This window comes from Takifugu flavidus, chromosome 5 (assembly GCF_003711565.1).
Source record: "Takifugu flavidus isolate HTHZ2018 chromosome 5, ASM371156v2, whole genome shotgun sequence".
Classification (NCBI taxonomy): domain Eukaryota; kingdom Metazoa; phylum Chordata; class Actinopteri; order Tetraodontiformes; family Tetraodontidae; genus Takifugu; species Takifugu flavidus.
The window spans coordinates 5,437,730-5,647,907 of NC_079524.1; the positions used below are offsets into that span (position 1 = coordinate 5,437,730).

The following is a 210,178-nucleotide window of genomic DNA, read 5'->3' on the forward strand; positions in this document are numbered from 1 at the left end:
AAAAATAATTGTAATTCATGGTGTTGTTGACTCCATGTTCCTCATATTCATTGTTGAGCATCTAAATGTTTTTTTAATTGAATTAATCCAGCCTCATACAGCCAATTTTAAACTCAAAATGCATGTTTAATTTATATAAACACTAGTGGTAATTAGGATCATATGGTCTGCACAGCGTGTCTCTCCTGTGATGCTAGAAGGCACCAGATTCAGACAAGTTGTGCATTTCAATCATAGTCAAATAGTTTTAAACTTCTGACTCTCTCCGAGGGAGCATAGATGAAGCTGTATAATCCTCTGCTGCTGCTGCGCCTCGTTTGTTGTGTGGAGAGGGAATTCTTGAATAATTAACCTTCACTTATAGAAGCAGGCAGTGTGAATAATCCACTCCTGGGCCCTGGCTTGGACATGAAACACAGTTTTGAGGCTCAGACTCATATAATAATGCATGTTTAGACTGTATTTTAAGGCAGGAAATGTCACAGTTTCATTGTGTATCTATGAATATTTTAAAGTGGCGCACAGGCGAGACCTATTAGATTAATCATGGGTGAGTGAAACCAGCATTATGAGAAATACTGGTCGTTTTGATGGGAAACTAATGCAAATGCGGCCTTTATTCTCTGTCCTGGTGTTGGCTTTTGTTTGAGCTCCTTTGACTCTGTGGAGTGTTGTTCAGCAGCCATTAGGTGTCAGCAGTGAAGCCCTGCGAAGACACGCAAACACCAACCCTGAGCTGAAACCTGTTCTCCATCTGTAGCTCATATTCTCGTCATATCTGATTGAAGTTGTGCAGTTTTTGTTGTTGTTGTTGTTGATGATGATGCATCTCTGGAGGCAGCGGCTCAGACCTGCCGTCTCTTTCACTCCACATTCAAAAGGCAGAGGCGAATGGTGGCTTTTGATCCGTGATTCCTCTCGCTCCATCCTAAATTAAGTCATTTCCAACAGAGGAGGTGCGAGTCAGTGCACACCACGTGCTCCATTTACCTTCACCAACGTTTGGGAGCTGCTGCAGATGGAATTCATATTTGTAATTTCTTGAATTTCGTTGCTCGGGGTCAACAGTCCAGAACAATGAAAGGGGTGAAAGAGAGGTGAAGTGTGTGAGAGAGACGGGCGGAGGAACGTGTCAGGGGTGAGGTGCGATCAAAGAGTGCGTGCGCGGGTGAAGCCACGCTGGTTCAGAGACGGAGCGGAGCTGGAGGTCGCACAGGGAAAAAGCAACATTTTCAATGAAAAGAAACCAAAAGTGTGTTAATGCCCTCGGAACACTTCGCTGTGGTCATCAGCGCCACATTAATTAGCGAGAGAACTCCCAAGTCCTGGACTGAACGGACCTGCTGCTCTCTCCCAGGAGGAGATCCAGTCTGGAAGAGGGCAGCAGCAGCTCCAAACTGCACCGACAACCATCATCTGCCAAGAAAAACCCTCAATTATTGATGTTCTTTATGTTCTATCTTGCTTTAAAACTCAAATTTACCCATTTTAACAAACAAAGCAGTAAAATATGCACACACCCGCCCCCCCTTCTCCAGTGTTTTCATGTTTTCCCTGATGGTGACACTTGTTGTTTTTATTGAGCTCAGAAATGTGAGCCATAAAAGCTGTCTGGAAAACTGCCTCCCAAAAAAACATCTTTAAAAGACAACAGTGACGGTAGCCAGTAGCAACCATCACACAGATGCTTTACTTTCTCCCTATTTTGATGTATAATAAATCATCCACGAGCCGCTTTAGCGAGTCGGCGTCTCCACTTGAAACGGTGAATTCCCGATGATCAGGGATGAATCCAGCCTGTGATGTCGCTCCCTCTGAACGATCCTTGTCTTATAACTCCGGCACCAACGCAAATGACACGCTTGGAAATGATGCCTGTGTGATCTCATCAGCCTGTTGTCAGTGATATCCGCGTGCGTGCGCGGGCGCGTGCACGCTGGTCTGTTTCTGGGTCGTTTGTCTCCTTTGCTGGAGCTTCCTGCAGAGCCTCGGTTCAGTCGGAGGTGCTGCGCCTCCCGAGCAGGAATTCAAATGCAGGCGCACCTGAAGCGGCTCTGACAGCAGTCAAAGCAGGAACAATGAACGGGAGGAAAAACAGGAGCTCTGCCCTCAGAAGAGCGTTCCGCCTGACTTGTTTTTATTCAAGATGTATCGCAATATGTTTTTATCGGCTTCTGCACCGAAATCCATAAATATATTCGCCGTTTTGAAGCATCCAGTTACTTCAAATGATGTGTAAATGCACCCCGACGTGTGCAGCCGGCGTGTGATTATTGAACAAAATGCCAAAATGGATAAACCACTGGCAGTAAATCACAATAGTAGTTACATTTTTGTGTGTCTCTTCAAAAGAATGTGCAGGGCGTAGGCAGACAATAGGAGGGGGCTCTGGATTCTGCAGCCAGCTCTGCACTGTCAAACAGACCCGCTGAAGGTTTGATGCTGCTCTTTCACATCTCTCTGTGCTGCCAGAGGAAGGAAGAGAACGTGTGTGTGTGAGTGTGTTGGGGGGGGACATGTATTTCACAAAGGAAAAGAGAGTCTGTGATTGTGGAAAACAACAAAATGTAAATCACATGGCACCCGGAGGAGCGTCCGACGGCCTTTTCCCCGCCGGTGGTGGCGGCAGATCAACTGGTAGTGGTTCATTTGAGGGAGAGGGAGGCAGAGATGGGGGGGAGATAGAGGGATTAGGTCTGATTCGGCTGCCTTATCGCCGGGTTCAGTCTGCTGGCTCAGCAGCAGTAAGCAAATTGAAACTAACAGGATCTGCCGGAGCTGCTCGCAGTAATGGGCGAGCCGGGCCGGGCCTGACCGTCATTAGACGATTAGACTTCGCGTCCTTGGCTCCTGCCAAAAAGAGTCCTGATCTGCTTAAAGGAAGTGCCCAAGTCCCCTCGAACAAAATTCACATTAAACATTTGTTAATGTGATTTAGCTCCCCCTGAAAGAGGCGGAGGAGAATCTCAATGGTGACATTTTTTGGATCCCCCTGCAGAGATAATGCATTTGTGGGAGGAGGGAAAAAAAGAGAACGGCTGCCCGGTTACAGCGGTGATAAATTCTTAAAAATCCATCCTGACGTTCATTGATTGATGGCGTCGCTGAAATTCATCGACTTTTCCATTTTTAAAACCACATTAAGGCACCTCTGAATGAAAGACTGAACAAGAATCGAGGACATTTGGCACATCCGACGGAGCTAAATTGGCTACATCAGCCGTGTAATTTAGACCAAAATAGATCCACCTCGCAAAGTAGATTAACAGTGAATAATTTAGAATTCCAAACACATCGGGAGTTCACCTGGGCCCCTGGGAGGAAGCAGCTCATTAGTTGTATTAAAACAAGAAAGAAAAACCTTAATCAGCGTGAGCATTAATCCTCCTTCTTCGGGCGCCTGATGTGAGCAGGCAGGTAAACTGCATTAATCCCACAAGTTCTCCTCTCATTTTACAAATTGAAAAGCGTCCAACAAGATTCAGGAACCTTATTCGCTGCGGCAACCAGCGCGGAACTAATTCGATTGTCCGAACTTGCGAGAGCATCAAAGGAAGTAAAACGTGATGTAAGTTCGCTTTTTGCGGGCTCCAATATTGACCCGTCGGCGACGAGAACGCCTTTTGAAATATGATCTATCTCTGTTTGCAGGCTGAATTTAGAAAAGGGAAACGGCATTTGCAGGAAAGCCGTCTATGCTGGAACATTGGGTTTTCCTGGTCCTGATGGTGCCAGCTGCTCGTTAGAGGTTCCAGACAGTTGCTGACCTTTGGCTAATGTAAAGTTGGCCTCCGTGACAAGGTCATACGAAGGATAATGGCCTGTGCCTCCCCGTGGAAAGAGTGTGTTGCCCCCTCCCGGCGTGCCTTTTGCACTGTGTCAGCAATGTGCCACCTAGAGGATCCGTAACCTTCAGGGACCAGTTATGTTGATCCGATCTGACACCTGCCTCAACATCAAATCCAGGAAATAATCTCAGCCTGAAAAAAAACAAAAAAACATCCCAAAACCTCAAAATTCACGGTGAAAAGGGTGAAATCACGCGGCCGGACCAAAGAAGGTAATTTAATCAAGACCTGAGAGGAAACAAACCCTCGAAAGTTAAACAGGGAATCAACTAAAGAAAAATATAGATGCTTTAAACTAGCATCAAATAAGCTGTTAGCTTCCTTTTGCACCAACACAGCCCTGACTGAAGTTCTGACCCCCTAAAAATGTCCAAGAGGTTTAGCTCCTCGGTACTGAGGTGCGGCTGGAGATCCGGGGACTTTAGGGACCAAGTCAACACCTCTGACCAGTTGTTGTGATCCCCAAATATTCCTCCCCACAGCTGCAGTTTGAGAGATGCGCCGACTGACCCCTTGGTTAAACTCACTCATGTTCCCAATTTGTCTTCTAATGCATCAACTTTAAGTTTAAAATAAAGGCGATGTATTGCCTGACACATCCCCGGTGCCAGTATGAGGAGATAATTGTGTAAAACCGAGATAAGCTCGCAGAGGTTAAGTGATTTATTTTACTGAGGATAATCAGACCCAACGCTGTCTGCAGGATAAGATTCCCTGTTTGGACAAACAGTCACAGCTGCTATCTAGTTCTATCTCTATCTCCACTGTCGGGCTTGGCAAAGGCAGGAAAAGGATGGCCGGTCATAATGTTTTCAAGTACAATCCCTCACACCCAGAGGAGCAGCTGGAGGGATGTGCGGAACATGCAGAATCCACTGGCACCTCCTGTCGAATTCAGGTAATGGAGAGGGAACACGGAGCAGAACCCAGTGAACCAGATAGCGCATGAATAAAGCAGAAGGGGAAGACTGATGGAGCCGGGGAGCGAGTCCTCCCTCCTCACCCGTCTCCTTCGGAGCAGGTCAGGAGGCATCCGGGGCTTTAATCAGGCTCACCCGTGCACACCTCAGTGCTGCCCTGACACAATGATGGATGGCCTGCAGAAATACCTGTAAAAGCCGGCTCCACTCTGAGCTCCTCGACATTTCCACCCTGTTAATTCCCACTCTCGTCCGTCTGTATCAGGGGAAACGATACACTTAAACGTTCAAACTGGAACCCTTCAAGAACCAGGACACACCTGAGCGCTGCGGCCTGTCCTGAGGCTCCTCCCACTGCGGCGTCTCCCTCCTCGCCTCTGGACTGACACCTGGTCCCAGACAAGACGCGGTTTTGATGCCGCTGCCTCCGAGGTGCTGGAGCTTCTGCTCGTGTAATTGTAATAAATAATGCACGATTAATACAGCTGATTAAACAAGGCTGGGAATCCTCTCTCCGCAGGCGACGCTACTTCTAGCAGAATAACAAAGATTACCTCAGAGCGTTTCCGCTCTTGTCACGCCATTGTCTGATAAAGGGTTAGACAGCCGCTGCAGATCAAAGGACGCTAGCGCGCCGCGTGGCTTCGCCGCGTGGCTTCGCCGCTTCAGCTCGACCAGAGGGAGTAACAAGGTGAAGCTCCGGCGAGCAGAAAGCTGCAGCAGGAACCAAGAAAGTGATGTCTTAAAGGGCCGCAGCCCCCACGTGGGAGCGGTGAAGAGGAGGAGGAGGAGCTGCTCACCTTCTCCACCCGTCCAGGCATCAGGACGACTTCCCTCACATCTGGACCTCATCCTTCACAGCTGTTTGACCTCGCCTTCCCAAAAACTGTCATTGATGGATGGTGCACCCGCGGTACAACATTTTTTTAAAGCGTCCCCAGGCGTGACGCTGGCTGCTGTCGTCGGTCCTAACAAGTATGGTGTTTCCACCAAGAACACGACAAGGTCGGCGCTGTGTTTTCTGCAGGGCCGTGAAAGGATGTCTGCTAACGACACAGCACACGACGCCGCGCCGCATCTCCACTCTGCAACTTATTTGCGTTATCAATCAGAAGGTCCAGGGCGCATCGGAGCCCTGCAAGAGACTCATCGCTCAGGCGTCTCCGGAATCTCCATTTAAATCGACTTGCTCGGCGCTTTCGCTTCACTTTATCCCACTTAGAGCAAATGGCAGCAACTCAGGTGAGAGCGGAATAGAGCAGATCCGCGAGCGCGGGGAGGCAACAAGCGCGTCACTTCACAGAACCGCCCTTCGTTGTCGGCGCTTCCCAAATGTTTTGATGCTGCTCGGACGGTTTTCAGGGAACAAAAGACGCCATTTCGAGCGTCCCAGAGGAGGAAACTAAATAAAAGAAATGTCACTTTGTCCAGAAAATGCGTGCGCAATATTTCCCGCTGATTCTACGTCTGTCTCTTGTTTTTGGAAGAACACGTGGAATATTCCTCACACATTCCTCGTCATCAAATCTTAAAAGATGGATGGAAGTTTTGGGTTTTTGTTCTCAATTCCGACCCCGGGTTTCTCCGTCTGTCCCACCCGGCAGCAGGAATCCTGTCCCGGAGATGTAACAAATCATCATTAGTCCCTCTGGATGGAGAACACTGTTCTCCATTTTTCATTTTGAGGTTTTCTTATTTACCCTTTTTCTTCTCCAGGCTTGTGGAGTCCATTGGTCTCAGCGCCACGACGTTCAATATCAGACACAAAGTATGACGTATTGCATCTGGAACAAGTCTGAAACTTTCAGGCAGGACCGCTTCTGATTGACCGCCGGGGCCGGCAGAACTTTAGACAAGGTCAGAAACTTTTTCCGAGAACAAGCTCCTGACGTACGAAGAGAAAATTCCATTATAAACTCGGCTTCTTTTGGGAAAATGCTCTGTGCACTTTGTGTGTACCTGGGACCACAGGCAGTCAAGCGAGAACAGGAGGGAAGCATTTATAATTTAACTGGCACCGTCTTTGAAGGAAACCGACCTTTGGTGGACAGAGGCCTTTAAACGCTATTACAGGCTCCTGGAGGAAGTTGAATACGATAGAAGTAATTTAGCCTAATGCCCGGCTCTGGCTACGGCACAATCCAATAAAGCACAAGGTTACAGGCTGCACATTCAAGGCTTCAAAAGAGCGCTAGTGAAATGCCGCTGTCTTTGGGACATTCTAAAATTCCGACAGGGATGGCGGGAGAGTGGCATCTTAATTAAAACTCATGTTCAACAAGGTTCTTAATAAATGAAAGCACACACAAAATATTTAGCCAATGAAAGTGTGATGCAAAAACTGCTTCCCACATTAAAAAAAGGTGCAGGAGCGAGCGCTAACGAATGCTAACTGCATGAATATGTAATCACTGGGGCAATTAGAACCTCTTTCAGTAGGAATAAACACGGCCGATACATCTCGGCTGACGCGATTCTACTGAAAGAATAATGAACCAGATGAGGCTTTCTGTGGGTGGGGGCTGCTGTCGGCCTCCATCACACACTCTGGTGTGTGTGTGTGTGTGTGTGTGCTGGTGCAGCGCCTCACTTTTCCTCCACTTCAATTTTTGAGTAGGTGAAAAAAAAACAGGAAGATGGCCAGAACAGCCAATTAATAATTTGTAGAGCGCCAGCCTGGGAGCAAAAATTGGGTCCTTTTGGGTGAGTATGGCTGCAAACTTCCCTCCGTGGGTTTGGTCCTCCGTCCCTCACCGCCCCCCGAATTCAGTCTTTTAGAATATACAGCAGGTCCCCCACAAAAAGGGGAAACCAAGATTATTATTTTGTGTCTTGTTTTGGTTTCTGCTTTTATAGCTTAAATTAAAAAAAAAAAAACTGTCAAGAGGGTTGAATCACAATTTTATGATTTTTTCTTTTTTTCTCTTTTGAAAGGGTTTTAAACTGTGATTCATTGAAATTAAGCCGCGGTGGCCCTGTGATGAGTCTGATGGGAAATTTTACTCATTTGGCAGCACTTGTTAAACAATTTAAACAATTAAAAACATGGCTTCAGGTCACATCAGAACAAATCCCCCAGAACAGGCCTGGAGGCGTGTTCTGTAACAGTGGAACAAATAACCAATGAAAAGACTTTTGATGAAGCTCCTGCTGATCCTGCTCATCAAGGTCGCGCTGCCTTCGCTACCTATCGACGTGTTTACAACAGTTTACTCTTGAAGTCATGCAGAGGACGATCATTCCTCAAGGGGCACCGTTGCTGTGGCAACAGGGATGCTAAAAGAATACTATTTTTTCCCCTGGCTCCCTACATCAATAATTAGTGTCTGGGCGCCACGTGAAGCAGCCCGTAATGAGACGACAAAGGCAACAGGCAACTTTACTCAGATCACGCTGGATAATGTAACGGTAGCTAATGTGGCGAATGTTACGCTAACCCGTCACGATTACTAAGTGGCTAATGAAAGAATTATTCCAGTTTTAGTACAGTTACATCATAAAATTACACAGACACGTGACATCCACTGGTCAGGAGGTGGAAAACATGACAAGATACAACATTCACATTCTAAAGGGGGCGTTTGTTTAATATCTGAACCTGCAGTGCTAATAACCGCCTGAAATCAGCCTGTAACCGTGCGCCCTCCTGTCCTGCCATGTTGCCTCTAATGTGTTTTGACTCTGCTGTGATGAAGCTAATCACAGGAGGCTGAATGAGCAGGTAATGATTGATGACTGAGGACAGAGGTGAAGGACCTGTTTCAGGGTTTCTCCGTATTTCTATTCCCAGAAGTGAGAAGCGAATCAGCCAGTAATGGTGCGTAGCTGCTGCGCCGCCACTGCGCTAAACCATCCTGCGCGGAATGTCTCGCTGACCTTGTTTGTGTCTCACACTGTCATCCGGGCAGAACTCCAGTCGCATCTGGTCCAAACCGGCAAGTGTTCGGACCAAATCCCGACGATATCCTCGCCAACGCGGAGCAGCCAAGTCGGAATTTCACGTGCGGTTGTTCAAATGTTGCCCGTTAATCCAACGGAAGTTGAGACGCCAAAGACGAAGGCAAAGTGCCTCCAAACAGGGACAGCACAAGGTTAACTTTATGGCTTTAAAGGATGAATATTTTTCCTGCTAATTTGCCGGTTCTACAACTAGAAAAGGCCTATAAATAGAACAGCCTCGCAGAGTAACAACGTGATTATGGCTTTGGCAACTCAAGATAAGCAAATCGCGCTGCTCCAAGTAGAAGCTTCCCTGGGATTCACTTTCTTTGACCTGGAAATTCCCATCGCTCCCTCTCAGCCACGCTCGTGTCCCCATCAATCCAGGTTTTGACCCATAGATTTATGTCGCCGCAACTCTGCAGGTCCACTTACGTTAATGGTGAAGATGGTAAACAAGATGAGGCTGTTTCAGATGTGTGTGTGTGTGGGGGGGGGGGGGGGGGGGGGGGGGGGGGGGGTAGTCCAATTTCAAAAACATTGTTTTGCCTGGCTTTTCTCCTGCTCTTTTATGACCCGCGCTTGCTCGTTTTGACTCCCTGATGCAGCGATGGCGAAGCGTGAAGCAACACGTTCCTGCCGCTAATCTGAAAACCCTCCACGGCTCGGAAACACGCAGGCTGGGGGAGAAAACCACAAATATCTCGTATATGTGCAGCTTCCTTCTGTTACTGCAAATATTTTTTCAATATACAAATGAGGTGGGTTTTGCTCTGTCAAACCCAGACAAACGGCAAAATTCACCACTAACTTTCAACAGAAACTGTGTCTTTAACTCCTGTAATCCAACATGACGTCAGAAAAACGTCCGATTCCTTTTGATTTCTCGTTTTATGTTTCAGCAAGCGAGGAGGGGGGGGATAAAGACCAGGGCAAAGGCATGAAAAGAAGGGAGCGCAGTGGGTAGGTGGCAGGAACGAAGGGAAAAGTGATCATAATGACGGACATGAAACACTCAAAACGAATAAAAGAATTCAGGTCAGATAGACGGACGGACGGACAGACAGACAGACAGACAGACAGACAGACAGACAGACAGACAGACAGACAGACAGACAGACTTAGCTGCCTTCCTGATCTCCGTCATGCTAACAGCCTTTAAATCAACGTTATTTCCGCTCCAGCGTCTCCTTAGCCGCGCCGCTACCTCGCGGTGGAGCGGGCCTCATCAGTATTCTGAGTTCCCAACATCACTTTTTCCCGCCAGCAGATTTAATGACGCGGCCGCTATCGCATTTTGCAACGCGGCCATGAGTGAAATGTGAATACAGGAGTGAGGCGAGGACGCCTCCGGGACGCACCTGCGATCATCACGCCGCAGGTGAGGCCAAATCCCTCGCAGCAACCAGGGAGAGGAGAATTAGCGGAGAATCGCGGTCCTCTGATGTGTGGAGGAGGGGTTCCAGACAGGGGGCTGCTTATTTATTCAGGCTACATTAAGTTGAGGACAAACCAGCCCTGCTGAGAGCGTTCTGGAGGGCTGGCTAACAACAGGCAGCATCGGCCTTCGGACCGGCTCTACACGGTCCGATACGGCCACGTTGGTGTTCCTCCACCCTGGTACCGGTTTGACGTGAGCAAGACCTCCATTACGAGGCGGAACGACACCATTAGCACGTAAACGCTACTCTGCGTCCATCTCTGATGAAGGTGGAGGCTCAATCAACCGTTGCTCGGGCTGATTAAACACCCTCCAGTCCTCTCTGTTCGCCCCGCTTTGTTCCCTGACTGTCTGGCGCTCGTCTCTGTGGTTCTTTTAGTTTTTCTCTGTCCGCTGGTTCCTTTGACCATCAGAAACCTCCAGCTAAACCTCATTTCAGGCCTCCCCATGTAGCTCCATCTTCCCTCGCATCTGTACCTGGTTGTTGGACCAAAATGATCCAATTTTACATCATTTGCGCCGCAAAACCATCCTCACCTCATAATTAGAGCCCTGTCATCGCTACATTGGCAGCAGCTCCTCAGTGTTCCTGCTAGTTAAAACATTTCTTTAGTAGGTGCTCAGATGGTCCAGTACAGCCACCAGAGGTCGGGCCCCCAAAGGACCCAGAGAACCTTCATTATTAATACCAACTCAGAGTTTCCCCACAAAGCTGCAGATTATTGTCTAAAACCCTCAAGAAACCTTTGAGGGTGACGGTTTCCAAATTCCCGTACCCCTAAAAGCACCGCCGGAGGCTTGTAAAATTAGGAGACCGTGGGTTGACCACAGAACTTGCCAGAGAGGAGGGCTTCCTCTCCACAGGAGCAGAACCACAAACCATTAATCACTTCCCATCCCCGCAACATTAAAAGCACCGAGAAAAGGGTGCAGTTATTCATCCAAACTCACTTAAACCATCCAATCAAACCAATTTATGTGTTCCAGTGATGTTTTTCTTGTTAATTTGCCACTCAGTGTGTGTGTGTGTGTGTGGTTGGGTGTCGGTGACGGTGGGATGAGGCCACCAAACAAACGTGAAGCACAACAAACGGTTTGTCACATCTATACCGCCGCCTGTTTACATGTCCGATGGCTCTAATTATCACAGGGAGGCGTTTTCAGAGTGATCCGCCGACGCCGCCGCCGACGCGCTGACAGCCGCTTTCATACCCGCTCCGTGGAAATCAGCGTCAGCTTTCCGTCGTTAAACGCGAGCTGGCTGATCGGAGCCGTCCGTCACGCAGCTCATAAACGAGCCGAAAACAAAGAGAACTTGGGAGACGTGGGATGTTTAGGTTGTCAGGGCCGTGGTTGTTATTGATTCCAGGAATATTCCAAACGGCGACAGTTAGAGGGATTCTATACGGAATAACAGGAAAGACCCCAGAGGCCGAGGCGCCCCCTGACCTTTGGTCCCGGAACGCCGCTGACAGGGCGTCAACGTGGCTCTCCGAACTCCAAAGCCTGCGTTTTCTTCTGCATAAGCGCGTCTTGGTTCTGATGCTAGTGACAGACGCAGCGGAAATAGATCAGAGCGCAGATCAGCTCCGACCCCGCTGTCGCCACAAAGGCGGCGGCGAGCAGCGACACAACGTTTCATCGCCACCAGCAGAACTCGAAATAGGCTTCCTAAAACCAGTTGGTTCCGGAGAGCATATTTTCAATTAGCAGGACTAATTAATTATGTCAACAAACTTCGCTAATTATGCACAAATCGTGCTGCTCGCTAATGAAGGCCGGTCCTCAAAGTTCTGTCAGCAAAGTTCTGCCTCGTCTTCTCAATCTTTTAATTTCGAGTCACTTTCATAACTCCAACAGCAGCTGGCTGCAGCCTACGTGTGGTCTGTTGATATATTTGGCTCTTTAGCATAATGCATAAGCTCCTGGAGGTAAAGGGGGGGCCAGATGTAGCGCGTGATTGCCAATCCACCGCAGATAAGGGGGGAATAGTTCATCAGCTCGTCTGCAATTAAAATGAGCCCTTCATGGCTACAGAAATGTTTGGTTTGGATGGAAGAGCGGAAAACAAATGAGGTGGGCTTCGGCGTTTAAAAACAACATTTACATACTGGACAGCTGCGGCATATGTGAAAAAGCCTTGAATCCTGCTTTCATTTTTTTGCCAACATCCCATTTTGCGGCGTCAGCGTCTGACGAGGCCGACGCCCACTCGGACCCCCCGGGGCAGGTTCCGCAGGGCGGTGTTGGATGTAAAAAGGCAGCTGTGTCGCTCTATCCTTGACCCAGGACACATGCAGCGGCTGCCTTAGCATCCTGCGACGCCTCAGCTTCACAAGCTAACAGGATATAAAGGAGTTTACGAGTGGCTCTGTATCGACTCGGGCTGCAGCGGGTAGAATATATAAAAATGGAACGGGGTCAAGGTCTGTTCATGTCATAAAAGCTCTTTATTACTTTCACGCTGGAATAGCACCGGTACATGGTTTCAGCATATCTGCAGCAGAGGACGGGGCTACATTCATCAGCTAACTTCGCTTTAACTTTCTAAAATCCGTGTGGAACGAGTGATTATCAAGCTCCGTTTCCACACGTGCAGCCCAACTGCAGCAAACACGCCCGAGCTGACGGGTAATTATGGCATTCATCTTTCTGGGGAACCAATTCTGAGGCCAAACTACAAGGACAAGGCCCCTCGTTTTCAGCTCGCCACACCAGGCTGCAAAGATCATTAGCGGTCCTAGCAAAGCCCCGCGGCGCTCCTCCGTATCAGAAGATAGTCATCACTCCGTCCCCTGTGACAGATGTCTGCGCGGCGCTGCGTGGCGAGCGGGAGCATGACAGACCTTATTAAATCTCCCGGCTCCGGCGCTCAGCTGATCCCTCTCTACACAGCATCTGAAATCTAGCGTGACCTTTCGGGTCCCATCAGGCTGCCGGGTTGTCTTTTTGATGCGTTTGGGTCCAGTACGTGCTGACAGGAGTCAGGAAGAGGAACGGAGCGCCGGCGAATCAAAGATGCAGAGCTGCTTATTCCGATCGGTCCTGTTCGGACTCATTTGAGACACACACGTCCGAGCCCTCGTTAAATGAAACCCGAATGATTGGTAGCTGGAGCAATTAGATTAGTCCCAACCACGTGGTCTTCTTTTTAAAAAAAGATAATGATCTATGAGCAAATGTGCTGGGATATGACTCTCACTTTATTTTTTTCTTTATCTCAGGCATCAGAATTAATACCTACATGTTCCTGAGGGTCAAAACAATACAACATAATTAGACGGGCCCTGTGTGTGTCCTCACATTCGCTACATGTCTGCTAGCAAAGTGGGGTCACGTTTGGGAAGTGGGGACATTTTGGACACTGTTTGAAGATCAAGACATGGCTTTAAGGTTGAGATTGGGGTTTAGATTAGGGTCGGGGGGGTTTAGGATTAGGGGTTAGGGTAGGGGGGGTTAGGATAGGGTCGGGGGGGGTTAGTTGGGATGGTTGTGGTCGGTGTGAGGAGCTGGGTAATGAATTATGTACACGAAAGACAGAAAAAACGAGGATGTGTGTGTGTGTGTGTGTGTGTGTGTGTGTGTGGTGTGTGTGTGTGCGTGCGTGCGTGTGTGTGTGCGCGGTCCTTGAGGCTGAAAGCTTCCCGGCTTGTGTCCAATTTATCATGGAATGTGAACAAGGACATAAAAATTGGTTTGTGAATAAACAGCGGCAGCAGATTCAAATGTGTGATGTTTTATGGGGATTATAAAAGCTGACGCACATTAGCGATAATAGTTATCAGAGCTGAGGGAAACACGTCTGCGGGGGGAGAGAAAACCAAAAGAACACATGTTGACAGTCGTGATGATGTCGACTCAGAATTAACAGCTTTCAGCAGTCCCAAAGTTATTAAATTGGAATTAAATGAATAATAAAAAGCATTTTTGCTGGGTTGTTATTAAATAAACTCTAATCACACCTCTACAACTGCAGAACCAAAAACATTAAAGCCAAATGATGATGATAATAATTGAAAACAGGAGAAAAAAATCAGCTCCAGCTGAAATTGGGCTTCGTGGTTTTTTTTTTGAACTGACGTCTACATCTGTCAAAAACCCACTTTAGTGGAACCTTCGGCCTGAATCAGAGAGGAGGGTTTAGTGGAGCTGAAGAAGAAGAAAGTTATGCGTCAAAGCAGGAGGACGCCGCACTGAGCAGATAAATAAATAAAATGGATGCTAAAGCGACGGAGGAGGAGGAGGAGGAGGAGGAGGAGGAGGGGGGATTTCTCTCACTGTGGTATTGATTTGCTTCACTCTGGGTGTACACGTACGTGCAGCCTGTGTGTGTGTGTGTGTGTGTGTGTGTGTGTGTGTGTGTGTGTGTGTGTGTGTGTGTGTGTGTGTGTGTAATGATAAGCAGCTACAAGGGTGCCTGGTCTGCTCTGTATTCTCCCCACATTATAAACCCCAAAACTCGAGAGCGTGCAAATTCACGCCTGAATCGGACTTTTCCCGCCTCCGTTAGCGGCGCCGCTGGAGGCGTTCCCCTGTGGAGCGCTTGACCCGCAGCCCCGTGTTTGGCAGCTCGGAGCAAAGCTTCCCTCAGCTCCAGCAGCTGTAATAATCACACCTTCACTGCGCCTCCTGCTCTCTTTATTAACGTCTGCTCTCCCTCCCTCACTTGGCTAATGGCTCATTTATATTTCAATCACAGCTGAATGCAGGCTGCTTCCAGAGGACGCTGCTGGTTATCTTTGACCGCCTCGACCACATCACGAGCCGGCGTTCACCCCAACCATCAGGACGCACAGATGCACCCCGGAGACGCATCGGCTGCATCTCCTGTAATTCGATTTGCCTGAACAAAAATGTCACCCGTGATCTATTATTTAAACAAGAATTATGATGAAGCCTGTGTTTACACCCCGACATGCATCTGGTCTCACAATAATGGGCTAATTTCCTGGTTGCTAGGCAATGGCGGAGAACAAACAGCGGACCTGCGCCCCCTCCACGCAGATGCCCTGTGTGCCATGTGTGACCAACCGGTTTAATGGTGGGCAGCACACGCTGTTGGAGCCCCTTGGGACTGTCATCAGGTTCAAACCATTAGGCAGGAGAAGATGTCAGAGGTCATTAACTCCCTATCTGCCCCCCAGCAACGCTGGTGTTTCAACAGTTTTTTTTAAAGCGACCTTGGAAAAAGCAGCAGTAACTGAGTGATAGTACAGGTGATAGTACAGGTTAAACTGTCTCAGACAAGGCAACAAAGTGCGTTCTAGCGTATCACACAAAAATAGACCCACATTTCTTTTCTCTCCGTCTTTTAGTGGTACTTTAGCGCAATATCCATCCCCCAACAGTCAAGTACAGGTCATGACTAAACTCTTCCCCCCAGGCTGGCTTTAAATAATTCTCAATGATTTCATATAAAACAGAGGGGGGAGAGATCTGAAGGACCGTTCTCTGGCCTGGGCTTTACCTCGTGCCAGACCTAACGCGAGGCCGTCCCGCTGTGCTAACCTCTGCTGCAGCATTTCCTGCATTAAAAAAACATCCCTGCAAATAAGCGTGGGGGGAAACGGCGGCTGCTGCAGCGAGGCAAGTGTTTGGTTTTATTCCAGAAATGCACAGCGTGTACGGGATGGCGGGATCAGGGCCCGTCGCAGGCAGAACCGGGCTTAAGTCGGCCGCCGTGGCTCGAGTTGCACGCCGCTCTCAGAACCCAGAAGGTCTTGACAGTAGGTGTAGCGCATCGTGCTCACGTGCAAATTCATATGGGCTCAGGCTGTGATACACACCCGGGAGTCCCGGCCGAATCAGCGCCGATAAAGAGCAAAGAATGATGAGAAACGTCCTGGTGGTGAAGCGAGGCGGCGTATCAAGTCGCTCTCCGAAGGCCACCAATCAGCGGGGGAATTATTTATCTGGTGGCCCATCCTCGGGAGGCTGACAGCATCTCATCTCGTCCGCCTGAGCCCCGCTGACTCCCATTAGACGGGGGGAGCGCGAGGTGTGCGTGCGAACCTCAGCCGCGGCCGTTAAGAGCCCCGAGAGCAGAAATGATACGCAGGCCGAGAGAGAAAACATTTATTGTTTATGAGTGCGGCGCCTCGCAGGTCCTGTCAGGAGAGAACAGGGAGGTGAGGTCTGGGTTTGAAGTCTCTGATAAGAATGGTCCTCCCCTTCTTCCTCTGGACTTTGGAATCGTCCCCCGTCGCCAAACGGTCTGCACGTTCGTGCGGAAGCGGCGCGGTCGCGAGAGGTCGGCCGGACATTCCACGACGGCCGGACGTGGCGTTTGCGAGTTCCGCGTTGTTATAAAAATGTACAGAACATTTTTGTGTCTCAGTGCAAAAGATATATTTCAAAAGAACGTAAGGGGAGAGCCGTGGCCCCGCCCCTTCTCGCCTCCGCCCCGATGGGTCCGTGACCCGACTGTAGGAGAGGGCGGCCCGCTCGCCAGGCCGCCAATAAATAACCGACAGAAGCAGGTTTACAGTCACCGTCAGGTAGCAGCAGTGAGTTAGCTTCAACTTTAAATACATATTCACATGTGTCACTGTACAACCACGATTTATCAGAACAACTTCAACTACGGAGTAATAATTACAGTCCTGTTGACAATTACCATGACAACGACAACCGAGGAGTATTTACATCGCTCTTTCAAGTTTTGTGGCTTTGTTTCCTGTGTGTGCGTGTGTGTGTGTGTGTGTGTGCGCGCGTGTGTGAGCTTCCCAAGTGAAAGAAGGCAATGGAGTGTCTGTAGGTCAAAGGTGAGAGAGTGAGGTGGGGGGTGGGGGTGGGGGTGGGGGGCGTCATCAGCTGGTACAAATGCTGTTGATGGAGATGATGGCCGGGTCCACCAGGCCCAGCTCCTCGTGCTCGTTGACGCAGAGCTGATAGCCGCAGCCGCGCCTGCGCTTCAGCGGCGTCACCTTGGAGTCGGGCTTGGCCCGGGGCGGCAGCAGGAAGCCCACGCTCCCGGCGATCAGCATGTGCCAGATGCTGTGGATGTAGAAGTAGTTCTCCTCCGTCTCCACGAAGGCGTAGAGGGCCACGGCCGACGTGGCGATCATGGTGCCCGGGAAGAGGAAGAACGCCCAGCGCTTCCAGGTGGGGGGGTAGCAGCGGCGGCGGCGGATGGTACGCACCGTCTGGTGGGCCGAGAAACACGTGCAACCATGGTTTTAACCACATTTTGACCCACAGAGCGTTTAAGGCGTTGTTGTCTTCCTGAATGTGTGATTTAATTAATGGCTTCTGTGTTATTCAGTGGATACACCTGCTAATTAATTAATGCAAGAAAATGACTGTTACATGAGCTAAATACGGCGAAGCTCTAGTAGAAGAGGCTTTTTCCAGGAAAAAGCTTGACTGGAATACAGATTCAATCATTTGTGTGCGACCACTCAACCACCTCTTATTTACGGTTTTCTGGACTTATTTTGCTCATGAAGGAGCCGCTTGTTCAAACCTGAAGAAGGTTCAGGCCAGAGTCATCTCAGCTATTAATCATCGACTTTTGGATTGGAGTGAGAAAAGAGCCTCCGATTGGTCAGTAATCTCAACCACGATTATCAGCCATGCTGCTGTCGATGATGGATTCTCTGTTTATCTGTCTGGAGCCGTTTTTCAGGGCAACAATTGAAACTTTCGGCCATTAAATGGGTGCGATTGCATCCACTTCCTGGATGGCACGTTGCTGAGGTTCGTCTCAAATTTCTGCAAACTTCAGACTCAAAACTGCACCTTTGCTATGCTGGGTACCAGACCATCAAATGAGCATGGTAATTAACATTGTTTCAGCTCTAGTCGTTTGTAAAACATCATTATTTCTGACCCACCTTGAAGACTTAATGTTGAAAATTCATTTTCATTCGAGAAATGCAGGAAAACAACTATTTTACTGTTCATAACTTCTGATATCTAACACTCTGCTTGATATTCTGGTTCTTTTAATACAGAGAACCCAGGTCATCAACAGGATATTGAAGCGGGAGAGCCCACGGTGACCAGGGCTGTTCACCTGTCACATTCTAAAAAACCCAAAATGGGAGGGCACTGCCCTCATTCCCTTTATTTCCCTGCAGAGAGCGTCTGGAGAATGCTTATAATTCTCTTCAGTCTCTAATTCCAGCGTTGATTACTGGGTCCTTTTCCCAGATAACATCATTTTATAGAGCTGCAATGCTGTAGGAGGAAATGAAGGACTAAAAATGGCCGCCATTTTAGATGCAAAGTGGCTCCCGGTTAAAGTCCCAGTTAAAATGTTCTTTCAGGGTTGACCCTGGTTCGGAGGGTTAGCCGTGTTTTACCACAAAAGAGCCGAAACCGCAGCGCTCGTTCTTCCTGCTGCTGACGCTCCTGCTGAGCGGCGGGTCCTCAGCGGCCCCCGCCTGACTGATCTAATTCAGCAGAGTCTGGGAACATTCGGTACGTCGGCTTTTGCTGAGACACGACGAGCTGAAATGAAAGGGCGCTTTATGGAGGAAAAAAGAAAGCGTGCGGCACTTCAGCTGCGAGGTGTGGCGCTGAGGAGGCTGAAAATAGGCACGCGCTACTGAACAGCCGATAACTCAGAAAGTGTCAACACCAGAACCAGGATTCATCTGTGAAACAACCGCCACATTGGCTGAGATCGATCTGACAGGGGAAAAAAGCTGCTCCGCTCACCTTAAACTACACTGCGAGCTTACGGCGAAGGAAACACATCCCAACAATGGCGGCCGAGAGCTTTGTGGACACTAAATCCTCCAGAGTTGGCTGCAGTAGCGTACATGAACTCTGAAGCACTGCTTTTAACAGCACAGAGTATAGAGTGAAACATACAGTGGTATCTTTAGGGTTCACACAGCAGGGGGGCCTCGTCTTCCTGAGCGTGTGAAGGATGCTGCGGCGAGGAACTCCCAGAGCTCCGACTCCCACACTCTTTCCAATGCAGAAGCGTCTCTGAGCAAAGCCACGGGCTCGTGTCAGAGGTTCCGCCGTTAAAGGCTTCTTTTTCGAGAACCTCGCCTGAAAGACTATTACTTTTTATCTTCTCAGCTGAGGGAGCACATTATGACTCGCTGGAAGTACACGCTGACTTATAATGGAACTACAACCCATGACTAATACCCACGGGCAGCAAAACTTTTAAAGCCCCTTCCCTGCATTAATATGAAATAACTTGACTGGTCAGGAATCCAGAGGTCTCAGCCGTGTGCATGTTCCAGACCCATGTTTCTGCACCGAGCTTAAGCGTCGGATTAAACTGTTAGCAGAGTGCGGAACAATGGGAAGACGGCGTCGACGCGTTTCATTTGCATGTTTTGACAAGCCTGACTGTAACCGTGAAACTCACAGGATTAATCACGTGTTAAAAAATGTCGCGTCGGCGGCGCCCATTAGCCCCTGTAGTGAAGTTTAGCGCAGGTGGTGTTAGCGGCTCTTACCCACGCAACGGCCATGATGCCCAGAGCGAACAGGCTGGGTCCCAGCAGGTTCCACAGGCCGTGGCGGTCCAGCTGCAGAGCCATGGACAGGGACATGGCCCCCAGCAGATACAGCACCTGCACGCAGGAGACGCGGGTCAATGAGGAGCAACTCAGAGGAACAGGAAAACACTGTTGAAAGGAGAGGGAATACTGATGAAAGCAGACATTTGCAGCTGCTTTTGTCAGACTTTCTGTGGCTCCACGGCCTCGATGCGATAGTTTCACCTTGTATTCTTGGCATAGCCGGCACGCTGGCGGAGGGCTGGTGGGGAGCTGGCCGCTCGGCTGCTCAGAGGTTGAACAAGCCAAACGCAGGAAAAGAAAAAACGGAAAATTGAAAAAGAAAAAGGAAAAAATGCCTGATGGAAAAAAGGTGGGTGTTGATGTGGGCGGAAGTCTGTAGAGTTTGAGTGAAAGAGCAGAGAGAAATGTCTGGTACCGCTGAGGACGATAGACTGGGCCGGACTGGTATCGTAAACATGCACCAGATGTGCATTAATCTGTGGGGAAAATACTGGATCCTGTGGATTAGCCTCTTTAAGAGCCAAAATAAGAGCCCGCTGCTACATACTCTGCTATCTGGAGAAACGAGGGCAGCTTATATGGAATGAAACAGCAACCGTTGGCTTCTTTGTCAGCGAGAGGAGCTACGGCGACGACGGGACTTTGAATATCGTCTCATCGAGCTCGTAATTTGAAGCAAAGCCGCAGGATCTGAAACTGTGTGGGGGGTGGGGGGGCTATCAACATGCTGTGATACACCTGTTCCAGCGCAGCTTAAGCCCATCCAGGAGGCCTGAGGTCTGAACGTGTCTGACAGAGAATGTGTGGAGAAATTGGGGATTTGTGAGCTGGGCGGGGGGGCGGGGGCTCCTGACCCGTCTGCAGGAGAAATGGACTAATTGGCACAGAGCTGGGTGGAGCGGAGCGGCGCACTGCGGCCCGAGGACTCGGCGCGGCAACAGTCATCAGTCATACCGCTGGGCTGGATTATTCGGTGGCGCCCAAACACGCAAATATACGTACGTATATATTACACACGGGCGCGGGCGCCTGGACGCACGTGCGGAGGCTTCTCGCCGTAATAAATCTTTGTCATTAAGATGGACGAGCTCGCAGCAGTCCTGGCAGGAAGTCTATTTTTATCCTCCAGGTGAATTGTTATTCTTTTCAGCGTGGAATAAAAGAGTCAGCAAGATGATTTCCACCCCTGATCCTTTGGTTTAGTGTAGATTGGAATAAATTAGATTAGACCTGCACTGAAACAAATGCATCGCCGCTCACGTCCTGGTCCTGTGACTCAGTATAACCACCAAGCCGCCGCGTTATTAAATTGATTTACGAGATTCTGATGTAATAGCGTTCAATATGTTTATAATCTACTGAGGGACACGCTGATAGAGATAGGCTAAATGATGGATAACTTCATTCGACCGCACGGTGAATTTGATTCATGGCATCATCGAGAGGCTTTCGCCCACAAATCAAACACACAGATGAAATGGTCGCGACCTCCCTCAGACCACGGGTCAATAAAAGGAGCGTGGAAGCCATGAGGAACGCCTTTAGCTGTTTACAAACGGAACAGCGTGTAGAATAAATGAAAAGGTGGACGTGTCTCTGGTGAGAAGACGCTAGCTGTCGAGATAATGCCTAAGGTCACCTTTGATTTTTTGTCCTCCATAGATTTGTTCCAAATGTAGCCAAAAGATCCCTCGCGTCTCCTTCTTCGTGGTCTAGAAAGCTACAATATTGCCCCACCTGCACACACGAATCCTTGGACTACTGTCTTTATGAGGACCAGCCACAATGACCCCACATCAAAACGTGACCTCACTTGCCAGTAAGATTCTTATTTTGGTTCTCACTCTGTTGCTTGCATGAACACACACACACACACACACACACACACACACACACACACACACACAGACACACACTTGCCAGTCCTGACATGTGCGACTTGATTAGTGACCGTGTACTGCAGCGCTCAGCAAAAATCAAAACTCTGGAGGACAGCAGATGTTCGTATCCTCTCCTCCCTCCCTCCACTCCTCTCCTTCCCTCCATCACACTCATGACCACAGACACACACGTACACACTGCTGGGACAGCTCCCGCGTTGGGGTTCAGCCAGGGCGTGACCCGGGGAAGGGCGCACCTGTCGTCGCGGCCGCCTCGCTGTCATAACGCGTTAACAGAGGGAGGATTTAGCGCCACTCTCACTGATCATGTGATTTCCATTGAAAACAAGCTGGTTCACATCTGACACAGCTCCTCCTCTCAGCCTCTGGAGTCCCTCCTCCAGGGCTTAACTCCTGTCATCCGGCCGATACCGTGCAGTTCACGCCCAGGCTGCGTCCCGGTCACGAGATATTTGCTCCAGGATGTCTGAAACGTGGCCCAGTTGGCCAGAAACGATGCCCGGTGTTGCTGCAAATGTCGTCATTCAGACGAAAAGAGATTCTACCGGGGCCTTTCTGATGAATCTGGCCACGGGCCGCTGAGCTCGACGCCACCGACTCCGATGACAGCTGACGGCTAACTCGCACGAACACGTGGCGCCGGCGACGCCCTCGATCCCCGAGGTCAAACGGAGCTGGACTCTCTGTCATTTGCAGCTCGGTTCCTGTGCACGTTGTTGTTCCCGTTGTTTTGTTCATTAAAGCTCAAACCGCCGGCCGGCGCGACCTCTTCTGGCATGTGACTGCGGCATCGATTCAACACGCTGACTCAGCAGCGGAGCAGCTTATTGACAGTCCACCACTGGCAGTGGCGCTGAACGCAACGCCATTGACCTTCATGCGTAACGGCCTTAAACGAAGCCGGCAAAATTACTGTTGTCAAATAGTCAACACACTCAGATTATGTTGTTATTTCAGAATGAAAAGCCCTGCGCTGACGTAACAGCGAGCTAGTCTCCAACTGCTATATGGAGGCGGCGGCGTTTTGAGTGGCCGTCCACTCAAAGGGGTGAATGTGCTTTACGAGTTGATTTTAACAACCTCCTGGAACATTAACAGCTATAGAAATAGAAAATATCTGGCGACTTGATCCACTCCTTCCTGTTCGGGTGTAATGAAGCGTACTTGACTTCCCGCCAGCTTCGTTTGAGTAGATATAAAACAATATCAAGGGGACGGGAATAAACGGCGTCCACGCCCCCACCCGCACTTCATCGAAAACGCAGCCCCCCCCCGACACCCCTTCAGCAGCCCACCTGCTTGATGATGGACTTGAGCCTCGCCATGGCGATGACGGTGACCCACACGGACATGAGAGAGCCGAGGAAGTCGCAGAACTGCAGGACGTCGTACTCCATGATGCAGAAGACCACGATGCCCGGCTGGTCGCAGGCGTGGTAGAACTGTCAGAGGAGAGGAAGAACTGCTCTCAGTTCCCCTCCAACCGAGGGGGGTAATAAAATAAACCTTTGTGCTCATGGAGGCACGCAGGCTTTATTGTGCTAATTAAACAATGACTCCGTCCTAAATTAACTGTTTGCAGCCATTTTTGGTTTATGCTTCCAGCCGCGCATAATTACAAACGCGAGCGTGCTTGTTGAGACGTACGGGCGGCGTTCCAGAAAACGATTCACTCACAGTGGAAAAGAACATGGTGAAGATGTAGACGGAAGCTTCCAGCAGGTAGTGGCTCCTGACGGCGATGGCCACGGGGGGCACGAACATGAGGTTACTGAGGCAGAGCAGCAGGGTGGAGAGCAGCTGGAAGCTGTAGGAGTAGGCCGCGGAGTTGTCTGTGCATCCCCAGCCCTCCCAGCCTGGCACACACACACAGACACACACACACACACACACACACACACACACACCACACACACACACACACACACACACACATCACCATTACAATTTATGCTGTCAGATGCATATGTCACACACTGACCTTTAGACTTATTTAAAATTTAAGGCATTTTTGAACCTTGCCTTTTCCCTCTTATTTATGTAACAGTCGTGAAATAAGTCAAGTGTATTTCTGGGACCATTTCACGGAATGACTTTGTTCCCCTCCTTCATCTCTGCCCTGCCCCCCTTCCTCCTCCTCCTTTACCCATCAGCCGTCGGCAGGAGGGTCCCTCCGTCTGAGCCTGGTCCCATTTTTTTCCCTGTAAATTGGAGGTTTTCCTGCCACTGTTGTCAAGTTTTTTGGTTTCTGTAAAGCTCCTAGAGACAATCTGGTCACAACAGAGGCGAGTTAGATAGATCTTATTGACGTTGACCTTCCGTGCCGTCCATCTATACTGAAGGAACAGACTCTCGAGGACACATACGCAGCTACAGATTCTGCATTATTGACGCAGCGTTAGGGTAACACTGGACCCAGTTCAGGGGACAGGAAATTCCATTTTGCGACGCTCTATCGTCGCTTGGTTTGAATATGCGCTAATCTCAGCAGAGGACGGCCCTTCATTACATTCTGATTGAATCTGAGCCACTACGATTCGAAAGGTTAAGCCCTAAATTGGGCTGGTGTTTTCAAATCCCCGACTGGCCGCCAGACTGTGTAAATATTCGCCGGCGTTGACAAGGGCAGCGTCTGCGGCGTTTGACGGGCCAAAGGCGAGACCCGAATGCGAGATGCCTGACACGCTGTCACAGTCTGAAGCCCGACTGCGAATTAAACCAAGGAGAAAGCGGCTGTGATAAAAGATCAAAAGGAGGATTTAAATATTAAGAAAGGCCTCCGAGGACATGCTTTGTTTAGTTTCATAAGCTCATCTTTTATTGAAAAGCTGTTCATAATTACGAGGCTGTTTTACCGACTTATCAAAACAGCTCATATTAGAGATCCATTCCGGGCTGCGGAGCCACTTGGCGGACAGCGGCGCGGTTTAATCACATGGTTGCCAGTTCAGTTCCCGCGCACGCGACCTCACCGCCGCTCGCTCCCATTCAAGGCGCGTTTTCCAGCAAATTAAAAATTCTTTGCAGCAGCGGCGCCCTAATTTTCCTCACGGAAGGTTTTAATCTTATCGTGAACGGAGGCAAAAGCCTGCAAGTGCTGAAAATTACATCCCGTTATTAATTCATGGCCACACACTTTGCCAATCGCTAATAAGAGATTCATAATTGAAGAGGCAGTGGAGTCGACCCAGTATTTATGGAAGTGTTCTGTCAAACAGAACCTTTACTCTGTTTGACAGAACAATAAGGTTGAAGTTGCAGCCAGAAACGGATGAAAGCTCACCTGCTTTGCATTCACAGGCAGCGTACAGGTAGTTGTTTGTGCGCAGCAGCTTGCACTGTCCGTACATGCCGCAGTCGTTGATGCACGGCGTCAGGTACGCGCGCATGTATATCTCAGTGGTGATATTAGTGCACACTTCAAACCTGGAAAAGGGGGGGAGGCACAAACAAGGAACCGGTTAGACCAGGGGTGGGCAAACATTTTGATTCGTGGGCCACAATGGGTTCTAACATTTGACAAAGGGGCCGGACCAGGAGCAGATGGATGGATGGAGTGCTTTGGTAACCTCACCTCATTGGAGAAAAGATACACATCTTGGGATATGGAGAAAACATGTGCTTTAATTTCAAATGAAAATGAAGAGAAGCATTACAACAAAATATCTGACTTTGGAATGAGTCTTAAAACACTTAAAATCAAATGAATAAAATGTGCCTTTTTAAAAAAAATTAATAACCATTTCTATTTTAAAGCACTGAAAGTTCTGTTATCCTTCAGGATATCACCATCACTCTCCTCCTGACTGTCTTTTTTCTAGTGGGAAAACACCAGAATTGCAGTGAAAATTTAACATTAACAAGGTTTATTCATTTAATTTTTCAAGTTTGGCGGGACGGATTAAAACGTTTAACGGGCCGCGTGTGGCCCCCGGGCCTTAGTTTGCCCATGCCTGGGTTAGACGGAGGTGAAGATCATCCTGTGTAAACCCCACCCTCATTTCACCAAATAAAAGTGAGTTATGGCAAACCTGCTGAACAAACCCGCCCGTATCAGCGTGTAAGTGTGATTATTATGAGCGCATTAGCACGCTGATGCTCATATTTCACCGAGGGCTAAATTATAGCCTCGCGGAGGGCTTCGTCACGGCACTCAGGAGATAAAAAAAAGGGGTCATCTCAGGGTTTCGAGGTGTCAGGTAGTTTTCCTCTGTCGGCTTTATGCAATCACGCACTCTCATGAGGCAATTACGGGAGTCATTTACCATAAAATATGCCCGTGCATTAAGGAGCAATAACGAATCAAAAGTCCTGCAGTGATTCGACTTTAACCTTCCTTTTGTGTCTCAATTAGCTCCCCCGTCTGGGTTTTCCTAGAATATTCACAATATCTTGAGTATAATTCTTCTGTATGCCCCTTCTCGCGTCAGCATCCGATAACAATTGCAGAGAGCCTTTTACAAGTGAAATACGCGCTGTTATTCTACAGCCGTAGAAAGTTAGGCTTTAATGCCGAGGCACTTCAGGGAATTACAGAAAGCAACTTGCACATTTATGCGTGCACTTTATCTCTAATTATAAATGTCTTATAAATAAAACTCAGCTCGGTTAACGAATGTGTCCCTCAATCTTTTTCTATTTTTAATGGCGCGGCGGATCATGGTGTTGTTTTGATTTAACAACGGTGCCGCTTGCAGCAAACAGCACCTATTTCCTCTAATGAGACCTGATTGATTTGGAGTGTGAGAATGTGTGGAGCTCCAAGATAAAGCCATTTGCCCGCTCTCCACTGACATGCGAGGATGAAGCCGTGTCCTGTGCCATCTGTTGGCATTTGTTATTCAAATTCACCGGGAACTCCCGGGCGGCTCCAGGAAAAATGAAAAGTCGGCTTAATTCCATTCAGTTTGCACTCTCACGTCCTTAAAGGTTCGCCGGAGCGGCTCAATCTGGATTTTTTCCATTTTTTTCCTCTGGTGGATGTTTCTGGCAGTAAAAACAAACCTGTTGAGTCTCAGCTGGAATTCCATCAAGTAAATGGTGCTCTGTTCTCAGTTTTAGAGGCATTGGAATTAAAGTGCTAGAATGCACCAATTTGCGATTCAAGCTAAATTAAATCTGTTTTCCTAAACCTCGTAATCTTTCCCGGCAACATGTCATATGCCCGTGCGCCCCAGAAGAGCCCGGTTGAGGCTGACACCAAATTAATCTGGCTGCAGCAGATGGGAGAGGATGTGGCAGCGAGAAAGAGGCTGTGCTGCTCACAGCTCCCGCTCATTACCCCGCTAAATTATTCATTTTGGCTAAATAAACTGATGAGGGTTTGCTTTTGTTTGTTTCATTTTGCATTTGTCTTCCCACAACTGGGAGCAGACAATAGCTCACCACCCAGGCGCCGGGGGCCTCGGAGCCCGAAGGTTCTGGGTTCAGTTCCAGCACACGTTTGCAGCTTCGCCTCATGTTTGGGGTGGGGGTGGGGGGGCAGTTTCTGCAGGTCCTCCAGTGACCTCCAACAATCCAAGACCAAGAACACTGATGTGAGACTATAGAGGGGCTTTTGGTTAATGGGATTACTGGGTACCCAGAATGTTAAGGTTGATTAGTCATGATAGTGAATCCTTGACCAGGACTCAACCACTCTTTAACACCCAGCAGCAGCGACCGTGTGGTTTTATTATGGTATGGACAACGTAAATGCTCCAACGCCACGGCCCAACGCTGAGGTGCAGACCGCGTGTGTGTGAGGGAGTCCTGCGGTGGACCAGTGGCCTGGCTACCTGTGTCGAGCCCCCAGAGAGGATTTCTGGCTTAATAAATCTCAGACAGAGAAAATCCCAAAAATCTATGAAACAAACACCTAACAGATGACAGATGAAGGCAAATAAATAAACTGTTGCCACCAGCGTCGTCTCATAAACGACAAATTTAGTTGAAATCCCGAGTGAAGCTGAGCAAACACACGCCGGGGCCGTGTTTGCCGTCTTACCCGTGTGTAGTGGCGCAGAGAGAGCGCAGGCTGAGGTACCAGGTGCCCGTTTGGGGGTAGGGGATCCTTAGTTTGGTGATATTAGTCGAGGTGTTGACAGAGAGGAAGAACCCGGCCATTGACTCTGCAGCAGATTAGATTTCAGGAGAAAGTGACGCTCTGGTTCATACAAAATGTCTGCTCTCTGGCGGCGATGTCTGCAGCCACTTGCCTGATTCGCATCTCAGCGTGGCGTTCTCCGGTATGAAGAGAGGCACCCCGTGGTTCAGGCAGCCGAACACCGTCACGTTCGCTCCTCTCAAGGCCGACTGCGGGAGGAAGCACAAGCAAATGTCACCTGTCTGTCTCACCACAAACCATCTGCCGCCACCGTGGACCAGTTTCTCTCTGGCCCCGAGCGAGTAAACGCTAAAAACCAACAAATCAAGAGCGGTCCGCTACGCCTCTGCGGGCCTCCAGCACCTCAACAAAGATGTCAGCAGTTTATCTCCTTAAGCATCAGTTATACATTAGCATGCACATGCATTTAAAAAGAAAAAATCCTGCAGAGTTATTCAAGCCTCCGGTGCTGCATATGCTTATACAAACAGGCCTGCTCAGGAAAAGAACAACCGGCATATAAATACCAGCAACAAATTACAGCGTGCACTTGTAAATCACCCAATGGGCAGTCGGCCATCAAACTCTAGGTTTCAAATCCACTGTAATTTATTCACATTGTGGAAGAAGAGAGGAAGCGGAAAAGTTCCGACACTTTCCAACAGCAAAAAACCTGCTAGTCAGAAACAGCGGAACAGTTTTTGGCAGGCGTAAACTCGCACAACATTTTAAAATGTGGGTTTTTTTTTTCCGAATCCGTTTGAGGGCCGGGAGAAGCTGGCTCTGAAAAATAAAAAATCCTCTGCAGCCCGAGCTCAAAATGAGCGTGATGCATATGCAAAGGGTTGGCAAAGTTGTTGATTAATGCAATGACTCAACAAACACTTTGCCAGGTGCTAATTTTTCAGGCTTCCTGAACGCACCATCTGGTCCCGACTCTCGTGGTAGTAAGTCTCAATCACACACACACACACGCAGACACACACACACACACCAGTTTTCATCTCTGATGAGGAGGTGAACATGAAGCTGTGATTGGCGGTTGGGGCCGTCCGGGGAGCCGCAGATGGCTGAGGAGGCTCCAAAACCCAAACGGACGCTTATCAGCTGATCTGAGTGCATCAAAGTCAATTTAGAAATCCTTAACGAGGGGCAGGAACTTCTGCAGCGGTTCCTGAGGCTCCATCTTAACATCTCTGAGGGTCCCCCCCCCCACAGAGGAACAGAAGGAGCAGCAGCGAGGGCTCTTCAGGGAAAACCCGCTGTGACCACCAGCCCTTTAAAATAGTCCCACATTTAGGATGTCAAGCATCCATCAATCATCTCACCTAATCAGCAGAGATGCACACACTCCAACAACAATCCCACAAAATAAGATTAACGTGCACTTCCTCTTTTGTGCACAGGAAATGACATAATCTTCAAGTGGCTTAAGCCCGTTTGATCACAGTCATAATCCCGGTTCTCCTCCTGGTGACTCTTTGGCACTTGTGCTCAAATGTTAAGCTCCTTTCTAAGTGATAGTGACCCTAATTCAAGGACAACGAGCACAAAAACACGGCTCGTCCGCGCCGATTGTGCGAGTTTAACAGGAAAAATGAAGCTACTGCGCACAAAAAGGGTGGAAGATTCAAAATGATTTCCTGAAACACAACCAAAAAAATTTATGCTCCGGGAATTTACATGCATGATGTGATTCAAGGGGAAATACGTCAAATTAAGATGCTCTCAAGATTATTCTGAGACACTTGATCTATCCAAAACATCTAATCTGAACCTGTCGTGAGCCTGTGTGTGTGTGTGTGTGTGTGTGTGTGTGGTGTGTGTGTGTGTGTGTGTGTGTGTGTGTGTGCGCATGTGTGCAGTGAAATTAAGATTTCCCTGATAACTTTGGATGCTCTTCCAGCTCTATCTTCAAGATCATCACATCATTTCCCATCAGGATGGAGCTTCCTGTTGCTGTCAACAATCAAAATGATCCGATAAGATCAAAATCATTCCTTTGCAAATCTTTCTGTGATCTCAGAACTCTTCCCTTTGCCCCCCCCCACCCCCCCCCCCCCCCCCCACCGGTTTTGTATGTCCTGGTTTGTTGTGAAGAATCCTCAGTGAAATATATCAGTGCTGGAGCTCAGCAAACATCAGCCGGATGATGCCAATGTTTCATCTCTTTTTTAAAAAGTACAGGCAGTTTTAGGGGTTTTAGGAGCATTAAAACATTGATGAATGCTTATTGGGCCGGCAGAGAGGCACGGGCCTCCTGTGGTTCTGTGGTCCGGGTCGGAGAACTCTCCGTCCCCGTGACATCCTCTAAATCCAAATATTGAGCCTCCATCAGGGTCCAGAGGGGAGGGGCAGCGATTAGACTAATGTGCTTGTTTTAGGACTGAAGCCACACGGGGACGGGGGACATGCAAACACCTGGAATGGAATCCAGAGGTGGTTAATAACAGGAGGGGACCGGGGGACGGGGGGACGGGGACGGGGGGGGGGGGGGATCTTCACCGCTCATAACGGTTACGCCTTCATCTCGGTCGGTGTCGGCGCTAATACCACAGTTATTGGAGTGTGTATTGAAGCTAAATTGTGGGTTAAAAATACAATTTCTAGTGCTTTAAAAACATTGCTTTGCACAATAAATTGAAGGGAATGTCTGGAAACCGGTGGAATGGTATGTTCCGTGTAAGCTCCTGGCAGTATGACGCCCCCGATCGTGATTATCTTGCAGACCATGACAAATGGGCAATTCCATCTGCTGTGGGTATAATCGTGTTTATGCCTCCGAACAGCCCACTCTGGCGCTGGACGTTATTCTCCTCTGGTTTTGAAAAGCCGTCTGCTTCTGCCCGCCTCCACTTTTGTGTCACGCCACAGGTTCGCTGGGCTAAAAATATCCAGTACCTTTCCCTGAATGCTGAGATGAAACTGATATTAATCTGGCTGCGAGGAAGACTGTGAAAAAGCTCATTTCTCAGAATGTCGGGATATTCCTTTGAACCGAGCAATCAAAGATATTTGTTGGAGGCTTTGCTTTTCATCTTCCCCTTCTGCGACGACGGTTCTGTTCGGCAGAAATGTTTAAAACCCCGTCGCTCGCCGGTGTCCCGGCTCCCTGCGGACCGCCGTCGCTGCTGTAAATCCACTAATGTGGGAAGTCCAGCTCAACTGAGACATCGGCGATCACGGCTTTATCTCCTCAGAAGTGGGAAGACGTGTCCCAAATGATCGCTCGATGCTAACTTCTCCAGTTCTGATTTCCATGTTTAACAGGCAACTATTAATCAGTAATATAGTCCTGTACACTGGCCTTTAATAAATACTGAGTGTAACTGGGTACAAAGAGACGTTTAGAGTGATGGCTCACAGTAAAAACTCACTTTTACCTGACAAGACAAATGAGGCAGTGTTAACATTAGCATGCTAACTGCCTAAACCCAGGCAGACAGGAGCATCACCGTCCTTCCATTGGCAGACGGGACTTAAACAAAGCAGGAAAAACACAGTAGCCATTAACGTCAAAATAAAGCAAGCTACAGCTATAACTCATGTTAACGGATGAAATATTGAAACCAGGCATTCAATGTGCTGAAAACACATGTATTCAGGTACGAAGCGGTGTTGTTGATCGATTGCGGTCCAACGTATTTCCATTTGTGTGAGTGATCGCCCTCTATGGGCTGAAACTCAGCTTATACGATCAAATTTTGCTATGATGGAGGTCGACAACGTTTTGGCGGCAGCTTTCAGCAGGAACCACCACTTTGTTCCACCCCAGCTATAGAAACAAGCACATGTGGACTTCCTGCTGCCTGCTGCAACCACGACGGTCAAGATAAATGGGCTCTCAGGGGCAAACGTCGCCGCGCTATTAGTATGTCAGAGGTTATGTCATGGTTAGCTAGCTTTGATGAGAGTGTATGATGTATCTTCTTTTGCACGTCTGTGTGTGTGTGTGGGGGGGGGGGGGCTTTCGGAGAGCTACTGGATTTATCATAAGTACTCCCAGAGCCCCGCCCATAATCAAGGCTGTTTCTTCATGTTTACTCACCACGTTGAGCTTCAGCTCCATGTTGAGGACGCCCCCGCTGTCTAAAACGGGCATCAGGTTGATGGCGAACACGGCGGCTCTGTCCGGAGGGATGGATATGTTTGGCCCAAAGAAGACATAGAAGTGAACGGAGAAGGTGTCCAGCTCGTTGCGCAAAGTGGGCCGGATGGGCCAGCACTTGTTGGTGTCGACGGCGGGGGCGATGTAAACGGCGTTGTCCTCCGAGGCGCGGCTGCTGTTGTGGAAGGAGCCCGGCAGGGCCGGCGCCGAGAGCGTGTCGGCCAGGGAGAAACCCAGGGCTGCTCCGAAGGACTGGGGCATGTTCATGGAAGAGCTGGGCTGGGCCGGTTCCTTGGACTGGTTGGACTTGGAGCAATCTGATAGATGCATTAAGAGGTTCAGGGTGGAGGGGAACATCAGGGGAACAGGTCATAACATTTTATATAAGATGATCAGCTCAAAAAAAAACCCAAACAAACCGAACCAGCCAACGTCAAACAGCAACTGGGTCGGCGTGTTGTTGACGCGCACGTGGAGCAACCGAGTCTTTTGCAAACGCTCCCCTTGGGCTGGCTGCCATAACATAAACAGCGCGTTTTCAGCGCCGAGCGCCGCCTTTTAATGAGACAAAGATTCACAGTAATTGCAGACAACGTGCACGAAGCAGCGCGCTGCAGAACGGTCACTGATGGCAACTGGCAGAGCCCCAACCGATCCATCCAGTCCTCTGGGGAGAGGATTTTCAAAGGCTTCTCCTGATTCGTTTGCACGCCGTTGTCTCGGAATTGGTTTGAAGTCGTCTGACGTGCGTAAAGACAGCCGAGGTGCTCCTAAAAATACCGAGACGCCGCCATCCGCGGTCAGACAGAGGCGAGGAGCATCTGAGCGGAAGCAGCGGGGAATCAAATGCAACCCACATTTTAGATGCTCTGGGTGGCACAAAGAACGGCAGCAACAAACAGAAGCTGCCTTCGAAAACACACGTGAGGGACACCTACAGCGGGAACGCTCCTCACTTATAACGAAAGGGATGCGGGGCGAGGTTCGAGATCCCCGCACGTTCCTGAGGCAGTTGATAACAATAACCAATCAAAGGTGAGTCCTCCAGACACTCTATGGAGCCGAGGTGTTTAAATCCACTAAAGGTCAAGTAAGATCCGCCTGGCAGGCAGAGGGAGAGTGTGAATAATTAGTCTCGGCGTTGCCATGGCGACAAAGTGCACCGTATAGAGTCCAGCAGAGAGAGGGAATGGCGACGCAGGAGGAGGCATTCCGCGGATCCGTGAGCCATCTTCTCAGCTCAGGAGGAAGGCCAGAGCAGCGATCACTGGCCACTCGGAAAAATGGCTCAGGTTGCAAAAAAACGACACTTTTAGGGGGGATTCGTCCCAAAATGGCAGCTCTGTTTCGGTCTAAACACGCACGTACAGACCTGCAGTTCCTCCAAACACGTCCGCAGACGTTAGAGGATGTTTGGAGGGTTTGACACCAGAACTGAAGAGATTCGGCAGCAAAGCCGCTGTGAATTAAAGACAAACGCTTCCCAACACTGTTGGAATTCCAGTGAAAGCCTCACCTGTCACCTGCACGCCGATGCGGAAGTAGACGTCGGAGTTGGTCAGGTACCTCTCCACCAGGACGTAGTACCACTGCTCCCAGGCCGGCACCGCGGACTCCAGCTCGCAGGGGTTCCACTCCCGGCAGTCCAGGGCGCTGGAGTTGTGCACGGGCGGCGCGCGCGCTCGTATCTTCAGCACCACGGCACAAGCGTCGCTGCTCTTGTTCCTGGTGCTGCAGTCCAGCAGCTGAACCTTCACCTTCGACACGTAATTGGGGACGAAGACTCTGCGCGAAGCGAGAAGCAACAGCGGTCGTTAGGAGGCGCCGCCTCTCCCGCAACGTTCGGGTTATTTGCTGCTTAATGTGATTCATCTGAGTCACGCAGACTCTGATTAAAGCGTTTTCTTCCACAACCTCCTTCAACCTGAATTTGGAGTTCAGCTCGTCGAGCCGGAGGAAGAGAGGCTCTGATTGCAAGAACGGGACCAGCGGACTCACTTGTAGAGGGCAGATCTGTTGCGGGCGGGGATCATCTGGTCGATGAAGTACCCGGGGTACAGCACCGAGACCCCCACCAGCCTCTGGACGATGAGCTGCGGTTGGAAAAGGTACTGACATTCCTCAGACAGGCCCTGAGACAAGACACGACACCCGGTTAGCGCTGCGTCTGGTTCGGATCTCTCCATCTCCTCCCCCCCCCCGCGCGCGCAGCACAGAGATTTACAATCAGGGGAGCGTGCGTGGCGGCTGCACATGATGCGCTGTGAAATTAGTTTCAAAAGAGAGCGGCGGCGCCTGTGCGAGACTCAAAGGGACAGGTGTGAATGCCAAATGAGCTCCTTCGTTGCTGTCACCCGGTCACTGCTCCCCCCTGCCGCCGCGGCGCGCAGCGTCACTCCGAGGTGACCCTTTGATTTATTACGGCGCATCGGCCGCGCCAGCACCGCCAGCACCCGCAGCACCCGCAGCACCCGCAGCACCCGCAGCAGGTTCTCATCAGGGCTCTCCGAAAGGCTTTTTGTTTGATTTCATTCTTAAACTTTGAAGAAGCGGGGGACGCAGACTTTAACGTTTTCATTCGGATATTCGGACTTTAAAAACAGCTGATAAAGAACTTTATTTTTAGAAAATACGAGAAACGCTAACTAATATAAGATTGAGCCTTTGGGAAAAAGAAGAGACTTCATGGCAGCAGTATCGGAGGCCCACCATGTCGGAATCATTCCTTCAGCTTTGGACGATGTCAGCCATAGATATCTTTGGGATATCTGATGAAAGAAGGCTGGTAAGAAACCACCTTCCTCCAAAGCTGAATATAGATCAAATATTTGCCGATGGCAGACGGCAAAGAAAAGCATTTATGGTGTTTATGATAAGATACAGTTCAGAACTGCCTCTGAACCCATTTCTTAAGTCAATATTTGGCCTTCCAAATGCAGCGTACGCTCGCTCCCGACCGAGGCGTCGCCTATCCGTGACAACAACATTGCAGAATCTGAAAGGAGAACACTGTTCCCATCTGGTTCCGTGTGGTTGGAGGCTCGGCGTGTTTCAGCCAGAGGCCCGGGGGCGGACTGGCGGAGCTTTCAGAGGGAACCTTTGGGTTTGGAGCCAGGGCAGCGGCACAAAGACTGAACAGCTGAACACAATGCCAGGGACAAATTGATGGGGATCAAATGGAAATCCGTGGGCAAAGATGGAAAAATTACGAGGGAAAAAAAGATGAATTTAAGCATTAGGATTCCTGTGAACGTGCACTTTAGCACAAATGAAGCCCTTTTCTGCTGCTCATTTTGCGTTAACGCCCAGGAAGGATGGCAGGGTTTATGGGGGATGTCCTCATTTTTCTGATGGAAATCACATGTTATTTGCTTTGGCGACAAATTGATGTCGAACTTCCTCTCCGCTGATCATCCATCCCAGATTGGGTGGTTGTGGACCCTCCTGATCGGCAGAGATTCTCTTTCTCTGAGAGGATCCAGCCTAACCAGGTTCAGAAAGTCAAGTGCAGGTTCCGATTTTAGGGTCAATACCTGATTCGGAATGTGATCATACTCCAGAACCTCTGTCATTCCAGTCATGTCGCATCATTTGGAGCCAGAAATAACCGCGTTATCTTACACTTAGATTGCTGGAGATTGTTTTTTTATCATAGCAACAGAGGCAGCAACATAGCAACCCTTTCTTTTTACAACTAGCATCTCTAGCACACCCCGACCTCCCCATTATAGATATATTTTAGAAAGTGAATGTGACTTCTATCATAGCAGGAAAACGTTCCAAACTGCGGCTCATCAGCATGATTAGGATTGTGCACGTGTTGTTAGTCACCATTAGCCAGCGTAGCTACAAACCCATCAAACACTGCGTACCTGCTGGATTGGCGCTCACCTTGACTGAGATTTTGCCCTCATCCTTGGGCAGATGCGCAGCCAGGAACCAGTCTCCGGGGAGCGGGCTGGTCACGTTGAACGCCCCCGTGGTGCGGTTCGGGAGGGTCCACGTGAGCGTCACAGCGAACGACCCCGGGACCGCCGTGTCCCCGGGGAAACGGGTGCGCAGCGGGTTGATCACCGGCGGAGCCCCGGACCTGAAGTATCTGAAATCCACAGGCAGAACCGTTCATTTTGAAACGCGGCAGCGGTTAAACTCGCGCATCTCCGCCCACCAGCGTTTTGCGACGCCGGCAAATGGAAAATGTAAATGGAGAAAACGCTTTAGCAGCAGTCTGTCCGTGCGCCGGGGCCACCTGGTAAGAGCTGACGCTGCTCAGGTTTAATCACCGGCTGTAACCTTTGTTCCCAGCGGTAAAGCGCACGGGCCGATTCACGGCTATTTATAGGAGGAGGAGCGCGCGTGAGCTTCGGCTGGAGGTGGTGGTGGGGTGGGGTGGGGGTGTCTTACACAGTCACGTTGCGGTTGGGGCAGCTGTCTCCGAACGTGCCGCCCTGCTCCTTGAAGGTGATGAGGTTCCACACGGCGATCATGGTGTCGTCAGGCACGTTGAAGTGAAACAGCTCCACGCTGGCGAAGGACTTGAACGCGCTCAGCTTGCGAGGCGTCCGGGTGAAGTACTCGGTCACGAAGAGGCAATCTGTGGGAGGAACACACGGGGGGTGGTGAGCTGGCGACGGGGACCCGCGCTTGGCGTCCACCACTGTGAGGAACTTTAGTCTTTGTCTTATTTCGTGTTTGTGGCGTTAGCTCCATCTTTGTTTTAGCACATGGGGACCTTTGCATTATTAACACGCTACCAGCGGGGCTGCTTTAGCATGCTAACATTCACCTTGTGGAGTTAAAACAAAGGTGAGGTGAGGATGCAGGAGTCTAAAGATCCCCAGCGATCGTTTGATTTGATCTGTGAGGCTCAACAGCCACCTGCTTGGTGGAAGTAAAAACCTGATGGGCACAAATCCCCTCGTGGATGAAGTAATTGGGAATATTCTAATGAAGCCCACAGTGCTGCGAGCGAGGTGGCGCTCTGAAAATCCACTTGTAAAGACAACGCAAACAATGTCTCAGCCATATTATTTATGTGAGAGGCACCGGCCTCCCCTCGGACTTCAGTTCATGACGCCGAGCATGTCTCCGAAAGCGGCGCGCGGCCTGCGAGGGCGAGATCCTCTAAAAACGTGATCACCGCTACAGGGGGAGGCGTTCCGCGTGCGCGCTGACTCCCTCACATCCCGCATTATTCCGAATCCCTGGATTACATCCCACTGACGGCTCTGGGTATAAAAGCTGCAGCACAAGTGACAGGTGTAATCTCCAATATTACCTCCCCCAGCCCGGCTGGCGCCGAGCCGGCTCGGCGGGGAAGTCCGGGAATGTACGAGAATTTGAGCGGGAATCGGCCTCATGTTGTACGGACAGGTGTCGTCCTGGTATGAGCGCAAGTCGATAAAGTGGGAGGCAGTGATGTTCGTTGGGGGGGAACGACGCGACGGCGGCTTGAGGTTTGACTGCAGAAGATTTTTCTCTTCCCAAAACGCTCCCTATTGTGTTCAAAATCAGCCATCTGTTCCAAAAAGGACACCTGCAATTTTCTTTTTCTCTCCCTCTCCCTGGGTTTTGTTTTGGGAGCGGGGGTGTTTCATCTCTGCTGCAATTTGCACAGAATCGCAAAGTTTCCCAGCGCGTTGGGCCGCGCTCAAGGACCGGGCGCGAGGACAGCTAACGCCGCGGGAGCCCGATTCGTGCGAGTGCGATAGCGCGGCGGGAGGGAGAGCTGTCGCTCTCCGGGGCTTCCATTGTCGCTCCTGCTCTTCCGCTGCCTTCAAGGTGCCACACTGGAGAGTGAAGAAGCCCTCTGCAGCCCCGGGCGCGTCGGGAAAAACCGGTGAATGAAAACCTGCTGGTGAATGTGCGGCGTGTTCTAATGAAAGAAGGAAGAAAGCGTCCGGCTGGTGCCAGAACTCTCACTGATGGAGCCAACCTGGAATACTGAAGCGGAGGCCTGAGCTCACCCAACGCTCCGGCCGTCAGCGTCATCACAGCCTCCTTCCACCCCTCCCCACCCCCAACACGCCGGACTCTGGGATTTACCTCCCTGGCACGGCTCACCTGTCAGATTAGGCCCCGTCGCACCAACGCTGATTGATTTTTTTGATTTTTTTTCTACCTGCTGCCACCGAACACGTCTCGGCGCCACCTTCCTCCTGGCAAAGTAACCTCAATTAGAGGAACGCTAGAGAGCGTTGCTCCAAATTAAGGCTTCGCAAACCCCCCCACCTGGAGGTCAGGGCCCTCGCGGAGATAATCAGAGGATGAAGGGGGGAAAATCTAATCCTACCACTCCTCAAATGTTTAAATCATCCAAGACGTTCCCGCTGCTGGGTGTAAAACGGGACGCTGCCATGCTTGTTTTGGAGATGAATCCATCATATATGCGGCGCGGAGGTGAGGAATAAACTATTCCTTATAGCCAGGTGCTGGCGAGACAGGCTAAGCTCGGGATGAAAGAGCCTGTTTATTTTTAAACGCCATTCATCTTATTGACAAAATGCATCAGGACAGCGCACCATGAGAGCTGCAGCGCGCATCCCCGCGCACGCAAACGTTGTTTTCCTGCAAAACCAAGACGTTGGGAGATAAAGGCAGCGGAACGCTTAAAGGCTTTCTCAGAGCACGTCTCAGAATTCCGTAATCTCCTCAACGTGCGCCTCCCTATCACTGTTTTACTCCGTTACGAGTTTAATGCGGCTGTAATCCCGCTTTTCTTCATCTAAACTGGAGGTTTAGCCTGGAATGTTTGTTTGGATCTTCTCTCAAGTGTATTTTCTTTGAGAGGAGACAATGGGAAGGGAATTTCCACACCTCCGGCTGGAACAAGGCACCTTCGTCTCAGCCTCAAAACAGAGACGCCTCGTTTATCTGGAGCGGAGGAACCAGAAAATTACTCAAATATTGCCTCGATCTGTTGACCCCATAAAAATCTCGTGTACCGAAGTGGAATAATTAATGATTCAAACCAAAGAGAAGAGGAAGGAGAAATTGATCTGAACTTCGCCCAATTCCAATTATTCCCTCCACCTGATGCAAGCAACAAGTCTATCCAACACACCTCCGATGTCCCTGCCAGCACGGCGTGTACCGGAGGAATGGATTTATTGTTGTCCCACTATGGAGCTGTAAAGGCTCTCGCGTCACATGGCAAAGACGTTCAGAGGAGCGAGGAACCGCAGGTGAACGCAGAGGAACAAAACAACTGGAATAAAAGGAGCCGCTGATGAGGTCTAACTTCAGCATCGGAGGCTCCTCGTCCGGTTCCAGCCGACAGCTTTGCTGTTCATCACCAAATAACCAGGGAGCAGGAAAGAGCAGCAACACTTTACCCCGCCGTCAGTTGGATTCTAACAGTATCTACAAACAAAACAAGCCCAAAGTGCAGCCTGGTGTCATCGCGCGGGGGCATCTTTTAACGTGTCCTAATCAGCAGAATCCGCGTCCCCGAACTTAAATACGGAACGATGCTTATTTCCCCCCCTCCTCCTGCGTGTTTTCAGCCGCTGCGGAGGCTGAAGAGCCGCCGCAGCGGTGGCTTCCGCCGCCGCGGGCAGCGTTTCAGCACCGCGGCCGGGCGGACAGCTCCTCGCGACTCGGAGCGCCAGCGGCGCGCGCGCGGGGCGGGCGGGCAGGCGGGCGGGCGAGCGCTCGCGGACAGGGCGGAAGCGGGAAAGCACTCACCTCCGAGAGCGCAGAGAGCGACGCAGACGAGCAGGAGCAGCCGCGGAGGGCCACGTCCCGACCCCCGACGCTCCGGCCGCCACATGGTTAGACGCGAGATATCAGTCGGTGGGCTCCAGCCCGGCTGCAGAGCTCAGGCGCTGCTCCGCTCTACATTTTTTCAGCTTTTTTTTTTTTTTGCCAACGACCAGCTGTTCCTGGGTGACGTAATGGAGCCGAGGCCGGGACTGCGCCTCCCCCTTTGGCTTTGATTTGACAACCTCAATATGTCGGCTCGTTCTCATTGGACCCGCGGCCCCGTCAGTCCCGCGGACGGCGCGCGCGTAGATTGCAGCACATTGGGTTCGTCATTTGGACACGCAGGGACGAGAGGGGGAGCACGGAGGCTGGACGCTGGGAGCCCTGCTCCGGGAGGGGGGTGCTCACCACCCGGGATGAGCCGGGGAATGGGGGGGGGGGGGGGGGGGGTGGAGGGGGAGGCGGGACTCGTCCAAAGATGAGCTCCGGAGCAGCCTCCTAAACTGAGATGTCCCAGGAAACTGCAGTGTTTACGTTGTCTGGCTACTTCTGCTGCACTGCAGCGTGTTTCAGTCGCAACAAAACACACAACAAAAGAATAAAGGTTGTGTTCACAGATGTTGGCTGGGGTTCGGCTTCTCCTCCCAGCTTAAACATGAACAGGCATGATTAAAAAAAAACAAACAAAGGATCTATCTTGCTGCTCCATGTATGTAGTTATTAAGGACAGGACTACTCTTTCAGACTTCTGGGTCCTCCCTCACTCAGTAGCTTAAAGGAAAACTAGAACAGAGAGGTAATATTGACCCATCTCTGCCTCCGACCGCGTGAGCCGGACATTAAGACTGACCCAAATTGTGAGTCATGATTATTTTAACAGCAGGGCGACTCTGATATGAGTCACGGCTGTCAGAGCGCGAATGAGATCATGAATCGCGTTAATGTGATTTACTTGACATAAATGAATCATCCGTCGGCAACATCTGCACCTTAAAGGACTCGGTTTGAAATGGATTTCGCACCCGGGCAATTAGATGTTAAGCTCACGGTGCAGATTGGTGTCTGGATTAGCGAGGTCAGGGGGAAATATCTCCAGGATTGACACAAAGACTGGAGCCCGCGTAGCCTTTCCCCCCCGTCCAGAGGCTTCTGCCTCCCTCGTATCGACCCCGTCATTGACAGAATCACCCAGATCGTCTTTTAATTTAGCAGACTGTCGCACAACGTAGCATCCAAAATCAGCCCTCAGATGTTGAGCCTGCCAGAGTCTGTGTCCAGACAAAAGGACACCCACGCCTCCCTGTCTGAGATGATCCCCCCGCTCTGCAATTATCACCACAATTAAGAGTTTTTAAGCTGTCAGTGAAAACGGGGGGAAACACCATCATCCCGCTGTCACTTTCTTCCCTAAAGTTTGAGTTTATTCAAATATGGAGCTTCCAGAAACAGTTCCTGCTGCTTGCCGATGCCTCCCACAGTGTCACGAGGAGAGAGGCGATGAAGTCATGACCGGCCTAGCGGGACAAAGGCTGAGCGGCGTGTGTGTGGGTGACAGACAGACACACACGCGCAGTTATTTCTGCTCTCCCGGAGGTGAAGCTCGGAGCGGAACGCAGAGATCCGTCTCAACTTCTGCGGGCCTTAAAGAGGAAGAGCGCCATCGACATGTGAAAAAGACTCGGAGCGACGTGGGCAGAAGTGAATATATATATATATATATATGAGAAGAAATAAGAGTGAAGTGGATCTATTTCTCATGTAATTCATAAAATAATAATGAAATACAGAAACACAGTGTAGATCTTAGTTATCTGAGTAGCTACTAATTCCGAGACTTGGGTCAGTCAATGATGGTAAATATTTAAACAATACCCCAAGTGAGCTATTTTGTTTTACCATTTAATGAGCCGACATTTAAAGTATTTATTTTTTTAAAAAGAAACAAAACACTTCATTAAAGAGAAAAGAGACACCCCGTCTTTACCCAGAATCCTCTGGTGCAGTAACAGTTAAGGCACACCTTATTCCTAATGCCTCTGCAGCCGTCCAATCACACGCAGCCGTGCGCTCTCCCTCCCCTGGCGTTTACTGTCCAGAAAGGTGACAACACCTCGCAGATAAACCTACAGCTCCCGTCGCTCTGACATCACATCCTAAAAACTCCAAAACGGGTCTTTTTCAGGGGCGCGTTGAGAGCCGCGCTGAGGCTGAGTCCCAAAACCACGCGGGTGTCGGCGGGATCGATGATTCCGTCATCCCAGAGTCTGTTAGAACAAAAGAAAAAACGATCAATCGATCGGCGGACGGCTCGTTACGTCCTGCTCGGATGGATCGGCCGTCGATAACGGTCACAAGCGGTCACCGGTAAATTCAGGGGTGTTGAATCTGATGGACGCGAGGCTTCATTTTTAGGGGCAAGATTAATGTGTGTCAAACCAACGCTCCCGCCTCACCTGGCGCTGGAATAGTACGGGCTGCCTTCCTCTTCAAACCGCCGCACTATCGGCTCCTTCATGGCGGCCTCTTGCTCCGCTGTGAACTGAGAGGGGGGGGAGAAGAAAACATCGAATTGGCGCTTTTAGTTTTCCCAAAGACATCTGGTAAATGTAAAAGTTCGATTCAGAGCGAGATAAGGAGACGAGGACCTGCGCCGGCGGCATTGCAGTGATTAGATTGCTGCACAGCGGAGTGAAAATTAAAGCTGAAAGCACACATTCACTTCATTATCACCACGCTTGTTTCCCCCGTTTAAGGACGCGAGCGGTTCCTGTGAAAGGATGGAAATATCGCACAGGCCAGACGATGGGGAGCTAAACCCAGCTGAGGGAAACCAGCAGCCCCGTTTCCTGTGACCCAGTCAGTCAATCGGCTTTTATTGAGGAGAAATAAATCAGCACAGTAAAGGTGCAGCAGCCGCCAGGGAGGAACATCAAAGCGCTGCTAATCCAACGCTAACAGCATATCTGACACAATTTAATCAGGCCCGTGTGATGGCTGCAGTGTTCAGCTGCTCCAACACTTGACACTGATGCAGTTTTATCTTTCTACAAGTGAGGAGGCGCCTTTGGAATGTTTACGGTTCCGCCAGCAGACCTGCGGAACCTCATTTGACTTTCCGCGGCGCAGACAGGATGATTAATGCGAATCGTTACCTCCTTTCCTTCACGTGCTCGCTGATCCTTGGTGATGGTGGCCAGGACGGTGGCGGCCTGCTCGCCACCCATGACGGAGATCCTGGAGTTTGGCCACATGTATAAGAATCGAGGGCTGGGGGAGAGGGAAGAAAAAAAAAAAGAAAAAATCGAAGACACGTCAGTTTAGAGGCTCCATCAGGAACGGGTGGCTAATAAGGCCAAAAAAAAAGGGATGAGAAAAACGCATTAATGAGATCTGATGCTCTTGTAGAGTCGAATAAACTGGTGACAAACGCGGCGAGAGATGATCTACGAGAGCCGCGGCTGGGAAAAGGACCACTTGTATTAAATAATGCAGAGCGAGTGAGCATGAAAAAGTGCTAAATCATCTGTGTCTCTGCAAATTGTACGAGCGAATGCTTGCCAATCGCCTACGTGTGTTTAAAAAGACGGACGGCGATGCCGGAGAGAGGAGAGCGAGGGATTTAATTTGATTCCGACTGTCAATCAGATTTTATTTCCATCACGCAACACAGCAAACGCAGATTTGACTGCTTTATAACGACACCGCCGCCATCAGCCAGCCTCTCTCTGGACCGTCGGCCCCATAAAGCTCTGAGGAAGAGAAGAATAAACCAACTCAAAAATACCCTCAACCACCCCCCCGGCTCCCTACCTGTAGGCTCTGCCGCACATGCCGTAGTTTCCTGCTCCGTAGGACCCCCCGATAATGACGGTGATCTTGGGGACGTTGGCGCACGCCACCGCCGTCACCATTTTGGCTCCATCTTTGGCAATTCCTCCAGCTTCGTACTCTCTACCGACCATGAAGCCTACAGCGCAGACACGGGGGGGGGGGGCGAGGGAATGAAAGCGGGGTGGGTGTTGGGAGGCAGCGTTTCCGCTCCTCCCTGTGGGCGAACTGGGCTCAAACTGTGAAAAAGATGTCAACCGCCCCGACTGACCCGTTATGTTCTGGAGGAAAATAAGCGGAATGTTCCGTTGGCAGCACAATTCGATGAAATGTGTCCCCTGAAAAAGAAAAAAAGGAGAAGAAAAAGCTGTGAGTGGAGAACAGTGATGTTTTCACACTTAATTTATTCATAGACGTATCCTCTGGCCTCCTGGTCTGGGCTGCTCAGCTAACCTCACCTCTGTCCTCATCTTCGGCTGATTCCAGACCAGTCGGAGCTGACATTTACAGGCAGCCGCGTGTCAGGCGGGCCTGAACGCCACGGCTGCCTTCTTGACATTTGGCTCTGAATAGGAAAGAGCCGCGTGGCCTTCAGCCTCGTCTGAAACGTCCGCGGTGCAGGACAGAGCCTCACCGCCGCCGCCGCCGCCGCCGCCGCCGCCGCCGCCGCGCTGCTAAACAGCTCATTTCCATCCAACTTATGCCTCTGAACCGCTCTGGTGTTTGCTTTCCCTCGTTCTCTTTAATTTCCTGATATTTAACCAGGTAAAAAGAGGCCGTGTTTCAATTATCGCGCCGCCGATTTATCACCAAGTACGACGGTGTAACAAACACGGAGCGATAAGAGCTAAATGCAGACAAACACATAAATGCAACAGGGACTCTTCAGATAAAAGACTGAAACCTCCCTGGAAGACGAGTGTTTCTGAGGCCACCGCGCAGAGAAAGATTCCAAACGTCCCCACGGTGATCTGCTCAGGAAGGTTCGGCTTGTTTTGCTAATTATTGCAGGGAAAGACGGATCCACGGACTCTCGTCGGAGTCATTCCCCCCTGAGGAAGAGCTGCAGTGTGCACAGGCACATGTGGATTTTATTCTTTTATGGATATAAAAGGCGAGGATGCACTTCCAAACAGAGTTAGCGCGGGTGACACTGGCGTTCCCAATCCAAAGTTTGATCCTAAACGCACCATCGGAGACCAAAAGACTGCACATCCATACGTTTAATATGATTGCAGAGCCCTGGAGGTGTGGTCAGTGTCCTAATGTCCTCCCTCGTTCTCTGTGTTTGGATTTGTTACAGATTAATATTGGGAATAAACCCATCACACTTTATTATCTGTCACACTGAGACACCACAGAAACGATAAATCAAATAGGGCCCTTCTGGGTCGGACATGCAATTCGATTAAAAACGTACTTGAAAAACATGTCAGTGTGAAATGAAAGCTGAGCTCCTCGCCGCGGTGAAAGTTCAGCTCCGCTCGCAGCAGATCGGCGGGCAAATGAAGCCAATTAGATTGAATGGAAATGAGCATTGTCTCCCGTCTATGGATTCTAAATGTTAGGTTATTACAACGACGCTCATCTTCTCATCTGCGGACGGCCGCTCAAGTGCAATTCGGGAGCTTATTGTACGTGGAAGACGCCGTACTCGCTGGGAAAGGTCAGGGGAAGACATTATGAGGAATGAAGCTCCCTTTAGAGAGCAATACTGGCAGCCTGTCAGCAGCCGTCTCAGGAGAACGCTGCCATAAGTCCTCGAAAGCCGAGCACACGCCGCTAAACCGATGTCTGTGAATTCAGGTTATCTAATTGCCCCTGATTTAGCTGTTTTTGCCCCAGATTCGATGTTCAAGTGTTAGAAATAACAGCCCTGTTGCTGAAGGAAGACGAGCAGATGACTGATGACCTTCTACCTTCTTTGCTGACTCCGAGAACAAGACCCCGTTGTTCCCGATGATTCCAACCGGGTAACCGAATATCCTTGAGAATCCTGCAGAGGCGACAGTCAAACAGTGTGAAAGGTGGATTCCATCGGGAGCGGAAATATCCGGGCTGTTCAGAACCACACCTGTGACCAGGGTATCTCCGTAGAAGGCCTTGAACTCGTCAAATTTACTGCCATCGACAATTCTGGCAATGACCTGCAGTTAAACAGAGAGGAAGCGTTAATGACCTGGATGGTGTCCCCGTATGTTTCAGATGGGACGGGCGACAGGTCATTAGCAGCTGCTGTTATCAGCAGCAGACCGAGCCTCCTGTTGTTCAGTCTCTTGGTTGAACTGGACCATTCGGGAACGTTACCTCTCTGACATCAAAGTTCCTCTTCAGGTTATCTCCGACTATTCCGTAGAGTTCCTCTGCAGGGTACAGAGGGGCTTCGCTGGGCTCTGTGGTGACCTAAACCCCCCGACAGACTTGCATCAACGCGAAGAAAACAAATGCAAAGCGCTTCAGCATGTAAACACCACTGGCTGACCTCGATATTCTTCCTGTAGTTGAGGCCTCTCACCGCCTTTCTGGCTAAATGGAGCGCATGGTTGTCATCCAGAGCGTAATGGTCCGTTACGCCAGATTTTCTGCAAAATAAGGAGCAAACAGCTGCGAAATTGTTCCAGCTCGTGAATCATTATTTGAACAGGCTGCGTATTTCATCACACTCTCATCTCAAAACACATTCGATGGCTTTGAAAACATGTGAAAGTCTACTTAGACGCCCCCCGGTCCGGCGAGAGGCACTTTGAGGCCGTACTTGCAGTGGAGATCAGCACCGCCGAGGTCTTCGGCAGAAACCTCCTCTCCCGTCGCAGCTTTAACCTGTCAACACGAAGGCAGCGGCGCTCTCACACAAGCACAGGATGAAGACGCCGAACGAGTGGGCGGAGCTGTGACCCACCAGCGGGGGTCCTCCCAGGAAGATGGTTCCCTGCTTGCGCACGATGATGCTTTCGTCGGCCATGGCGGGTACGTACGCTCCTCCGGCCGTGCAAGAGCCCATCACAACAGCAATCTAACGGGAGCAGAGCCAGAGGGAGTCTGAGAAGCATCCAGAGGCCCCGACCGTCCAATGAAACGCTCCATTTTTTTGAATTCTAATGGCGAGAAGAAATCCAAAACCCACTTAAAGAGGAGAAACCTCCATGAAAGGCCGAGCCAGAAGTGATTTGAGAGCAAGGCCCGACCTCTTTGCAGCACTCTGCATCTATCAGCGCTCTCATAAACGGACTTGTTTTGCTTTTAAACCCGAGACGTTTTCCAGCGGTCACGGGGGGAGATGGATTTTAGCGACTGGCAGACAAAGAAGAGGCGCAGAACCGAGACGGCGAACGTCATCAGAGACACTTTCCGCCCTGGGCTTGTTCTGTTCGTTCGACCCTTTTGGCTTCGAAGGATTTATCTCAAAAATCAATACAAAGCTTATCAAATACAATAAATAACCCCCCTCCCGAGATAAGGCTGAGTAATCAAAGAGCGAGCTCAACAAACCTGCGCTATTCCCTTTGATGACATCCTCGCCTGGTTGTAGAAAATGCGTCCAAAGTGATCTCTGTCTGGGAAGACGTCGGCCTGCCTGGGGAGATTGGCCCCTCCTGAATCCACTGAAAGCAGCAGGGAACATAACAATCTTTAAAAAAAAAAAAGACAGAAAACTGAATATTTACTGTAAACATCCAAACTGGCCATGTTAGAGATGCTGGGTCTCCATTTTAACGGTGGCCTGGAAGTCTCTTAGACTTTATGGGATGCCAAAGTCTGCTAGATTTCCCCCTGCTGCAAACCGGCTGACAAAATAAGGTCTAATACTGCTTCAGCTGCAGTCTGATGACCCCCCCCCAAGAAAAGCTCACCCAGATAAATGCAGGGCAGGTGGTTCTGCTGGGCGATTTCCTGGGCCCGCAGGTGTTTCTTCACGGTGATGGGGTAGTATGTCCCCCCTTTGACTGTAGCATCGTTGGCAACAACAACACACTCCACACTGTTGAGATCAGCACAGATTAGTCAGTATTAGTCAGTTAGTAACTGGTGACTCTCGAAGCAGGTCAGAGGTCCTCACCCCGACACTCGGCCGATCCCAGTCAGGATCCCACCAGCTGGCACTTCCTCTTTTCCATACAGCTCATGCGCAGCGAACTGGGAGAATTCCAAGAAAGGGGTCCTGCCAGAAAATTAAACTCTGACGTTAGATTTTACTCGCGGCAAGCACGGTCAGCCGACCTCTACTTGCGTAGGAGCGGTTCAGAACCAAACACCCACCCTGGATCCAGCAGCCTGTCCACGCGCTCTCTGGGCAGCAGCTTCCCACGGGATGTGTGAAGTCTCCTGGCTTTCTCTCCTCCACCTGGATTAGCAAATACAGAGAACCAGCAAGTTAAACAAAACACGGCAACACCCCGGGGAGACGGCGCAAAGCTCCAGGAGACACTTGTGTTGTGTCTCAGGCTGCAAAACTTAAGTTTTCAATCCTGGAATCTGAAGCTGACGGCAGGCTGAGCAGCTTCACCAGAGTGGGCAGGGAAAAGGCACGACAGTGATGAATGTATTTAACGTCACCGCGGTGTCAATATGGCATCCATCAGACCTACCCAATTTAATTTTCTCCGTCCGAACCTTTAGTTCATCAACCAGAACTTGCATTCGGTCGTAATTCTCCTGCAAATGCAGACGAAAGGATAAATAATGTGTGATTTTTGCTGATTACAAATGTCATTCACGTATTAAACAAACACTTTGGTTGACAAAAGGCCGAACTCTACGTTTCTGCACATACAGAAGTGGAATCTGTTGTGCGGTAACGTTGTTCAATATTGAATGGCAATCCGACCTCTGATGTATAAATATTTATGCATCCGTGGCAGCGCATCTCTACCTCAGACACCTTAGAACACAGCAATACAGTTGCCTGGATACCAAAGTGACACCATTTAATCGGTGTGAAGCCAACAGCTATAAGAGGTTTCACCTAGTTGGCAGACTGGTGCGCACAAACTGGTCCCAGTCATCCATTTAATGTGGTGAATATCGCCTATAGACACATGCAGCACAGGTTTCTCAATATTTGTAAAATTGTAAAGCTGACTTACCCACCAAACTCAGAGGCACCCAGTAAATAAAGTGCTTCAGCCACTCCCTCATATTACATGGTGACTTGAGTTCCAAATTAAATTTTTCTGACTTCATATTTTCAGTATTATTAACTGTGGAGCCGAAGAAGACCGGAGGCTTATCTCATATGTGACAATAGCACCACCAGGCGGTACGTGCTGGTATTGCAGAGCACTTAATTTGCCTTAACTTTTACTGTAAATCATTTAGGATGATTAATCCCAGTAGTTTATCAACACTTTATACAAATGTGCTGAAAAAGCAGTAAATCAGAGCAGTGTGCAAAGCTAAAGTGATGATAAGTCCTTGGATCTATAGCGACATCTATAGCAGCTTTGACCTCTGCTTTAAATGAAATAGAGGCACTTGCTAATATCTGTTGACCTTTATGGATTTTTTTCTAATTCTTCTTTTTAATCTCGTGGACCATATCGCGTTAGGTGACATTTGCAGCAAAGTGAAATGTTTTGACATATTGTGACATTTTAGGATAAACTAGAATACAAGCACAGAATGATTCATTGCGCCAATAGCTGCAACAGTGAACCAATACAAACTATATAATGTCATCAAAGGGTAAGATAAAAATGAACAATAAACCAAAACTGCCATGCATAACTTTCTACAAATGTCTGCAACACTACCAGTCTTAACCCCAGTTTGAGCTAGTTAAGGTTAGCAATTAGCTAACATACCTGGTATTCAGAAGATTGTTTATCTGGTTGAGAGCCTATTCGAGCTACTTTATCGGCGTAGTAAAACCTGGAGCAGGTCAAAGACTGACTTCCCCCACGGAGCAACCATGGTCTGACCGTCCTTAGAAGCATTTTAAATACTCACAGTGAGAGTATTTTTTTTTAAATAGCTAGCTTACTAGCTAAACAGCTGTCTTCTTCTATTGTTGCTGTTCTGGGAGTGGAGCTCAATATCGCCCCCTTCTGTTAAAAACAAGTAACGTTGGATGGAAACGTCAATGTATGGCGAATGTATGGGGAAGGTCGCACACTGAAACGGGCCAATAAAAACTATCACCAGTATAGAGAGGCTGCACCATTTATTCTAAACAAAACGAATCTGATACGATATTTAAAAGGAATTTCTGGCCGGTGTAAGTGTTTGTGAAACATCGTGTTAAATCTGAGTGGGAAGAGGGCTCTCTAAATGGAGAAGTTACATATATTTTAATAAAAAGCTAACAGATAATTTCTTAAATGTATTTTTTTTTTAAAAAAACAACAAAGACGTAAAGGTGTGGTTCACACTGCCATCGTGTGGATCATTGCGGAACTACACCACTATAATCTCAACAAAGTAAAAGAAAAACATCAAATATCTAAAAAAGTGTTCTCTCCTTTCAACTATATATGCTGCCACGGAGCAGAAGTGGATGCCTAGAAAAAGCTGCATCTCGTTTATAAATGGGAACTAAAGTTGAATTTGAGTGGGAATCAGAGTTAGCCTAAAAGCTTCAAAACCGTCCCTTCTGACCCAAGTGCTTTATCTGAGCTGGAGTACATTCCACAGGGAGTGAAGAGCATTCCAGCCAAGAGCTTTTAGTTCATTTAGTTTGAAGAGGCCTTTCTCCTCCAACGCTTCTACCTGTTCGATCAGTATGCATAGAAAAGTCCATGACCTCCACTTAAATGACTACACCTGTTTTCTTAGGAAACCTAAAGTCCTCCACTCTCCGTCTGAACCCTCTCCGACCCTCTCACTTTTCCAGCTCTCTCCACTTTACCATGACCCCCCGGACCTTCTCCGCTGCTGCAGCGCCGAAGATACACAATGGGTATAGAGGTTTGAAAAGCCTCTCAGATGTGAAATTAAATATATATATATTCATTTTGATGACTGTGAGAGGAGCGCTGCGGTTAGAAGGGGCGGCAGGAGAATAGCGGGGGAATATTCTGTGAAATATCTGGAAAACCACAAGGTCACGCCGATGTAGCGCGCTGTACGATGACTCTGTTGTGTTATCGGTTCTTTTGGCCTCTCGGTCCAAACTATTTTGGCAGCGTGTCTGACTATTGTTTTCTTTGTGAGAGGCGATAATGATGGCGGCCTTTCTCCATCCCAGAAGAGCCGGCTCGGCGTGACACAGCCTTGATTTTCCCAACTTGTGCCCTCCTGTTGTGAAAATGGTCTGAATGAAACCTCCGCCCGCCCTGATGTAGGTGGAATCCTGTCATGTGAATGGCTGAGCCGGCTCAGGGAGACAGAAAGGATCAAAAGAAGCCAGCCCGGTCTTATTTTTGTTTTAGTTCTGACAAGACTACCAAGGCTAAAAGATTAGTTCGGGAGCCAGGTAGCAACCCGCGAGCCTCGCTGATGAGCCGTCATGATGTTGTGCCGTTCCTTCACACAGATTCTGCATTTTTACCATCTTGATGCCGACAGTTTCCGTCAGCTGTGTCAGTGATGGTTGGAATGACAGTCTGGGAGCAGCCACCACGCTCTCGGGTCTGCTCCCAGCTCCGTTTCTGACCCGTGTTGGGCGTTCTCCAGTTCCTCCTACGCTCCACAAACATGCCCATCAGATTGGGCGTCTGCGAGGCCGTTTGAGCCCGAGCTTCACCCTCAAAGAGCGGTCGGAACCACCAGACAGGAACCTTCCTGCCCTCATTTAATCTGTTAAAAGGGGCCAAAAATGGTAACAATGGACCAGGAAGGGGACGTCTCGCCGTCTGTGATCATGGCAGCGTGTTTGCATGCTAATGTGATGAGTTAGCGCGGCAGGCGCGGCGCCGCCATTTTTCTGCGAGCTTCACGTGTTTTCCTCGACGTGCCGCCGCTGCTCTCAGAGTGAATTCATTAGCAGTGATTTTGGCGCCACTCTGACCTTACTGGAGGATTGTAATGGGTCTGTAAGTGGCACTTTGCGAACATACCAGCAGGCTGCTGGGGTCTCTAATGTAGACGCGCTGCTTCCTAATGGTTGACATCTCCGTGCACGGGCTCGTTGGATGTTAAATTAATTTATACCACTGCGCAGCAGCGTGGCCTGTTTGTTTAATCCAGCGTCCACGTGTCAGAAAAAAAGTGCTTTTCATCTAAAAACCTAAAGCGGTGGGGGGGGGGGGGGCCTCGCTCCCACATCCCATCTCCACCTTTTCCTCCTTCTCTCCCACTTTTGGCAGCGTGGAGTGCCGGTTGGAGGGCTGCAGCAGGAGGATCATTCACTGCGATGGTGGAGTGTCGTCCTCCTCCACAGCCCGAACTTACACATCTCACTACATCTCACTTCAGCGCGTTCGGGCCGTGGTGGGGGGGGGTTAGGGGGCGCTGACCTGAGAGCCGGGACCGAAATGCTAACGCTAAACCACATTTGCTTCCCCGCTCAGGTAAATGGATGCTGGGCCATGGAGCCACATGAGCCAACTTAAAATCTGAAGCTTTTAAGGCCAGAGGGTTCCGTCGCTGTATTTCAGAGAAGAAACAGTAGAAAATGGCAGCTAAAGCGCTGCTGGGGCAGAAAAACCGCACATCCTGTCGACACAGCAGGGAGAACGAATGGGAACAAATAAACATTAAAAGCTGCACAATTATGCTCCAAGTTTGGGATTCATCACTTGTATTGAGTAGAATCACGCGCAGGATGACCGAGGCTTCGCCCGACTGTGTGAGTCCCACTGCTTAAACCGCATCATTTATGTCCATGGAGCCAGGCTAAATTATGAAATATGGTGATGCAACAACAGGAAGTCAGTCTCAGACAAGTGCTCAGCACAGTAATTTAATAAACTCAACCACAGGCTAGAAAAACCAGAGCAGAGGCAGTAAAGGAACAAACAGGCCTAGCTAACGAAAGGTCGTTTCCACTGTGAGCGTGAATATCACATATTTACAGTTCACATGTTCCACAGGTTGTCACCGTGACGTCATTTCTGCGGCGCCGCGTTAGCCGGCTAACCTTCGGGGTCGCCGGGGCCGCCGCGGCGAGCACAGAAATGCTTCGGAGAGGACGACACAGAGTAAGGCAAAGACGGACAACAACAGACTGATGTGAGGACCAGTCCATCAGCGTTACAAAAATATCAGTCCTAAGAGTCTCTGATAGGTCCCCCGACACCAGGGGGCGCTGCAGCCCCCGTCCATCAATATCAGTTCTTTTAAATGATTTTAGCACAGATGTGGAGGGAAAAATCCTGTTTAAAGACAGAGAGCGTTTGTTTCAACCCAAAACCACCTCGACAATGTGATCAGAGACCAAGAATGAACTTCTGGGCGCATCTAAAACGCCAAACAATGAGGGAAAAAGAGCCACAAAAAGGCCTGGGTCTCTCTTTAAAGGTAGAGAAATAGAAAATTCCTCTTCTCCGCCGCTGAAGGTTAAAGTAAAGACGGAACGAGTGCTGGCGCGGCGCTGTTAGGACCAGACTGGTCCACTTCAGGTTGCAGGTTTGAAAACCAGTGTGGGGTCGGAGGAGGGAGCGACGGCACCGACGGTTTCTAAACGAAACCGCGTTTGTCCGTCACGTTCCGCCTCCCGCGGGGCGACACGGAGCACAGCAGCAGCAAGGCACTGAGTTATTTCTAAAAGCCGACAGGGACGTCGCGGGCGGACCGGTGAAAGACGCAGGTCCAACTGGTTCGTACCAAAATCTGCGAAGAGTCCAGAGGAGGTCAAAAAGGAGCGGGCGTGGCGGTCGCTGAGGTCACAGGCTCGCTTCTGTTTGTTCAACACGTGCGCACACCTTCTGATTTCTATACTTGTGGGGACTTTCCTAGACATAACACATTACCCAGCTCCTTCCACTGGCCCTAACCTAAACTCAACCCGAACCTTAAAACCATGGCCCCACTTTACTAGTAAAATGAAGATTTTGGTACTGAACACACACCCTCACACCCAGAGTTATGACAGAAACTATTAAATACAACAGGTGGGGGGTGAGTCTATATCGCCTGCACTTAAAAATAGGTCACATTTTGCAAAAAAAACCCTTCTGTTTGCACAAACACACTGGACTCTGATGCAGAAACGATCAGATCGGATCTTTAGGCCACCAGATTAATCTGCTGGAATCGATCGATGGTGGTTTTGACTGCAGATGTGACAGATGTGGTCTGGCTGCAGGAGCATCCTGGACCCATCAGAGGATAAAAGCTGGCGAGACGGGAACCAATCTCCTCATTTGACACATCGGAGTGGACGAGGGAGGAAACGAAGGAGAGGACGGGAGAACGGCACAAAGCTGGACGGAGGAATGGAGGTCGTTCGGAGACGTTGGGGGTCCAGCCAATCGGACATGGTGGCGCCGACCACAGGAACGACCAGAGTTCCCCAGGAGAGACGGCTGCCAGGCAGAGCTCCATCCCCTTCGCCGCCACCGTGCTAATAGTTGACCTCGTAGACGGTGGCCTTCTTGTCCCCGGAGCCCGTCACGATGTACTTGTCGTCGATGGAGATGTCGCAGCTCAGCACCGAGGACGACTCCTTCGACTGCGGGGGAGGAGAACAACAGAAGCTCTGAGAGAAGGGCGAGACGTCTCGTCTTCGCGTCCCTGGTGTCCAACAGCGAGTCGCGGAGGACGCTTTTTATTCCCGCCGTCGATATTTCTGCAAAGTGACCGTGGCATCGATCGAGAGCTCGCAGCTGGTGAGAAAAGAAAAGAGCCCCCCCCCCCCCCCCTTCCCCCCTTCCCCCCCCCTCCGCTGCTGAATATTAGCCAATAATCGCCGCTCCCGCACTTGCCTGGAAGATGCTGGCGCCGTACGGGGTCCTCCACGCGTTGAGCAGATTGTCTTTCCCCGTGCTCACGAACCACTTCCCTGCAAAGCCAGCAGGTCAGGCTCAGAGATCAGGGGCGGAGGACGTTATCCAGGCGCGCTCGGCTTCTTACCGCAGTGGGCGAATCTGAGGGAGAGCACGCAGCTCTCGTGCAGGTGGAGCTGGTACTTGTCGGGCTTGGTGACGTGCAAAACCTCCACGTTGTTGTTCTCCATCCCCACCGCCAGCCACTCCCCCGTCGGACAGTAACCCAGCGAGAAGATCTGCAGGAGATCAACGCAGAACGATCATTTCCTCTGTCTAATCCGATCCCGTCGAGGCCGGAGAACAGATTTGTTTGATGACTTATGAAATGAAAAAGTCAACTTTTGAAGGAACACCACAAGCTCTGTGACCCGACCTGGGAGGTGAAGTCGTGCTGCTGCAGCTGCCGTCCTTCTCTCAGGTCCCAGGAGCGCACGGTGTTATCCAGGCCGCCGGTCCACAGCTTGGTCCCATCGTTAGAGATGTCTATACAGCTGGCCCCATCGGTGTGACCCTGGAACTGCCTGAAGGAAAAACAGGCGTGAGAAGAACACGCGACCCCCCAGAGCCCCGCCATGGCCCCGCCCGGCTCCGTACCGAACCAGAGTCTGGTTGTGAAGGTCCCAGACGGCGATGTTCCCGTCGGAGCAGCAGGAGAAGCAAACCTTCGAGTCGGGACTGATGGCCAGAGCGTAACAGGCGGGCGCCGATGAGGTCAGCTCCGCCTTGATACGCGGGGTGGGCGTCGCCAGGTCCCAAATGGACAGGGTGCTCGCCTCGCCCCCGACGATGAGGGTCCGCCCGTCGGGGAGCAGCCGACAGGAGCGGATGTAGTTGTCCCTGTTCTGATTGGACAGGAAGCGTCGTTAGCGTGGTTAAACGCGAGGGCGGGGCCTGCTGGGGGCCGGCGCGGCGCACTCACGAGGCAGTCCAGCTGGGACACGGGGGTCTTGTTGCCAGGATGGCTGATGTCCCACACTTTAACGCAGCCCTTCCCGCCGGTGTAGACGTGGCGCGTGGGGTTACTGATGGTGACGGCGCACACCACCTCCCCGTGGCCGAGAGTATTGATCTGGCGAGCGTGGCGCGGGATGCCTGGACCGATCAGCGAGTCCGGAGGAAAAGGCACGGGCTGCATCTGTCCGTCGGCACTCACGTGAAAGGAATAGGCTCTGGAAAGGGAGGAATGGCGGCGTCAGGCGGCGGGAACGGGGAGATGATGCTAAATAAAGGGAGCAGGACACCTACGGTTTTCCTCCAGGGATGCCCGACAGGCTGGGGGGGAGGCCGGGAACACGGATGTGGTGATGAGGATCGAATCCCACCTAGATCAACGGGGATAGTGTCTAATTCTAATGCAAATCAGATCAACGCTCACCATCTCTCGAGCACGTGTGTCGCTGCTGATGTACCACTTGCGTGCGTCCATAAGCCGCCACCGCGGCGGCGGCGGCGACCGCGCTCATCTGCGGGGAAATGTTATGGAGGCCGCTGTAGGCGGCGCCGGAGCCGCCCAGCTCTCCGTTTATACCCGGGTGGGCTACCATTCCGAACGGGTTGGGGTACGAGCAGGGCACCGCCAACGGCGTGCGGAGGCCGGCGGCTGCAACGCAGAACGGCGTCCGTTACGGCGGAGCCACAGCCAACGATATCGCCATGGTTACGGGCCAAAATTGCAGATCAAAAGGGGTTTCGGGAGACTCACCCAGTGTCTCCACCCCCGACGGTTTACTGGCGGCGGTCCTCAGGGCGGAGGTGCCGCTGGGTGTCGGGACATCGGCGTGCGACGTGGGCGTGCTGGATTTGGACACCGGCGTCGTGGACTTTTCATTCTGAAAACACAAACGTCCCGAATAAATTCCCGAGGGGAATCCTGTCTGGGAAGGTCAGAGGTCAGTGACTCACCAGATTGATCTCTTTGGACTTGGTGGACGGCGTGCTGCTGGACGAGGCCACGGACGAGGGACTCAGGGGGGCGTCCTTCTTCACCACGCGACGCTTGTCCAAGCCGTTCTCCCGGGGAGAGTGGGCGGGGCTTCCTCTGGGGGACGTGGGGTCCTGCCGTAGACGTGCGCAGACCAGATGTGAATAAAAGCCACGGGGTCGGCGTTCTGAATGCCGCTCGGCTTCGTACCTCGTTGGAGACGTCGACCACCAGATTGTCGTCGCTCTTCTCGCCGTCGCTCTCCTGCGTCAGAAAACAAGCGCCGCCGTTGACTGAATTTAAGGCGGCGGCTTAATGTTACGGCAGAAAGTGGCGGGAACGTACGTAGCGCGTCGATGCTAGCTCCTTATCGTCCGTCCTCTGCTTCTTGCTGTCAGAGGGGAAATCGCCTGAAGTCCTGTGTTTGTCCCCAGTCCGAAAACTGGCCGAGGGCGACACGGAAGAGCTCTGGGAAGAGGCGGAAGGAACGGGAAAAACTGGAAGACGCATCACAACAAAGCTCTCGCTCTCTCTCTCTGTCATAATTAAAACCTGCATCCTTCAAACACCGTGACCGAGAGATTAATCCCCTCTGAGCAGGAAAGATCAAACTGAGGTCAGCTCAACATCTCCCCTCCTGCTCCTCCCGTCCATCCCTCCCCCTCCCCCGCTCGCTCGGAGACGGCTCCTTCCTCCTCAGTAAACGATGGGGAGAGGAAAAATAAAGCAGGACCTTTAGCTCGACCTTTCCGCTAACTCACGCCTGTAACCTTTCCGCTGCCCTTTGCCGTGCTGCAAGTGTTGATGACAAAGATGTTGTGGGGGAGGAGTAACATTTAGTGTGTGCGTGTGTGTGTGTGCAGACACACCCAGACTTCTTAGGTTAATTAGCTTGTAAATTAGCTCTTTTAAAAAAACATCAAGCAAAATTAATTTCGCTATCAAGCCAAACGGCGGCTCCGCGAGTGTCCCGGGTCTAAGTATTAATTTCCTGGCACATTATATTTCCCTCTGAGATTCAAATTGATTCCGCAAGTGCTGATAATGAAACCTGCTGCTGCGTTTCAAACACAATCCCGTCTGACGGCCCAGAACAGCTTTTTCTTATATTAATGTTGTAAAATAAGGTCGAGACCCGCTTTGCTCCATTAGAGATTAAAAAAAAAACAGGATATGATGGATCCGATTGTGTAGAACTTGTAACACATTGAAAACCTGTCCTCAACTACAAAATGTACTGAGTGTAATTGTAAATATGACATATATATATATATAAATATTTGTATAAATACAAATGCATTCAAGTGTTTGTCCTTTCTGGGCTTCCATAGAAACATGGTGGTGCATTCAGGCACCCATCGGCACTTCATATCTGTCTGTGTAATACTTAATTAATGAAAGATATGCTAATGAACTTTTATAAAAATTTAGAGGCCAGACACCCAGACAGCTTTGACCAGTTAGAGTATAAATAGATATTATAAATAATATAAATGTTTGCAAACACACAAACACTCACACCCACTAATAGGTACAGATATAGTTGCTAAGGCAACTGGAGACCCATGATAAAGACCTTACTGTTATCATGAAGTGACTATAGGTAAAGTGTGTGTGTGTGTGTGTGTGTGTGTGTGTGTGCGTGCGTGCGTGCGTGCGTGTGTGTGCGTGCGCGCGCGCACTCTCAGCTCATTAATGAGAGGCTTTCTCTTTTTTAGAACTGGGAATACAAGCGAGTTCTGTTGACCTTGAACTCAGACATACAACACGTGCTGCTTTGAGATTGTGTGTGTGTGTGTGTGTGTGTGTGATACACTATAGGGAAAACACAAATGAAACACTAACTTCCTAAAGAGCTGCTCGCTTTGCTACATTCCTGCAGAAGCTTTCTGTCCTTTTTGTCTGCTACCCAAGCGACACGCTCTGATACAGTAATGGCGAGGCAGACCACGAGGAAGTCACCTCTGCGGGTGAGAGGACAGAAGGGAAGCAACTTACCTTGACTGAGTCTCTGTCTGAGGCGTCGGCAGGCAAAGAGAAGAAAATAAAGAGATTTAAGGTGCGACCGATGACCACAAACTCCAGAGAACTCACACACAGGAGAGGGAAATCAATGTCATAGCATCAGAAAAGTCAGAATTTAGAATCACTGATCATTAACACTTTAGAGTCATGGGTTCTAAAGGCAGAGGAAGCTCAAAGTGACCATTCTCTAACAGCATTTCAAAGGTCTGGAAACAGTTTTGCTAATACGCGCACGCTAGCCCATGAATCCCACTCAGCTGGAGCTGTAGTTGAATTGTTATTGATTCTTGCCTCTAATGAGGGTAAATATTAGCAGAGGCAGCTTCAGAGCCGCTGCGGGGCGAGGTTAAACCGCGAGGTTCAAACCCTCAGCAAATGAGTAATTAAGAGCTTCCTAATGGAGAGAGAGAGAGAGACGACGCGCTAATTAAATCTCCGCGCTCGCAACAAAATTGAGGCTTGTGAGAAGTCTGCGAAGGGAAAGGAGGCACGGTGGCGTCTTTGGCATCGCTGCTTATTAGCCCGATTATAACGACACGACAAATCAGGTCTTAATTGCTTTGACTGCTGTTCATCGACCATGAGAACAACTGCGCGGCGCATCAATACCAGCGGCGTGATCCATGATCCTGACCCCGTGCGTGTTCAACGCCGCCTGCCTGCACGCTCCCCCGAGCGTCGCTCACCTCTCGGATGGTCGCCGATGCTGTTGTTGTCGTGGTGCTTCCGGTCGTCTTTGAGCGGCAGCTGGTGGCTCAGCGCGGAGGACAGCGCCAGCAGGCTGGCGGTGCCGGCCCCCGGGGGCAGGGGAGGCTGGAGGCCCGCTGGGTGGGGCGTCAGCGGGATGGGGATGGCGTGGCCGTGGGAAAGGTGCTGCGCCTGCAGCTGCTGCTGCTGGAGCGCACGCACAGAAACAGTGGTTGCTGCCATGATGGTAAGGAGCGGATGGTTGAGCATTCCCCCCCCCAGCCCTCTTAGCATTGCCACATAAGTGTGTGTCTGTGTGCGTCACCCACTCCGATGATGGCGTTGAGCTCGGCCATGGTGACCTGCTTGGCTCTCTCCACCGCCTGAACCACCTGCTGCTGATGCTGTGAAGGAATAAACAGCTAAAAGATGGGAAATGACCATATTCCCTGCAAACCTCCAGGCTAATGTTAGCTTAGCTCCAATAATGGCTGGACCGTGCTTTCCCTGTGACTGCTCGTGCACTTTTGTCTTCACTGGGGGAAAAGGTGGAATACAGATTGGAAATCACAAATATACCAATTTATAACAGATAACCAACTATGAAAAATAAAAATTTGAATGGCGCAGACAACCGGACACCACTTGGCGTTAGGAATGAGCCGGATAGCTCAGGAAGCAGACAGCTCACAGGGCAAAGTCATCCAGAGGGTACAGACGCATCCAGACGCCGAGACGAGAGCGCCCAGGCTCCTCCAGGAGCGCCCCACATCAAAGTAAAGCGGAGATGAAAGCGCTTATCTGCTGTGGAAAATGAACCTGACCGCCGAGTTCAAGCGCACCTCTGCAGTCTGAGACTAACCTGCGTGTACGTGACTCACACACGGAAAAGGATCCGAGCGTCTGGGCTAAACTGCCTTGCTACCGCTGCAGATGACGGATCCAGTCGCTACAGAGCTGGAATGACATTTCAAACGCTGCCACGGTCTTCCAAATGTCCAGATTTGAGTTTATTCAAACTGGGATCAGAGCAAAAGGCAGGAAGCGCGGCATTCCGGCTGGTTCGGCTTCCCCTCGTTTATCTATCATCTGGGAAAGCAGCGGAGACAAATCTCAGCCGCGATTCTGAAACCATTCCTCAAGGTTTGCCTGAGCCTCCATCCTCGCACGGAGCCTATTTCTGACAACAATGCAAGCAGGAAGAACCTGGGAGACGGAAAAAGGAAAGTGAACGTGTGCCGTGGAGGTGGTTCGCGGGGCAATAATAACGGGATTGTGCCGGGCCCACATTTCATATGCACAGCCGGTAAACAAGGCTGAGCATCAAAACAAAGCGGTGAAAGCCTTTTTTCCACCCCCCACCCCACCCACTCCCCCCACCCCTCTCCGTGGACCTCAGGGCTGTGTAGCAGCCCCACAGTCTAATGCCATTATCCCTAATCCACCCTAAACCCTCCTAATCCATGGCTAATCTGGAGGAGAGCTTTGGAATCCACACTCACTTCTCCCTGCTGCTCCCACCCTTCAACACACACACACACAAATCTATGCAGGTGTACAAATACACACACAAAATCAAATCAGAATATATAGGAGCTCTCTCTCCCTTTGTCGTGTGTGTGTGTGTGTGTGTGTGTGTGTGTGTGTGTGTGTGTTGTGTGTGTGTGTGTGTGTGTGTGTGTGGTGTGTGTGTGTGTGTGTCTTCAACACAGCCACCGGCTGCTGCATATGTTAGTGGGAGACATTTAATAAGTTCAGAGCGTATCTGTCTATGCCGAGCAGTGCGGATTAGTCCAGGATAATCTAGTGTGTGTGTGTGTGTGTGTGTGTGTGTGTGTGTGTGTGTGTGTGTGTGTTTATAATGCAACTGTCAGTTGTGTTCCCACAATGCACCATGCACTCTCCTCCCTATTTTTTAAGGCCTCTCCATCTTAACTCGCTCAGTCTTACCTCCTGGGAGAGGAAGGGGACGACTTGGGCGCAGATTGCGTTGAGCCGCTTGACGATCTCCGCCTGCGAGACACAGAGGGGGGGCGCGTCAGATGCAAGCAGCTCCAAAATTCACCGACAGAGCAGGACCGCCCACGACCCACCGCAGCTCCCAGTCGTGAGCGAGCGCCCGTTGAACGAAACAAGCAGCAGGAAGTAGGTCCGCTCTGCCACGCCGGCGCTAACGACGCGGATGCTGCGAACATCTGCGCAGAGCACAGCTGCTCAGGTGCGCCAACGCAGCTGGAGATTAGCCGCCTCCTTACTCATCAACAGGTGGGGGAAAAACACGGCGCCAAAAACTGAAAATTGAGCTTTAGCGCCCCCGTAGAGGGACGAAAATACTGAAACGTCCAGCGAGTGAGGATGCGCCTCCAGCCCGCAGAGAAACACACACGTGACGTCATCCCAAGGACATGTTGCCCACAAAGAGAGCAACAAGCTAATCTGTGCACGCCAAGCTCCAGTGCCACCCGCACCAGGCGGTCCGGATGACCCCAGGGTGGTCGGATGACCCCAGGGTGGTGGGATGACCCCAGGGTGGTCGGATGACCCCTGGGTGGTCGGATGACCCCTGGACCGGCGCAGTCCAACTTGTGTTTAGGTGCGGGGGTGTCCAGATCCGGTCTGCTGGGGCTGCAATCCAGCTGGGTGTTTTGGCCTATCACAACATGCTTTCACCAAGGAAAGTGGAATTCTGGGTAAAAGACACACGTCGTCTTCCTGGTGGGACAGAAATCCCGTTTGGATTGTGGCCAGCTGGATTGGGTCTGGACTCCCCTGGTTTAAAGGAAGCGTTGCTCATCATAAGAGCTCCGTGTGTCGTTAGCAGTAATGTAGTTATAGAAATTAAGATCGCAAGTGTGCTCTCCTGAACAAATGTTGCGCTCCGGGGCTCTTTTTTGTATATAAAATAGGGAAAAGTCCGCGTAAGAGTTTGATTCCGAACAGGCTGCTGCCAGGAGGGGAGGAGGGAGCAGATGAGGATCACCGTGGTGTCGACTCTCTAATCCCCACGGAGCACCTAAAACACTGACATTTTCTTTTTTGATTTGATGTTGATCCAAGCGGGGCTCGCTGTGCACACATGCCCTTTTTCAGCTCCGTTTTGGACTCCCGTCGGTACACAGTAGGAGGCCGTCCGGCGTGTTAGCCTACGAGATCCCCGCCGCAGGTTTGGCGCCTTCAAGGGCATCGTATGAAGAGGACAAAAGCAGCAGAGTTCTTTAAGAAATGTGCTGAAGATCTTCTGCTGCAGTCACCAGAAAAGCCGGCGACCACGCGCCCCCTCCGATAATCTCCCTGCTTTTATTCATGGCACGGCCTTCTTCCACCCATCTCCTCTAACATTGCCGCGTTTTTCCAAAACAGGATTCTGGAAAAATGCGTTTCTGGGTCTCCTCCAGCCCGGAACGTTGCTGGGGAAAAGGCCACATGTGTGAACGGAGCAGCGACACAAGAGCACTTATTGTCTTCGTAAATGCCGACACGTATCATTTCGTCAGAAAAACAGGATTTTTGGGATGCGCACGTCAGGATGGAAGCTGGATCCCTCCGCTCACGGGTGGACCTCCGATGGACCGGACCTGAAGAGGTGACCGCGAAATGTTAGCAGACAAAAGCGGCAGAGCAGAAATGGAGGCGGCGGTGCTTTTCCAGGCGGCAACATAACCAATTTCAGGTGACATTTCACATCAAAGGCAGACGGTCGGAACCGGCGGCCCGGGCGCGGGGACGCTGGCCTGTTTGGTCTGGCAAAAGCTCGGAGATTAAAGAAAAAAGGCAGCGGCTCTTTCTTTCTCGTACTCCTGAGCTTCACGCGCCTGCGAAGCAACCTGGACATCGATCTGGACGAGAGTGAGAGTCATCTTGGGTTAGGACTCAAAGCAGGTCGATCCATGAAGCTTACTGGGAGATTAGAGGACTCAGTGGCGACAAAGCCCGACAACCTCCGAGGCTACATCATGCACACTGGATTTATCTTTAACCCTCAGCGGGAGCTGCTTGTTTTGTTCCCCCAGTAAAAACACAGAATATACAGCTTAGCGCCAATAAATGGTGTGATCCCTCTGAGTCTTTCAGCCCTCAACAGGCACAGAAATGTGAATTTGGTTCCATTATTTAGAAGAACGCACGCAATGGCAGCATCCCAAGGACGGGAAACAAGCCGCTCCAATGCTCCCACTTTACGTCTTCACAACAAAGAAATGAGATCAGCCAGTAACCCTGGAGTCAGCCCGGGTCAGGGGGAAGATCAAATGTCTGTGTCCCCTGTGGAGCTTTGTAAGCACCACATCAGCACCACTTTTCACCACCAGCTAATACAGCTAATGGACCCCACCGTACGAGGACTGTTTCCCCTTGTGACCGTGTGTGAGTGAGTGTGTGAAAGACAGAGCGAAAGATACACAAGGAGGGAAAACACACTAAGGATCAGGGCGAGCTGAAGAATTAGGAAGTGAATCACATCTCCAACAGCGTTGATTACTGACTCAATGTAGCCTAACGTGTAATTAGCGTCCTCTTTTTTTCAACTTCCGCTAGTTTAGCGGCTAAGCTAAGGTATATTAATATTCCCGGTCTGTTAGCTAGTATGAAACTGGTTCCTTTCAGCATATTGGGGATTTTTACTGTCCAATATGTCAAATTTTCCCCTCCTTGTCAGTGTTTTCAGGCAGCATCACATTTTTCATATTTATTGCTCTGTAAACCTTCCAGTGTGTTTCCCCTGATGCCACAGTTCTCGCCTCTCCACAATATTAGCCCGTGTTGGGGGCAAATGGCTCCGTATCAGCTGTAGTCAAATGAGCTGTCAGGGCTCATTGAAGGTGCTGCCAGCCTTCAGAATCCAAGTCGCTTCCTTCCTTCCTTCCTTCCTTCCTTCCTTCCTTCCTATTTTCCTCCTCTCCATCCTCCATTGCTCTTTCAAACCTCACTAATTTGCAATTGATTAGCTGTCCTCCAGTGACTCAGATCCATGCTCAACACCACTCGTAACCTCCTCCCACCTGACACCCCCCACACACTCTCACTCACACACACACACACACTCTCACACCTATACGCACACGCCTCTCCTCCCCTCTGTCTCTGAGACAATTTCCCTTTAACAAGAGCACCACAGCCCCCCTGTCTGTGGAAGTAAAACGGAGAGCAGAACCAAAGAAATCAATGGGCTTATTACCCCAAGAAAATGCTAAACAAACAATATTAGCAATTTGCTCTGTAGCCGAGGTTGGCTGCCTTAATGGGACTCCCCACCAGACGCGCCCTCACCGCCATTTTTGGCATCCGCACAGAGATAGAATGCACATTAACACCCGTGGCCCCCACGGGTGGAGAAAAGCAAACAAACACAACCTGCACATCAAAATCATACCCTTACACACACGCACACACACACACGCAGCAGCAGAATTTAAATTCTGCCCCCCCAACCCCCGTATTTCATCTCACAACTCTGATTAACACGGTGACAAAAAAGTTGCCTGTGTGCAGCAATTGCACATATGGGCATGCACACACACACAATGACATAGTTATTATGTAGTTATAGTTATTGTGAAAAATATGGAAACATACTCAAATTATGCGCAAACAAAACTAAGCCTGTGCGCATACAATAAGACATACACACAATGTAAACATGCTCTTCAAGCAGACACAAGCAGTAACACCAAGCACACGTCACTGCCCATTACACACACAAACACACCTACACACAGAAAAACACACATACATGCAAACAATTAGTGTGTAGCTAGTTAGCTGTGGCCCATTTGGCCTGGCAGCTGAGGACGTGTAGTTAACTCAGACGTTTATGCTAATGACCCCACGTATCTTTTAAAAAAGCCTCAGTGACGTTAAGGCTCATTAAAGGCCAAATCCAGGCACGCTGCCTTCATTTTTCAGCCCATTTTCTCATTCAATTAAAGTGATGAAATCATCATTCGCAAGCGCGATTTCAGCCCGTCCTCGCCGCAAAGCGCCGCCGCTCCTCTTCCCCTGCCAGTGGATCACATTTCCATTATGAAATCTAATAACATTTGGGGGATTATTGAACTACACTCGCTGCCGCCGGAGTTTGTGCCTCTCGTGTTTGACAATTACATTCGAGTCACGCGGCCGGTTTCCTGCACGCGGGATCTCCTGGTGATCTTTGAGGAAGGGAGAAATACTGTCAAGCGACATCTCCGTCACAAACAAGGAAAGGAGACTCGCTGTAGCGTGCAGGAATAAAAACAGATCCATTAAATAGGGTAACAATTCAGCAGATGCAGCCGTTTGCACCCTGATGGGAACATTAAAGGAAAAAGAGCACTATTACCTGCTTGTGCATCTCGATATTCAGCCCGTACGACATTTCGTAGTACTGGAAGAAGAGATATCAAGATCAAAGTCATGAAGGCGTCCCCGGTTGCAGGCATCAAAGAGAAAGGTGCTGATGCGTTGGCGCCGGCACTCACCATGACATAATGCCTCTGCATCTCCGTCTTCTCACTGGCCAGTTTCTCACACTCCAGTTTCAGGCTGTCGGAAACAAACATGATTTAGAATAACAGATGTGATCGGGGGTGTGATCCAAATCAAAGCGACCGGCGTCGCCTACAGTTCAAAGACAACACCCACTGCCTTGCCCCTGAGCAAGGCACCCAACCCCCATTGCTCCCCTGGCACATTAAAGTGCTGCCTGGCCCGTGTGTGTGTTCCCCGATACTGTGTAAAGGTGTGTCGCTGTCATTACTTGTGTGTCCAAATATTTTGGGTTGGTCTTTAAAAGCACTTTTTAAATAAGTGCCTGGAACCAGCTTCCCCTGCAGACCCTTGCTCAGCAGGTATGCGGCGGTAATTAACGGATCAATAGGTGACCACGAAAACCTCATGGTACATTCAGACGAGGCGAGTGGATTCCCAAACTGCACCGTCGACAAAAGAGAAGCAGGATGAGGATCCATTTCAGAGCGGCGGATGGAAGCAGCCTCTCGTTGTCAGTGCGTCAGACTTCGCGGTTAAACGGGGTCACGGGGAACGTGGCGGTGACAGGTGGGAGGGAACCGCTGCAGCCGAACGTGAAACGCGGGACAAATTTCAGCCAAAATGTCCCTCTGCGGCAATTTCAGGCGCGTGTTTGGTACGCCTGCCGGTTCTGTCGCCCGTCGTGGGGTGTAAGAGGGTTTCACAGCGCTCGGGCCTGCAGGGCGACACGTGCACAGGGAGGATGGCGGGGTGGCGAGGACGAGCCAGATATACGTGGCTACCAACACCTTAAAGGAGAGTCTGAGGGCTGGTTTACTGGTGGTTCCTAGCATGAATACCAGCTTGGGTTACCTGTGAAGGCATCACGACTGGATCCATATTCTGAGAAATCCAGCAGGTAATTCTCACTGAACGGGTAAATACCTGTGATACTGGGCTTGCAGGAAGTGGAACTCCTCCTTGATCCGGTCGCAGGACTCGTTGATAGTGAACTTCAGCGGCTGTCCCGGCTGGTGGGGGACCTCAATCCAGCCCGAGCGCCAAACACGAGAAGAGAGGAAGAACTGAGCCATCAAAGTTCATGAAACGCTCCCACACAAACGAACATGGCACGAACAGCAAGGCGCCCTCAGGTTTCTGTCAAGACACTCGGGCATGCAGCTGCAGCAGCGTGACAATGAGCGCGATTGTCCGCGCCAGCGCGCACTGGCACGGAAACTTGATGCAAAGCGATTACGCATCAGACGCGCGGTTGTTCCTGTGCCGTCGGACACGCTGCCTCCATCGGCTCTTTACTTACCGGATGCCGCGCCGGGGGGTACATCTTGCTCAGATCACGAATCATTTAGACAGTGTTGCGAAGTTCATCCACATAAACGCGACGAGAAATAAGATGAGCACGCTCGTTCCCCCGTGCGTAAAAGGTCAGTCACTGGCTGCTTTGTGGGTTACGTGAAGGTTCCCATATGAGTAGAAACATCCTCGAACCTGTTAGTTGACATTCTTTTCGGTGTTATAAATAAATAGTCGGCTTGGTAATCAACGCAGGAGTTTTCCTCTCGAAAAAATATTGAAAATAAAACCAAAAATGTCCCGCGCGTTAAAGTCTAAAAACGTTCTAATGTTCTCCCTGTGCACCTAACAACGATTTCCTCGATTTTCTTTAAAAGGCATCGACTCCCGGTGCGTAATGACCCCCCTGCACCATGAACGCGCTCCTCCGCTGCGTCCTGTCGCCGCACATTTATCGGTTAATTTCCCCGCAGCCTCCCTTCACGTCCCCGCACAGAGCAGCGGAGCGACCACCGCGTCGACTGAGGCGAATCCGCCCCTGCAAACGCCAAGTTTGGAAGCAGCCAGTCACACGAGCGCAATTACATATTGACAACAATTAGGAGAGGCCGCGCCGCGACGTCGGGACGTGTAGTTTCATCCGCGGCAGTCCATAGTGCGCGGTACAGGCGTGCGTCCGATGTGGAGAACTACAACTTCCTGCCTGTGTGGCGAAGCCAATGGTGTGTGGCGCGAGGGAGGGGCAGGTCTCGCGGCGCCACCTTCTTCTGTCAGTCAACCACGTGCTGTCCAATCAATTGCGACACCCCACGTGGGGCCTGGGTCGGCTTTATTGGTCTGCTGCTAAAGGGTGTCACAGAGATTAGTCTGGAAACTATCTGTTGACTTATGTGTTTTATCTGTTTCCTTAAAGACACTTCCGGGCAGAAATGAACGCATGTCCCTGAGGCGCCTAGTGTCTTTTTGAATCTTTTTTTTGTCTAAACTGAATCACCCATTAAAAGAGTGTTGGAACAATTAAATTCTCATTGGGCTCCCTGTAGACCCCCCCCCCCCCCCCTTCACCCCCCCCCCTCACCGCCTGTTTGTCTGGGTGTAAATCAGGTGAAACTCGCTGATATATGCAGACTGAAAATCACTGAGCAACCTTAAATCTGAATAACAGTAGAAATACGGCGATAAAACGGGGGTCATGTGAGGATGGAGATCATAAACTCTGTCTTATCCCCATTTATGTTGCCACGGTGATGTGTGGGATGCTGCGTTCAAGGTCAAACGTTTCCTAAAATGAAGAGAGGCACCAGGGGCTTTACCGTTCAGTCCAGCCTTAAGTAATTTGCTAAAAATGTTATTTTATCTTCTCGCTAAAGTGCAACAGAGGTGCAAATTCATAACTCGGCAACCAACACAAGTGATGACATCACATAAAACTTTGCCGTTCAATATTTTGTCATGATCAATTAGCTCCTTCCAGTCTAATTGAGCTGCATTTTTCTATCATTACTTAGTGCGTTCCTGTGAGTCTACCCGCTTCTGCTGATGTTTGATGTGGGGAGAAGTACGCTGCTGCTGGGTCAGCAGCTTTCCCCAACCACAGCGTTCCATCTCTGAGCCACAGAAACTGACGTGTCAAACATTTGTAATCGTCCTCTGCCGCATCACACTTGTCCTTTTTCTCTTCTCTTTCTCAGAATTTTGGCTCTGGATCTGTTGTGATGCTAAACTTGAATATAAAAAGTTATTTATTTTCACCACTTTATGTGCTTAAACACACACACACACACACACACACACACACACATCCTCACATTTCTGTCTTTCAGAGACATGATACATTCTCTAGTCCCTTAGTCTAACCCTAACATTGCCTAACTAACCCTAACCCCTACCCTAATCCTGGCCTAAACCCAACTATAACCTCTTAACTCCATGGTTTAACCCTCAAACAGTCCTTCGACATTGTGGTGTCCAGCAAAATGGTCCCACTTTGCAAACATGGCCCCCACTCTGCTAACAGAAAGAAGAGTTTAGTCTAAGCCTAAGCCTAACCCTGACCCTGACCCTAACCCTAACCCTAACCCTAACCCTGACCCTAACCCTAACATGTAGAAAATGTGAGGACACACACACATATGTGGAAGTGGGAACGACTCCACATCCATTCCCTGTTGTCTTCTTCTTCTTCTCTCTGTTGCATCCACACACTCGTATGTCAGATAAGCCCAGAGCCTGAAGTGACCCACCATGCTGGAGGCTCAGAGAAGGTAAGACCCCCCCCCCCCATTCCAAGTGTGAAGCATTGGTGTGGGCGAGCATGGGGGGGGGGGGGGGGGGGGGGCGGAGATGAGGGAAGGTGTAGATGAAGAGGAATAAACAGATTTATTTGCCTGCGCCCCTCTCTGATTATTTTGCCCCTATCTTTTGTTCCAGACCTTATGAAACCCAAATGTCAAGTGAGGCGAGGGCCTCATATCAGACCCTGTCAATCACACCCCTCCGCACACCTGAAGCCCCGACACCGGATTATTGGCTTCGGCACGAGGGCCCCGCTCACCGCCAGCCGCGACGCCTTACACGCCTCGACAGCCAGGGTTTCCTTTTTTCTAAAGAGGAACTTCATTTGGCAGCTGATGCGCAGGAGATTGCACGGAAGCGGATTTTGTGAGTAGATGGGGAGCAGAATGGGGGGCTTATCGGGGAAGGTGGGGATTAAGGGGGGCGTGGCCTCGACTGGGCTCAGGTGAGACACCTCAGCTGTGTTCAGCCCCTTGTGGAACATGTCTCAATTTCCTCCTCTAACACACACACACACACCACACACACACACAGAGTGTCAAGTACCTATTTTTAAAACTCAGCAGTAAATTAAAAGACCTTAACCTGTTTCAGATATCAGATATCGTTGCTGATGGAGGACGGACAAAAGTCAAGAAATTAATTCGATTGATTATCAACTTTAAAAATGAGAAAGTTCAGAGTCTCCTCCCATATTACAGAGGTTTTACACCAGCACATGAGTCCTTTCCCTCCTCCATCCTGGGGGTTTATTACTCCTCCATGTAAATCATTGTCCGCGTGCACGTGCGTGTGGGAGCAGAGTGTCTAACTAATCACATTTCAGGGAGCACTAACCAGGGGTCTGTGCACCTAAATCTCTCACGCTTACAGGGGGCGGCCTCTAAATCCTCCGTGCTCACCTTTTAACACGTTATTAATCCCCTCCGGTCGCCCCCTTTGAATGGGGGAGCTCCTGTGAAGGGATCTAACCTCCTCAGACAGAGGCGGAGACGGCACTGGATTTACCGAGCCTGCAGCAGGTTAATCCTGCCCCCACAGTCGGCGTGTGTGTGTGTGTGTGTGTGTGTGAGGAAGTGTGTGTCTTTACTGGGGACAGTTAAGGATCAGCGGATCAGCTCCATCACGATAACGACTCTGGAGGAACAGCAGCATCTGGTGCTCAAAGTCATCCAGCCTCCCAAAAGGAGCGCGCAGATTGCAGCTATTCCTTTACGTGATTCAGTGCGGATGGAAGCGAGTTTGCGCTGATAAAGACTATAAATAGCAGCAAGACGGCGAGCGTGTCGATGCACTGGATGCCAAAGGGAGACTAGAGATGGAGAACGGGAACCTCCTCTCGTGTTTGCAAGCACATTTGAAGGCGCTGGTGTTGGCTCTTAAATGCATCAGTAACTCACCTTTGATTGCATTCAACTGCGTAATACAGGGAGGGAAAATCCATTTTCATTAGTCTGTATCCCATTCATGAGCCAACAATGAGGCTGTTTCCCTTTTTTGTGGGTAAAATCACATACATGTGATTCTTTTGCTGCCTCAAAGAGGCAGTTGGACGTTTAACATTCTGTCCCCTCTCCAGTCTAAAAGACTAATCAGCCACTCTGCAGGACTCTGGCTGCTAACCAGGCCTAATTCTGCCTCCTGCTGGCTGGTGACACACACTGGGGCAGCCATGATTGGCTGTTTAGCGCCAGGGGGTACACCTCTGATTGTCTGTTTAGCATAGCTTCCCGCCTCATTCTGATGGCACATACTCGCTGTCGCCCCTTGTGTGTGTGCGCACGTGTGTGTGTGAGCGTGAAAACATGAATCCCAATTCATCAGCAAGCCGTCCCCTTTTGCCTCTGTCTCTTTTATTATTGCCCTTTCTTCTTTTCCACCCCCCCTCCTCTTTCCCGCCACAGCACAGATCAGATAGAATGTCACCTCTACAAACTGCCGCAAGCTAATTAGCTGTTAGCCTTGTTTGTGTTCTTGACTGATGACAGGATCATTTACTCTGGTCTCCAGCTGGCACTGTTTGTCGGAGCCATCTCATTAGCATGGCAAATTAGTCCCGCGCACTCAGGGTGCGCCCTCACCCGACGAGAAGTGACTGGAATGCAAAAACAATCTCAAAAGTGGAGGAAAATAGCTGTTTTTTTCCCCCTTTCCCCCCTAGATTTCACATACAAGATGCGAAAGGTCAAGACTGCACCCATTTGGGAGGTTTTGCTGTTTGGAGGCAGATGTGGGAGTCATCTTTGCACATCAGAAATGACGATGAAACCGACTTTTGATCATTAAAAAATAACATTAATTCCACTAAAAGCTGACCTTTGTTCCCAGTCCAGGAAGGGGTGAAACAAAAACCTATAAATATTAAAGAAAACAAACAGATTCAGCATATTAACAGGCTGTAGAGCAACTCTGCTTATCAATGCTGCTTCATAATCCTGCTAAGTGAGTTGATAAGGCTCTCTTGGTGTAAAACAATCTCTTTAATTTAATATCCTGTCGTCGGATTTTCCTCCTCCTCAGCAGGAAGTTATCGATCACCCCCAGACAGCTGCGTTCCCGCTGAAATCCGCAGGTGCATTAACGTCTTACAGCTCTGATTTCTTATTTGTCGGACTTTTCAGAATCCGTATAGTTGCAGGGGCCCCCAGAGCGAACAATAGATGATGGCGCCACTGGGGTTTTGTGTTTATGTTGTCGGAGGAGCAGCAGGTCTCCGTCTCACTCTCGTTTCTCTCTGTGTGTTTTACTCTCCTCCAAGTCAATCTGTGTGAAGCCGCCGCTATCTCCAGTTTCATTTGCCGACAGGTCTGGCAGCGGGGTGGGGACGGGGGAGCGGAGGAGCGAAGGCGGGGGAGCAGTAATGTAAGAAAATTGAAGGATTAGACGGCGAGCCTTCTTCCTGTCTGCCGCAACAGCACACACACACACAACACACACACACACAATCTCTCTCTCTCCTTCTCCTCCTTCTCTTCCTTCTCATACCTACATCCAGCTCTGAGAATATAATAACACAGCCTGACATTCTGACGGCCATTCATCACAGGCGCGCACACACACGCACACACGCACACACACACACCTCTGGCTTTGCCTCCTTTTATCTTTCTGCAGCTTTGACCTGAACTTACTGCCTCTTACTTTGTCTTTCCTGCTTAAAAGCATGATTACGCGCTACTCCCGCTTCTCGGTCTCCCTCGCTGTCATTTTCAATTTCTTCCCTCGCCTCCCACCATAACCCTGCCTCTCTGACGCCTGCTTCTTGTCGTGTGGCGTGTGAACAATCCCAGCCTCAAAGTTCCAGTCGCGCCTACTTCCTGAACGTGACTAACGGTGCAGAGACACGCCAATGAGGCAACAAAAAGCAGTGAGGTAGGTGGTGGGTGGGGTTTGTGTGTGTGGTGTGTGTGTGTGTTGTGTGTGTGTGTGTGTGTGTGTGTGGTTGGGGGAGTGAGCGAGAGACGAAGGAGGGTTTCTAAGTGTACATGGAGGGGTCTGAAAGGGCCTAAATGGATCTGCGATTGGACTCTCGGAGGTCGTCATCAGCCCAGATTGGAGGCCATTAGGGCCTATTTAAAAGAATTACATCCAGGATGCAATCAAAAACCCTGATAGGTAATCAATGGCAACTAGATCAGGGCACAATGGCAGTCCATGTGTCTCAATCAGCCACCATTCAGCAGGACAGAGAGAGCAGCGCACTGGCCAGAAAATGCAGCCACTCTTCAGGAGCACATAGATCAGCATACGCGTCCCGTACATCCATGAAGGCACGGGCGCATGCACAGACATGCTGCTGTGAAAGTGTACAGTCACTGGAGCAGGAAATACACGCGCGCATGCACACAAACACACATACACACACGCAGAAATGACAATAAGATGATCTGCAGATGGCCGTGTTGCTCTGACCTGCTCTCAGGCAGTGATTTATCAGGAGGCACACAATGCCTCCAACACACCCCCAGAGCTTTAAAAAAAAAGAATTACCAGAGAGGGAGATGAGAGAGAGAGAGAGGAGGGGATGGAAGGATAGAGAGGGAGAGAGAGAGAGAGAGAGTGGGAGAGAGTGAGGAGAAAGGAGCAGGAAGAGTAATGAAAGCAAGGGAAGGAAGGAGGCTGTGGACAGATAGGTTGATTTATTAGACCTTCTATTTAACGGGCAACACACACACACTCACACACATACAATCACACGTGTGTGTGTGCAGCAGAAATCAGTAAGAGGGATGAGCAACAAGAGCTTGGTAATGCTGCTCAATGATGCATATGGCATTTAGTTCAGTCTGAGTGCGTCTGTTTCTCCCACTGTGCAGCGCACGACTGCCTGACAGGTGGACAAAGGGAGGACGGACAGACAGGCAGGCAGGCAGGCAGGCAGACAGACAGACAGACAGGCAGGCAGACAGACAGACAGACAGACAGGCAGGCAGACAGACAGACAGGCAGGCAGGCAGGCAGGCAGGCAGGCAGGCAGGCAGACAGACAGACAGACAGGCAGACAGGCAGGCAGCAGGCAGGCAGGCAGGCAGGCAGACAGACAGACAGACAGGCAGACAGGCAGGCAGGCAGGCAGGCAGGCAGACAGACAGACAGACAGACAGACAGGCAGACAGGCAGGCAGGCAGACAGACAGACAGACAGACAGGACAGGCAGGCAGGCAGGCAGGCAGGCAGGCAGGCAGACGACAGACAGACAGGCAGGCAGGCAGACAGACAGACAGACAGACAGACAGACAGACAGGACAGACAGACAGACAGACAGACAGACAGACAGACAGACAGACAGACAGAGTGCCAAAGCCACAAATTGGGTCAATATGTCGGTCCATAAACAGAGCAGAACCCCCAAACGAGCCGCACACTGGGGGGTGAAATTAGCACCCACGTGTGAGGTGGAGAGACTCCAGGGTGTGTGCAAACACACACACACACACACACACACACACACACACACGTGCATATGCAAACAGAAGCAAGGGTGTGCAATAACTGGATTTATTACAGGGGCGCATATAAATGTAGAAACACATCTACCAATAGGAACAATAATAGTCCTGACATGATAAAACAGCGTCAGGAAGGGGATATGAAACTCCGCCAGCGCTCTGCAATAAGATTACAGGCCATCAGCCCCCAGTAGGTTTGCCAGTGGGAGTCCCCAGTATAATAAAATCAGATTAAAGGACAATCATATTTATTTCTAGTATATACAATATATCAAGGTTGCTCAGTAGCTCTTTGCGTGATAGGCTGTGAAAAGGCGAGTCTCTGTGTACTCTCCTTCCTCTAAGTTGACGCTGGGCCGTGTTTAATGAGCTTGAGGTGTGGAGGGGGCGGGGAAGTGGCGGGACACGCTAGCGAGGCTTATTGATTTATTGTTTTCCAGAGAAGTTTTTCTGCTTTTGTTATTGCCCGGCTGTCACCACTAATGTCATTCCGGAACCATTTTCAGGTGAATAAAAGTTGAGGGATCCGGCGCAAATATGCTCGGCAACCGGATGAGAGACGAGAAAATAAGGTGATTTAGAGGAGGTTAATGTGGCGTTAGCATAAACAGGGCTCCTGCTCCGGGAACGTTGTCAGTTTGTCCTAAATCCGGAGACGAACTGAATCAGAACCAATGGCAATCATTTGGATTTGTCCTTGTATCTCCGGACAGGAAACCAGTGTCCTTCTTCTCTTTCTTGCTCCTGTCATCACCCGACCAATCGCCACAGCTTTGAAAGTTCCCCAAAAGCTGCGGTCACATGTGCCAAATGTTTATCTTGACCTTTATGGAAGCAGAAAAGATCCTGTCCAGAGTTTCAGACGTATTTGTTTGACTTTTACATGTTTCCAGTTGAAATGCCAGAGTTCATGTGGCAAAGTTACAGAACAGAAAAAGCATGAAAAAGCAGGGACGCGGTCTATTCCAGAGGTGAAGAACAACCCAGCACTGTTCCAAAGGCCGTTTCTAAAGGAACAATGAGCTTGTTCTGAGGCCCCTGGACAGAAAAAATAAATCGCACAAGTGGACCCAAAACCAGAGTGAAAACCAAATTTTAAGGCTGAGCAGGAAAATAAAAGGAACCTGTGAAAAGGAAGCGTCACCACACTGTTTACAGGGATCGTTTACACTAACTAATTATCACATTTGTGATAATTATAACTCCCATAAAATTCCATCATGTCAAGTTTATTCATTAATGGACTTTTTTTTAAAATTAGGATCCAATTCCAACAAAATACATATAACACCTTTTACGCACCTCCGCATGTGCAAGAGTTATGTTGCCTTATTTTAAGATAATAAATACGCATTTAATTTGTTAGTACAGCAGCTGGACCAGACCGTCAGGTGGGAACGCTGGTACAAACGTTAACATCGTCCAACTAGTTAAACTGGCTCAGCGTGGGCCAATATGTCACAGTGTGTGTGTGTGTGTGTGTGTGTGTGTGTGTGTGTGTGTGTGTTGTTTTATTCTCCATATCAGGTTACCGGAGCTGTGAAAGTGCCTCAAACATGAACAGAAAGTCGGAGACTCCTCAGATGCGTCCCCTCGTGTCCGCGTCCCCTTTCTTTGCCTAAATGCCACACAGTTATGAATGATTCCAGGTTTGGCAGCCTGAGACGGTTGGAGGTTGTTGAGATTGAGAGACTGCATGAGTGAGTACATAAGCGTGTGTGTGTGTGTGTGTGTGTGTGTGTGTGTGTCTGTGTGTGTGTGTGTGTGTGTGTGCGTGTGTACAATGTGTGAACAGACAAGTCATCTTATTTACCCACCTTTGTGTTTGGGGTGGCCATCGCCCGCCCGGCTAAATGCCATGCAAATGCTGCCGCTGCCGTCGGGCTGCCAATCACGCCGCTCTTGGCATTCAGAGCACGCCGCCGGAGCATTTACAGCCTGTGTGATCTTTACTAAATGAGAAATAACCCCGGCTTGTCCGGGACAGCCAGGGCGTTTAAACAACGCAGTCCTCGAATCCCCACCGGAAAAATGCAGCGAAGACATCGTATTATGTCAGAGGGACGATAAAGAAAACAAAAGGGGGAGGGGGCGAAATGGTGGTGGTGGTGGAGTGTGTGTGTGTGTGTGTGTGTGTGTGTGTGTGTGTGTGTGTGTGTGCGTCGCACTCCCACAGTACAGCCTCATTATGATGATGTGATTTGCCAGAATGGCAGCGGCGGCCCTCGTCACTAATACCAGGTCCCCCGAGACGCCAAACAGCGCTTTATTAAACTTTATGAAAGGCTTAGCTGTCCAATTTATGAGTCTGACTGCTGAGGACGCGGGCGAGCGGCGACGCGGAGGAACGGCGGCGCCGCTCCAGATGAGATTAAACACGACCAGCAAAAGTTTTACCCCCGACAGCACTTTTTTTTTCCCTTCTTCCTGTCACTTCATCCAGAAAAAGCAAACGCGGGACTTGACGTCAGACGAGACGCTAACGAAAATGTTTTCTTTGTCTCCCCTTTGCACGTTCCCAACATAGCTGAGACTTTGTTACATTATTGATATTAATCAATATAAATAGAAGGTGGGGCCAATACAGAACCCTGAGGAGCCCCTAAATTATACAGTGAGAGGCAATTTCAGAAAAGGCTAAACTGTTTAGAACCACGCAAAATAAAAAGATTGACAGTAAAGGACCTTCAGATGGAGCTACAACAAGAATACACGTTTATAAATGCAGATTTTAGTTTGGCTCCCCCGAATCAGAAATGACTCCACTGTCTGACGCTGATTCCACCGTGTGTGGCGAGTGTGAGTACCTGTTCTCTAATCCTCACCGCCGTGCACATGGTTGTGCACACGCTCGTGATTACACACAGAACAAAAAAAAGCCCACAGCTGTGTTCACCTTGCTGAATCGTCTCCCCGCTGCCAAAAAAAGACCTCATTAAGTCCTGTGTCTTTGCCGACATTCTGTTATCACATGCTGACAGACACACACAGATAAATGTGTGTATTAAATATTCACTAAAGTGTTTATTTTGGCAGAAGGACAGATGGGCAAACACGCACACACATGCACACACACTAGTGCGCTCACACACTTGAACCTGATCCCCGGGCAGCAATTAGTCCTGCTCCGCCAGAGTTCCCTCTCTCATCTCACTTAGCTGCAGGTGCGAATTAATTTGGTTTCAATGCACCGAAACAGGTCTTGTATCATATAATAAACACTTCAGGGTCACACAGGGTGCGACCTTTGACCTCCTGCTATTTAACCTGGAATTTTGGAAAACCTAGAAGGATTTTCACTGAAATTACCTGGAGAAAAACTCCCCCTGGACTTTAATCTTTCCCTGAAAAAGGACTTTGTTGGATGTAGGACCGGATATAGTTTCCAGAATTTTCAGGTGCAGTGGAAATGCAAAACACACAAATTACCAGGATTTTTTTTTTTTTTTTTTTGCCTGGTAAATAAATTCCAGGTAATAATGCTTCCTAGAAAGACTCATTTCTATCACCTAGTACACAACTTAAACTAGCATGCGCGTGTGCTACAGACAGCTAGCAGAAGGCTCCAGTTACTGCATCATGCTGAAGAAGCTCCTGTTTCCACCAGCACCAGTGCTGAGGGATCGGCGGTGGCAAGGCGACATCATAACACCGAACAGCACTCCGCCGCTAATGAATGACGAGGCTAATTGTGGGAACGGCTTGTTGCTCTTTGGTTCAGATAAATACTGCGACAAGTGAAGTGCTTTAATTATCCCCGGTGTGTTTGTGCCTGAGTGCCATCGCTGCCTAACACTCGATTTGCTTGCAGAATGAGACAAGCTAATTAAGGGTGATTTCCCCCGCTCCCCACTCATTAATAACACAACGGCAATTAAGAGGAGCTGCTAGAACATTGTGCATTTGATGCTAACAAGATTAACCTCGCGCAGCAACGGATTTAGAAGAGAGGAGGTAAAGAGTGTCAGAGGTTACAGGCAGCCGAAGGAGGAGGAATAAAAGAGAGACAAGGAGAGAGGAAAGAAAGGAAAGAAAGGAAGTTAGAGGAGCGGATGATAAAAGGGAGAGCTTGTGCTTCTGATTCAGGCTGGAGGTTGATTTGGTTCCCTTGCATCTCACCGAGGTGGCGTTTAGAGGGGCCAGAGGACGTACTAGGCTAGGACAGAGGACGTACTAGGCTAGGACAGAGGACGTACTAGGCTGGGACAGAGGACGTACTAGGCTAGGACAGAGGACGTACTAGGCTGGGACAGAGGACGTACTAGGCTGGGACAGAGGACGTACTAGGCTGGGACAGAGGACGTACTAGGCTGGGACAGAGGACACACATGCAGGCTAGGACTGAGGATGCACATGCAGGCTAGGACAGGGGACGTACTAGGCTAGGACAGAGGACACACATGCAGGCTAGGACTGAGGATGCACATGCAGGCTAGGACAGGGGATGTACTAGGCTAGGACAGAGGACGCACATGCAGGCTAGGACAGAGGACGCACATGCAGGCTAGGACAGAGGATGCAGTCACAGGCTAGGAGAGAGGACACAGGAGGGAGGAGGGACCCAAAGTGCGCCCGCTAATCTGCTCTATTTCATTCTCTTACATCAACACGTGTGAATACGATCCACTTACTTCCTGTTATTGGAGTTTTATGGTCATGGAAACCAGTGACCACCGAACCGGGAGTGTGGTCGAGGCTGACGCATCTCAGAAGCCTGAGCATGACGACACAGAGGCTTAAGAGGTCATGGATCCATGAGGCATTCAGGTGCATCAGAAACCTTCTACACAGGTGGAACTGCAGATAGGAGCAGTCAAACAGCTGAAATGATCAACAAACAAACAGGAGCGGCTCAGAGAACCAGACGTCACACATGAGTTCTGCTCTATATGATGTTACGGCTGCAGAGGAGCCTCACACACACAGAGGAGGGTGTGTGTGTGTGTGTGTGTGTGTGTGTGTGGGGAGCTCTTGACAGGAGCCTCAATCACAGCTCTAAAGCCTGCCTCTGCATGCTCTGCCTCTGCCGCCCTCCTTGTGTGTGGAATAATCTCCACTGCAGGATGTAGAGGAGCCCTTTGATATTGTCTTCCCGGCCTTTTTCATTATCGCCGTCTTACCGCAGCCCGCCGCTGGTATTACCATGACATTAGTGGGCTCGCCGGGACCAGAATCGGCGCACAATCCCCTCACAACCTCCCGTCCCCACCGGAGCCCCGCTCGCACCTCAAAGCCCCTCCGCTTTCTCCTCATCTCTCTTTTTTTACCCCACTTGGAGGCGGATGTGCAGCTGGGTCGTGCTCGTTCCCTTCACCTGACGGCGACTAACATTCGGATATTTGGTGCCTTTTTCCCCCCTCATCCGGACAACTTTTTGTTCAATAAATCTAACGGGCAGAGGCGACTCGCGTCCACAGCAAATACGAGATGAGGCCACGTCTTATTGTGCCGACGCCAAAGTAATACCTGACTCGGGCTCGGACAGAATATTTCTACCACACAGAACACACAGGCCCCGGCAGCAGGCCCAACACACTGCGGCCCCCGGGAGCCACGGTACACAGCAGCATTCACCCTGCGTCCCCAGCTCTCAGTATTGATATTTGCTAACAGCCAAAATTACTTTTTTGGGGTGGACTCATCCGGGATGTTATATAAAATAATAACTCACGGATCAACTTTGCTTTGTGTTTCATTATTGTTCAAAATGAAACTTTAAAAAAAAAAGAAGAAGAAAGAAAGCACTTCCCCGCACGCTTAAACTAGGAAGAGAGCCGCACACGTGCTTTAAAGCTACAGAAGAATCCGAATCCGGTTTGTTTCGCCAAGTACGTGCACGCGTACGACGAGCTTAACCCTCAACATCTATACATACAGAGAATCTGAGGACACTGAGGATGACAACAACAGTGCAAAAACAAACACTACACACAATAAAAAATATAATTAAATTAACTTATTCAGATAATGTGACCGCTGGATTTAACTGTGTTGAGGGTGATGTAGTGCAAATACCATAAATAATGTATGGAATAGAAACATAAGTGTTTTATATATACACAATATGAATTGTGTGACAGACTCGGGTCGGAGGCCTGAGGGAGGAGGTGTCTGTGTCCGGCTGTGCTGGCATGGAGTATTAATCGCATGTTAATAGCAATGTAATAAACGTCTGCTCCGGTTTTCTGGTGAACGCTGCCACCTAGCGCTCATTCACAGGAATACACTTTTCTGGTGTCTGTTGGTCACCTGTGGCTGAAGCTTCAGTTGTTTTGTTCTCCTCACAGGTGAATTACTTTAGTTTGGATGAAATTTGAGTTATTTCTTTCAATTTTTAAAAACAATTGTGGGACAAATATAATCTTAAATGTGTGCAGGAGATTCAATTTCATCATCTTGGATCTGGTAAATATGCTCGTCAGACCTCTGATTTCTACTTCAGAATAAAACATATTTCACTGACCACACAGGAAACTGTAAAAGGATTTTCCATGTTAGATTTACTGGGATTACTCCACTACACAGTGTGGAAAAAATACTGTTAGAGAACAAATTTAGTGTGACAGTAATTCTATTGTTTTTTTAAAAATGAAACATTAGCTCATCAGTAATAGTTAACGGGGTTTTAGAAACTCTCACATCCAACAAGGAGCTGGACATTTAACAAAACTACAGCGATGGAAGGCCACTTGGTGACAGCAGCGTCTGCAGCTCATTGGTGCTCCTTCTGGAACTCTTTCATGAAGTCGGCCAGAGCTTCGGCCTCCTCCACGGTCACCGCGTTGTACAGAGACGCGCGCATTCCTCCCACTGACCTGCAGGGGGAGACAAACCGCCACGTCTGAGCCGCAGCTCCTCTGTTTAGGACCCAGTATTAGATAAATGCAGACAGGAGAGGACTGTCCCACCTGTGTCCCTTCAGTGATATCATCCCACGCTTGGAAGCTCTGTCCAGAAACTTCTTCTCCAGTCCCTCATCCCCCTCTTTCTTCCCTACCCGGAAGGGCACGTTCATGCGGCTCCGACAGGCCTCCTCTACAGGGCACCTGGGGAAACCCGGCGTTTTCTGCTGATTATTTTAATCTGTTTCGCCACGGCAACCACTGCTCCGGTCTAAAGTAAAGAACAATTCATTTACTCTGCACATTTAAGCCTAACTTACACATAAAAACCATTGGAGGCGTTGATGATGTCATAAATGGTGCTGGACTTCTTCCTGTTGAGTGTTTCCATGGCAGCGCTGCCACCGCTGTTCTTGATCCACTCCATAACCAGACCCATGATGTAGATGCTGAATCACACACACACCCGCACACACACACACACACCCAGAGTGTTAAAGATGTCTGTCCCACGGTGAAAACCAACAGGCGGCGGTCTACCTGAAGCAGGGGGGCGTGTTGTACATGGAGTTATTCTCCACCTGCACCTTGTAGTCCAGGACAATGGGACACTCTTTCAGGGCGTGGCCTATCAAGTCCTCGCGGACAATAACCACGGTTACGCCGGCGCAGCCAACGTTCTTCTGAGCACCGGCGTAAATCAGCCCAAACTGCAGGATAGAAGGGGAACATGTTGACCCGGAGGGGACTAGTTTAGGTTTGCCCCAGTTAGCTAACGTTAGCCACCATCAGATCGATTCAAAATCATCTTTATTTATGTAGCAACGGTCACAATTAAAAATGTCTGGAGGCGCTTTACAGAATGCTAGCCTGAGCCCTAACAAGCAATAGTGGCAAGGAAATACTCCCCTTTAACAGGAAGAAACCTTGAGCAGGACCAGGCTCACAGGCCAGGATAACATTAGCTGTTGTTCACCTGAAAATGCTAAGATTGTGGGATGGTTTCATCCCTCCTCACCTTTGAGACATCAACAGGCCGGGACAGGAAATTGGAGGACATGTCGCTCACAAGGACGACTCCATTCGTTTCGGGCACGAAGTTGAACTCCACGCCGTGCACGGTCTCGTTGCAGCAGTAGTACACGTAGGAGGCGGAGGGGTTCAGGTTCCAGGAGCTGGAGTCGGGGATTTCTGTAGGAGACGAGGACAGAATAAGATCCAAAGGCTGCGGCGGGGAGCCCAGATCCTGATCAGACAACCATGTGGAAAAGGCTGCTCAAATTCCAGAGGCTTTTCCCGCGGCCGCCTCTATTGTCTGTTATTACGCAACAGCGGAGGCGCAGCCAGGTTCTGCTGCAGGCCGCCGGAGCTCCTGGACACACACTCACTGGTGTAGGAGTCCAGCTTCGGGTGGACAACGTTGACTTTTCCGTATTTCTCGGCCTCTTTGGCCGCCTTGGCCGACCACGTGCCGGTGACCAGGTAGTCGGCGCACCTGCCCTCTTTCAGGCCAATCAGGTTGAGAGGAACGCCGCTGAACTGCCCCGACCCCCCACCCTGCAGGAACATCACCTGGTAGTTGTCGGGGATATTTCTGAGGGGACAAACTGTCTTCAAGGGTTGGCAAAAATACAGAGGAACACATGTTCTAACATGGATGTAAAGGTATCTGGAAGCAGGAGGAGGAGCAGGAGGAGGGTGAGGAGGAGGGTGAGGAGCAGGAGCAGGAGGAGGAGGTGAGGAGGAGGAGGAGGGTGAGGAGCAGGAGGAGGGTGAGGAGGAGGAGGAGGAGGAGGGTGAGGAGGAGGAAGAGGGGGAGGAGGAGGAGAAACAGGAGGAGGAGGGTGAGGAAGAGGGTGAGGAGCAGGAGCAGGAGGTGGAGGAGGAAGAGGGGGAGGAGGAGGAGGAGGAGGAGGAGGAGGAAGAGGGTGAGGAGGAGGAGGAGCAGGAGGAGGAGGGTTGAGGAGCAGGAGGAGGAGCAGGAGGAAGAGGATGAGGAGGAAGAGGGTGAGGAGGGGCAGGAGGAGGGGCAGGGGGAGGAGAAGGAAGAGGGGGAGGAGGAGGGGGAGGAGGAGGAGGAGGAGGAAGAGGGTGAGGAGCAGGAGGAGGGTGAGGAGCAGGAGTAGGAGAAGCAGCAGGAGCAGCAGGAGGAGGAGGAGGAGGAGGAGCAGGAGGAGCTCACAGCAGCTCTCTCAGCAGACTCTTGGTTCTGTTCAGGATGTTGTTGAAGTCGGACGATCGGTGACTCATCTCTAGTTGAGAGAGACAAAGATCAGAGCGTCAGCAAACCTGACACTGAATAAAAAACAAACTGGGTGGATGAAGCTGTGTCCAGACTCGTTCTGTTGCCCGTGGCAACGCCTGAGGGTGATCATCACAAACGAGCCTCGTCAGAGTTGGCTGAGCCCGGACTCACCCAGGACGCTGATGCCGGTGTCGCTGTACGTCAGAAGCTCCTTCTGTGCTTGGAGCAGCACCTGGAAGAGGATCCAGCAGATCAGTGATGGAAGATCTGACACGTTCATAAACCGATCACTTCTGTCCCCTGATCTCCCTCCGGACAAACTCAGCAGGCACTGAATTATTACCGAAAACGCACCAATCTGGCACTAAATTCCCAGATAACGACGACAGAGCTGGAACTCCAGATGTCCACAGGTGCGCGTGCTAACTTAGGACCAAACAGTCGCGAGGCAGCGCACTGCAGATAAAAGTTTTGCATGTTCGAATAATTGTTTTAACACAACCTGACATAGCTGCGCTTTGCAAACGTGCACGAAGAGAAGTGTTGTGTTTATTGTGCGTTGTGGAGGATGTTGGCGCTCCGCCGCCTCAATGGAGGCTGACGCAATCCGGCTCAGGATTATCAGCAAAACATCAAAGGGCCTGCGGCGTGCACGACTGCGTGCACGACTGCGCGCCGCTGTCAGGTGATGCGAGCGGCGGCTTGGTCGTGATTACGGAAGATGACGATCGGATTGCTCTTTTTAAAAAATCGGCAGCTTGTCGAGTCTGCAGCGTGCATCTGCGCGTCATGTAACGTTTCTCCTTCCGGTTCTTTACTCGCGTGGACTCTTTGTACTTTGATTTCGCAGCAGCCAAAACGGGAGGGTCGACACTTACGGGTTGGGGGAGTTTTGCGGGTCCGGCACCAAAGTTGATGACTTGTTTCTGCTCCATGTTGAAATCTCAGATGGTCCCTGTGCGCGAGTGCTCGGCGGAGTTTCTGCTCTCCTGCACACGTCGGAGATGCTGATTGTCTAACTGTGAGAGGATGCGTTCTCTAAACCTCGGATTTCTCCCCTTTGATTAGCGTAGTGGCGGTATCAGATATAACGCTAGAATGTGGGCCTAATAAAATAATTGTACTATCGATTTTTTATTTACTTTCATGCTGTAACATTTTGTGAATAACGATTGGCTTTACGCTCTGTTCAATGACACGTGGATCAAACGCGCCCAGCGACGCGACGTAACCGCTGTTACACGTTTGAGGGGGAAATATTCCCGTTGTTGCCTGAATGCCTCACGGAGAGAACAAGAATTCCCAGTCGGCCATTGCGCCGAATGGTGTCACGTGTCTGTTCATTTACGTTGAAAATGACGTGAGACAATTTGGACACTGGAAATTAATTTAGCTTTATTAATTTCTTTATCTTATAGTCCACATTTTCTCTAATGAAATAGGCTGATGGTATTAGAATAACTAAAATGCTGCCGGGTTAAATAGACTCCTAAAGTTTCAGAAACGCTGTGTCACAACTTTAATTGACTCAAAGAGTCCACCTGCTATCTCTGGTTTTATCAGCAATCAATGCATTGACAAGGTCCAAGAATGGACAGTTGTCATCACCATCATTGGTACCTGGAGGTGTGCGCATTACGTCCATTCAACAACTCTTAAGGTCTTTATCTTATATGTGTCATTTATTGGATGTGTGCTTATGTTTGCTTGGGCCTGTTGCCACAGTGACCGACTCCACAACACCTGGAATATTTTAAAACTAATTCCACTGTTGTAGCTTCCCGCTACTGCTTGACATCCAGTGAAGTCCACCAGTCAGGTTAAATTGGAAAATGAGACGATAATTCCGTTTCTGCAGCTCGTGAGAATCACAAGATGTCGATGGGGTGACTTAAGTGGAGAAGAAAGAGCCTTTAGGAGGCGGCTGGAAGCTTAATCTATGGCGTCTCTGCTCCTGATGCTCCTTCCACCACGCTATGGACAATGGCACATAAACCAGTGACAGCAGTGCAACTTTACTCATTTTTATTAAATATGTACACTGGCATATTACACCGATTCATTTTGACAGCACATAATCTGTACAAAGCCTGAGCTTTGATCAAACATAAATCCTCTCTGTGCCGGAGCAAAGGCTATGAAAGGGACATGTGATCGGAGCGTCTCGGTCTGTGCGTTTCTTTGTTGTGCGTTCGCGGTTCATAAGATATACATTTCTTATATTTACACATGGAGATAAATATTTAGTCACTCAGAAAGCAGGTTAAAAAGGCTCTACTGGCATGGGACACCAGGTGAAAGTGAGGGGTTTGAACAAAGTCTCACAAGTTCAATCCTGGACCTTTAAATATCAATGTGATCAATTTGTAGCTTCAGTGTGTTCTTGGTCAGGTTGCCATTTTTGCCCGCATAAACTGATGAAATATGCCTGAAATGTGCATCTACGTTAAAGAGGCGTAGATCTGAAACAAACACGTTTGCATCTGAGGTCCTTTGTGCCCACTAGCAGGAAGAAGTGATTGGAGGTCTGTGAGGCTAATAATCAATGTTAGCGTGGTCTGCGCTACACTGCTAATAATGAAGTGGTCTGCAGGAGGGGCAGTGGTGGAGATGCAGGCACACCCAGATGATCAGATGCCTCCTTCATCCAGCACCCTCAGCAATGTCCGGTCCTTTCTGTCAAGGTTTGTTCCACAGGCTCATACGCTGAAGCTCTCGCCGCAGCCGCACATTCCCTTGATGTTGGGATTGTTGAATATGAACTCGCTGTTTAGCTTCGTCTCTACAAAGTCCATCTCGGTGCCGAGAAGGGTCAGCTGAGCTTTCTTCTCAATGAACACCCTCACACCTAGGAGACAGAAACACCAGTCATCCCTGCTGTATTTCACCATGTTTGCTAAATTAACGGATATTTTGCTCCATCTGCCCGAGGTCAGGAATCTAGCACGACCTCTGAGGCAACAGGTCAGATCTATATGGCTCTGACTTCATCGAATATATCTGCTCCTTTCAATCAAATCAAAGTAATAACATCATAGTCCTTTGTCCAACTTAAGTCTCCTTCCACAAAGGCAGAGCCATTATCTTACCATCCTGCAGGACTTCTTCATCAGACTTTAGCTTCTCCTTGGTGTAGTCTAGCGTGTACGTGAGGCCATTACAGCCACGCGTTTTCACTCCAACCTTCAAACCAATCTGCAAAAGGCCAGTGGGACATGACTCGGTGAGATTTCATCTACTGTCAGACATGGATCTATGTGTGACCAAAGATGTGCAGCATAATCAAAAAGGTAAAACAGTTTCCTGAGCATGGAAGGCGACATGATCCTCTTCCTGCCCTTGTTAGATGATCCTCTTTACTTACATATTCAGGCTTGTCCTCCAACAGCAACCTGATTCTGTTCACAGCTGATGGAGTCTAAAGAAAAGACAGCAGAAACCAGATGGTTAGTCGTTCATCATATTGTCAGTTTTGTATTTTCCAGTGTTAAGACACAGATATAAAACCACAGAAGTACGAAGGCTAGCTGAATTAGCCAGGAGATGCTAACCCCGGAAAGCTAATGTCCTCATCAGCATTAGGAAGACTTGTCGGTAAATCCTACACAGAATATTTAGACGTTTAGTTTAACCCGTGAAAATGTGGATAATGACCTTTCTGAAGGAGAGAATTAAGACTACTTTAAGTCAGCACACAAGCTTTATCAGGGCTTTGCCCCGTTTAAATGCATTATCTTACCACAACACTGACAGAAACGCTGATCCTGGGTACCGCACCCATAACAAGAGGCTATTATGAGAGAGCTCACAGCACATTTGCAGAGAAGCCGTTGACATTTCGCGAATGTCACTAAGCAAGTAAGCAAGTCCCCATCCGGGAGGACAAACTTCTGAGAATTCAATTCCGTTTGTGCAGCGCAAAGTTTTTGTAAATCTAAAGTCATCGCCTTCTAATTGTCGATGGCGTTAAAAGAATGTTCTGCATAACTTGTTTCGGGGTGTTGTGACGCGAATCGTCGTGTTATAGACAGAATAACACCACCATCGGGGAGGCAGTTTTCCAGAAAACCCAGGCTACCTGCGGGGTTAGCAAATTAGCCTTAGCTAAGTGGATCACGTAACAGTGCGTCAGCTCACTTCACGGCACTTTCTGCGTTCACGTTGCGGTAACACAACACAGTTTACACGCGTTTATAATGTCCGACAGTATTTTACCAGTGTCAGCGCCGCTCTTGTAGCTATTATCTTCCTTTTGCTGACCGCTCGGACGGTCGCTCGCATCATGGAGGCAGACATGTTGACGTCGGATAAGATTCAAAACATTGTACTGCGCGGAAGTGTAGGAAAAAGGCTCCCGCCCCCAGCAGTGCGTTCTGGTCAATGATTGGTCGAACTACTGATGGACAGGCGTCTAAGCCAATCACCTCACGGATAAACAACTTGCATAATAGACATGCTATAAAAAAAATGAAAGTCATTAAAGCCAGTTCTGCCCTACACTGACACCTAGTGGCGACAGATACAACTGCGCCACAACTGTAACTAGGCCTTATTCTATCAGATTATATCTAAAGAAAATTCCTTTTTTTTTTAAAGGAGTGACCAGGATTGGTACATTCTGTCTGTAGCTAGACACTCACAATTAAATAAGCAAAAATGCAATTGGGTTGTTGAATTTTACTGCATATTTATATCGGGTGGCTTTAATGCAAATCACTTAAGAGATTTAATGTTTGAGCTTGCTGAGTATGACGTTTCCCTGATCTGATTTGGGGATAGAAGGAAAAGACACAGCAGGATTTAATATCAATTTAATGAATTCCCTACAACACAAAACAGACTGCAGGCCAACATTTCTCAGAAGAACTGGTGATTCCTAACAACAAAACATTTATGTCAACCAAAACACTTTTCCAAGGTAGTTTTCTCTGTCAACTGGACTGGGTTTCTTCTCTTGAAGACGTTTCGCCTTCTATCCAGAAGGCTTCTTCAGTTCTGAAATCGCTGGGGAGAGAGCTTGAAAATATATAGCCCCTGTGGACCAAGCTCTCTCCCCAGCGATTTCAGAACTGAAGAAGCCTTCTGGATAGAAGGCGAAACGTCTTCAAGAGAAGAAACCCAGTCCAGTTGACAGAGAAAACTACCTTGGATACAATGACCTGGATGACTGAGAATTTACACAGACAAAACACTTTTATATTGAGTCAGCATTCTTAGTACTCCACGGTACCTCGAGGGTAAGTGCCTTCAAACCACACTGACGAGTAAAGATGAGTGGAAAAGTCATCTGCATGAAGTGGTGATCGGGTGTTTCACTCCACCCACCTGCCTCGGCAACATTGGGTCTTTTCTGTTGGGTCTTTTCTTTTCTGTTAAAGGGGTTTTCAGAGGCTCATACGTAGAAGCTCTCGCCGCAGCCGCACATTCCCTTGATGTTGGGATTATTAAATATGAACTCGCTGGACAGCTTTGTCTCTGTAAAGTGCATCACGGTCCCAGAAGGGTCAGCTGAGCTTTCCTGTCGATGAACACCCTCACACCTACGAGACACAAACACCATTGGCCGAGGTCGGGTATCTGACGTGACCTCCGAGGAAACCCAGTTCCCAGCTGAAAACGCATCACTGCCTTTGATTCCCTTCCCACGTCAAACTTTAATCTCCCCGTCCACAAAGGCAGAGCCATTATCTTACCATCCTGCAGGACTTCTTCATCAGACTTTAGTTTCTCCTTGGTGTAGTCTAGCGTGTACGTGAGGCCATTACAGCCACGCATTTTCACTCCAACCTTTAAACCAATCTGCAGAAGGCCAGTGGGACATGACAGAACATTTCCTATGATAGACATGGTCCTGTGCGTGTGTGTGCACTCAAAGATGTGCAGCATAATTAAAAAGGTAAGCTAATTTCCTAAGTATTAAAGGGGACATGAGCCTCTTTCATTATCCTTTCTCTTTACTTACATATTCAGGCTTTTCCTCCAAAAGCAACCTGATTTTGTTCACAGCTGATGGAGTCTAAAGAAAAGACAACAGAAACTAGACGATTATTAGTTAATGCGCTGCACCTCCGATTTAAACAGACAATATACAGTATATTTCCTATTGTTCACCCAGTAGGAAGACTCAGATGTGAAGACATTACAAACACCAAGATAAACTGAATTCCCAGTAGTTCTCCGGGTATAACCTACCAATGTCAGAGGTGCTCTTGAAGGTCTGACGTTGCTTTTGCTGGAGGATCGAACCACGGAGAAAGACAGACTGTCGTCGGATAGATTCAAAATATTGCCCTGCACACGTGCGCCCGCCCCCAGGAATGCGTTCCGTTCTCCGATTGGTCGAGCCGCTGATGGACAGGCGCGTAAGCCAATCAGCTCACGAATAAACAACCGGGCAAACATGGCCGTGTTGAACGCTCGTACACCTCGACGTGTGTAGCAAATAGTTTAAAAGTAGCAAAGTTCTTTGATTTGTGTGACGTCTGTATATTTAAGTCGATTGCAAATGTGATTAAGAGTTTCTCGTTTGGAGTTAAATAAATCACATGCCTTTGATGCTGTTACGTCACGTAAAATAGCAAAGATTAAAGCCGGTCAAGATCAAAACTAACTTTCTATACAGTGAAATCTAGTGGTAGCAGCTACAACTGCCACGCTGCGTCCTTAATTATGTGGATGAGGGGTTAAAAGAAACAACACACTTGCTTTTGTCTCCATTTAATGAATTCCTTGAGACACAAAATAGATTGCAAGCCAAGATTTCCCAGAACTGGTGCAAACGAAACAAAACCTACTCATGTCAAAGAAAATTTGTACATTGACTTTAAAATAAAACTAGATTTAAATGACACCAAAAACTTTTTTTTTTCTTTAAAAAAAAAAAAAAGGAAAACTCAGGCATGTTTGGACACGAGTAAAGCCAGAAGATGACAAGACAATAGCAGCAACATACATTTGTGAAGGCCCACAGGGATGCTAAGACCCGACATCGTTGAAATGCAACGCTTTTGTGGCAAATAAATAATTTCTCCTTCCAATGCACTGAGCTTACTGTCTTATACAGTGTTTGGACCACTATATGCTATTAGTTAGACCTGTTGACTGGCTTGACTTCAGCGCGCAAGTAGAACTGCTTCTTGCACAGTAGCATCAGCACTTTCTGCCCCGAGAGGAGACAGAAACAGGTGGCAGGAATAAATATCTAAGACCGAGGCGCATCACTAGTTTCTTTAAAAAACAAAACATGACCCTAAAAATATATATACAGTTGTTCAACAAAGAAATGACAGCTGTTTTTAAGGCTCGAGGAGAGATGGACAAACTCGCTGATTGACAAAGGAAAAATCCCAGCTGTTATAAAAAGGTACATTGTCATTAAAGGTTGTTTTAAACAATATATTCCGTTCATGTCTTGAATTTTTTTTTAAAATAAATTCTAAAAACATTGCAATAAATAAAAGTGAACCAAATACATGACAAGTCTTCATTTATATGCTCTGATTTAGCTTCATCGCTACAAATTAATGTCTAATCAGACCCATAAAATCAAATATAATACAAATATATTCTTTTGCTTTGTGCAAATGAGTCACTGAAGCTGACCACTGATCAAAGCTTAACTTATTTAGCACTTTTCATGGGACACTTAAGTGACAGTTTTCTGTCAATCTGCAGCATAATCCGAGATACGAGGTTAAAAACAACGTCACTGGCAGTGTGAGTAAACAGATATGAGCTGCATATATATTTGCTTGTGTTAAAATGAAAGCATTAAAAATCTCTTAAAGAGTCGACGGTTTCTCCAGGGATGTGGGGGGGGGGGCAACATACATAAAAAGGCCCTATTGGCTTCAAGTCAAGGCGTCCTGGCTTTGGCGTCTAGCGGGCTCGGTCTGGCCCAACAGTCCCATTCTACTGGTTCGTCTTCTGGACTTTTGGTCTCCCTGGACAAAGAGTGGAACAGTCTCAGAGGCCGCTGCTGTTCAGTCCACCGGGTTCCTCCTGTGAGTAGACAGACCCGGGTGTCGGCCGACTAGACTGCCTGAAAAGACAAGTCAGCACTTATTCTGAAGCAGTTTGAAGCTGCGCTCCCCCAGCGACGGAAAAGGAGCAGCAGACATCAGGACCGCCAGCTCCTGTGTTTGATGACATTTGGCTTTATTTTGGTCTGTGGCCTATATGGAACACAGAAATGACCTCCTCGATCTGTTAAAAGTGGATTTGTAAAGGCGCTACGTACCCATTTCTGGACCCAATATGAGATTTTGTTGCCTTCTCTTTTTTTTGTCTTCTTGTAAAGGTAATTTCTGGAAGAAGTGAAAACAGGTCCCGTTATGACGGAAGCTGCCCTTACTCTTCAAAATAAAACCATCCCAGAAACAACACTGAATGAGCCGAGACGTAAACGCCTCAGAGCTGCACGTGTGCTCGTACCTGTCTGTCCTGCTCCCTCAAATTCCTCAGATGAGCTGGAGTGGAGAAGCTTTCCATCTTCATATTTCCTGTTCAATGAAAATCAGAGCTAAGACACAGCAAGTTCCTCCTCCCCCCCACCGGTTCACAGCGTTCCGCTCCTCACCTGCGGTGTTTCTGTTCAGCTGACAGTCCCTCTTGATGTGAGCGCTTGACCCACACAGGAAGCAGCAGCGGATCTCCGGCGCGTCCCTCTTCCTCCAGTGCTCGTTCTTCTGCCTGACCTGGTCTTTGCCGTCTTCTCCTGCATCCGGTCTGTCTCGCAGGTACTCGGGCCACTTCTCCCCATCCCTTCTCTGCTTGGACCTGCACCGGGATTAACAGGGAAGTTAAAACCATCTGGCCGACAGCTTTGGGCTCCACATGAGGAGATGGTCCCTACTTTTTGCGCATGGGGCAGTCTTTCATGAAGTGGCCGATCTTGCCACAGATACGGCAGCAGCGGTCATTTGGAGCCACCTCCCCCTCGGTGAGAACTTCAGGGTCGAAGAAATACTCCTGGAGCGGATGAAGAAGAATCCCGTTTTTATTCTAGTCTTGAGTGTCCGCCGTAAACAGCAGATACTGACCATCAGACTGGGGTAGATGGGAGGGAAGGCTTTATGGGGCGTGCCGAACACTCGTCTGCCATTAATAAAGGCCTTCATGATGAAGTTGGTCACTGAGGGGAGAAGATGGGAAATAAAATACACTAGAAAAATGAAAAATAAGTAGAATCCACCAAAAGAAATGCGCGAATAACCGTACTTTTCCTGGAAAGACCGGCACCGAGGTTATGATTCAGGTCAAAGGGATCTGGGACGATACAGAAAACAACAGAAATCAGTCGGAATGAAACGACGAGTCGGCTGCATCGGGACGCCGGCTGACCTTCAATGACGATGTATTTCGACGTCCACTGCTTGTTGAAAGTGGTGAGGCGGGCGTGCTGGCGGATACACACCACGTGCTCCCTAAAGTCAAACTCCTCCGTGTAGAAGCGCAGCAAACCGAGCCACAGCTCCCCCACCGTCTCGGTGTTCCCCCCCAACTGTGGCCAACGGCTGGGCTGAACACGGATGCATCGTCAAGATGGTGCCGTGCACATATTTGCTCATTTGTTCACACTGTTTTTACAAAACTGCAAAATGCTCACGAGTGCTTTCAAGTCATCAAAGAAATATACGTTCCAGCCGTCGACCAGCACCTCCGGTTTCTTCTGCCCATCATAAATCTGCAAATGAAAATACAAAACTTCTATAAACACAAGCGATTGTCTTTGTATTAATGTTCTTGTTGAATTTTCCATACAGAATGCTGAGCTATGAGCTCAGACACTTTTCCCCTGCAGTCCGACTACCAGAGTTTCTCTCCCGTCTCCGTGAATTGGAGGGGCGGGATTATCTGGTGACATCTCCATCGTTTGATGGAAATCCAAAGGTTACCTAGCGTATTTCACACCGCTGTACAAGGCTGTAGACGTGTACCTCTTGAAGCACAGGAATCACTGGAGGGTTTCTTTGCTGGAGAAAAAACAGCGCCATGAGGGTGTACGCGTAGGACGACAGGCTGCCGCGCGAAGCATCCCCGATATCGCACATCTGGGAGGGAAGGATGGAGAAAGATGGGAGGTTATATTGAAGTATATCAGCATTTCAGTACAGGCGTGCGCAAAACACCCACTTTGGCAAAAACCTTCATGATGTAACAGAGGATCTTCACTCTTCTGTCTATAGCAGCATATGAAGCCAAGAGGTGTGTGTTGTGAAGAGCCTGAAGGGAGATAGCGAGGTCGTTAGCAGAAGAAACAAAGGCTAAAAATACAACAGGGGCCCTACCAGTGTGTTGTAGAGGCTAATGTCTCCTTCCAGACCCGTCTGGACGTGGTAGAACTTCACGATGGGCACCTTTGCTGTAGTGATGGGCAGAACATTCTTCACCCCTGCATGCAAGCATGGACACATGTTTAGGTGGCGTGAGGGGCGGTCGTGAAGCTCTACAAATAAAGTGGTAATTGCTTGCTAACCTGAGTGTTTCCTCAGCAGCCTTGCCAGGCTTTCGATTAGAGAGATGCAGTCCACATCCTGTAATGTCATCAACAGTTAAACTCTAATTTAATAATGGGATAAATAGGATTAATGATCAAGATGAAACATGGCTGCAGGTCATTCTGCAACCTGGCTAACAGATACCATACATTTATCGTCTCCTGCCCCTCCAGCACCATACAAATGTCGAGGTCACTCTGTCTGAAGCCAAAGCCATTTTTGGAGGAGCCAAACAGTTGCAGCCGCGCCGCTGTGCATGAGAAACACCCTTTGTCAGATTAACCGTGCATGTCCACCATTAACGGAGAAGTTCATTAACAGTAAAGACGGCGACATTTACCAGGAAACTGTCGTCTGATGAAGGTTTCCAGGTCTTTGAGGATGAGCTCCCTCACACCCATTTCCAGTTCGTCTGGGGCAAAATCAGCTACAAAGGATACAAAGTCATGATTATAAAAGGACTTTAGCAGGAAAAAAAAGCAAATGAAGACAAAATGAACAAAAGCTACAACGAAACAAAAGAAGATAAGAGAATAGGAAGATTAAAGGTGGGGTTGGGGGCACTCACTGTAGCACTGCTCGCAGACTTTGTTAAGAACACTGAGGAACTCCGGCGTTAAAGCGGGCAGAGGATCCAGTTGCACTTTCTTGAAATCTTCTGGGCAATCCTTCTTCAAATGCCCGTCGTGTTTGCACAAGCTGCACACAACCATGTGTGTCTAAGAGAGATGGAAAGTTAAGATGAACAATCCCCTCGCAGAATCGACACGAGCGCCCGACCTTAAAGAGTTAAAAGAACCAGAACCAAAGCCACCAACCTTTCCCCTGGAGAACGCTTGCTTGCTAAATTGATATGAGAGCTTCTTCTCTTTGCGGGTTTGGGTTTCTGGGCTCTCCGCTCCCACTGTGTCCTCTAACTGCGAGGTTAAAGTCTTCACAGGGGTCAGCTCCACCTCCTCGTCATCCTCGTCCCCTGAGCCAGCTGTGTCCAGGTCAGGACCCTCCTCATCTGACAACAGTTCCTCCCCTGAGATCTCATCCACTGGGAAAATCTCCTCCTCCTCCGTGGTGAAGCTGTCCAGGTGGCGTCTGTTACGTGACTCCACGTCCTCGTCCTCTTCGTCCTCGGACAGGCTGCTTTTGCCCGGATCTGCTTTCTCTTTCTCCCTCTCCTCGTCGGAGTCGCTGTATTCCTCAACGTCCTCCTCTTCCTCGATGATGCAATCCGAGTCTTCGGGGCCGTTTTCTTCGGGTTTGTGATCGGCGGGCTGCGATTGAACGCTGAGCTGATTGAAATCCGATATGAGACCTGTGGCCTTGGGCCCAGCGGGAGCATTCGGTGGCAGGGCGAAGTACTTGTAGGTGGTTTTGAGGCAGTGGAGGATGTACTCGTACATTTGCTGGCTGTTGACGGTGCGGGCCACATTTCTCTTGACAGCAAACGGGTCTGACCACAGAAACAGAGACACACAAAGAGGTTCGAAGTTAACGGAATCTTCACGTTCCTGCTTGAAATTGTAGCATTTGTAGTTGTAGCTGTGCCGTTCTCACGAGATTTCCTTTTTTTTTTTACTGCAGCCAGAAAACCACAGTATTTAAACTACAAATGCAAACGGTTCCTCACCCTCCACAGCGATCCGTTTCTTGGGCCAGTCTTTCATCTCCCGGGAGAGGACCACAGCGGTCCGCACGCAGATCACGTTTTCAGCCATGTTGAACTCCAGGGAGTAAAAGCGAAGCATTTCGACCCAGAGAAGGCCGACTTCCACGGGCGGGCGGGAGCCGTGCAGGGTCAGCGACACCTGCAGGGGAACACATGTGAAGACAAAGGACCCGTTTAAAGAGCAAAGATAAAAACAAAGGCTTAAAATCCAAAACAAGGAACGAGTGACACCTACTCTCCCAGTGGCCGACGGACTCTTTGATTCCTGTGGGGATTCCTTGGAAGACGGAGTGTATTCCCAGTGTAAATACCCATCCTCTACACGAGTGAGGTGGAAGTCCGACAGCCGGCTGAGTGAAAACTCCCTAATCTACAGGCAGTCACAGAATAAGATCAGTTTTGGCTGATTCCCTTTAAACAAACACGAAATATCGCGAAAGCTTCAGGCCAAAGACAAAGTAAAGAATCTCACTTCCTGTTTTAGGTAAGTAGGCAAGATGGATACTTTCCGCTGCTGCAGGAAGTAGATAACCATGAGGGCGAAGACGTACGGCGGCAGCCCTCCTTCCTCGGACCGGTCGATCGTGCACAGCTGGAGCAGAGGGCGACAAACGAGACGCCGGTGAGCAGGAGGAGCCGACAGCGTGGTTCGTGCAAACCTCGGCACAGGAACCTACCCGAGCCCAGCGCCGCAGCCCCAAAACCAGGGGCCGCACGAGAGGCTCCGCCGTGCACAGGGCAGCCAGGTAGGCGGTGGTTTGAAAAGCGTTTTCATTACCGGCACTGACCTTGCAGATGAGGCCGCTGTTGGGAAAAACCTCAGGTTATTCACTTGGATACGGAGTCAATATGGGAGCCCGTGTGGCCCGTTTATTATCGGGTTAATAGTGATATAAAGGCGTGCTTCAAACGTGTCTACAAAACAAATATTGAACATTATGTCCTTTTCTAGCACAAGAGTGATGCCGAGGAGCCAAAAGCAGCAGTTCCACCCCAGTCTCAGGCTTCCACAACAGCTGCTTAATGCAACTGGAACACAGGAACGTGAGAAGTTACACAGTTCCAGTTGATCTGAATGGGAGGGAATTCTGCATCCGTCCCTTTTACACGCCGACACACTTTTCTGCACCAATAAGGATGTTCCAATGTTTTTTCCTCTGTGGCGTTGAAATATAGTGAACATCGATAATTTCCCTGGTAATAAAACAACGTCAGTGCTTTTAGTATTGTGAAGACACAGAAGAGAACGCCCCCCCACCTGCTTCTGTCTTTACAAAGGACCACGGGCACCCTGGCGTGGAAATCAGCCTCCACATCAACAAAGAGAGCTGAGGACACAGCGTGACAAATCAGATACAATCACTCCGCTTCCAGCGCTTGAATGGATGTCGGGGTGAGGACACAACTCACAGCACATGGAGAGCGTCTCCTTGACCAGCAACAAGACGTCGGGCTGGTGCATCTGTGAATACAGTCTGTTTCAAAGCCTTCATACAACATAAATATGATATAGAGGACATATGAATGGGATACACCAGCAATTCGTGTCACAGAGCTGATAAACGATGCAAACCGGAGACAGGCCGAGCTACTCACATGTTGTGGATACTGGATGTCAATGTTCACATCAGAGTCCGTAAATCCAAACTTTGTGCAGGATGATCCGTACAGCCTGAGTCTGATCTCTACAAACATGAGAAATGAGTGGCGCAGTTCAGACAAATGTGGACTTCCTGGGTGAATTACCGGGCAGGACGGATAGGAGGAGGTCCTGCATGGCGGCCACGACGCATCGCCTCTGCTCCACGTCCTCGTCGCTCAGGCCGTGCTGCGCGACCTCGGCCTCCGCGCCGCGGTGACGGCGCTGGCCTGCTGCGGCCCCGGAGGCCGTATCTCAATCAGCATCACCTGCTCCAGCTTCTCCTGCAGACACCAGCAAACGGCGCGTCCTCAAGACTGGAGGGGCGGAGGGAACGGCGGGGAGGGGAGGGGCCGGCGGGGAGGGGAGGGGAGGGGCCGGCGGGTGCAGGCAGCCAGACGGCGGCGACCTCCGCGATCTGCATGTGGGTTCTCACCTTTGCCTTCTTCTTGTGCCTTTTGTCACGGATGTGCCTGAAAGCGTGGGCCAAAGATTCCAGGAGAATGTCGCACAGAGCACAGGTGTAAAGCGCACCAGAGTTGACGTGAGGCCTCTGGAGGAAGAAAAATGTGTAAATACGCGTATTTATAGCTGTAAATACACATATTAATACTTAATCAATGTAATTCTCTTTAAGAAAAGCAGGAAACATTACATTCTTGTGCTCTGCCTTTAATTGGAAGGACTGATTTTTAATGTTAAAAATCAACAAATATCCTCAGTTTGGTACATTTTGACCAACACACCTTCTTCACGGGGTAGATCTCCTCTTTGTTAAGTCGTTTCTCGGCCTGAAGTTGCTGCCGGAGGTCTTTGGCTGAGAGATTGGACTCCTCAGAACCTCTGTGCTCTTCAAATGTTTTCTTCCTGTTCCTGTTTTTCCATCGTTTCCCTTTTGAGATGGACAGAAAATAAAAGCAGATGGAAAATGCATCAATCAGACCTATATCTCTACAGCGTTGGGGGGGTTCTCACCCTATACTTAACAACCGTTTGAGGTCGAAACAGGTTCTGCATCGCCCGATTTACCTTCGCTAAAGGCCTCTTGGTTCCTGTCTCTGTCCGGATCCCGGTCTTCGTATGGGCCCTCTCCCTGAGAAGTCCTCCTCCAGCGCTGCTGATGTGGCCATTCTCTCCAGCTATCTTCAAGACTTCCACTCATATTATCCAGGCCTGGGAACCAGCGGGGGTCATCCTTCTGAGCGGAGCTTTGACCGCTCCTGAATCCACCAGGTGAGGAGCTTAAGGGCCCCTGCCCTCCTTTCCTAGGACTCGCCCTGTAGGGCCCTCCCGGGTTCTTGGCGTTGGGCCGGTAGCTCTGCCCTTGGCCCTGGTCCTGGGTCCTCCAGTTTTCTGCCTTGTCTGCGGCTGCTGCTCCCCTTTCCCAGCCACCTTTCCTGGCCCGGTAAGGCCTGCCTGAATTTTCCATGTTCACCTGTTACAGAACTGAAAAGACAAAATGGAGAGCGTGGCATACAGGTGTATCACAGGTGTAATTTCTGCAATGGAAAAGCTGGTTTACATCTTATTTGGCACCACGTTTAAGGCACAGATTTCGAGCAAACATGAGAAAATTCAGCATCCATTATAACGCGTTCGGCAGAAGTAACAACTACCGGTAAGTCACGAAAATGTCGGCAGAATAAACTGTTGTTTAAATCTACAATGTGTCGCTTCACTTTGTCGGGCTGAGCCGAGGGTTAGCCGCCGAGGCTAACTTCGGAGGGCTGTTTGGAACGCGGCGTTAGCATAAACTACCTTGTGCAGCAGATTCATGTCTGAGTGACGTTGCTTTGCCTCGTTTAAACCGCCAACTATAAAAATGTGTTGACCGAGGTGGGTGAAAAAAAGGCGAGTTAACCAAGTTGACCGCTGCGGCAGCCTTCCTGTTATTTTTAGCAGAGGAGGTTGTGTTTGGCGAGACGGTTAGCGCAGCTAGCTTACCTTGCTATGGCTAGCGATGACTAAGGTTGCTGTTATTTCAGAGCTTTTATAACCCCACAAGAGAACATTAGAAGATACAAATGGTTTCGTTGAACCGGTTTATTGAACACGTCCCGTCTACTCCGACGCGAAAATGCAACACGTGATTATAACAAAAACAACAACACAATATGCGTAATAGCGCGACGGGTGTAACATACATAGTAAAGCAAAACTTTTTGCAAAGGTGGAAATTCAACATAACACAAAGAAATACCTCCTTGGCTGCATGCAACGAAGGACCGCAGTAAAATCTTGAAGACAGCCGGCTTTAAACCCTTTCTTCAACCAAAAATGTCTCACTTGCTGTCCCGCTGACGTCCCATGCTAACGCAGGAAGCTTCCGCGGCTCGAATTGAAACCAAAAGCACCGTTTTCAAAATAAAATATCGGCTGCATTTGCAAGTTCGATGAGGAAAATGGACACAAATTGAAACAATTCGCAAGTAAAATGCCCCAACAGTGCATAAATATAGAGATAGGAGGACGCCAGCTGTTAGAGCTGTTGCAAATGTGCTGCAACGTATAATAAACTAATAAATAAATGCAATATTTACACCGTGGAGGCTTTTTCCCCCAAAGATGCCATTAACTGTCAGTTTTCTCTCAGAGCAAGCAAGGTTTGCATCAAAAGACACAATAGCAACTCACAACTGTGATTTGAGAAGCCACTATTTGGGCCCTTTGGGCTCAAAATCAAGGACTAATTTATATTCCAACTGGACTCAGTGATTAAACATTCTGGAGGTTAATTATATTCAGATTTATCTGCACGTGACAACATTTGGACACATAATCAATCAGGATTGAGCGTCTTGTGGAACAATGCAGAGATAGGTGGTCTGTATGAGGCGAACAACAGAAGTTAACCGTAAACCCTGAAAATAGCTTTAACATATGGTTCGAGGCCTAATTAATTATTATGGGACAACGGATTGTTTCGCCTTGTTGCCAAGTGACGAGGGAGGGATGCGGGTGCAGGGGCGGGAAGGCGCCGGGAAAAGTGATGGGAGGTGACTGGCGGAGTCGCCGATGCGTGAGTCCGATGCGTGATCGGCCTGATAAGGATGGTGGCTCCTGCCGAGGGCGGCTGCGGCTCCGGGACGCTTCACAGACGGACACCGACGACCACAGCGGCCCCTCCGTCGGACCCCCAGAAGGCCCGCCGCAGGAAACAGAAATTCATGTCCAAGTTGTGCGACTCGGGGTTCGAGGAAGACCTCGCACCCTCTCCGAGTCCATCCCCGGTTCGGATAGAGGTGCTTCCACTGCGGCCACACGCGGGGCAGCTGCCCACTTGGTTCCTGCAGTACGGAGACATCGGCTACAGAATCCAGAAAGAGAAGGAGGCGCATTTCCATCCGTGCAGAAGCTTGGAGCAGCAGCCACAAGTGGGGCCTTCAGCACAATCATGCGTTTATATTCACCAATGTGCCATTTTTATGTGGAAAATGATTAAAAAGACAATCTTAAAAATGTCCGATTGCAGCTGACGGCAGAGGCGCGGTGCACCCTGGTCAGCTGGCTCATCTCCCTGCACAAATATCTCCGGCTGTCCTTCGAGAGCTGCTGCCTGGCGGTGAACATCGTGGACAGGTTCCTGGTGTCCACGCCGGTGGCTGCAGACTGCTTCCAGCTGGTGGGAGCGGCGGCGCTCCTGCTCGCCAGCAAACAGGTGAGTGTTGGGACACAGAAAGGTGGCGCGGCGGTTCCAGGAGCCGCCTCTGACCCTGCTGTTGTCGCCCATCCAGGTGGAGGTGTGCTCGCCGCGCATTAGCCACCTCTTGTCCTTCTGCTGCGATGCCTTCACCAAGGAGCAGCTCTGCAACTTGGAGTGCCTCATCCTGCTTCGCCTCAACTTCCGGCTGGACGCGCCCACCCTGGCTTTTTTCCTGGACTACTACACCAACTACTTGGACGCGTCCCGGCTTGAGAGCGGCTGCAGGTTCCCCGCAGACAGCAGCTTGGCGCAGAAGGTGTGTGAGCTGAGCCTGGCGGACTACGCCTTCAACAAGTACTCGCCGTCTGTGATCGCCGGCTCCGCTCTTTGGCTGACCAGTGACTTGATGGGAGGCCAGTGGGCAGGTGAACTGGGCTCCCAGCAGATTTCTGCACAAACGTCAGGGTACTCGGAGAACTTCCTGATCTTCCCCAACGACGAGAGCCAGGGGGTCCGACGCAGCCTGGCCCTGGAGTGCAAAGACAAACTAAAGCTTTTGGTGTCATTAAACAAAGACATGTTGGAAACGATTTGTACCCTGTGACGTTATTAACTACAAAAATAAAGTCTGTTGCTCCCTGACCCCCAACTACTGTTTATGGCGCCTGCATGCACACGCAGTTAGTGTTGAGATGTTTTATTTTTCATTCAAACTGTTGCAGCGACCTTGACGGCGGAACTGTGAAACGTGCTGTAAATGTTGACCTTCGTTTTTAAAATCTGAGATTAAATGCCAGGATAAAATTTGGCGTTTGATCCCCATCACATCACACAGCAGAGCAAAAACACACCTGTGCGGATGTCAACGAGGGTAAATGATATGAATGAACATCTTATCTATGATTTTTTTTTTTAAATGCTCCAGAAAAAAGGTTCCGGAACCTACTGCTAGAAATAATTATAAACTCACACGTGTGACGTCAGAAGCATCCTTTGGGAATAAAGAACGATACTTTATAGAACGGGTGATCTCTATATACAAAGATTTGATTTAGCATTGCGTCGCTGTTTGTAACGGACCTGTGCCGTCACGGTCTGGTCGGTTCCGCGGCCGGTCATCCATTACGCGTGGGCTCTTGACCTGCTGACATAGTATCGACCACACAGGTGCATTCAGCGTTAAGGGGGCAACAAGGTGCCCTCTGTTTGTTGACTAGTTAGAGACATTTGTCAACCGTGTTTGCTGAGCTGTCTGTCGTATTTGCTCTTTTCTTTTTCCACCCCTCTTTAAACGCATCCACGAGCCAAATTTGGGAAGATATTTCTGCGTATTTGGGTACAAATTACGCATTGATAGACTGGAGCAGCAAAGCAGTCGATAATGATATAAAATTATAGAGTCTGTCTCAGCTCTGGGGGCTTCCTTTTTAAGGCAAAGTTGGATGAAACCCATATGCGCAGGGAATATCTGGCAACAGGCGGAGGGAGGGCAGGTCTGACGTGCGCAGCACCTGCTGTAATGGCGCCGTTACGCGCGGTACCACTTTACACTTCAGACCAGAAACCGTTAGTCTGCCGCACTTTAATCTCCGAGGACGCTGTCACTCCCTGGAGACCGAGCAAGTGCATTTGATTGGGCAAGAATTACAAGGCCGCGGCATGGAGAGACTCCAACCGGGAGAATTTCGTTTATATCGGGTGTAAATCGCAGCCCGAGCCTGCAGTCCTGCAGGGCGATGGAGACGCAGAAGGACAGGAGAGTGTTGGCCGCTGTCTGTCCCAACCAGGTCGGCAGACGCAGGAGGAGAGCTGCGGTCAGTGGACCCACCTTTCTTTAAATATAACGTTTTTGGTTCGTGGCTAAACGTTCTTCTCTTTCATCAGCATAAAGTGGTGGGGCCGAGAAGCAGCAGTCCGGTCACCGTGTGCGCGGGGCTCCCCTGCGCCCTGAAACAAGGTGAGCTCCGCGCATTACACGCCTCAACTCAACGATATGTGGACATTGAGACACTTTCTCCGTATTACAGCTTTTTCCACAATTGCGTGGGATGATCTGGAATACTCCGTGAGACGAGACAGCCGCGTCCTCGGCGCTCAGGTGAGGAAAACGAAAACCTTTACAAAGATATAAAACAAATCAGTCACTTTCAAGACAGCTTGTGAGGTTGGATACTGTTAGATTCCGCTAAGGCTGTTAATGTTTGACACGGAGTGCTGGAATTCTGCGCGAATTGGAGTGTTGTTTGCACATGCGACGCAGACTAGCGCTAATTGGCCCAGACCTCACAGGTCTGCAAGGCTCCAGCAGCTCACCTTGCGCCTGGAACACAACTGGCTCACTGAAATGATCAGCGCCAGGGCAAAGCACTGTTATCCTGCTCAGTCACGGTGGGATTATAAGGTCTGCGGGTCAGCACGATTCCCACTGAGATTAAATACATTCTGGCTGTTTAAGAGCATTTTTTTTAAATTTGTCTACAGGTGAATGGATGTGACGAGGACCAAGACTTTGGGGGGTATGCGCTGGATTTTATTGCAGGTGAGTAAAGCCACCCAAACCCGGCGTGGACGAACCTTTTAGGCACTTTTGTCAGTGATGCTGTGATCTGTCAGCACAGATTCTCCCTCCACCCTGGAGAGCAGCCTGTCCCCAGGAGAGCTGGTGCCATTCCAGGGATGCGTCATCCCCCCACTCACGCCGCAGTGGGACATGTCCACTGAGGACGCCAGTCTGGCCTGTCCCAGTGCAGACGCAGACAAATTTGGACCTGGGTGCAGAGCCGGGGCACCACAGGCCCCTGCAGAAGTCGACCACGGGGTAAATGTCGTACTGCGATATGGAATCTGTGCGGCTTTTCAAATATTATCAATTTTATCTGAATTTATCCGTCTGATGTTATTTGTTGCAGCTCAGAGACACCGTGCACGAAACCGATGACCTGCAGGAGCGAAACGTCCACCTGAGACAGTTAGCCAGACGTGCCAAACACTTGGCCTCGGTGCTGGAGGTGAGTGGCGGCAGGACTGACCTCTCTTGACTCATGTCTCTGGGTCTTATTGCTTCGGTTTTCCCTCAGAACCTGATGGCAGTAACAGAGAGGGAGCGGACGCCGGCGCCCGACGACAGACCCCCGCTGAGCCCCCGCAAGCGGCAGCGCCTGGACGAGGGATACGAGACAGAGTCCTCGGACTCAGTGGAGGACATGCTGAGGGACATCAGCACACGCTGCAACGCTGTCTTGCATGGCTCCGCCACAGTGAAGCAGCAGGGCTCGGCGGTCATACGTGTGCACGGAGCGTTCTCCGGCCTGCAGACGTGTTTTTCCAAAGACGGCGGCGGAGCGGCAGCTGAGGGCAACATCTGGTCCTTCAGAACTTCTGTCAGGGAACACGGCACCATAAGGACTCGGGCGTTCCCTCAGGGACAAGCCCTCACCACCAGGATGCAGGAAGGAGGATACCGCTTCCGCTGGGTTCCCAACCACAGCTGAGACCCGGCCAGGTTAAACCTGTCTTCAGGATGGACGGAGCGCGCGTGGGTGGGCAGTGACCGTTAATGCTTAACCGATAATTGATATTGATATCTGTGAATGATTAAATGATGTCTTCCTCAGGTAGCATTTGGAAGCTAATCACTCAGAGGTGACAGTGGAAATATACTGCCAAAGCCTTTGTTTTCGCTCTCTGTTTACACGCGTCACGCCGCAGCGAGCTGCCCAAACAATGAAGCATCGCCATGCTTCTATACTGTACCGCGTGTTGTGTTGGCTACATCTGGTTGTAGCTGATGCGTTGATATTTGCAGGTGAAGAAACTGTTTTCGAATTTCAAAGCTTTTGTGCCTAATGTGACCCAATGACCTTGTGTAAGAAGCCTCCTACACTCTTTTGTCTGCGCCTGAGTGGCTGTGTGGTCTGAATGGGAGCGTGATGCGTGGACTGGAGACATCATAGGTCTCTTATTTAGGCTGTGCCACTGCATTACAGACAACTGTGATGCGTTTAAGGTACCTGTGGGGCAATAAAACAGTGAAAACCATTTTTGAAACACATATTTCAAAATAAAGACAGTCAAAACTGACAGCAGGACTGTAAATCCTTTATATTTGTAGTCAAATACATCAACGGCTGATGATAAGATACCCCATATTATGACGGCGACAATAAAAAATCTCACGGCACCTCATCTAAGAAGGACAAGCAATTAAACTAATCAGTCTTTTGGGCGTCTATGATGTCATTCAATGGACGCCACGGACAGTTTTTGCTGTGTGAGGTGGACCGGGTGGGGGGGCAGAGGACAATGTCAAATCACAGGTCAGACACCTGTTTAAACTTCCCAAAGCAGGACCTGTTTACTCTGGTGCAGTGAAGGCAGCACAGGGGTAGAGACCGTTTAGAGACCTGCTGCGGTCGGTGATGCACGATAACAGCACGTAAATATGAGAAAACATGGAGAATGAGATGGAAATGTGATTAACCCGGATCTGACGTTTCAGTCTTTAGAGAGAAAAGACTGGTCCTCATGTCCCTTAAATGCTACAGGTGAATCATGTATGTGAAGAGCTGTGTGACCACATCTATGTACAAGTGCTGTGTCAATAACATTAAATAAACACTGCAGTAAATTCACAAGCAAAGCTGCTTTAGTCTGTCTGGCGTCGTAATCTGTCACTAAACCTGAAAAAGGGAAATCTCCCCAGTGTCAACACATGCAGGTATGTGTCCTTGAATGCATCACGGCTATGGCGCAGACCCTTTCCTCTCAAGCTGCTTTTTTTATTTGCGTGATGCATCATCTTTATTTATTTATCTTCCCAACATAAATGATCCTTAACCTGAGTGTGTACAATAAACTACTTGTTGTCCGAAAACCTTCACCTCAGTTTAGCAGGACGACGCTTTTACTGCAAACACCCCCCCAGCAGTTGAGAGCAGCCGCATCTTTGTTTAAGCTGCTTGTGAGACATTTGACCGGTTAAGCTACCGCCAAACTGCGGGGGACAATGCGGGAGGGGAAAGGAAAATACAGGCACAATGAGTTTCTAAGGTGACTGAATCCAAACCTTGGGGGAGGCTGCGGACCAGACGGGGTCCCGCGGGAAACACGGAGTAGTTAAACTAAATCCTTTTTTTTTCTCCAGTGGGTGATTTGCGGGTAGGCTAATGCCTCAGGGTAAATACAACTTTCACTGGTGATTGAGAGGTATTAAGATACGTTTCCAGGTATATGGAGTTTTACAATAATTATCCCAGGGAGAGGTGAATCGGCTGCCAGGAACCCTCGTTTCAACAGATTATAATCTAGAATCATGGCTGCGCCATTAACGGCGGATTAATAGAACCAATTAACACGAGTTAGGGCCGCTGGGGAGCCCATTGATCTGCGTTGATAAGGTGGGGGTTTAACCAGCGGGGGCCGCTGGCTGGAGGAGCCGCTCCGCGTCGGGCCAGAGCGCGTGGAGAGCACGCACCTGTCACACATGCTCCAGGCTCGCGCTCGGCCTGTTGCGGGCGCTCGGGGGGCATATGGAAGTGGCAGGTGGGGGGGAACGCGTGCTGCTCGCGCCGTTCGGGCCACCTTAGCGCGAGACCAACACGTCATTGGGAAGGCGCAGCCCGCGGACACGCGGGATCTTCCCGCAAATATCAGGAGCCGAGCGGGGATTATCGCCCCTATAACACAAACGCATTAATTACAGCGTTTTATGGCCTTTGTGTTTGCATTCGTCACAAAATCAGTAAATAAATAAATAAATATTGCTAATAAACATTGTTAAATGTTTGTTGATAAACCCCTTTCAGAAATGATTGCAGCATTGTCAATTTGGTCTAAATTTACATTTTACACTGGCTTTAGGTTCAGTAATAGGACAGTAATGGGCCTATAATCTCCCTCATGACTGGGGTGTTTGAGTCTGGAGGGATTAACTGACACTTGAAGAGGAGTGTCTTCTGACTTCGACAAGGTTATAAACTGTCATTTCCATCTTTCTAAACAGTCGCAGAGCTCTTTTTTAGTTTCCAGGAGAGACAAGGACGCGGAGGGAATCCCTGCGCCACGGACCGTGTATGTATTTTTTTGCTTTAAAAAAAAAAAAGGGGATAAACCGCCAATAGGAGAGCAGAGGAGCGGACTTCCCGCTCCTCGGTGCGCCTGGGGAGAGTATTTAAGACTGGGGTTAGAGCAGGGGGACGGACAACAGGTGCACCGGGCATAAACCTGCTCCTCACACATGCAGCCTGGAGGTGGAGGGGTTTTTACCACCGTGGAAGTCAAGATGCGCCAAAACCACAGAGCTCATCCCCACCTGGTCAGTATGTCTATAAAGTAATAATTAAATACTGTTGCTTATGCAATATGTCCTTTGTGTGGTGCAGCTGACCTGTTGTTGTGTGCCAGGCAACCATCTCAGCGTAAACACATGGGTGTCTCTCTTTAGCAACCCTGTCCCTCACTCACAGCTCTGACTCCTCAGAAAGGTTCTTCTCTGATGACCTTGTCCGCTTCCTTTATTTCATATTCAGGACAACAGGAGGGATTTCACAGGCAAGAGGAGACAGAGACTCGTCGAAGTAAGTGAGGAAATGAAGTCAGACTTTCGGGTGGCTGCGTGGCGTTGCCTGCTGCCGGCTGTGTGATTGACAGCTGTGGGCGACACTCCTCACTGCTGGCGCCCACCAACCTCAGACGCCACCATCATGTTGCCATGTAGGCGGGCGGCGTGTGTCGCGGCTGGTTGGGAGGCAGTGTAATGTTAGCTGATGTTCCCGTTGCCAGCTCACAATGCTCTGCTACCCTAACAGTTGCACCAGGCATTTTGTTTCATGCTCACTCAGATCCAAGAAACAGAATATTTGGATAAATGTAGTGGACGCATCTCACAGCGGGTGGCTGGTAGGCAGTGTCATGTTAGCTGGTTGATTCTGTTCTCGCCAGTTTACCTGCTACTGCTCTCCAACCACCAGCAAACGCCTCTAAAACGAGAACTTTAAACTGCTGGACTAGGAACGTCTGTAAATCTGTGATGGTTGCATGTAAATAAAGTCCTAGAAATAGGCAGAAACCTTGAGCAGAGCCCAGCTCACAGCAGGAAACGGCATAAATCAGAGAGGAAATCTGACTCTGCTGTTCGATCAGTCAAAACGGAACAATCTTTATGCTTCATTTCAAGAGATTTAATGTAAAAACAGCCGATGGTACTAAGGTACTGATAAGGCAACAACCCTAGTGGTTAAAAAGATCCTTCTTCTGCAGCAGCGGTCGTCATCCTGAATGTTCATCACGGTTGTCATCGCCAACCACAAACACACACCGTCAGGAACGAGCGCGCGTGTCCACGAGCCTCCGGTTTCCATGGAGGGAGACGTGGATGGAGGTTCAGTCCGGTCCTCTATCGTCACGGGAACGCCTGCACCTCGTGCAACACGTGCCCGGTCAACCACCACCAACCGCCATCATAGCTCCACCCGTTTTTTGACGATGATTTCTCGCACCAGCGTGGTCACTTCCTGCCGAATGCTCTCCAAGGGCTCGTCCGTCCGCCAGAAGCGGACCACTTTACCCTCTGGGTTCACCAGAAACTTCCAGAAGTTCCACTTGGGGACTTTGTGGACAGAATCTGAAAAAAAAGGAACATGTCTGTCATTAGTAACAAAAACATGATTAAAGTACTTAGCGAGTAGTACGACCAGTATAAACCCGAGGTTACACTTTATCGTTCAGAAAAGGTCTAAATCACTGTTTTAACTGTACTACACATGGTAATAAATAAAGTGTGGCTGTTTGATGCCACTGAAGGCTAATAAAGAACATTCTAGAACAGGGTGACCCATGCCTTTAAATGTTCATTAACCTAACTTAGCAATATTAAATAAAACAATAAAACTCTGGGAGAGGTTTTACTATTTATATAAAGTTTGTACATGTTACAGGGAGGACATTTTGTATTGGACACCTATTCACCTTTGCATGACTTTACACAACATTGACTCATAGTATGGCGTTAGACTAGGTTATTTACAATAAAATTCACTTAAAGTTGGCATAGTCAGGAGTTGTGCATCTCCTGGCGTGCAGAATGCCAGTGCGTGTGGAAGGCTGTTGGGGGTGTATGCTGAGCAATCTGGTCCGAGACAGAGCTGTTGTGTCTGCAGACCTGTGAGGAACCTGAAAGCAGGCTCAGCCTCGGAGCCCATTATTTTGATCCTGTTGAAGAAGGGGAACGTAACGCCGTAGGTGGCCTTGGCGAAAGCCTCGCTGTCCCGGCTGGTCCCGGGCTCCGTGTCCCCGAACTGACCGCAAGGAAAGGCCAGGACGTTGAAGTGAGAGGTGCCCAGCTCCCGGTGCAGCTCCTGCAGATACCGATAGTTTCCCTCCGTCTGCTCGCTGTAACTCGCCACGTTTACAACTAAAGACGCCTGGAAGAAGGAGAGAAAGCGGGTAAAACTACAGCCGACAGCACCGTGGAGGCGTTCTTCGCGTCTTCAAGCGTGAGTCCATCCAGGAAAGCTGACTTGGCTAAAGCCGAGGCGGACTTTTGGGTCATGCTGGGCTGATATTTGGTGATGATGTGGACCTACTTTTCCTCGGTACTTCTCCAGAGAGACCGTCCTCCCCTTCGCGTCCTTCACCTCGAAGGAATAAAAGTCCGACGGTCGCCTCGGCTTCAGCAGCTGCGTCTGAAGGAGGAACAGGCACCCCACACCGACTGTCATACTCAACAGGACGGTCAGTTTCTTGGCTTTGGGGTTGGAGGACCTGGTAGGGTAGCCCCCTAAGGCCTCCATGTTGGAGGGGGAAGAACGAACCGAAGCTGCGCCCCGTCGAAAGTCTCAGGACTGATGGAAGGAACCACGTAAAGTTTCCTTTGACATAATAGGGAGAAACGGAAGTTGGATATTTGACCCTTCAAAATAAAAGAATACGAAGTGTGCCTACGATTTTTAAACTTATCCTAAATTTTCGGTTTTAGTTCACAATAACATAATTTCTGCACCTACAGACTATTGATTCTCGCTTAGATATCCGGCGTACAATATAGAAGCGTTGAGAGAGCCTTGCTTTGAAAGCCAATCCGGATGTTTTGTAATTTGTAATGTTAGCTTGGATAGTGGCACGTGTGGCGACGATTTATGCTTTGCAAATGACTCAATGTAATAATTTTATTTTTAATAGAACGTATCGACCCCTTGGGGACGTCAAGAATCGTACAAACGATTCAAGAGGCGAATCATTCAGAGGAGGAACATCGACGGTCATGCTGCAAGTACGCCTTTGACCTCCAGGGGGCGCCGCGAAGCAGCCTTTGAGTTGGACGCCGTTCGCCACAGGCTGGAGTTGGATTCCCCACCTGGACCTCGTGAACAGGGAGTTCCATGGATAAACTCCCCAGGTAAATCTACAGATCAAAAACACATGAAAACACCTAAAATATTAACAGAATGCCAGGGGTTCTGAAGATGCAGTCACAATGTCATCTTTATTGGAGACGTACTGCATAACTATAGGTGAAATACATCTGTCACCTCACTGTGTGGACCATATCTACCCCAGCATGTTGTCAGACTAATATTTAATGTGTCATTTTATGATGATTTCAGTAATTGCTGGAGGGGAGTCAACGTCCTGTCTTGCAAATATCAGCACATCACACAATTTAAATACCAGGAGACATACAGAGGATAACCTAAACCAGGTTTGTGTCAAGAAGTTTCAATTCCTAGTTTTCAGTTTCGTTTAATTATTTCTAACTTTTTGTCCGTTAAATTAATGCTGATTAATATTTGTATTGCAGAAATGGCTGTGGAGACCTGAGGCTCTTGAACATGCAAATGCTCGTGGGACTGGTGAGATGGAGTTAGAAATGATGTGTCTGTGATGTGTAAATGTGATTTTGCACACATCTAATGCAGGTCGTGATGAGAAAAGAAGTGATTCGAAGCCATTTACTGTTGTGGACCAAAACAAGACATTTGCAGCACCGATGTTGCTCGACGACTACTGTGAGTAGGAAAATTTCCAGAAAACCTTTGTTAAACCTAGCAAAACTTGAGGTCATCTACTCTTTCAGACTGTAACCTTCTGGACTGCAGCTCCCATAATACGGTTGCTTTAGCACTGGGCTCCTCTGTCTACATTTGGAACGCAGAAACACACACTGTGGTGGGATCTTTGGAACCAGATCCACTGTCAGGACAAGAATCTATCTCTTCTCTCTGCTGGAGTGAAGACGGCAGAACTCTCTGTGTGGGAACCAGGCGAGGGGAGATACAGGTATGAAGCTTTAGAGCTAATGGAAATATTTTTGGGGGAGGGGGCAGCTGCTGGTTTGTGGTAACTCAGGGTCTTTTTTTTCGAAGCTGTGGGATGCTGACTGCAAGCACATGACGAGGTGTTTGCTAGCGCATGTCTCAGTGGTCAGAGCTGTTTCCTGGAAATGGCCCTTACTCAGCAGGTTTGTTTTGACTGTGCATATGCAGGAAAATAACACACACAAAAAAATGCCCTCACTTTGGTAGTCAATATGCAGCAAGTACAAATACCACACACAACACACACACACACACACACACAACACACCACACACAGACACACACAATGTCCTTGTCCCATTCTTGATCTTTATATGCTAAGCTGCCATCACCACCCACTCAGCAATTTCTAAAGGTCACACTGTCTCCACACTTTCAGTGGATCTGCTCTTGGAAGTATCTTTCACCATGACTTTCGTGCTCCTGCATCTTTAATTGGATCAGTTTTCCAGGAGGAGGGGCTCTGCAGCCTTCAGTGGTCACCAGACGGTGGCCGGTTGGCCAGCGGCTCCATAGAGGGCCTTCTCTCCATATGGGATAGTAGCATAACTGGATGCACGGGGATGCGCTCACCAGTCACTGCTATGAAACAGCCCAGTGTGGTTAAGGTTGGTATTTTTCTTTTGATCACTATCGAATAATCAACCAAGCATATCAGCAAGTGTTAAGGTCGCCTCATCGTTCAGGCGATGGGTTGGTGTCCCTGGCAGAGAAACACGATCGCTACCGGAGGTGGATATCAAGATGGAAAGCTTAGAATCTGGGATGCCCTTTCTGGGACTTGTGAGACCATCGCCAACACAAATTCACAGGTGCATTGAAAGCAGAAGGGCAGCAGAGGGGCAATAATACGCTGGGTCACTCCTAACGAGTCTGATTGCAGATCTGTTCTCTGCGATGGGCTGAAAAGAGGAGATGTCTGGTCACAGGCCACGGTTTACCTCAGCACCATATCGCCTGCTGGTCCTGGGACTTTGCTTCGCTCAACCTCACCTCCCAGTTCACAGGTTAGAGTACATGAAAGCAAGAGCTGAACCCACTCAGCCACACTGGAACAGATGCTCTGCTTGATGATTAATATTAACAACTGAATTTACAGAGACGTGTGTCACATTTCTACAACCTCATAGCAGTTGGGCTTGCAAATAATTGTGAAACTTACAGAGAATGAGCAGGATAACCCACCATCGCTTCCTTTCATATAAGAACGTTGAGTGAAACTGATACTACTGCTAGATTACCACATTTTGACATCATTTTAAATGCTAAAACGATAGAGAGTCCATGTTTCCCCTGAGGAAGGAGGATAAAGGGAGAAAAGTGGAGGCACAAGGACAGAGCCCTGGGGGGTGCCTCAAATGACTCTCAGTATGAACCATGTTGTATGACTTTTAAATGTTAAAGTTACTTTTTTCTTAGGTCATTCTCAGCGAGTCCTGCATTTGGCATTAAACACAGGAAATACTCAGATTCTCTCTGCTGGAGCAGACAAACGCTTGCGAATCTGGGACATGTGAATCGGACGCAAGGCCCACTTTCAAGAACTAATCCCCCTTCTGATTCCAAGAGTCCACGTTTGTGCTACAGCAGGTCACAAGTCTGCACACTGTGAACTGAGAAATGGCCTCAGACTTTGATTGTCATCACATGCTAATGCTAAGTGTCTGTGTGTTAGGTCAGTCAGATTGTCATCTCAGAGTCTTTACTTCACATGGATCAATAAAAAATTAACAAGCCCTCGATTTCTATAATATATTTTGAGATATTTTTGTGTGAAATGTTGATTTCCTGTCATAAAATGTGACCTCACTGCAAAACCAAGCTAATTTACCACAAGCAAAACTTCAAGACAGTTCTCACACGACATCCCTTTTCTTATACCAATGCTTACTTATACCAATGTTACTAAAAAGTTTCTCACCAAATGAAGATACCTACTGACATCAAGGTGTTCTGATAAAAACTCCACTAGAAATGTCAAAAACAGATCTACAGAAGGGACAGAGAAATTTGACAGGAACTTTAAAACCAAATGTTGTCATTTCCTCCAAATGTACTCGCACAAGTTAACTGAATTGAAATCCAAACTACCTAAATTGTATCATTCTGTGTGCAGGTTCAGTGTTACAGATGACTAGCAGATTTATTTTGTTGCTGTTGTGACTGTTCTTGCAAGTAAAGACCTTTAAGTTGAAGCTCACATGTGAGCAGAGGGCCCTTGTTTCGGGGGTCTGAGGTTTCACACAATGTTGTTGCAACGTGCAGCATTTCAAGAGTCGAGAATTTGCTGAGCTCTTTAGGAGCTTTTCGCTCATGTCGGCTTAAAGGTGACCCTGTTGGAAATACAGGACTCTTCAAAGTTGCCCGGACACTCGACGAGTCAGAACAGGACGGGCCTGTTTTGGGAATTGTTTATAACAAGTGAATGTCTGTCTGGATTCTCCTATGACATTTTCAGAGGAATCAGGTAATCGTTTTGAAGGTAAAAGCATGAACATTGTGTCACCGCATTATTTTCAAGGTGTGATCTCATACATATTGTGCCCATTAACATAAGTGCAAGATTTTAACTAAAGACGAGTGGTGATTGATCTACCATTAGCTGGTTACCTGCCCATGTTCACGAATGACTCTCATCCCAGTAGCTGCTGGCATGACTACTGCAATTCCACACTTCCATCCCACTTTTTTAACCACAGTTGCACAAGACTACGCGGTTAAGATTTGTGACGGTGGTGACATCTTGAGTGCATTTTCCTTCTGACTCTTAAATCCCCTGATGCACAGAACCATATCCTTTCGATCAGGGTGGGTTTCAGTGTCTCACATCAAAGAGAGATCAGAAGAGATGTTCTCCCCGGAGGGTTTTGTCCTCATCTCCTGCGCCGTCCTTTTGGTTGTCCAGCCAGGTGAGTCTTTTTTATTAATGCTGTGAATCAACTGTAACCAGCAGAGTCCACCTGTGTTTTTTCATTGTTCATTTCTGACCCCTTTGTCAAGTTTTTTGATGCAAGATAAGTAAAACTTTACCTCCTCCCTCCTCTTTAGGCCATGGCTCTGAGATTATCGGTGGTAAAGAAGTGATGCCCTACATGGCTCTGGTGACAAACACCACACACGTCTGTGGAGGAACACTGATCAATCCAAAATGGGTCCTTACAGCTGCCCACTGTGAAAAGTAGGAACTATATCACACATCCGGGATCACACATTGTCTACAAAAGGGCAGGTGCGTACATTCCAACGTTGCCTCTCTGCACTTACAGAATGACGACCGTAGCACTGGGGGTGCATTCCATCAGAAAAAAGGAGTCCTGGCAGGTGTTTAGGGTTACACACAGCATTCCATATCCGGCTTATAACAGAGAAACAAAGGTCAATGATCTGAGGATGCTGAAGGTGACGGTCATTTTAGAGGAAGACGAGCCGTCAGCAGTTCGACACAAAGATCTGTTTGTTGTCTTTATTTCAGCTTGAAACTGCAGCAAAGCAAACAAAGAACGTGACGTATCTCCACCTGGAGAGCCCTAAGAGGGAGCCAAAAACTGGAACCAGCTGTCTGACTGCTGGATGGGGGCAGACAAACGAGGCTGTCAAGAAAATGTCCAATGTCCTGATGTCTGTCAACGTGACAGTGGTGGACAGAAAGAAGTGCTCCAAATACTACAGCTCCAAGCCTGTGATCACCAAGGCAATGATATGTGCAGGGTCAGAGAACAAGGACGCCTGTCAGGTAGGGTTTGTGCAGCAGGTGAGCGACCTGCCATAACTGCCTCCACTGAGCTTGTGTGAAACCACGTGCATGTCTGTTCACCTCAGGGCGACTCAGGAGGGCCGCTCTTGTGCAACGGGGCACTGGTGGGGGTCACCTCCTTCGGTCGTGGATGTGGCAGGGCCCCCGGAGTGTACGCCTACATTACTAAACAGCATCTGCGCTGGATCAAGAAGATCATCAGAACACCTGAAATGCAGGAATGAGCTCCTCGTCTCCACCGACCCGTTCACAGAGCTTCAACTGTGACATTGAGTGGATTTTTTAAAAGGATTTCTCTTTACGCGTCTGAAGCCGACTCTAAAATGGTGATTAATCTTTCACAGTATTTTTTCTACATAGTTTAGTGAATGTTAAAACTGAAATCTTAAAGCGTTTTTAGGTCCTTCTATCACTATCACTATCACTATCACTATCACTATCACTATCACTATCACTATCACTAAACTATCACTTTCTCCAGAGTGACATTTTTGTACCGACTCTAGACTTCCTTTGCTAAACTGAGATCTCACCACAAAGCCAAGTTCAGAACAGTTCTAGGAAGACAACCCTTCAGACTGATGATGTAGCACAAAAACAAACAATGTTCCTTTGGCCTTATAGTAACACAGGCCTTCACCTCCCCACTAGCCCATGAAACATTTTCCAAATTTTTCTACCTCTTCTTGTCTCTTCCTTCATGTTCATATGTTTGTGTTTTGTCATTTCTTCTCCCTTGTTCACTGCCTCCCTTTTGTCCTCTTCCCCTCGTTGGTTCACTGAATTGTTCATTTGTACTCCGACTGCGAGTAACTGCACCAGGGTTCCCTTGTAAGCCAGTTGGGTTGTTTGATCCACACCAGAGCTCAGACTGAAGAGAAACGTGTCTGGAACTCAGGAGAACGTTAAATTATAAAATGTGGACAGTTTTACCTTTTACAAGGTTACAAGGTTTTTAACCATGGTCTTATTTTCGGTACATGTCAAAGTAGTTGACATCGAGTTGTGATTTTGTTGGTTAACGTGTTACTCAGGAGAACGTTAAATTATAAAATGTGGACAGTTTTACCTTTTATGTCTTTACGGTTTGACTTTTCTGCACCTGATCTCAGGGTTGTGGGTTCTTATACAAGGTTTTTAACCATGGTCTTATTTTCGGTACATGTCAAAGTACTCTGGCGGCTGTTCCACGCCGGGCCCAGTCACGTATCGAAAAAGATGGTGACATTGACTTCGGGTAAAGGGGCCCGCAGCATCTGGACCCCTGGTGGTGACGACTTGAGCGCATGTTTCCCTCAGCTGTGTATGTTCCGCACAGAACCACACCCTTTTGAGCAGGGCACATAAAAGCAAGTGTGTGCATCAGGGTGGGTTTCAGTGTCTCACATCAAAGAGAGATCAGAAGAGATGTTCTCCCCGGAGGGTTTTGTCCTCATCTCCTGCGCCGTCCTTTTGGTTGTCCAGCCAGGTGAGTCTTTTTTATTAAAGCTGAGAATCAACTGTAACCAGCAGAGTTCATTTCTGACCCCTTTGTCGAGTTCTTTGATGCAAGATAAGTAAAAGTTACCTCCTCCCTCCTCTTTAGGCCATGGCTCTGAGATTATTGGTGGTAAAGAAGTGAAGCCCCATTCGCTGCCCTACATGGCTCTGGTGACAAAACACCACACACATCTGTGGAGGAACACTGATCAATCCAAAATGGGTCCTTACAGCTGCCCACTGTGAACAGTAGGAACTATATCACACATCCGTGATCACACATTGTCTCTACAAAAGGGCAGGTGCGTACATTCCAACGTTGCCTCTCTGCACTTACAGCATGACGATCGTAGTACTGGGGGTGCATTCCATCAAACAAAAGCAAAAGGAGTCCTGGCAGGAGTTTAAGGTTACACGCAGCATTTCACATCCGGCTTATAACATAAAAACACTCGACAATGATCTGATGTTGCTGGAGGTAAGGTGACGGTCATTTTAGAGGAAGACGAGTCGTCAGCAGTTCGACACAAAGATCTGTTTGTTGTCTTTATTTCAGCTTGAAACTGCAGCAAAGGAAACGGAGAACGTGAAATGTCACCCCTTGGAGAGCCCTAAGACGGAGCCCAACTGGAACCAGCTGTCTGACTGCTGGATGGGGGCGGACAAACGTGGCTGTCATGAAACCCTCCGATGTCCTGATGTCTGTCGACGTGACAGTGGTGGACAGAAAGGAGTGCTCCAAATACTTCAGCCCTATCACCGAGGCAATGATATGTGCAGGGTCAAAGAACGTGGGCACCTATAAGGTAGGGTTTGTGCAGCAGGTGAGCGACCTGCCATAACTGCCTCCACTGAGCTTGTGTGAAACCACGTGCATGTCTGTTCACCTCAGGGCGACTCAGGAGGGCCGCTCTTGTGCAACAAGGCACTGGTGGGGTCACCTCCTTCGGTCGTGGATGTGGCAGGGCCCCCGTAGTGTACGCCTACATTACTGAAGAGCATCTGCGCTGGATCGAGAAGATCATCAGAACATCTGAAATGCAGGAATGAGCTCCTCGTCTCCACCGACCCGTTCACAGAGCTTCAACTGTGACATTGAGTGGATTTTTTAAAAGGCTTTCTCTTTACGCGTCTGAAGCTGACTCTAAAATGGCGATTAATCTTTCACAGTATTTTTTCTACATAGTTTAGTGAATGTTAAAACTGAAATCTTATAGCGTTTTTAGGTCCTTCTCAGTTTGGCTTTCTTCTGCATGGTTCAATAAAAAAACCGATCAGTTTCTCCAGAGTGACATTTTTGTACCGACTCTAGACTTCCTTTGCTAAACTGAGATCTCACCACAAAGCCAAGCTCAGAACAGTTCTAGGAAGACAACCCTTCAGACTGATGATGTAGCACAAAAACAAACAATGTTCCTTTGGCCTTATAGTAACACAGGCCTTCACCTCCCCACTAGCCCATGAGACATTTTCCAAATTTTTCTACCTCTTCTTGTCTCTTTATTCATATTCACACGTTTGTGTTTTGTCATTCTCTCCCTTGTTCACTGCCTCCCTTTTGTCCTCTTCCCCTCGTTGGTTCACTGAATTGTTCATTTGTACTCCGACTGCGAGTAACTGCACCAGGGTTCCCTTGTAAGCCAGTTGGGTTGTTTGATCCACACCAGAGTTCAGACTGTCTGAAGAGAAACTTGTCTGGAACTGACTCACAGCTCTGTGTGCACGAACCGAAAGAGACTGTAGAAACATGACTCAGCTCAACAGAAACGTGGCTCAGCTGTTTCAGTAGACCCTGACAGGTTCTTGCTTTTCAAATTAAGAGCCATCGAGTTGTGATTTTGTTGGTTAACGTGTTACTCGGGAGAACTTTAAATTATAAAATGTGGACAGTTTTACCTTTTATGTCTTTACGGTTTGACTTTTCTGCCCCTGATCTCAGGGTTGTGGGTTCTTATACAAGGTTTTTAACCATGGTCAAATCAAATCAAATCAAATCAATCTTTATTTATATAGCGTCTTATACAATCAAAATTGTTTCAAGGCGCTTTCCAGAATCCCAGGGCCTGACCCCAGACAAGCAACAGTGGCAAGGAAAAACTCCCCTTTAACAGGAAGAAACCTTGAGCAGGACCAGGCTCATGTAGGGGGACCGTCCTGCTGATGGGGGGCTGGGTAAAGAGAGGGGAGAAGGGGGAGGACAGTAGAGAGGATAGAATAGGGAGGAGAGGAGAGGAGTAGAGGAGAGAGAAAGTAGAGTGAAGGGGAGGTAGAGGAGAGGAGAAGGAGGGGAAAGAGGAGAGGAAGGGAGAGGAGAGGGAGAGGAAAAGGAGGAGAGGGAGAGGGAGAGGAGAGGAGAGGAGAGGCACAGAGCACAGAAACACACACAAAAATATGATATACAATCACTTCAGCGGCTGGAGGTCATTATGCAGCTCCGAAGGCGGCGATACCTGTGAATAAATAGAGGGGGGGGGGAGAAAAGCGGGTAAAACTACAGCCGGCAGCACCGTGGAGGCGTTCTTCGCGTCTTCAAGCGTGAGTCCATCCAGGAAAGCTGACTTGGCTAAAGCCGAGGCGGACTTTTGGGTCATGCTGGGCTGACATTTGGTGATGATGTGGACCTACTTTTCTCGGTACTTCTCCAGAGAGACCGTCCTCCCCTTCGCGTCCTTCACCTCGAAGGAATAAAAGTCCGACGGTCGCCTCGGCTTCAGCAGCTGCGTCTGAAGGAGGAACAGGCACCCCACACCGACTGTCATACTCAACAGGACGGTCAGTTTCTTGGCTTTGGGGTTGGAGGACCTGGTAGGGTAGCCCCCTAAGGCCTCCATGTTGGAGGGGGAAGAACGAACCGAAGCTGCGCCCCGTCGAAAGTCTCAGGACTGATGGAAGGAACCACGTAAAGTTTCCTTTGACGTAATAGGAAAAAACGGAAGTTTGATATTTTACCCTTCAAAATAAAAGATTACGAAGTGTGGCTACGATTTTTTATACCTAATAAAATCTTAATTTTCGGTTTTAGTTCACAATAACATAATTTCTGCACCTACAGACTATTGATTCTCGCTTAGATATCCGGCGTACAATATAGAAGCGTTGAGGGAGCCTTGCTTTGAAAAGCCAATCCGGATGTTTTGTAATTTGTAATGTTAGCTTGGATAGTGGCACGTGTGGCGACGATTTATGCTTTGCAAATGACTCAATGTAATAATTTTATTTTTAATAGAACGTCTTGGGGACGACAAGAATCGTACAAACGATTCAAGAGGCGAATCATTCAGAGGAGGAACATCGACGGTCATTCTGCAAGTACGCCTTTGACCTCCGGGGGCGCCGCGCGAAGCAGCCTTTGAGTTTGACGCCGTTCGCCACAGGCTGGAGTTGGATTCCCCACCTGGACCTCGTGAACAGGGAGTTCCATGGATAAACTCCCCAGGTAAATCTACAGATCAAAAACACATGAAAAAACACTAAAATATTAACAGAATGCCAGGGGTTCTGAAGATGCAGTCACAATGTCATCTTTATTGGAGATGTACTGCATAACTATAGGTGAAATACATCTGTCACCTCACTGTGTGGACCATATCTACCCCAGCATGTTGTCAGACTAATATTTAATGCGTCATTTTATGATGATTTCAGTAATTGCTGGAGGGGAGTCAACGTCCGTCTTGCAAATATCAGCACATCAACAAATTTAAATACCAGGAGACATACAGAGGATAACCTAAACCAGGTTTGTGTCAAGAAGTTTCAATTCCTAGTTTTCATTTTTATTTTATTATTTCTAACTTTTTGTCCGTTAAATTAAATGCTGATTAATATTTGTATTGCAGAAATGGCTGTGGAGACCTGAGGCTCTTGAACATGCAAATGCTCGTGGGACTGGTGAGATGGAGTTAGAAATGATGTGTCTGTGATGTGTAAATGTGATTTTGCACACATCTAATGCAGGTCGTGATGAGAAAAGAAGTGATTCGAAGCCATTTACTGTTGTGGACCAAAACAAGACATTTGCAGCACCGATGTTGCTCGACGACTACTGTGAGTAGGAAAATTTCCAGAAAACCTTTGTTAAACCTAGCAAAACTTGAGGTCATCTACTCTTTCAGACTGTAACCTTCTGGACTGCAGCTCCCATAATACGGTTGCTTTAGCACTGGGCTCCTCTGTCTACATTTGGAACGCAGAAACACACACTGTGGTGGGATCTTTGGAACCAGATCCACTGTCAGGACAAGAATCTATCTCTTCTCTCTGCTGGAGTGAAGACGGCAGAACTCTCTGTGTGGGAACCAGGCGAGGGGAGATACAGGTATGAAGCTTTAGAGCTAACGGAAATATTTTTGGGGGAGGGGGCAGCTGCTGGTTTGTGGAAACTCGGGGTCTTTTTTTTTGAAGCTGTGGGATGTTGACTGCAAGCGCACATGACGAGGTGTTTGCTAGCGCATGTCTCAGTGGTCAGAGCTGTTTCCTGGAAATGGCCCTTACTCAGCAGGTTTGTTTTGACTGTGCATATGCAGGAAAATAACACACACAAAAAAATGCCCTCACTTTGGTAGTCAATATGCAGCAAGTACAAATACACACACACACACACACACACACACACACACACACACACAATGTCCTTGTCCCATTCTTGATCTTTATATGCTAAGCTGCCATCACCACCCACTCAGCAATGTCTAAAGGTCACACTGTCTCCACACTTTCAGTGGATCTGCTCTTGGAAGTATCTTTCACCACGACTTTCGTGCTCCTGCATCTTTAATTGGATCAGTTTTCCAGGAGGAGGGGCTCTGCAGCCTTCAGTGGTCACCAGACGGTGGCCGGTTGGCCAGCGGCTCCATAGAGGGCCTTCTCTCCATATGGGATAGTAGCATAACTGGATGCACGGGGATGCGCTCGCCAGTCACTGCTATGAAACAGCCCAGTGTGGTTAAGGTTGGTATTTTTCTTTTGATCACTATCGAATAATCAACCAAGTATATCAGCAAGTGTTAAGGTCGCCTCATCGTTCAGGCGATGGGTTGGTGTCCCTGGCAGAGAAACACGATCGCTACCGGAGGTGGATATCAAGATGGAAAGCTTAGAATCTGGGATGCCCTTTCTGGGACTTGTGAGACCATCGCCAACACAAATTCACAGGTGCATTGAAAGCAGAAGGGCAGCAGAGGGGCAATAATACACTGGGTCACTCCTAACGAGTCTGATTGCAGATCTGTTCTCTGCGATGGGCTGAAAAGAGGAGATGTCTGGTCACAGGCCACGGTCTACCTCAGCACCATATCGCCTGCTGGTCCTGGGACTTTGCTTCGCTCAACCTCACCTCCCAGTTCACAGGTTAGAGTACATGAAAGCAAGAGCTGAACCCACTCAGCCACACTGGAACAGATGCTCTGCTTGATGATTAATATTAACAACTGAATTTACAGAGACGTGTGTCACATTTCTACAACCTCATAGCAGTTGGGCTTGCAAATAATTGTGAAACTTACAGAGAATGAGCAGGATAACCCACCATCGCTTCCTTTCATATAAGAACGTTGAGTGAAACTGATACTACTGCTAGATTACCACATTTTGACATCATTTTAAATGCTAAAACGATAGAGAGTCCATGTTTCCCCTGAGGAAGGAGGATAAAGGGAGAAAAGTGGAGGCACAAGGACAGAGCCCTGGGGGGTGCCTCAAATGACTCTCAGTATGAACCATGTTGTATGACTTTTAAATGTTAAAGTTACTTTTTTCTTAGGTCATTCTCAGCGAGTCCTGCATTTGGCATTAAACACAGGAAATACTCAGATTCTCTCTGCTGGAGCAGACAAACACTTGCGAATCTGGGACATGTGAATCGGACGCAAGGCCCACTTTCAAGAACTAATCCCACTTCTGATTCCAAGAGTCCACGTTTGTGCTACAGCAGGTCACAAGTCTGCACACTGTGAACTGAGAAATGGCCTCAGACTTTGATTGTCATCACATGCTAATGCTAAGTGTCTGTGTGTCAGGTCAGTCAGATTGTCATCTCAGAGTCTTTATTTTACATGGATCAATAAAAAATTACCAAGCCATCGATTTCTATAATATATTTTGAGATATTTTTGTGTGAAATGTTGATTTCCTGTCATAAAATGTGACCTCATTGCAAAATCAAGCTAATTTACCACAAGCAAAACTTCAAGACAGTTCTCACACACATCCCTTTACTTATACCAATGTTACTAAAAAGTTTCTCACCAAATGAAGATACTTACTGACATCAAGTTGTTCTGATAAAAACTCCACTAAAAATGTCAAAAACAGATCTACAGAAGGGACAGAGAAATTTGACAGGAACTTTAAAACCAAATGTTGTCATTTCCTCCAAATGTACTCGCACAAGTTAACCGAATTGAAATCCAAACTACCTAAATTGTATCTTTCTGTGTGCAAGTTCAGTGTTTCAGATGACTAGCAGATTTATTTTGTTGCTGTTGTGACTGTTCTTGCAAGTAAAGACCTTTAAGTTGAAGCTCACATGTGAGCAGAGGGCCCTTGTTTCGGGGGTCTGAGGTTTCACACAATGTTGTTGCAACGTGCAGCATTTCAAGAGTCGAGAATTTGCTGAGCTCTTTAGGAGCTTTTCGCTCATGTCGGCTTAAAGGTGACCCTGTTGGAAATACAGGACTCTTCAAAGTTGCCCGGAGACTCGACGAGTCAGAACAGGACGGGCCTGTTTTGGGAATTGTTTATAACAAGTGAATGTCTGTCTGGATTCTCCTATGACATTTTCAGAGGAATCAGGTAATCGTTTTGAAGGTAAAAGCATGAACATTGTGTCACCGCATTATTTTCAAGGTGTGATCTCATACATATTGTGCCCATTAACATAAGTGTTAAAGATTTTAACAAAGACTAGTGGTGATTGATCTACAATTAGCTGGTTACCTGCCCATGTTCACGAATGACTCTCATCCCAGTAGCTGCTGGCATGACTACTGCAATTTCACACTTCCATCCCACTTTTTTAACCACAGTTGCACAAGACTACGTGGTTAAGATTTGTGACGGTGGTGACGTCTTGAGTGCATTTTCCTTCTGACTCTTAAATCCCCTGATGCACAGAACCACATCCTTTTGATCAGGGTGGGTTTCAGTGTCTCACATGAAAAAGAGATCAGAAGAGATGTTCTCCCCAGAGGGTTTTGTCCTCATCTCCTGCGCCGTCCTTTTGGTTGTCCAGCCAGGTGAGTCTTTTTATTAATGCTGAGAATCAACTGTAACCAGCAGAGTCCATTTCGGACCCCTTTGTCGAGTTCTTTGATGCAAGATAAGTAAAAGTTTAGCTCCTCCCTCCTCTTTAGGCCATGGCTCTGAGATTATTGGTGGTAAAGAAGTGAAGCCCCATTCGCTGCCCTACATGGCTCTGGTGAGAAACGCCACACACGTCTGTGGAGGAACACTGATCAATCCAAAATGGGTCCTTACAGCTGCCCACTGTGAAAAGTAGGAACTATATCACACATCCGTGATCACACATTGTCTCTACAAAAGGGCAGGTGGGTACATTCCAACGTTGCCTCTCTGCACTTACAGAATGACGACCGTAGCACTGGGGGTGCATTCCATCAGACAAAAGCAAAAGGAGTCCTGGCAGGTGTTTAGGGTTACACACAGCATTCCATATCCGGCTTATAAAGTTGAAAAGAAAATTTTAATCAATGATCTGATGTTGCTGAAGGTAAGGTGACGGTCATTTTAGAGGAAGACGAGCCGTCAGCAGTTCGACACAAAGATCTGTTTGTTGTCTTTATTTCAGCTTGAAACTGCAGCAAAGCAAACAAAGAACGTGACGTATCTCCACCTGGGGAGCCCTAAGAGGGAGCCAAAAACGGCAGCAGCTGTCTGACTGCTGGATGGGGGCAGACAAACGAGGCTGTCAAGAAAATGTCCAATGTCCTGATGTCTGTCAACGTGACAGTGGTGGACAGAAAGAAGTGCTCCAAATACTACAGCCCCAAGCCTGTGATCACCAAGGCAATGATATGTGCAGGGTCAGAGAACAAGGACGCCTGTCAGGTAGGGTTTGTGCAGCAGGTGAGCGACCTGCCATAACTGCCTCCGCTGTGCTTGTGTGAAACCACGTGCATGTCTGTTCACCTCAGGGCGACTCAGGAGGGCCGCTCTTGTGCAACGGGGCACTGGTGGGGGTCACCTCCTTCGGTCGTGGATGTGGCAGGGTCCCCGGAGTGTACGCCTACATTACTGAAGAGCATCTGCGCTGGATCAAGAAGATCATCAGAACATCTGAAATGCAGGAATGAGCTCCTCGTCTCCACCGACCCGTTCACAGAGCTTCAACTGTGACATTGAGTGGATTTTTTAAAAGGCTTTCTCTTTACGCGTCTGAAGCTGACTCTAAAATGGCAATTAATCTTTCACAGTATTTTTTCTACATAGTTTAGTGAATGTTAAAATTGAAATCTTATAGCGTTTTTAGGTCCTTCTCAGTTTGGCTTTCTTCTGCATGGTTCAATAAAAAAACCGATCAGTTTCTCCAGAGTGACATTTTTGTACCAACTCTAGACTTCCTTTGGTAAACTGAGATCTCACCACAAAGCCAAGCTCAAAACAGTTCTAGGAAGACAACCCTTCAGACTGATGATGAAATATGAGCTTCCTTATTTTTTTTTCCTTTTTAAAAATTCAGGTCATTTAAACGAAACCCTTTATGTCAGGGGCCTGAGAGGGGGCATTTTTTTGAATGAGAAAGTTGCGGCAACAATCAGATGTAGCTTTTCAGAATACACCACAGATCAGTTCAGTTCTTCTGAGCTCTTTCAGAGCTTTTCAGTCATGTCAGCTACAAGACCCAATTGGAAACACGACTCATCAAAGTTTGGATATTCTAGCAGTCAGAAGAGGGCGGCGAGTGCTGGGATAAACTCCTATATCCTCTTTTCCACCAGGACAGTTCTGGAGATTCGGTTTGATTGGGCAGAGCATGTTGAAAGATTTGAGACCTTTGTTTGCTTTGCTTCACTTACTGCAGGTTTGAAAGTGGAATGAACCACCAGGACAGCGACAGGTAGATACAACAGCTGCTCATTTGGGGCAGTATTGCTCGAAAACACATATTGTCCAGGAAGATTAAAAACCAGGAGGAAGAAGAAAACCTGGTACATCAATGGGCCAGAACCAAAAAGGCAACTCCAGCCCCTCCAGCAGGTTTGTGTAGCACAAAAACAAACAATGTTCCTTTGGCCTTATAGTAACACAGGCCTTCACCTCCCCACTAGCCCATGAGATATTTTCCAAATTTTTCTACCTCTTCTTGTCTTTATTCATATTCACACGTTTGTGTTTTGTCATTTCTTCTCCCTTGTTCACTGCCTCCCTTTTGTCCTCTTCCCCTCGTTGGTTCACTGAATTGTTCATTTGTACTCCGACTGCGAGTAACTGCACCAGGGTTGCCTTGTAAGCCAGTTGGGTTGTTTGATCCACACCAGAGTCAGACGAAGTCGAAGTCTGAAGAGAACTTGTCTGGAACTGACTCACAGCTCTGTGCACGAACCGAAAGAGACTGTAGAAACATGACTCAGCTCAACAGAAACGTGGCTCAGCTGTTTCAGTAGACCCAGACAGGTTCTTGCTTTTCAAATTAAGAGCCATCGAGTTGTGATTTTGTTGGTTAACGTGTTACTCAGGAGAACGTTAAATTATAAAATGTGGACAGTTTTATGTTTTATGTCTTTACGGTTTGACTTTTCTGCACCTGATCTCAGGGTTGTGGGTTCTTATACAAGGTTTTTAACCATGGTCTTACTTTCGGTACATGTCAAAGTGCTGTGGCGGCTGTTCCACGCCGGGCCCAGTCACATATGAAAAAGATGGTGACATTGTCTTCGGGTAAAGGGGCCCGCAGCATCTGGACCCCCGCTGGTTACGACTTGAGCGCATGTTCCCTCAGCTGTGTATGTTGCGCACAGAAACCACACCCTTTTGAGCAGGGCACATAAAAGCAAGTGTGTGCATCAGTGTGGGTTTCAGTGTCTCACATCAAAGAGAGATCAGAAGAGATGTTCTCCCCGGAGGGTTTTGTCCTCATCTCCTGCGCCGTCCTTTTGGTTGTCCAGCCAGGTGAGTCTTTTTATTATTAATGCTGAGATCAACTGTAACCAGCAGAGTCCATTTCTTACCCCTTTGTCGAGTTCTTTGATGCAAGATAAGTAAAAGTTTACCTCCTCCCTCCTCTTTAGGCCATGGCTCTGAGATTATTGGTGGTAAAGAAGTGAAGCCCCATTCATGCCCTACATGGCTCTGATGAGAAATGCCACACACATCTGTGGGGAACACTGATCAATCCAAAATGGGTCCTTACAGCTGCCCACTGTGAAAAGTAGGAACTATATCACACATCCGTGATCACACATTGTCTCTACAAAAGGGCAGGTGCGTACATTCCAACGTTCCTCTCTGCACTTACAGAATGACGACCGTAGCACTGGGGGTGCATTCCATCAGACAAAAGCAGTCCTGGCAGGTGTTTAGGGTTACACACAGCATTCCATATCCGGCTTATAAAGTTGAAAAGAAAATTTTAATCAATGATCTGATGTTGCTGAAGGTAAGGTGACGGTCATTTTAGAGGAAGACGAGCCGTCAGCAGTTCGACACAAAGATCTGTTTGTTGTCTTTATTTCAGCTTGAAACTGAAGCAAAGCAAACGAAGAACGTGAAATATCTCCCCCTGGAGAGCCCTAAGAGGGAGCCAAAAACCGGCAGCAGCTGTCTGACTGCTGGATGGGGGCAGACAAACGAGGCTGTCAAGGAAATCTCCGATGTCCTGATGTCTGTCAACGTGACAGTGGTGGACAGAAAGAAGTGCTCCAAATACTACAGCCCCAAGCCTGTGATCACCAAGGCAATGATATGTGCAGGGTCAGAGAACAAGGACGCCTGTCAGGTAGGGTTTGTGCAGCAGGTGAGCGACCTGCCATAACTGCCTCCGCTGAGCTTGTGTGAAACCACGTGCATGTCTGTTCACCTCAGGGCGACTCAGGAGGGCCGCTCTTGTGCAACGGGGCACTGGTGGGGGTCACCTCCTTCGGTCGTGGATGTGGCAGGGCCCCCGGAGTGTACGCCTACATTACTGAAGAGCATCTGCGCTGGATCAAGAACACCATCAGAACATCTGAAATGCAGGAATGAGCTCCTCGTCTCCACCGACCCGTTCACAGAGCTTCAACTGTGACATTGAGTGGATTTTTTAAAAGGCTTTCTCTTTACGCGTCTGAAGCTGACTCTAAAATGGTGATTAATCTTTCACAGTATTTTTTCTACATAGTTTAGTGAATGTTAAAATTGAAATCTTATAGCGTTTTTAGGTCCTTCTCAGTTTGGCTTTCTTCTGCATGGTTCAATAAAAAAAACGGTCAGTTTCTCCAGAGTGACATTTTTGTACCGACTCTAGACTTCCTTTGCTAAACTGAGATCTCACCACAAAGCCAAGCTCAAAACGGTTCTAGGAAGACAACCCTTCAGACTGATGACGAAATATGAGCTTCCTTTATCTTTTTTTTTCTACTTTTTAAAAATTCAGGTCATTTAAACGAAACCCTTTATGTCAGGGGCCTGAGAGGGGGCATTTTTTTGAATGAGAAAGTTATGGCAACAATCAGATGTAGCTTTTCAGAATACACCACAGATCAGTTCAGTTCTTCTGAGCTCTTTCAGAGCTTTTCAGTCATGTCGGCTACAAGACCCAATTGGAAACGCGACTCTTCAAAGTTTCCTGGATATTCTAGCAGTCAGAAGAGGGCGGCGAGTGCTGGGATAGACTCCTATATCCTCTTTTCCACCAGAACAGTTCTGGAGATTCGGTTTGATTGGGCAGAGCATGTTGAAAGATTTGAGACCTTTGTTTGCTTTGCTTCACTTACTGCAGGTTTGAAAGTGGAATGAACCACCAGGACAACGTCAGGTAGATACAACAGCTGCTCATTTGGGGCAGTATTGCTCGAAAACACATATTGTCCAGGAAGATTAAAAACCAGGAGGAAGAAGAAAACCTGGTACATCAATGGGCCAGAACCAAAAGGCAACTCCAGCCCCTCCAGCAGGTTTGTGTAGCACAAAAACAAACAATGTTCCTTTGACCTTTGGCCTGACTCAGCTCAACAGAAACGCGGCTCAGCTGTTTCAGTAGACCCTGACAGGTTCTTGCTTTTCAAATTAAGCACCATCGAGTTGTGATTTTGTTGTTAACGTGTTACTCAGGAGAACGTTAAATTATAAAATGTGAACAGTTTTATCTTTTTTTTTATGTCTTTACGGTTTGACTTTTCTGCCCCTGATCTCAGGGTTGTGGGTTCTTATACAAGGTTTTTAACCATGGTCTTATTTTCGGTACATGTCAAAGTACTGTGGCGGCTGTTCCACGCCGGGCCCAGTCACGTATTGAAAAAGATGGTGACATTGTCTTCGGGTAAAGGGGCCCGCAGCATCTGGACCCCCGCTGGTTACGACTTGAGCGCATGTTTCCTCAGCTGTGTATGTTCTGCACAGAAACCACACCCTTTTGAGCAGGGCACATAAAAGCAAGTGTGTGCATCAGTGTGGGTTTCAGTGTCTCACATCAAAGAGAGATCAGAAGAGATGTTCTCCCCGGAGGGTTTTGTCCTCATCTCCTGCGCCGTCCTTTTGGTTGTCCAGCCAGGTGAGTCTTTTTTTTAATTAATGCTGAGATTCAGCTGTAACCAGCAGAGTCCATTTCTGACCCCTTGTCGAGTTCTTTGATGCAAGATAAGTAAAAGTTTACCTCCTCCCTCCTCTTTAGGCCATGGCTCTGAGATTATTGGTGGTAAAGAAGTGAAGCCCCATTCCATGCCCTACATGGCTCTGATGAGAAACGCCACACACGTCTGTGGAGGAACACTGATCAATCCAAAATGGGTCCTTACAGCTGCCCACTGTGAAAAGTAGGAACTATATCACACATCCGTGATCACACATTGTCTCTACAAAAGGGCAGGTGCGTACATTCCAACGTTGCCTCTCTGCACTTACAGAATGACGACCGTAGCACTGGGGGTGCATTCCATCAAACAAAAGGAGTCCTGGCAGGTGTTTAGGGTTACACACAGCATTCCATATCCGGCTTATAAAGTTGAAAAGAAAATTTTAATCAATGATCTGATGTTGCTGAAGGTAAGGTGACGGTCATTTTAGAGGAAGACGAGCCGTCAGCAGTTCGACACAAAGATCTGTTTGTTGTCTTTATTTCAGCTTGAAACTGAAGCAAAGCAAACGGAGAACGTGACGTATCTCCCCCTGGAGAGCCCTAAGAGGGAGCCAAAAACCGGCAGCAGCTGTCTGACTGCTGGATGGGGGCAGACAAACGAGGCTGTCAAGGAAATCTCCGATGTCCTGATGTCTGTCAACGTGACAGTGGTGGACAGAAGAAGTGCTCCAAATACTACAGCCCCGTGATCACCAAGGCAATGATATGTGCAGGGTCAGAGAACAAGGACGCCTGTCAGGTAGGGTTTGTGCAGCAGGTGAGCGACCTGCCATAACTGCCTCCACTGAGCTTGTGTGAAACCACGTGCATGTCTGTTCACCTCAGGGCGACTCAGGAGGGCCGCTCTTGTGCAACGGGGCACTGGTGGGGGTCACCTCCTTCGGTCGTGGATGTGGCAGGGTCCCCGGAGTGTACGCCTACATTACTGAAGAGCATCTGCGCTGGATCAAGAAGATCATCAGAACATCTGAAATGCAGGAATGAGCTCCTCGTCTCCACCGACCCGTTCACAGAGCTTCAACTGTGACATTGAGTGGATTTTTTAAAAGGCTTTCTCTTTACGCGTCTGAAGCTGACTCTAAAATGGCGATTAATCTTTCATAGTATTTTTTCTACATAGTTTAGTGAATGTTAAAATTGAAATCTTATAGCGTTTTTAGGTCCTTCTCAGTTTGGCTTTCTTCTGCATGGTTCAATAAAAAAAACGATCAGTTTCTCCAGAGTGACATTTTTGTACCAACTCTAGACTTCCTTTGGTAAACTGAGATCTCACCACAAAGCCAAGCTCAGAAACAGTTCTAGTTAGACAACCCTTCAGACTGAATCTTTTTTTTCCTACTTTTTAAAAATTCAGGTCATTTAAACGAAACCCTTTATGTCAGGGGCCTGAGAGGGGGCATTTTTTTGAATGAGAAAGTTGCGGCAACAATCAGATGTAGCTTTTCAGAATACACCACAGATCAGTTCAGTTCTTCTGAGCTCTTTCAGAGCTTTTCAGTCATGTCAGCTACGAGACCCAATTGGAAACACGACTCTTCAAAGTTTCCTGGATATTCTAGCAGTCAGAAGAGGGCGGCGAGTGCTGGGATAGACTCCTATATCCTCTTTTCCACCAGGACAGTTCTGGAGATTCGGTTTGATTGGGCAGAGCATGTTGAAAGATTTGAGACCTTTGTTTGCTTTGCTTCACTTACTGCAGGTTTGAAAGTGGAATGAACCACCAGGACAGCGACAGGTAGATACAACAGCTGCTCATTTGGGGCAGTATTGCTCGAAAACACATATTGTCCAGGAAGATTAAAAACCAGGAGGAAGAAGAAAACCTGGTACATCAATGGGCCAGAACCAAAAAGGCAACTCCAGCCCCTCCAGCAGGTTTGTGTAGCACAAAAACAAACAATGTTCCTTTGGCCTTATAGTAACACAGGCCTTCACCTCCCCACTAGCCCATGAGACATTTTCCAAATTTTCCTACCTCTCTTGTCTCTTTATTCATATTCACACGTTTGTGTTTTGTCATTTCTTCTCCCTTGTTCACTGCCTCCCTTTTGTCCTCTTCCCCTCGTTGGTTCACTGAATTGTTTATTTGTACTCCGACTGCGAGTAACTGCACCAGGGTTCCCTTGTAAGCCAGTTGGGTTGTTTGATCCACACCAGAGTTCAGACTGTCTGAAGAGAAACTTGTCTGGAACTGACTCGCAGCTCTGTGTGCACGAACCGAAAGAGACTGTAGAAACATGACTCAGCTCAACAGAAACGTGGCTCAGCTGTTTCAGTAGACCCTGACAGGTTCTTGCTTTTCAAATTAAGAGCCATCGAGTTGTGATTTTGTTGGTTAACGTGTTACTCAGGAGAACGTTAAATTATAAAATGTGGACAGTTTTACCTTTATGTCTTTACGGTTTGACTTTTCTGCCCCTGATCTCAGGGTTGTGGGTTCTTATACAAGGTTTTTAACCATGGTCAAATCAAATCAAATCAATCTTTATTTATATAGCGTCTTATACAATCAAAATTGTTTCAAGGCGCTTTCCAGAATCCCAGGGCCTGACCCCAGACAACAAGCAACAGTGGCAAGGAAAAACTCCCCTTTAACAGGAAGAAACCTTGAGCAGGACCAGGCTCATGTAGGGGGACCCTCCTGCTGATGGGGGGCTGGGTAAAGAGAGGGGAGAAGGGGGAGGACAGGTAGAGGAGAGGAATAGGGAGGGAGGAGAGGAGAGGAGAGGAGAGGAGAGGAGAGGAGGGGAGAGGGGTAGAGGAGAGGGAGGAGAGGAGAGGAGAGGAGAGGAGAGGAGAGAGAAGAGAGGAGAGGAGAGGAGAAGTAGAGTGAAGGGGAGGGGGGTAGAGGAGAGGAGAAGGAGAGGAGGAGGAGGGGAAAGAGGAGAGGAAGGGAGAGGAGAGGAGAGGGAGAGGAGAGGAGAGGCACAGAGCACAGAAACACACACAAAAATATGATATACAATCACTTCAGCGGGGCCGGAGGTCATCATGCGGATCCGAAGGCGGCGATACCTGTAAATAAATAGAGGGGGGGGGGGGGGGGGAGCAGAAAAACTACACAAGAATCAGCATAACTAGTCTGCTTGATGAGGAGAGGAAAGGAGAGGAGAGGAGAGGAGAGGAAACCATCAGCCTCGGAGCCCATTATTTTGATCCTGTTGAAGAAGGGGAACGTAACGCCGTAGGTGGCCTTGGCGAAAGCCTCGCTGTCCCGGCTGGTCCCGGGCTCCGTGTCCCCGAACTGACCGCAAGGAAAGGCCAGGACGTTGAAGTGAGAGGTGCCCAGCTCCCGGTGCAGCTCCTGCAGATACCGATAGTTGCCCTCCGTCTGCTCGCTGTAACTCGCCACGTTTACAACTAAAGACGCCTGGAAGAAGGAGAGAAAAGCGGGTAAAACTACAGCCACAGCACCGTGGAGGCGTTCTTCGCGTCTTCAAGCGTGAGTCCATCCAGGAAAGCTGACTTGGCTAAAGCCGAGGCGGACTTTGGGTCATGCTGGGCTGACAATTGGTGATGATGTGGACCTACTTTTCCTCGGTACTTCTCCAGAGAGACCGTCCTCCCCTTCGCGTCCTTCACCTCGAAGGAATAAAAGTCCGACGGTCGCCTCGGCTTCAGCAGCTGCGTCTGAAGGAGGAACAGGCACCCCACACCGACTGTCATACTCAACAGGACGGTCAGTTTCTTGGCTTTGGGGTTGGAGGACCTGGTAGGGTAGCCCCCTAAGGCCTCCATGTTGGAGGGGGAAGAACGAACCGAAGCTGCGTCCCGTCGAAAGTCTCAGGACTGATGGAAGGAACCACGTAAAGTTTCCTTTGACGTAATAGGAGAAAACGGAAGTTGGATATCTGACCCTTCAAAATAAAAGATTACGAAGTGTGGCTACGATTTTTAAACTTATAATAAAATCTTTAATTTTCGGTTTTAGTTCACAATAATATAATTTCTGCACCTATAGACTATTGATTCTCGTTTAAATATCCGGCGTACAATGTAGAAGCGTTGAGGGAGCCTTGCTTTGAAAAGCCAATCCGGATGTTTTGTAATTTGTAATGTTAGCTTGGATAGTGGCACGTGTGGCGACGATTTATGCTTTGCAAATGACTCAATGTAATAATTTTGTTTTTAATAGAACGTATCGACCCCTTGGGGACGACAAGAATCATACAAACGATTCAAGAGGCGAATCATTCAGAGGAGGAACATCGACGGTCATGCTGCAAGTACGCCTTTGACCTCTAGGGGGCGCCGCGAAGCAGCCTTTGAGTTTGACGCCGTTCGCCAGAGGCTGGAGTTGGATTCCCCACCTGGACCTCGTGAACAGGGAGTTTCATGGATAAACTCCCCAGGTAAATCTACAGATCAAAAACACATGAAAACACCTGAAATATTAACAGAATGCCAGGGGTTCTGAAGATGCAGTCACAATGTCATCTTTATTGGAGAAGTACTGCATAACTATAGGTGAAATACATCTGTCACCTCACTGTGTGGACCATATCTACCCCAGCATGTTGTCAGACTAATATTTAATGCGTCATTTTATGATGATTTCAGTAATTGCTGGAGGGGAGTCAACGTCCTGTCTTGCAAATATCAGCACATCACACAATTTAAATACCAGGAGACATACAGAGGATAACCTAAACCAGGTTTGTGTCAAGAAGTTTCAATTCCTAGTTTTCAGTTTCGTTTCATTATTTCTAACTTTTTGTCCGTTAAATTAAATGTTGATTAATATTTGTATTGCAGAAATGATGGCTGTGGAGACCTGAGGCTCTTGAACATGCAAATGCCCGTGGGACTGGTGAGCTGGAGTTAGAAATGATGTGTCTGTGATGTGTAAATGTGATTTTGCACACATCTAATGCAGGTCGTGATGAGAAAAGAAGTGATTCGAAGCCATTTACTGTTGTGGACCAAAACAAGACATTTGCAGCACCGATGTTGCTCGACGACTACTGTGAGTAGGAAAATTTTCCAGAAAACCTTTGTTAAACCTAGCAAAGCTTGAGGTCATCTACTCTTTCAGACTGTAACCTTCTGGACTGCAGCTCCCATAATACGGTTGCTTTAGCACTGGGCTCCTCTGTCTACATTTGGAACGCAGAAACACACACTGTGGTGGGATCTTTGGAACCAGATCCACTGTCAGGACAAGAATCTATCTCTTCTCTCTGCTGGAGTGAAGACGGCAGAACTCTCTGTGTGGGAACCAGGCGAGGGGAGATACAGGTATGACGCTTTAGAGCTAATGGAAATATTTCTGAGGGAGGGGGCAGCTGCTGGTTTGTGGTAACTCAGGGTCTTCTTTTTCGAAGCTGTGGGATGTTGACTGCAAGCACATGATGAGGTGTTTGCTACCGCATGTCTCAGTGGTCAGAGCTGTTTCCTGGAAATGGCCCTTACTCAGCAGGTTTGTTTTGACTGTGCATATGCAGGAAAATAACACACACAAAAAATGCCCTCACTTTGGTAGTCAATATGCAGCAAGTACAAATACACACACACACACACACACACACACACACACACACACACACACACACAATGTCCTTGTCCCATTCTTGATCTTTATATGCTAAGCTGCCATCACCACCCACTCAGCAATGTCTAAAGGTCACACTGTCTCCACACTTTCAGTGGATCTGCTCTTGGAAGTATCTTTCACCACGACTTTCGTGCTCCTGCATCTTTAATTGGATCAGTTTTCCAGGAGGAGGGGCTCTGCAGCCTTCAGTGGTCACCAGACGGTGGCCGGTTGGCCAGCGGCTCCATAGAGGGCCTTCTCTCCATATGGGATAGTAGCATAACTGGATGCACGGGGATGCGCTCGCCAGTCACTGCTATGAAACAGCCCAGTGTGGTTAAGGTTGGTATTTTTCTTTTGATCACTATCGAATAATCAACCAAGTATATCAGCAAGTGTTAAGGTCGCCTCATCGTTCAGGCGATGGGTTGGTGTCCCTGGCAGAGAAACACGATCGCTACCGGAGGTGGATATCAAGATGGAAAGCTTAGAATCTGGGATGCCCTTTCTGGGACTCGTGAGACCATCGCCAACACAAATTCACAGGTGCATTGAAAGCCGAAGAGCAGCAGAGGAGGGGCAATAATACACTGGGTCACTCCTAACGAGTCTGATTGCAGATCTGTTCTCTGCGATGGGCTGAAAAAGAGAGAGATGTCTGGTCACAGGCCACGGTCTACCTCAGCACCATATCGCCTGCTGGTCCTGGGACTTTGCTTCGCTCAACCTCACCTCCCAGTTCACAGGTTAGAGTACATGAAAGCAAGAGCTGAACCCACTCAGCCACACTGGAACAGATGCTCTGCTTGATGATTAATATTAACAACTGAATTTACAGAGACATGTGTCACATTTCTACAACCTCATAGCAGTTGGGCTTGCAAATAATTGTGAAACTTACAGAGAATGAGCAGGATAACCCACCATCGCTTCCTTTCATATAAGAACGTTGAGTGAAACTGATACTACTGCTAGATTACCACATTTTGACATCATTTTAAATGCTAAAACGATAGAGAGTCCATGTTTCCCCTGAGGAAGGAGGATAAAGGGAGAAAAGTGGAGGCACAAGGACAGAGCCCTGGGGGGTGCCTCAAATGACTCTCAGTATGAACCATGTTGTATGACTTTTAAATGTTAAAGTTACTTTTTTCTTAGGTCATTCTCAGCGAGTCCTGCATTTGGCATTAAACACAGGAAATACTCAGATTCTCTCTGCTGGAGCAGATGAACACTTGCGAATCTGGGACATGTGAATCGGACGCAAGGCCACTTTCAAGAACTAATCCCACTTCTGATTCCAAGAGTCCACGTTTGTGCTACAGCAGGTCACAAGTCTGCACGCTGTGAACTGAGAAATGGCCTCAGACTTTGATTGTCATCACATGCTAATGCTAAGTGTCTGTGTGTCAGGTCAGTCTGATTGTCATCTCAGAGTCTTTACTTTACATGGATCAATAAAAAATTAACAAGCCATCGATTTCTATAATATATTTTGAGATATTTTTGTGTGAAATGTTGATTTCCTGTCATAAAATGTGACCTCACTGCAAAACCAAGCTAATTTACCACAAGCAAAACTTCAAGACAGTTCTCACACGACATCCCTTTTCTTATACCAATGCTTACTTATACCAATGTTACTAAAAAGTTTCTCACCAAATGAAGATACCTACTGACATCAAGGTGTTCTGATAAAAACTCCACTAAAAATGTCAAAAACAGATCTACAGAAGGGACAGAGAAATTTGACAGGAACTTTAAAACCAAATGTTGTCATTTCCTCCAAATGTACTCGCACAAGTTAACCGAATTGAAATCCAAACTACCTAAATTGTATCTTTCTGTGTGCAGGTTCAGTGTTACAGATGACTAGCAGATTTATTTTGTTGCTGTTGTGACTGTTCTTGCAAGTAAAGACCTTTAAGTTGAAGCTCACATGTGAGCAGAGGACCCTTGTTTCGGGGGTCTGAGGTTTCACACAATGTTGTTGCAACGTGCAGCATTTCAAGAGTCGAGAATTTGCTGAGCTCTTTAGGAGCTTTTCGCTCATGTCGGCTTAAAGGTGACCCTGTTGGAAATACAGGACTCTTCAAAGTTGCCCGGAGACTCGACGAGTCAGAACAGGACGGGCCTGTTTTGGGAATTGTTTATAACAAGTGAATGTCTGTCTGGATTCTCCTATGACATTTTCAGAGGAATCAGGTAATCGTTTTGAAGGTAAAAGCATGAACATTGTGTCACCGCATTATTTTCAAGGTGTGATCTCATACATATTGTGCCATTAACATCAGTGTTAAAGATTTTAACAAAGACTAGTGGTGATTGATCTACAATTAGCTGGTTACCTGCCCATGTTCACGAATGACTCTCATCCCAGTAGCTGCTGGCATGACTACTGCAATTCCACACTTCCATCCCACTTTTTTAACCACAGTTGCACAAGACTACGTGGTTAAGATTTGTGACGGTGGTGACGTCTTGAGTGCATTTTCCTTCTGACTCTTAAATCCCCTGATGCACAGAACCACATCCTTTTGATCAGGGTGGGTTTCAGTGTCTCACATGAAAAAGAGATCAGAGAGATGTTCTCCCCGGAGGGTTTTGTCCTCATCTCCTGCGCCGTCCTTTTGGTTGTCCAGCCAGGTGAGTCTTTTTATTAATGCTGAGAATCAACTGTAACCAGCAGAGTCCATTTCGGACCCCTTTGTCGAGTTCTTTGATGCAAGATAAGTAAAAGTTTACCTCCTCCCTCCTCTTTAGGCCATGGCTCTGAGATTATTGGTGGTAAAGAAGTGAAGCCCCATTCGATGCCCTACATGGCTCTTGGTGAGAAACGCCACACACGTCTGTGGAGGAACACTGATCAATCCAAAATGGGTCCTTACAGCTGCCCACTGTGAAAAGTAGGAACTATATCACACATCCGTGATCACACATTGTCTCTACAAAAGGGCAGGTGCGTACATTCCAACGTTGCCTCTCTGCACTTACAGAATGACGACCGTAGCACTGGGGGGCATTCCATCAAAACAAAGCAGTCCTGGCAGGTGTTTAGGGTTACACACAGCATTCCACATCCGGCTTATAAAGTTGAAAAGAAAATTTTAATCAATGATCTGAGGATGCTGAAGGTAAGGTGACAGTCATTTTAGAGGAAGACGAGCCGTCAGCAGTTCGACACAAAGATCTGTTTGTTGTCTTTATTTCAGCTTGAAACTGCAGCAAAGCAAACGCTGGCAGCAGCTGTCTGACTGCTGGATGGGGGCAGACAAACGAGGCTGTCAAGAAAACATCCAATGTCCTGATGTCTGTCACCGTGACAGTGGTGGACAGAATGAAGTGCTCCAAATACTACAGCTCCAACCCTGTGATCACCAAGGCAATGATATGTGCAGGGTCAGAGAACAAGGACACCTGTCAGGTAGGGTTTGTGCAGCAGGTGAGCGACCTGCCATAACTGCCTCCACTGAGCTTGTGTGAAACACGTGCATGTCTGTTCACCTCAGGGCGACTCAGGAGGGCCGCTCTTGTGCAATGGGGCACTGGTGGGGGTCACCTCCTTCGGTCGTCGATGTGGCAGGTTCCCTGGAGTGTACGCCTACATTACTGAAGAGCATCTGCGCTGGATCAAGAACACCTGTACTGCCTGCCCGCAGGCACTTTTCATGAATAACTTCTAAATAATAAATATCTCAATTTATATATGTTAAAAATGTTAATAAGTTAAGAAATATATTCGAAGTGTTTACAATTGTAATTCATTGTTTTGTAATTAATTTAGCTAATAATATTTTCGAATAGAGCGACTTCCGGTTTTCTGTTTGGCGCTTCCGGTTCCGCTTCGCGGTAGTAAACAGAGGCCATGAGCAGATCTAGCACGGGATATCGGATCCCAATCCATTGTGAAACTTTGCCATCCACGTCGATCTGTTAACAAGGCAACGCCGTAAGTTTATGTTACATACTTACCTGTATGACTTATGTAATATTACGTGGTTATATGCGAAAATGTTTATAGATGAGTGCAATGTATTGTACGAACATCTGACTTGTTCTGAAAGTATACGTAATGTGCTTCACAGTTTTCACCGTTTCCAGTAAAGAAAATTTCTACGAAATACATCTCCCTGGTTCTTTGCTGGCGGTTTAGCTGCGTGTTTCATACAACACTACAGTGAAAAGGCGGCATTTGACATTTCATCGTGGTCAAAATGGCATCAGTGAAAGGTTCAGCTGCGAGTCAAATGCTCCACAACATCTTCTACAAGGAGTGCTGCTCGTGCTCGTGCAATAGCCGAGGCAGCGAAGGTAAGAGCATCTTATGCAACTAAGGAAGCTGAGCTAATAGTGGAAAAGACAAAGATTGATGCTGCTCTACAGCATTAACGTTGCAAAGAGAAGCTCAAGCAGCTGAAGCAGAGGCTGAAGTATTAGAAGAAGCAGAGGCAATAGAAGAGGAGAAAAGGAGTTCTGTGTCTGAGAGAGTAAAAAGAGAGAGAACTAAAGACTATGTGCGATCCCAAAGCGACCTCAATCCCTTTTTAACCCCGTCCAATGCAACACCCTATGCTCCCCACCCAGCTGAGCCATTCGCACAACACATGGCACGCAGAGACCTAATAACTTCAGGTCTCTACCAATATGACGACAGGCCAGAAAACTTCAGAGCTTGGTCCTCCTCATTTAATGGTGCTGTAGCTGAGGTCAATCTCACACCAACTCAGGAGCTCGACCTTATGACAAAATGGCTGGGAAAGGACTCGAGTAGCCAAGTGAAGCGCATACGCTCTGTCCACGTCAATAACCCTGTATTAGCTTTAGCAAGAGCATGGGAAAGACTACAAGAGTGCTATGCGGCGCCTGAAATGATTGAAAAGTCACTTTTTCAGAGATTGGACAGCTTCCCTAAACTACTACCTAAAGACAATATAAAACTACGCGAATTAGGGGATTTGCTGCAGGAGATCCAAGGGGCGAAAGAAGATGGATATTTGGCAGGTCTGTCTTACTTGGACACTTCAAGGGGAATAGGTCCAATAGTGGACAAACTCCCATATGCACTCCAAGAGAAGTGGGTGTCTCATGGCTCCAATTACAAAGAGGAGAACAACGGATATTTCCCACCTTTCAGTTACTTTTGCAAGTTTGTATGCAAAGAGGCAAAGAAACGTAATGATCCTAGTTTTGCTCTTCAAAACAGTCAAACACAATTCAAAACCAACTTAAAATACGCAAGCGCAAGCAAACCAGTTGCTGTGCACAAAACAAACATTTCAGCTCCAGATAAGGACATAAACAAAAACTGCCCATTGCACAACAAGCCCCACCCGCTCACAAAGTGCAGGACCTTTAGGAGCAAACCACTGGACGAAAGGAAGGCCTTCCTAAAAGAGAAAGGAATATGCTTTAAATGTTGCTCCTCAGACTCACATCTCGCCAGGGACTGTAAATCTACAGTAAAGTGCACCGAGTGTGACCGTACAAGCCACGACACCGTCATGCATCCAGGACCTCCACCTCAGACATACAAGGCTCCTCCACCCGTTCAAGATGATGGCGGGGAGGGAGAACACACTTCGAACGAAGTTGAAATGACTTCAAGCTGTACAGCGGTGTGCGGACCAGGTCGTTGGGGTCGTTCATGTTCAAAAATATGTCTCACAAGGGTGTACCCAAAAGGTCAGAAGGACAAAGCAGTTAATGCGTATGTAATTATGGACGACCAAAGCAATCGTTCTTTAGCTAGGCCGGAGTTCTTTGAACTATTTGACATTCAAACCGAGCCTCTCTGCTACAACCTAAGAACATGCTCTGGCCTTGTCGAAACATGGGGCAAAATGGTTGAAGGCTTTCAGTTAGAGTCCTTGGATGGGTCTGTAGTAATCTCATTGCCCCCGCTGATCGAATGTCAGGACATTCCAAATAATAGGAGTGAAATTCCAACACCGAGTGCTGTAATGAACCAGCCGCACCTCAGGCGTGTAGCCAAGTTTATTCCAGAATTGGACCAGAAAGCAGAAATACTCCTGCTACTAGGCCGGGATGTCTTGCGTGCGCATAAAGTCAGGGAACAAATCAACGGCCCCCATCAAGCCCCCTTTGCCCAGCGCCTAGATTTAGGTTGGGTGGTGGTAGGAGAGGTATGCCTGGGGAGCACTCATACGCCCACAGTCAGCACCTTAAAGACAGTTATTCTTGAAAATGGCCGCCCTACAGCGTTTGGACGTTGTGACAACTTTTTGCAACTGAAGGAAGTTTCATCAACACAAAGGGAAAGGAAAGCACCTGACAAAACACTCGGACAAACAGTGTTCAACCGCACAGAAAACGACAACAAACCAGCTCCCTCTATAGAGGACACACTCTTCTTAGAGATCATGGGTAGAGGAATGTACAGAGACAAAGACAATAGTTGGGTCGCCCCACTTCCCTTTAGAGAGCCTCGCCAACAAATGCCGAACAACAGGGAGCTTGCCCTAAGCCGCTTCCTATCTCTCAAACACAAGCTGCAAAGGAAGCCTAAAATGCAAGAGCAATATGTTGAGTTCATGAAAGACATTTTTGCCAATGGTCATGCTGAGGTGGCACCTCCATTAAAAGAAGGACAGGAGTGTTGGTACCTTCCAACATTTGGGGTTTACCACCCACAAAAGCCCAATAAGATACGGGTTGTTTTTGATTCTAGCGCCCAGTACTCTGGCATCTCTCTAAACAATGTCCTCCTGTCAGGCCCCGATCTAAATAATACGCTCATTGGGGTCCTCCTCCGTTTCAGGAAAGAGACTGTGGCGATTATGGCTGATATACAGCAAATGTTTTATTGTTTCATGGTCCGTGAAGACCACCGAAACTACCTTCGTTTTTTGTGGCATAAGGACAATGATGTCAATAAGGAGGTCATTGATTATTGTATGAACGTCCATGTATTTGGAAATTCGCCATCTCCCGCAGTTGCTGTTTATGGACTGAGAAAGGCCATCCAAGCAGGAGCAAAGGACTACGGCACTGACACAGTCAACTTCGTAGAGAGGCATTTTTATGTTGATGACGGCTTGATCTCTGTGCCCTCTCCAGCCGAGGCAATCGACCTGCTCCAGAGAACACAAGCGTCACTCGCGGAGTCCAACTTGCGCCTGCACAAGTTTGCCTCGAACTCTCAAGCAGTCATGGAGGCATTCTGTCCCGAGGATTGTGCAGCAGCCCTTAAAGACCTTGATCTTGGTGGTGAAGAACCTCAGTCGCAGCGAAGTCTAGGTCTAATTTGGGAGACAAAGGAGGATACATTCACCTTCTCAGTGGCCACTTCAGACAAGCCGTTTACTCGGCGCGGCGTTCTGTCATCAGTCAATAGTGTCTTTGACCCTCTAGGCCTACTGGCACCAGTTACAATCCAAGGACGAGCCTTACTCAGAGAGCTTACGACAGAATGCTCAGAATGGGACACACCACTTCCAGAGGGCAAGAAAGGCAAATGGGAAACCTGGAGAGATTCCCTTGCAGGTCTGAAAGATCTTCATGTCCCAAGAACCTACACAGCTACCTCACTCAGTCTAGCAAAGACCAAGGAACTACTTTTATTCTCCGACGCTTCAACTAAGGCAATAGGCAGTGTAGCCTACTTGAGAGCCACTCAACCAGACAACACAGTTGAAGTAGGATTTTTGATGGGCAAAGCTAGACTAGCACCCCAGTCAGAGCCCACGATACCTAGGCTTGAACTTTGCGCAGCCGTCATGGCTGTTGAGATGGCAGATCTAATCAAGGACGAGTTAGACCAGCATCTAGACGCAGTTCACTTCTACTCGGACAGTAAAGTAGTCCTAGGCTACATTTACAATGAGTCTAAGAGATTCTACACGTATGTCCACAATAGAGTGCAACGCATTCGCCAGTCATCAAAGCCAACACAGTGGCACTATGTGCGGACAGAAGAAAACCCCGCGGATCATGCCTCCAGGTCGCTGACACCTTCTCAACTAGCAAAGTCAACCTGGCTTACTGGACCGTCCTTCATCTACCATCCGCCTGTTGAGAACAAAACCTTGAGAGAAATGTTTGAGTTAGTTGAACCAGAGAAGGACTGTGAAATAAGGCTGCAAGTTAAGTCATATGCTACTTATCTCCAAGTACTTACTTGCAATCGTTTTGAACGCTTTTCCACCTTTGAGTCGCTTGTGAGAGCACTGGCATTTCTTATCCACATCGCTAAATCATTCAACGGCACAAATACAAACAGTGAATGCAAAGGCTGGCACAAATGTCCCTTTCCTCGAACAGTGGACGAAATGACTCAAGCCAGACACGTCATTCTGAAAGAGACACAAATGGCCACCTTTGAAAAAGAGTTGAGTGCTCTTCGAGCCAATAAACCAATTCCTAGGCAAAGCCCCTTGCTAAAGCTCAGCCCAGTACTCGTCAATGGTCTCATTGCTGTAGGGGGTCGACTCAAGCATTCAGAGGTTGATAATTCAGAGAAGAACCCAATCGTCATTCCAAAAGACTCCTACATCTCCCTCCTGCTTACACGTCATTACCACAAGCAGGTGAAGCACCAAGGCCGTCACCTAACTGAGGGTGCAATTAGAGCTGCAGGGCTTTGGCTTTTGGGAGGTAAAAGACTTGTTAGCTCTGTTATCCACAAATGCATTACCTGCCGCAAACTGCGTGGTAAACAGCAAGAACAACGCATGGCAGATTTACCAACTGAACGCCTCAAAATGTGTCCACCTTTTACCCATGTCGGCCTCGACGTCTTTGGGCCCTGGACAGTAGCTACCAGACGCACCAGAGGTGGACAGGCACAAAGTAAGCGCTGGGCCATCATGTTTAGCTGCATGAGTTCGAGAGCTGTGCATATAGAGGTTATTGAATCTCTAGATACATCCAGCTGCATAAACGCTCTTCGTCGATTCTTTGCACTACGAGGCCCTGCCAAGTCACTCTTATCCGATCGAGGCACTAACTTCATCAGAGCATCTAAGGAGTTAGGAATGGACAGAACAATGCAACAATACCTGCAAGATCAAGGTTGCAGCTGGCAGTTCAATCCGGCTCATGCCTCCCATATGGGAGGCTCCTGGGAGCGCATGATGGCATTGCTCGGAGAATTCTGGACTCAATGTTCCTTCAGGACAAAGTACACCTTACTCACGAGGTGTTGTGCACTGTGATGGCCGAAGTTACGGCCATCATAAATGCAAGGCCACTTCTTCCAGTGTCTTCAGATCCTGAGAACCCATTCATCCTGTCACCGTCAATGCTTCTCACCCAAAAATCATGCCTTCCACCCCCTCCAGGAACTTTCCTCGACAAGGACTTGTACACCAAGCAATGGAGGCAGGTTCAGGCTCTCGCTGACCAGTTTTGGACACGATGGAGGCGAGAGTACTTACCTACACTACAAAAGAGACAAAAATGGACTGTTTCACGACCAAACCTGCAAGTTGATGACCTTGTCCTGCTCAAAGATAAGCAGGTCACTCGCAACAGCTGGCCCATGGCTCGGGTCACTGCGACATTCCTTGGGAAGGACAATCGCGTAAGGAAAGTGGAAGTAAAGACCAGTGACCAGGGTCATGTAAAGACTTTTCTAAGACCTGTAACTGAACTTATCCTTCTTTTGCCAAAGCACTGATTTTTCTTGTGTTTAGTTGTTATAGTGGCCTCATAGAGGCCAGGCGGGAGTGTACTGCCTGCCCGCAGGCACTTTTCATGAATAACTTCTAAATAATAAATATCTCAATTTATATATGTTAAAAATGTTAATAAGTTAAGAAATATATTCGAAGTGTTTACAATTGTAATTCATTGTTTTGTAATTAATTTAGCTAATAATATTTTCGAATAGAGCGACTTCCGGTTTTCTGTTTGGCGCTTCCGGTTCCGCTTCGCGGTAGTAAACAGAGGCCATGAGCAGATCTAGCACGGGATATCGGATCCCAATCCATTGTGAAACTTTGCCATCCACGTCGATCTGTTAACAAGGCAACGCCGTAAGTTTATGTTACATACTTACCTGTATGACTTATGTAATATTACGTGGTTATATGCGAAAATGTTTATAGATGAGTGCAATGTATTGTACGAACATCTGACTTGTTCTGAAAGTATACGTAATGTGCTTCACAGTTTTCACCGTTTCCAGTAAAGAAAATTTCTACGAAATACATCTCCCTGGTTCTTTGCTGGCGGTTTAGCTGCGTGTTTCATACAACACTACAACACCATCAGAACATTTGAAATGCAGGAATGAGCTCCTCGTCTCCACCGACCCGTTCACAGAGCTTCAACTGTGACATTGAGTGGATTTTTTAAAAGGCTTTCTCTTTACGCGTCTGAAGCTTACTCTAAAATGGCGATTAATCTTTCACAGTATTTTTTCTACATAGTTTAGTGAATGTTAAAATTGAAATCTTATAGCGCTTTTAGGTCCTTCTCGGTTTGGCTTTCTTCTGCATGGTTCAATAAAAAAAACCGATCAGTTTCTCCAGCGTGACATTCATGTACCAACTCTAGACTTCCTTGGTAAACTGAGATCTCACCACAAAGCCAAGCTCAAAACAGTTCTAGGAAGACAACCCTTCAGACTGATGATGAAATATGAGCTTCCTTTATCTTTTTTTTCTACTTTTTAAAAATTCAGGTTATTTAAACGAAACCCTTTATGTCAGGGGCCTGAGAGGGGGCATTTTTTTGAATGAGAAAGTTGCGGCAACAATCAGATGTAGCTTTTCAGAATACACCACAGATCACTTCAGTTCTTCTGAGCTCTTTCAGAGCTTTTCAGTCATGTCAGCTACAAGACCTAATTGGAAACACGACTCTTCAAAGTTTCCCAGGTATTCTAGCAGTCAGAAGAGGGCGGCGAGTGCTGGGATAGACTCCTATATCCTCTTTTCCACCAGGACAGTTCTGGAGATTCGGTTTGATCGGGCAGAGCATGTTGAAAGATTTGAGACCTTTGTTTGCTTTGCTTCACTTACTGCAGGTTTGAAAGTGGAATGAACCACCAGGACAACGTCAGGTAGATACAACAGCTGCTCATTGGGGCAGTATTGCTCGAAAACACATATTGTCCAGGAAGGTTAAAAACCAGGAGGAAGAAGAAAACCTGGTACATCAATGGGCCAGAACCAAAAAAGCAACTCCAGCCCCTCCAGCAGGTTTGTGTAGCACAAAAACAAACAATGTTCCTTTGACCTTTGGCCTGACTCAGCTCAACAGAAACGCGGCTCAGCTGTTTCAGTAGACCCTGACAGGTTCTTGCTTTTCAAATTAAGAGCCATCGAGTTGTGATTTTGTTGGTTAACGTGTTACTCAGGAGAACGTTAAATTATAAAATGTGAACAGTTTTATCTTTTTTTATGTCTTTACGGTTTGACTTTTCTGCCCCTGATCTCAGGGTTGTGCGTTCTTATACAAGGTTTCTAACCATGGTCTTATTTTCGGTACATGTCAAAGTACTGTGGCGGCTGTTCCACGCCGGGCCCAGTCACATATTGAAAAAGATGGTGACATTGACTTCAGGTAAAGGGGCCCGCAGCATCTGGACCCCTGGTGGTGACGACTTGAGCGCATGTTCTCCTGAGCTGTGTATGTTCCGCCCAGAAACCACACCCTTTTGAGCAGGACACATAAAAGCAAGTGTGTGCATCAGGGTGGGTTTCAGTGTCACATCAAAGAGAGATCAGAAGAGATGTTCTCCCTGGAGGGTTTTGTCCTCATCTCCTGCACCGTCCTTTTGGTTGTCCAGCCAGGTGAGTCTTTTTATTAATGCTGAGAATCAGCTGTAACCAGCAGAGTCCATTTCAGACCCCTTTGTTGAATCTTTTGATGCAAGATAAGTCAAAGTTTACCTCCTCCCTCCTCTTTAGGCCATGGCTCTGAGATTATTGGTGGTAAAGAAGTGAAGCCCCATTCACTGCCCTACATGGCTCTGGTGACAAACACCACAAACATCTGTGGAGGAACACTGATCAATCCAAAATGGGTCCTTACAGCTGCCCACTGTGAAAAGTAGGAACTATATCACACATCCGTGATCACACATTGTCTCTACAAAAGGGCAGGTGCGTACATTCCAACGTTGCCTCTCTGCACTTACAGAATGACGACCGTAGCACTGGGGGGGCATTCCATCAGAAAAAAGCAGTCCTGGCAGGTGTTTAGGGTTACACACAGCATTCCATATCCGGCTTATAAAGTTGAAAATGAAATTTTAATCAATGATTTGAGGATGCTGAAGGTAAGGTGACGGTCATTTTAGAGGAAGATGAGCCATCAGCAGTTCGACACAAAGATCTGTTTGTTGTCTTTATTTCAGCTTGAAACTGCAGCAAAGCAAACAAAGAACGTGACGTATCTCCCCCTGGAGAGCCCTAAGAGGGAGCCAAAAACTGGCAGCAGCTGTCTGACTGCTGGATGGGGGTGGACAGCCGTGGCTGTCGAGGAAATCTCCGATGTCCTGATGTCTGTCAACGTGACAGTGGTGGACAGAATGGAGTGCTCCAAATACTACAGCTCCAACCCTGTGATCACCAAGGCAATGATATGTGCAGGGTCAGAGAACAAGGGCGCCTATAGGGTAAGGTTTGTGCAGCAGGTGAGCGACCTGCCATAACTGCCTCCACTGAGCTTGTGTGAAACCACGTGCATGTCTGTTCACCTCAGGGCGACTCAGGAGGGCCGCTCTTGTGCAACGGGGCACTGGTGGGGGTCACCTCCTTCGGTGATGGATATGGCAGGGTCCCCGGAGTGTACGCCTACATTACTAAACAGCATGTGCGCTGGATCAAGAAGACCATCAGAACATTTGAAATGCAGGAATGAGCTCCTCGTCTCCACCGACCCGTTCACAGAGCTTCAACTGTGACATTGAGTGGATTTTTTAAAAGGCTTTCTCTTTACGCGTCTGAAGCTGACTCTAAAATGGCGATTAATCTTTCACAGTATTTTTTCTACATAGTTTAGTGAATGTTAAAATTGAAATCTTATAGCGTTTTTAGGTCCTTCTCAGTTTGGCTTTCTTCTGCATGGTTCAATAAAAAAAACCGATCAGTTTCTCCAGCGTGACATTCATGTACCAACTCTAGACTTCCTTTGGTAAACTGAGATCTCACCACAAAGCCAAGCTCAAAACGGTTCTAGGAAGACAACCGTTCAGACTGATGATGAAATATGAGCTTCCTTTATCTTTTTTTTTTCTACTTTTTAAAAATTCAGGTCATTTAAACAAAACCCTTTATGTCAGGGGCCTGAGAGGGGGCATTTTTTTGAATGAGAAAGTTATGGCAACAATCAGATGTAGCTTTTCAGAATACACCACAGATCAGTTCAGTTCTTCTGAGCTCTTTCAGAGCTTTTCAGTCATGTCAGCTACAAGACCTAATTGGAAACACGACTCTTCAAAGTTTCCCAGGTATTCTAGCAGTCAGAAGAGGGCGGCGAGTGCTGGATAGACTCCTATATCCTCTTTTCCACCAGGACAGTTCTGGAGATTCGGTTTGATTGGGCAGAGCATGTTGAAAGATTTGAGACCTTTGTTTGCTTTGCTTCACTTACTGCAGGTTTGAAAGTGGAATGAACCACCAGGACAACGTCAGGTAGATACAACAGCTGCTCATTTGGGGCAGTATTGCTCGAAAACACATATTGTCCAGGAAGATTAAAAACCAGGAGGAAGAAGAAAACCTGGTACATCAATGGGCCAGAACCAAAAGGCAACTCCAGCCCCTTCAGCAGGTTTGTGTAGCACAAAAACAAACAATGTTCCTTTGACCTTTGGCCTGACTTAGCTCAACCCGAAACGTGGCTCAGCTGTTTCAGTAGACCCTGACAGGTTCTTGCTTTTCAAATTAAGAGCCATCGAGTTGTGATTTTGTTGGTTAACGTGTTACTCAGGAGAACGTTAAATTATAAAAAATGTGGACAGTTTTACCTTTTATGTCTTTACGGTTTTCTTTTCTTTTCTGCCCCTGATCTCAGGGTTGTGGGTTCTTATACAAGGTTTTTAACCATGGTCTTATTTTCGGTACATGTCAAAGTACTGTGGCGGCTGTTCCACGCCGGCCCAGTCACGTATTGAAAAAGATGGTGACATTGTCTTCGGGTAAAGGGGCCCGCAGCCTGGACCCCTGGTGGTGACGACTTGAGCGCATGTTTCCCTCAGCTGTGTATGTTCCACACAGAAACCACACCCTTTTGAGCAGGACACATAAAAGCAAGTGTGTGCATCAGGGTGGGTTTCAGTGTCTCACATCAAAGAGAGATCAGAAGAGATGTTCTCCCCGGAGGGTTTTGTCCTCATCTCCTGCGCCGTCCTTTTGGTTGTCCAGCCAGGTGAGTCTTTTTTTTAATTAATGCTGAGATTCAGCTGTAACCAGCAGAGTCCATTTCTTACCCCTTTGTCGAGTTCTTTGATGCAAGATAAGTAAAAGTTTACCTCCTCCCTCCTCTTTAGGCCATGGCTCTGAGATTATTGGTGGTAAAGAAGTGAAGCCCCATTCGATGCCCTACATGGCTCTGGTGACAAACACCACAGGCATGTGTGGAGGAACACTGATCAATCCAAAATGGGTCCTTACAGCTGCCCACTGTGAAAAGTAGGAACTATATCACACATCTGTGATCACACATTGTCTCTACAAAAGGGCAGGTGCGTACATTCCAATGTTGCCTCTCTGCACTTACAGAATGACGACCGTAACACTGGGGGTGCATTCCATCAGACAAAAGCAGTCCTGGCAGGTGTTTAAGGTTACACACAGCATTCCACATCCGGCTTATAAAGTTGAAAATGAAATTTATATACATGATCTGATGATGCTGAAGGTAAGGTGACGGTCATTTTAGAGGAAGACGAGCCGTCAGCAGTTCGACACAAAGATCTGTTTGTTGTCTTTATTTCAGCTTGAAACTGAAGCAAAGCAAACGAAGAACGTGAAATATCACTCCCTGGTGAGCCCTAAGACGGAGCCAAACACTGGCAGCAGCTGTCTGACTGCTGGATGGGGGCAGACAAACGAGACTGTCAAGGAAATCTCCGATGTCCTGATGTCTGTCAACGTGACAGTGGTGGACAGAATGGAGTGTTCCAAATACTACGGCCCCGAGCCTGTGATCACCAATGCAATGATATGTGCAGGGTCAGAGAACGTGGACGCCTGTCAGGTAGGGTTTGTGCAGCAGGTGAGCGACCTGCCATAACTGCCTCCGCTGAGCTTGTGTGAAACCACGTGCATGTCTGTTCACCTCAGGGCGACTCAGGAGGGCCGCTCTTGTGCAACGGGGCACTGGTGGGGGTCACCTCCTTCGGTGATGGGTGTGGCAGGGTCCCCGGAGTGTACGCCTACATTACTGAAGAGCATCTGCGCTGGATCAAGAAGATCATCAGAACATCTGAAATGCAGGAATGAGCTCCTCGTCTCCACCGACCCGTTCACAGAGCTTCAACTGTGACATTGAGTGGATTTTTTAAAAGGCTTTCTCTTTACGCGTCTGAAGCTGACTCTAAAATGGCGATTAATCTTTCACAGTATTTTTTCTACATAGTTTAGTGAATGTTAAAATTGAAATCTTATAGCGTTTTTAGGTCCTTCTCAGTTTGGCTTTCTTCTGCATGGTTCAATAAAAAAAACGACCAGTTTCTCCAGAGTGACATTTTTGTACCAACTCTAGACTTCCTTTGGTAAACTGAGATCTCACCACAAAGCCAAGCTCAAAACAGTTCTAGGAAGACAACCCTTCAGACTGATGATGAAATATGAGCTTCCTTTATCTTTTTTTCCTACTTTTTAAAATTTCAGGTCATTTAAACGAAACCCTTTATGTCAGGGGCCTGAGAGGGGGCATTTTTTTGAATGAGAAAGTTATGGCAACAATCAGATGTAGCTTTTCAGAATACACCACAGATCAGTTCAGTTCTTCTGAGCTCTTTCAGAGCTTTTCAGTCATGTCAGCTACAAGACCCAATTGGAAACACGACTCATCAAAGTTTCCTGGATATTCTAGCAGTCAGAAGAGGGCGGCGAGTGCTGGGATAGACTCCTATATCCTCTTTTCCAGCAGGAGAGTTCTGGAGATTCGGTTTGATTGGGCAGAGCATGTTGAAAGATTTGAGACCTTTGTTTGCTTTGCTTCACTTACTGCAGGTTTGAAAGTGGAATGAACCACCAGGACAGCGACAGGTAGATACAACAGCTGCTCATTTGGGGCAGTATTGCTCGAAAACACATATTGTCCAGGAAGATTAAAAACCAGGAGGAAGAAGAAAACCTGGTACATCAATGGGCCAGAACCAAAAAGGCAACTCCAGCCCCTCCAGCAGGTTTGTGTAGCACAAAAACAAACAATGTTCCTTTGGCCTTATAGTAACACAGGCCTTCACCTCCCCACTAGCCCATGAGACATTTTCCAAATTTTTCTACCTCTTCTTGTCTCTTTATTTATATTCACACGTTTGTGTTTTGTCATTTCTTCTTCCTTGTTCACTGCCTCCCTTTTGTCCTCTTCCCCTCGTTGGTTCACTGAATTGTTCATTTGTACTCCGACTGCGAGTAACTGCACCAGGGTTCCCTTGTAAGCCAGTTGGGTTGTTTGATCCACACTAGAGTTCAGACGAAGTCGAAGTCTGAAGAGAAACTTGTCTGGAACTGACTCACAGCTCTGTGTGCACGAACCGAAAGAGACTGTAGAAACATGACTCAGCTCAACAGAAACGCGGCTCAGCTGTTTCAGTAGACCCTGACAGGTTCTTGCTTTTCAAATTAAGAGCCATCGAGTTGTGATTTTGTTGGTTAACGTGTTACTCAGGAGAACGTTAAATTATAAAATGTGGACAGTTTTACCTTTTATGTCTTTACGGTTTGACTTTTCTGCACCTGATCTCAGGGTTGTGGGTTCTTATACAAGGTTTTTAACCATGGTCTTATTTTGGTACATGTCAAAGTGCTGTGGCGGCTGTTCCACGCCGGGCCCAGTCACGTATCGAAAAAGATGGTGACATCGACTTCGGGTAAAGGGGCCCACAGCATCTGGACCCCTGGTGGTGACGACTTGAGCGCATGTTCCCCTGAGCTGTGTATGTTCCGCACAGAACCACATCCTTTTGAGCAGGACACATAAAAGCAAGTGTGTGCATCAGGGTGGGTTTCAGTGTCTCACATCAAAGAGAGATCAGAAGAGATGTTCTCCCCGGAGGGTTTTGTCCTCATCTCCTGCGCCGTCCTTTTGGTTGTCCAGCCAGGTGAGTCTTTTTATTAATGCTGAGAATCAACTGTAACCAGCAGAGTCCATTTCGGACCCCTTTGTCGAGTTCTTTGATGCAAGATAAGTAAAAGTTTATCTCCTCCCTCCTCTTTAGGCCATGGCTCTGAGATTATTGGTGGTAAAGAAGTGAAGCCCCATTCGATGCCCTACATGGCTCTGGTGACAAACCCCAAAAAGCTCTGTGGAGGAACACTGATCAATCCAAAATGGGTCCTTACAGCTGCCCACTGTGAAAAGTAGGAACTATATCACACATCCGTGATCACACATTGTCTCTACAAAAGGGCAGGTGCGTACATTCCAACGTTGCCTCTCTGCACTTACAGAATGACGACCGTAGCACTGGGGGTGCATTCCATCAGACAAAAGGAGTCCTGGCAGGTGTTTAAGGTTACACACAGCATTCCACATCCGGCTTATAAAGTTGAAAATGAAATTTATTACAATGATCTGATGATGCTGAAGGTAAGGTGACGGTCATTTTAGAGGAAGACGAGCCGTCAGCAGTTCGACACAAAGATCTGTTTGTTGTCTTTATTTCAGCTTGAAACTGCAGCAAAGCAAACAAAGACCGTAAAATTTCTCCACCTGGAGAGCCCTAAGAGGAAGCCAAAAACCGGCAGCAGCTGTCTGACTGCTGGATGGGGGCAGACAAACGAGGCTGTCAAGAAAACGTCCAATGTCCTGATGTCTGTCAACGTGACAGTGGTGGACAGAAAGAAGTGCTCCAAATACTACGGCCCCGAGCCTGTGATCACCAAGGCAATGATATGTGCAGGGTCAGAGAACAAGGACGCCTGTCAGGTAGGGTTTGTGCAGCAGGTGAGCGACCTGCCATAACTGCCTCCGCTGAGCTTGTGTGAAACCATGTGCATGTCTGTTCACCTCAGGGCGACTCAGGAGGGCCGCTCTTGTGCAACGGGGCACTGGTGGGGGTCACCTCCTTCGGTGATGGATGTGGCAGGGTCCCCGGAGTGTACGCCTACATTACTGAAGAGCATCTGCGCTGGATCAAGAAGATCATCAGAACATCTGAAATGCAGGAATGAGCTCCTCGTCTCCACCGACCCGTTCACAGAACCTCAAGTTTCGCATTGCGTGGATGGCATCAAAGACTTTTAATTTCTTTCTCTTTCAGTTTATGCAGCTGAAAATGAGGCGCCGTAGCTTTCATGGTGTAGAAGCACAGGGTTAATGCCGGAGGGCCGGTTGTGCAGCAACGTCAGACCTCACAGATAAATTCACACCTCAACACCCCCAGGATTTAGCACAGGAAATGTGCTAAATGTCACAATGTTGCACAAGAGCTAATTATGCTGAAGCCTGTGCACGTTCAGTAAAGGTTGAGGGGAGGGGGCATTCATCCGTGTCTTGTCACCTATCAGCTTGCCAGTTTTTGTTTTTTTTAACGCAGTACAATCAATCAATTACACCTGAGCAGTGATGGTTGCACAGGTGACGCTTCCACGCTTCAAAATCTTACCAGCAGGGGGCGCGCTCGGCTTTACTCAAATGCTCAATGCTCAGCAATGAAGTTTAAAATCAATAAAACAATGAAAAGTAATAGGCTGCCGTGTTTTTCGTCGTATGATTTGCTTATTCAGTCACTTTTAAATATGTGTTCCTTGCTCAATATTCGTCCACTTTTATATTCATTTAAATGGGTAAGTTGCATATAAGATGACGGAGGAATTAAAGGGTAAAATCAACATCTGTCACTTTAATTTTCACCATAGTAATGGTACAACAGAATCAGGTGTGTTTTTTTATTGCAGTACATATAATACTTATCAGGAGTCTGTCTCGTAGTTCAGAGTGGCTAACTTTCATTTATGCTGTTACGCAGAGGAAAAAAATGGCACCGCACCCGTGAATTCCAGCGGATCCTTTATTGAAGTGAAGTATTGATGACCAGCCATGCGCCTGTGTGTTTACTCTATTTCTCATGGACGCCTACAATAGATGAATGGCCCCCTGAAACCGGAGCAGCTCGCCACACCCTGATCAAATCATGGCCTATGAATAAATAAGTGAAAGAATTAATGTTTGAGCAAGGCTGCCTCTGTATCACTGGCACACACCCTCACCCACCCACACACACATACACACACACACACACACACACACACACACACACACACACACAACACACACACACACTTAGGTGGAATGTGGACCTGTGATCGCCGCTATCATTGGTGAACTGCCCACCTTTTCCCTCCCTCCGTGACGCGACCCCACACGTCTTTAAACAAAAGCTTTGTCATCCGGAAATGGCAGCATTCTGGAGGTGACTCACAGTCGAAGCAGATCCAATTCAAACAACTCAACTTCCCCTTTTTGCAACATGTTGCATATTTTAGGATGAATATGGGACAGTCCGGACCAGGATGGGTGGGGCATGTGTTCTCATCTGGATTATACGATAAAATGGGGTTAGTTAAGGCCAGGGGTAGAATATCTGAGGCCTAATTCTTTTAAGTTGTTACCCCGTTCACCTCACCAATACATCATTACTACTATACATGCAGCGGTGTGACATCATTTCTCTGATGATGGTGTTCAGGATTTACAGTTTTTATAGCTTTGTGCTGCAGCTTAAATCAGGTTTTCTGTCTGCGGCGTCTTTTCGGCTCTTCTGTTCTGATGATAATCATTATGATGTCATTTCTGTTGTCTGTGTTATTAAAGACGTCCCAACGTCAGACATGTCTGTTCTCCCCCTAGCAGGCCAGTCTCATAGCAACAAAATTACCGTGGAAGTGTGCATTTAGTGAGACGGCGGCGTGCGGTAATTGTTCATAAAATCATTTTGAATCATTCCCCTGCTGCGCGTCACACCTGAAACAGACCTTCCCTGAGACGGGAACTGTGAAAACAAAACCAAACAAGCTCAACAATGAGACACTTTATTTCTGGTTGTATTCCATCCTGTTCCCACAGTGAGATAAAGAGTGTTTTGTCTGACCTACAACAACAGCGGTGCAATAAATAAAGAGCAAATCTAGAGAACATGAAACGCACTGAATGCTTAGCTTACGTTCAATAGAACACACATCAAAACGATAGTCCAGCGTACAAATAGTAATAAATAATTACACTAAATAAATTACATTCTCTTGTATGTTTCTTTTGTTTCTTGTTCGTACAGCTTATAACGTAGTGCATTATCCGTTCTTCTGTTTCCTAGGGTCTCTGACGTCGTCCAGCTTCATCTTTGAACCATGTGGGCAGCTGAGGGAAGAAGAAACCACATCTAAGGTCACCGATGTCGTATCGAGAACACGATGGACGAGGCCGAGTGGCGCCGACGGCTAAAATGACCGAATATGCTGCAGGACATAGACGATTGCCTGAGCAGGCACTTGCAGCTTCCAGTCAGTGTGTCAGTGTTGTTGAGACACACAGGTGTGCATGTGCACGTGTGCGCGTGCGTGGGATAGCAGGCAGGGAGGGGACGGGCTGAAACACTCCCAGCCTATCTGCGATAATTCCTCCTCAACAAACGAACCTCTTTCTCGGTCAGATTAAAGCTCACGTGAGAAGAAGTTTGACTTGATTAAAATATTTGGATGGAAGCTGCAACGGAAAGATCCCCCACAGGAAGTCCAGGACCAGCTCCCTTCAAATGTTTCCCACTGATCGGCAGCAGCTCTTTCATTAACAGATAGAGTTAACGAGCCACAGATGACACAGAAGATCATATTCTTGTTAGAAAATCCAATTAAGTCCTGCATATTTACATGTATGCAAAAAGAGTGAGACGTGGAGCTGCCTGGACGACAATTAGAACGTTTTATAGTGGTCGGAGAGGGAAAACACCCCTGGGGTAGAGAAAGTGCACGGAAATCTGGCGTTCACGAGAGCCCAATCAGGCCCCTGCACACACGGGTGGAAACACACATCCAAAATATGTCCCGAGAGCAGAAATGCACCTCCTACCTCCCCGAGCGTCGCCCCGTGCCGTCACACCACCACGTCGCCCGCGTGTTTCTGCAGCTTCTCCTGCTCCGTGGCCGTCCCCAGGTAGGATGCCAGGAAGTTTCGATGTGACCTGTAACTGCAGAGGACAGAAGCGTCTCATTCAGCGTCCTGACTGTGGACTGTTGACCCTGCTCCTTATCGCAGCCAAGACTCGGTTACACATTGATCACAGGAGGAGCGATAAACTGGCCGGTGTTGTCGCACATCGTCCCGCAAGAGCAGTAGGACTCAGATGTGACGGGCACAGACGGTAGATGAAGCCTGAGCAGCCTGGGTGTGTTCATGTTTGGGCTTTTTTAGCGCGTTCCAATGCCAGGAAGATGGATCTGGGTGTGTGCACTCACTGAGCACAGGTCATGAGCAGGATGGCCAAGCAGCTGATGACCGACAGGACCACGGCGATGATGACCAGGACGGTCTGGGCCAGCTTGGTGCTGCCGCTCTCCTCCGTTTTGGAGCCCAGAGAGTGGATCTCGCAGCGCTCGCCGTCGTAATCCTTCCAGCACCTGAGAGAAGGGAAGCGGGTCAGGTGGCGTCAGGTGGCGTCAGAGGCGGGACGCACGCAAACACTCACGTGCACACGGGCTCCAGCAGGCCGTCGATGGATTTGCAGTTGCCGTGCACGCAGTAATGCTCGTGGGTGGAGATGCAGGGATCCTCCGTGGTTATCAAGGTGGAGGTGTACCCGCTGGTGAGGAGCGCGTGCTCAGGGTTGAGAGGGGTGGTGCTCCTCCTCATGGATCTGCTCTTCTTCTTTCCTTTGCCTTTCTTTTTCTTCCCCCCCTTTGGATGGACATCGGTATCCGGGGAACCTGAGAGGGCGGCAAAGACGCGTCAAAAGGTGAAAGAGCGACATAGCACCTCTGCGGTTGGTCCTCGTCCCACCATGAACGGTGCCGTGTCCAGCTTGCCCCCCTGAAGGCTCCACGTCGATGTCCAGGTTGTCGTCATCGTCCAGTGAACTCTGGAGGCCGTCGGAGGGGGCCGGACTCACCGGGTCCCCGCCATCCCCGGCGCCATCGGCGGAATCATCGGATCCCTGACTGGAGTGGGTGCTGCAGACCACTGCCGACGCCACCAACGAGAGATGAAATATGCGTGAGATAAGGAACCGAGAGCGGGAGGTCAAAGTTCAGCAGTTCTGTGTCAACGCTTGCTTGGGAGCAGAAGCCAGAAAGACCTGACGTTACCAGAAACAAGCAATAAAAGGGACTCAAAAGTCGTTCTGTTGCCATTCAGAAATCTGATGACTCATTTAAAACTATTCAGACATTTTTAAGCCGACAAGTCAGACAAATGCTACATTAACGCACAAACCAGTACAACCAGTCCACTTCCAGGGCTCCAGTCTTCCTGGATGTATCAATCAGACCAGACAAGAGCAATTATGACTCGCTGAGCTATCTCAAATAAACAGAACTGCTGGATTTCTCAATCCGACCGGCGTTTTTGAGAGCAGTTCATGCCACCGTTGTGTGAAGACGACTCCCGGTGGCTCCTCGCTCCCCCTGAGTCCTCCCACCTTTTTCTACCATTTCCCCCTTTTTTCCTGTCTGCACAAAGGTGTGAGAGTGGGACTTACCGAAGCACAGGAGGCAGGTGAGGATGAAAAGGTTCATATCCCAGCAGAAGAGTGTGGAGTGTGAGACAATCCCCTGCTGATCTGTGTGTGTATGTGTGTGTGTGTGTGTGTGTGAGTCACTTGCTGGTAAAGAGGTTGTGTTAAGCACTCTTTTATAGGCCAGCCTCTTACCTTCAAAGAGGGTGTGTGCGTCTTGCCCTCAGTGTGGGTGCATGTGTGTGTGTGTGTGTGCGCGCGCGCGTGTGTGTGTGTGTGTGTGTGTGTGTGTGTGTGTAAAACCTGGGGCAACACATTTTGCATTTAATGACTGCTCTCAATGAGGTTTTGTCAGGGATTACTAAGTCTTACATTGGAGGGAAAAACCATTCCGGCTGGATTCTCGTCACCATTAAAACAAACAATCTGTCTGGGATTTATTTTTAACTGTTTTTGCTTCCGCTCCTGCTCGTCTCGTGGTGGGGAAACTCTTGATGGCCCCACGCTCACAACGCCATTATTAAGTAACAGATCTGTAGAAACAGGAAGCCATAGCGATTTATAGCCGGGGGCGGGTACAAATATGAGCAAAGGTTGTAGATTCAACGCAACGTCGCAAACGCACGACCGCTTTTTTAATTGATTTTGAAACGATGAGTAATATCGGCCCCTTGGGGAACGGTTCCAACAAAATTATCTCAGTTTGATACGATCAAATGATGTTTCGTAACATGCGCCGGGACCTCTCTGCGCCTGTGTCTTGTGGTGTGGTAAAACGGGTCTCCGTGACCTTAGAGAGGCCACCTTGGCGCGGTGGGGATGCTGCGCGGAGGAATGTTGTTGTGTCTGTGGGCGCGGGATCGTCCATCACCAGCGCGGGGAATGCAGGGAACTCGATCCGAAGCTTGGAAGGAATTGTTGGGTTCCTGTCGGGAGCTCTGGGAAACACCTGCGAGGACGTCACGCGCTTCCTGTTTGAGAGGACGACCTCGTCCTGTCCTCGTCCTGTCCTCGACCTGGTCAATGATGCAGCCGTACAGGTGCATCACTTTATCCGTCCGTCCTGGTGTCTGTGACGGTCCTGCCCGTGTGGAGGCATCTCAAGGTGGACCGGCAGCTCTACATTCCCAGAGCTGCCGCAGCGTCCTGCAAATATGACATGAATCCACCTTGAGCTGCAAAACAAACGCGTGCACGTGGATTTGTTGACGGCTTAAAGCGCATTACTCACACGCCATTAGAATGATTTACTGATGCAATAATGAAGCCGCGACACAGGAACATCACCGTTTCCCGATGCTTTTAGGCTTTTGACCGGTTTTCGTATATATAAATGAACACGAATGACAGGATTTGTGTGTGTGTGTGTGTGTGTGTGTGTGTGTGTGTGTGGTGTGTGTGTGTGTGTGTGTGTGTGTGTGCATCTTAATGTGATTGTAAGTGCCCCTTAAAAGGAGCAACATCTGCATCTTGGTTAATCTTTGTGTGTAATCACCACTGCTGATTAGTATTAAGAGCATGTCTTGATGTTTGTGTCGGGCGTTAAAACGGCTCATTACCTCTGAAACGCTCTGCAGGCCAGACCACTAACTCCAGCTCAGAAGAACCTTTACCGTCGGTGTTCACGGGAAATGTTCGACTTTTGGCTTTAAAGTAGCGATTTGTGCTGTTTGGTATTCTGGTCGTCACCCGGCAGGCCTCAGTCAACCGTGTTACCGTACTTTTGGGTTTATCGTGTAAAGAAATGAGGCGCACTTTGTCTTTATTGTATTATTCTTTCTACCTTTCTCTTTTATTTGATGTGTGGCCTTTGTTGACGTGGAGGTTTTCACACAGGCTGAACTTCTGAGGCTTTTTTCCTGCCTTGTGCACGAATATCTGTGGTAGTTATAGCTAATTATGTGCTCCCAACAAGCTGTAAAATGAACATGATTTATTCCAGGAATAATTTCATCATTTAAAATTGTGTTTTTAATGAGTCCGTTCAGCTCTGAATGATGCCAGTGCATCATTCAGCATGAAGGTGGTGTTTAAAAAATAGAAACATGGTGAATCTTTGAAATAATCTTGCTTTATTTACATCACATCCATTTTTCAGCTCCTTACTACAGCGATAGTTCTGAAAGACAGCAGAAATCTTTAGTTTTCTTCCTATAAAAGGAAAAAGGTGAATCAGAGACTAAATGTATTTAATAAAATCATTAAAAGGGTCAAAAATAATTAAAGTCTACAATAAATTAGAAACAAACTCAGCAGGTAGCTCAGCTACGGTGCTGATATAACAGAACCTCATCAATGATTATTATGAGCTGCTGCTCTCAGAGAGAAAAAAGAAAAGAAAACCAACAGCATCGAGTCTAAATTCTCAGGGTTTTGCTATATTTGTTAAGACTTTGACTTAATCTCTGAGCCGTGGTGCTAAAACAACCGGTGTTGCCACAGAGACGTGTCTTTGTGAGCGATTTCATCTGATCGGCGTTGGCGTGATGAAGAGATCCCACCAGAACCAGTGTCTGAGCACCAGCTGTGATGAAACCTTTCATTACCAAACTGGGAATATTCCACTCAGTGCAGTCGACACAGTCCCGTCTTCTTTGTAAGCCTGTTTTTCTTGTACCTGAGAGAGAAACAAATTGATTTTAGCACATTTCCAGCAAAAAAGGGACCAATTTTAACCCTAAACACACACTGAAAGCAGCAGAAGAGCATTTTAAAATGGATCCATTTACAGTTTAAAGTCTCACCATTTGTAAAAGAAGAACAGAGCTCCTGCCAGACCAATGAGCAGCAGGCTGACGCAGAACACGGCGGCGACTATCTGCTCCTCCGTCACCGGCTGAATGACAAACTCCAGGTTGCCACAGCGGGGGCCGTAGAAGCCCGCCTCACACCTGAAACACAAGAGACAGGTGAGATTACAGAGGCCCTCTCTCTCTCTCTCTCTCACACACACACACACACACACACATGCGCATACTTGCAGTGGTGCTCATTGATGTCCACCAGCAGCATGCACTGTCCGTTATTCATGCAGTAATGCTCAAACGTGCTGTCGCAGTCGCGAGTGGACCGCTTAACCACACGGGGGCGCACTTCCTGTCCTGTTACAGCAAAACTGACATCAAAGAAGCTGCAGCATTGTGAAAAATGCATCATGACCAAACATTACCTTTTGAACTGGCAAAGCACGCCATCACATTGTTCATTGGAGATAAAAATGTATTTAGGCCATGTCATGTCATGCTCCGTTGGATAAAAATGTGGGTAACCTGATTAAGTCAGTATATTTCTGCACATTAGATTTAAAGTGAAGTGTATTAAGGGTATATAAAGATACACTTTAATGCTTTGCTGCTCAAGTTAACATTACCAGACTAATAACCACAGATCATTAGATCAAATATTGGAAATAGATGTTATATTTTCCCATTACCAGGCAAAAATAACAGATGACGTCACCCCTGTGATGTAACTCGAGGCTTTTTGTGATGCAACTCAAGACTTTTTAACAAAAACTCCCAAACTGCCCCCATCAGTTCTGGACTAATGACACAAACTGCCCCAATGTGGCAACAGTTACACTGAAAAACACTACAGGTCGATACCTGTGGAGACAGAGGTGCCGGAAGAGACGCTCTTGGCGAGCACATCTGGCCCGAAGACCACGAAACCTAGAAGAAGAGGGAAAATCTGTGTCATTTGTTTGATGTTCTGTCCCGGTTTCATCTTTAAATGAGTGTGTCCAACATGTGAGCCTGCAGTCTTTTGTTGTGTTGGAGGCTTCTGTCGTGATGCGGGGCGGCTCAGGTTGGCGAGCCCGTGCCTGCACCGGCTCGCCACTGCAGACGCCCACATTCCTGCAGGCAGGACAGCGAAACCGACGCATACAGGACTGCTCTGGTTCTGGATCTTTCCATCTGGGCCCTCTGGGGGCCCCTTGCTCCATGCCTCTCCTTTCTCTCAGGTCCTGAGGTGGGGATGTCTCATCCTTTTCTGTTTGATATTGATCATGAATGGCTGACTCACTCTGTCATGAAGCAGCACGATTCAGAGAATTCTTCCCTAATTATTGGATCAGACTCTGTACTTTTCCAACAAAGACCAATGTTTTGTGGATATCATGGCAACAGAAACATGAACATATCCCTCTGGGCTTGCCTTTCGTCAAAATGTGCTCCAAAAATTGACATTTTCATCCTTCGATACTGAAAAACAAGGCTCCAGTTTTTGCGGAAAAACATAATTTTTGCATGAAATTACCTGGCACAACTCTGACAGGTTGGTAATAAGGTGAAAATCAGATAAGTTATAACCCCTAATCCACCACTGAACTTCAAATACTGTTGATTTCTGTTTGTTTTCCTTTTAATCTTCAGTTGATGGAGTCTTAGAGCTCCAAAGCAGATGACAAGTTAATAACATGATTACTACTTGTGACACAACTGTTCTTTGCTCGTAAGAACTAAAAAGACAAATAAATCTGAATTTACTGTTATTATAAAAATTACCCCCGCAGGAAGATTTATGAAAGCACTTTTGTGTAGTTTAATGAATAGTTTAGTTGAAAGTGTTTGAAATGATGGCACGAGATTTTGGCTTCTTATACCGTTTCATGACTTTTAACGTCACACAAAGGATCCTGAGAGTACTTCATGTACTTGTCTAATGATAAATCATTTCTGTTGTCAGCATCTTCCACCAGGACTCTGACTTCAGAGGGTTCGTCACACAAGAATGTGCAGAATGCTAATACTAACCAGGTTAAAAGGAAAGAAAAAGAAAAGCAAACCTATTTTAAAGGTTGTTTCAGTCAGTGGCATTTTATATATTTTTTATTTTTATTTTTAGCGAGCTCAGAAAATATTTTCCTCCTGGAAAAAGATTGAATTTTTATCACCATTTTCTGTTGATTTTTCCCCCCAGAAAAATCACAGCATCAAGATGCTGAAGTAACGGTTTATAAAATCAATAAATTATCCATAGCTTTGAAATTACTTATCACTCCATTTATTATTAGAATTTAGACTGGGACAATCCAAATATTAGTGTTGGTTTAATGGTAACGCAAGGCTAAAGATGGAAAAAGTCCGATTTTCAGCTCCTTCCTGCCGCCTTTAGATCGTCTTTTGCGCGCCTGTTTAAACACACGAACCCCCACGATTAATTAAACACACACACCGATACATTAACCTTTTAAATCGGCCCAATCCCAGCAGGAACCGGGAGAACGAACTTACTGATGAGCGAGAGGAGCGCGGACGGGCCGCGCTTCAGGTCCATTCCCGGAGGTTCGGCTGTGCGCGCAGAGGATCGAACCAGCGACGCGGAGACAGCAGCGGTCTGGGTGTGGTGACACCGTCCTGCAATTCAGATCAGTTCGCTCCGCAGAGGTGCAAATAAGAAGACGGGCCGTGAAGACACCTGTCAGCAGGTGAAGGAGGGGCTGGTTCTGCAGGAAAAACCATTACAAACGGTCCCGTTTCATGTTGATGGTACAGTTTGTATAAGAAGGAAAGCCGCGTTTTAACTCTTGATTAAAGAAAGATCTGTTTATAATAGATTCAAGAAAAGAGAAATGTTTTAAACTGCATATATGGTTTGCAAATGCAAGACCGAAGAAAAACACTGAAACCATCTGTTAATTATCTCTATTTTATTGCTCCAACATATATTTTGGCTAAAGCTCAAAGTGTTTATCATTTTTAACACTTTTAATACCTTTAAAATACCTGCAACACCTTTACAAACTCGATCATGTGTGTGTGAAATCTGTGGATTTTGTCACAGAAACTCAAGTGAGACATGGATGCAGTTCAATAGTTTTATTAGAAAAACATAATAAATACACAGAACACTGAATAATTTAAGGATGAGATAAATAGAAGAAGAGGATGATGATGATGATGATGATGATGATGATGATGATGATGATGATGAGGATTCACACCGATGACTCAGGCGCCAATTTAACAAGAAGAGCTGATTTCATACACCTGAGGAGGAAAAAATCATTCTGTTTTATTCTATTTCCTTCATTCACGTGAACCTGAAGCCTGTGGAACTCTGCTCTCCATCCGTGGGAGGGGCTTCCACCTTCCTCTCCGCCATCTTCCGGCCGCGTGGACACTCACCTCTTCCTCAGGACGCAGCAGGCGACGACGACCAGGGTGACGACGACCATGGCCAACCCGATGCAGATGGCCACCAGCTGCTCCAGCTCGGGTAGAGCGCGGCTGTGATCGCTGAAGACGGCAAGAAGGCAACGCTTCCCCTTGAAGGAGGATGTGCAGCTGCGGGACAGAGGGGGGAAGGTGGGAAGGGGGGGGGGGGGGGGGCACGAGAGCACATTCCTGAGATGAGCACGAACATGTCGGCGGTGAAGTTTTTCTCAACCTGTGCTTGTGTGTGTGTGTGTGTGTGTGTGTGCTTACATGCAGGAGGGCTTGTCGGTGTCCTGGGGGAATATGCACTGTCCCCCGTTGCCGCAGTAGTGCGCGTAATCACTGCCGCAGGGCGTGTACGGGTGCACGACCTTTGCTCCCTCCACACTGTCTGTTGGGGAAAAGGGGGAAACTCCCTTTAGTCTCAGCTGCAACACAAACAGGAGACGGTCGATCGGTCTGTCCGCTCACAGTTGCCCGTCAGAGTTGCGTTGGACCCGCCCGGAGCGGCCGTGGTCGCCACGGCGCCCGTGGACGCCGCGCTCAGGTGCAGCGTCGCCAGCAGCGGCAGGAGGACTGAGGGGAGAACGTCAGGGGTTAAAACCGTCATCCTTCACAGAGCAAATCTCAGAGCAGTGGACACGTACCCCTCCCCAGATGCGTCTGTCCCAGTGGAAACATCTCGTCCCGGTTCCTCTTGGCTCCTGTCGATGATTCCTGCGTTTGGGTTTATATGACGGCACCCGGCCGCTGAAAGGAGTCCAATAGCCAATCAATGATCCAGGAAGCATTTCCTTCCAAGCAGCCTCCGTGTGCATCACTTCCTCTCCCCCTGCCAAGGTTGTGCATGCACAGACAAGGCCAGCGGTCCGGTGGAGGCGGCGTGCGCTCGTTATTAACCCAGCAGCCGCTTTGAGTTGTGATTTCTTTTTTCAGGAGCCCACGCACGGAGCCACTCCGATACCTCCCGTTTAGCTGGAAGAGGTTGCTTCATCTCTGGTTGCACCGCAGGTGTTGGGAAGGCGTCACTTTCTTGAGGGGATTGCTCACGTTTCTCGATAATAGACGCCAAAAGAGGAAATGTTTAGACACGAAGCACCAGAACGTCCTCAGTATCTTTGAGGATATTTATGTTGGTGTTTGAACGGCGGCAACACAGGACTGTGGGATAACCTGAGCCTCCCGTTCCATCAGTTAAACAGGTTCAGCGGTAACAGGTGGAGTCACGATGGGAGTTTCTTGATGACTGGATATTTTCATACATCCCAGTTGCAGCTCCCAGTCCCAACCATCCGAACTAATCACCTCACCACCATCTGCACCTTGAGAACAGGTGGGAACCCTCAGACAATTAAAGTTATGAGGACTAAATGTCCTCATTAGGCTGGCAAAATGAGTAGTCCTCAATAAGTAATGTGTAGAATACACACACACACATACACACACTATTCCATGACCAAATAAGGATTTTTTAAAATTTTATTTCATTTGATATCTATTTTCCAGTGAGTCTGGTTGTTCAAAAATGAACAAATCAACTTCAGTAGAAAAAATATTAATTTAAACTCTTCATAACAGCATAAACAAACAAACAAACAAACAAAAAATTGTTGATATCAAGTATGTTTCCCAGCAGGTAGTGGATCATGAGCTCTTGGACCTTTAAATTAAAGTCTTTTGGATGTATAAGAGGTGTGTGTGTGTGTGTGTGTGTGTGTGTGCAAACTGAACAAACGTATGGGTGCATTAATAATCATTCAACTACACAAACACGTAGCTTCATAACAGTAGTTCTCAATGCATCAGCGCGTTTCTGGCCGCCGCCACGGTGTTCTTCATCAGCATGCTGACCGTCATCGGGCCGACGCCTCCGGGGACGGGGGTGATGAACGCCGCCTTCTCCTTCACTCCTGCACCACAAACAAGCAACGTCAGTACCGGGAACATTTCTCTTTGAGTGAAACTGTGGCCACAATTCCGGCGGGTCAGACCGGATATTCACACCGAGACAAAGACTTTGGATATTTTGACACGTTTAAAAATGACCTCCGTCGTTCCTGCTCGCTCACCGTCAAAGTCCACATCGCCGACCAGGCGGACCTTCCCCGTCTTGGGGTCCTGGATGCGGTTTATGCCCACGTCGATGACCGCCGCGCCCTCTTTGACCATATCGGCCGTGATCAGCCCAGGAACGCCTTCGCACAGACACAGGCGGGAGAATCCAGGTGAATTCACACGGTGACTCGATGAAACTGTCTGACGCAGGTGCTCAGCTGAGGAAGGAAGCTTTAATTCTGTGTTTGAAGTCACCTGCAGGGCTGCAGCAGCTGACATGTCGGAGGGCATTTATGGCCGGTAACTGACTATAATAATGATAATAACAAAGGGATCAGCTCTGAGTCACAGATCTGAGGCCTGGAAACTGGTTTATTGGTGCTTTGGCACCACTAGTTCACACTGAGGTGTCGATGCTTAGAGGAGGTTCAACAGAAGCATCACAGCTTCTTGGAACCTTAATCGATTAAATGTATTTACCTGCGGCGGCTACAATAATGTCAGCGAGGCGCGTCAACTCCTTCAGCTGCGCCTTCGGCGTGCATCTGTGGGCGATGGTCACCGTGGCATCACCTGGAGGGTAAAAGGAAGGCGAACAGAGGAGCCTTGATGTGTCACTTGCGCGATTTCTGACTCATAAATGTTGGTGAAACGCAGATAAGCTGGCGTCTGAGGCCGGATCGTCGTGCAAACACTGTGGCTGGGTCTGACTTGAAGGACGATGGGTGTTGGGGCATTTAATGGCTGCGTGGGAGTTTTCCTCTGTCACAACAACGTTCCGAGGCGAATACCTCAACAGACATCAAAGCAGATGTGGGTACGGGTGGAGGGTTTATGGCTCTTCCTCCCCAGAGGAATTACACAGCCAGAGCGCTGAATGAAAGGCTCGTCGGAGATAAGGGCATCACGGGGATCACGTGGGTGAAGGACAAGGACGGCGGCGTTCCATGGAAAAGAGGGGCGAGCCACAGCCTGCTCAGTCTCGTGGTCACATACCTGAGTGTGCGCACGGGCGCGCGCCTGCGTGTGATGCCTGCCTGTCACATTTACGACCCACCACATGCTTTTCCAGAAATAACAAGCAAAAGCAAGTTTCCAACTTGCAGAAACACAATTGGATACGAAGCACAAGTGAGGTTTTATCAACATGAAGGTCAGCAGACCATCAACGGACACGTGCACGATAGTGGCGAATCCAGAGAATAGAGTCAGCCTAATGTATGTTTTTTATGGGATATTTTGGTTAAGGGCACCGTTTGTACCCTACGTTTCACAATGCATTGTGGGATGCATTGAGTGCACTAAATAGGTACAGAGACTCACATAACAGCCCTAGAAAATGGCATACATCCTAGTTAGGGCACTATAAAGGGAATAGGGGGCGATATCGGACAGCTTAGAGGTGCAAACTCTGTGGAAGATCCCCTGAACCAGTTGCGTTGATCCAGCCAGTAACATGTGGACAGGTTAATGTTCCAAGTTGCTTCACTTCATAAAGAAAATGTTTCTCCAAAAACACTCTCCCTCCTTCCTAAAGCCTTATAAGGGCAGCTGATCCGTCTGCAGACAGAGCGCAGTGCCACGAGTCTCGCCCTGTTCAGCCCTTTCTTACACATTCCCTGGTATTTTTGGCTGTTTGAGCTCTTCCGGCAGATTGAGCTGAAAAGGTGAAAAAGTATGGTTATTGGTCACATCCTAGCAAAACTCTTTCAGCATCTAACTTTGATGGGAAGCCAAAATGGCGCAACAAAGAGAAAGAGAATAGCACAGTGCTGAGTCACCTGCACACACACACACACACACCACACACACACACACACACAAACATGCGCTTACCTCCAGAGCGTTCATGCTTGCGATCTGTGTGCAGCAACATTGCAATGGGCATTCCAACATTTTTGGATCGACCAGCAACCAGCACATTCTTCCCCACCGTCTCAATACCTGCGCACACATTTTTCAGGGTTATTCAAGGCTGACGGCTCAGACGTGACAGAGAAGGACTGTCAAAAGGTGTGAAAAATATGACCCCCGGGACCCCATATGCTGTGGACTGAATCCATATTTTAATGTTTCAAACTGTGCCACGTGGCAACAAAGCCAGAAAGGTTTATTGTCCTGCTTTTTAACTCACTTTGAAGGCTGAGTGTTATACTTTTGCTCCTATATTGATGAGCCTATGGAGCATAAATGATTGTGAGTCGCCACCTAGTGGACGAAACAGTTAACAGCACCAACACTTTTAATTTAAACTGCCATTGAAGGTTTACGATCTTGAATTTTTAAGGTAGTTTATTACTGAACCTTATGACAGTTAATGTACCAATTAAACATAAATGTGTCACATTATCAAGACAAACTGTGAAGAATTGTGAGCACATCAGCCATTTATTCCTAAAACAGCAGCAATTGGAACTGCCAGCTTCACGGTATTAAATATTTTTATGGTATTTATCGCTGTATTTCTTTTTTAAGTTACCTGCTCTTTTGATGATCTCCCACACTGCTGCAGGGGTGGCCGGCACCATGGATCTCTGATCCAGACACAGTTTACCAATATTCACGATATGGAAGCCGTCCACGTCCTTCTCTGGAGCGATAGCGTTACACACAGCTCGCTCGTTGATATGCTCTGGGGGGGGTGAACGGGCAGCACAACAGGCACCGGTTAATTGTTAGCTACAGCTGCGAAACGCCGCGCGGAGCAGCTCTTTCGGACGCCACCGTCAGCGTCGTTATTCCGTGACTGTGTTTACCAGGAAGAGGCAGCTGCACCAGCAGGCCGCTGACCCTCCAGTCACGGTTCATCTTGTCAATCAGCTCCAGCAGCTCCTCCTGGGAGACAGAGCTTGGCCGCACCACTGTGTCACTGGAAATACCTGCACGGCACGACGGACGTGCACAACACGTGTTTACCTTTCGGTCGCCTACCATGTGGACATTTTGCACACGGGGAGGGCAAACTTACCCAGGATGCTAGCTGCTCGAGTTTTATTCTTCACGTAGGTACGGCTGGCCGGGTCTTCCCCGACTAACACCACTCCTAAATGGGGTCTCATGTTACCCTGGGCTACCAGCTCCTCCACATCACGCTGGATTTCTCTTTGAATCTGACGAGCCAGCTCCGTCCCCGAAATCACCACGGCCGCACGCCTAGAGTTGGAAATAACAGAAAAACCTGAACGACAGCAGGCGCGAGCGTGGCACCAGAGGCTGTAAAACAACCACAAACACGAATACTGTAACAAATACGGCTGAGGTTAGAAGTCAATTTGTTGTGTTCCTAAAAGTTGCCATTCCAAAGCTAACGCCTTTAAAATCTGACACGTCAACAACAGCAACAGCAGTATGTAGCAACATGTCACGTCGTTGTGGCAGAACAGAACAGTTGGTGCCAGTAATCTAGTGGTACCAGTTAGCTGGTAACCAGTGGATTCCCTCTGTCGAAGGTTGGACAAAGGACGCAAAGGATCCCCACCTGCACAGGTTAGGGGGGGTCAGAATACCATGGACAGAATCAGTTAGGATCCTCAATGTCACACCACTTTTATTTAGACCCATTTACACGGTGAAGGGAAGCATACTGTAGGTGAACATTGTCATATTGGATGAGTTGGCCAGATATGAATGAATGTCCTAGAATCCCACCCCCCCATTATACTCCCCACTTGATGGTAAAGTGGTCAGACTGAACCGTCTGGCTAAGGTGGGGTAACGTCAGTGCATCAGAAAACCCGAATCCCACCTGGGACGGTCTGTGCCCACCGACCAGCCCTCTGCCTCCTGACCGGTGAGCACTCCTGTCAATCACCAGCCTCCGACACGTGACGGTACACGCGCTTTCCCCGGCGCGGGAGCGTCTCATCCCTTGATATAAAAACGCGCCGGCGTTTGAAGCGCGCTCCGCTTACCTGCCCGCCGTCTGGTGCACGTCCCTCCGCTGGCCATCGCACCTCCGGTGCAGCCGCAGTTTGCTCCGGCAGCAGTGATGGGGTGAGGTTAGCGGGCTACAAATCCTGAAGGAGGAGCGTAGCGGTGAAACAGAGGCCGCCATGTTTGTGTGTGTGCCGTGGAGACGGCGCGGCACGCGCGTGTGCGCGTGGCTGGGATTGGGAGGAAGGGGGCGGGGCTCTGAGGTGAAGGATGGCTGCGGGCGGCTGGACGCGGTGTTCCGCAGTACGATTGTGGAGAGACATGCGGGAGCTGCGGCCTCGCGTTTTTCGCGTTCGTTGAGAGGTTTGAGCGCACTGGGGTGTGTTGAGGTAACTGTGAAATGATTTGGAATTAATAAACATCACGGAAAAGATATTTTGGGGGGGGGGGAAAACCCAGCTTGCGTCACGTCGTTGCGCGATATTGCCACAAGATGGCAGCACGTGCTCAAAGCACAACTCATCCACAAATACCGTAATACTTTTAAAATGTGAAGTCGCCTTTAGTTTTGCTCTTTAGGCGAATATTTTTACCCCTGCTAGTATTAATAATAATGTTAGTATCGCTTACAAACACTACATGTGAAAAAATAATAATACTATTAATGTATTCCAACAAGACTATATAGTTCTAGGACATTCATACAGATGTGAAATTGTATTATATGAATAGTAGTTGAATTACATGATTAATATAATATTTGTGGAGTATCTTTGTGAAATTTGGCTGTGAAGTGATATATTGTGCAAAAAAGGTAAATATTGGACATCAAACACATAAACGAAAGAAGAAAAACAATAAATTCTAATACAGTACTGACAAGTAAACAGAGTTAAAAATGCTGTTTCTAATTTTTTAAAGCTGGTGCTTGGAGGCAAACTTCAATTAAGCACCATACAAACATGACAGACAAGACTGAAGGAAGCTGATCACTTAATTGTGGGTTATGTAATTGGATTCCAGAGTTCAGGCTCTCAAAAGTTCAAGAAAAGCAAATAAAGAAAGGCAGGGGAAAGTGTAAACACAGCCACATTGAAAACAAAATCCAATCATTCCTTATAGATTTTTCAAAAGCAGAAAGATGAAGTCGCAGCAGTTAATCTTAGTGACGTGTTGGGCTAAAGGCCTGTTTAGGTGGTGGGAGTGTATCCACAAATATGGTACACGTCCCTCCCAGGCGACATGCCTGGACATGAGACTTGTAAAGAATGTACCGTTTATCCTGTGGGACTCCTCCTCGGCACTAATTAGTTTTCTGTTGTTCTGTTTGCCAGCCCATAGGTTGACCACATACAGTAGATATGACCACATCCGTGCTGCCAACTAAAGAGTGACTATGAAAACATGGTCAGTAAGACTATGGCCTGTGTCCCCCAGCAGCACTTTAACACGGTACCCCCCCCCCCCCCCCCAACAGCAGAGGACTGGTCTCGGGAAACTCGGACCAGGCTGTGATATTTGCTATGTGGCTGTTGAAGCCGTCAGGACTGCGAAGTGTCTTCATGTTTGACTACTGGAGCAAAAAAAAAAGAATATTATAAAGCTGGGAACCTCCCCATTCTTCCCCCCTCCCTCCCCAATTCAAATTAGCTTATTTAAATTGGATCAGAAGTCAGTTTAGATTAACCTGTCCTGTAATACCAAACGTCCCAGCTCTTCTGCTTTATGGTGTTATGGTTTTACTATCTACTTTTATTGTTCTTTGTGTCTAGGAACATCCTGCTTACACAGGTTTGGATGTTGTTGTCACAGTTATTGCTGCTCTAAGTGTCTATACAGGCCTGCCCGTACAGATGTGGCACATCTTTTCATGTTCTATGTCACGTTCTAAACAGTGACGAAGGTGTGGAATTTAATCACGCTGCCACAAAATCCACCCGAGCATCCCGCACTATGAGTTTTGCCTTTTGGAAACCCGGTAAACTGCACATCACGTTAGCATTACTCTCACGGGACTGGTGGAAGTAAACGGGCTTCGTCGCCATGGTGATCCATTTCTGTTGCCCTTGATTGTGGTTATGACGCACGTCGAGCACGTTTCTGGCGTTCTGCGCTTCAACAAGACGCTACAGGCTCGTTCCGAGTGGAAAAACCTCACAAACAACATCACTAAAGTTTTACAGCTTCCCTTTCTGATCTTTCTTATTTAACTCATCAGCTTTTGACCATTTGCCCTCCATGTTTGTGTCCCATTCAGGGATGGTACCCTCCTAATGACCCCCCCGCTGTTGTGGAGTGGTTCGCTGGTTACGTAACACATTTATGCGCACGTGGCCACTGTCGTAATACAATAAACAACGTTTGGACGGATTCGCTGTGAGGAAACACGCGCAGCGGTCGTCACGTGCATGCGCAAAACACCGGGCACTGAATACAGAATAAAAGAAAACGTTTTGCTTTTATTTGGGGGGTAAATCGCGGTGGAGGTTTGGCGTAATTAAACGTGTCAGGCCGCCCCTTCTTTCTTTACTGCTCGATAGTTTACAGGTGCGTAATAACGCACGAGTCCGACATGGCGCAGTGATGTCTGCGGTAGAAAGTCAATACTCATTTAATGTTCAAGAACGACCTCGTCCGAAAACGTCATCCAACGCGACGGTTCTGTCCGGAACATCGCGTCCGTGTCTCGCAGATGCCAGACGCATGATCTGTTTTTAAACGCCTCGATCCCATCCAGGTCCTCGCAGACTGACCACCCCGTCTCGCCCCCCTCCCTCCTTCCCTTCCTCTCCTCTCCCTCCTCCCTCAGCCGTAGCTGTCATCTCGAACGGCGCGCCAGAGACGACGGCTCAATCCCGGCCACGAACAGCAGCAGGCGACATTCGGCGCAACGCGGTCACAGGAGCCGTCCCAGCGGAGGTCAAGCGTTCCGGACGACGACCGCGGCCGGAATCCGTGACATTTTCGACGCCGTCCACGGAGGAGAGCCGTTCTGGGAAACGACAGACCAGATAGAGGCGTGGAGGCGGAGAGCGACAACACATTCCCACCCTCCCCGTGGTGTCCTATTTCGTTGGTAAGTGTATTTTATGGCTTTAAACTGCTGACCGCGTTCATCCCGCTTCGACATTTTGTTTTTTTCCCCAAACCCTGTTAAGAGACTTCCGAGCGCATTTCCTGCGGTGAGCGTGCGTTGGGGGGCAGTTTGCAGGCGGAACGGGGCCCTGGTGAGTGCGGACACAACATGACACAAACGCACTTAAATGAGCTGCTGCGGTAAACGGGGCCACGCGCCTCTTCATCTGCCGCATGTTCGCCTCGCGCGGGGAATCGACGCGTCGCGAGGCGCTCGCGGCATTGTTGCCACTCGCAGCCACGCAACTTGTGGGTCAATGGAGCTGCTACACGTGTGTTAAACACCCGACCGAGTCACAATAGCCAGACACGCCGTCTAGGGGGGCGCCTTGCCGGGGCGAGCCGGGGCGGAGAGGTGTGAAAGATCCAGGGGAAACCGAGCGCTGGGGTAATTTATGCGTGTGACGAATTGCGTACTGTTAATCACGCCAATTCATTTCAATCTGTTGAGCTTTCCGTGAGTCGAGGCGGGTCGACAACTGCGCATGCGCATTATGCACCGCCACTACCGCTCCATTGCCCAATAACAAAGCACGACAGTCTTATCTCAGCTGTGTGTTGTTTTTTTAAAAAAAAAATTCCTCGATGTGTTATAATTTAAAATGAAGTGAATAGATGAATTAGTAGGTTAATAATTCATAGCAGGTTGTTTTGTGTAGATACCATACCTGCTGTAACTGGTACTCTGAGATGATGGATTTGAGAGACTGGAGACATCATCACAGTCAGTAGTGGAGCAGAGCTGCTTGGAATAACCCTGGGGAGGCAGGACGAGGTTTAAACATGCCACACGTTCCTGCCACCGAGGACACGAAGGCCTGTCTTTGTCTCCGTCACACATGCAGATTTTCCAAACAGGGAGAAGTTAACAGAAAACAACAAAACTGTAGCAAAACTCAGAATGTTGCAAACGTTGTTGGATACTAATGATGCGTTTTCAGACAAATGAATTTATGCCGCTAATGCTGCTGTATTGATGCAGCCAGATCTGTGTCTTTGCTGCAAGATACAAGCGATGGTGCGTGACTGTGACACCGGAGCTAACGCCCCCGCCATAATCCCGCACAGAGCTGTGCACACCGCTGTAAACTCCACATGAAACGTGCGTTATGCTATAGCTTACATAGCAGCAGAACAGGATAGGAGCCGCCAGGACGCAGTTTGAGTTAATGATCAATGTGCATTCTGATAAGACGATTAAAAGGAATGCCGGGGGGGTGCCACCAACGCACACACGCTTGTGTTTTTCTTCCAGTTGTCTTAACTTTGGGCAGGATGTAGTGAAGCGGCCGCCACCTAAACTATAATACAGTATCTCCTGGGGCCATAAACATAGTACAGATATAATATAGCATGATAAGATACACAGATTAATAACTTCCCCATTTTACACACCGTGCTTCTGTTGCACACGGTGCGATAAAGTCGCCGTCGCCGTGCTCCTTTCCCTTATGCGCCGCTCACGTCTGATGATAAGATCTTGTGAACTTGGAAGGAACAACGAACATGACATTTACTTTTAATCACGCTTTATGTGTCTCGTGGATTTTGGGTGGTTTCGCAGCAACGCGGTGGGGGGGACAAATTCAGCCGATATTTGACTGTACCTTGACCTGGTCTCGGTTTCGGCCTCGCGGCACAGACCGACACGGCATTGCCAGCGTGCAGCTGCAGATTAGCCCCACACCTTCGCTGGACTCGCCGTCCATGCTAATGCAGAAATGTGAGACGGTCGACGCGCCAGGACGCACAGAATCAGCAGTGAGGTTGGGCAACTTGTTTTGAAAGCGAAGTGTATGAAGATTGCCGTTAGTGTGGGAGGCGTGCAGGGAGGGGGGGGGGGGTATACATTGTGTAATTTATTTGTGTTCAACGAGCTGAAAGAGCAGAGTCAAACCAGTTTCCCTCTCTCTCTCTCTCTCTCTCTGTCTCTCTCTCTCTCTGTCTCTCTCTCTCTCTCATCAGCAGTTCAGCTTCCAGATTCTCTGCGTTCTCACACTCCTTTTTTGCCCAGGGGCCACTTCTATGGCACGTTGATGCCAGCGCTGTTTGGTCCACTTTAAATGGGCCAAAGTTCATTTCCTGGCTAGTCCACTTAAAAATGTACATCTTCTACCAAAGAGGCGTGAGCTATGAGTTTAGAGATCAGTGCTAGAGGGAAGTGTATGGGAAATACACTGAAGTCTGTTCTGGTTTCCATGGCACTCGGGCCCCGCACGGGCTGGCCCTTGTACCGGATGGTGTGTCCACCTCTCTGTGGGCTGTAGAGTTGCTGGCAGTGTCAGAGAACAGTCTGTCTCTCTGATCGTCCCACCTCAGCCTCAGTCGCACAATCGCACTCTTATGACTGAGCCCTCCTTCGCCATGGCAGTGTCACATGATGGCACAGAATGTGGGAATCTTCATGCTGGGCATCTGTGTGTGTGTGTTTGTGTGTGCATGTGTACATGCTGTATGTCTCCACACACTTGTTTTACCTAATCCGAACGGTGAAAGTTGGTTTAGCTCGTCGTGGAATAAAGAAGAGACAAAATAATCGTGTAGCTCTGCGTCTCTGTTTCAGTAATTAGCTTGGGTCAGATTGTGTTTAAAGTGTGTGTTTGTGGGTAGTGGGCTCAGTTTTCTGTTCCTGTTTACCAGAGATTTATAGAGGCATGTAAAGCACTTGAGTCTGCTTTTATCCACTTAAATATATGTGGTTTGTCTGTATTTTACTGTATGAAGCTAATTTGAGGGAACCCCCCCAGATAATGCTAGCTGGCTCCGTCACTACCGCCATGTAGGTCTGCAATCTTCTTTGACCCAAAAGTAGATCACTTTTCTGGTACATCTTCGCAGGAATGTTGCGGCGTTTTCTTTTTGTCTTCAAAATGACTGCATTTGCCCACCCGGGCGGCCATTAGCGTCCCGGTGGTCTGCCTCTTCTTTGTTGATTTTCTCGCAGGAGATCATTACTTAAGTGGATGAGGTCCGTGCAGTCGGGAAAACTTCGTTTCTTTACGCTGTGGCTGCCTCAAATACAAACGCTTGAAACGTCAACACGGCCGACGAGCCAACACCTAATTATCACAGTTAGCAGCACAGCCGCTTGTGCTAGCTGCGTCATTGTGTCTGACCTTGAGTGTTTTTTTGGCTACGTTTGTCCTCGCCACTCGGGCCCAGGAGAGCCCTTTCTGGTGGCCTTCTGTAAACGGTCCGGTCCGTATCAAAGCGTTGTCACACAGAGCGCCTCTTGTTAGGGTGCTGGCCTGGTGTTAACTATGCTAATGACAAGCTCACTACTGAACTGTGAGGCTTTGTGTTATATGTATGAGAAGCAGAATAGACCAGTTCTTCTCCTTCAAACACATTTGTTGCGGTCACCTATAAAATGAGGCATAGCTCAATGGGGGAGGGGGGGTCAAGGTCAGGGGACAGTTTGTTGGGAATATCTGAGGGCAGATGGCTTGATGGAGCTCTGACCAAAGTAAGAAGACCTCTTCACGACGCTCGTGCCAGTTGATGATATCATCTACTCGGTCTGGCGCCGACGCTTGGAGCAAATCTGTTGCTGAACGAGTGAAAGCGTTCGGGTTTTTCAGAAATCGTGCCCGCTCGCACGTCCACCTGAAGTGACGACGGTCGCGACAGGCATCACGGAGGAACGCCCATTCCGCTGCGAGTTAATAATGTTCCCCGCGCGTCTATTTGATGGTGCGGACAGGGCAGGGCTCCATGTAAGGACGAGCAGCTGGCTGACTGGTCACTCCGCTCATGTGACGCTGCTATTTCTAGCCAGGCCGTCCCTCCTGTCCGCCGCCTTTAGCAACACAGGCAAGTGTCGGATACGTGACACCTCAGACAGCAGCGAGGCCTGACAGTAGAGGTGGTGCGGCAGGTGGAGTCACCTTGCCTGGTGGGTGAATTATTCCATTTGAGGGCATTTAAGGCGCTCTCACTAATGCTTGGGATGGTGCTAAGATCAGGCACGTTTGTCTGGGAATGCATAAAGTTGTGGGTTTTTTTGTGGTTAGCACTTTTGGTCTGTAAAACGTTAAATGGAAATGATTGTCTGACGGTGTCTTAAACTTGGTCGGACTCTGGTGTAGTGCTGCTAAATGATACCGTTCATCTATGACATTTAATTATACGTGCTGACAGAACTGCGCTTGTGATCAGAAACTTTATCAGCATTTTTCAGTCTGCTTAACACTGCATTTTATTCCTCTTGTAAGAAGAGCTAATCTCAGTTTTGACACCAGCTTCAGGATTAATTGTGCACGTCTCTGCTTTTAATAAAGCTAAATTGAACAAGTGACTATAATAATCCAAATATAGAAATGGAAGCCTTTTTGGAACAGAGCCCGGGGAAACTGCAGCCCAAAAATACTCGTGCACTATTAAAAACACATTCAATGTTGTGAGCCGTCTCCTCCAGCAAATATATTGCACCGATGAGCAATAGGGATGTGGGAATAAGCTATTATTAAAAACTTCCAGAGTTCTTTGTGTCAATTGAGAGTTGACATCTATATATACTGCATTTCCGCTCCGGTATGTCCCCACAGTGACACCAGAGCGATCGATGTCAACAAACTGGATGGGATGATTTTCCATGCAAGTGCCCAGTAGCACTGTTGTTGAAGGGAGGGTGGGAGACGTTGCGTAACATGGAGCAGAAGATGCGGTGGGGAAGCTAACGGGACAAAGTTGTCGTTCGGGAGTAAAACGTGCTCCCGCCTGCAGGAGAAGCCCGTGGAGGGCAGTGTTTGGATCTGTGGTCGGTTCCGTTGGTCAGCAGATTCTTGCGATCAAAAACAGGGCTGCAGGCCCAAAGCTGGCGTCTATATTCTGTTATATTCTATATTAGGTTTGCTCGGGGTGAAATGAGGAGGACTGCGTTTGCCATCCTCGCCTCCTGGTGGGGCATAAAATGCAGCTCTGATTTGAGGTGATGTGATTGGGGGGGGTGGGGGAGGAGATTATTTATTTCAATAGGTTTAGAGGTGACTCGGGCAAACTAACCCAGATCCCCTCGCTGGAACATCAGCAGGCATCATTCTTGCGTTTCCGCCTCAAAGTTCAGGGACGTTGGTTCAAGTCAGGCTGACGATGAATCCTGTAAGTTTGTTTCTTCCGTAGATGCAACCAATGGCTGTTCTCAGCAAACAGCCCCACCCCTCAAGAGTTCTGCTCGAGAAAGTTTGGGGATTTTTTTTTTCCCCCCTGGATGATTTTGGTGGAAACGATGTTTTTTTTTGTGTGAAGGCTGCTCATTTGTAAGGTTAAAGGTTTGAATCCCAACACTGAAGCTGTCATGTGAAAATCCCCCAGCTGCTGTGACCGGCCCACTCTCCCGACCCACTCCGCTGCTTAAGCGAGCACGTTTTTGTGCATTGTTTTAGTTTTCGCCCAGAATAACCAGCAGGGTAATCCGCTGACTCACTGACCGGCCTAATCCGGTCGGCCTCGTGCTTTTTGCTTGTGCTGTTACACACTCACGTTAAACAAATGTATGGCCCAAAAAAAAGGGCGTGTGTTTGGGAGCACATGCGTCTGCGTAGAAGCCGACATTCCTGCTCCCCGTGCTCCCTCCCCCACCTCCGCTGCGTCTCCCGCTACGTGCGCCCAGCAGCAGGCCTACTCAGAGCACTCCGTAATTCTGTTAGCTGGGTCATGTGCTGGAAGCCTGGATTAAGAGCATGAGGTCAGAGACCACTAGATCCAGCTTAGAAACCAGCGTTCTCTCACTCTCCCAGCCGCTGTCTGTCTCTCGTCCACACCCACAGATGGAGACTCGGCCGTCCAAGATCACAGATAGTTGGACCCTCTCGGGTCGCTTTGAAAACATCCACATTTAAAGTAGCAGCCGAGTTACCACACGGTCTCAGTTCCATAGCTCCAGTCGTGTACGGTCATCCAGCAGAGCAACATTAGGTTGTTGGTAGGTAGAAGGAGACCTAAAAAAGAGACCTGCACCTCCCTGTGGGCTGCTAACAGCTGTGGAGGTTTAGACAAATGCCACAGGGTCCCTCCTCATAATCCAATGATTAGAAATGGTGAGTTAGGGCATAAAGGTGACCCCCCCCCCCCCACCGTTTATCACCTGTATCACTGCACTTTGAAGAATCAGTTCAAAAGAAGCTGACAATCCCGTAAATTTGTTATCTTCCCAAACTTTTGAATGTGGATGGAACTACAATGTGGCTCGTAGTTTTTCTGCAGCTAGCAAAGGCAAAAAAATGCTAAATTTGTATCGTTCAAAGATAGTTTGAGCCTCCTTGGACACTCTGCATGTCTCAGTGCCAGAGCGGATGCTTTTAATCGTTGTTTATTATCTGTACACTGCTTTTCCCCTCAAGCTGCTGGCACAATTTGGGCTGCGTTTTTATTCGCTAATACTGGCACCCACTTTGTCCCAGTAACACAATTAAGACCCCGGAGCCTGCCAGTGGTAGATTATCGTTCAGAGACGTAGGTAGGTCAGAGGTCCTGGTCCAGATTCCTTCAGATTCTGCACCAGGACTGTTGAGGGATGGAAAAGGGAATGACCCCGGCCAAGCAGACGTTCTTTTGTTCTTGGGTTTCTACTCTGATGCATGGAGGACAGCCTTGGAGCGTGGGGGGAGGGGCGGGGTGTGGGTTAGTGGGGGGTGGTGGAAAACAGTCAGCGGGGTCATGGGTAAGATGACTCTTATACCAGGAACATGGAGACAGGTGGCAGAAGAAGAAGAAAGCTGGACAGCAACCTCAAATAGGTACAATTGTCGGTAGGTACGGCGTTCTGTAACCCCGTGGTGCTTGGCTAGCTAACAAACCGGCATGTTTGTTCTGTAGCAGATGTACATGGCTGTACGTTGTAGCCACTACTTCAGATGCTAACTGTGAGAAAAACAGATCCTTTCTGAATAAAAGCTTCATTTTGGCCTGTTTTTGTTGCTGATTGACAGTTTCAGCATGTTTGTTGGGAACATTTCCACAGAAACGTGCCTGAAAAGCAGCCATGCTGTTAGTCAGTTTGCCATTTAGGGGTGAGGGAGTCAATTTGTGAACTGTGCTGAGTGAAACCAGAGAGAGCTGACCTTAAAGAGTATTCAAACTTAAGGCTTAGTCAACTCTGAACGCTGGGGGTGGCTGGACGAGCCGCAGGTCTACTTTATGGTTGATTATCTGTTTAATGCTGCCAAATGTGATACCCACCGGTTTATGGATACCAGCTCGCACCTTTATTTGAAATGGGTTTTTTGTTGAATGTTTCGCAATATATAAGTGTTGTAATCGTGTGTTATGGATTTTAAAAAATACTAAAGTTGTCCGTAATTGTGAGGGAGTAACTCTGCAGACAAAACTGAGCGTGAAATAACGTCCCCAGCTGAAGTGATTCAGATAATTACTTCTGGGATTTATTATGATTTGTGGCTGCCGACACGAAATCCATTTATTGATTTAACGTCATCATCTGCAAAATTTCTGAAAGGTCATCTTGCCTTCTGCCTTCAGAACTGCCCTATTTCATTGTGGGAGACATTCAACAAGGTCTTGGAAACATTCCTCAGAGAGTTTAGTCCATGTTGACACGTTAGCATCACTCAGTTGCTGCACATCTGTGATACGAATCCACTTTGAGATGATATGAGCGTTGTGACGCGGTGAGTTGCCCTGCTGGAGCAGCCATCAGAAGACGGTCCTCTGTGGACGTAGAGGGATGGACATGAGCAGCAACAACAGTCAGCTAGGCCTTACAGTCTAAATGACGCTCAATTGGTACTAGTGGGCCCAAAGTACGTCCAAAATCCCCCCCACACCATTACACCACCAGCAGCACCAGCCTGAACCGTTGATACAACACATGCTTTTAATGTTGTTTATACCAGATTCTGACCCAGCCATCCAGATGTTGCAGCTGAAATCGGGACCCGTCAGGCCAGGCAACATTTTTCCAATCTTCTCTTGTCCAGTTTTGCTGAGCCTGTTCCAATGTGAGCAGTTCTACCTAATAAAGTGGCCAGTGAGCGTATTTGCACCCTAAAAGACCTTGAAAAGATGGCGCCCGCAGCCTGCTGCATGCGTGATCTTTAATCACAAATATACTCTGAAGGGAGGCTGAATAATGTGACCCGAGGCGCTTTCGCTCATAAAGGCCTTGACGGCTCTCCTCAGTGCTGCAGTGCAGCTCCACAGAGAGAACCGACCGACTGAGCCAGAGCGTTTATGGAAACGGAGCCTTTGAAGACGCTGTTGCAGCTATGCGTGCTGTTGTTGTCATTCTTAAGAGGCCACCTCCTGTCCAGGGAGGCTGACCGATCACCAGCAATGCTCAGAGACCGCCTGCGTGTGTGTGTGTGTGTGTGTGTGTGTGTGTGTTTGGGTCTTTTGGAGACAGCGCCTCCCCACTGTGAAGCAGAGAGTCGGAGGCAGCAGGTGCAGCTGACGCACATCGGCTTTTTACCAGTCGGGGGGGGGGGCAGAGAGGGAGAGAACAAGTGAGAGACAATAGCAGAGAAGTCACAGGAACGCTCGATCGCACCGCGGAGCGGAGTCAGAGTTTTAGTGCTCCCATTCTAGTCGGTGACAGTGAAGGGAACAGGACCCGACGGTGCAGCGGCAGCTTCAGCGTCGATGGAGTGTGTGAGTAAAAAAAACACACATATACAGACGGCTTAAACTCTGGGAATGTCTCTGCGACCGCTGCAGCGTTCTTCTCTTTTTTCTTTAGGCATCAGCAGAGATTAAATTTCTTCAGCAGCCTTTTAAATCCTGTTTATTAGTTTATTATCTGCTGATTAGCACAGAGTGATAGAGACGCTTGGGGGGGCACCTGAAAGGGACGGGTCGGACCTGTGCGTGTTTCTCTGTTGATGTCTCATCAAAAGAAGAAGCTACGCACTGGCTCAGCTGGTTCCATCCTGCGGAATACTTGCAGTAACAGGCGGCGTTGGCGATTGCGCAACCCGGGCTTCGTTCCTCCATTTTGTCACAGCGCCGTTCACCTGAGCGTGCGTCTTTGATTCGCGACTCGCCGCCGCTGGAGCGGCCCGGGCAACGCCGCGGGTGCCCTTGGTCCATGTGCGTGCGTCTCCTCATCTGTGAAACGCATCCGCGCACATGCTCGCCTGTCCGGCCTCTCCTCCCTCGCCCTCCTCCGCGCTCCATTGGCTGCCCCCTCCCCACCTGCCCCTCCCCTCCCCCCGCAGCCAGCCAGTCAGCGGCACGCGCAGCCTCCCTGCCACTCCTCATTGGTCCGTGTGCAGAATGCAGATACTTCTAGGCGGTCTGGGCTCAGCTGACTTTGCCCCCCCCTCCACCCCCCCTCTGTTGCGCTGTCTCGTTATCTCGCTCTCTCCCGCAACACCACCACGACCCGCTGGTTTCGCTCTGAGCCTCCTGCTCCCTCCCGTCATCAGCTGTTCTCTTCCACAGAATTATATTTTCCAATAATCACAGGCTCTCCCTGACTTCACCCCCCCCTCCCTCCTACCTTCACCCCTGCCATCCTTTCATCACTTTTGCCCTGATGTGAGGCAGCGGGGGGGTGAGTGGATTTCCAGTCCTCCTAATCCACCACTTTGAGAGCTGTCAGCACCGCGTGTCCTTGGTGACTGCAGTGTGCTTCAGGTCCAACAATTAGGCTGGGATGCTGCTCTGAGTCATCATCTGATTTGGCATGTAAGGGGTTAGTTTGTGGGGGGGGGGTGAATCGGTGAATAGCAGACCGCAGACTCGTGACACGGTGTTTTGCACCAGCTGTGCTGCAGTGGCATCTCGGGCAGATTAATAAGCATTGTTCAGCGACGTGAACAAACAGCCAGAGGAATGCTCGCAGCCAGCCCAGGCTTGTTTATAGTTCCAGAGCGGCCCTCGCGTCCAGAGGTCGGCGTTGCCTCGGGTAAAATGGGAGCCGATTTGCCTCGGGCTGTCACCCACCTGACGCCCACGGGGAAAAGATGCCGGGCAGAAGTATTCCTCAAGAGCATATGGGCTCACAGCGTGCGTGTTCTGTATTCATTTCCTTTTGTTTGAGGTTATTTAAAGCGAGGTCTGCTTGTACTCAACAAACATCTTACTCACCCTCGGTTAATGTGGAAGGTGGTTGCTGGCCAGCCAGGATCAATTTGGGGCATCAGTGCCTTTGAGATGACGAGACGGTCTCGTTACCTCCAGAACAGTCTTCTCTGCCTCAGTCCAGATAGAGACTATTCTGAGCTCGTTTGTTTGTGGCTTTTGGCTGCAGGTGTGTTTGTTTACTCCGCAGAAAATGAGCTGATCACATAAGGACTTTACAATTTAATATAAAGCGAAGCGCAACACGGCATTTAGGCCTGAGACTTTGCTAAACTTTGTAGCATCAATGCAGCTGCAGTAACTGAATCGGCCATTCACAGCCAATATGACTGCTTGGCCTTCATCATTGTTCTGAGATCCCTGCTAAGGTTCAGACGTATTCTTACCTGAGGCAGTGGCAGCCTGGGGGAAGGAGGCTTTCTGCATCATCGGCAACATTTTATGTTGCCAGGGAAGCGTTTATATAAGTCCATTTTCACATTTGCATATACACAGAACAGTCCCTGAGTTCAGGAGAGGTTGTCATGGTGATGTATCTGGAGTAGAAGAGCCACCTTCATGAAGAACATTTTGGGCTCAGATGTTGTTTGGATATTCTGGGTGAGGGCAAGACTGTGCGTCCCTGTCCGGGCTGGGTGGCGTGGGGGTAACATGTCAACAACTATTCTGTGCATCTCTTCCATGCAGATGGTTCTCACCCAACATGGCGCAGTGGCACATTCATGAATGGAGAGAACCTTTTGCAGATATCGTCAATTTATATTGCTCTCAAAGGCCTGAAGTGTAAAAACTGCACAGCGATCAAACTCGTGCTGCGTCACTTTACTGAGAAGCTTTAAATAAATTAAGTTGCATAATGAAGTGAGTGAACCCTGACGCTGTTGTGAAGAAGGAAAGACGGGTCACGCTCATGTTACTGGAACCCACCAAAGGACCCAACAGGACCTGCAAACATCAATGGCAGCGGTGAAAAGGCTGAATTAAATTGGGGAACCTCTGTGTTTTAGTTTCATGTGGTTTTCCACATCGCAGGAGCCAATAAGAGAATTCTGCACATGTTTCACTCCGGGAGAATTTAGTTTTTGAACATGCTTGGCACTTTCACTCCTGCTGCACAGCTTCGTCTCATCACCAGAAAAGTTCCCAAACTACAATTGTTTGCTTAACAAAGAACAGTTAAATTAACAATCCGAACATCTTGGATTTGTGTGTGTGCGCACATTTTCCTTCTATACTTGTGAGGCTAGTTTACACATTAAATGAAGTTCTTAAGCAGTTGAATTTTTGAACCTGTCTGCATATCTCCAGCTGAAATTATGTAATGTTTGCTGATTAATTATTAACTCGGCTAAAGACTTTTGACTGCACTTTTATTGACGAGCGCATCTTTATGACTTGAGGTATCAGTTTACTCTCATCCCAGCAATCTCGAGCTGAATCTTTAGGAGCAGAGATACACATCGTTAAGTCGGGTCTCTTCCAGCTCTCCCACTTGTCATCCTGATTCAAGGAGGTCTCAGACAGACCCTGATCCAGAGACACCGTAATCATTCGACGTGTCTCTTGCGGTCCACCGAAGGATAAAGGCTGGTAGTGTCAGCGGTTTGTGACCTCAATTGTTCCAGATGGAGCGCTCTGCTTTCAGGAGGGAGCCAGAATCTGCCGCAGGCTATTTAGAAAAGAGCTGCCTGCCCCCACGCGATCAGAAGCAGACAGTCGCTTCACGCGGAGAGAATGTACTGGCCCGGCCTTCAATCTGTTTATGTTCAATGCTCCTCGTTAACAGCTGGCTTAACCATAGAAGGTGATGTGCTGCCATTAACCCCTGCAAAATGACTCTTCCAAGCGATTATGTGGCGGAGACGCCAGACAAAACGGGGGGACAGCAACGTTTGTGGCGTAGATTTTTCTCAAGGACCACCGGGGGCTTCAGTGTTGGTGGCGCTCATCATCATCATCATCATTATGCTATCATGGAGATAATAGAAATAAGCCATGGGGAACTTTGTGGATGATTCTGTTGTTTCCTATATTCGGGTTCTGTTGAAGTTACCAGATCAGGTGCACGCATGACGCGCGTGTTTCTGCGCTGCTTCAGCTGCTGCACCAGGGACGCTTCAACAGGAGAGCCAGACTTATTGTCAGAGTGGAACGAGAAAGAAATGGACAGAACACAAATGGAGTAGGTCTCAGTGAGGATGTCTGGTGTAGATAAACAGCAGGTCAGAGGTTAAAGCCTGTCCAACAAAGCTGCTTCTGCAGAGCCCTGTGCTGTCCTCGTGCACGGAGGTGGTAACAGAGCTGTAATGTAATGTCCTCTGGATCCTGTCTCTTTACAAACCGGCTGCTGTCTGCACCTTCTGGAACTGGCTAATTTGATTCTCTTGATCTGGGTTGTCATTCTGGATCCTTCAGAGTTTTTTTTATCTTCTGCTCCTCCCTCATGGTTCCTCCCCCCTCCTTTGCTTATAAATTGAAGGTGGCGTTGCCTGATGTTGCAGAAGCAAACCCGTGGCTTAAGTCTGACAGTAAACTGTCCCTCTTGTTCCTCCTGCAGGTGAAGGAGCGTGCAGACAGACTGACTCACACTAAGCTATGGAATGCTCTCTGCACTCGCCATCCTTAGTCTCCAATCTTTGGACTCAGCTCCAGTTGCTTAGTTAGCAGCTGTGCTTCTCCCCTCAAACTCTTTGTAACCAGGGGAAAAAGAAGAGTGGACTTCCTCGGAGTCCTCCAGTTCAAGCGCACACAGCACTTCTAGAAATTTAAAAAGAAAAAGTCGAGCTTCTTTTTCCACTCTTGGATTTTTGCCTGCTGAAATCCCATCAAGATGGATCTGGAGCCGTACCTGTGGATGGTGATCCTTGGCTTCATCATCGCCTTCATCCTGGCTTTCTCTGTTGGCGCCAACGATGTTGCCAACTCCTTCGGCACAGCCGTGGGGTCCGGCGTGGTCACGCTGAGGCAGGCCTGCATCCTCGCGTCCATCTTCGAGACTCTGGGCTCCATGCTGCTGGGGGCCAAAGTGGGCGAGACCATCCGGAAGGGCATCATAGATGTGAGCCTTTACAACGAGACGGTGCCCGTGCTCATGGCCGGGGAGGTCAGCGCCATGGTCGGTGAGTTTTCTGGCTATTTGAGGAACTGAATGACGGCCGTCTAGGGTCCTGATGCACATCATCTGCACCTATCTCTGCAGCCAGATTAACATGAAACAGGAGGAAACAGAGCTTTGCTCACCATCCCCAAAAGGAATTTAAATAGCTAATGTGATTGCGTAACCCCACAGACTTGATAAAGCTCCTTTTATATTTAACCTGCGCTAGTTCTGAAACGTCGACTTAAACTTCATGGCTACGTTATACTCATACTTTTTGAACTTTCTGGGTCTTTATTCCCTGAAAAAGCCCGTAATTGTCCTCACATCAAACACACCAGCGAGACACAAACAGGAATTTGTGAATGTCGTTGGATTAAAAGGGTGAATGAAAGGCAGGAAAACAATGGGGCTCCCGCGGAGATGGTGCAGATTTAATGACGGAGCGGGTGCTGGGAAACGCTGATAAATAAGGTGATATTATGCACAGGGGGTTCCCACGTGTTGATCGTTCAGTCGTGGGAGCGCACCACTAAGGGCAGTGTTCTAGCGTTTTGTAAAACAGGAAAACATTTTCAGCCTGTGTGCTGTTCATATTCATAAACGATATTAATTTGAAAAGAGAAACGCAGGAAAATGCTTCTATTGTGTCCAGGAGGAGGTCTCATTCAGAACAATACAGACTATCAAAGGAGCCCAGGGCTCATTCCTCTTTCTGACTCAGCGTTAATGAATTCTGATTTGAAAGATAGAGCAGCACACATAAACTATCTTTAAGGTTTATGTTTGTGTGTAGTCTGATTTTCTGTACTTTAAGGCTCTGTCGGAGGCTGATTAAGTATAAAGAATGTGTGAGCTTTGTGTTCTTTGTTCACAGGGTCAGCCGTCTGGCAGCTAATCGCCTCCTTCCTCAAACTGCCCGTTTCTGGGACTCACTGCATTGTTGGCGCCACCATCGGCTTCTCCATGGTGGCCATCGGCACCAAAGGAGTCCAGTGGATGCAGCTCGTCAAGATTGGTACCGGCTGGATTTTCTCTTCTGCACGTCAAACGCCCCTACATCTGCACTGACAGCACACAGCCTTTTCTTGACGGTTTCCTTATTGTTCAAGTTTTGTGGTTCGTCGACATCATCAATAAACAAAAGAACTCACTGAGGTTTCCTCCTCTGGTCGCCGCCCAGCGGCGGTACTGTGTAACTGCAGCCAGTGTGCACATGACGTTTTCTCCCCTCCTTCACTCCTTCATAAAGCTCAAACTGCTGGCTTATAACTATGATTAATCTCTGTCTTTTAATCCTCCTCCAGTGGCATCATGGTTCATCTCCCCCTTGCTCTCTGGACTCATGTCTGGATTTCTCTTCATGCTAATCAGACACTTCATCCTGAACAAGGTGGGCTCACAAACACGCTCTGTCATTGAAACGCCGTGTTCTCGTGCCTATTTCCAGCCAGGTGACATTTTTTTTATGGTTGTAGTCTCCTTCAAACACAAAACACAGACTGTTGAAAGGACCTAAGTAGAGATAAAAAAAAAAATCCATTTGATTTGGCAACACGGGCAGCGCTGCAGTTATGCAACGGTCGATCTCGGCGATCCCGGCCACCGGGACAAAAAAAACGTGGCGGATCATCTCGGGGTCAAAACCACGGGATTACATCTGATTTGTCATTTCAGCTGCAGTTGCCCTGCAGCGAGGTCAGACCGGCGTCGCCCCCACCAGATGAATTTACGAGTGTTGCATTTTTGTTCGGCGTAAATAGGTGGTTACTGTAGCGTATCTGTCTGCTGTGATTTGTAGTCATCCGCCTCTTTTGTGTATGCTCGGGTCACACCGAGTGTCAGACCCCTCCTAGAACACACATTGCGCAACAGTGGACCATTAAATACTCCCATGTTGTCATGTGTTTTCAATATTTCTACCCCTTTGACCTGAGCCGAGTGTCCGCCTTTAAGCGAAAGGCACCATTTATGTTTCTCCACTACTTATTTTGGTTGTAGGATCGCACAGGAAAAGGTGATTTAACTAAGTTAAATCTGGTGATCCTGCCACTTTTATTTACTGTGTGTCACCTGTTTGATCCCTCTGGGAAAACAAGTATGAGGAAGTTAGATAAACCGGTAGCGTTTGGCACGCGCAGGATACGTCCGGGCCTGTCTTATCAAGTCAGCAACGTGGTTGTGTTTGACAGTCATTTACATTTAGATGATAATAAAATAACAGAGATAGTTCAGGATGGCATGGCTTTGTTTGTGATGATAAGAATGAAATCGTTTTCAGGATGACTCTGTCCCCAACGGGCTGCGAGCCTTGCCTCTCTTCTACGCCACCACCATTGGGATCAACACCTTCTCTATCCTGTACACTGGAGCGCCCTGTGAGTGCCTGGACCTACTGCTTTTAACACATTTTAACCCGTATTTTAATCAAACCGCCGTGTTGTTCATCGTCTGTAGTGCTCGGGTTAGAGATGCTGCCGATATGGGCCATCTTCCTCATTACTCTGGCCGAGTCACTGGTCTGTGCCGGGCTGGTCTGGGTATTCGTCTGCCCGTGGATGAGGAGGAAAATAGCAAGTACGTATCTCTGTGTGTGTGTGTGTGTGTGTGCACGCTTGTGTGTGTCATACTTCAAGTCAGGAGAAAGAACTCTCAAGGCTAGAATCTTTCTTATATTTCTCTGGATTCTCAACTGCTGGTCTAGAAGCTTTCAGGTCACAGTTGGAAGATCTTTCTTTAATGGGAAAGTTTGCCAGAAGCCAAAGTCATTCATTAAACAGTCATAAAACAAATGACACGAAAAATGTAACAGTGGGTAGAGCCGGAGGTGGAATACCTGAGACGGCAGTGTTCTGTTCCGCAGCTGTTCTGTTCAAGGTTCTAAGTGGATAATGAATCACTTATGCTGATGTGATCTAGCTATTACTTTAAATATTAAAAATTACAGTGTAATTAAAGTGCAATTATCTAAGGAGAGTCATTACAGTTGCATCATTTTCTTTGGATTCACTCCCTCATCTACTGTCCCGTTAAGGCTAACGCAGGGCATCCACATAATTAGGAGTCCCAGAGCAGTGCAATAAAAGTACCAGTAATGGTCATCACTGGTTCTGTTTAATTAATGTCAGCACCCAGGGGCAGGAATAGGAACAGGCACCTAGGCACACATGTGAGGCTGCTGTGACCCCCCCCCCCCCTTTAATGTGCTGATTCTGAGGGCCAGTGAGGAGGGTAGGTGATATTATCATTTAATCTGGACGCGATGGCTGGCCAGACAGGTGGGGCACGTGTTTATGTGTTTGCCCTGAGGCATCGGGCTTATCAGCGCTGGGATTAGCTTGGATCAGCTGATGTGTGTGGACTGTCGCTGGCGAGTGGTTTCCTGCTTTCCATCACAAAGGTTTGGATACAATAGAAGAGATTTCTGCTGTTCGATCTTTGTCCAGGTCGTCTGAGAAAGGAGCAGGCATTGTCCCGCATCTCTGACGAGGTCCTGGACAAGATACCTGAGGAGGAGGAGGAAAGCCCCGTCTTCAAAGAGCTGCCGGGAGCCAAGGGGACAGATGAGGCCGTGGTGCCCCTCACGGCGGGCAGCGATCGGAGCACCCGCGATTCCAGCGGAGAGCTCTCCAATCAGGCCAACGGAGGCACAGTGCTGCCCAACGGCAGGGTCTACGGTAACTACAGAATACTGGCGTTGGACGTGTCTCGACCCACTTTAGTTTTTACACGCTCCTCGTCCTCTGTCCTTCAGGCCGGACACATTCGATGACCAACGGCTGCCTCAAGTCACCCGTCACGAACGGCACCTTCAGCTTCGATGGCCAGATGCGCAGCGATGGCCAGGTCTACCACACTGTTCACAAGGACTCGGGTCTTTACAAGGACCTGCTTCACAAGATCCACCTGGGCCGCATGGATGACGACCGCTCAGGCTCCAACGCGGGTCAGGCGGACAACAACTACCGCCTGCTGCGACGCAACAACAGCTACACCTGCTACACGGCGGCGATATGCGGCATGCCCGTCCAGCCGATCGCTCGTTCAGAGTCTCACGATGACAACGAGAAGCTGGTGGGGGAGCGGGGATACAGGAGCAACAGTGTGTCCTACACCAAGAAACGGATACGCTACGACAGCTACTCGTCATACTGCAACGCTGTGGCGGAGGCCGAGATCGAGGCGGAGGAGGGCGGGGTAGAGATGAAGCTGGCCACGGAGCTGGAGGGGGTGGAGGAAGAGGGCGCTCCAGCCCCAGGGCCTCTGGATGACCTGGTTGAGGAGGACCATGAGGAGAAAGACAAGCCTGAGGTGTTCCAGCTTTTCCACTTCCTGCAGATCCTCACCGCCTGCTTCGGCTCCTTCGCCCACGGAGGAAACGACGTCAGGTACTCCACTTCCTGTTCTTGTGGTTCTGGCCTTTTCAATCGCTAAATCGTCTCCTCCTGCAGCAACGCCATCGGACCCCTGGTGGCCCTGTGGATGATCTACGAGCAGGGCGGAGTCATGCAGGACGCAGCCACTCCGGTTTGGCTCCTGTTTTACGGTGGTATAGGAATCTGCGCCGGCTTGTGGGTGTGGGGACGCCGCGTCATTCAGACCATGGGGAAAGACCTGACCCCCATCACCCCTTCAAGGTGAGAGAGACACTATGTGTGAGTGTGTGTGAGAGAGAGAGAGAGAGATGGAATGTGTGTCTCAACGTGACCACAGACTGGAGTCGCTGCAGTTCCTTGGGTGAGTGACCACACTGCTCATGAATACACCTGATAGATGTTTGTTTACAGTAAATAAATCCCGTAATGTCTTCAGTGTGTCCCCTCTACCCGCCCCCTGCTGGTAAAAACACATTATTTACTCCTTAAGCAAGCTGTACATCCGTGTATTTACACATGCATGTAAATACCATCTGTCTTAACAGACTAAACAAATGGCATCATGCAGTGAATCATATACATCTGAAGCTGAAGTAAACTCACCTTTGTATGGAATGAAACAGTTTTCCATCTGTCCTCTGACCTGTTACATAATAACCAAATAAGTTCTCTTTTGGACCTCCGTAAACAGAAGCCCCGGGGCTCCATCTGTCCCAGCACCTGCCGCTCCTCTCTCCTTGAGCTCACTCTCCCTCCCTCTGTCTTCTCCACCCAGCAAGCAAAATGCATGCGCACGTGCACGTGTTGTTCTGTTCACCTGAGTGTAAAGCCACAGCCGAAACAACAGAACACAGGCTCCGCGCCTGCGGGCCACTCTGCAGTAGATGTGTTCTGTGTGCACGTGTGCATGAACTCACAGGTCTAGGTTCAAGCTTGGTTTGCTGACAAGAACCGAACAGGGTTCTGCGAGCTGCTTTAGTGTGGAGGGAGTGAGGAAAGTCTCTTTTGTCCACGTTTCCCCTCTTTTCTGTGGCTTGAACCCTGCTGGTTAAATCATCAGCTTAGTCTTTTGGCTGAACTCAAGGACGGATTTGCTCTGGTTCTCTGTTCGAAAGGCCCCTTCTGTCCTTTCTGAAGGCTTTTCCTGCCATCCGCCTGACAAAGCTGTGTGTGCACGTAAGGTGTGTGTGTTTCCTGCTTGTCAAAGCTCTTCTTGCTTCGCTTCGCTGTGCTCATTAATGCGTCTTCCCTGGCGTTCCTTTAGTTTTCTCATCTTCTGGGTTTCCAGCGTTACCTGTGTCGGATTGATCGATATGGGAGGGAACTTGTTAACAAGTGACTGAAAGGCCTCTGTTTCACGTCAGTGGTTGTAAAGTTTCTGACTTCATTAAACCCTGCTGTGCTGTATCTGATGTGACGGCGCCGCGGCTCCCGGGCGCTGCAGTGACTGATGTCTTTTCGCCGTTCCTCTCCCCTCCCCCTCCCTCCACAGTGGATTCACTATTGAACTGGCTTCTGCACTCACAGTCGTGTTGGCTTCCAATATCGGAATCCCTGTCAGTACCACCCACTGCAAGGTATGACTGAGCGGCGCCTGCAGACGGCTTCCTCACGCCCCTTCCCCCTCCCCCTTTTTCAGGCATCAGCGGGGGGGTGCAGGGAGCTCCCGCTGCCTCTCAGAGCACGATGGTCTAAATCACTTTAGAAAGGTCCACTGGTGTTTGCAGTGACCTGAATATAATCCCCAAATTCATCCTTTATTGTTTCTTTCCCCCATCATTTCTATTAGAGATTATAGTCTAAAAGATTCCATAGAGAATCCAAACGTTCTGCTCTTCTGGCAGCAGTGTGGAGCCCCTTCCCCCTGTTGTTTACAGGAACATCTGATCTGGAGGACGTATCGGACCCCCCCCTCCATCCCTCTGTCGGCACCCTGTCTCATTTTCTGTTTCGTTCCCACCAGATCTTCCAATTTTCTCCCCCAGCAACTGGCATGGTTTGCTGTGTGGCTCCTCCACCGTCCTGTGTGTTCGCACCAGTCACACACTCCACCCGGGCCCCCCCCCCCCAATCCCACCTGTCACACACGTGTTTTCCACTATTTTTCACACCCCTTTTCCATCTCTCTGTCTCTCCACTCATCTGTCTCTACAGCGGATTTTGCATTGAAGTAATGAGTGCGCTAACAGTGCTTGTTGCATCAAATGTGGGCATCCCAATAAGCTCCACCCACTGCAAGGTATTGGAGTCACTGGTAGTCAGGTCATCCTAAGGAGCGCTGCCACGGCTCCACTCCATTGCTTCACCTGTAGGCGTCAATCACCCAAGCCGATCACAACTCCTGCAGTTGTTGTTTTGACCTCTCCGGCAGTTTCCCTTCAGCAGCAAACACATCCTCAGTCTTACGTGACTTCCTGTCGTGTGATATCGGCCGTCGGACACGTTTGCCAATGCTAATTAGCATCACGCTGCACCTAGTTGGTAAAACTGGAAAAGTATAATACGCCCTCACTTATTTATTCTTCAATAACAATAATAATAATAATAAAAAAGAGCGATGAGACAGAAATAGGCCTGTTTGTAGCCTCTAGGCTAGGCTAAATAATAAACTTGAACTAATCTGAATTTTACTGCTTCAACACTAAAATAAATAAAGGAATTCCACATATTTTGAAAGGGAAACTGCACGAGGCTCAAAATGGATATTTAATTGCTGATATTGAGGCCAATTGATCATCACCATCCACACCTAACTGTCACTCCTCCCATTCTCTTCCCTTAAACCTGTAATCAACCCCAGTTAAAACCTACATGCTGATGGTTAAAGGTGTAGCTGTGGTGATTGGAATGAGATTGTGGGGGGATGTGTGAGATTCACGGGTGTTGTTGAGCAGAAGGACATGGGTAAGATAGCCAACAACACCTGTAACCCACACAGGGCTGATTGGTGAAGGTGTGTGTGTGTGTGTGTGTGTGGGGGGGGGGGGTACTGGCTGTCATTCAGTTTGGTCTCACTTCAATCTGAGCGTTTGGAAACTGTAGATCAAACTGAATGGATGCTGCTGGTGTGTGGGGCGCCCGCTGTGATCCCTCACCAAACGTCTCTGATTGGCTGACGCAAACGCCCATACTGTTGTACACGGGCGTTTAAAATGCTAATTATGCTAAATATTTTAGGGTAGGGGTGGCGCCGCATGCAGAGGGGTGTGAGTGGACCTTCTGACGTGACTGTACTGAATAAAGGTGAAACAAGCGTTGATCGGTGGAGGTCTGACATGAGCCTCAGAGTTGTGACGCTGATCTCAGACCTTCCACGCCTGAATCTGGGCAGACGTCCGATTTCCCGTCTGCTTCCTCTCTCTGAACGAGCTGGACCGAGGTGGAGAGCTGTAGGTTGCTGTAGAGTTTAAGAGGTTAAGTCGCCTCTGAAGAACAGCCTGCAGCTCTTCACGCGGTCAGACTGACCCATTGAGTCCCTGCTGCCGCTGATGTTCTCTTTCTTCTCCCCCCCCCTCCCCCCCACCGGGTGCGGCCTCCAGGTGGGCTCGGTCGTGGCCGTGGGCTGGATCCGCTCCCAGAAGGCAGTGGACTGGCACCTCTTCAGGAACATCTTCCTGGCGTGGTTCGTCACCGTGCCCGTGGCCGGCCTGTTCAGCGCCGCCGTCATGGCCCTGTTCGTCTACGGCATCCTGCCCTTCGTGTGAGGGGGCGAGTTGTTAGAGGGGGGGGGCGAGCGTGAGGGTTGCAGGTGGTAGAGAGATTAAACAAAGAGAGGGAGATGGGAGTTGAAGGCGTGGAATTGGTTGCAGCGTGGATGCGAGGAGGGTGGGTTCAGTGCTGCCTGGCTCCAGACATCTTTCCCGACCTCACCCCAGTTCCGCTTTTATTTATTCTTGTTACAGAAGAACGTGAGTAAAGAACACGTCACCCCTCTCAGTCGATCCGCTGTACATATAACGACATTTGACAATAACTCTTAACACTAAATATGGCTGATGGACAAAAAAAAAACAGTTATTTTTCCCCTAAATTTTAGGAAAAATTAAAAAAGAGACAAACAAATGAAAACAATGAGCCGATTCCGTAGTAAAGCTTCGCTCCCTCTGCCTGCAGTTCCAGGTGTGACCAGCGGTCAAGTGCTTGTTGTTGTTTCCAGATGCCTGTAAATAATCTTATATCGGCCTGAGTGTGATTTGCTGTATTGCGGCTTGCTTTTTAAAGTTGAGAGAAGAAAAAAAAAATAGCGGCCAACCTGTCCATCATCTCACTGTCAACACACTGTCCAGGTTCAGCGGGACGGACGCCTCAGACGGAGGTGATGGGGGGGGGTCTCACTTACACTTCTGGTTCTCTACCCAAAACCATAGAAAAGATTGGAAGAGCTCCCACAGGGTTTTAGAGATCTCATATTTTTTAATGATGTACTATAGTGTAATTTGTACTGTAAATACTGAGGCCGGAGGGGGGGGGCGTGTCATAGTGGCAGGGTTTCGTTCAGGATTACACGCACACCCGCACATGCCGATGGATCATAGGATCTTCTGGAGGATTTAAATTCAATCATATCTCTCAAATTAAGGCCACCATCCTGACAGAAGTACCGAAGGCAACGCGTCCGCTTCGCCTCTTTGGCCTTTTTATCGTGCGCAAAGTTCAATAACCGGAGTCGCCTCCTCAAATCGGAGGCTCCCAGCCAATCAGAATTGTCCGTGCACGTCTGCGTCATCATGCGTTGACTCGCCAGCTCCCACATTCGGGCTCGAGGCTCCTCCTCGCATCCAAACCTCACTTTTATTCGCCATATCGGACGCCGATGGTGGCGTTGGGGCCTGGTCGTGCTGCTCGTCGGGGCGACCAGGGTTTAAGGGTCATGACAGACCAGTCAGTTACTGGGGGGGGGGGTTACTGATCATCACCAGCTTTCTATGGGGGTCGCCTGACCTCCGTAGTTGAACAAAGCGTTTCGTTTTGAACAAAGGAGTCGCCGGCGGGTGCAACTTCCTCGTGTGGTCGTGGTGTGTTTCCGTTTTTTTTTTTTTATTTCCGCCCCCCCCATGAACAAAATCTATGCTTAAGTAGCCACTTGCCTTGTAACATTGTGTTTTACCTGTGCAGATACAGTCCAGCGATGAAGTACTGTGGTGTTTACATTGTAACCATATTGTAGAGTATCTGAAAAACGTTGCCTAATGATGCCAATGAAAGACAAACTATTCATGTTTAAGTGCAAGTAAAGAGCAAACAAAAAAACAAACAAAATAACCTAAAGTGTCTAGAAAGAGTGCGAGCGAGCGAGCGTGCACACGATGACCTTTTCTTTTGTTTGTTTTGGGTTGCAGAGGTCAGGCCTGTGGCGACCCCTGTCCCCCTGTAACGCTACGCGTGTGGATGCAATTCAGTAATGAAGAGAATGACTAAATCATCAAATTTATATATTTTTCTACCATATCTGAGTTAGAACCTGGGCGAGGACGTGCCGCATAAAGAACGGAGGGAACGCGGTCTCGGCGTTCCCGTCTCGCTGGTGCCATGTGCCACACCTCCGGGGCCCAGTGGGTTCTGCTAACATATAGATTGATATGTCAGTTGCCAATAGATCAGATTTTTAAATGACCATTTTTATTTTTTTTTTTGAGGGGGGGGGGGAGTTTAGATTGAAAACGCTTTGTAATTTTGTTTCCCTGCTGCTTCATGAGCTGCGAGAGCGGGTCGGTGGAACCGCTGAGGCTCAGGCTCCACAGCGGGCCGCGCAGAGCTGCGCTTTCTCACGCACGAGGCCTCAGCACAGCTGCGCACAGCTGCAGTTACCCGCCCCTATCGCCAGGCAACCATCCCTGTCTCGGATTAATCGCGTAGTGGATTGTTGACTTTCTTTACAATTGTATTTTGATGTCGAACCTTTTAATTCGGAGGAAAATTTGAACATTGCTGCCATTTCCTAAGTGATTAAGAATTTTAAAAAAGCAATAAACTCCAGCTGCTTTATTTCCCCCTTTAACGCCACCAGCAACAGAACAAACTTATTTCCTGACAGCTATCAGAAGGTTTGGCACTAATTTAATATTCCCAGACTATTGAGCAGCAGGGAGCCTTTTAAATATCCATTGTTTGCTGTAATTGAGCCCTTTTGGCCACTGGTTCCGCTCATGAAAGCAGACATCAAAGGGGATTATTAGTTAGTGACACTAACGATGCCAAAAACGTGCTCCGACAGATAAAATATCAGAACTCGAACTCCATATCTGGTGACAGTTGTTGTCCTGTCGGTGGGCGAAGCTCGGCCTCCCCGTGGCCCCTGTGTGACGCACGCTCTTGTGTTTGTGTTCATTCATGCATCCTCAGTCCTGACGGGCCAAAAAGGGACGCGCGGCTCAGGACGGGAGGGGAAGTGGCGGCGGCGGCGAGCACATCCGACCTCATCGCCGCGCGTTCGTGAGTGGATGGGTCAGATCAGACCGTCTCGGCCCGCCTGTAGCCACTCGTGAGAACGGTACGGTCCAAACCTTTGCGCCCCCCCCCCTGCAGAGAAAAGAAACAAATCAAAAGATCGACGTCATCAACCAGGAACGATGACGTCACTGCCGTTTAGGGAGGTTCTATTCGCATTTTAAACCGATTGCGATCGCAGCACGTGCCACTTCTGTGCAATGCAAATGTCGAAAGGCTGCGATCGTGTCCTGTGGTCAGTAGAACCAGCTGCCCTGGTGTGACAGCGCCCTCTAGTGGGAGGGTGCGGGTCGTGATGCTGTTTTGTGGTCGAACGTGCTCCTTTGCTGGCCTGCAGGCTTCTCAGCTGTGTGTCGTCTCTCTGCTGTTTTACTGCTCTTTAACCGTCCGCTCCAGCAAAGATGTAAAAATAAACCAATAAAATAAAGAAAAACAAAACCGTAGCCTGCTTTGACAAAATCTTTACGGATCTTTTGATTTGCATATATTGTACTGTAATGTTTTTATTTAAGATTTTAGTGGGAGAAAATTGTCTGCTTTTAAACTGAATAATGGGAATTAAAATTACAAAGAATTCATCTCTGAGTCCTGTCGTCTTTTTTTGTTTCATCACACATTTCTGTCAGGCCAGAGCTTTACATTGTCTCCATGGTAACGCTGAACTAAGCTGCTCTCAACACAACATTCTGGAGTTTGAAGTCCTAGATGTTTCTGCGTTAAGTAGGTTAGAAAATCAACCTTAAATTGATAACAAGTCTTTATTATTGTATATTTCTGTGATAAAACTTTACAAATCATGTTCACATCTTCTGACGTACATATAATTTAGTAAGAGCTGTTTAAGATTAAAGTCTCCTAAAGATCTTTCACGCCGACATATTTCTGCTGTTGCCATGGTGAAAAGAAGCTATTTCCTTCGCTGATATAATTATTGCTAATTAATTAGCAGAAGCCACTTAAAATAGATCCCAACCACTCAGAGACGGAGCGGACGGGACCTTGGACCTTCTCTTACCATGTGATGCAGCCTTTACTAATGTTTGCGCCTGTTCCGACCAAAATATCAGCAAAATAACGACAACAAAACCAGCTGGTGGTGTTGGGTTAGTTCATTTCCATCCAAATCATTTTTATTATCCTCCAAACGGAAAAGTTTACCCTGTGATTTGAACTGTTCACCAAGCCAAAGAAAAAAAAACATACATTTGCATTTCTTCAGGTAGCGTCGGAGGCGTAAAGAGGGAAACGGCGGAACTCTCTCCTTCCAGTCACGTGATAAATAACCTTTGCATTGGTGAGTAATGGAGAGATTAATTTCAGATCACGGGAAGCAGAAGAAGAAGTGACTGTCTTGTGAGAGAGCGGGGGGGGGGGGGGGGGGGGACACGTTGGAAAAGGTCAGGGGCGGGTTGACCTCCGCCCGGGAAGCGGAGGATCTGTAGTGTACGCAGACGGACTCTGGAGACGCCATTCAGAAAGGTGCCCGCGGTCCATAAAGCAAGGTCACGTGACCCGAGAAGGGTGACGTGACAGGAAGAGGGCGGGGTCTGAGACCAAAGCTGGACCTCCCCCGTCGGTGTGCACTTAAAAATGGGCACGTGGTGATTTAAGCTCATGCTTAAGTTGTGTTCAACCATCCGAGCACTCCAAAAACGATAAATACACACGGCGGCGTTGGGCCGGGGGGGCGCCGGCGTGCGATGTGTTTGTCTCCTAAATGGCTAACTACGCTTCTGCTCGTCCGCTAGAGGAAACACAGGTCACGGGGGATTGTTTAGCGACGTCCATATAGATTCTTCTGTAATATATTTATATAGTTTTCTCTCTCGCGCGCGCACACCCGCGCCGCTCGCTCGCACATTCGCTCGTCTCACTACTTTTACTCGATGTACACAACGTAATAAACACAAGGTCGAGTGGGGGGAGACGGAGCTGAAATGACAATCACTGGAAAAGAAATTAAAACAGCCGAAAAGAACCGCAGTCTGTTTCGTCTTCCATTGGCGTTTGGGCCGATCCAACAGTCGGCCAGTCACAATGGCGGTTTAGAGGGGGGGGGGGCGGCCGTATCATCAAAGGGGCGGGGCCGGGGGCTCTTTCTTCGCCGGGGCCGACTTGGGCGTCGTTTTTGTCGTTTTGACGGTCGGGGTCGTCTCCTTGAGGTTGAGGTTCTCCAGGGCCACGTCCAGGGTCATGACCTCAACGCAGCCCATGGCCTTGAAGTCGGCGAAGTGCCGCAAAGAGCCGTGGCAGTCGTCTTCGTCCTCGGAGGAGGAGGCGGCGGCGTCCTCGTTGGGCAGCAGCGTGGAGAGCAGCAGTTCCGTCACGAACAGGCTCCGGTCGGCCCACTTGGCCTCGCACGCCTGCCTCTCCGCCTCGGACAACCGCGGTTCGCTCAGCCTGAGGAGACAGAGCGGCACAACAACACCGTCAAGCCTGAGAGAGAGATGTTTGGTTGCCAGGCAACAGGACAGAATCAAGGCCTCTTTAGCCCCACCTGCTGAGGAGAAACTGGGAGCTGTGGGAGTTGTGCTGTGTGCTGGACTCTGCTGGGCCCGGGTTGGGACTGGCGTTGGTGTTGTGATTGATGCTGGGGTTGGGGTTCGGCGGCACCGAGTTGGCGTTGAGGATGGCGTTGGCCCGGCCGCTCCCCCGGGTGGCGTTGCGCGCCGTCTCCAGCTGCTGACGCGCCGCCTGGGCCTGCTGGCGCTCCAACTGGAGCTGCATCTGAGCTGCTGCAGCTGAGAGGCCGAGGGGCCCGAGCTGAGCTGGCCCCCCGCGGAACGCCGCACCCCCGACAACTGGGACAGCAGCTCTGGAGGGAGGGGGGGGGGGGGGGGGGGGGGAGGGAGGGAGGGAGAGGCTTCCGTTAAACCGGGCCGCAGCGGCAGCAAAGCAAACATCAAATCACGTCTGGGGCGCTTTGATCCGTGGTGTCAGAACTATTTACAGGAGTTAAACTGTGATCCCCCCCCCCCTAAACTGCAGATCTATGAACCGAAAAGGGAACAAACAGGGTCATCAGAGGACGTGGGTGCTGTTTTTGAACAGGGACCCTCATTATGGCACAGCTGGAGCTGACATGGCAAATGCCAAGCGCTGAACCGGATTAAACCGGGGACGGGACCAACAAGGAATCGCCACAGCAACGACTCTGCTGGCAAACAAGCAGTTGTTCAAAACACTGTGTGTGTGTGTGTGTGTGTGTGTGTGTGTGTGTGTGTGTGTAGGGGGGGGTTGTCACACTGACCTGCTATGGGGTCCATGGCCTCTCTGGTGTAGTTGGAGCTCTGTGAGGAGCTCTGGCTGCCAGAGAGCCCCCCTGTGGTGCTGCTGGTGAAGTGCATGTTGGACCTCCGGGCCCGTGGACCCCCCAGCCCCCGGCCGGGGTGGAACATCCTCCTCACGTGTCGAACCCCGCTGGACTCGTCGTGAAGCTCTCAGTTAAAGAATCTCAAGGTTGCTTTTTTCTTACTCCGAGAGTTCATTTCTAACTTTAGAATCTATTGGAAAATCTGGAAAATGTACAAATTCGTGCCTCCCGCCCGTTACACAACCTTTACATGCGGCAGACGCCTGGATATTTATGCGAGCTGGACGAGGCTTCTGAAGGAAACCGACTCCTCGCTCGCCACAACCGACGAAACCAGCAGAAAACGAGCTGGATCCCACTGACCGATCACATCACCTGTCACTGGCTCCTGTGATCCATCCCATCCTCCAGCTGTTGGTGACGAGGAGGAACCGCTCTATAGGTACAACAGTAACTAACCACCGGAAAGATCAAAAGAGATCAAAGAACGACCCGGACGCGAGCGTGTGGGGAGGATATCAGGTCTCGGGGCGCTCTGTGTTCAAGTGTGAGATGAGCAGCGAAGTCGTCGGTCACATGGTTCGGGTCTCCGCCGGGCAGCGCCGCACATATGGGGCAGATCTGGGAGGAGGGGGGGGGGGGGACAGTGAACCTGTGAATCGGGGCAGATTGTGCTGAACAGGGCAGTTTGGGGGAGGGGGGGGGGGACAGGAACGCACCACTTCTGTGGAGGTCTCGGTGTGATCTGCTGCCACGTGCTCCTGCAGGGACATCTCTGTGTAGCCCATCCTGCCACAGTAGGGGCAGGTGAAGGCCTGGGGCTGCTCCACGGAGAAGGCCTCACCCCCGTAGTACAGGTCTGGGGAGAGAAGTGGGGGGGGGGGGGGGTGAACAGGGGAGTAGCGAGTCCTGGACCAGACAGCATCATGTTGGGACAGAGAGGAAAGCAGCACAGCTGAATGAAGCTAAAACAGCGGCGGCGCCCGTGACTGAGATTAAATGGACTTACAGTTAATAAGATCTGGGCAGGACCGAAATATCTTTATCCTGCCGCCTGCTGATGCCAATAAAAATGTTTTATTAGGGATAAATGGAGCCCAGACACGTAAAGTCCTGGGTCACATCAGTTACTGTAAAACCACTTGGCTGCAGGATTCCAGGCTGAAAACAAAAGCAGGAGCCAACAAAAGATAACACACACACACACACACACACACACACAGTAAGAGATTTTCCCACTGCTGCAGGCACATCGATGCCACCAAACAACGTTACCTCAGATGATCCGATTGGGAGTCTTTCCCACATTTAAAACTATCCAGGCGCTCCCGCCTCCTCTAAAAGGAGCCTCCAGGAGGTAAAAGGAGAATCTGGGAGGTTTTGGACAGAGTCTGGAGCCGCCAGTCGCCCGCGGGACAGACAAACACGGCGACACACAGGCACAAACGGCGTCCGGTCCACCTACCGAAGTCGACCCGGGTTAGGATGCACTGCATGGGGTGCTCTGTGGTGTGTCTGGTGGTGGTGGCGCCGCTCTCGTAGCAGGACGCGCACAGGTCGTAGTCGTAGCAGATCAGACATTTGTACCGCCGACCCCTGAAGTTGCCTTTTAAACACGCGTCGCAGCTGACACCTGGGGGGAGAGAGTTCCACAAATGACATCTCATTCATTCCACCGGAGGAACCGTGCACCTGTGATGGAGCCGTGCACGCGCAGGACGGGGAGACAGGCGAGACGCTCTCTGACCGGGTGTTTAACGGTGACCCCGACCCAAACAAAGACCTCCCAGCTCCTCTTGATTGACCTGCACAGTCCTGCAGCCTGGCTGTCTTGGGTAACACCAGGCTGTTACTGACCCCCCCTCCCCTCTCCAGGGGGGGGCTACCACCCTGCAAAAGCCCACTGCCAACCCGATCCAGCTGCAACAGAACCGCCTCTCGTGTCCCAGCCGTGAATAAGTGCTCCCAAGTCCCCAACAAGTTTAGCAGGAGTGACCGGGGGCCTGAGCCCCCCGCGCCGCCGGGCTGCCGATGACCCAGCCGGGCGACAGCACCCGAGCTTCCCGGCTCGCTGACACGTCGGGCGGCTGCTGGCTCGGCTCAAGTTTTTAACGTTCGTTGACAGTGCTCACGACATGACACCGACAACTTTGGAGACCAACAAGGTTGGCCACAAGGACGCGGCGGCTGTGGGTTCGCCGATCCCGAGTTGTCCGACTCGGAAACGACGGGCTACGTTTTAACGAAAACCAGTTGAGACCGGCAACTGACGAGCTCCAACCAGACCCGGAGCTCCCGTGTCACCCGTCCCCGGCACTCCCCCTTACTCGCCAGCTCGTCAACGTTACCCTACAGACGACTTAGCTCCCAGGCTAAATGACACACTTGGCTACGCTAGCTAGCTGCTTTCGTCCGGCTGTGTGTCAGCGTAGCCCCCCACAACAGGCTGCTGAAACCGTAACCCGAGCTGCTGAAGCCGACGGAATAAATGTGCCTTCCGTGGCCGCCATAATGAAAATACGCCGCAACCTTGCTGCACTGGGCAGCGCTAACCAGGCTGCAAAACAAGAATTTCTAGGCTAGCTAGCGTTAGCCAACAACGTTTATCTCACAAATCCCGACGCGTTGGTGCCGCTGTGGTCAGGCGTGTTCCTACCTTCATGACGGGACATCCTCTGGACACTAGAACAGCCCCTGGTCGGGCCTCCTTGCTTGTATTATAGAATATTGTCAGTGAAGAGAGGAGAAGCCGGGGTTGGCTGGCTGTCCCTGGCCTCTTCCCTCATGAAGGATCCGGTCTGGTTCCCTCCGCCTCCTGCTGTGTCACTGTGCCGTGCGCCGCTGTCGTGTCCACACGGGGGCGCTGTCGCGCCACTTTTGGGGGCGCAGGTTTCAGTCATCGCCTTTGGCGCCCCCGATTCAAAAAGCGATCAGCTTTTAATACTAATTACGAGATAATTTAGGAGTGAAACGTCATTGACACATCAATAACGCGATAAAAAAAAAAACCTCAGTGTTGTGGATTATTATATGCGCACACCAATTTCAAGCTTTGATCGGAATTATTTACCCAGAATATTTGACCTTTGGGATTTTTTAATATATTCAGATATCGTGGAGCCAAAGGAGACACGCTGAACTCCTAAAAAAGGAGTTTGCTGAGAGAGATCAAAACACAATCATCATCTTCACAATGAAGGGGGGTGGGGCACTAATTGGTCATGAATCGCCGATCCTCCTTGACTTGAATTAATTAATCGATTTTTGGCCCTATGATCAATCAATTAATCAATCAATCAGTCTTTATTTATATAGCGTCTTTTGCAATCAGAATTGTTTCAAGGCGCTTTCCAGAATCCCAGGGCCTGACCCCAGACAAGCAACAGCAAGAAAAAACTCCCCTTTAACAGGAAGAAACCTTGAGCAGGACCAGGCTCATATAGGGGACCCTCCTGCTGATGGGGGAGCTGGGTAGAGAGAGAGAGAGGAGAGGAGGAGGAGGAGAGGAGAGGAGGAGAGGAGAGGAGGAGGAGAGGAGAGGAGAGGAGAGGAGGGGAGGAGAGGAGAGGAGAGGAGAGGAGAGGAGAGGAGAGCAGAGGGGGAGAGGAGAGGAGAGGGGGAGAGGAGAGGAGAGGGGGAGAGGAGAGGAGAGGAGAGAGGAGAGGAGAGGAGAGGAGAGAGAGGAGAGGAGGAGGAGGAGAGGAGAGGAGGGGAGGAGAGGAGAGGAGAGCAGAGGGGGAGAGGAGAGGAGAGGCATAGAGCATAGAAATACATACAAAAATATATTATATTGAATTAAATTGAACTGAATAAGCTGCTGGTAACACCAGCAGTCAGCCTCCCGTACCTGGACAGGGAGCTGGTTCCATAGCAGGGGGCTGGTAGCTAAATGTTCGGCCCCCCATTCTACCCCTAGAAACTCTGGGGACCACAAGTAGACCAGCATTCTGAGAGCGGAGCGGTCTATTGGGCTGGTATATCACTAGCTCCTCCAGGTAGGATGGAGCTCGGCCTCTGAGGACCTTGTAGGTCAAAAGAAGGGTTTTAAAAATTATTCTAAATTTAACGGGCAGCCAATGAAGAAATGCCAGTACAGGAGTAATGTGATCTCTTTTGTCAATACCTGTCAGAACTCTGGCTGCAGCATTTTGGATCAACTGGAGGCTTCTTAGAGAGGTGTTCGGGCACCCTGATAATAAAGAATTACAATAGTCCAGCCTGAAAGTAACAAATGCATGGACTAACTTTTCAGCATCATGCCGCGTCAGTAGCTTCCTGATCTTTGAGATGTTCCTCAGGTGGAAAAAGGCACTTCTAGAGACTAATTTAATGTGTGAGTTGAAGGACAGATTTTGGTCAAAAGTTACTTCAAGATTCCTCACACAGAGACGAGATGTTAATGAGATACCATCTAGAGTGATCATGTGATCTAATCTATCCCTGAGAGGTTCAGGACCAAACACCATGACCTCAGTTTTTCCTGGGTTAAGGAGGAGGAAATTTGAAGACGTCCATGACTTTATGTCTTTAAAACAGGTCTGGAGCTTCAATAACTTCTCTGTCTCCTCGGGTTTCATGGATAAATAGAGCTGAGTGTCATCAGCATAACAATGAAAATTTATCCCATGCTGCCGAATAGTGTTCCCTAAGGGAAGCATGTACAAGGTGAAGAGGATTGGTCCAAGTACAGAACCTTGTGGAACTCCATGGCTAACCCTACTGTATGAAGAGGGAACACCATGGACATGAGCAAACTGGTATCTATCAGATAAATATGATCTAAACCAGTCTAGTGCTGTCCCTTTAATCCCAATCACATGTTCCAGTCTATGTAACAGGATGCTGTGATCAACTGTATCAAAAGCAGCACTGAGGTCCAGCAGAACCAGCATAGAGACCAGTCCATGATCTGAAGCTATGAGAAGATCATTAGTAACTAATCTCAAACAGGCTGTGCTGCGCTGGGTCACTTCAAAACTTGAACTCTCGCAAACAGCGACGCCCTCCGTCCACCGTGATGACGCATAAGCATAAAGGGTCAATTCTAAGAAGTGAAAAACGGGTGAAACACAGCGATTTTAGATCCTTGCAGATCACACACACGGGTCGGATTTCATCTGAGTTCCTTGCAAGAACTGCACATCGTGTTTGGTAACATCAGATAACCCTGACCCTAACCCCAATAAATCCATAACCCCCCCTCCCGAAAGAGCCGCTGATCCACCTGAGTCCGCGGGTGCGCAGCCATAAATTCCTTCCTGGCTTATCTCGGTGGGCTGCTCACCCAATGCTCAGGTGTGGGGCTGCGTTGGGGGGGTGGAGGCGCACGCTGGCGTACACAACACAGTAGTGATATTGTTTGTGTGTGTGTGGGGGGGGCGTCTATTCTTTCCTTCATCAATTGAATCCGGCCAGTGGAGTAAGCTGATGGTTTGGCAACGCGCCACGAGCAAAGGGGTGCGCGCTTTCAGTGGAAGTGTCCCCCCATCGTACACACGCACGGGCCCCGGTTTATTTATTTTGTTTATTTCTAGTATTCCCACGTATGATAAAGGGGGAAAAAAACGGAATTTCCAGCCTCTATATTAAGCTCCAGACAACGCGCTCGTCGCGCACGCACTCTTTTGAAGCTTATTAGGCGCCGCTGGGAAACAAAGTTGTGAACCACGGTGACCTTCATTCCAAAACAGCCGTTAAGTGTGTTTTATGGCGGCTTGCGTCAGCTGAACACACCCCTCAAAGGTTGAGACGCTCGCGCAGGAAGCCTACTACGATTTCATTCAGCCTCGCCACGCCTTTCCAACGTAAAGAAACGTGGGCTTGACCAATGGGATCCACGATAGATCAGCCGATGATCAGATGACTAAAACGAAAAGTATTTAAAACTCTAATCACACGCCTGATGCTGATTTACACATTTGGGTGCTTTCACAGGCGCGCACCAAACAAAAAAACGGCGGCTGGCTCAGTCTTTGTCGCCAGTGGAGCTGAACTCACTCACCTACCCACTGCGTTGCCATTAGCAATACAATTCAAGAGGTTTTACACCCACAGGACGTTTCAGATTCCCACACAGGCGATTTGAGCCCCAGAGATGAATCACAAAGCCCCTCTGCTGTGGATTTTCCTCCAGTTTGCCGCTGCGCTTCTCTCCTCCACCCACGGAGAAAACGCTGTTCTTAAAGGTAAGAAACTGCGATTATTCTCCCAAATCTAAATGTACTCCACTCCCAGGCGCTAAATTCATTTAATGTCAGTGTGGTAAGTGTGAAACACGCACTCGGCGGGGAAAAAGCGCGCAAATCTCCCTTCTGAACTGGTGTGTCTAATTATCAATCAGCGTTTGGGGGTTTTGTCAGGAGCCCTACAAACGCGAACAATTGCTGCCGGCTGAGTGAGCCAGAAAAACGGGAGTGGATTTGAACCCCGCCAGGCTGCGACGTGTCCCTTTTTCCGTGTGTTGGGGCAGGTGGACGCGGCGCCACGTCTGTGAGGCGGTCCGCCGAATCCACGTCTTCCCACTGACCTGACTTTAACTCTCTGCTGGCTCAGGGTGGCTTCTTGGTTTAATAAACCCGTTCGAGCACAAAGAAATCGTGCTGATTTATTTTTCAAGCTCTAATTTGGAGCCGCGCTCTAAAATCGTCCGGAGGAATAAAAAAACAGTCCTTTACGCACACACGCACTCGCCTTGAATGTCATTTTGAAATGATAAAGTGCCAGTTTAGGCGGCACTCTGCTCCACATCTTGTGCTCGGATGGAGTTATTTGTGGCGGATGTTGCTGCAAAAGCCAGATTCTCAAGTCTAAGAGATGATTGCTGGCGTGTTTAGTGCGGTTCAAACTGAAAAATGGAGACTAAAACCAAACCAAAGCGTAACATGTATGCTCGATGTTCCCCTCAGGTGATGATGGGTTCGATGAGCTGGCGCCTAATTCCAGCGCTCTGGGTGCAGTCAAGTACAACATGAGAAAGAGTTTAGACCTGGACCAGGTGGGCTGCTACCTGCAGGCAGGCAAAAAGGGATGTTTGGAGGAGTGCGGCTTCAACGCCACAACCAAGACCATCTTCATCATCCACGGCTGGACGGTAGCTGGATGTTCCTGCGTCTGCTTTGTGGGAAATGCTTTGTTTAAAACTGATTGCACGGAGTGAATGTGGCCTTGCGTTTCCCTCTGGTAGATCAGTGGGATATTCGAGAGCTGGATGTACAAGCTGGTCTCTGCAGTGATGCAGCGCGAAACCGAAGCCAATGTGGTCATTGTGGATTGGTTACCGATGGCCCAGCAGCTGTATCCCGATGCCGTCAACTACACCCACGCCGTGGGCCTGGATATCGCCGCTATGCTCAACTGGCTTCAGGTTTGTGCACATTCCCGAGCACAGGTGTAATGTTCCCTGTCTGATCGGTGCTGGTGTGGTCAGTGGTGCTGATTCCAAACCCACAAAGCCGTCCCTCCATCTTTTTATAGGTGTAGTTTGTTATTTGTGCATGTGACAGAGCTGTCAAAACAGGTTTAGAACAGGGCAACGGTATGCTGAATAGCTTCTTTAATAATGCCGGGTTTTTGTGGTACCCTCTGATTACCCCGAGAGGAGCCATTTTGGGGTACTTTTAGAGATGCTTTAATCCTCCTTTTCTGTTGGAGCTCATTATTGGCTTCTCTTACTCGGAGACAAAGGTGATGTTTACTGTTTAGACTGTATTAAAACTGGAGTGAGGAGGCTTTCAGGCCTCTCGGGTGTTGGTTCTGAAACTGGGACAGATGGAAAAGATGGCCCGTCAGATTCTGTGTGGGTTAACCGAGCTCTGCTCCGGTGCCAGCATGACCAACGGCGGCTGGCTGAATCCCAGGATTATTTAAATGTGTGTTTAGTGTCGGTGGTTGCAGCTGCTGACGTGAACGCTGCCACTTCCTTCCCCGACAGGATGAGCAGCAGCTCGCTCTGCAGAACGTGCACCTGATAGGCTACAGTTTAGGTGCTCATGTAGCCGGATACGCCGGGACACACGTGCGAGGGACCATCGGCAGGATTACCGGTAATTTCCACATGGCACAAATATGCAGCGGACGCTGTTTAGCTCCTTTTTTCCGCCCCTTTTCATTGGTGGAATTTTGCCTTTGTCACAGGTCTGGACCCAGCAGGACCCCTGTTTGAGGACGTGGAGAAGGAAAGGCGTCTCTCTCCTGACGACGCCGACTTTGTGGATGTTCTGCACACGTACACGAGGGAACCCCTGGGTGTCAGCATCGGGATCAAGCGGCCCATCGGAGACATCGACATCTACCCCAACGGCGGCGAGGTGCAGCCCGGCTGTACGCTGGGCGACGTGCTGGCTGTGGCAGGAAGTGAGTTTTTGTTTCCCCCAAACGTGCACAAGGTACCGCTTTTTATGGCGTTAACCCGAGCGTTCCTTCCTCCCGTGGTGCAGATGTCATGGACATGATGAAGTGCGAGCACGAGCGTGCCGTGCACCTGTTTGTGGACTCCCTGATGAACCGAGACCACGTGAGCTTCGCCTACCAGTGCACCGGCCCCGATCGCTTCAGAAAGGGTATCTGCCTCAGCTGCCGCAAGAACCGCTGCAACAACATCGGCTACAACGCCAGGAAAATGCGCAAGAGGCGCAACAGTAAAATGTACCTGAAGACGCGCGCTGACACCCCCTTCGGAGGTGAGTAGAGTCCCTCATAGTCTCATCTCTGGCTGCTCTGTGTTTACTGCACTAAAACGGATGCAAGTCTCTACAAACCCAGTTTCTAATTGTAGCTCCTTATCTTTTTACTAATCACTATATTATGATTTATGGTTCCTGCTGCCACACAGCATACGGCTCCGTCGATGGCCAAACACTGATGATTGATTATGGTTTATAGGCTACCATTATCAGATGAAGATGCACGTGTTCAACAGGAAAAGGTCGGACAACGCAGAACCCACCTTCTATGTTCAGTTGCACGGCGCCCATAAAGATACAGACAACATACTTGTTGACGTGTAAGTGCCTGCCGGTCCTGACACGTGCGAGCGCACCGATTGATTAAAGCAGTGAAGATAAAATGAGTGAGTGTTTCATGGCTCGGCACTTATCCTAGTTTCTCTTCCCTTTGTGCAGCTTTGAGGGCGATATTGGGCTGAACCTGACCAACACCTTCCTGGTGTTTACGGAGGAAGATATCGGGGATCTGCTAAAGATTCGTCTGAACTGGGAAGGGGAGGCCGACTCCTGGAATTCCCTTTGGAAGAACCTGAAAAAGTCCTTCTGGGGCTGGAAAGCAAAACCCGTCCTACAGGTCCGACGGATTCGCGTGAAAGCCGGGGAAACGCAGAAAAAGTAAGCCGGCAGGACGACGCCCCTGGGGGCTGCTGTCATGTTGACAAAGATTTACTGAGGTTCCTTGTCCTTCACAGGTTCACGTTTTGTGCTGAAGATCCCGAAAAAATAGACATTTCACCGGGAGAATCGCTAAATTTCCTCAAATGCCGCGATGGATGGGAAGTAAAACCTAGAAAAAGGTACGAAACGTTTCCTCTGCTGATGACGTAACCACCCGGCCGTGATTAACTGAATCCTGTTTGATTGACAGGCTGCCTATGTAACATCTCGGCACTTCCAGCAACAAATGCACCATCACGCCGGGGAACCCAACACGGATCTGAGAGGCCCTCACCCTCTCTTTATCTGAGCACTTTTGCAGGACGAGGTTCAATTGTTGCACGGTGGCTGGGGGTTTAACTGGACTCTTAACTGTACCAGAATGGGTTTCAATGGGTTCTGAATTTGGGGGCTTGGTCAGTCTCTGGCCAAGCAGGGTGCACGGACTGCAAGCGGGGGCAGAACGGAATAGGGCGTGATGGCCCAAGGAGTCGTAGACAGTGTTGTGTGGACTAGCGACATAGAAGGCGCCTCTGTCCCAGTAGAGGAACACCAGCACATGTAGTTGCTGTACTGTACATTTTTAAGAATATATTTTATTTATGAGAAAGTGGATGCACTGCAAGACCAACATTATTTATCTGAATACATCCCACAGTGGTGTGTGTGAGCGTGTGAGCGCGTGTGTGTGTGGTCATGGGTGCAGTACGGTGTGGGTGTGATGAAGCGTGCCTTCAGCAATGAGATTATAATGAATTCTGTATGTACAGGTGATCCCTAATCTAACTGCACGTGAACCTTCTGCGGTCTTGTGCAATCTGTTACTTTTGGATTTATTTTGGTGGTGTTTATGTACATTATGTGTATAACTTTTGGAAAAATAAAATCACTTGTTTGTATTAACGGTACTGTCCATCATTTGTCAGTGGATTGTGGTCATAATTTGTTTTTGTTTTTTTTCGTATTGCCACGTTTATCCACGGTTTTCGTTGCATGCCGGAGGATCGGGCGGCCATCTTAACGAGAGATGCAACGGCCTTCAGTGTAAAGTGTAACTATGGCAACAAACGCAGGCAAAGTGAAGAGACTGGTGCTTGTAGAGCCGTCCACTCATGACCTGCTTTGGTCTAAAAGGTTTTGTCTTCTTACCCACTTTATCCCTTTTGGGGTCACGGGGAGGGTCCACCCCTGGCTCAGTCACCAGTTCATCGCAGGGCCCTATATGAGCGTTTGTGGGTTCAGTACCTTGCTCCAGAGTACCTCAGCAGTGCTCTGAAGGTGTTCCAGCACCTCCCCCAACTACCGGAGCACCTTCATTGTTTTGT

The 210,178-nt window shown here is 48.7% G+C and overlaps 25 protein-coding genes, 4 long non-coding RNA genes and 4 pseudogenes across 43 annotated transcripts; 17 read left to right on the top strand and 16 right to left on the bottom strand.

The window, feature by feature from the left end:
• Positions 1-16,209: 16,209 nt before the first annotated feature.
• tmem8b (transmembrane protein 8B) lies at positions 16,210-39,682 on the bottom strand. Its single transcript, XM_057032933.1, has 13 exons — positions 39,420-39,682; positions 36,138-36,327; positions 35,625-35,832; positions 33,732-33,865; positions 33,250-33,518; positions 31,674-32,050; positions 27,738-27,834; positions 27,527-27,650; positions 24,824-24,966; positions 23,218-23,396; positions 22,836-22,982; positions 19,574-19,690; positions 16,210-17,293 (listed from the first exon to the last, which is right to left on the bottom strand). Exons 1-13 carry the CDS (start codon positions 39,502-39,504, stop codon positions 16,958-16,960), a joined length of 2,406 nt encoding a protein of 801 aa, XP_056888913.1. The 5' UTR covers positions 39,505-39,682; the 3' UTR covers positions 16,210-16,957.
• Positions 39,683-41,315: 1,633 nt separating this feature from the next.
• On the bottom strand, positions 41,316-49,294 carry mccc2 (methylcrotonyl-CoA carboxylase subunit 2). 2 transcript variants are annotated; one of them, XM_057032935.1, is made up of 18 exons: positions 49,067-49,207; positions 48,229-48,291; positions 47,852-47,918; positions 47,523-47,607; positions 47,323-47,424; positions 47,117-47,244; positions 46,755-46,867; positions 46,165-46,278; positions 46,021-46,085; positions 45,748-45,847; positions 45,573-45,668; positions 45,340-45,412; positions 45,185-45,261; positions 43,537-43,603; positions 43,248-43,404; positions 42,590-42,704; positions 41,891-41,976; positions 41,316-41,701 (listed from the first exon to the last, which is right to left on the bottom strand). In XM_057032935.1, the coding sequence occupies exons 3-18, from the start codon at positions 47,901-47,903 to the stop codon at positions 41,584-41,586; spliced, it is 1,548 nt and encodes a 515-aa protein (XP_056888915.1). In that variant the 5' UTR covers positions 47,904-47,918; positions 48,229-48,291; positions 49,067-49,207; the 3' UTR covers positions 41,316-41,583. The 2 variants fall into 2 exon arrangements, with proteins under 2 accessions (XP_056888915.1, XP_056888914.1); XM_057032934.1 differs by lacking the exon at positions 48,229-48,291 and having other exon boundaries at positions 49,067-49,294.
• Positions 49,295-52,088: 2,794 nt separating this feature from the next.
• Positions 52,089-67,141, bottom strand: LOC130526120 (transducin-like enhancer protein 4). Of its 5 annotated transcripts, none has more exons than XM_057033515.1 (20): positions 66,529-67,141; positions 66,153-66,250; positions 65,219-65,282; positions 65,080-65,124; positions 60,714-60,776; positions 59,093-59,167; positions 58,763-58,967; positions 58,050-58,066; positions 56,397-56,519; positions 56,262-56,315; positions 56,033-56,185; positions 55,833-55,959; positions 55,540-55,730; positions 55,376-55,452; positions 55,050-55,299; positions 54,725-54,972; positions 54,504-54,651; positions 54,216-54,366; positions 54,068-54,144; positions 52,089-53,814 (listed from the first exon to the last, which is right to left on the bottom strand). In XM_057033515.1, the coding sequence occupies exons 1-20, from the start codon at positions 66,571-66,573 to the stop codon at positions 53,707-53,709; spliced, it is 2,319 nt and encodes a 772-aa protein (XP_056889495.1). In that variant the 5' UTR covers positions 66,574-67,141; the 3' UTR covers positions 52,089-53,706. The 5 variants fall into 5 exon arrangements, with proteins under 5 accessions (XP_056889495.1, XP_056889496.1, XP_056889493.1 ...); XM_057033516.1 differs by having other exon boundaries at positions 58,763-58,970; positions 66,153-66,238; positions 66,529-67,140; XM_057033513.1 differs by having other exon boundaries at positions 58,763-58,970; positions 66,529-67,140.
• A 13,104-nt stretch (positions 67,142-80,245) lies between these two features.
• On the bottom strand, positions 80,246-83,888 carry psat1 (phosphoserine aminotransferase 1). The gene is made up of 9 exons (XM_057032687.1): positions 83,731-83,888; positions 83,024-83,084; positions 82,790-82,859; positions 81,996-82,201; positions 81,626-81,798; positions 81,148-81,317; positions 80,928-81,056; positions 80,674-80,811; positions 80,246-80,580 (listed from the first exon to the last, which is right to left on the bottom strand). Exons 1-9 carry the CDS (start codon positions 83,785-83,787, stop codon positions 80,478-80,480), a joined length of 1,107 nt encoding a protein of 368 aa, XP_056888667.1. The 5' UTR covers positions 83,788-83,888; the 3' UTR covers positions 80,246-80,477.
• A 972-nt stretch (positions 83,889-84,860) lies between these two features.
• Positions 84,861-87,216, bottom strand: LOC130525667 (iron-sulfur cluster assembly 1 homolog, mitochondrial). The gene is made up of 4 exons (XM_057032690.1): positions 87,068-87,216; positions 86,217-86,270; positions 85,942-86,047; positions 84,861-85,700 (listed from the first exon to the last, which is right to left on the bottom strand). The coding sequence occupies exons 1-4, from the start codon at positions 87,146-87,148 to the stop codon at positions 85,552-85,554; spliced, it is 390 nt and encodes a 129-aa protein (XP_056888670.1). The 5' UTR covers positions 87,149-87,216; the 3' UTR covers positions 84,861-85,551.
• A 431-nt stretch (positions 87,217-87,647) lies between these two features.
• On the bottom strand, positions 87,648-89,269 carry LOC130525666 (iron-sulfur cluster assembly 1 homolog, mitochondrial-like; annotated as a pseudogene).
• A 284-nt stretch (positions 89,270-89,553) lies between these two features.
• tut7 (terminal uridylyl transferase 7) lies at positions 89,554-99,170 on the bottom strand. Its single transcript, XM_057032686.1, is given in 30 exon segments — positions 89,554-90,893; positions 91,092-91,158; positions 91,286-91,353; positions 91,431-91,630; positions 91,707-91,822; positions 91,894-91,985; positions 92,072-92,119; positions 92,195-92,372; positions 92,460-92,537; positions 92,791-92,904; positions 92,987-93,076; positions 93,142-93,245; positions 93,330-93,387; positions 93,501-93,601; positions 93,692-93,778; positions 93,920-94,070; positions 94,170-94,798; positions 94,976-95,153; positions 95,250-95,384; positions 95,487-95,606; positions 95,692-95,818; positions 96,273-96,342; positions 96,425-96,476; positions 96,611-96,699; positions 96,761-96,862; positions 96,865-96,937; positions 97,090-97,206; positions 97,400-97,545; positions 97,683-98,099; positions 98,854-99,170. Coding segments are annotated over 29 exon segments (3,849 nt in total). The 5' UTR covers positions 98,083-98,099; positions 98,854-99,170; the 3' UTR covers positions 89,554-90,834.
• A 520-nt stretch (positions 99,171-99,690) lies between these two features.
• LOC130525665 (cyclin-O protein B) lies at positions 99,691-101,074 on the top strand. Its single transcript, XM_057032688.1, has 3 exons — positions 99,691-100,027; positions 100,126-100,311; positions 100,388-101,074. Exons 1-3 carry the CDS (start codon positions 99,704-99,706, stop codon positions 100,898-100,900), a joined length of 1,023 nt encoding a protein of 340 aa, XP_056888668.1. The 5' UTR covers positions 99,691-99,703; the 3' UTR covers positions 100,901-101,074.
• Positions 101,075-101,706: 632 nt separating this feature from the next.
• mcidas (multiciliate differentiation and DNA synthesis associated cell cycle protein) lies at positions 101,707-104,939 on the top strand. The gene is made up of 7 exons (XM_057032318.1): positions 101,707-102,110; positions 102,181-102,253; positions 102,324-102,394; positions 102,778-102,835; positions 102,915-103,114; positions 103,206-103,304; positions 103,374-104,939. Exons 1-7 carry the CDS (start codon positions 102,033-102,035, stop codon positions 103,785-103,787), a joined length of 993 nt encoding a protein of 330 aa, XP_056888298.1. The 5' UTR covers positions 101,707-102,032; the 3' UTR covers positions 103,788-104,939.
• A 1,551-nt stretch (positions 104,940-106,490) lies between these two features.
• Positions 106,491-112,345, top strand: LOC130525488 (cell division cycle protein 20 homolog B-like). The gene is made up of 12 exons (XM_057032316.1): positions 106,491-106,609; positions 106,824-106,871; positions 109,474-109,690; positions 109,899-109,993; positions 110,093-110,144; positions 110,211-110,300; positions 110,369-110,571; positions 110,658-110,752; positions 110,989-111,217; positions 111,296-111,421; positions 111,493-111,616; positions 112,029-112,345. Exons 1-12 carry the CDS (start codon positions 106,532-106,534, stop codon positions 112,124-112,126), a joined length of 1,455 nt encoding a protein of 484 aa, XP_056888296.1. The 5' UTR covers positions 106,491-106,531; the 3' UTR covers positions 112,127-112,345.
• On the bottom strand, positions 107,453-109,152 carry gpx8 (glutathione peroxidase 8 (putative)). 3 transcript variants are annotated; one of them, XM_057032320.1, is made up of 3 exons: positions 108,879-109,152; positions 108,320-108,716; positions 107,453-107,917 (listed from the first exon to the last, which is right to left on the bottom strand). In XM_057032320.1, the coding sequence occupies exons 1-3, from the start codon at positions 109,083-109,085 to the stop codon at positions 107,754-107,756; spliced, it is 768 nt and encodes a 255-aa protein (XP_056888300.1). In that variant the 5' UTR covers positions 109,086-109,152; the 3' UTR covers positions 107,453-107,753. The 3 variants fall into 3 exon arrangements, 2 of the variants coding, with proteins under 2 accessions (XP_056888300.1, XP_056888301.1); XM_057032321.1 differs by having other exon boundaries at positions 108,455-108,716; positions 108,879-109,147; XR_008950504.1 differs by having other exon boundaries at positions 107,779-107,917; positions 108,262-108,716; positions 108,879-109,151.
• An 851-nt stretch (positions 112,346-113,196) lies between the features above and the next one.
• Positions 113,197-114,587, top strand: LOC130525491 (granzyme K-like). Its single transcript, XM_057032319.1, has 5 exons — positions 113,197-113,518; positions 113,658-113,787; positions 113,876-114,008; positions 114,082-114,342; positions 114,429-114,587. Exons 1-5 carry the CDS (start codon positions 113,389-113,391, stop codon positions 114,585-114,587), a joined length of 813 nt encoding a protein of 270 aa, XP_056888299.1. The 5' UTR covers positions 113,197-113,388.
• On the bottom strand, positions 114,058-115,527 carry LOC130525502 (uncharacterized). The gene is made up of 2 exons (XR_008950507.1): positions 115,433-115,527; positions 114,058-115,296 (listed from the first exon to the last, which is right to left on the bottom strand). It is a non-coding gene; the product is annotated as an uncharacterized LOC130525502 (long non-coding RNA).
• A 34-nt stretch (positions 115,528-115,561) lies between these two features.
• Positions 115,562-124,385, top strand: LOC130525493 (granzyme K-like). Its single transcript, XM_057032322.1, is given in 6 exon segments — positions 115,562-115,831; positions 123,195-123,336; positions 123,427-123,571; positions 123,650-123,719; positions 123,722-123,909; positions 123,996-124,385. Coding segments are annotated over 6 exon segments (765 nt in total). The 5' UTR covers positions 115,562-115,770; the 3' UTR covers positions 124,155-124,385.
• On the top strand, positions 119,247-121,922 carry LOC130525489 (cell division cycle protein 20 homolog B-like; annotated as a pseudogene).
• A 1,071-nt stretch (positions 124,386-125,456) lies between the features above and the next one.
• LOC130525495 (granzyme K-like) lies at positions 125,457-127,273 on the top strand. The gene is given in 7 exon segments (XM_057032325.1): positions 125,457-125,970; positions 126,090-126,134; positions 126,137-126,175; positions 126,178-126,229; positions 126,319-126,457; positions 126,536-126,796; positions 126,883-127,273. Coding segments are annotated over 7 exon segments (756 nt in total). The 5' UTR covers positions 125,457-125,909; the 3' UTR covers positions 127,042-127,273.
• A 504-nt stretch (positions 127,274-127,777) lies between these two features.
• On the top strand, positions 127,778-129,848 carry LOC130525498 (granzyme A-like; annotated as a pseudogene).
• A 1,710-nt stretch (positions 129,849-131,558) lies between these two features.
• Positions 131,559-132,432, bottom strand: LOC130525499 (probable glutathione peroxidase 8). Its single transcript, XM_057032328.1, has 2 exons — positions 132,164-132,432; positions 131,559-132,002 (listed from the first exon to the last, which is right to left on the bottom strand). The coding sequence occupies exons 1-2, from the start codon at positions 132,368-132,370 to the stop codon at positions 131,622-131,624; spliced, it is 588 nt and encodes a 195-aa protein (XP_056888308.1). The 5' UTR covers positions 132,371-132,432; the 3' UTR covers positions 131,559-131,621.
• Positions 132,433-133,423: 991 nt separating this feature from the next.
• LOC130525950 (cell division cycle protein 20 homolog B-like) lies at positions 133,424-135,356 on the top strand. Its single transcript, XM_057033266.1, has 8 exons — positions 133,424-133,442; positions 133,509-133,598; positions 133,668-133,870; positions 133,957-134,051; positions 134,279-134,507; positions 134,586-134,711; positions 134,786-134,911; positions 135,324-135,356. The coding sequence occupies exons 2-8, from the start codon at positions 133,580-133,582 to the stop codon at positions 135,354-135,356; spliced, it is 831 nt and encodes a 276-aa protein (XP_056889246.1). The 5' UTR covers positions 133,424-133,442; positions 133,509-133,579.
• Positions 135,357-136,750: 1,394 nt separating this feature from the next.
• LOC130525951 (granzyme K-like) lies at positions 136,751-137,806 on the top strand (the record flags this gene model as incomplete). The annotated part of the gene is given in 6 exon segments (XM_057033267.1): positions 136,751-136,811; positions 136,929-137,005; positions 137,007-137,064; positions 137,120-137,124; positions 137,395-137,589; positions 137,675-137,806. Coding segments are annotated over 6 exon segments (528 nt in total), but the record flags the coding sequence as incomplete, so codon positions are not given.
• Positions 137,807-137,813: 7 nt separating this feature from the next.
• LOC130525500 (uncharacterized) lies at positions 137,814-138,286 on the top strand. Its single transcript, XR_008950505.1, has 2 exons — positions 137,814-138,114; positions 138,251-138,286. It is a non-coding gene; the product is annotated as an uncharacterized LOC130525500 (long non-coding RNA).
• Positions 138,287-143,274: 4,988 nt separating this feature from the next.
• LOC130525501 (uncharacterized) lies at positions 143,275-144,332 on the top strand. Its single transcript, XR_008950506.1, has 2 exons — positions 143,275-144,160; positions 144,297-144,332. It is a non-coding gene; the product is annotated as an uncharacterized LOC130525501 (long non-coding RNA).
• Positions 144,333-145,039: 707 nt separating this feature from the next.
• Positions 145,040-147,229, top strand: LOC130525497 (granzyme K-like). The gene is made up of 5 exons (XM_057032327.1): positions 145,040-145,924; positions 146,042-146,183; positions 146,274-146,412; positions 146,491-146,751; positions 146,838-147,229. The coding sequence occupies exons 1-5, from the start codon at positions 145,864-145,866 to the stop codon at positions 146,994-146,996; spliced, it is 762 nt and encodes a 253-aa protein (XP_056888307.1). The 5' UTR covers positions 145,040-145,863; the 3' UTR covers positions 146,997-147,229.
• Positions 147,230-148,239: 1,010 nt separating this feature from the next.
• LOC130525496 (granzyme A-like) lies at positions 148,240-149,813 on the top strand. Its single transcript, XM_057032326.1, has 5 exons — positions 148,240-148,505; positions 148,627-148,768; positions 148,859-148,997; positions 149,076-149,336; positions 149,423-149,813. The coding sequence occupies exons 1-5, from the start codon at positions 148,445-148,447 to the stop codon at positions 149,579-149,581; spliced, it is 762 nt and encodes a 253-aa protein (XP_056888306.1). The 5' UTR covers positions 148,240-148,444; the 3' UTR covers positions 149,582-149,813.
• A 224-nt stretch (positions 149,814-150,037) lies between these two features.
• LOC130525494 (granzyme K-like) lies at positions 150,038-152,997 on the top strand. Its single transcript, XM_057032323.1, has 6 exons — positions 150,038-150,492; positions 151,114-151,410; positions 151,528-151,669; positions 151,760-151,898; positions 151,977-152,237; positions 152,324-152,997. The coding sequence occupies exons 2-6, from the start codon at positions 151,350-151,352 to the stop codon at positions 152,480-152,482; spliced, it is 762 nt and encodes a 253-aa protein (XP_056888303.1). The 5' UTR covers positions 150,038-150,492; positions 151,114-151,349; the 3' UTR covers positions 152,483-152,997.
• Positions 152,998-154,326: 1,329 nt separating this feature from the next.
• On the bottom strand, positions 154,327-157,153 carry areg (amphiregulin). Its single transcript, XM_057033034.1, has 6 exons — positions 157,000-157,153; positions 156,303-156,482; positions 155,992-156,229; positions 155,762-155,923; positions 155,376-155,493; positions 154,327-154,667 (listed from the first exon to the last, which is right to left on the bottom strand). Exons 1-5 carry the CDS (start codon positions 157,034-157,036, stop codon positions 155,400-155,402), a joined length of 711 nt encoding a protein of 236 aa, XP_056889014.1. The 5' UTR covers positions 157,037-157,153; the 3' UTR covers positions 154,327-154,667; positions 155,376-155,399.
• Positions 157,154-159,030: 1,877 nt separating this feature from the next.
• Positions 159,031-162,401, bottom strand: LOC130525838 (proepiregulin-like). The gene is made up of 5 exons (XM_057033056.1): positions 162,213-162,401; positions 160,581-160,646; positions 159,953-160,076; positions 159,720-159,866; positions 159,031-159,592 (listed from the first exon to the last, which is right to left on the bottom strand). Exons 1-5 carry the CDS (start codon positions 162,253-162,255, stop codon positions 159,541-159,543), a joined length of 432 nt encoding a protein of 143 aa, XP_056889036.1. The 5' UTR covers positions 162,256-162,401; the 3' UTR covers positions 159,031-159,540.
• Positions 162,402-162,782: 381 nt separating this feature from the next.
• On the bottom strand, positions 162,783-164,203 carry LOC130525837 (epigen-like). Its single transcript, XM_057033055.1, has 5 exons — positions 163,784-164,203; positions 163,608-163,712; positions 163,407-163,527; positions 163,107-163,265; positions 162,783-162,968 (listed from the first exon to the last, which is right to left on the bottom strand). Exons 1-5 carry the CDS (start codon positions 163,815-163,817, stop codon positions 162,917-162,919), a joined length of 471 nt encoding a protein of 156 aa, XP_056889035.1. The 5' UTR covers positions 163,818-164,203; the 3' UTR covers positions 162,783-162,916.
• Positions 164,204-164,601: 398 nt separating this feature from the next.
• Positions 164,602-173,083, bottom strand: LOC130525835 (bifunctional methylenetetrahydrofolate dehydrogenase/cyclohydrolase 2, mitochondrial-like). 2 transcript variants are annotated; one of them, XM_057033048.1, is made up of 8 exons: positions 172,868-173,083; positions 168,160-168,344; positions 167,948-168,070; positions 167,671-167,823; positions 167,028-167,135; positions 165,672-165,764; positions 165,206-165,331; positions 164,602-165,046 (listed from the first exon to the last, which is right to left on the bottom strand). In XM_057033048.1, exons 1-8 carry the CDS (start codon positions 173,038-173,040, stop codon positions 164,931-164,933), a joined length of 1,077 nt encoding a protein of 358 aa, XP_056889028.1. In that variant the 5' UTR covers positions 173,041-173,083; the 3' UTR covers positions 164,602-164,930. The 2 variants fall into 2 exon arrangements, with proteins under 2 accessions (XP_056889028.1, XP_056889029.1); XM_057033049.1 differs by lacking the exon at positions 172,868-173,083 and adding an exon at positions 169,103-169,383.
• slc20a2 (solute carrier family 20 member 2) lies at positions 169,050-196,738 on the top strand. Of its 6 annotated transcripts, none has more exons than XM_057033039.1 (12): positions 169,050-169,184; positions 171,874-172,140; positions 184,798-185,359; positions 186,215-186,355; positions 186,645-186,730; positions 187,619-187,715; positions 187,795-187,914; positions 188,784-189,014; positions 189,092-189,725; positions 189,789-189,974; positions 191,206-191,290; positions 193,253-196,738. In XM_057033039.1, exons 3-12 carry the CDS (start codon positions 185,071-185,073, stop codon positions 193,415-193,417), a joined length of 2,034 nt encoding a protein of 677 aa, XP_056889019.1. In that variant the 5' UTR covers positions 169,050-169,184; positions 171,874-172,140; positions 184,798-185,070; the 3' UTR covers positions 193,418-196,738. The 6 variants fall into 6 exon arrangements, with proteins under 6 accessions (XP_056889019.1, XP_056889017.1, XP_056889021.1 ...); XM_057033038.1 differs by lacking the exon at positions 169,050-169,184 and adding an exon at positions 172,223-172,291 and having other exon boundaries at positions 171,560-172,140; XM_057033037.1 differs by lacking the exons at positions 169,050-169,184; positions 191,206-191,290 and adding an exon at positions 191,868-191,952 and having other exon boundaries at positions 171,558-172,140.
• LOC130525839 (uncharacterized) lies at positions 179,560-181,252 on the bottom strand. Of its 2 annotated transcripts, none has more exons than XR_008950598.1 (2): positions 181,066-181,252; positions 179,560-179,867 (listed from the first exon to the last, which is right to left on the bottom strand). It is a non-coding gene; the product is annotated as an uncharacterized LOC130525839 (long non-coding RNA). The 2 variants fall into 2 exon arrangements; XR_008950599.1 differs by having other exon boundaries at positions 180,997-181,252.
• A 516-nt stretch (positions 196,739-197,254) lies between the features above and the next one.
• Positions 197,255-202,305, bottom strand: LOC130525832 (E3 ubiquitin-protein ligase KCMF1-like; annotated as a pseudogene).
• Positions 202,306-205,352: 3,047 nt separating this feature from the next.
• lipg (lipase, endothelial) lies at positions 205,353-209,752 on the top strand. Its single transcript, XM_057033044.1, has 10 exons — positions 205,353-205,658; positions 206,379-206,563; positions 206,657-206,836; positions 207,404-207,515; positions 207,607-207,825; positions 207,909-208,151; positions 208,354-208,474; positions 208,593-208,811; positions 208,889-208,993; positions 209,065-209,752. Exons 1-10 carry the CDS (start codon positions 205,568-205,570, stop codon positions 209,075-209,077), a joined length of 1,488 nt encoding a protein of 495 aa, XP_056889024.1. The 5' UTR covers positions 205,353-205,567; the 3' UTR covers positions 209,078-209,752.
• The last annotated feature ends 426 nt before the right edge of the window (positions 209,753-210,178 follow it).

Bases quoted from the DNA above. Each gene is read 5' to 3' on its own strand.
- tmem8b (XM_057032933.1), bottom strand. From the start codon at position 39,504: ATGTGGCGGCCGGAGCGTCGGGGGTCGGGACGTGGCCCTCCGCGGCTG. The intron at 35,833-36,137 runs GTAAGACACCCC...TGTGGATTTCAG, and splicing joins CCCAACCGCAACGTGACTGT to ATACTTCAGGTCCGGGGCTC. The intron at 22,983-23,217 runs GTGAGTGAATCG...CTCCTCTGACAG, and splicing joins TCACCATGTTCTTTTCCACT to TTCTACCACGCCTGCGACCA.
- mccc2 (XM_057032934.1), bottom strand. From the start codon at position 49,198: ATGCTTCTAAGGACGGTCAGACCATGGTTGCTCCGTGGGGGAAGTCAG. The intron at 47,425-47,522 runs GTGGGTGTTTGG...ATTTTCTGGCAG, and splicing joins GACAGGCTGCTGGATCCAGG to GACCCCTTTCTTGGAATTCT. The intron at 45,848-46,020 runs GTACGGCCTCAA...CTTATTTTGCAG, and splicing joins GGTGCTGATCTCCACTGCAA to AAAATCTGGCGTAACGGACC.
- LOC130526120 (XM_057033511.1), bottom strand. From the start codon at position 66,301: ATGGCTCAGTTCTTCCTCTCTTCTCGTGTTTGGCGCTCGGGCTGGATT. The intron at 60,777-65,079 runs GTAATAGTGCTC...TGTGTCTCGCAG, and splicing joins ATATCGAGATGCACAAGCAG to GCGGAGATCGTCAAGCGGCT. The intron at 58,971-59,092 runs GTGGGTGACGCA...CGTGCGCTCCAG, and splicing joins AGCTCAACGCCATCATCGGA to CAGCAGCAGCTGCAGGCGCA.
- psat1 (XM_057032687.1), bottom strand. From the start codon at position 83,787: ATGGAGCAGAAACAAGTCATCAACTTTGGTGCCGGACCCGCAAAACTC. The intron at 82,202-82,789 runs GTGAGCTCCTCC...TTGTCCCCTCAG, and splicing joins AGTCTGCTGAGAGAGCTGCT to AAATATCCCCGACAACTACC. The intron at 81,057-81,147 runs GTAGACCGCCGC...TGTGTGATTCAG, and splicing joins AACACGCCCCCCTGCTTCAG to CATCTACATCATGGGTCTGG.
- LOC130525667 (XM_057032690.1), bottom strand. From the start codon at position 87,148: ATGTCTGCCTCCATGATGCGAGCGACCGTCCGAGCGGTCAGCAAAAGG. The intron at 86,271-87,067 runs GTAAAATACTGT...TCTTTTCTTTAG, and splicing joins CAAGAGCGGCGCTGACACTG to ACTCCATCAGCTGTGAACAG. The intron at 85,701-85,941 runs GTAAGATAATGG...TCTGTCTCCTAG, and splicing joins TGAAGAAGTCCTGCAGGATG to GTGTGAGGGTGTTCATTGAG.
- LOC130525665 (XM_057032688.1), top strand. From the start codon at position 99,704: ATGGTGGCTCCTGCCGAGGGCGGCTGCGGCTCCGGGACGCTTCACAGA. The intron at 100,028-100,125 runs GTGGGGCCTTCA...GTCCGATTGCAG, and splicing joins GCTTGGAGCAGCAGCCACAA to CTGACGGCAGAGGCGCGGTG. The intron at 100,312-100,387 runs GTGAGTGTTGGG...TCGCCCATCCAG, and splicing joins TCCTGCTCGCCAGCAAACAG to GTGGAGGTGTGCTCGCCGCG.
- mcidas (XM_057032318.1), top strand. From the start codon at position 102,033: ATGGAGACGCAGAAGGACAGGAGAGTGTTGGCCGCTGTCTGTCCCAAC. The intron at 102,111-102,180 runs GTCAGTGGACCC...CTCTTTCATCAG, and splicing joins GACGCAGGAGGAGAGCTGCG to CATAAAGTGGTGGGGCCGAG. The intron at 102,254-102,323 runs GTGAGCTCCGCG...TCCGTATTACAG, and splicing joins CCCCTGCGCCCTGAAACAAG to CTTTTTCCACAATTGCGTGG.
- LOC130525488 (XM_057032316.1), top strand. From the start codon at position 106,532: ATGCAGCCTGGAGGTGGAGGGGTTTTTACCACCGTGGAAGTCAAGATG. The intron at 109,691-109,898 runs GTAAATCTACAG...TGATGATTTCAG, and splicing joins TCCATGGATAAACTCCCCAG to TAATTGCTGGAGGGGAGTCA. The intron at 111,422-111,492 runs GTGCATTGAAAG...GTCTGATTGCAG, and splicing joins TCGCCAACACAAATTCACAG to ATCTGTTCTCTGCGATGGGC.
- gpx8 (XM_057032320.1), bottom strand. From the start codon at position 109,085: ATGGAGGCCTTAGGGGGCTACCCTACCAGGTCCTCCAACCCCAAAGCC. The intron at 108,717-108,878 runs GTAGGTCCACAT...TCCTTCTTCCAG, and splicing joins TGGAGAAGTACCGAGGAAAA to GCGTCTTTAGTTGTAAACGT. The intron at 107,918-108,319 runs GTAAATAACCTA...CTTTTTTTTCAG, and splicing joins AACTTTAAGTGAATTTTATT to ATTCTGTCCACAAAGTCCCC.
- LOC130525491 (XM_057032319.1), top strand. From the start codon at position 113,389: ATGCACAGAACCATATCCTTTCGATCAGGGTGGGTTTCAGTGTCTCAC. The intron at 113,519-113,657 runs GTGAGTCTTTTT...CCTCCTCTTTAG, and splicing joins CCTTTTGGTTGTCCAGCCAG to GCCATGGCTCTGAGATTATC. The intron at 114,343-114,428 runs GTAGGGTTTGTG...TGTTCACCTCAG, and splicing joins AGAACAAGGACGCCTGTCAG to GGCGACTCAGGAGGGCCGCT.
- LOC130525499 (XM_057032328.1), bottom strand. From the start codon at position 132,370: ATGGAGGCCTTAGGGGGCTACCCTACCAGGTCCTCCAACCCCAAAGCC. The intron at 132,003-132,163 runs GTAGGTCCACAT...TCCTTCTTCCAG, and splicing joins TGGAGAAGTACCGAGGAAAA to GCGTCTTTAGTTGTAAACGT.
- LOC130525950 (XM_057033266.1), top strand. The intron at 134,508-134,585 runs GTTGGTATTTTT...CTCATCGTTCAG, and splicing joins AACAGCCCAGTGTGGTTAAG to GCGATGGGTTGGTGTCCCTG. The intron at 134,712-134,785 runs GTGCATTGAAAG...GTCTGATTGCAG, and splicing joins TCGCCAACACAAATTCACAG to ATCTGTTCTCTGCGATGGGC.
- LOC130525497 (XM_057032327.1), top strand. From the start codon at position 145,864: ATGTTCTCCCTGGAGGGTTTTGTCCTCATCTCCTGCACCGTCCTTTTG. The intron at 145,925-146,041 runs GTGAGTCTTTTT...CCTCCTCTTTAG, and splicing joins CCTTTTGGTTGTCCAGCCAG to GCCATGGCTCTGAGATTATT. The intron at 146,184-146,273 runs GTAGGAACTATA...CTGCACTTACAG, and splicing joins ACAGCTGCCCACTGTGAAAA to AATGACGACCGTAGCACTGG.
- LOC130525496 (XM_057032326.1), top strand. From the start codon at position 148,445: ATGTTCTCCCCGGAGGGTTTTGTCCTCATCTCCTGCGCCGTCCTTTTG. The intron at 148,506-148,626 runs GTGAGTCTTTTT...CCTCCTCTTTAG, and splicing joins CCTTTTGGTTGTCCAGCCAG to GCCATGGCTCTGAGATTATT. The intron at 148,998-149,075 runs GTAAGGTGACGG...TCTTTATTTCAG, and splicing joins ATGATCTGATGATGCTGAAG to CTTGAAACTGAAGCAAAGCA.
- LOC130525494 (XM_057032323.1), top strand. From the start codon at position 151,350: ATGTTCTCCCCGGAGGGTTTTGTCCTCATCTCCTGCGCCGTCCTTTTG. The intron at 151,670-151,759 runs GTAGGAACTATA...CTGCACTTACAG, and splicing joins ACAGCTGCCCACTGTGAAAA to AATGACGACCGTAGCACTGG. The intron at 151,899-151,976 runs GTAAGGTGACGG...TCTTTATTTCAG, and splicing joins ATGATCTGATGATGCTGAAG to CTTGAAACTGCAGCAAAGCA.
- areg (XM_057033034.1), bottom strand. From the start codon at position 157,036: ATGAACCTTTTCATCCTCACCTGCCTCCTGTGCTTCG. The intron at 156,230-156,302 runs GTGGGACGAGGA...CCGCCCTCTCAG, and splicing joins TGGACACGGCACCGTTCATG to GTTCCCCGGATACCGATGTC. The intron at 155,494-155,761 runs GTGAGTGCACAC...TGTCCTCTGCAG, and splicing joins CTGCTCATGACCTGTGCTCA to TTACAGGTCACATCGAAACT.
- LOC130525838 (XM_057033056.1), bottom strand. From the start codon at position 162,255: ATGGACCTGAAGCGCGGCCCGTCCGCGCTCCTCTCGCTCATCA. The intron at 160,647-162,212 runs GTAAGTTCGTTC...CTCTTCTTCTAG, and splicing joins CGCGCTCCTCTCGCTCATCA to GTTTCGTGGTCTTCGGGCCA. The intron at 160,077-160,580 runs GTATCGACCTGT...TTGCTGTAACAG, and splicing joins CGGCACCTCTGTCTCCACAG to GACAGGAAGTGCGCCCCCGT.
- LOC130525837 (XM_057033055.1), bottom strand. From the start codon at position 163,817: ATGTTTCCACTGGGACAGACGCATCTGGGGAGGG. The intron at 163,713-163,783 runs GTACGTGTCCAC...TTCTCCCCTCAG, and splicing joins ACAGACGCATCTGGGGAGGG to TCCTCCTGCCGCTGCTGGCG. The intron at 162,969-163,106 runs GTGAGTGTCCAC...TTTCCTCCTCAG, and splicing joins TGCTGCGTCCTGAGGAAGAG to GTGTATGAAATCAGCTCTTC.
- LOC130525835 (XM_057033048.1), bottom strand. From the start codon at position 173,040: ATGTGTGACGGAGACAAAGACAGGCCTTCGTGTCCTCGGTGGCAGGAA. The intron at 165,765-167,027 runs GTAAGCGCATGT...TTTACCCTCCAG, and splicing joins CAAGCATGAACGCTCTGGAG to GTGATGCCACGGTGACCATC. The intron at 165,332-165,671 runs GTAAATACATTT...GTCTGTGCGAAG, and splicing joins CATTATTGTAGCCGCCGCAG to GCGTTCCTGGGCTGATCACG.
- slc20a2 (XM_057033039.1), top strand. From the start codon at position 185,071: ATGGATCTGGAGCCGTACCTGTGGATGGTGATCCTTGGCTTCATCATC. The intron at 186,356-186,644 runs GTACCGGCTGGA...ATCCTCCTCCAG, and splicing joins GATGCAGCTCGTCAAGATTG to TGGCATCATGGTTCATCTCC. The intron at 189,726-189,788 runs GTACTCCACTTC...CTCCTCCTGCAG, and splicing joins CACGGAGGAAACGACGTCAG to CAACGCCATCGGACCCCTGG.
- lipg (XM_057033044.1), top strand. From the start codon at position 205,568: ATGAATCACAAAGCCCCTCTGCTGTGGATTTTCCTCCAGTTTGCCGCT. The intron at 207,516-207,606 runs GTAATTTCCACA...CCTTTGTCACAG, and splicing joins GACCATCGGCAGGATTACCG to GTCTGGACCCAGCAGGACCC. The intron at 208,152-208,353 runs GTGAGTAGAGTC...TATGGTTTATAG, and splicing joins CGCTGACACCCCCTTCGGAG to GCTACCATTATCAGATGAAG.